Raw genomic sequence first — 288,358 nt, 5'->3', positions numbered from 1 at the left:
ATCTGTAGCAGGGTTAATGCAAAGTTGAATGCAAAGGATTGGCTGGAGGGATGAACTCTTGTGAGGTAATGTTATTTTTAGAAATGTCACTCTGGGCCAAACAATCTAGAACAAACCATGAAGCCGCACGCTCATGAGTGTATGCTAGCCCGCTTAGCCAAGGTAGTCTGGTTATCCTGTAGTGTCACTGCCGTCAGAATGACAAGTGTCTTTTTTTTTCATTGGCATACTCAGCCTCTAATTGGCTAGTACTCGTTGCCTTCATTGGTTAGGTTGGTACGGTTTAGGCACGAGGAGTGATATGGTTAGTGTTAGAGTTGACATGTCAGGGTCAGAACCAATCAGAAATGGAGTGAATTTAAGTGAAGCTGTTCATAACAACGATAAAAACATTTGATTTCCGATGTGGTTGGAGAGCACGTTGTAAGTTCTGACAGAGAAATGTAGTTAAAAGTGGTGGTTTGGTCCCTCTGACAGATATATTATTATGTATGACATCATTAGTACTGAAGTATCAGTGTGTAAGCAGCATGTTACTCTTGTAGCTGCTGGAGGTGGAATTAGTTTCAACTACGTTCTATACAGTTTATATACCATAAATCAGCATAAAATAGCTGTCAGCAGATGTACTGACTTCTTGCAGTTGTTTTCCCTTTTCCACTACAGCACAATTAAAATGTTTCAGTAATAGTTTTGTCCAATGAGCCCTTGATGGATGTTTACTTTTTTAAAGAAAAGACCAAAATGTTATTTTTCACTTCTCTTTTTTTCTTCTTCTGCTGTACCTATAACATACCAAACCAAAAACTGTGGTACAGTTTGAAGTAAACTGGCCACCGGTATTGGCCTAATATTTAGCAGATAGATACTTTATATGTCATCTTCTCATTTACCTCGTGGCAAGAAAGCTAATGAGATTATTTCCAAAAATGTAGATGTCTCTCATCAAGCCTAGCATCTCAGTGAGAATTAGGGTTAATATTAAAAATGTAAGATGTTCAGTGCTGTGTCTGCCTCCAGTTCAGTATTAAGCTCAGTCTGATGCTGGTTCAAGGTGCTACGTTCAGTTCAGTACAAAACTTGTCCTATAAAGTTAATAGCTCAGCAGGCTTTATTTGTAATAGGGTTATCACAGAATGATTGTTTCTGTGGCTTTTGTGATGTTTTGGTAAGTTTTTATCATGGATGAGCTGACAATCTTGTTTTCAGTCACCAGTGAGGGGAGCTCCACCACTAAAAGTTACTGATTTGTTAGGTGACAGTGGTGGTTCAGTTATCAGTTCAGTTTGAAGATTCTGTATTAGAGATCTATTAAAGATTCTGTATTAGAGATCTATTAAAGATTCTGTATTCAAATTCATTTCTATATGCAACAAATACCTCTAGAGAAAATAAGATGCATTTGTCAGAAACAGTGCTTTATTGTAATGCCTCCTCATTATGTCATAATAGAATTGGCAGATAGACAGATACAGTAATTCATCTCAATGGAAAATTGCAGTATTACAGCAGCCACATCACACATAACTCACAAAATAAAAACATCAGAAAGCACAAATAAGAAAACTGAATAATAAAATCTTTAAACTGAAAACTACAACCATCCTCTAATATACAACAAGATTCTGTAAATGGTTCATGCAAGTCAGCTCCAGTATATTGTTATGCATTTATATGGCAAGTGCTGCATTTGTATTGCATCGGTGAGTACTGGACATACATTGCATTTTTGACACACATAACATAGTGAAGTGGTGAAGTGAAGGTGGACAGCAACGTAAAGGAATAACAGAAGTGAGCAGAGATATATTAATTAATGAGCAGCACAGTGAACGTCAGGAGATTGTTTTAGTGAAGTAAGAAAATAAAGTTTCATAGTTCAGATAGGCCCCTCTCCTAGCACTGGGAAGACTGATGGAACAGTATGAGGCAGCTGGCATGAATGACTTCCTGTTGCCTTCCTGTCATAGCTGATCTGTTTTAAGTCTGCTGCTGCTGAAAGTTTGACCAGTGGGTCGTGGCTGGGATTTGAAACATTCCTCATGATAGATAACAGTCTGTGGAGTTTCCTTGAAACATGTAAAGTGAGAACCAATGTAAAATACAGATGCGTGTCAGTGTTATGAGTCAAACTATGGAATGGTGTCAGTGATGAGATTAAATTGTGTAATTCTCTGTTGAGTTTCAAAGTAAAGTAAAATAAGGATTATAATGTAAAATGATTACAAATTTATTTTCTTTATTTTCTATTTTTTTGCACTGCTGATATTCTGGGTTATTTTATGGATTGTATAGGTTAGGCACAAATTAGCTTTGGCTTCAACCTATTCCTTTTTCAGTCATTGTCTGGAATTTAATTAAGTGAAATACATTGGTGTAAACATGTACAGTGATGTTTTGTCAGTTGCATACCCACACAAAAGTTTTGTTTCATATAATGTATGAGTGAAATTAATTACTGATTGATTGATTGTTTCATTCTTCCTCTCCGTAAAGGCTACAGAGAACTCTCCTAGCGCAGAGCCAGACTTCATAATCAGTTATCCTTAAGAGATGAGTCATGATCTTTTGCCACTGATCCAAAATCATCTCAGCCTCATCTTCAGAGGCGAATCATTTTTTCAAGTATCTACTGTACAAGTCCAGCTGCTTTTGACTCAACTTTAAGAATCTTCCCTGAAATTCTTCCTGATCAGCTTGTTCATTTTTATATATCTGCTCTACCTCGTCTTTTCGATGAGCCTCTGTGTTGCGGTTCCAGTCCAGTCTGTCGTCAAACTGGAAGATATGATTTGTATTTCTCAAACACCTTCATCTCCTCTCCCAGGATCGAGATGCGGTTTGTTGTGGTCTTCTTCCCTCTGAAATCCACTAACATGTCCTAGGTCTTGGTGACAGGCAGGAGCAGTATCAGCATACTGATAGAGAAAATGTCTTACCATCTTGATAAGCAGCTTAAGTTGTTATTATTTACTGCCAAATAATTTTCTGATTGCAGAACCTTATATGCAACTTATATCAATCAATTTTTCTTTTCTCAATCATTCGAGCAATGATTTTACCTGGATTCATGTTATGGGATGCAAAATACATGATCCATAATTCAGCGCAACAAGACAATGATTTGACACTGATTCATTGCTGGATCAATAGTTTTGTTGACAGAGAATTCAGATGAGCCAGCATTGTTGTAGTGATAGAGGGCTTGTTCCATTATGCTAAACCAAAGACTATAGGAGGGCAGCCCTAATTGTCCAAACAACACACACCACATTCCTCATTTGATGCTGCATTGACATCTAACATATTGGATTCCATGCTGGAGCAATCAGGCCAGGACTGCAGAGGTGGGGCACTCTGAGACGCGACCAGGAGCCAGGATAATTAACATTTATTGATACATGACTGCTGTAAGCCTGTTTGCCCAGTGAATTAAACCAGCTCATTACAGGCTTAATGGTGGGTAGGGGAGATAAATAATAGATGCCAGTCCACTCACTGGCACTTAAGCATGCATCAGGAGACCACTAACCCCCCCCCCCCTTCCTGACATCAATTTGCCCTATACAAAGTCAAGACATCCTCCCTCGAAACCAAAACTGACATCACCACTTCAATCCAATCAAGTGGTCTCATGTGGGCTGGGTTGGAGGTTTTAATGATGGTAGTTGTGGATAAATGTTAGATTGAGTTGGGTAGTAAATCACAAGCATGCACTCACACAGACACATTTTCAATGAAAGTTAGAATAATAATTAGCAGGTAAAACAATATTTATGTTGTAGCTTGTAGAGATTTGTTTGCACTCCTGGGAGTATCTAATATTAAAAACCGACCCAGTGTCACGGCAGTTCGTGAAATAGTCTAGAAATGTAATCTATAGATGCGTGCACATGCGTTAATTTTTCTTTTTTGTTCTTTTTTTTCGTGACACTCAACCTCACACTAATGTATTTCAGCTGGAAGTATGTGTATGCCCGCACCATCAACCTCACCATCTTAAGGTTTCTTTCAATTACTAGAAATAAAGTTTTTTCATCAGTTTTTGATAGAGGTAAAAGTGCACTACAGTATATTGCTTGCAGATGTGGAGTTTTTTGCATTATTTGACTACTGTTATGTGTGTGCGTGCGTCAAATATTGTACCATGGCCATATAAACAGGATGAAGACGGGGTTATCAAAGTGAGAAAAAAAAATGCTGGAAAATATCATCCTTGCCCTTCCATTTTTCTGTGGTCCTTTATAAAATGTGGACCAAACCGATAGCAGCTGTCAAATTCAGACCAACAGGCAACTGCATCTGGGAGTAGCCTTAGCACTTTTTATTTGTGAGTGATTCTCCCTTTGTGTGCATGTGTATGGGGAGACCTTTTTTTCCCCCCTTTGCATAGGCATGATTTCTGCACCTCCAGCCCGCAGGGGATATTGTGGCATTTTAAGAACCATGCTTTCTAACCCAACTTGAACCCAAGCACTTCAGACCTTCTTCCAACCCTGTATAGTAATGCCCTAGATTGTCAGATTGTAATCTCTGAAGGTGATTTATTGTAGTAAACTATTTCCACTAAAAAAGAAAAGACAAGCAAAAAGCTTTGTTTTATATATTGGGCCTTCAAAATGCTCTCTGAAACAAGGCCTGGGATGGCTCCTGTTCATAAAATGAGAAAAATAAAACTTTGTCATATAGCTAAAGCAAATACATTGTTGAAAAGGTCTGGGCCTGGAGAGTAATATATATATATATATATATATATATATATATATATATATATATATATATATATATATATATATATATATATAGTACTAGCCAATTAGTATGAAGATTCTACATGACTCCTGCTTTGAAATAATGACCTTTGAAGTTTGACCTTGGTGCATGTTTGAAGGCTTATAATTCAGAAACAAATGGGGCTACAGACATGCGACTAACTGTTAGCCTATAGAGCTATAGTCAACAACTGGGGGCAGTGTAAAATATGGCTAAAATATGGTTACAATTAATTTTCACCCGTTTATTAATTAGATATTTAAAATCTGACATAAATCCCCTTAAGCTCCTCAGTGTACTCTCAATTCAGTATTTGTAACTTCCATTATACTATCCAGAAATGCATTGAGACATATAAAGATACTCTGCTTAGAATGATAATGTGTGTTTAATATGTTTTTTTTGCAAGAAAAAAAAGAAGAAAGAAAATTACAACTTTAATATCCTTAAAATGACACCTACTCCTTCTCCCTCATTAAAAGTTCCATAAAGTATGAATATGCAAATATATTCATGGAGGTGCAGCGGCTTTTCTGGCTTCCAGTTATGGTGAAAAGAGTGTTGAGGCCTCTTCTCTAAAAGAGTGTGCAGTTACCACAACCACAGTAACTAAGCCTAGAAGGTACAGCCAAACCAAACCTCTAAACATTAACAACTCACCTGCCTCATTTCCACAGAAGCTTAGAGCAGCACTCAGCAGACTGTTGCTTCAAAGGACACTATGCCCTGCCTGTGGCAGCAAACTGACATAGCAGACTACAATGGCTCAGAGGCGAGAGGAAGCAGTGTGCATGGAAGCAGAGAAGGGGTTACGGAGTCGGTCTGTTAGCCAAGCTAAAAGCTAATGTGACCTTTCTAGTCAACGTTCGCTTACCTGATAACAATATTGGATCATTAGACTGAGTGTTCATTGAGAGATGAAGAACTGTTCTGTTTTTATCCTGATGGAAAGTAGGTTCAACATGTGCCGGACTCAGCTTTTCAACTCGAAAGGTTGCATGCAGATCAAACTCAGCTGCAGTGGAAAACCCGAGGAGTAAGACTCTGCATATAATTATCTTAAATTATAATTAATTGGTTTCCTTGGATTTGTGTCATAGGAAATCCTGCCTGACTAAATCCATGGTTCTGTGACTGTTCTTGATAGACTGCAGTTTCAAACTGGAAATGCTCCGCAATGGCATTGACAGTTTACTTTGTTTGTCTGGTAGCATATGAAAAAACACCACAAGGACATGATAAGGTTAAAACTTGATTTTCATTGGAGGGAGTCTTTGATTACACTGCTTCTAGATGATATGTGTTAAGAAAGAGGAAGAATGCTGGTTTATTTCAGATATTTAGCCAAAACAGGAGTTGAATGCGCCAACATACAACAGACCCACATGATGGCCATTTTTTCTCTGCCATCATGCTCAGGGTGGGAACCATACAGCCCCTCTGCTGAATCTATAAATCAAGTTTCATGACTATTAAAGAACTGGGTTGATTGGGTTGTAAAAACAGAGATTTCAGAGAGAAAAAGCTGTATGTAGGTGTCATCACCACTCCTGCATTACTTCTGCTCCCAGAAACGAAACATGAGAAAAACCTATATTTTAGAGTTACAGCAAAGCATCCTGACAAACAGATGCTTTTTGTTGTGCTTATCTTCTGTACCTCCCGTGTCTTTTCCAATTCTTCTCCTCCCTGACAACATAACTATCACGCTCCTGCTCCTCCACCTCTCTCCTGTAACTCTACATGAAATGCTGCCTTATCGAGTTTTAACCTGAGACACAACGCATTTTCATTTGCAGCTCTGCCTTGCAAAATCCACTCAGTTCAAAAGCTCATGAACATTCACAACTGAATGCACGGCTAAAAGTTGGAAAGGAAATAGTCATGACTCTTTGAATTTTCTATTTATGTTAGATGCAATATTAACTACTTCATACAAGTTGTGTTGTGAGGGGAACAAATCTGAGAGCCGATTTTTTATGTTTTAATCTGATGAATGAGAGAATCATTTCAAAATGGATATTTTAATGAATTATCTAGAAACATTGTGTCTTGGGCACATAAAAATTAAATAAGATGAAAAGACAACAAATTAGCCTGTAATATGCAATCTATAGTGCTGTTGGGAAGATGATGAAAGTCAGAAAGGGGAGTCTGATGTGTTTTACAGAGATGTTACAGAAGTCTTATCTTTGTATTTTAGACTGTAATCACATACCGTATTTTAATTGTTGGTCTTTATTTGTGTAGTCAGGCCACGTTGCCTTAAAGGAATAATAACTATTTCTTGTTGGTGTTGTGTTTGATTTGTATCTGCTTCCATGTCCAAACTGAACTGTATATTCCCTGGTGTTACAAATTAAATCACCAGAGATAGGCAAAATAGGATTTTCCACTGGTATTAAATCACTCATTAAAGGATCAATCCTGTTTTGTCTGTAACTTGGAACTTATTTTGGTTGGTTTACTTCTAACAGGTATGATATTGTACAATTGTACATGCCAGTGTAACTGATGAGATATCAAAATGTGGCGACAATGCTAAAAAAAAAGTCAAAATCTGTTTGAAAAACAAGCAGTCAGACAATAATTCAAATGTAAAACAAAGTTCAGCTTTATTTTCACAAAAAGAATAATGCAAATGATTAACTTATTTTTTAGTTGAGTCGAGTTAACCTCCACATAAAAAGGTACAGATAATCTGGCTCGGCTGTTGGTTTGTTGGCAACCTGTCTGATCGTCTGACTGGTTGTGCCTCTTGCTGTGCTAGACTTTGGTCTAATAACGTTGCCTTGATGCTACTTTGGTGTGTGTAATGTTATCATAACTAATAGAAATGGCCAAAGCAACTAAAGTAAAATCCAATAAACTGACACTATCTTTTAGTAGAGACCCATGGGACATGTTTTGCTTGAATAAAGAGATGTTGAAATGTAGATATTTAATGCTTCCTGGCACCATCGACTATGATCGAGGCTGTCTGACTGAGAAAAGCATGGGTGTGAGTTGGTTAGTAATTTGTGATGATACTGTGGTGCTTGTGTGGGAGAAGTCTCTCTTTCTACTGAACAATTGCCTCTGTTATAAGCAGATCCTACTCATTGTTGCTGAGGGTCATTATTACTCCATAAATCTTAATATAGGCTCAGTTGATTCATGCTCAGTTGCTCTTGCCCACTTCAACATTTCAATCTATTATATTTTTTCACTACCTCTAATAAGAAATGTAATTCACCCACTTGTACTGGTTTGAATATAGCTTGACAAAGGCTGACTTTTATTTCTTCTGTAATGTAATAGTGCATCATTATTAACCCTTGTGTAAAATGACAACCCAGACAATGAATGACTGTTTTTGTAGACTTGTAGACATGTTTTTTGGTTTTTTCTTTCTTTAGCTTTCATAACAAATAGAGACATATTTCATAACAACAGTGCCAAATTCACAGTTTTTGGTACAGAAGCAGGTTCACTACACCTCAAAGAACTAAACTTCAACAATGACTTACTGAATGGGCAGGTTTTACTTTGTGTAAGATCTGAGACAGCATTGTACAGCATACAGATACTTTGTTTAGTTTAATATAAAAAGGGTCAGGGGATAACATTTCAACACTCCAGCCGTCTCATGGCCGCAGACAGCATTCAGTAGTTCAGTTGTAAGAGAAGTACTTTCATTGTCCTCATTATGTCACTTCTGACATTTGCGATGCTTTTGCCGGTTTGTTTGTTCTGGTTTGTAGGAGGACTCCTCCAGTGCCACCCATGAGGGTCTATCAGTATCAAAGCAACACGTCAGAAACCTGACACACATCACAAGTCTCCCTCCGACACTGCCACGGCTGCACTGGGAGTACACTAAAGTCTATGTGAAGCAGGCTTTTATGAATCATATCCAAGGGATCTAAGAGCCCTCCGTAACGTTTACAGTTATGGTGCATTTGAGCATATAGATGTGAGGGTACAAACAACTGTATGGCCTCAATTTGTTGCTTGTTTTTTAGAATTTAAATAAACTGTCATATATATATATATATAGAGAGAGAGAGAGAGAGAGAGAGAGAGAGAGAGAGAGAGAGAGAGAGAGAGAGAGAGAGAGAGAGAGAGAGAGACCAAATACCAATAGTCAATCATTACAACACAGCCTATTTCTAGACTGGAGCATGGGTAAACTGGAGCAAGCATCTAGCTGCCACTGGTGGCATTGCACTTTAACTTAACCATTCTGGCCCTGTAAATGGCTTTTACTACTATCAAAAGTAATAAACAAAAAAAAAACCCAAAAAACAAAAACAGGCAATGAAGGCACCACTACACTTTAAATATGCAAGTATTTTTCATTAATTATTTATGTTCAGTGGCGACTGTCAAAGCGAATGAATGAAATAGTGTGATATTCATAGTGCATGGAAAATAAGATGTGAAGGTCAGAGCGGCGGAATTACTTTAAAAGGGTTTGTCTTAAAAACCGGCAGCCCACATTTGTGTCTCATAATTTTCAATGTGGACATTTTTATTACTTAACCATATTTGTCCCCAACCTTAATGTAGCAGGTTTCGCTGGCATCCCGAGTTCCCTCAACACACATGTATGTTCCCCCATTTCTAAGAAATGTTCCTCCCATCAAAATTAGGCCCTATGTTACCATAGCCCTATGTCCCCTCATGGATTTTCCCCCAAGTTAGGCCTTATGTTACCTCAGGCCATTCCCTAATGCACATAATGTGTTGCGCCCCCCCCCCCCCTGTTTTTCATCTTCAATTTATTATTAAACTAAGGGAACATAGGGCTGTGGGAACATCGAGCCGTGGGAACATAGGGCTGTGGGAACATAGACACGCTCCCATAGGGATGACCCCGTTCATATCAACATGTTTTTTGTGAGACATGAAGCAACGTTGATTAGCCTGTAGAATGTAAATCACTTTCAGAATTGTTGGTCTCCTTGTTTCCTCTCAGAAATGCTGATTTAGACAAGGCTTAGGGTGACAAACCATTTTTTTATATAATCTTTGTCAGCCACACAGAATAGATGTTTTATTTCAGTTTGGTCAGAGACCATTAAGACCCGAGACTGACGACAGAGCTGGAAGTTTGTGACTGGGGATCTGTCACACTGTCTTAATTTTCTATTGAGAGCTTTGCTGTGACCTGAAACTTCGTAGCAGAGGCGTTGCCAATCTATCAAGGAAGGAAAACCGAAGTGAAGCCCTTATGTGTCTATAAAAATGGATGTGTTGGCTAGGCCTCCAGACATACACAAATAGTAAAATAGTAGGTTGTCAAAGCTGATAGCAGTGTTTGTTACTGTGCCCAATCACTTCGTACATCAGATTACTAAATGAGGGTAATGTGAAAGTTGACAACTGTGAACCCTTTTATTTTGTGTTATTCAGATTTCTGTTGTTGACAGTAAATTACAGAAAACTTCCTGATCATAGGACATTAGATAATTATGGTATGCCGATCTGTTAGTTTTACCCACACCCCTCTTAGATTTTCATTTACAAAACAGCAACTAATTTAATGAGTGCATAGCATAAATACAGTGTAATAAAGAGAACAACCTTAAAAATGCTGAAAAGACCAATCCTTCAAAAACTGGCAATTATCACTACATAATGCCACAGTTAATTGTAATTCTATAATTGCCTTTATCCATTTTCAACTAATTGGTTCAACATGGTGAGTGTATTCAATTATAAATTAACTGGTTTGTGATGATCTCTGAAATATAACAAGGAAACATTCAAACACAGCATGAAAGTCAAACTCATTGTTGCTGCCTCCAGTCTTGGTACAGATGAATCAAATACATTTCCTTTTATTATCACTTGATCCCAGTCTGCTGTTAAACAGAAACAATTCCATGTATCTGCAACTGAACAAAATAAAATTAACTTACTTTATGTATCAGTTTTGCCCATGAGGATTGTTAAATAATGCTATATAATGTTTAAGTTTATGTCTGTCTCAGCAAGAGACAAAGGTAAAGTCCTGAAATAACTCATCACAACAAGTGAGCTTCACTTCATTTCACCCTATATTGATGTGTTTGCTATGCAACACTTTGCCTTAAATTTTTTTTAATCCAATTTTCAGCCGCATTTCAATTATGCACTTTTTAGATCTTGGTCGTTTTAAATATATCTTTTAACCAAATAAAGGATTTTAATCATTGGACATCTGGACCATAAGTCATCAAACTTAGCACATAGTTTGTTACTACTATTTAGTGAACAGTTGTTTTTACTGTGGATTTTAAGCAATTATACTGAGGTTTTTAAGCATACCACTCACCTCTCTATTCAGTTGTGGGAACTATGCATATTGCCAGATAGAATATCCACTATATAAGACTTGAGAGGAGGAGACACATTTGGACTCTACACTGTCTTTTGACCCAGCACCAGCTGCCTTGGTGGGGGAGTTGAATGTCACAGTCCCTCCTCTTTGTGTGGCACAAATGCAGAATAATGACCCTTGATTTAGTCTAGGAGCCAGGCCTTAGGTCCCACACAGTTTGACCCACAACAGCCAGAGCCTGCATTTTTGTTTGATTTGTACTATAGTGATATTGGGTTAACCCTGGCAATTTCTGCTAAACACCTGGTCTTAGATTATTTTATAAATTCATTTAATTCCATTGCAGACAAGTATGCACCTCTTAAGAAATTCTGAGTCGAAAACAGAACATTGTTTGGAAATTGCTGAAATGTTACATGAAAAGATTGCTGCCTGGTGCAAAAACAAAAAACAAAATCATTCCCCTGACTGGCAATATTTTCGTCAACAACATAGTGGAAAAGGGCCTTCTTCATCCTTACCCAATGAAGTTGTTCAAGATTCCATCACTGTCTCATCTGGAAAGGAAATATGTGACCCAAAACATTTAAATTCATCAGGTTATTCATTTGAAAATGCTGTATTTCTTCCCACTTTGTCTGATCATAGTGAACCTTGCTGGGCAAACCAATTAGGCACTCTGACATTTTCATTGAAGCCTTTTATGAATCATGACGTATTTAATGCTCTTTGTTCAACTGATTCTACTGGGACTGGTCAGTCAGAGCAAAGACTTTTATTCGAAGCAGATCCATTACTAGTTGAATGCTTAACTTATTATATATTTTTAATCAAACTTTGCTTGCAGAAAGCATCCTTGACCTTTGGAAGACAGCTTTCTCTTTGCCTAAAGGGGCTCGGTTCAATGAGTAATTATCATCCAATCCCTAAACTTTCATGTCTAGCTTCAATGTTAAACAAACTGATAAACAATCGGTCAACAACACATTTTAAGATCATATCAATCAGGATTTAGACCTTGGCATAGTACTCTGATGGCAGCATCAAAAGTCTTGATTGATGTTGCTGGTGCATTAGATAATAAGCAGAATTGTGTTGCCTTTTTCTTGTTTTATCTAAGGCTTTCAATACCATTGACCATCTAATTATTTTGAAATGCCTGGAAACTGTTGGATTTCATGAAAAGTCTTGTAACACAAGCTGTTGTGGCTGATGGCTATTTATTATGAGTATTAATAAAGTTGTACCATAGGTTTCTATTCTAGGAGGGTTTTTGTTCACCGTTTTTCTAAGCAAATTAGGTGAAAATGTTAGAAGCAATACAATTCTTCTGTATTCTCTATATAACAGGGCCTTCTGTTACCCAGACACTTCAAAACTTGCATTTTTCTGTGGTGTATAGCAATTTTTAAATAATCTTAAATTACTTTGAAATGCTAATAAAACAAAATGCATAGCAATTGCATGGTCGATTGCTGCAGGACACTTTTCACCACACTTTGGTGTGTTCATGGCATTAAACCTCACGGTACAATCATTCTCCCCATAGGTTCATAACTGGGGATGACTTTAGAACATGTATACTATATGAAGAAGTTGGGTGGCAGTGCGGAGGGAACAGCACTGCAGTCTTTTTATTAACATAGCACTTCTTGGCAAACTTCCTGGGTATCTCACATCTTTTTAACTATAGATCAATGTTGTAATGACCAATGACCAAGACTATTTGGTCATTACATGGATTGGGAAACTCTATCTATCTATCTATCTATCTATCTATCTATCTATCTATCTATCTATCTATCTATCTATCTATCTAGATAATTAGATCATTAGATAGATAGATGCATATAGTCAGTGTTAACACCTACAATTATTGCTTGCAAGAAAACAAATTAAATTACAATAAAATTCTGTATTAGCCATGCCTCACGGCTTTTAACTGCACAGTGTACAACAGATGGAAACTAGCTAGAAATGCTGGTCACTCTCTTCTGAACAGCAAAACAACACTTGTCCAACAGCTTTCCATTTGGAAACTAATGGAGCTTTTAGGTTGAGTTGTTTGAGATAAGTAAACCTAAATTACACCAAAACAGCTGGTGAGGTGTGATGATTAACTTCTGCACCGCAACTTATATGAAACAGAAACAACATGACACACATATTTCTCAAGGGAACACCTCCACAGCCTTGTCTGATGTTTTTACCATCCTGTGTTTGATCCCACGTTCCTTCCCTGTATGTGTCTACACTAAAGCCTGGCCAATTCAAGTGGCCAGGTGCAGAGAAACTAACACAACAGCCCTCTAGTCACTGTGCTCTCACCAATGCCACAATCATATGCAACAAATGATTGTGCTTTTTCACACTGCATGACTGAAAATATCAAATCAGTCATCTTATTTTTCTTCTTTGAAGTATATAGAGACCCTTCTCTCAAAGCATATTTCCCTAGCTGAGCTTAATATGTCATTAAATAAATTCACAAGTGTTCAAAGTGTACAAACACTGTTTTTTGTCACTGAATTTGTGAATAATTTAGTCATAAAGAAACTTTCTCACCAAGCACTGTTACATACTGAATAACAGACTTAAATTTTAAAAGATGGAATATTTTCAACTTCGTGTGCAATGAAGTATTCCTACTTCTTTATTAAATGTATTTTATAATTGCATGATTGCATATGCTATCAATTGTTCCTACTTACAAGTATTGTGTATCCAAAGCCTGATATATCTTATTCCTCCGTGCCGTAGACCTCTATTGTTGTCCAAAAACATGTCAATCAACCTCATCATTGTACCGGGTGACCATTCACCACAAAGACTTGTCAGTCTCTGGAGAGTGGTTCTGTGTAAGGCTTGAAGTAAGTGCCAAAAGTATTTGAGAAATGTACAATGTAGCACAAAGTTAAGAGATGGTGACATGTAGCACAACAAGCTAACAAAGCACTAAATGCAAAACTGTGTTCACACTGGTGCTCAATGGCGTCTACCTTACATGGAACCACACTCATGAGATGCAAAATATGAGGGCTGTTATCAGTCTTTAACAAACTAACATGACCATTAGGGCTGTCACTTTGTAAAAAAAAAAAAAAGAAAAAAGCACTGTAAAGCAGATTGAAGGTCTGTGTATCATTCGTTCATTTGAGCTTTCATATGTTTGTCTGAATGTAAAGTGAAGCTTCATGTTTTTATAGAATAGAATAGACTTTATTGTCATTGTACAGGGTACAACGAAATTATGGGTGCTCTGCCCACACAGTGCAAATTTACTGTTTACTGGACAGAATAGCAGTGCTGCCCAGAATATCACTAGCAGTGGCGTATCCAGGACATTTTTACTGGGGTGGCCGAGATGGGACACAAAGCTAGTGCGGGGTGGCCATGGCATAGCGAAGTTTAATACGTATACGTAGGCAGCCAACTGCGGTTCGAATCCCTGTCCTTTGCTGCATGTCACATCCCGTCTCTCTCTCCCATGATTTCCTGCCTCGTCACTGTCAAATAAAGGTGTCTATGCTGGTAAAAAAATATATTCTTTAAAAAGTCATTTTTTAAATTCCATTTCCACCTATCACAGTCCTCAAGTATATCTGGTTATTTTAACATGTCTATTTTTAATCAGTAATTATGTTCAGAATAGGGTACACATTTTCTAAGAGCCATTTCTTTGTAGTGGATTAAAGTCCTCATCTCTTCACAAGTTAGATTAGAGTAGTCATCAGCTCCTTTGACCTGTATTGTTACCTGTGTTTGCTTTACTAAATATATATATATTTTTTTTTTACACTCACACAATCATACATATGTACATACATACATACGTGTGTGTGTATTTATGTATTATGCACATTTTATTATTGTTCTTCTGTGTTTTACAACCTTTTTAACTATTGTTCTGGTGTAGTGATATTTCAGACTGTTGTAATTGTATAAGTGGAGTGACAAACAACTTGAATGTGAGCCTACATGGTAAATTCAAACTATCCAAGCATGACTTACCATCCTGTGCAGGGGGAGCTGACTGCTCTTCATCACTACTGCTGTAGTGCTGCTGACTTGACTGGGCCTTTTCACTGCTGCTTGTAGAAGCTGTGGCTGGCTCTGATTCTTTTCTTTTTTTGAAGAAGAAGCTCTTAATATCTCTGCTTCTCTTCATATTCTCTTAATATCCCTGGGGGAAATGTAATTCAATCACTCAATCAGTCAATTCACTTTGAAGTGATAGCTATAACTACAAACGCCAAGCAGGATCATTGTCAGATTGGGTTAGTATCAGTGTGCAAAAATACAGGTGTTCGTGGGGCTCTGGAACCCCTTAAATAACCGCTTTGACTCCATTAAAATGTCAAAAAGAAATTATGTCTATTTATAGGATCTCTTCCCACTCACTTTAAATAACACAATTAACACATATTGCATCTCAAGCATTTGTGGCATTTGAATGGAACAAATAAATAAGTCACAGCTTGTTCTGTTATAGCTACTTAAATCTAGACTGTCACACTATATTTCACACACTGGTTGGCCAAAAATATAACATTAGCTCTATTGAACACACACATCTGCAAAAATCACCCTCAGTCTTCAGTCCAGAAAACATCGTTTCATATTTCATGGCGGTATCCAAATAACAATTAAAAAAACAAAACGCTAACGTTAAATGCTTAACTTGGTTGGCAGGCTGCTAAGTTAGCTAGTGTAGTGTAGTTCGTCTTTTAGCTGCTACTTAGTGCTGGATAAAGTTTTCCTACACATTCAGAGGGAAATACGATATAACTAAACATTAAATTACCATACCTCTCAATCAAGTCTTTATCGTTGTTGCATTGTTGACGTTGTCACTGTGACCGTCCTCCTGTTTCACGGACCAGCAGCAGGTGCAGCGCACTCATCTCATTGGTCAACTGACCTGCATGGCCAAACGTCCGCTGAGCAGAAATCAGCTCTCACAGCCTCAGTACGACCATTACTGTGTTAGTTAAAAATGTAAAACTGGCCCTAAATCAGTTGATCAGCTGTCATCATTGATTGACAGCATTTCTCTTGTTTCTTGTGTTGACGAACTTGACCAACTACCTATCAGATCTGGGGTGGCCACAGGGGTGGCCAATGAGCTTTCAGGGGTGGCCCCGGCCACCCCAGGCCACCCCCCAGAATCGCCATTGATCACTAGGTTAACATACTAAACATAAATGTATTATTTTATTATGCGTCCTGCCACTCTCAGGTGTAATTTACAGGTATCAATATAAACAATAATCACTTAATTTCAATAAAAATGAATGTATTAACAGGATATTAACTGTTGAAGCACCGTGGCTGACTGTAAGGCGGTCATTCATAAATTCATATGCCGAAATAGCCTATCAAATTTATAAAGTAAACCTACTACAGAGATCCGGAAACGGCTAAATTAGTGCCTCAGACGATTTGATGTTGAGGAGGCGTAAGACAACTGCCTTTTGCAATGTCGACAAACTGCCTTATCTTTAACCGTGACTTTACCATCCATGACGTAGAACCCAAAATATTTCCAGACACTGCTTTTCAGATGAATTTGGGTCATAATTATCCACTCAAGATGGCTGCTTTTCGTGTCTTCCATTTTCGAAACAAAACATATCATCCGCTTAATTTACAGATGGGTCAAGAGGGGGCATAACCTACAAAACTTTTAGTGCGCCCACTACTTGATGAAATGGCAAACAAAATAAAAACAATCGGTCTAATGCGCTACGGTTGACATTTTAAAATTCAAATGGGTTAATTATTAGCTCGAATATGATTTTTTCACGTCATGTTTGAACAACCGTTTGAATATTGAATAAAAAGTGGCAGCCCTAGTGACCATAATCTTTGTGATGAAGGGACATGTCATTAGGTGCAATGGTGTGGCTCGTTGATGTGTTTTTAATAGTTTTTGGACAATAAACAGAGGTCTACAGCACAGAGGAATAAGATCAGGCCTTGGTTACACACACAATACTTGTAAGTAGGATAAATTAATTGTTGGTTTGTCTATGTACGTTAGATTTGTTGACAACAAGAAAAAATTGTCAGCCTTATCCTTTAAAGTCTAAAGCATAGTCAGAGGACAAAACAGTAGTTCAGAAACGGTATTCTTCCCTATGGTGCTGTAAGGTCAAGCCACTGATCCCACAACAATGCCTTTGGGGTATCTCATCCCCAAGTCTGGGTTAGCCAACAGTTGATGGGATTGAATGGGGTCAAATAGTGAGGTTATTAGGAACACCAAATCAAAGTCAAGCTATGGTCTTCTGTCTGTGCCGTAGCGTGACCTACGGCTGCTTTGTGATTGCAGCTATACAGGAAACAGAGGGGAAGCATTTCTGACATTCTCCACAATCAGTATGCCACAGCTTCATCTATGTGCTAGTCAATTCACTATAGTGTCACAAACAACATCTGTTTAATTACATACCATTACATCATTAGCTGATGTTGATATAATGAGGTAATCACCAGGGTTGTTGCCGCTCAATACACCTTTTTCCCACCACACACTGACTCCACAGCCAGTGTTGGCTGGCCTATCGAATGAACCTCCGCACCATCCTGAGTCCGCCACCCCCACCACCATCTCTCTCAGCCATTCTTCTGCTCCATTGAGTATAAAGCCACTCGCATCCCTCTTGTTCTCTACTCAAGCAGAATCATTGACAGTGACAAACATCATTATAATGTTCCTCAATGAGTGCTCCACCTTTGGCTGCATGTTGTAGCCTGCGGGGAGCTCTTCTCCTGAGCGGGATCTATGTGCTGACCCGTGTTTGCATGCTCGCAGTTTGACTGTCCACTCCAGTGAATCACACACCCGAGTCACTTCCTGTCCACTCTGCTTCCAGAGTATTACACATGAGCTGGAAGACTTTGGGGAAATAAGACTGACATCATGTAGCTTTTTCATTATATTTTCATTAAAAGTTGGTGAATATCTGCTAACTATATCTATATGACTGATAACCAGTGGTAACAATAATGATTAAAGCATTAGATTGGTTATTTCATTTTAGGGTTTTTGGAAAGGCACAGGACGAAATAATTTTTAATTTACAAATGACAATAAAATTCATGAAGTGATAAATAGGTCCTGCCCTTTTCAGCACATGCACTGGTGCAAAATAGCACAAAAAAAAGTGTTCTACTCATACAAATTAGGCTCAACACATAAAGACAACAAATATATTATAATCTACACAGTATGTTTGTCATTACAGTGTACAAAAAGTATTGGTTATGATACATTTAGTGACATTTTGAGCTAATTTGTGTAGTGGAGAGTTAATGCTGGCAGCAAAAGGGATTTAGTCAGAGAGTGATGCATTATATGGAGTCAAAGCTCTAAGTCTTGATGATTTACAACACCTTGTGCAGCTGCTTCAAATTCATTTTATACCAATCTGATCTCAGCATTTTTGGGATATGATAAACAAGTGGATGAACTTTCCATTTTTTCTAATAAAAAGAAAAATGTGAAAAATATATATATTTAAAATGATAACTGAAAGGAATGTACTAATATTGTTTTACTTCTGAGGCAAGAAAAAACTTTGTGTTTTTTTTTAGGAATATCCTGACCCAGCCAAAGTCTGTTTTGTGTAGTTTTGCTTATTGTAAATTACTTTTTCATTTAAGGACCCTAATATGCATTACATATTAATCCATGGACTATTAAAGTAACTCTGTCATAGTGTCTGTTGGGGGCTTAAGTGTTCACGACAGAGCCGTACGTGGAGAGATTCTCCTGCAGACAGTTTCAAGTATTAACGCTTTGGGTCCTCTGTGAATTTGTCATAATACTGAGCTACTAAAAAGATTCAGGCATGTCCCCGGGTATGTCCTGTTTTATATCATAAAACCTCACTTTCATTTATGATTTATAACATCTAACTTAAAATGTAATTCTCGTGTGGCTGTTTTGACAGGCTCTGTCACTAAATTTCAGAAAATACAATACATATTGGGTGGGTCTCAGCTATACACAACACAAATTGTCCTGCCTGCCTTGTTTATGCACCTGATGGGGATATTTGGATGTACATCAGTGATATGGCTCTGGTTAGGAGGCATGTGGTGACTTTGACCTTTCCTAACCTTGGCAAGATGATGCTATGACCAACTGTGAGGCCGGCTGTCTGTCTCTCATTGGGACCCTTTCTTTAAGTGACAAGCCTGGAAATGTTGCCAAGACATTCATTTTTCCCATAAAGCATATCTAAAATAACGGACAGTGAAGTCATTAAGTAATTATGACAACATATTTGCTGCCAAATTAAACCAACTGTTTTAATTATCACAAGAAATTTAAAACTGCACACTGCATGGAGAAATAATATTGCTAATCCTGACTTTGCACCTGGTAACTATCCTACTGCTTGTTTGTGTCGTTGATCTTGGTTCTTCTGGTCCATTGTGGGGGAAATCATGGTGAGCAAATGTACCTGTTGTCCGAGATGGAAGCCCCTGCTAGCTTTGTATTCTGGGATCATGTATCCACTCTGTTAATGAGTCCAAGAGGTGCATGACACATTTGTGACAGGTGGATTGCCAGGTGTCGCTGTTGGTGGTCAGGCTTTCATGTGCTCAGGCGGAGATTTCACATATTTTCAAGAGAGTGCTCAAACCAAATTTGAATGGGCCAAAATAGGGAAGTGGTGACCAATTCAGATCCATGAGTGTCACACGCTTGATGCATTTTTACTCATCTGTTTTCTGTTAAGTTTGAAGTCCCTGCAGCACAGTGTGTGTTTAATTTTACTCATTCTAACGCCTTGCCTTTTGATTGTCCTCCAGAACAAATAAATACAGAAAATTATATGAAATGGCAAACAATGTGGCATTTTTTCCTATGTCTTGAAAAGTAGCTGAATTAAAAAAAAAAAAAAAAAATCATCATAGTCTGATTAGCAATATAAGCACACTTTCCCCTTAGGGAAGGCAGCGAACTAAATGGCATGCAAAGTAGAAAGGTGATATGACTCCTGAAATCTAATGTCTAATCTAATGTGTGTATAGTATGCAGTACACCTGTAAGCTCTGCACCCACTGGAGCAAAGCCTATCAGAACAAGCATAAGACATATCCCTCAGACTGTGAACACACACATTCAAGCACGCACACAAACACACACACACACACACACACACACACAAAAGCTCATCTCAGGCAGACAAGGCAATGTACAGTGCAGGCATGAATTACCATCTTGATCATACCAACAGCAGCCGTGTTGTCATGCAAACTTATTATTCTGTCTAATCCTGAGGTCACCTTCAACGAGACAATAAGTCCAGGCATGGCTTTCTGCTTTCTGCAATGTGATGCTTTGCCTCAGAATGCATTTCTTATCCTCCTGTAAACGCCTATTCATCAATTGACGTTGAAGATTCCGGTGACTGTCAAAGATAAACTTGTTGTTATGCCTCCTGCAGAGGTTGTTGGGTTCAAGAGATCTACTGTATACACAAGGTGTGGTCTACTTAATGCAACAGTGATGCTTTTCCAGGCATTAAGTTTATTTCTAAACCTTTCCAAAAGCTTAGTCATCCATTGACAGCAACCCGCTGTAACTGTCTAGCATTTAGTATCTCAGGCGTTTTTTGTGCATTGTCCAGTATTTGGTGCAGATTAAATATTGATTTCTATACATTTTGGAACACAGTGAAAAATGTTCCCTTGAGTTGGATTATATGGGGCGTTACTGGAGGCCACTCATCATTTTTCTGAATCCTACAATTTTACTCAAGAGGTGAGATTATACCATATACTATGCTCTTGTGGTCCCTCAATATTTGAGTTATTTTGAGTATTCAGCAAGCTTTTCTCAAACGACTTGTCCCCAAAAGTGATGAAACTCCACTAAACTTACTTTGCAGTGTGCTAAGTCCTTAAAGCAATCAAGGATGAGGAGAAAATAGACAATCTCCAAGAGAGTATCTCATGCTGATTTGCTCGCCACGCTTATCCAAATAGCCTGGCTCCTTATCAAATTGGATTGGTTTATTTGAATGGGAGTGAAGTCCCTTTTGGTCATCACAAGATTAATATTGATTTAATCTGAAATTGTTATATATGGGACAGATGGTGACGGTAGAAGGACCTTGAATTTTGAAATCGTCTGTAATACACTGTCTTCTCTTGGTGTCTTTTTCTGTATGTATACAAGGCTCTTTAATTTCTTAGGTAACATTGAAAGTTTTAATATTTTTTTGAAACCATGCTATTATGCTATCACTGCTAAATTAAACATGTTTTTAAATGGACTAAAATACTGACATTCAGGGAATTACAGTAAAAAAAAAATGGAATTATGGAGTTCATCTTAAATGAATGTCTGAATAAATACACATTGTTTTCATAGCTCTAATATTTCACAAATTAATAAACTATTGCCGCTCTCATCCTCACTAATATGCTGCTATGATTGCAATAGATGTTGCATCTAATCTTTTCTCCTGGGTGAGTGATTTTACTGATTGTGAAAAATGAGGATTGGTTTCAACTGTAGAACAGAGGCTGCTTCAGCATCCTTGTCCGTAACTCATTAAAAACTCTCCCCTTGTGCCAGCAGTAATTACAAAGGATTTACTGCAAGCCCTCACCTTGAAATAGAATAAGCCTCATCAGGGCCAAATGTCAGTTACCTGTTTTGAGGATGATTACAGTAAAGTTGACACACAGTCACCATAAATCAGTTCAACTGAATTTTCTAATTACAGATATCATAAGCACTGTGATGACGTGGCCTCTGCTTTCATCTGAGCACCAGGTAGTGAACTTCCGAGTATCCACGAGTGCACTACAAGCTCCAATGCTTGCCTTGTTGTTGTTCTTTTATCCCCCTACCTCACACACAGGAGCAGCCTTTGAGCCTCTTCAGATGCTGCTGAGATCTCAGAAATCAATGCTCTCAAACAGGGATAAGAGGGACTTGGTTTTGGATAACTCAGGGTGTCTTAGTTTGCATTATTCATTAGACAGGAGAGGCACAGAGGTGTACTGCAGAGGTGTACTGGAGACAAAGAATATGAAAGCTTAACTATATCACTCTGTAAATCTCAGAGAAGGCATACTGCAATTCCTGGTGTTTAGCTCTCCCCAGCTCCCTCTGTCAGGACAGGTACAACACAGCTTCTGATGGTGTTATAAACCTATTTGAAATGGAGACCAGGGCATGTAGTGGGTCTGCAGAGGTTTCTGGCTTGAAAGATAAAGTTAATGTGTAATTATATCACTGTACACATAATGGATTTTAATCAATGACACAATTAATAATCACTGAAGGAAGACCATAATTAACCAAGCATTTCTCCTCACCTTAACTGAGATGTTACCTTGGACTTTTCTGACAAAGAGGGTGAACAAAAAGGTGGACAGGTGATCCCTTGCATGTGAGGTATAATAGAAAGTCTCATCAGATGGTAAATCTCATCAAAATCTGTTTAATGTTCCATTGTTAGTTTGCATTTGATTTCTTTTAAATTACCACTGCTAGTCCTTCCACTTAGAAAACTTTTCAAGTTCAGGAATGGGAATAAGGAATCTAATCAAAAGCAGCACATACTTACTATAAATAACGCATTTAATACTGATCATCACAACATTAAAATAATGTATTGGTATTCACTTTATAATTACCTAAGCTCATTAAGTTCTAGCTAAATATATGAACATATTAATCATGTTGCTCCTAAACAAAATGTTCCTGTAAGTGAGTGGCCTTTGAATACTCCAAGAGATTGGCATAAATCCACAAAAATAGAGGAAAATATAAAATAAAAAACACATACATCTCCCATAAACCTCTCACATACAAATTTGTAAAAACAGCTCAAGGGCATGCATTTACACACAAACATTAGCACAGCCGCCCCCACGCACACACATAAAACTTTTCAAGTTTCAAGTTTATTATTTATATAGCACTTTAAAAAGGAAGCAGGTGCTTCACAAACACAGACACATGTATACACATACAAGCATAAAGACATACAGTGTATGGTAAATGCACTGCACTTACAGTATATAGCGCCTTTCTAGTCTTTCGACTACTCAAAGGACATTCACACTCACACATTCATATGCTTATGGCACAGTTTGACATGTCGACTGGAGGAGCCGGAAATCAAACTACTGATCTTCTGACTCGTGTACAACCCTGTCAACCTCCTGAGCCACAGCTGCCCCACACACTCTTATATGTGCATAACAAATGTTGTTAAAATAAAGCAAGATTAAAAAAGAAACACATTTGAACACAATTAACAACCAGAAAATAAAAGTGGGTTGTAAAATGCATCTTAAAAGCACCAACAGACTCAGCATGACTAACGGCCTCCGGCATGTTATTCCAGAGCTGAGTAGCCGCTACAGAAAAAACTCTGTCCGTGGCCTTTTTTCTTTCCATGAGCAGGGCACAGCCAACATGCCATGGTGGGAGGATCTGAGGGATCTGGTGGTGCTGTAAGGGGTGACAAGTTCAAAGATATACGTAGGGGCAAGACCATGGAGAGATTTTTAGACAATATAAGGATTTTGAAGTTTATCCTGAAATGCCAGTGTAAGGAGGGATGATGTGGTCATGTTTCTTGGAGCTTTTTAATGACGGGGCAGTAGAATCTTGAATTGGTAGTATTAGCCTGAGAAATGCCCAGGAAATGCCCTCATCAGAGGGTGAGAGGAAATGCCTAATTTTGGAGATGGTTATGAGTTGGAAGAAGCTGAATCTGACAACGGAATTTACCTGGCTGTTGAATCACCATCAAATATAATACCTACAGCTTAAAAATCTAAAAGAATGTTTGCTTTTTGAGGGCAAGTTGTCGCTTCAAATCTGTAATATTTCTTAACTATCATAGTGATTAAACCTCAAGGGGTTGGATATCATATGAATCTGTTTTGGTGCATATCAGATTGTGATAAGATTCAGAAAATATTTAATTTGCACAGGTGCACACACACGCATCAGAGGGGATTTCTGCATGCAGGTTGTACTTTGACTGTGGTGGATTCAGTGGGTGATTTGCCACATTCCATCAGCCCCTTTCACACTGCTCCCTAGTTGCATTGAGACAGCTACAGTAGTACACTGGATCATACCCACACGTTTACAAATAAATTTGTAAGGATGAGGATGAGTTTGACTAAATTGATTCTGCGTATCATTGCATCTTCTGTGTTTGGACATGTATACAATCCCTGTAGGTTTTAGTCCTTTTGACAGTTTGCCTTTATTGGTGAGTGGGCAATGAAGAGGCAGACAGGAAACATGGAACAAAGAGATGGGTATGACATGTTACAAAGATACCTGGCTACCATTTGGCTACCAGAGAGCTCCCAGGTATACAGTGCTTTATTCAAATTTGTTTTAATAACAGTCTCCAATGTTTTAAAATTATTCATAATGAAATTGTTAAGAAAATTAAAATGACAAAAAGCAGATTGAGAAAAAAAAGTTCTGATTATAAATCCAGCCAACGATTTCATGACATTTGAAATGGCAATAACTGATTAATCTGGAAGTAGTCTGGGTTGTAACCTCCTGTCAGAGGGACAACTACCTCTATTTCATGGTTCAAGAACTCAGCTTTTCTAAGTGAGAAGACAGATTGGCTCAAGGTTAAATGCTTTGGCAAGACAGTCATTAGTGTGCAGCAAGTGAAGGCTGGTGGTAAGAGAGAAAACCTCTACCTCTTGATTTTCTGTGAGATATCTCCCACTCAGACAATTTGGCCTGTGGAGCAAGGAGTCACAAGTCAATATCAAAGTACTTATGTTACACCATTTCAAACTTACATGACTAATTGGTAAGGAATAGTGATGTTATTATTGAATATTTCTGAGAGCTTGCTTGTCTTTCAAAATGAAATTACAGCATAGAACACAAATGTCCAGATTTAGTTAATTTATTCTTCAGGGTTGCTAACCACATGTTCAGCAACAGGTGTACACGTGTAAAGCTTAATGTAGCAGCTGATGTAGCTGATAATGTGATAAACATATTTGTCTTTCTTAGTACTTCAAAGTCTAATCAAAATAAACTACATTAAAAACATATGTTAAAGGTATTACACACCTATCTAATACTGACAAGAGTTAACAATCTGTCAGTTCTCACTATATAAAGCAAAAGAGACATATTATTCCATCATAAAAATGTCCTCAAATCTAGTACTTCACTTAAACCATTAGGCACTACATTATTCTTTTTCTAACCTTTAACCTCCTTAAACAGGAGTGGCCATTGAGAGCAAGCACTCTTTTACAAGGACACCCTGATTACAGTAAATGTAAAATCATGCGAAAGTTGCAGTATACATCAACAACAACAATTCATGAAAGAAAAATAGAAAAATTAATATTAATGTGTATAAAATTAACACCACACAAACATTACAGTATCAACAGATTATACAACAAACAGGCCAAACATGTCAACATAAGGGAAAACATCAATTCAAAAACATGCATTTACACTGCTCTATGTCAGTCTAAAGAGATTTAAAGTGATTTAAAATTATTAGCTTGTCGAATTTTCCAAGATTCTGCAGATTGTTCCACTTGTGCAGAGCATAGTATTAAAAGCCAGTTTCTCAGTCTCACTAACAGGATGATTTTTGAGGACCAAATGGTCTTGGGACCTAGTGCAGTGTGACATTGATATGTAGTTAAAAAGACATATGAGGTACCCAGGACGTTTGCCAAGAAGTGGTTTCTTAATGAAAAGATTGTAGTGCTTTTTCTCTTCTCACTGCCACAACTGCCACCCAACCTTCTTATATAGTATACAACGATGTATTCTAAAGCCATCCTCAGTTATGAACCTAAATGCAGATGATAGACTGAATCAAAGGTAGAGGTTGGAAAGTGCAAATTGCCTTTTGCAATTCTGGGTAATACATGCCTTAGTTCTATAAAAGACATGCAGCAGAGTGCTGCTCTTAAGGACTTAGTCAGTTCATTAATTATGTTTCTTGTTTCTAAAAGCACAGCTTGTCTTCAAGCCAGAAACAAGGTATTTATAAGAATATACTCTTTTAATTGGTGTCCCGTAAAGGCTACCAATATTAATTTCAGTGGAACTGGTGATCAATTTTCAAGAAAACAGCATGCATTTTGTTTTATCAGAGTTTTAAAGTAATTTAAGATCAATTAAAAATTAGCTGTACAGCACAGACATCAAAATGCAAGTTTTGAAAATAGCATCATCTGCATATAGATGAATTGCACTGTTTGTAACATTTTGTCCAAGTCATTTATAATAAAAAAAATGTCATTTAAAATAGAACCCTATGGCACACCGACAGTAATATACTGTATTTATACAGTGCTATTGTAATCTACATTGACAGTTTCTTACTATAAACAACTGAAAAGTTATCTTCTTATTCATGTCACAAAAAACAGCTATAAATTGCAGACATATACTGTAAATAATAATGCGTCTTCAATCGTAGTGTCCCAGTAATGAGATCAGCTCAGTTTTACATTTCAAAGCACATAACCTTTAACTTCTATCACAAAAGAGGATGGGACAAGTGACAACTTTATGGAACTGGACATTTATTAAAATGCTTTCAAATATGACAAGAATATTTAAATATATGTGTTAAAAATAATTATTGAGGTTCATTCCCTTTCACTGGGATCAATATACATCTGAATATAATATATCCTGAGCTGCCAGCAGCACTGTCTATGCCATGAGTCTAAACAGCAACTCTATTGCAAACTACTGTTTAAAAAAATATAAAAGCACAAATGAACAGATTGCAGGATACACAGTTGGTAATGCCTTCAAATGTCTTCTGTTAAAATTGGCAGATGGTTGGCATCCAGGATTCCAGGCTCACAGCTCAATGAGTGAGAAAGAAACAAGAATGAAAATCGAGTGAGAGAAAGAGAAATGAAACTGTTGAATGGCAGAGACAAAACCTTTTAAACAAGACCTAAATTACCTTAATGAAGTGATGTCAAGTTATTCAGTGGTGGGGTGAAGATAATTCACTGTGAGCTTCTTAGGCTGGCCACTGTTCCCCTCTCAGGGTTATTTACAATGAAGTACCTGAAAACATGTAGTACTTGTATGAGTTAACAATATTGCCTGGAAATCAACTAGTATGTCTCAGGTTTTAGTATAGCTTGGCAACAAAATACACTATATTTGCTACAGCCTAGCTACAGATTAGAAACAAACTTGGGTTAAGATAAGATAACCAATATAACCGCTTTTCTTCTGGGGCTCAGCAATGCATTAACCAAGTTACATATTACAACCTACATATTTGAATGCACTCCCAGTCTATTAATTATGAAATGCACTTGGAATAAACAAGGTGTAGGTATAGGTCATCTATATTCATAAAAAACAGTCATCAAAAATAATCTCTAAACTAGACTAGACAAGCTGCAATGAAAATCATTTTAAAATAATTCAAACTTCAAGCTGTAAATGCTCTCTTGTTCCAGCCAGATGTTTTCTAGGATTATACCAATTGAATGTTATCATAAAATACACGTAGCTGCTAATTTGGTTAAAGGGTACACAAGGTAATTCTGATTTGACCTTTTATTTTCATTCCACAAAGGAAGATGAACCATGATTATATTATGGTGATGGTTGCATGTCACTTCTGTCCCTCAATTACTGCTGTGGCGAAAATGGAAATAGTGTATTTTATCATTGAATCTTACTGCTACTGTCCGTTTTTTGGCTCCAAAAAGCATCAGTATTTTACCATATTTAGATAGAATGGTACCTTATTGTATTTATATTGCAGTGTATTACAGTGATGACTTCTGGATTGGAAAAACTTTCCCAGTGACCATAAGCCATGCTGTAAGTGTGCTTCCTCCAAAATATTTTTGGAAAAAGTTAAACTAAGGGTCACTGTTCATATAGTGTCTGCTGATGGTATAGTCGTACATTTGCAGTTTCTTTGATTTTTGATTTAAAATGGCATTTGGCATATTCCAAAGTCCTGCTCTCACCAGAAAGTCTCCATTACTTTTGACATAAGGACACTCTTACTCTTTGCAGTGACCTCAGACTGCTGGCACTCACCTTAATGAGAATGAAGCCTGATACTGGCTAATCTCAAGAGTGTTTAAGACCTGCTTTTTCAAACCCTACTTTACCTACATTGCTTAGTGGAATATATAACACAGCTCTGTAGGTTTTGCTCCTTGTTTCTATTCCAGGAACCCATTTTGGGGTTCATCTTTGCTTTCAACGCTATTATTCTGTACTTTCTCCACAGCAATCTGTTGCAGCTGTACATTGCTCCCTCAGTGAGTGGGTTGATATTGGACAGCTACAGTACCTGTCAAACTCCAGGCTGCAAGCACAGGTGTGCCACAGGGATGTGTGTTTTTTCCAATTCTCTGCTCACTGTACAATACATAAGTGATTGTATGTCCTATATTGTCCATCAAGCTTTCATGGAACAACATTAGTCTTGTGAGTTTCAGCTACAAAAATAAGTTTGTAACTTTTGCTGAGGATAGAGGTGAAATTCTTAAATCATACTATTCTTTCAATAACCTTGAGGTGAAAATGCTTAAAACTGTCATGTTTGTAAAGTTTGTAATAACTGCATTTGTCATTTGTGTAGTGGCTTGGTATTTTTTCTCGTTTTAGTCCAGGGGCATGTACAACAAAGCAAGTTCAACAAAGCCAGGATAGCTTTTTGTTATCTGGCTTCACTGAGTCCAACATCAGCCTTCCAGATAACCAGTACTACGAAGCTGGTTGTGAACCAGCTCAATCAACTCTACTCTTATGAGCAACATTATCAGAACCATGAATGAAGTAGACTTACATACCATATGAGATGAAACAGTGAGCTACATGCGAGATACTTCGGTTTTAGGAACGGAAAAAAAATCATACTCAACAAAGTGAAATGTAAATGAAAGCCTGTAAGACAAAAGACAGAAAATGTAGAAACACTACAAATCATTTCCACATATTACAAATAGACTAAGGCAAAAAAAAAGGTGTTATTATATATGACTTAAGTATAGAGTGATTATTGTTTGCTTTTTAGTTGGATGATGAAAAAACCATTATGATTATGTCACATAAAATAAGCTTGCTGAGTGTTTTGCTACTGAAACAAAGAGTGGAAAATGACTGATGAGGTCTATTTGACCCCGAGTTTGCATTTATAATAACTGGAGCCAATTAACAGACTGTGCATTATTTTTCTAATAAAAGACAATCTTTTGTTTTTATTTCTAGTTATCATCCCACTGTTGGGTCATGTTAATCTGCGCTGCAGTGATGGAATCAGTGTAAAGTCATTCACACTGTCAGCTGTCACTCCAGGGATAAAATAAACTTTGCACAATTAACATGTAGCTAAAATGAACATGATGTGTTTAGCATTGTAAACAATCTCTTTTCATCCAGTGATCTGATTGGTCAGTGGTCAAACTGTTGACAGGTTGTGATTCGATCCTTTGTAGTTAACCTGCCCTGAAGCAGGTGAGTTATTCAGAATAAGTTACCATGGTGACGTACCCCAGTAAGAAGTGAACCACCCTTGTAGAACTGAAAACCCATGGTTAAACCCCAAATCCTGCAAAGTAAACCATGTATATCTCATGTGTTGTTGTCCTGCTCTGGCTGCTTACCTCTGCACACTTGTTTAGTGTTTAGTCTTGTTAGCCTTGCCCTGGTTGTTGCCTGCCACACCCTTGGTGTCTTCATTGTTGACCAATCCTTGATTTCTCCTCCTTTTCCAGTGCCTGCCCTGCTAAAGCTGTGTCTTGTTCTGTGATTGGTTTCTTGTGTATTTATACCTGTCTGTTCTTTCAGTTCCTGCATGTATCCCAGTGTTTTTTTGTTTCAAGTCAGCCAGTTCTCTTTTTGTCTTTGTCTGGTAGATAAATAATTATTTTCTTCATTTCCTGTTGCCTGCTTGTTGTCTTTGCATTTCAGTTTGCTTGCCTGCATCATCGTGACATTACAATGCTTTATAACAGAGAAAAGCAGGCATTTCGGCATCGATCCAGATCTTGTAAATACATGTAGACACACTTTCTGAATATCTACACAGATTATTATTCATTATTAATGTGACATACAATAGTTTGTACCCCTTCTTGAACAAGTGTGTGCTTTTTTGTGTTATTGTTTATCTAACATTTACCCAATTTTTCTGTAGCTTTTCAGAAAACTAAAAACATAATTCGCAAAAATGTATAAGACCAATAAAACAGTTGTCGATTACTTTCTGGTTGAGCAACTTATCAATAATTGACTAATGCTTTCAGTACTAAACTGCCTGATCTTCCACACTACAGTGACTTCATATATCCATTTTAGCTGCCTCACACATGTTAAAAACACATTACTACAACTCTTACTCCATAAGACGGATACATTTTTATGTAAGCCATTAAACATGGTTAGAAGCAGTGCTTATCATTCACTTTGGGATTATCATGTCTTTTTTTTGTGTTAGTGATAGCCCTCTCATGTCAGATAGGATGACTATTACTTCTCTATATGTTACTGCGATTCCTGTCTGTGAGGGTGACAGTTTAGGTAAAGAAATCTCATTATACATTCAGTTTACTGGTTTATGGCAACAGGGAAACTCAATCTCAGGAAACTCAATCTCAGGATATATTTCCATAGACATATTCAAATAAACAGCTTAAATATAAGACCTTAATCTACAATCACATGGTTCTTAATTTAGCCAGTCCACTGGCAAATCAATTTCTAAGCTCTGCCACCATCACAAGGATTAAATGAGGATGAAAATATTTAAAATCAAAGGCCAATATAAAAGACAGTGGATAACCTGCCCACTCTGCAGTCCAGTAATGGAAAGTATCCTCACATCAGACTGCAGTCTCAGGTTTAGCTCCACATCCTCCTGTCCCAAGAATAAGCTCCAGTGTGTTGTCTGCATTGCTGAGCAGGTGACTGAGCAGTTGACTGTCCTTCATTTGATTAAAACTCAATGACATCACGCAGAGACAAAGGCAGAGAATATTACTTTAACTCAGTGCACACCTAGGCCACCATTTGTGCCAGAAACCTTGGTCGAACACAAACAGCTTGTCCCAAATTACCCTTCAATTTACTCACTTATTCAAATGCACCAGTTACATAAGTAAATGCAGGTGGTTAAAAAAACATTCCAAGGTAAAAAATAATGTTATGAGGCATTGTGCTATGGAGAACAAAGACTCGAAATACAACCTATTGCAGCAGTGAGTGGATGAAGTTTTGGCTGGAAACTCAGAACCAGATATAAAAGGAACTTGACATACAACAGTATAACAAGTGGAAGTCACAGAGAAAATGTTTGTGATTAAAGACAATATTTTATTTATTTCATTTTCATTTTCATTGTTTTGCATATGTCTTGAAGAGCGTGTGGCAGTGTGACACCTCTGCAGAAAATAATCTGTCTTCTCTTGCTGTCAGAGAGGCGGCCCTGAAATACTTGCCTTTCTGACTCCTGGCGCCGTTGACAAATAGCTCATTTTAGCATCTCATTTACTGCCTGAGGACAAACGTAATTCAAGTATTTAAATGACATCTCCCAAACAACAATGAAAAGCTCATTGTCACATAGGGAGTCACATGGAGTATTTGTCAACATGAAGATTAGAGGGAAGTAAGTAAAACTGCATGAAGTCAAATTCAGTTAGTTTTCTTTTGGCAGAAATCATCACAGTAAATTGATAAGAAAAAATCCCTCCAGTCTTGAGCATTAAAGACTTCATGAAATATTCAAGACTATTTGCAGATATTTGTGTTCAGGGTGGCTATACTATTAAATGTTACTTAGAGATTTGATTTGCCATTATTAGCAGTGTGCATGGGTGGCTAAGGAATACTAAATGTTCATTCAGTAGGTTAATCCAAATATTCTTTTTTCCTTTTGCCTTCCTAAGGCTCAGCAGGGCATTCATTAATTTCTTCTGTAATTATCACTCTCCCATTGGCTCAAACAGAAGTAGATTCTCTTAAATCCCACTCAACATTATGAGTGGATTATGTGCCAGAGGCATAGTGCACATAACAAGTTCTCACTGTTTAAACTTTATGAGCTTGCAATCTGTTCAGTTTTGTGCAGCAGTAGTAATGATGTGCATGATCATAGCACCCAATCGACTGACATGGACATGATTCCAGACATAACTGTCTCTTATTTATTGCGTATACTTTTTTTTAATTTGTAATACCATATACAGTGTCAAGTTTAGTCAAAGCATTTTTTTATATAGCACCAAATCACAACAGGAGTTATCTCAGGCCACTGTTCACATAGAACAAGTCTAGATCATACTTACAGAGACCCAACATTCCCCTATGAGCAATCACTTGGCGAAAGCAGCAAGGAAAAACTCCCCTTAACGGAAAGAAACCTTGAGCAGAACTGGGCTCTAGGTGAGCAGCCATCTGCCTTGACCGGTGGAGTTGAGAGAGAAAGAGAAAGGGGGAGAGGAGAAGTGGGAAGACAAAAAATGTTAACGCATTATGAAAAATTAACTGAGTGATCTTATCCCACTTACAAAGGTGGATTATTTGAGGTTCAATGCATAATGAAAATGTTTCTATGTGACTTAAGGCAACCAGCAGAGCTTCAAAGAAGCAAAATCATGTGGTGCTAAACTCCAAGTGCATGCAAATTGTGCACTTAATATCAGTCAAATACACAAACCCTGTCAAATATCATGAGAAGATATTCCAAACATGCACAGGCAGTCTGTACTTGACTACAGGTTGAATCTAATAATAATAACCCGTATAATAAACCAGCAGTGGAACAAATACACAGATTCTTTATTTAAGTTAAAGTAGCAATACCAGTATTTAGAAATGAATCCAATACAAGCAAAACCCCTGTTTTTGAATATGTACCTAATTAAAAATACAGAAATGGAAAAGTATACTTAAAATATCAGTAATAAAAGCACTCATTATGTAGAGTTGCCCCTATCAGAGGTTTACATTATGATATGCAGAATATCATTATATCAATATACATTAACATTTAAGTGGCATTGTAATGTATGTATATAGGCTCATAGTACTGTTAAAACGTTTAAGGCACTAAAATTAAAGTAAGGAGTAAATTGCTTTTAAAAAAAAAAAGTTTTTATTTATCAATGAACTTTTTACAAAGTTCATTAAAGTCTAAATGAAATTGATTTTCGTGTGAGCACGCTTTGCTGTTAAAACAGCAGCAGGTCTGCTAGGTACACCTGAACACAGTTTTTTAAGGTACTTGTCAGGTCAGTTGTTCCTGCATCTTGGAGAACTTGCCGCAGTTCTTCTGTGGATTTCAGTCGCCTCTGTGTGTTCATGTAATCCCAGACTGACTCATGATGCTGAGATCAGGGCTCTGTGATGTCCATACCATCTGTGCAGGAACCATTCTTCTTTATGTTGCTGAAGATAGTACTTTATGATAGGCTTTATGTTTGGGGTCATTGTCAAGCCTCAGAATAAATTTGGGACTGATCGGACACCTCCCTGATGGTAATGCATTATGGATAAGAATCTAAACATCTAAAGTGCCTTAAACCTTTGTACGGTACCATGTATAGACAGTATATATGGTGTTGAGATTTTTCATCAAGGATAGAGCTGCAGTCATTTACATAACTGATTAGCTGATTGACAAAAAAATCCATCTGCAACAATTTGACGAGATAAATCACCCTTTTAAAGAAAAAACTGTCAAACATTCTCTAGTGCCATCTTCTCCAATATGAAGATATGTTGTTTTTCGGTTTATTATCTTATATGTATAGTCTAACATAACTATCTTTCGGTTTTTGCCAATTGGTTAGACAAAACATTTGAAGATGTCACCAAGGACAAAATGTGAAAGCCATTTTTCATTATATTATAGACCAAATAATACATTCATTATTGGAGAAAGAACTGGTTGATTAATTCGTTAAAAAAAAAAGTCAGTAGTTGCAACCTTAATTTAAAACAAGTACTTTTCAAACCAGTCATGTGATTTGTGTAAAAATTCACAAACCAACTAAAACTGCCCAATAAATGTATGGAGTAGAAATATAATGGTTAAGGAAATGAAAATACTTGAGTAAAGCATAAATACCTCAAAAGTGTACTTACAGTAGGGTTGTTGGGTAAACGTGTGCTTGTGACTTGTTTTCCACCAGCTCAAAGTGTAAAGAGTTGACTAATGTGGACAGGCTATGATTCTGTCATTTCAGAGTTTAAGCTCATTCATGCATTATTTAGCAGTTAAAAAAATAGGCAAATACATGATTTTTTCCCCCTAGCAAATGTAGCCTCTGAATTAAAAATGTCTGTTATTGAAACACTGGAAGAAAATGACCCATTAATACTTTAATGAGTGGGAATTAATTTTTTACAGCCTCTTTAGATATGCAAGGTCTTCTATAGGGTAAGTCAGTTTGAGGATAAGACAAAGTGCTGTGAACCTAAAGCATAAAAAAACTGAAGTGGGCTACTCCATATCCACTTCTGATGTCCCGCATGTCACTGCCGACGCGCTCGCAGGCAACTACTGTACAGTCCTCGTCCTCTGCAGGAGCTGGACGTTTCAGGCTTAACGCGACGACAAGCAGACCACGGACACTTTTCGCTCCAAAAAAATTAATTCATACAGTTAAATGTAAAGACCCACAAACCGCAGACCTCCGTCTTTGAAGCAAGTGCAACCGGTTTTGTTGGTAGGAAACTGGCAGTGGTGCGAACAGGAGTGCCGGTGTGTCCTAAATGAACGTGCCGGGGATTGAAGTGGAGACAGCAGAGACCCGACGGGCTGCTGCTACTGCTGGAGAAACACTCGGGCACTGACTACAGCGGTTGACGGAGTGAACGGGTTAGCCTGCTTCCATATTAGAAAGAGAAGAGTTTGGGGCCATTTCTACGAGAGCGACACCCACACTTTGAAGACACGAACTTCACTGTCGCCGTCGCTTCGATGGTGCGTGCTGCTGGGCTGAAAGAGTGAAGGAGATGCGAGGTGTAACATGGATATCCGAGAAGGGATAAACACCAACAAACACCGCAGGGGACGTACTCAGGTAAATAATTACAACTAATTGCTTCTCTCTAGTAGACTATAAAACCGTTATTCTCAATATCCCTTGCTTGTTTTCAGTCTGTGCAATTATCAGGCTGTTGTTACTTCTTACTTCCACTTCTGGTCTCGAAGTAAATTATAGTAAAATAGTGTCAAACTTAGTATTCTGGACATTCACCCAAACGATTTAAGTATGTAGGTTGTGTTGTACTGTGTTTTTAGACTATGCATGCCCATTTGTATTTGTATCACAGGCAATGGTAGGCTGCGCACAGATATTACAACGACCAGCGTGTAATTGTACGTGTCAAGGCATATATTTGTGTCCATGTCTTTATGACCATGCGTCAATTAGAAAAACCGAACATGTTCCAGGTCCTATTTGAGTTGTACAATTTGCATTAAGAGATAATAGAGGTAATAAAAATGATCTGTGTCCTCTAATTGCCATGGCCATCATACCATGCATCTCTTCTGTAAGAGGGCACACATTCACCTATCTAATCCACACTCATTTAAAACCTCTGGCAGAACTCATTTGTTGGCAGTGATCAACAGGGGATTGGACTGAATCCGGGCTCATCATCTCTCTCTTGCTTTGATTGCACCGAGTTTCCAGCTTGATTGCCGTTCAGATTGTCTAAAGTCCTTTAGCATGCCACTCTGTTGGAAACATTGATTCTCATTATATCAAGTGTCCATATGTTTGAAAATGAGCTGCCTTGCACATTATGATTCTGCTATTAAGCAGCTGCCTTGCACATTATTATTCTGGCTTAAGACTTTTTTTGGCATTTAAATCATGACAACCTTTTTACATTTTGTGTAAATTTGCCTCTCAGCAGGAAGTCTCAGTGTTGTAAGCACTGGGTTTAGTTTCATGTTGACATAGTGCCATCTGGATATTCCCAAGGCATAACTGCTGCTACTACCACAAGCTAAGGTTTAATTCCCCATACTAAACACTGGTTTGGAGTGTAGTTACTCCTCTGACTTTTTGTATCCAAGTGGTTGGAATACTACTACACATCTCCTTGGGGAAGTGTGCTTATGGCTGGACACGTTTGTGATGATGTCACTGTCTCAGAGAGAGGAGGTGGGTGGAACATTAAGTTCATAGTATCCCACTGAGTGTATAGATATAATCTATACATTTGATTTAACTGAGTACAACTTGGACATTTCAAAGAAACCTACTAAAGTGCATATGCATTAATACAATTCTTCTTCACGTTAATTCTACACAATATGTAGGTTGAACAGCAGCAATACAAAACCTTGTTTTCTAAGTGTGAGTAAACTGAGAAATGGATGGGAAGTTGCTTCTCTATATCTTGACACTCAAACGAGGCACAAGCAGCAAGCAATTTCCTTTTTGTTGTACAACAACTGATGAAATTACATTTTAAATATTAATCCTAACAGAGGATGCAGTGCATTCACACTGTACAAAAAAAATATATTTTTGAAATTTAGAGTGCGCAAGTTGTTGTTTGATATACTGTACATCACTGCACATCTTGTATTATTTCCTGTTTTTACACAATAGGGAAATTCATTATAATTGCTGAGACAGTGCAGAAAGTGAGAATATATATACTCTCACACACACACACACACACACACACACACACACACACACACACACACACACACACACACACACACACACACAAACACACACACACATATATATATACTATATACTGTCTGGCATTGGGCCATAGTTTACACTTTCTACCACACTGTATACCAGATTATTTGTGATTAGAGTGCTTCCAGTTTGGAAAATGCCTTAAGCCACTGTGCTCACTGACAGCTAAGTTATTTTTGTTTATAAGATGATATTCCATCCCTCACAGTAATAACAGCTTGCCTTTTGCCTCCATCATAGGCTTAAAATTCCCTCCCATGATAACTGAAAAGTATTCCACCAAAGACCTAAATCTGTGTATTTAAGGAACTATTAATTGGCAAGCTCTTAAATCCTAATGGGATCCTTAATTAGTGCCTTGGTAAAGGCAGGTGCAGAGGAATTGTCAACCACTTGTGCCTAAAATGCATTCAGTGAGAGCTAGCATCAGTTATAAGATGAATACACAGTATGCTCACTGCAGGTGCCTAATTAGAAAGATTAAAATCTAGGCCATTCCAGTTACATCTAGGCTATTTGCAATGAAATAAAAAAGTTACAACCATCAAGTCACTCACATCGATTGCTTATTTTAGGTTACTTACAATGAGGCTTAATCAATTAATTAATAATGTTATGATATATATGAATGTATGTACGTGTGTGTACATAAATTAATTTTGATTGGGATGAGCGCTTTCGTGGAGCGCCCCTGGTGCGGTCTGGAGAAATGAAGAAGCTGGCATGTGTTATGTCATGCCTGCGGCTTGTGTGCTTAGATCAAAACACCATTAGTCTCTTTGTCTTGTGCCACTATTTGAGGTAGTATGTTGGCTAGGGAATACGTTGGCACTTCCTTGACTCCTGTAGTGTGCCATTTGTGATCAAGAAAAAAAAATGCATTGGCACATATGAAAGCTGCAGCTCAAGAAAGTTTTGAGCATATTGGTTATATGTGCATAGATTATTGAAGTGTGAGATAGGTAGGAGTAAATACATGTTTTTGTGGCTTTGTCATCTCTGTGTAGATTGAAAACTACCCTGAGTTCAATATTAACAATCAGTATTAGCAGAATTAAGCACCTTCAGAATAACTTTGGAAGTAATGCCATTATTTTCATGTGTAAATTGTACAGGAGGCTTCAAGTTTGTTTTTAGGTTTCACCAGATATGAGACTTAACATAAAGTGAGTGCCATGTCAGTTCAATCATGAAAAAGAAAACTATTTCAGAACTTCAAAGAACAGCCGTATACTGTTGGTCACTGTATAAATCGTCCCCACAGTAAAAAAAATATAAGAAAATCTAATCGCTGTCTTATTCCTGTGTGTACTTGGCATGATGAAATATTTAGAGTAAAAGAGGCTCATAACTGTAAAACACCATCTGATTAGGACTTGATATCATTATCACTGCCACTCGTCCACAGAGCTGCTTGGTAAATCTTTGATTCATGTCTGCGGTGAATCAAAATATGCAGTATTAGGAAGAAATTTCACATTCCTTGTTACTACTAGTCTCAACTCGAGCACCGCCAGAAAATGAATTTTAAATGACTGGAGGCACTCAGAGCCGTGAGATGAGCCTCACATGCAGGAAACACTGATCGAGCTGGTGTCTGCGGATCAAGTGAAGTCACAGCTCAGGTGATTAAAGATGCAGCATTGTATGCCATTTTTCCTGGTCTTGTCTCGTTTCTGCGGAGTGTGGGAGTCTGGTCTCATTCATGATTCAGAGCTCGGGGGAGTGCAGGCGTGTGTGTGCATGTGTGTGGCTTGCTCATGCATTTTAGTGTGAATTTTATCTTCATCTGGACTCTTCAACCAAAGGGACCTGGAGTACCCTTCTATTAATACATTTTTGAGCCTTGAAAAATTGATGGCAGCGGAGAGATCGGTTGTAGTGGAGAGGGTCGAATCAACTGCCATCACTGTCAGCTTCTGTGGCTGACTGAACTATAATCTGTGGTTTATTAACTTCAGCTGGTGCTGTCAGAGAAGAAGAGGAAAAGAGGTGTCACTTTGACAACACTGAAATTTGGATGAGTGCTTTGTCTCCACAAATCCGAAGCCTCCCTCAAAGCTGCTGAATTTCCTCAAAAGTCAAATAAAATAAAGCACAGAGTTTTACATCCCATAAATGCCATTAATTTCATATGATTAGATGGACTGCTATACTGAGAAATGGACCTTGGCTGTGCATGCTTCAAGGAACTGATTTATTCCGTAAAAAGGCAGACACTAAACAAAAATGTACTTTCCTTAAGGGCAGGTAACCTGAGTTAAGGTCTTCTCATTGCTTGTTTTGTGTGAGCGACAGAAAACAGAAAAGTGGCAAAAATCACATGTGACAAACTGGAATGAACCAGTGTGTGGGACTTTGACTGCTTCATTAAAAATCTTATGATTAATTCATTATGAAATTTGTTTTGATTAATGTTCAGTCTTCATATAATCTTCATATAACAGCACCATGATTTCGATACGATTGATTTGATTTTGTGTGATGCTAACATGACATTTGGCATTTTACTCCATCAAACTGTAAATGTTTATTTAAAATTTTACTCAAAGATTATGAACTCAGAGATGACATCTCTGAGCTGCACCTGACATTTTGCAGATCTCCTCTCATCATTATGAGTAACAATGTTTGCATCTCTCACTGGCAGTTTGGCAAGCTTTTGGTAAACTAATGTCAAAGCTTTTGAATTTGGCAGATACCATTTATATTTCCTCTAGAAACTGACAAGTGTATTTAAGTACTTGAGCTGAAATGTCAGTATTACAGCTTGGGAGATGATGATCCCTTCACAGGCATAATGTGATGTGTGTAATGCATACGGCATGCCCATCACAGTGTCAACAGTGGTTAAGTAATTAACCAAAAAGAAAGAAAACATGGAAATGTGTCATTTATTGCAATGGGACTTCGTACATTATTCACATTTGTGGAAGGAGGGGCTGAATTCATTGACGTTGTGTTATATTTAAATGCAGCTGAGTTTGTACAAATTGGGTCAGGAAATGTTTGGGCCATGGACTGTCATTCCAGCCTTGATCATCTTCCATTTTTCAATCAATGGCTTTTTCCACAGACATGAAAGAGAGTGGAACTTGAAAGGCAAAGTTTGAAAGCCTATCCTATCATTAACTTGCATTTCATACAGCAAACAAATGAGAGAATCAATTTAGGATGAAAATCAGTCATTGGCCTTGTCATTACCACTTAAGGTCATAAGGGTAACTCATTTGTGCTGAAGAGGAAGTCAAATACTGCCATGGACACTATCCACATCCCCTTGCCATCATCTTATTGCTGAGCTTCTTTGGAATCAAAAGGCTGTCTTTTATCCCCCCCCTCTTACTAACCAGCCTGTCTGATGTCTTGTGTTTCAGGGCTTGCTGAGTAATAGAGATCAAGAGATTGCTGGTAGAGGCCAAGAGATACCTGCTTTTATGAATGGGGCATCTCAATAGTTCACACACGGTCTAGTCGTGTTTGCTCGTGGTGCTGTCAAGGCAGGATGAATTAATTTTAGATGACCCGAGTGTCAAACATTTACATGGTTGACTAGAATAGCTTTAGAAAACATCAAGCAATTGTTGCAAGTGTTGTATATTAATGCTAAATTGATAGTTCAGTCTGCAGCCTTAGATGATGTATTTACAATCAAACAAAAACTTGATCATTTGTTAAATTGAGTGGTTATATAAAAGTTAGATGTTTGCCAGACGTAGATATCATGGTATACGTGTGAAGTTCGAAGTTTATTGAATTTCTAGGCTCCTCTTTTCTCTTTTAAATACATCCTGTGGAATAATTTATTCAGTGCATCTCTCACAATTATTCCCTCAAAGGAGGAGCACTCCAGAAATATCCAGGAGCACAAAAAGGGATTTGAAGTCTCTCTGTTTTATTATTAAAAGCCAACATTTACTCATGACATTTGCATCCTAATAACTGCAAGATAAGTTGGAACTAAGATGACACTCTAAACCCAATCTCCATAATGAGATTTATGGGGGGAAAGTGTTGCCTTTAATGGTTTAGTACACTCAGAAGGGAGAGTAGTGTAGGCGAATGTGTCAGGAACACAGTTGATATATTCACATTAGCATCAGTATGCTCTGTCATACCGTGCAATGGTGCAAAGATAAGAGGTGTGCAGATAACTGAGTAACTATAAAAGTGTAATCTTTCAGTTGTCTCTGCTTTTTTTTGGCACTTGCTTTTTGATAGACTACACTGTATGCTCTTATTAATTTTTTTTCCCTCTCGTTTATTTCAGCAGGCTGATGGTGTGTGGTTGGAGAAACCTGCCATCAGTCAGTTAAATGTACCAGGGAGAGTCACTTTGAGCAAAGACAATGGCTAATTTCCTCACTTCATCCTTTCTCACTCAATAACCAGCCCATCATAAATAAACATTTATGTACTGATTTATCAGAAATGATCATAGCTATCAACATGTTTAAGTATTTAGACAAATAAATATGTCACTGTTTATCAGTGCAAGGAGGAATGCGTCTCATTATCTGTTCCATTTTTTTTCACAGGACTTTATTTGAGTCAAAGCAGGGATAAATTACGTTTTAGTCCTTGAGAAAATCAATTGTGTGCGTCTCCCGGAGGACCAAAAATGTTTTTGCGCTGGGTACAGTCAGCTCTTTATGTTAGAAATACATAATCCCTCCAGCTCAAAAGAATTCGAGGAGCCAGGACAGTGCTTTATTACATGTGTCTGACAACCAGCTTGCTTTTTGTTTTGTCTCAGCAGGTTTCAGTACAAGCAAGAAATCCCTTTATGCTTTTTTTTACAGACATGATCCCTATTATGCAGTGTTAAGCACACTTAAGCAAACTCTACAGCACAAGTGTTTTGTAAGTGCTTGGCTTGAACAAATCATTTTTGTTTTCGCAAATGACAGAGAAGCTTCTTGATAATACTAACAGATATACACTATACCTAGACTATTAGATTATCATTGTCTGCAAATGTCAGAAGTGTGTGTTTTCAAAGATTAAATGTTATGAACAACAATTTTGTTTTTTAAGGTTGTGATTGATATATATTTTTAACATTCCTCTTGTGTTTTACATCATAAAATAATTGCCTGGCACACACGGACAATTACTGTCTATGTGAAATAACACCATCTGATGAGACCAGTGACCAGAGTGTCTAATGGCTTTTCCCCCTCCATTTCTTTTCATTTGACAGAAGAACGGTGAAAGTGCTGAAAAGGACAAAGCCAGGATTCTACACACCTGTGATTGGATGTGAGCTTGTATTGACCTGAGACCATTAAAATGGAGTTGCTATGGAAACTTCTACTGCTGCTGTCATTGGTGGAGTGTCTGGCAGGTAAGTCTCTCAAACAAGCAATGGCTATGAATTGTTATTTATGGATTTTTTTTCTTGTGATGAATACTTGGCATACAGAACAGAAGGCACTTGAAAGTAAAAAAATAAAACTAAAAGGTTTTATGGTAAAGATTGCCCAAAGCCTTCTACCAATTCTAGAAATTGTAGAAGAAGTTCACGTGTTTCTTTTCATTGGCGGCTTAAGGCAGCAAATCAACATTCCTTCAGTTGTCCATAGCAGCTATCTCCTTTTTTCCCCAGCATTGAATCCAATTGGAAAAGAATAAGTAAGGTTTCTATCTCTGAAAGACAGTCCCTATCTAGCAGTTGAATGTTCATTTTAAAGAGCACCTCAATTGTTATCCTAATTGAGATTGCACTGGTAGTAGTACAGAAATCTTGTCATTGATCTTGTTTTTAATGAGAGACCTAATTTTCCTCCCTGACAAAATGTTCAGGGTCAAACGCTAGTTCTTTTCAGAATGTCAGAGTCTGAAGCTGAGAACAAGATGAATAAGGCCTTTGTCGCATGAGCACAGTATCTTGAGGAATAAGTAATCTTTCATGTTGCCTTGTTCCAAATCAGCAGCCCCTCCTCACAGCTGGGACCTAAAATAATTAGTGTGCATGCGTGTGTGTGCGCGTGACTGCGTATGTCACTGTGTGTTTGTGCATGCACACCTCTTTTCAAAAGAACAACAGTACGTCAGCACCTAATTTGCCTACATGGCAATTAGCACCACTTATCACTAAATCCAATACACATCAGTGGATGTCTAATGAGGCTTTCCTCAGGGAACCGTGACTCACTACGGGATTAAAATCTACACCACAAGTCTGGATCACATATTATGCCCTACTTAACCATTCTGTTAAATACACAGATGAATGAATGTCTTCAACATCAGTGAAATCGTAACACAAACCTGACAGAGTTTTGATCGCAGACAGGCAGAGGATAAGCTTCAAGGGGACAATTCAAGTTTCAGTCTGTGCTGCACACATGATCCCAGGCACTAAATTTACTCTTTCAATCATGAGGTGCAGAAACCGAGTTTCAAAGTTATCTATTCAAAGCAAATTAGTGCTTAACAAAGGAGCACAGGGCAAATCGTTTCTGAAAAGCATTGTGTTGCAAAGCCCTTGCCTCACTCTTGAGGCTCACGCTCACAGTTGGTAACACAGAGTAACCAAGCATTAATATTCAGTATGGGGCTACATTACATATGCTCAGCTTGCAAGACAAGTATGGCGCAATATAACGATACACCTCTAAAGCCTCTGTGTTCTGAGAAAGACATGATGAGCATTTTAGTATGCAGAAGCACACACTGGTAAGAGAAAGCACAGTGTGAGGATGTTGGATAGGTGCTTCTAGGTAGTTTATACAGACTTGGAAGTGTGTGTGTTTTTTGTTTTTGCAGTATAGGTATCGGCTGTGTGGGAGAGCAGAGGGGCCAAAGGGAAATCATTCCCATAGCAAGTTCATCGAGAGTTAACTAGCGCTCCCTCCCATTCCTCCCTGAAGGTATGAACAGCCTGAGGCAGGGGCGTGTACTGTACGTGTGTTTGTGTGAATGAATGAGTGAGTGAGAGAGAGACAGCAAGGGAGCAGAGAGGAGGCGTTTGAGGAATGGCTGGATGTGGTTTGCCCCACACTGATACTGCTAGCCATTGCACAGCCAAACCACTTCCAGTACTGCATTAACAGTCTCCATATGACTGGTGATTTTGTATACAGTCATAGCCAAGTTGGTTGAGCACGCTCACAATGGTGTTATGAAAATAATAATAATGATACTAAAGTAGTAATGTAAAATTACTTTCAGAAATATTTTTTTATTTGGAAGGTGGTATGTTTAATCAATTAAAATTACAATTACATTAAAATATATCAAATAAGGAAAATAAAACCCCCACTGTTAAGCTTGCAGTTTGCTTTTTGCCAAGAATATAAATCATTGACCCTAAAGGATTTTACAAACATCTACGTAAAAATAATTGCCAGGAGTGAAATCGTAGAAACATCTGTAGTTGGTATTGAAGGGCTAAAATTTAGCTGCACTGGAAACCAAGAGTTAAGAGTAAGGTTGTGTTGCAGCTCTAACCAACAATCAAGTGTTTTGTGCACTCAGAATAATTTGGAGTTAACATTAGAAACATCTTTCATGGTCTTGATGTTTACTTTGATAAAAAGTAAACGCAATCTCCACGACTTGTTGAAAGTGGAGTGATATGAATGGATGATTAGTGTTCAGAAATCACTCATTTCAAATTTATTGGCCAATCAGAACTAAGTATTTCACAAAGCTGTAATGAGTTTTAATTGTGCATATCTGAAGTGGCTTTGCACAGCAGTCGTGCAGTGATTAATCTTTGCACTGTAAGAAAATCAAAATATTCATGTGTGAATTCTTGTTGTTATGCTGCTTGAAACCTGTTAGCCTTAATGTGACACAGTAAGTTCAGAACACAGAAGCTCACTGTCAATAAGTAAATACAGGACCTTAATATTTTAGCACCATCACTGTTAATTTAAAGCGGGTTCATGTCGTAGTGATGTGCCAGCTTCTGTCCACCATTATAATCTCCTAGAACTACTTTTACTTCTCTCTCTGCTCTGTACCCCCATGTGTGCATCCCAGAGATGACTGGAGTTTCAAATATAGACTTACCTCATTGATTCATCAGAACATGGCAAAGCCTTTTAGGAATCCTTAAGCAAGGATTTTTATTGCATCTTTGAAGTTCTGTATGTGAAGATGTGGAATATTCCCCACTGAATATTCCTCCCATAGCTGGTTGTATTTTGCTTCACTCAGGAATGAAAAAATCATCCATTTTAAATATGTTTGCATACACAGTGTAGCTTTAATTATAGATCCATAATAATTAATCTGCACTGTGTATTATTGCTTGTAAATACAGTACGTCACTATCAATTAAACAGCAACACATTTTTGGTGCAGGATACATCCAATTGCCTAGAGCATTGCTGTGAGCTGCTTTTACTGGTACATTTTGGTTTTACTCCTGTCTCCTCCTAATGCTAAGTTTCCAGTCAGTCATTTTTAATTACCTTAATATGAACCTTTTGCCTGTACTGTCTTACATAGTAGCAAAGACAAGACAGTAATTATTGTCCTAGCAGTTTCATATGATATACATTATATTTATCAGAAATAATTATGCATTTATTATCAGCATCACAGTATCAGTTTAGTCTGACGGTGTTAAGTGCATGTATGAATGGTTTATTTCACACAGTATTAACAATATTCCTGGGTTTTTTTAAGAAATATTTAGAAATTAAAGAAATCAACTATGTGCAGTATGCTGCATTGTCAAAAAAAGAAAGAAAAAGGAATCCACCGATTGCCAAATCAGGCATTATGTAAGTCACTGTGTTCGGAAACATTACTGTACAGGTTTAAACCATGATGAATGTTCCCATTAGTGTAGCCCATAGTAGCTGGTAAGTGACAAATAACCTTCTCACCAATCTTGGGAAGGAAAAGGTAGGGATATTACCACAATTAGATGACAAATGGCAGTCTCAGAAGCAATATGTTCCTGGGTTTATGTAGACATTCAAGACAAAGAACAACAACAAAATTGCTATAATTTGCCATTCACACATGTGGAGTTGGACTTAATCAATTCTGTGTTTCCCCTGTGAAAATTGGATACCCTCAATGCAAGGGTCGGTATTGAATTTCAGATGCACTAGCTTTGATTAACTAGAGAATGGTGTGATGTGGTAGGATATTGGTTGGAAATGTTTACATTCCTCTCCTCACAGACTAGATGGGTGAAAATGTAATGAACTTAATTCACATGAGTCTGCAGTACAGTACACCTTAGCTGATAGCTAGTTAGTTTGACTCTTTGGCTTTGTCTTTTTTATGTGTTTCTAATATTTTCTTCTCAGTACATCAATACTATTGAAATTACCTAGAATGTGGCCATATCTTTGAACTTTTTTTACTTTATAATTTTCTGGTAAAATGTTATAATCTGAATTGTTCAATTGTTTACAGTTAAGTGTTTCTGTTTTTCATGGAACTTGTAAAGTAGGCTCCACAAATATTTCAAGCATCTGGACAAAATGCGATCAAACCTTGTCTCGAATCCACCCAAGCCTTCCCTCTGCTCTGGAGTAACATTTGCTGCCCCTGAATGAGAGACCTTGAAGGTGCACCTTATCTGGCTGGACAGAGGGGGAAAGATGCTTTAAAAGCCAAGATTGGCTTTTTTTTATTTGATGCATAAAACCCTGAGCTGAAACGAATGGATTTGGGACCTCACAAACGGCCGATACCTCCCCCACAGCCGACTCCCCATGTGCCTGTTTATTCATGCTGAGGTAAGCTGGAGGAATTCATTTGCTGTCAGCTAGTATTGAATTTGAGATTAGTTTTTATTTCAGCCTCCAAAACAGCTCCCTCTGCCTTCCACTTGTGCTATGATGCTGAGTCTTGTTTTGTCTGAGGAGTCTTGGAAAACGGCTGCACATATCACCATCTGGCAGCAGGTGACAGATATGAGTGGAGGCGGTCTATTTTATTTTTTTTTAAAAAGACCCTTTCATAATGACCTCCATCTCTGTCCTGCGGCATTGTGCAGTCAACTTCCTGTTAGGATTCTGGATCAGTGCACTTCTCAGATAGAGCACTTTTTCATCATTTTGCTTTCTGTGCTCAGAGCTGCTCAGTGTTGGACCTGCTATGAGAGTCTGACATTCTGGTTTTAACATGATTTCTTGACTCCGTCTCAGATCTTAAACAGGTTTTTAAAAGTCTGTCACCTACAGTTTCAGCGTTGATTTAGAATTTTAAACTTTCATTTCTTAGCCAGATGTATTTCCAGTATGGTGTGGCCAAGTCAAAAGCTATGCCACCAAAATGAAATCTTCCGGAAAAAAAAAAAAAAAAATCCTTTCATGTTCTTGATGTTCTTGGCTTGTGGATTCCAGGCTGAGCTGACTGGTGTAGCATGTAGCACCTCAATGTTTGATTACTAGGAAGTAAGGCTTAAAATTATTCCACTTTTCCATACCACCTCTTACTTATTCCTTCCTGTTAGGGCAACGAAAGACTTTCAGAGAGTTTGCATCAGTTTGAACTGATGCCCTAGGCACAGCCCCCGGAGCTGGATCCCTTCTCATTATTCTGACACTTATTCAGCATTATAATAACAGTTACCATGGTGCTGCCAAAGATCAGGTCAGTTCAGCGCTGTCATGACTGAGTATACAGGCTGCAACCAAATATCTATGTTGATTAATTTCCCATTAATGAAATATTGAATTGTGTCTGTGTGCTGCAGTCCAGTCAGGGATTGATTAAGAGTGCAATACACAGCAAGGTTATGCAAACACATTCTGACAACCATGGTTCAGTGCGTCGAGGGTGTTTGCTTGTGGTTGCAGGCGGGGTAATGCAAGTTGTTCTTTTGAGCGTACACAGTTGTATGTGCTTTAAGCATAGCAACAGTGGCGCACCAGTGAAAAGTGAGAGGTCCAACGCATTAAATAAGCACCATGAATCACTCACTGTGCTCAAAACTTTTTTCCCCACATTCTTAATCAGGAGGTCATAAAATTAAGTTGAGCATGAGGCAGTGCATTTTCTTTTCCCAGATTCCATGCATTAATTTAGTCATACAAAACTGCTGTACTTAACAACCCTCAATGATGAAGCAACTCTTAAGACAAACAACAGTTAAGATAATAGTTAACTATAATAATCTAATTTACACAAAGCTGTTGCTGCTGTAATTGCTACACATGGAAGTGAAAAAATGGTGCCAAATGTACATACAGTACATTGTTACTGATTCAAATGTGAATTAATACCCTTGAAATCTTCAACTACATCTGATCAAGTTTTGTAGCATTATCATGTTTTGATGTTATTTTTTGGTAAACTATGGCATGCATAATTCATTCATTGTATACTATTTAACAGAAATATAAAATTGCTAAATTGCAGCACATGTAAGATTACCTTTAGGTTGATGTTTTATTTAGGTGGGATACTGATACAAAGATACTGTTCTGTGGGTGGAAAAATTATTTAAAAAATAATTTAATAAACATAGTGCCAGTCAAAAAATTGGACAGGTTTGTCCTGTACTGTATAAACTACTGAATTATTTTTAATCTTTCTCACTTCCTATTGCTTTGAGTCAAAGTGTTAATTAATAACTTAAGTTCTGGATTACATTTGTGGGCTGCTGAAAAGCTTCATTTGAAGCATTTTTCAAAACGATGCTGAATGTAAATGTTGGTAACTTAATAACTGAAACCATTTATCAATTTAATAAAGCATGGTGATTCATGTTTACAGTCTGTGCTATCATCCTTGAAAGTTTGTGTACAAGCATGACAATTTGTGTTTGAATATAGACTGTACAAGAGGTGTCTACTGGTAATCAATCATCTCTCAACGTTGTTTCAAGGGACACGCTTCATCTAACAAAGATTATAATTAGGCAGCCTTTTATTCTGTGTAACTCTCTGAGAGGTTTATCCTTGTGGAGAGAAACAATCAGTGTACAAGGTCCCTTGTCAAACATCTCCACCCTTTCAGAGAGTTATTTTGAGTCTTGAGGATAAACCCGTACTCTCAGGTCTCCAGAGACTTGAAAAAGATACCTGCCTCTCATACAAATGAGTTATCCTACCTACAGATTCTTCCCACTTCTATGCCATTACAGAAATGCAAATGCTTTCTGACAAATCCAAATGAATTCCCCTTCCATCGCAGAGAGAAATGTTTATTCCAATGAAGTTTTGACTACCCCTTGGGTCACTCTTTTGCTACAATATAACTGTGGGTCTTGCCTGCATAAAATGCGTTCACTATTGTACCTTTGTAATTAACTTGAAAGGGAATGTCAAACTCGACATGACGCATCTATTGTACTTATTGTACTGATCTTATGTGCTGTGCTGTATATATTGTATATTTAAGGGTATGTTTTCCTTTCAGAACACCATATGATGAGTAATAATAATAATAATAATAATCAGTGTACACAGTGCATATTTGCAAAAGTAAAAGTGTAATTCAGAGATATTTGCAAGCGGCACTGGATATTTGTTATATCATGGAAAGCTTGCATTAAAAGTTAAAATGGGTAGTTTGGATGATATTGGGGAAAAGCAATTACTCTTCCACTTCCTCAGAACAAACAAAAAAAATCTTTAGGAAGAGCAAAAGACTTAGCTTTGATTTTGTATTTCAGGAAAGAAAACAATTCCCCTCTCAAGTTATTTTGCTCAACTTGGAAATTATAGACTTTATTTCTTTGTCTGAGTTGTTAAAGAGCACCATTTTGATGGCTTGAAAGAGAGGAGCTGATTTAAAATGAAACTATATTACACATAGTATTTGTTGTGGCATGTTCTTTCAGATGTCTTATTGGATGACATTCCCTTGGAAGGTGGTGATTTGAAGGATTTAAATGAAATTGTGCTGAAGCATGGTGGCAGCTCAATGTGCCTTTGAGAAGCCTGTACATTCAAATGCAACACTAAAAAAAGCTCTGCTAATTCAGTATGGAACACATTTCATTCCCTATAAATTCTTCACAATAAAAGTCTGCCATCATTTAGTAACCTTTTACTAACGTTTTTACTATGAAGCTGCAAAAGCAGGAAAGGTTGGGTTTTCTTCGGCGGTAGCTTATAGCTATGATACTTGCTGCCCCTCACTAGGCTTCTTGAAGCTGGCCAATCAGAACAGAGAGGGCTCTAAAAAAAGACACAGGAGCTACAACTGCCTGGACTGAGGGGCTGAATTAAGGGCCATTGCAAGACAAATAAGGAGTTTTTTGAAAAGCTAGTCTATTGGAGTCCCAGAACAAAAATATAGAGCTGGAAATGAGCATAATATATCTCCTTTAAAGTTTTATGAAGGTTAGCAGCTGATTATGCAGTACCTCAGGGATCTAGCAACTTTTATGACTGATATGAAAAATGCTCATACTCTGCTCACAGGGCTGATGGATCTATACTGAATAGAGATTTTACTGTATAACGATTCATCCTTTTCTTGTTTAGCACTGTTTCCTCTTGCTTCTGTCCTCTGTAAGCCTTCGATATCTGCTTGCTTGCAGAATTTTTTTTTAGAAAAGTGTTTTCAGGCTCACCAGGACATCAAAGCTGATCTACTTTTGTTGGTTCTCCACCCAGGAAGTGGAATTCTTCTGAGGCCTGTGTTCACCAAACAACCTGGCAGTGTGGTGTTTCCCCTTCAACCTGGCGAGAATCGCAGAGAGGTGGTGTTCAGCTGTGAGGCCCAGGGACACCCATCGCCCTTCTACAGGTAACATTTTTTCATGTACACAGTTGGGTTTTTCTTACACAGAACCTTTGGGCAATATCCCAGAGCTTCAACATTTGCATAAAAACACCCAAGAGAGAATGGAATTATTGCCTTGGGAAAACTGGAGATTGGTGGACCTTACGGCTCACTGCTGATCACTGCCTGCAGCAGTTAGCTTCACTGTCAGTCATGGTTAATTTGAGAATGATGAATTAATTGGCCTCAGTTGTTGGTCTATTGTACATTTGCATTGGAGGCTGGACATTGATCTGCTGTAGAATTCACTTTGAGAGCTTCCTGTCATCAGTATCACTGACCATTTAACAGATCAAGTGACCCAAGAGAATTAGCACCAAAACCCGTCTGCTATCATGACAGAGATCGAGCGATGAGGAAAAACACCAATGGAGTATGTTTCAGATAAAAGAAATTGAAGTGGCAGAATATTTCCTTCCATATCTGCTTTAGACCTTTAGAGTTTTATGTAAAGCACTACTGTCAAAGGCTACACAGACATTGCCAAGGGGCATCTCACTGGAGGTTATCACTACATGATAAGTATGATTTAAATAACTTGTTGGACTGTACACTGGCCCTGTGTGGTTGAGTGATCCCCCAGCGATTGTGTTAGAAACAAATTGATGCCCAGTTCCTCTGCTGCTAAAATGATGACAAATGAAAACAAATGACAAACGATGATTTGCTTTAAAGTGCATCAAGCGCATAAACTATTAATTCATAATCTATCAAATGGGGCCACATTGCTGTTGTACTCCCGTCAGTATAATTAAATGCAAATTGCAAAGCCAAGCATTTAATGTGTAATAGGTTGAAACGATCCCTCATAACATCAGCATATGCGGCTGTTAATGTAGCTTGAAGATCCTTGGTGTTATGCCTAATGGGCACAAATTGAAATGAATGTACAAGATCTTATCACTTGGATCTGCTGGAATACTTATTAAGCAATCAGTTGCTATTTCACTGTCTGAATAGTCCTACTTTTGAAATGAAAACCAATTTATGAGTTCAGATCTGCAAGTTTTTTTGCCCTTCTGAGTTCAAGTCCTGAGAGCGTGCCCGGACGCATATCAAATCAAATTTAGCTTTAATTAGCTCTTTAATTACAGCAAGTGCCACCAACTGTGGCAGCTGATATACCACATCAAGAAGTGATTTTCAGATTGATCACAAGCTGTTATGATATCATACTTTCATCCCTTTTAATGGTGGGACTGACATATTGCTACAATGTTAGTTCAACCAGCATACATCATAGGGCTGTCATCAGCTTCGCATTTTTGTTTTTGTTTTTTTTGTTTTGTTTGTTTGTTTTACCAAAGGTCATGTGTGCCAGCTTTGGAAATTGGTTTTGAAAGGGGTTTGGGTCCTTGTGAGGTTCAGCAGCAGGACACCATATGCTGAGTGGCTCTTCACCGCTGCAAATTTAGGCAGGTCTATTTCAGGGGAGCCAAGGACAAATTAATTTGTCTAAGGCTATCCAACGACCGCTGCCACATAGAGCCGCTACTTTGAGTTGTCACCATGGCCCCTTGATTTGTCTCATCTGGAGCTCTTGGACCAGTTCCAGCTGCAACACCAAATCACTAAATCAATCTAATCAGCCAATCTGGCGTTGAGCAGCGCTCTGCTGCGTAGTATGTCCTCCCATTCCCCAGCTATTTCAGCCCTTCCTCCTACTTTCTTGGTTTAAATCATTTCCACTGAAAAGGGAGGGGAAAAAAATCAGAAATAGAAACTTCTTGCTTCCTTTTTTTCAGAGAGCTGTGAAAATCGAATCAAGGCTGAGGAGCTAATTGTGCCTTATTTCTATGACGTAAAGCAGTTTCGTGAGAGTCTCCTTTTCCAAGTGTCACTTTTGTTGTTAGTCTGTTTATTCTCTTCTTTTTTTCTCCTTTTGCTTCCCTTTGAATGTGATTTGGTTTGAGAATGAAAGTGCCATTTCCACACTAAATTGCCTGAGTATAATGCAGACAACTTCAAGAACCTATTGAATTGATAAATTGTATCTGAATAAATTTAGAAAGTTTCTGCAAAACAAAGTGGAGTTTAATCCTTTCTTTGTTGTAAACTCTTCTCACATTCACAGAAAATAGAAACAGAGCCTTGTGCTCTGCACAGCCATTTAGGAGGTTATGGTCACATGTTGCATTTAGTTGAACTTGTATTATCGACTCAGCAGGTTTTCTAAGACCATAAGCCTTAATTACACAAAGTGAACAACATTGAGTCTCCCAAATCAAGATTTACCACCTAGCCACTTGTACAGTTAGAAGTTGATTGCTGGAAATTGAATCTGGCTCTCTCTGTAATACAAACACACAAACACAAACACACTCACACTCACACACACACACACACACACACACACACACACACACACACACACACACACACACACACACACACACACACACACACACACAGCCTTCTCGTCTGATAATCACTATGATTGGAGAGGAAGATTTCGATTCACACTGAAAGGGCCTCCATCCCTCCCTCATAGGGCTATGGTTGATGGACAGAGGAATGTCAGAGGAATTCTGAGCATTTGATTTGTGAGTGAGACTTTGGTTTGTTGTGAGTAAAAGTTTGAATAGAAATTAATAATCTTTTGTAATGACTGTTTCTGATTGCCTCTCATGTCATTTAAATTAATTTTGGTTTTGCTGCAGCACACATCAGACTGTGTTATTTCTGATTATATTTGCTTTATCCACAATAAGCACTGTTTGGTCACAGTTAAGAATACTGGGTAGTCTTTTCACAACATTAATTGGACAATTTTTCACAAGTGATTATCAGACAACAGGCACACTGAAATGTCAAAATCCAGGAGACCAAAACTTTCTGTATGTGTAATTTTATTGTGTGTCATGTGCTTGCATTCACAGGTGGAAGTTAAATGACTCTTACATCCTGCCCAGACCCGGGTCACGCTATTCTCTCATGGGAGGAAACTTACACATCAGCCGTCTGAATAAAGAGGAGGATGTTGGCATCTATCAGTGCCTGGCAGCAAACTCTTTTGGCACCATTGTCAGCAGAGAGGCTAGTCTGCACATTGCATGTAAGTTCATATTCTAGGCAATGTATACTGTGCATCTTTTTCAGAATAATTCCATTTTTATTGTTTATAAGCATTTCCAGCAAGAAGAAGCAAGAAGTCTCTTTCTTGTATTGTCTTGAACAACATCTGTGGTCTTTTCAGTTTTTGTTATTTCACTTCAGTTGAGTTTAATTCACCTCAATTCAACTTCAGTTATTTTGAGTTCAGTTCTGTCTTTGTTTGTCTTAGAAAGTAAAAGTTTCATTAATCGTTAGACAATGTGGATTCTCTAGAAATTGTTTCTCATCTTACAAAAAAAACAACCAGTGACAAGAGAATCTTAGGCTTATACTGTTAGGTTATTAATGGAAAAGACAAATGAACTGGTCATGTGTATATCATGGTGTATATTCATCTTTTAGCCCTGTTTGGAGCTCCAGTGTTATGCTGTTTACTCTGATTGGTGGTTCTCAACTTCTCATACCTCTGTGAAGAAGACTGTGATTGTGTGGCGGGCCTTGACAGACCCTGTATAGTTGATGCTTTATGGCATACATCCATCACATTTTATAAGACCAGAGTCTAAGGCATCACTGATGGCAAGGTGAACTTGAGGCCTCCACTGTTGATGGGCAGCCCATATCAAATGACAGCCCTGATATCTGTCAACAGATGGTGCAGCTAGATTGAATTCTGATGTCTGTTTTTCTGCTATAGCAGATGCAGAGATGATCCTTGGCAGGGAGAGCATAAGAGGTATCCATCTCTGCACTATTTGGTGCTTCTTTGTCACAAAGCAGCATTAAATCTTCAGCATATAGTGCAAACTGGTGTCCTAAGTTGCCAGCAGGCTGTTGATCATATTCACATTTCCTATCAATTTTCGAGGCCTGACCTGAACTGTATGTCATCGTGATTGGTCTCATCCTTTGCTGGGGCCTGACCTGGCACCCACTGCTTTTATCAGCGCATGAGGACAAGCATCAGTGTTGATGTGTGATACGTCTTATTTATTGCTCTTGGTTTAACTTAATTAAGTGTGCTGTGTGATTGAGCGGGTCTCAGTTCAAGGGAATAATTCATGGAGGAGAAGCCTGTTATGAGAGTCAGGATCATGTCATTTGTAACAGGCTCTGACTCAGAGTAGCTCAATATGATATTTCAAACACCAAGGGGCTTGCACCTCTCAGTCTAGTAATAACTCTGTGAGACATAAACCAAGGTAAAGCCCATTAATGAAGAGCATACAAGAGTCTACAATAATGTGTAGTTGATAATCTTATTTTTTAGGCAGAAAACAAATACAGAAAAGTGATTGTAAAACTCTTATTATCAACGTTATTATTTTTCTAGAAATGTAATCTATATTTGGCAATGTGTTCATGGTATTCCTTGCTGATGACAGTGGACAGAATCAATTAATTAGAATTTCACAGACTAATGATGTCCCTCAACATCAAATTTGTATTGCATGAATGTGTAGTGCATGCATAAGAGTTAAGATAGCCTACATTTTTAATCCTCTGAAAGATGGATGACATAACAGTTTCCGTTACCATCTGGTAGGGGCTTAAACCTCTAAAAGTATAAAGGTTCTTGATCCTGTTGACAATACAGACTTAAATGTTTAAAAGGCTCTGCTTGCCTGCTGGGAGTGCTGGAAGAAATAATCTACTGTAGTTGGTTATTGAGCCAGATTGAGTTTCCTAATCTTCCTGGGATATTTTTGTTGTAAGTGAAAGGGTTTTCACTGATGCAAGATGCAACATTACACAACAAATTGCAATGTCTGCAATACAGACAAGGTATATTGGATGCCTGTCCTGAAGAAGGAACATGTTACAAGCTTGTTGCTGTGTAGCTTATAGAGCCACAAGGGTAACACAGTGTTTAATGAAGGGTGAAATAGCTGTATTTATGAAAGCAATGCAGGATGCAACTCCCATGTATCTTGCTGTCCGTAATTTCAGTCCTGTAATTTCACATGATTTGCTTTTTTTGTCTTACTTAACGAACTACCTTATTTTTTTCCGAGCATTTATTTAATTGTTTTTTTGTTGTTGTTTTTTTGTGCATCTCTCATTGTTGTGACTTGTTTAAGTGATTAAATAAGGTAATACATTTTAGTGCAAATGTTTAAACTATATGTCAACAAATGTAAAAGATGAGCCATTTACACTTACAGTATTTACACTAAATGTGGCACATCATGAGAAACCTGGTAATGGTATTTATTCAATGTTTCTATGGAGAATATACTGGAAATACCTTGTTTCAAGCTACACAAAGAGATGCTTTTTTAAGTTTTAAGCAAATAAGCTGTCTTATGCTTTCTCACTAGCTTTAGTAATGAAAGGCCAGTGTTCAAGATGTCGGGTGTGGGGTTTGCTGTTTTTCCTATTTCTGTAAAACTGCAGCATATTCAGGGGCACCTTAACATTACTTTAGGCTCAGAGGATTCGGACATTTTTGGAGTCCGACTTGGCCTTTGTGTATGTACAGCAGAAACATGAGAAGATCAGTCTTCTCAATTAAATCGGAGAAATTGATCCTCTGCATTTGACCCGTCATATACATACACACACTTGGAGTGGGCAGCAGCAATGCAGCGCCCAAGGACCAACACCAGCTCTTATTGCTCGTGCCAGTGGTCTGGGGCCCTGACCTTGAACTTTGTTGAAGTTGGAAGCTAATAATAGCTAATGTTAACAGCAGAAATGGCCAAATGCTTTGAGCAGATGAAACTGAGGTGGGTAATAATCTGCACCTTGACAATGAAGATCCTGAGTAGGTGAACAAAAGATCTGCCAGGCTGTGAGAAACACTGTAATATGCCTTCAGTATTGTCAAAGAAAGAACAAACTTTAGTCGACTGAAGGACGAGCTGGATGCAGAGATTGCAAACAGCAGGGATACCAGTAGGGATGCACCGAAAATTCGGCCACCGAAGATATTCGGCCGAAAATGGCCCAAAAGCGCATTTTCGGTTTTATCTATTTGGATCCTCTACACTTCGTCGCGACTGTACTTAATCCGCGTTATAAAGATCATTACCTGGATGTGGGATTAAAGCAGCGCGCACGAGAAATGATCCGGGCCGCGATGGATGCAGAGGACCCGCTTAGAGACGGAGAAGCGCACAGCACAGTAGAAGGTGTGTGTGTTTGTGTGACTATAAATGCAGCGCGTGTGAGAGTAAAGCGTGCTTATAGCTCTGTGTTGCTGCTTATTAGACCGATACCGATCGCAACCCTCCACCAAGTGTAACACTAAGTGATATTTTTAACTTAATTTAATTTTACATTGTGCATTGTTGTAATGTCATTGCTAAATAAATATTTTCATACTTTTGTAATTGATTTATTCTTTGAATTGCAATGCCTTGATTTTAGTGAGGTTAGTACACAGTAATAGCCATAAATGCAATGGTACTAATAATTGGCATAATAATTTCTTTCAGTGTTTCGGTTTTCGGCCTTGGTTTCCTCATTTTCGGTTTTCGGTTTCGGCCAAGAATTTTCATTTCGGTGCATCCCTAGATACCAGGGCTCTGTGAGGGTGCGGATGAGCAATTTAAGTTTAACTCCAGACACATCACCAGAATCAACAGATTGTTGATCTGCCCAAGTTAGTGATTAGAGAAATATTATAGAGAGAAAAGCCAGTGGCAAGAATTCTGGTTTCAATATGCTAATACAGCTATTCATAATAACAATACACTATGCAAGAAGGAAAAATTCACTTACCTGAAATACGGTTTGATTGGAGCAGCAGCAAGAGCTGTCTAGAACAGTGGAGGCACTGAGAGCATCTCTCTATGTTGATGATTTTATTTTCAGGTGATGATGAGGCTCTCTCAGTTACCTCTATAGCAAAGGAGATTCCCATGCAGGCATTAACCTGTGCAAATGGATGACAAATTCAAAAGATGTGAGAGCCAAGTGAACAGAAAATGGAGTGGAACATGCAACCAAAAAGACACCGTTGGAAATGTGGTGAAAGATAGCAGAGAAGGATAACTTTGTGTTCGATCTTAAGGGACTATTAGACATTTTTAAGGACAAATAAAACACAAAGGGCCTGATTTACTAAAGGTTTGCATGTATAAAAACGTGTGCAAACTTGACATCACCCGCAAAAAATGTGCAAGCTGATCTACTAACCCAGCACACTGAGGTTTGCGTCTTTCAACTGTGCAAGATAATACGAGCTGTCCATTTAGTACGTTTGCCATAATGAATATGAAATGTGTTTAACCCCAGTGTGCAAAATACAGAGAGGAGAAAATGAAAATATGTTATTTAGCACACGCATTGTGATTTACCAAACCTGAAGGTAATTTTGTTGATGGTAACTGCATCTATAAATAATACCTTTATTATCTACCTAACTGGCTGCGCACTGCGCACAGATGACTACTGTCACTGTGGAGATGAGGAGACGGAGGCACAATGACAGAATACACCTGTGTTAATATTTTTGGAGTGGAACATTTTTGGTTTTACAAACAGCATTGACTTTGTCACAAATACTCTCCCATATGTCAGTTTTTCTGGTAATATTTGTTTTTTGTTAAAACTCAATATATTTGTTAACCTCTTCCACTAGAACCTGATCACATTTCATTTTGCGCTTGCGGGCTTTCTGCTCGTCCAAACTCTCCATTAATACACGCAAACCCTCATTTAAATACTGCTGTCTCCACCCTGTTGCACCTGTTTTTCATTTACGCAAAACGCACACAAACGAAACTCGCAATCTGTTGCACTGTGCACGCAATTTTGTACCCCTTATTTGGGATCATAGTAAATCAGGCCCAAAGAGTAATGTACTGTAGACATCAGCTTGTATCTTTAATCCCATTGATTTCCTGACTCCATTCATCATACAAGTAAAGTGTGTTTCAAGAACTGTGGGAGAAGGGAATCACTTGGGATAAGGAGCTCTCTCTAGACTTGGGTGAAAATTGGATCAGTGGTGTGCAAAGCTGCATCACCTGGTGGCTATTCTGAAATGGTATCAAATTGAGATTCAGCCAAACAAAGTGAATCAAGCTGCATGTTTCCTGCAATGTCAGTGAGAAGGCATGCAGTGCTGTTGCCTATCTGCAAGGACAGAAAAAGGGTGGAGAAGTCGTGACAAGTTTTGTAGCATCAAGTCAAAAGCCCCATTAAAGTAAATGACTTTACCACGCTTGGAGCTGATGGGTGCACTGATTGGACTAAGGTTAGGGGAACAATCTTCTCAAGCCACTGAACATTGAAAGAAATCAGCTTAACGTGTGGACAGATTTAATTGTTCTTCATTGGATATGCAGCACAGCACAAGGTTGGAAGCCCTTTGTGGCAAACAGAGTGACTGTAATACAAAAGTCTCACAAATCGTCACAGCAGCAGCATAACTAATGCCACTGATTTACTAACCAGAGGCCAGAGCAACGAAATCCTCATCCAGAGCCAGCCATTGTCGAGCGGACCCCTTTCAACTGATGTAGCAGAGAGCGTTGATGAGGACTGTGTTGAAGATGAGATGAACACTGAGCAAAGTTATAAGTCAGGTAGTACTACAGTTTACTAGCACTGACCAATCTGAGACACGGTTGAAAACAGTGCTGAGGATAGCTGAGTAGAAGAAAAGGTTCATAGTTAATGCCTACTTTAGTCAAATACTCAGGCAGAGCTAACTGCAGGGGACTGAGGGAGAAGGTGACCCAAGAGCATAGTTTCAACTAAGACAAGAGAGTGTCTTGTGTCACTCACTGTTAGGAGTTCACTGCCATCACAAGATGGAAAGGAGACAAACACATATGTGTTAGAAAGCCCACATTGTTTTGAGTGATATTTACCTGTTTATAGTCTGTTTGCATTGTAGGTTTCATTTGTCCTACCTTATTGAATGCAGCTGAGTTTTACAGACGTTCTTGAACGCACCACACCTGTGCAATTCTCCTTCTCCATGTGCTAGAGAGCTGACGTTTTTTCCCTTGCCTTTTTGCATATTGCATCCTTATTGCCCTGATTTCCTGCTGTGTGTGAATGTATAAGGACCACAGCTGTAATAAAGCAGATAACTCCGTACATCTGTATCCGTGTTCTTTAATCGGGACACACTCACCATACCTTGCCACTCTAAACCAGTTAACTTCCTGGAGACCCCCATTATCTCCTTTTTAATATGATAAATGGTAGATTTTGAAAGGAGATGATGGGTTGATACCATCTATCATAAATGTCCATTGCAGAAACAACATATGATCGCTTGTTGATTGGACCTTTTTTGACTACTGAGTATTTATGTATATTTGTAGTATTTATATATCTATTTTGGATGGTAGCAGTCAAGCTTTAACAGCATTATTATTTTATGATGCCACTTGGTGTGTTATATAATATTAGAGATGAATAATATTATGTTACTTCCAAAGTGAAAACAGACTGGATTTCAATAAATCATGACTCACTAGATTGACACCCAATGCTGCCTAGAAGCTCGTAAACATTGCCTTTTTTAATAGAAAATGTTAAGTTTGTTTACAGCTATCTGGAAATTTGTGATACAAGTTGGGATGAAGTTAAAATGTTGTTAAATCTGAGATGACTAGATTCCAAAGTTGTTCTTGTACATTGGTGGCTATAGTGGTTACTATTCTTTATATTGGTCACTGTCCTTTATGTGTGGAGTTCTCATGTTCAAAGTTTCCTTCAGGTGCTCCACTGTCCTCCCACACTAGATACATGCATGTTAAGTATTACACATTCACCTATCATTTTCACTGGTCCAATTATCTTCAGGTGGCTGTAATGCAGCATTTATACAAACATAAGGCTTTGCAAATGTCTACAAGGAAGGAAATGCATTCAACACATATGCTAAACCTCAAGAATACACATAATGCATTTTGGTGAGTAACGCTTACTGTAAATGCAACTTTTGTTTGTTTACAATAAACTCCACATGGCACCTTAAGAGTGAGAGCAGATATCCAACTACCATTTGCCTTTGCACCATAACTCTGTCATTTTGTTATTTAGACTCCTGAATTTTGGATGGATTATTTGCACTCGCACAACATTTTGAGATAATCAAAGAAAAGTAAATGGTTTGGTAAAAAGGTCTTACAGAATAATGGCATAGTGGGTGAAGGCTTTTCCGATTTGCTGTTTGGAGACAGCTGGGTGGGAGGTGGATGAATCACTGGCAACTCACCCACAGCCTTGGCTGTTGCAACTTGCAGTTCTAAAAAAGACATAATTTTGGTTTGGTATCTTTTGAAACCAAACATGTTAATGCACTTTTAGCCCCTTTTTTGTATAGTCTCCTTCATTCTCTAGTGATGACAATGCCAGTCAGTCCGCCAGTAAAATACATCTACAGCTCTTGAATGGATTGACATAACATTTGGTACAGACAGTCATGGTCTCAAGAGGATAAATCCAAAGGATTTCATAATTCCTCAACATTTCATCATCCTGTCAACCTCGGCTACACTCAATGCTATTACCAATTTACATCGTGTGAGATAGAAATACTGTAGCAAGAGAAAAACCATCAGGCATTTATCGGATGTTAATTGCAATTTATATTAATGCTCTTTTTTCTGTCAGATCTAACATTCATTTTTTGTTAAAGATGTTACGAAGTATAAAAGCCTAAAGGGTCATACAGTAGTTTTTTAAGAATATATTCGATTCAAATATGCTCCGACTGCTCAGCTCACTTCAGAAATACTTAATAATCAATTTTTCATTAAGGGACAGGACCTTCATTAAGGTAAAAAGTTCTTTAGTCCATTGCTGAAGAACTTCAAATAAAGGTCCTTATTGGAATATTTTTAAACCTCTTATGCCTTTTGTCCAGTAGTTATGTGACAAATATAACCACATCACAAATCGTCCTCGAGCTTACACCCTACACAATGGCTTCAATTTTTCTTCTCTACAATCGCCTCTCATTCATTACAATGGGTCACATTGGAGTAGCTAGCCCAAAAATGCAAATTCACATCCAATTTCATGGATCTGAAAGCACTCAAAATAGCCTGAACCCTGCCATGGAGAAGCACATGGAGGTGCCGAGCCGTGATAGGCTTGATAAGATGATCCAGGGGGTGCAGAACAGCTTGGGTTGTCAGGCATTGTTGGCTTTTAGTGTGTGTAGCTCATTTACGCCCCACCATACTCCAAAGGAATATTGATCAGCAGAGTTTCACTCTCAGTGTGAGCTGAGCAACTCTAATATTTTCACATATGTGAACCTGTTGTTTTTTTTCAGTTCAATCTGAACCTCCACGTTGTTCACAACATACCTATAAGATCGTATGTACCTTTTTTCAAACACAACTTTGTGCTCTCTACAGAAACCAAACATGCACACATACACACAAACACACACACACACACACACAAATACACACACTTACACACACAATATGAGGTGTCAAACAGTTCAGCTAACTAACGCACAATATCTTCACCATGTACACAACTGTAGCAAACGCCACATCAACATACTACACTTCAGATGAAAAAGATATCTAAATGGAGCACATGTTACATACTGTGTCAAGTGTCAAACAATTCAGCCAACTTGAAATGCCTCAATTGCAACTACCTCAGACATCTAAGATCTATACCAAACCTCTGAACGCACACCAACAATTCACTTAGCCTTACAATGGAGACACACACATTAGACACATGTGATGCAGGTGTTGCACTGGTGGTGGTAATCCTAGTCATATTACCCGTCTGCAATTCTGTGTGTGTGTGTGTGTGTGTGTGTGTGTGTGTGTGTGTGTGTACATGCACATGAGTGCTGACAGTGACATTCTGCATGGTGACCAGTGGAAGACTGTAATAAAAGAAATATTAAATAAGCATAATTTATTTAACGTGTACATAGGATACTAACAGAACACATGTAGCTAAGGTGATTTTGTTGCATTCTAGCTGTTTAAAGTCATCCAGAAATTAAACCCCCATGTCAGGGAACCATCTTTTCTACCACTGAGCTATACAGGACCATAACAACACCATGGGAGTATTTGCAATAAAATGGAATCCCTTCAGAAACATTGCATATGTCGATATAGATCACTGGAAAATATAACATTATTGTTATCTTTCATGATCTTTCATTTTAGGGATATCAACACATGCACTGGCCAAAAGAACTGTAGATTTAGTGATTATAATTATGACTCAGCTTGCCTGGATGTTTTGAATGACAAACCAGCAATGGACTAACAATGTCTTTAAACACCTTTTAATTTTGCTGGGTGTCTCAAGCAGAGGATGAGATTGTACCCCACTACATAATATATAATGGAACTCACTATTGCCCACTATTGTCTCTTGGGCGATGGACAACTGTGTTTCCCAGTACAGGCATGCACTGTGGCCTCGCACTACACAAGGCCACTAAAAAGTCAAATGCTCAATTTAGAACATGTACCTGTACACAAGTCTAGTTATGTATCAACATGTAAGGTGTAATGAGTTGATGTGGTGTACGTATGAGAGATTACATGCACAGGCATTAGTAACATCTGTTGCACTAAATCAGGTGTAACATACTTTACCCGCATGCACCCTGTCAGTTCTTGTGAACACCAGATCTACATGAAATGACAGCCACCAGTGCAATACCTACATCACATGTGTGTAATGTTTGTGTCTCCAGTGTCCCGTGTGAAGCTATGTGAATAGTTGGTGTGCATTCAGAAGTTTGGTATAGATCTTAGATGCTGGTGGGGTGTTTCATGTTAGTTGGCTGAAATGTTTGACACCTCACACACACACACACACACACACACACACACACACACACACACACACACACACACACACACACACATGCATGCACACATACATAGTTTGATCAGAGGAGACAGTTTAATCTGTGGGTGTACCTTTGTCTTTCTATTCGATTTTCAAAGCTGACAACCCTCCAGACTTCAACCTTTTATAGTAAACTTACAATAAATTAAATGTTCAATTCAACTCAGGAGAAGTATCAATACACTATGGGCCTGATATACTAAGATCCCAAATAAAGGGTACTAACTTGCGTGCACAGTGCAATAGATTGCACGTTTCGTTTGCATGCGTTTTGCCGCTGATCTACTAAGAATAACTGCGTAAATGAAAACAGGTGCAACAGGGTGGGGACAGCAGTATTTAATTGAGGGTTTCATATGTCTTAATGGAGAGTTTGGACGAGCAGAAAGCTGCAAGCGCAAAATGAAATGTGATCAGGTTTTAGTGGAAGAGGTTAACAAATATATTGAGTTATAACAAAAACAAATATTACGTATTCTGTCATTGTGCCTCCGTCTCTTCCTCTCCACAGTGACAGAAGTCATCTGTGCGCAGTGCGCAGCTGGTTAATACCTGTCCTTCAAAGGTATTATTTATAGACGCAGTTAGCGTCAGAAAAAATACCTTCAGGTTTAATAAATAACATATTTCCATTTTTTCCTTCATGTATTTTGCAGACTGGGGTTGAAACGCCCCACAGTACATATTCATTATGGCAAACGTATACTAAATGGACAGCGCGTATTATCTTGCACATTTGAAAGATGCAAACCTCAGTGCACTGCGTTAGTAGATCAGCTTGCATATTTTCTGCGTCCTGATGTCAAGTTTGCACACATTTTTACAGACGCAAACCTTTAGTAAATCAGGCCCTATGTGTTTAGTAATGAAATTGCCTTTCAATTCAAGACTTATACTTTACATTCAAATTTCCCTTGCATGTTGCCTAAGAAATTAACACATCAAAAATGTATGAATTCAGCAGAATGTTATGATTGATAGAATTCATAGAACAAAAACACAGAAGAATCTAGCAGAGCAGTGTATATCTCCTCAGCTGAAATAACAGGCTTTGATGCCATTAAAAAAAATGAAAAACTATTCTTCACATTTTTAGGATAAACACCATGTTTTCCCCATTTTAAGTTAAATACACATTTCAGGTGTTTCTTTTGTCTCCTAAAATGATATGAGGAAAAATTCAGATTTTTCTAGAAATATTCAAGGCCAATCCATACTCAGTTGTTGGGAAACCATAAATCATATCATCTTCAGACATACAAAACACAGATCTGTTCTTTATCTATAGAAACACACACACAATCACACAAATTGGCTGGCATTAGACCAAACATAGTTTCAGCAAGTCTGAAACCACAGAAAGTCTGCTGTAGATAGTGTATTATTTCTTATCATCATTCGTATGACAACAGTGTGCAGAATATTAACTCAAACCAAACGATTCACAACATCAAACCATTGAGAATATTTGCTACTGCAGCTGCTGGGACAGACTGTGTGACTCAGCAGGCAGTGGAGCTGCCAGAGCAGCTATAGTTTAATATGTTATCTGATAGCTGGTTACCCTGCTCACTAAACCAATACAGTATAGTGTGTATACTGTAGGTAGCAGAAAAAAATGCTACTTGAAATCTGTTGGAGGCTCCCTGTTTAAATTAAGCCAATAAAAATAGATGAAACCTATGTGTGGATCTACTTTTTGGGGTTTCCACTGCTGCTGCTGCTAATGTCTGTGAACTACGGCTGTTATCAAGATTTGGATATTGCAACATTCTCAAAGCTTCAAATTGTTTTGAAATTTGGCTGCAAATGTCACAAAGATTAACGTCTTATACCATGCAGTATTCTGTTTATTCTGTTAATTAACAGCACTAATGTGACATGAGGATGCAATATGACTCGGAGTTAAGCGTGCCATTACATGAACATCATTAGAGGCCTGATAATAATTATTTTCACATATATATCTGGCATACAGTGCTTGTAAAGGACTTAATAAATGTATCACATTCACTTAGGAGGTAAAGGGATCTATACATGGCTTGCTGGTCCTGAGGGACCTTCACTGTGTCTACTCATGCACATAGAGGTTTTATAAGATTATTAAACACGGATCATACATAGATTTAGAATTGGCCAATGCAGAATCTGCGCAATCTATCTGCAGCAAATGAATAAAAAGAAATTAATGATCCATTAATTAATTTGTCAAGTCATATACTTTTTGCTAAATCACTGGTGGGCAAAAAAAAAAAAAAAATCTGCATTCAATGTGACAAAGCTGGATGCAATTTCCCATTACTCATAAGGTCTGCAAAGATCATGTTCTGTATTTATTATGCAGAGGCTCATCCTGCTGTGCTTGTACACAGGAGGTGTCAGTTTTGCATTCTTTCTCTCTGTTTTTGAATTCAGTCTTGATTATGTCATTATATGGCAGCTGCATATTTGGCAGCACTGCCTGCGATATCTCCAAGAGCCACAGCAGGCAAGAAAAGGCAACGTGTTCAAGGATTGCTGTCTCTATTTGCTTTCTCTCAGCAGGTTGTCAACAAGTCTCCATACAAATGATGTTTCAGTCTTAGTCATTTAATTGTTGCGGGTCTGTGTGCAGTAGATGAAACACAGAAAGTGATAACAATACGCAGTTCCAATTAAATTCACTCATGTGTGACTTATACTTGAGGAATTGCTTTCTGCTCCAGTAAGAAGTGTTTAGGACTTTACAGCACCATGTCTACATTTATGCAAACATGGCAAGAATGTTTCATGAAAATGTGCAAGAAGTCTACATCATATCATACTGTTAAATTCTGCTCAGTCTGTAGCTGTGTTCAAACCACATATGAAATGATTGAGCAGCCACAGTTATGACTTGAAGTGCATTTTTATCTCTGTAAACAACCAGGCATATTATGTTTGCTTCCTGTGTGCGTATGGTTTTTGTGAGGAATGAATTTATTATTTAGCTTTTATTGCTTTTGTGTTGTGGTAAACAGACTTAGAGAACTTCAAGACTCAAAGAAGAAGTCCAGTGAGGGTTCGTGAAGGTCAAGGAGTGGTCTTACTGTGTGGCCCACCACCCCACTCTGGAGGTAAGACAAACACCCTATTCTGAACTTATTTATCATATGAAGATTTATATTTGAATTACTTCCTCACACAGTTTGTGCTGCAGTTTCACAAATATTCAGTATCAGTGAAGAGTCACTATCTGTCCTACTCAAAAATGTCAGCATAGTATGGAATGACTTTGATTCCTCATCTACTACTTGTTTATCTGGACTGAGTGGAAGTCATGTTTGTCCTCTCTCCCTCGAATCATTGTTTGTTTGTGTTGTTGAGGTCAGTGGAGTGAGTCATTTTTACTTTGGGACACTCTGGCCCGTCATCCTGATTTTCAATGGGGGTGAGAAAAAAAAATTGGCATGCAGACTGGAAAGGCTGTCTGTGACTGGGTCCCTGCCAGGCTGAGTAATAGAGCTTCTCTCTGAAGGTGCTTTGTTTGCTTCACATCAGCCCTTTGCATCCATGACATTATCAATGGGAGATAGCATCCAGTGCTATTAACCATCACACAGGGGTCTGGAGATGGGCTTTTTGCTCTCCCAGCCAGCAAGGCTAAATGTAATTCTCCACTGTTGGAGAATCTGGATGTACTGTAACATACTGCACTCAGCAGGGGGGAGGGAGCTTTCAGACATTATTTTTAAAGATTAGTTTTAAAGCTGGGGTGTCTGACTTTTGCCTCCCACTTCTGGCAGTGAGAGTAATTATAAAAACACTGGTTTTGAGTGTCACATGACCCATGCAAAATGACTCGTGTCACTATCAGAATTTGATCCATTTGGTGTGTAGAAACTACACCATTAAATTATTTTATCCCAATTCTAGTTAGCAGAGGGCTAAGTCAGCTGGCTAGGCTGGTAGAAGTCTACAGTGCACATGCTAAGACCATAGACCATGTACAGCAATGACCTCAGATTAGAAAAACTCTGGTATACTGTGAAATAGAGAGAGATTTTTTCTGGAGGTGATAGGCTTCATCAGCGTTGAGTGTACTTGTTTGGTAAGGGCTTGAATGTGACCGACGTTCATTTATATGTAAAAGGTCTGCACTGCAGGTTTAAGAAGCATAGTAATAATGCTTTTACTGTAAATATTCACTTAGACCAAATTATCTTCTTAGGTTCATTTTTGTTTTAAAAAGCATTTGACTCATATATTTTGTGACATTTCCAGTTGACTCAGTAGTAGTGGGCTGGTAGGGGGATGTCAAATAGCTGTGATTACAAAATTTGTTGTAAGGGTATTTGTTTTACATGTGTAAATTGAGTTGTGGTTGTTGTGGAAAGCATTAAAGTTGTACATTAATTGAAATGAACATGAATATTGCTATATTATTTATTTATTTATTTGTCAGATCAAATAACATATGTTATGAAAAATGCATGCTGTTATTGCTGTGATACTGATTTTGGCCACATCGCCCAGTCTGACTAATGGTACAACTTTAACAAACCGAAATATGTCATTGTCCTTAAAGTAAAAGTGATCTTATTTTATGATTATGAGAACACAAAATAAGCAATTAAATGACATCAAGAAGCAGCTAACAAACTGAAAAGTATGTTCTTAAAGCTATGGCTGCTGGATGTTATTTGTACATATTGAGCAGATACGATTGCCTTTTACCATTCAGGACAAATATAAGTCAACTAATCCATGTTTAGCTGCCGCAGTGGGAATCGGGTGAGGTGTTTTTTGTCTTTATCACAGTCACTTGTAAACCTAACAGTAGGCCTACATTTGTAGTGCTTTGTTCTGTACAGTATGTGTTACAATAAGACATCTCACCTTGTGTTGACAAGATAAACTGGAACAATGAGCCATATGCTTACATTTGGCAGCTTCCTAGTCTAATGGATTTTTTTAGACACATCTAGGGTCCAAATGCCAACACCAGCCAACTAAAAACAAAACAGCAGCATTGTCAGAGATGTTGTGTTTTGGTGTAGCAATGGAATGACAGTGTCAAAAATGATTTTTAAAAGTCAGGGCACAATTTTAATGCAGTAGTTTATTCATTATTTGGAGGGAAACAGCACTGAGTTTGTCAGGACACAGCCCTATATGAAATATTTCTTTTTAGAAGCTTGTTTGTTATGAAGGCAATCCTGCACGCTCTAGACCAATGTTTACAATTTGAAAGATGAAGATGCTCTTATGTGGGTGCAGTGATGAGGAGTGTATCACTCTCTGGACAACCTTTCGGATTAGGCAGCTTTTTAACGTTGGGCACAGAAATGAATTGACATTGACTGACCTCTTCTTGGATTGATTACATGTGCCATATCTTTTGCCGTAATTTGCACGCAGCACACAAACATGCTACAAGTAGTGTTTGCAAGCCAGTCAGAAAAAGGAGGGGATTAAGTAACCAACAATTCATTTAGTCACTTTGAAATGTATCGATGTAGTTTAATGAGTCACCTTGAGTCGGGAAAATAATTTGGATTGCTTGCTTGTTTAATAAATGTTGATGTCAGTGTAGGTTATATTGTTTAATCCAGTTCTTTCTTTTGTGTATAAGACAGTTATGTATTGTGTATTTATAAATATTTTAAATGTTGTAGACAGTCCTTACAACACTTTTCCTAATTGTTAAAGTTATTCATATTGGGAAGAAAAGCTGTACAGAGCATGGGCTTGCATTTACTGGAGGTATTTGCTTTATGCAGAGCAGACGATTCATTTGGTAATTTCCCGTTGTTTGAAAACAAATTGGTTAATGATTTAAATGTAGAAACGGAAGCCAATATCTGTACAAATGTGATTTAATGTTAATTAAAAATTAATTTTACCAAGGTGTGCAAAGTACGGGCTGCCAAGCAGACAATTTTGAATCATAATTAATTTTTTTGCAAAACATACACGTTTTTTTCCTGGTGCCAATTGTATAAATTAGGATACAATAACAACTGACTGTCAGTAGAAGTAATGTGCATGAGGTTATTTACAGTATGGCACAAGTACAACAGAGTGCAACAAGGAAAGTTCAAGTCCAGAAATAATTTATTTTTAGGTTTGAGAGATTTTGTATATAAGAACAAGGCCAAGGAAGGTTTTGACTTAACTCAACTGAAGAATAAATCAGGAGTGCTGCTCTGCTCTGCTCTTGTCCGGAGGTAATGACATGAACATCACATCTGCCTTTTAGGGTGCAGAAGAAAATTTGGTAGATAATTTGTTGATTTTGTCTCCTGTAAGGAACTTCACAACATTTGAAACTCACACTAAAATGTAACATATGTCTTTAGAAACTAATTGTCAGAACATTCAGGAAATCCCCCTAGCCTCTGTTGTTGCACTTTGTTCAAGAACTCCAGCTGCTTTGTTTTGACTGAGATCTTGCACATTTGACAATATCACACTTCAGGGATGTTTACAAAGAAGTATGCCACAGTGTGTTTGGGTGAAGACTTGACTAAATCATTAGAGATGCTATATCTGGCATTTGATGTTTTTTGTCTCCAGGGAAATGTAAATAGATTTATTCAATAATTCTATTCAATAATTCATTTTCATCTTGTCATTTGATACCAAAACGTACTGCTTTTATATAGATTCAAACTCCCTTTGGACTTTTCTTCAGCATGACACTGATCATTTGGGACTATAATCCTGGAGGGGTTGTTGTCAGTAACCAAAGATGTTACATTGCACCTGGCCCACATCTGTCACATCCAGTCTGATACAAAGCCTTTACCTGCTCTTAAAGGTAAACTTTGCGATTTTTCAACCTGGACCATGTTTTCTCATTATTTTGTGCCTAAGTGACTACTTTTTAAAAAACTGGTCCAGTATTGAGTGAGAGCAACCAGCAGCAACAGGCTGATATAATCTTTTAGGGCAATAGCACCTCATCAATGTACGTCCACTAAAAGTGCTTGTTTTTACTACTGACAGACCCATCCTTTTCATAATGTTGTCAGACACTTGTAATAGCAATCTGAGCCTGCCAGTGGCAAAAACAAGCACTTTTACTGGACATACATTGATGGGGAGTTATTACAATAATACAATGCAGCCTGTTTCACGGCTGTTGCCTGATAGATAGATAGATAGATAGATAGATAGATAGATAGATAGATAGATAGATAGATAGATAGATAGATAGATAGATAGATAGATAGATAGATAGATAGATAGATAGAAAGAAACTTTATTGATCCCTTAGGGGAAATTTAGTCCCAATTGGTCACTTAGACAAAAGCGTGGCAAAGTAGGGGGCAGATTTAAAAAAAAATCCTGAAATTTCCAATTTCAAGAGTACAGCCATGCTAACATAAAGTCTGTAGGCCTGTTAAACATCATTTTATAATCTTTGATGTTAAGAAAAGACAAATGTAATACCATCACAGATGCCACAGAGCCACATAAACTCACATTGTTATTAGAGTAAATGTTTCCTCTATTACATTAAAATAATGTATTAATTCAAATATGAAAAGCAAACTGTGTGAAGATTTATGTTTATGCACGCTGGGTAACAAATGTTTTTGACATTGGCTCTGTCAGTCAATTTGCTACAATTCTTAGGTTAAGCACAGTAATGTTGGCCCCTTCATTTAAGGACGTTAAGTTCTCACAGTAATCCCCCACACAATCCTCAGATAAACTGATAAACTGAGATAAAATGTTCCTGGTTGTGTACGTGACTACATTACTGATATTTTATGTCACCTAGCTTTTTTTATTTTTTTATGAGAAAAAATAAATCAGGTGATATTACTGTATGAGCAAATTAAAATGAATGCCATGGACTTCATAAGGCAAAGACATTGAACAAATATAATTAAATAAAATACAGGGGTTTCCAAAATCCAATATGCAATATCAATGCTCAGACTAACTGTCAGCTATAATTTTACTCTGAATGGTGATAAATTGCTAATCTTGGTCAAATTCATTCAAACTAGGTCAGTTGCCTTCCCTGCTGTTTTCCTCATATCAAATAAACACAGACAAAGCCTGCTTTTGGACAAGGGAACAATAATATACAGACTGCTTTTATTTATACCAACAGACCAACAGCCCCTTCAACCCCTTTTGTTGTGATGGATCATAGCTGATCTCTGGAGACCCAGCACAGTACTTGGAATGATCCATTTTCTGACAATATTTTCAGCAGCTGTCATCGTAGATTAAGCCTATTGATAGAGATGTTGAGGATGCTGAGACACTCTTTAAGATGAATCATCTCCAATTTTCTAGCATCTTTGCTGGAAAGTAAGTTTGACTATATCTGCTATGATAATGATGTATCCCGCCTACTTTTAGGTTCATGCACATACACAGACGCACACTTAATACTCACAGTATCTTGTTCTCATTCAGCCTCTTATTTAGACACATATCAGTGACTATATTTTATTACTTTCATCTACTAAATTCTTTTTTAGGAGAAAACTGAAGAAAAGCAAATTATATATTTTAGATTTAATGCTATGTTGGTTTAGCAGAGACATATTGCTGTATATTGTCACAGGTAAAAAAAAACTAAACTAAAAAGATTAGAATAATAAAGAATGCAAGACATGCTCTAATAAAGAGTAAGGACATAATTCATGATCAGCACAATACATACTTAGACAAGGATCTGCCTCATCTCCCCTTTAAAGGATTTCAATATCCCATGCATGATTCAGGAAGCCATTATTTCATTGTAATGATGCCTCAAAACCCACCAGACAGCTGCAGGAAGTGGTTTGGTGCAGCCAGGATGCCCTACAACTGTTAGCAGTTTGAAGTTGCAAATGACCAAAATATTGTCAAGAATCCAGGCATTCCTCCAATGCGCTGAACTGTATTTGTATGAGATGCCTGTCTGTGTCATCCTTTGCTTTCAGAGGGTCTGAATGGCTGTGGTTATACTGGGACCTAATGCACCTGACCTCTTTTCACTAATGGAAGCAGGCCTTTTAGATTTACTCAAGGCTGAAATCACTTGTTCTCTCTGTGCAGTGCATCTACCCTAAAACAGAGGCTGCTCGCTGGCTAGTAACAACACATATAGCTTGCAGGGATTTTTCCATGTGCGTGACCTAAGCCATTCCATAGAGTGAACTTGTTGTTTGTTTTGAATACAGATAGGTAGTCCTGGTTAATGGCTGTTACTGTCAAGGGAACAGACTCGCGAGTACAAACTTTGACACCAGTTGTGCATATACTTTTCCTTTGATGCAACACACATTTGTGCAAAACCCCATTCTGGATTCGGTGTGTCCTTGGTCTGTCATGTTCTATTTCTCTTCCCTCCTCTCAGATCATTAAGGGGAAATTGATGTTCCCTGTTCATTATACAAGGGCTAAATGGAACCACAATGAAAATCTGCCACTCACTGTCACTCATGATTGCATTATTCCATTACAGCCCATCCGCAGAAGGCTCTCAAGTCAAATCATCAAGTACAACCAATGGTGTTTTCCACTTCCTATTGCCTGCTTCCTGTTTCTCACCATGAATCTTTAACTAACCAATTAGTAACCTCTTATTTGCTGTTGTTGCAGTTTGCTGTGCCCTGCACCTTTGGAAGCTATTGTTTCAAAAACAGACATTAAATATACATGACCTTGTCAGGATGAGAGCTGGGATATATTATTTAGGGGTTAGGAGGATATTACAGCTGTTCCCTGTGTGGGTCTGATGGATCAAGCCAAATAGAGTAGATACAACTCACAGATGCTAGGATGGAGTTCAGTGCAGGAGAACAAAAGAAATACTTTGAAAATGAAATGCAGCTCCACTCATTGCAGTATCTGTTTCAAGTCAGTCTATGAAAGTCATTAGAGATTTAGTTTTCTTTAAGAGAGTTAGATGAGAAGCTTGATACCACTTCCTTTACTGCTTTCTCATGTCTGTTTGTTAGTGGAATATATATATATATATTTGAGAATATAAGTGGTGCCACAAGACGGTTAACTTAGCTTTAACCTAAAGATGGGGAACCGGGGGAAAGAGCTAGCCTTGCTTTGGCAGAAGGTTAAAAAAAAATCAACCAACCAACCAACCAACCAACCAACTCTAAAGCTCACTAATTAACATGTTACATCTCATTTTTTAATTCATCTTAAAAACCAAAGTTAAAAAATGATAAATAACAGTGATATCAAAACTCCAGGAAGTCACTGCTCCCAGCCAAGAAATAGTCCAGCACATAACGATCCCTTTGAATCTGCAATTTGTAATTTTTTCACTTTTTATATAATAATCGATCTGTCTCCTGTCTCCAAAATCATATTCAACAGACAGACATGAGAGTGGTATTGATCTTCTCATACAACTTTTGGCAAGGAAGTGAAGAAACATATTTTCTAAAATATCAAACTATTCCTTTATTTTCAAAGCTCATCTGTCAATAACTGTAGGATGTTAGCAGATGTACTGTGTGAAATCAAAAGGAGGGTGTTTACAGAAGATTATAATAAATTATAATGTTCATACACATTGTTATATTGAACATGTGGCAGATTGTAAAGCAGGAAACATTGACATATTTGGCACAAAACCAAGAGACAGGTGTGATTACACTGACTGATCCAAATTTCAATCTCATGTTGTGTTCTTCGGATGATCACAAGGTTAGGTCGTCCTCTACCAGTCCAACCAATGTAAAAAAAACTCCACCCTGTACTAACAAGGTCTCAAGATTCTACCTCATTTGCAAGTTTTGCAGTATGTCAAAGCCCACATATCCTCTTGCCCCCTAAAGGGTAGAAGTGAAGAATTCTGAGTCAGTAGATGAGCGTCCAACTCGTGTCTCAATTATTCCCTGTACTGTAGTGCCGAGTCATCGCTTAAACAAGTTTTTACCAACGGCCAAGATTGCTTTTGGGACAGGGATGCAATATGGTCCAGAGCAATCTATCCTTGTGTCAATATGTCAAAACACCATCATTCTTTTTTATAATGTTGCTGATTGTTAGTACAAAGCCTCTCTGTCTGCACTCCATTTGGTTGATAGTACTGGGAGTCCTTCCTAGAAGCTTGTTATCACAGATGATGAATAGTTGACTAGGTGGTAGCTACCATACTGAATAGCATGTTCTGAAATACATTGGTTTTATAGGGCATTATACAGGTTTTTTTATGCAGGATTTTGTCACTTAAGAGTTGATTTAAGGTCCTCTGCTGTTACATGACAGCTACAAAGGGTGGGTGGTTTTTTTAACGTACAACCACTGTGTGTGTTTTTTTGAATAAATTCTTATTAAGTAATACATCCCAAGAATAGGAACCAAAAATGAACAACAGCCTTATTTTATCGTTAAGGTTACTTTACATTGAGGGTGTATGATTAGCACAAATATGGTCTCCTCAAGGTTTGCAACTAACAATTATTTTCGTTATCAATTAATCTGCTGTCTATTTTCTCAATGAAGCAATTAATAATGTATATATCAATTTCAATTTCCCCAAAATATTTAACTAGCAAATTCAAATTCAAGAAGATGGAACCAGTGAATTTTGGGTATTTTTGCATCCAAAATGTCTCAAATGAATAATCGGTAATCAAAATTGTTTCCCAATAACTTCCCTGTAGATCACGTACTCAGTTTTACTCTTCTTACACTTGCATGAACATTTTGCGACAACAACCACAAACAGAGGCTTCAGATCAAAAACAGCACTGTGTTAAATAAATGTGAAGGACTGTGTTGTTGGGAGTCTGTTGCCTCAGGTACTGGAGAAATATTGAAATGGGGTATGAGTACAAACAGTACAAATGCAGTGGTCTAATTAAAATTAATGAGGAGGCAGCATTTTTTTGACACAGTTCTATTGTTAGTATCCCGATGTCAATTAGTTTCAGGAGATGTACGAATCTTGTAGATGTAAATATCCAACTTTCCTGAATAGCCAATCATTCATACTCATAGCATCATCACTCTTACGTGGTGAACCTGTGAAACCTTTACCATATTAAGGACATTTATCCAACAGTGATTGAGAGTAATTGCTCTTCAATTATAAATTGTGTTTTTAATCATGGAAGGCTGGCACTCAGTCCAAACCACTAATTGCTTTATCCCTGAAGGCATCCACTCAAATTGAAGTGATGAGACTGCTGATGAGGCATACATTATATGTGCATGGATATAGATGATGAATTAATGCACTGTGTTTTTGACTTGAACCCTTTGTGCCTCACACCCATTATCCCCGACTTTGTTCACAGAGCTTACCTTCACTTGGATCTTCAATGAATACCCATCGTTTGTCATCCAGAACACACGACGATTCGTGTCCCAGAAGACGGGTAACCTCTACATTGCGAAAGTGGAACCCTCTGATGTGGGGAACTACACTTGTGTAGTCACCAACACAGTCACCAAAAGCAGTGTTCAAGGACCACCAACACCTCTTGTGCTGCGGGTTGATGGTATGAGACAGCTCTACTTACATAGAGTACAAAGTTGGAATAGAACAACTTTTAAGAGCTAAAGGTTTGATTTTGTCAGCTGAAATGATAACTGGTGCCAGCAAATGTAATCAAATGTACTTAATTTATGTCTGAGATGTGGCTTAACTACAAGGTAATGCTGCTGTTTGTTTAGTGTGTTGAGTGTACTGAGATGGCTTTAGGAAAGAAAACACCACTCTGCATTAATATATTTTTAAAGAGTAAAAAATAAATGTGCTGCATACGAGTGGTTAAACTATCTAGCTGATCACATTATCCAAGTTTTCTTTGAAGTTGATTTTAATATGGCTGACTGGATTAGAAAAGACAACCGTGGAAGGACTGCTGTCATCCTCATGAGGCAGAACAAGATAGGTTCGCAATTATGCTTTCCAGATGTTTGATGCTGTGTAGACCACCAATACAGGCCTGAAGTGTAATTTATAGAAAATAATTGCATTTTAAATCAAAATCCCAAAAGTGGTAAGGAAAAATGAGAGACAGTATTTTCCCTTAAGTCCTCGGACACAGTGCAGCATTATTATGTCTTTTTGCTAACGTAGTCATGGCTTAAACTTTGTTCTGATTTTGTTTCCTTCTGACATTTTAAGGGCATGAAAGAGTTCCCCTTAGACATATGTGGCATCCTTTCTGTATTTCTCTTTGCATGTGCAGGTGTGATGGGTGAATACGAGCCAAAGATTGAAGTGCAGTTCCCTGAAGTTGTCCCTGTCGCTAAGAGTTCAACTGTCAAGCTTGAATGTTTTGCACTTGGAAAGTACGTCCCACTGTGTATTATTGTACCACAGTCTTGACTACATCATTAGTTGTTTACTGTACCAATCCAAGCTGTATGGTAATGTGTCGGGTTCCTGTGAAGTGATTTTGTAAGCAAAATATTTCTCATTCTAATGACTTCTTCTTGTTCTGTAGGTCAGAGTGACAGACTATAGAGAAAAGAAACACTTACCAGTTAATGTTTCTGATTAATTATAGATTGACATGCTTAACAGGGTTTTTCAGTATTCACTGATATCATATATATGTCTTAGACTAAGCTTAAGCCCCAGATAAAACGTTCCTCAGGAGTATTTTTCATTTTGTGGCCTTGCTGTGTGTTTTATTTCCACGCCTTTAGCCCAGTGCCAACCATCAGCTGGAGAAGAGTGGATGGAGCCACTTTTGGCAGGAAGGTGGACATAAATAAAGCCAGCGGAGTTTTAGAGATTCCTTACTTCCAGCAAGAGGATGCAGGGATGTATGAATGTGTGGCTGAAAACAGCAGAGGAAGAAACTCGGTTAAAGGAAAACTGTCTTTCTATGGTGAGTAAGAAGATGGTTTCACTGACTTTGATCTAAAACTTACCCTGCTTCAAACCTCTTGTCTTGGGGGGAAAAAAACACCTAATGCTGTCAAACTGCCAGTTGTCTTCCTAACATATCATGTACATTTATAGACTTTTACCAAATCTTCTACCCATTGATTCATAGCTTTCAGTTGAAACCCCTCAATAGTTCTTTATAGTACTAAGCATGATTGAATCTTGCAGAATAAAAGTGTAGATTTTGTCTGAGTCTAACAAAAAGTTTTATTTGTTGTCATGCAATCTGTAGCTTTTATTAGACTCGATATATAACTGTATCATATAGTGGAATGTGGCAGTAAATTAATCTATTACCAGCAGTTCATTTCTGACAAGCTCTTTATTGTGCCAGCGGCAAACATGGGGCCATATCGCACACAGATTTATACCACCTTTCAGAGAGAGGTGATTTTTCCCTCACCAACTCTGGACTTATGGCCCATATTCTGAGAAAGCTTTTAATGGCCCTTGATGAAGGATTTTTATAGTTTCTCTCGCCATTATTTTGCAGTTTATGCATTGATGATGTCTGCACACAAGGCCCTGTAGGGATGTGCTTGACTGAAATAATCAAATCCAGATTTTTCTTTCCTGCAAAGGAGGATGCCTTTGATATGATAATGCAAGTTTTTTTTTGCAGCACCTGTAGGTAAGACAAAATGCTCACAGTACTTGTAGGTAGGCTGAGGATTAAATATGCTTTACTTTAAAGACAAGTGCCTATCCATAGAGCAGTATAGCATCACAGGACTAGGTTTGACAGCTTTGAGGTCCTAAAACAAGGATAAGTATACATAAGTATGGTTATGTTAAGGTCAATTTGTAAACAAGGTCTTTTTCATCAACTTGTAGCTACCACTGTGGTACTTTGTTGCATGGCCTCTACACCTGTTCTCTGCTGTAGTCATGTGGAAGACATGTTTCCCCTTGTAAGATTTAAGTCTCTTCTCAAAGCAAGGCAGGCTGGCCTGCAGCCAGGTGATAAAAATCTGTAATCTTATTTTAAGCTCCCATAGACAGAAGCCCGAGGGACATCCATCAATTCTATAGAAGAATAGGAGAATCAATATGAGGATGTGGTGTTTGCAACATCCTACCAGTGCTGGAAAAGGAACAATAAGGGCTGGCTTCAGTTTCAATTTCCCTCTTAATTGTCCTTCTGTAATTTCAAGGGGTTTATGAAATCATGGTTTAGCAGTTGTCTGCATTTGAATGGGCTCACTGGAGATCGTATTGACTTTGTATAGAAGCTGGTTGCATCATGTCTTCCCTTCTATTATGTTATCTCTGACAGTCTCATTTGTAATATCGTTAACAGAGTGTCATGTAGTATTTATTTTCATGTAGTGATATATTTTCAATTCAGCACTGCTTTGCCCTGCTTCCGATAATATTTATTATACAATATTGTTTCATAAAAGGAACATAAAGAGCTCACTTTTTGATAATAAAATATTATCTCAATTCTCATATGGGGCTGCTGAAGACTTTGTCTCTGTAAGCTTTTTAAATATTACTTGATTGAGTCAGAATTTGTTCCAAGTACAATGCACTTCAGACAACCCATGCAGCACTGTGACTGAAGATATTAAATACAAAGAAAAATAATCGAAAAAACCCCCACTTTAAATCATTTTGAAAAAAGACTGGTGTTGGCTTTATGCTTCCAGTCATTTTTCTGTCATCTAATGGTTTCATAATGTAGGCATCTAAGTTGTATATAGTTTTTAAACACCAACTGTTACGTACAGGATACAGCAATCAATTATTCAATCAGCTTCCCCCCTCTTTGATCCCCCTCTAACATCCCCAGCACACGTCATGCCTGAATTAAACAGTTTCACTCGTAATATTCATAGCCGCATAATGACCTGGTGATAGGAGAGACTGTATTTTTTGCAGAAAACCCTTGGTTTAAGTCCCCCTGTGTGGGTGAGCATTTGCCTCGCTAAAAAGTCCTTGACACTGAGCCATGGATACTGCTCTAGCTTAAACTATACTCTCATGTCCCTGAAGAGCGATAAGATAAAAGGCTGTTTCATTATAGAAAAATTAATCACATTATGATTAATAATATAATTATTAAATTATCAAAGTAGCACAGCCAGGAAGGGTGGAAGACTGACTCAACTACTTCTCTCCCCTTTACCCTGACAGGGCGTCCTGTATTTATAGGGGTGCTTCACAAGAGCCATAAATCTTCTTATGCTGTCACCAGAGATAAGGTGCTAGTCATTTATGTGACAGCAGCACCACCATCATAAATATAAGGGCATTTTCTCTATGGATTTCAGATACTTCAATAGACAAAGAGGGTATATGACCTGTGTTATTAACTGCATTTAAAAAAAAAAAAAGTCAAAAAAAGAATTACAACCTATTTGTTGTAAGCATTGTGACATCTACATGTATGTACATTAATAAAATTAAATTTGATTCTTATAAAATATCTGCATCAAATGGTTAATTCCAACTAGCTGTAGAAAATCCAATAGCTTATCTTTTAGCATTCAACATTACAGTGGATAGTTTCAACTATTGATCCTACCTTGTATTAAGATCATACAGTTGTTTTTATTTATATATTTTTCAAGTAGAGGTCATCTTTGGGTTAATTGGAAGTGGATTTATGATTTGTGCCTTTGGATGCTTCTTTAATGAACTAATTGCCTGCTTGGTTGGTTCATTGATTTATTCTAAAAGTGCTGTATACTGTTAATGCTCAAGCATTTGTGTAGCGTTAAAGTGTTCATTAACAGTATGTAATATGTGACCCCACAGCTGCGCCTCACTTGACTGAGAAACCCCAGGATGTTCAGAAGACCATTGATGACACTTTGGTCTGGGAATGCAAAGCCAGCGCCAAGCCCAAGCCCTCTTACCGCTGGCTGAAGAATGGAGAGCCTTTGGACCCTATGGAGGTAGGAGAGTTTTATAAAATATTGCTTTTCATGAGAAAAACAAAAAAATGAATACAGACACAAGAATGAATGTTCAATTCCCTGCACCATGCAGCGCTGATCCCCCTCAAAAGTAAAACAAAGATAGAAAGAAACAAATTAAAAAGTAAAATAAAATTAAAATCTGGGAAAATGAAAGTGTGTCATTAGAATATCATTGATGAGCATCCACTGTTCTTTCATATTGTAGTGCCAAATATTGAAGAATGTTTGGTAGAGTAATAAGATTTTTGCTTTATTGCCAAACTAGACAAGTACTTCAAATTATTCTTGTGCAAATCACCTGCTTGCAAAACTCTGCCCCGAGGCATTTGTTCCAGTCCCACCTCAGTATTTTATTGATCTACAACCCTAACTTTAGATAGCTGTAGAAATGTAATACACTATTTACTGCTTCATTGTCCCCATCACATTTAAGCCGGAAGCTACTATGTTAGTCCCTAGACAAACCTGTGCTTGGTTACTAATAACATAAAATCATTAATTTGTGTTCTCCATCTTTAATCAACACGTATGAAAATGTTTAACACTCTTCTGACAACAAACACATTCGATTTCTGAAGACTCTGTGTAACAGGCTGGTATTAAATCATATCGTTATTGTTAGGAGAGGGTCAATATTTTTTTTTCATTACAACAGCCCCTAAGCTGGTTAAATGCTGGAAATGAGCACAATTTAATGTGTAAGATGAATAATGATAAGATTCAGAACCAGCCTGCCTTAAGTGTGCACTGTGTTACTTCACCCTTTGTTGCATTCATTTTGCTGAGAAGGAAAATTGCTCCAATTCATAGGCTTGTATTTGGCAAGAATATGTTACTTTGAAATGGCTGTATTTGCTAGGGACTAAATCTGGCTTCAAAAGAGTGTGTGTATGTGTTGGAGGAGGGTGTTTGTGTTTTGCAAAGAAGCCAAAGTGATGCCATTTTCAGCCTGTCATCAACTAGGGACTGTTGACAATTTAGTGCTCAATCTCTCCTATCTCCTACTCTCAATTTTATCATTAAGTGTCATCTCTCTGGGGAAGGTGAAAATATGCCTTATCATCCAAAATACATTTAACATTTAGGCAATTTGCCTCGTTTTGTGTTATTGTGCAGTTCGAGTGAGTGTGCTTTCTGCCTAAAAAGAAGTACTCCAGTGAATCACAGTCACTGATAGTGTCAGTGTTTGGATTGGGTAATGAGACCAAAACCAAACTGTTGCTGTTTTGTTGGACATGTCTGTAAAGGGGGGCAGGTGAGTATAATTTTCTGTAACTTGAATTGAGAGCTAAGATAATATTCAAAATCTGGGGCACTTAGGAAGCTGAATCACAATGCACTCGCAGTGAAGATGATTAAACAATAGCACTCTAAATGGCTCGCCATTATGACACAGAAGTAATTATCCACAAATCCAAAAATTGAATCTGTATGAATAGGAATTACTGTCATCGTCATTTTATCCCTCAGTCATTAGTGGCTGTCTATTTTGTGATTTTTGAAGGGCGTACAAAAGGTCAGTTCCTCTATTTGCCATACATCCTTAACCAGAGAGAACCCATATCACTCCACCTGCGCATCCCCAGTATTGATTTGTAAATAACATTGTAAAAAATCCTTTGGCAGTTGGCCAAGGTAACATATTCTCTGTACATGTGGCTATATTAATGATGTGGGGTGTTACCATTTTCAAAATGCCACCGTCAACAGCGGCAACAGTAAATCAATTTCCAAACCCAAAGGTCAGCGATGTAGAGAGAGACGGAAAAGAAGAGGAAGGCCAAGGGGGCCATTTGTTATTCCTCATTAGAATGGATCAGTCCTCCTTTCGCTCTCTCGCTCTCTTTATCTCAGTATCTCTTGTGCTCTCTTTATCTTTCTTATGGTCTTTTTCAACCTTTTTTTTCTCCCACTTTTCCCATCTCATTTTGGGGCCCCTCCAAGGGAATTAAATGGTGCAGAGGAGGGCTGTCACTTCAAAATGTCACCCCAGTGAAACAAGGACCCACTCACACTTGTATTTTTCAACTCTACCACCAGCTCCCCCTTTAGTTACATACATGAGTTTTTTTCCTACATCCGACCTCCAAAGTCAGAGACATACCCTCTGAGGAGTGTTTTAGCACGCATTCAATGCACTTCTGCAATCAGGAATGGGATAATTACATCACCAAACTGAGCGTCCATGATTTGCCTTTTAACAGCTCAACTTGAAACAACGCTTGTATCAGAGTAGAGTCAAGCATAATTAATGATGGCCATGAAGTAGACGAATGCCACCATTTGTCTCCAGTGCTAAAGAGATGTGATAGAGCCACCACTAAGTCTCTGAGGGTTTTTCAACAGGGTAGTGGGTACAGAATAGCGGAGTGTGGCACCAACCCATGCACTTACACAGATCTCTTTCATCTCTTTCATCCCCTGGGGCCCTTGCACTGTGTAACCTAAAAAGGACCATCTATCATCTATTCAACGTCTCTATGGCTCTCTCCATCACTCTCTTTCCTTTCCTTGCTCTTTCTCTCTCTCTATCATCCTTTTTTCCCTTGAACACACATGTAAGCCCCCATTCCCGGCCAAAAACCCAGGGTCCTGTTGTATTCCACTTGGAAAATGCTGCATCCATCCTCACCCAGGACCCCCTCTGGTGGTGGCTTTAGTGCCAGGTCAGCCATCGTGTGACTGGGCCTCAGGAAGAGCCCTGTTTGAAGATCCTCAGCCGTGTCCCTGTCTTTTCAAGTGGCAGTGTTGTAATGATTCCAGACGACAGACAGACTGGCGGCAGGACCCTCTGGACTACTTTGTCAGTGACATTAAAAGGTCCAGCTACACTCAGTGGGAAAGATCAAGAGCAAGAACAATGAGTGCCGCCACACTTAAATTGACACAACTATAAAACGGGAGCAGAAAGCAGTGCCAACCCTTGTAAAGGCCAAAATGAGTAGGGGGAAGAGAAGCATGTTTTGCTATTGCTATGTGTACTCTGTGTTGGCATTTTTAAAATTGTATGTATCTATTTTTAAACAAACAGCTTCATACACGTAGCACTTTTTCTCTGTCACTTAAGTCTCCATGGTACTTGGTGGAGAACAAAATACCCTGTGTGCTATAGCTTATTCCCGAGTAATTCTTCTGAGGTTTGATTTCAACCACCATTTGATAATGTGGCCAGTGCTATGTTAAGCAGAGGGAGGTTACATCAAGTCACCACGGGACTATTAAGACTACAGAAAATTAGCAGTGTTTCAATTATCAACTCCTCTGAGGAGAGAAAATGTGTGGCTAAAGCTTGAATTAGATCAGACCATATATCAGAATGAACACACTTGGCATCGTAGTACTTAATATGTCCATATATAGCCTTAATTACCCACCTCAAAGCAGTTTTAGTCCAGTATTCTCATATTAACACCAAGTATATGATACTTTCATAGCACTAATTGGACTGTTTATAGGATTTCTGTTAAAATAGATCTTCCACATTTCTTAAAATGAAAGGTCAGTAGTGAAACACAAAATATCGAGAGTGTGCGATCAACAAGAAGTGATGTTTTGCTAATTGTTGTGTTGCTAATGTATAATAGTTGTTGACTTCAGATGTCTAACCATTTAGCATTTAGTTTGTGTGTGTGTGTGTGTGTGTGTGTGTGTGTGTGTGTGTGTGTGTGTGTGTGTGTGTGTGTGTGTGTGTGTGTGTGTGTGTGTGTGTGTTTATCTTTTTCCATCTCAGTTTAGCAAAATGCATGTAAATTAACCAAATGCTGCTTCAAACAAGATAGATATAAAAAGCTAGAAAGGCTGATGTAATACCTGAGAAGTAATTGAATTTGCAGTGACATTTTATTACTTTATGTAACTCATTCATTGACCCATATAAAGCAACAGCGCAATAATGCAAATGGCTATTAAAATTTAACTTTTATATTAAAACATGTACAAACAGTATAAAGACATTCTGCAATAGGTGTCAAATATAGACAGATGTCCTAATGTAAAAAAAGGATGATTGTAGTTGTAATATTGTTGTATTGCTTGAGTGTTTTTTTTACAGCAGGGGAAGCGTGACACAAGTCAACCTGTGTGACATCAGTAAAACTTTATTGAGATAACATTTAAGGGAATTATACAGGTAACTGATTTGTGGGACTGAAATGCATAAGTACATGAGAAACCGAAGAGTCTAGTAACCCTTTTTTCTCTGCTCTGTTTACATGATATTATTCTTAAATAAACAGTTGTCAGTACTTTAGAGGAATTAATGTCAGATTTGCTTGAGGATCATCCAGTAATATCTCTTTGGCAGTATTTTAAGGCCATAATGTCTCAAGAAAATCTAAGTCCATTACCATAATTTTTTATCAAGCTATTTGGATCAATGCTCTGTGGATTTAAGGTTTCTTAATCAACAGAGGCTCATCAAAATTAGGTTTGATGCTTAAGCTCCTCTAATCAATATGTTTTTATGTTCACACTGGATAATTGCACACTGAACAAGGCATACATCCCTGCATTTTCCCCCTGTGCTCAAGTTTGATGAAACAAACTAAATACAAGGAATAATAACAGATTTGGATGTGCAAATGTTTTTTTATGCTTCTAAATTTTCACTTTGGTTGCATGCACCTGAATCCCCCGCTTTGTTTTTGCTTGAGTACAATGTTTTCTATTCCCATATTCACAATAGATCAAATGACTGTAGGTGAAAAACTATATCTTATCAACCATAATAAGCTTTGTACACTATCTCCTCACCACCAGCAGACTGACCAAGTTAATGACTTGAACTGATGAAGAAACCAAGGTAATGGTGGAAATGAAAAAGTAAATAAAAGCAGTTAATATTAATCTTGGGTCGCCAGAAACACAATCATTGCTACTGTTTTTTTTAAGTTTGTACAAATAGGTGATTGTTTTCTAACTCACTATCAGGTTTATACATATGCAATTTTTCATAATATAACGGATGTGTAATTTTCAACTTCAAGTTTCTATATCTTAAGTGGCCAATAAATCTATGAATGCAGCTTCAAGCATCGGCACAGACACAAAAGTATGTAAAGGATTGGAAATATGATTTTGATAAAACTATATTCAGCACAAATAGTCATAGCAAAGAGGAGGTCCTGACTGCACGTAAACCTTAGGCTTTATTGGAGTACATCTTTATACCAGAGGCAACCACTTGAACACTTGCTGCTGACTGTTCATCTTGTCTAAACGTGTTTAGTTTGTTTTCAGGTTAGCACAACAGCTTCCATCTTGAATCACATGGTGTTAAATGTGTGTATTCGCATGTGTGTATTTGCGTGTCTGTGTGTGTGTGTGCGTGTGTTCGTGTATGCATCTCTTTAGCAGGACAGAGTTCAGGTGAACAATGGAGTGCTGACGATCAGTAGCTTAAATCTGGCTGACATCGGCATGTACCAGTGTGTCTCAGAGAACAAGCACGGCAGAATCTTTACCAACGCTGAGCTCCGAGTCATAGGTAAGATCACTTTGCTGATTCCTCTAAATACCTTCAGTGGAATTGCTCTCATGCCATCTCCCCAATCACTGTTACATGGTTCATGATAGAAACTCAGATTTGGCATGCTGATTCATGTGCAAACGCTGCCAAAATATGTACAATACCAGTCAGACTGATGATGGTGCTATAATTAAAGGTCCATATTTGAGGTCACATCTCTGACACCCACAGTCCTATTGGCAGAACATTTGCTACACATGTCCGTCTGCAGTTTTGCCAATTGGATGACAAATATCATTTTTTTAAATCCCCTAATGTTCTTTTTTTAATATTGCTCTATTTCTGTTTTGTTTTTGTATGAAAAACATTTAGCAAAAAAGGCTGAGCAGTAGATCTGAGGGATAAACTCAACCTTCCCCATTCATTTAAATGAAAGCTAGGCACATTCAAAACAAAATTTGTTTCTATTCTTGCCTATGTGTTGAGCTGATTGGGGGCCAAGAACATTCCTGTGCACATTTTTTTTTGCCAGTAGTTTGTCCTGCTATCAAAATCAAGTAACCACACTGGATGCAGATCAGCTGGAAAAGGTGAAATGACTGGTTTGTTTGGAGATTAGCAGCTGTGTGCACTGAAATCAACAGGAGATGATAGAAACACTTTGCTTTGATATTTAAATGTTAATCTATTTAATTCTATTTAATTGAATAAAATAATCTCCTGATCTTTCCCCTAGTACTCAGTGTTAAAATGTAAACCTTCATTTTTACATATTTTCCAATGTTAAAGGCTTGGCTGCTATGAGTACCTGCCAACATACAATGCTGTAGAAAACGTGACCAAAAATTATGTGTGAACTTTCTATATTTATCTTCGTACATTTAGTCATTCACTTCTTCATATCTTGCTAAACTTTATCCTTGTATAAGCACTCACAGCTCTTTGCTGTTGCAGTTTGACACAATGGCATTAGTAAAACAAAGGGTTAGAAGGCTGCCAAAGCCACTTCATGCCCTCACACAGCAGCTTTGCTCAGCATTTGTGTTAAGAAACATTTATAATTCTGATTGGCAGGTCAGCACAAAGTAACTGTATGTATGAAGACAGGTTTGAAACTGCATAACTCAAAGAGCCCCTGAGAAGGTTCAGATGACTGTACTGTAGGTGTGGAGACCAAAAAGTGATCAGCTAGTGTAGTGAAAAACTTATATAATACAAACAGTTATAGACATACACTATGAGATCCTATTTGCAACCCTATCTCTATTCCTTAGTATTTACGTAGTGTGCTTAAGGACCTCCTTTCGATAAGGTGTCAGAAAACTATGAAAAATGCCCACTGCCATTTCTGATGATGTGCAGTGCAACATCTCCACTTTATATAGATAGCAATAGATGATAGTTTATTAGTGTTAAGATAAGGTGAGATTTTCTAATTTCCATCATTTATGTGCCACCATCATATCTTAATTTACTGTTCATCATGCAGTTGTGAACACTTCATAAATGGTAGTAATTTCTCACTTATAGTATGTAGTCCCCTTACGGACCAGAGGATCTGTTTAAATCTTGTAGTACCTTAGTACATTCATTTAACCCAATGAGGATAAACACAGTATATTAAAACTGTAACTCCTCCAAGTCAACATAGAAGTTCATATAAATATACCCACTTTATGTGAGAAGACCAGTACGACAAATATCTGTTGCCTTGATGAAAAAAACGCTGGTATTTCAAATTTGTCAAGAAATAATCGTGAGGTGCAATATGTGTATGAGTACACGTGTATCATGGTGTGTATCGTTGTGTGCTCGCGTGCACTGTCATGAATTGGCAGGTGCTCAGCCATGTCACTGGCGCCAGGCTGTGTGTTCACTTTTAAGAGCTTTCTGCTGAGTATGTGCGCATACAAAACAGCTCCTGACGACGGCGCCTTAGTAATTAAGGCCTAAAGGAGCAGCAACAAAGCTTCACTCTCGTTTTACATTCTCTCATTTTTGCTTTGGAGCCCCACGGCTTCATTCTTCATGCATAATGTCCTTTTAAGGAAAACGCATGGAATCGGAAAACCACCCTTCTTTCAAATAAAATGTATTCCTGAAAATGATATGCTGTGTCTGTTCCCCCACATTTGTGTGTGCATGTGAGTCTGTCTGCCTGTGTGCAAACAAGTGTATATGTGTGTAAAAAGGAAAGGATGTGAGAGCTGATCTACCTAATGGATGGAGTGACCTGCATGTTTTAAGAATGCTCCTCTACTCACATTTCCTCAATAGCTCTTTCCCCTTTGCTCCCTTGTCTCCTTCTCTGACAGTAAATTAAACCTACGTTCTCTTTCTTCTTCTCCTGTCTCCCTCACAGTACTTACATCCCTCTCTTTACACTCTCTCTATCAGCCATCGCGCCAGACTTCTCCCAGAACTTGTTGAAGCCCCAAACTCTGGCTCGACAGAGTGGCGACGTCCTGATCGAATGTAAGCCCAGGATGTCTCCTCGGGGTGTTATTTCATGGAGGAAGGGAAAGGAAGCCTTGAGAGAGAGCCACAGGTACCATGTTTCTTCCTTTAGAGCAATAAGTGAGTTGTGTGTGTGGGGGATCACAATTGTTTAGTTTGACTGCTTTACTTGCAGAATGGTATTTCATCGACTTGCTCTTTTTAAAAAAAACAACCTTTGTATTCATGGTGACAAACTGCAAAGAAAAGAACCACAGTACGACACAATACAATTTGAATTGACAGAAATTGAACAGCAGAAAGTGACAGAAATTGAACACGTTCTGCACTCCAACACTTTCCCCCCGCTATCTACATTTCGTCCGCAAACTCTTTTATACTTTGCTCTCCTGGCCATGCTCAGAGCTGGTTTCTGCACTGTTTACTTAAGGTAATTGGCCATTCCTAGACTGCTGCACTTGGATCAATATGCTGATCCATCAGCTCATTAGCAGCATGTAAGGCCTGGAGGGTCATTAGACCACGGCAGACGATGATCCAGGCTACCAGAGAGACAGATGGCAAAATCCCCAAATGGACTGATCAATGGCTAGCCACTGAACAACATACTTATGCGATAGTGGCGGTGACACCAGGGGAACTAGCTGGACACCTTGTTTTATGAGAAATCAGGTTAAGTACAGATCAATGAAATACCTCTGTGTGCTGTAGAGGAAAAGAAAAAGGAAAACCAAATGTTAATCAGACAAGAAAAAACAATTCTCCTGCTGAAGACGTAATGCTGGGCCAAGGTGTCTGTAGCAGACAGCATGACTGAGCAGTCAGTCATTGATTAGGATTCATACTGTTTCTTCTCACATGGCAGCAGTCCGAGAGATGGTGGTAGTCAGCTTTTAAACTGCATGGCCTTCATATCAGTGGTCATTGTTAGAGTGGACATATGCTTTCTGTGTTTCAAATGTGCAGTTATTTGCAAAAAACAGTAAACGTGCCTCATTTTCAAAAATGCCATCACTTGATCATGATTGATGGTATTTGAACTTTTACAGCTCTCACAATCTTGAAACATTAATCCCACAATTAAAGTCAGAGGGACAAGATGCACTGAAGCACTTTTAATTATGGCCCAGGAAAGCAGTGAGGAAAGTTACTCAACAAACAGCGTGTGTTTTGCTCAGGTGTGTTTTCATAATCTGTCATTGTATAAAACACAGTGTAGTCTGCACAAATCAGTCATGATGCATTTCCACATCCTGATAATATCTTTATTTGTGCAGGAATGTATCAGCAGGAGGCAAAGCACACCTGCTAGCACATGTGGTGACATAGTGGGGGTCCAGATTTCTCATTTGATATGGGATTAATTGTTCAACTAGCTCAGCAGCTTTTCCACACACAACCTCTTGGATATCCATCTTCACCACAGTGGGGGTGCAGCAGGTTTAGTCATGTCTCACCTCCCCTAGTCAGACACTATGTTGGGGAAACTAAAGGTTCAATCTGATTGTTACTCATGTCAGGCAGGGACATCATGGTAACAGGAGTGAGATGTTTTATTTGAGGGCGGCGGGGGCAGCAGAATCAGCACCAAGATTATGTGTTGCAAACGGCTGCTAAATGTCCGACCCAGATTGCAGATTTATCATCCTCTTAAGTATAGAAGGGAAAATGCAATGTGCAATATCAGTTGTGCTCATAAAGGCGAGATTTCCCATTTGAGATTTGCCTCTACTGCCTTGCCCTGAAGTGGGTGAGCTGCATACAAGATGTTAGGTTATGACATTATTGCAGCATCTCTCGCAAACCTATTCCCCTGTTCCTGGCTCGTTAGCATTTACTCTCCTCCATAACGAAATGGGGCTGCTACCAATGCTATTACAGCAGTGGCACAACACTAATCCATCCCACTGGCTCAACTAAAATACCCATAATTCCTTCTAATCTTCCAGGGATAATGTTTTCAAGGATCTGGAGCAGAGGAGAACAAATCAACTAAGAACAAGGCAGGATCTGATTAGTTAATGAAATCATGCAGCGGTGATACCTACATCAGCTCATATGCCAGCATGTATAACAAGATAGCGTCATAAAAGGGTTGCTGTGCACTTACGCGGCAACCTATGAGGTTAACGATAAAGTGCTTACTCTAATTTTATTTCACTGCTGACCACTGCCAGAAATCGTCAAATGGAATAGCTCTCAGGAATATTACCTTTAGATTGAACCACTGTGTTAAAGATTGTTATGCTAAACAATATATATATATATATATATTGCTTCATCATGTAATGTGAATCCATTTATAATCCTGCTACTGTAAAACGGCAAGTTTTCCAGATGCTAGTCATATATCACAGTAAGCGAAATAAGCAGTACTTGTGAGTACTACAAGTTCCTAGTAATAAACTGAGCTCATTGTACAATTCTTCTTAAGTGGTTGAAATAATGTTTTTCATTACAGCCTTTTAGTTTTTTTGTTACACCAGGGAGAAACAGACCAAGCTTGTAGATTAAAGCCAGTAGCTCACTTTTACACCAGCCAATAAGGTTGAGGTAAAGTGCCTATTTACTATATCGCACTGCTCAAGCTTTTATGTACACCACACATTTCCCCAATACCTTAATTGCTCCAGGGCAACCTTTGAGGGAAAAAAGGAACAAAGTAAAAGCATTTCAGACAGATAATGCTCCTTACATCTTTATCTTTCACCGTTCCTTTGAAGCTTTGGTTAGGAGGAAGCCTGACACAGGCTGCTGCACAGTTTAATGGCAGGTCTTATCCGTGTGACATCTCATATCCATAACTCTTTGTTATAGTCCATTACAAAGGAAGCCGTCAGATCAGTTAGGAGAATATACCTCCGGCACCACAGGGGAATGGGCTCTGTAGAAGAGGCTAATGTATTTTAATTCTTGCAGCCTCTAAGGCGATACAGGTCATTTTTGATCATTTTGGGAGGTCCAGAATGACTTCAAGGGATCTTTTAGAAACGAGTGTTCAAGTTCGCCTTTCAAACCAGTTATGTTTGAAAGACTGTCTCAACCTCATTACACTGTCATGTGCAGTTAAGGAGATAAGGTGGGAGCTCTTAGTGAGGATTTGCAGTGGGCATTTATCAACAGGGCTAATTAATTTCTAAGGATTCAAATGTGGTCAGGAAATTGTTCTGTAACTAGGGTTGAGAGGCAGTATCAAAAATTGGTGGAATATAATTTGATCCAATTGACATGACCTTTCTGACTGAAGAAAGTAACTGCAGATAGATTTTCTACAGTTGCTCAAGGTGAAGCTGTAGCATTTCCTGCTTAGCGTCCATCAAAAATGTCAATAACAAATTTCTCCCACAAGAATTGAATGTTTATCAAGCATTATAGTTTCTTTCTCTGAAAAGAAATCCCAACACATTAATGATCATGAATATCTTATTCTAGCTGTATCATCAGAATGTAAGTCTTAACAACTGTTTCAAATCATGAAATATTAATCTGTGCTCATTAGGCTTAATGGTTATTGCTTATTTTTAATAACTTTGATAACACCAGGCCAAATTAATTATCAGTTCAGCAAGCAGTGCCTGCCTTTTTAGCTCAGTGGAATTCATGTTTGTCTGGAGTGGTAACAGACCAGCTCTATAACCCCGAATGTCTGGCCATCACTGACTGATGGACTTATTGACGACTGATAAAGTTACACCATTAGTCAGCCGGCCCAGTGTTGGATTTTCAACATTAGGCATTGCTCATTCAAAATGAATCAGCGCAAACAGTTTTTGTTACATCCTCAGGGTGATAATGATAATACATAGTATTAGAATAGCATGCTAATAGTACATAAACATAAGGATGGACCATAGTTTACAGACATCCGCAGATAGAAATACATGAAATCAGGGGGAGTTAACAAGATACTAGAATGTTTAAAATTGAAATAAATTCTCTTTCAGTCAAACATCCCAAGATATGAGTGCACATTTATTTTTCATCCAACTGAATGTATACCCTTTTTTTACTCAAATGTTTGTGATAAGCTACTTCAGTACACTTTAACAATAAATATTACTTGGACCACTACAGAAAATTGCCAATCCACATTTCATTTCCAGGAATCCACATTATTGATACTACCACTGACTATCCCTGTAACAAATTGGCCACAATTCCACACATTGACCATACATGCTCCAGCCATATTCTAGGTTTTGACCTATCTTGTTAACAGCGTAATATTTTATTGATCCCAGTAGTGATTTTTTCTTCATGCCTGGAGATCAGAGCCAGTAACTTGTTTACTGTTTAAGAACATCTCAACAAGGCAGATTCTTGACTTCAGTGTGACAGCTGAAGGACAAACCATTTCTTCCCCTACTATTATTTTTATTGTCCAGAGACATACAACAGAAGTCTCATGATGAACAGTAGGAATGATTGACACATTATTGATTTTGTTTTCTCTAGTGTGTTGTCACCACCACTGCAAGCATGTAAGGAAAATATTTAATCAAGGATGGGTAATTTCAGTGTGATTTGACATCATGACCCTTAGTTATTAATTGTTTTTCCATCCCTTTGATGTTAACACGTTCTTACATACTGGACCCCCAACTGTGAATATTTATAAGATCTATTTTTTCCAAATCTAATACTCCTAGTTGTCAACAAGAGTTTTGGACATTTGTATCATCACAGAACTATTAAATGTGTTAAACTGTGACAAGAGGTTCAGTCGATATTTTTATGCTTTCAGACAGATGGGGGCAATTTTTTAAATGTATTTATTTATTTATTCATGCTTGTTAGATCTCTCCATTGCCTTCCCCAAAATAAAATGTTTTTTTAGCAAATAAATAATAAGACAACGTTGTCTTTGATTACAGTAGAGGCCTTTTTTGATAAATCACAAACCGTTCAGGTTGACAGATAAACTAAGTTAGGACACCTAATTCAGATATAATTAATAAAAAGAATTAACAAAGACAATACAACTATGATTTACAGCTTAGTAATGAAACATCTTTAGTACGGGCCAATAATGTAGGCTGTATTTATTTTAGACTATTTACTTTGAACAACAGTAAATTAAGAAACAGTTACTACTGTATACTCAAAGTCTTGAAGCACTAGAAAACATTTTAAATGACAAAAGACAGAAGGAGAATGCTGTCTCTTAAGGTACGTGATAGAGTGTCTCCAGTAATTACAGAAATCAAAGAAGAGAGAACTAGGAAAATGTGTTTCTAAGCCAGCTGTTTAACAGGAAAGACAAAAGGATCAAACATGAACAGTAGGTATGAAAAGTAAATCATTTAGTGCTGCATTATATAAAGCTAGTATTAGTGATATCCGATTATATTTTAATAAAATAACGGTGTGAAAAGATCACTCCTTCTTTAAACATCTATTTATTGCACATTTTGTTAATTTTACAAACAAGGAACAACACAACAACAAGGCACATGTAGGTAATAAATAATAATAACAAAAATAATAATAATGATAATAGAAATGAGCACTTCTGTTTCATTATTTGCACACATGAAAAATCACTTTTCATCAGGGCCCACTGTGCAGTAGGTAACTAGCTTTTCAGTGAGGAATGTCTTTTTAATCAACCCATTTATTTATTTATTGTGTGCTTCAGTCACCTGTGACCCTGTCATTCATGAGTTTGGTCCTCCCAGGCTTGTGTGGAGCTCACCAAACACTTACATGTTTTTCTTCTTTTATCCTCTATTCTTGACTCTGCTCAAAATCCACTAAAAAAAAGGGCACAATGAATGCCATTATGCATATTCCTTACAAGTTCTCTTTGTGCAAATTTGCTGTACACACTGTATTCAAGGCCGTGTTTTCACCAGTATGCGTTTGAAGACCTCATCCCCCAACATTCAACGCTCTCAGAGGCAGCATCAACATTTCTTAGGTTTAGTTTTTCAGCTTGGAAATGTGTGCCTTTATATTACTCTGTCAGTACTCAAAGTAACTGACAAAATACTTCATGATTTATAGTTAATATAGTTTATAGTTAAAAGCACAAATGATAATGAGCTGTGACTGTCTGAGTCAAAGAATGTGTGAGTGAGTGAAATGATAAACTATAGATTAATTGTTGCTATGAGATTAAAACCATTCTTAAAGTTTCAACATGGAAGATAACTCGTCAGGGACCAGAAGCATACACACTTTGTTCAAGCAATGCCTTGATGCTGACTTCTTTCATATTTAGTTTTGCATCACTCCAGCACTTTTTTTTGACTGGTATCAGTGCACTCTCTCTATCAGATAGAATCTGTCAGGCTTGACTGATGACGCCTACTGCTTGTGCAATCTGTTGAAGAGGTTTAGCTTCCTTTTATTACCACACAACCAGACAGGTCAAATTTGTTCCTCTGCTGCTGAAATTTTAGTGACATAAACAAGATTCAATTGAATAAATTCCACAAACTGGTTGGGATATGTTTTTGTTTTATGTCTCAGTGCATTAAGACATATGAGTATATAATATAAAAAGATAATCATTATTATTTGTAGCAGTAGGAGTAGTAGTTGTTTTTTGTAGTTTTACCATCTACTCTCTATTTATTGAAATATACATTATATTTATCCAGGTTACAAATGCTGTTATTATTACAGTATAATGACAACATATTGAACTCAATGATCTCATAGTTAAATTATTTTATTCTTGGCTTTTATCTGATTCACTGACAAAAGGGCTTTGGCATTACACTGCATATCCGTCCTTACTTAACAGTGCATTTAAGGTGAGCTTTCTAAAACACCATGTAGCACCGAATACAGGAGTGCTGGATTAACTGTGTTAAAATGAATATTTTAGCTGCATTTAGTGTAGAATTTGGGATAACTTGAGTTATTTAGGCAGCAGGCCAGGAATTCAGAAAATCATGTTCTTCTCCAATTCTGTTTGTGTAATCATGTCTGCCGATGCAGTATTTCTCCTATTAACAATTAAGACACACTTACACAGTATGAGTAGATCTACTGTCTAGCATTCAGTTATATAAAGTTCCCTTTGCTATCACAGAGAAATCAAAATAAGACTTCTCTCCCAAGTGATCTTGCTCTGTTCTTATCAACTGTGTGGTGAGAGATCAAACTGAAACTCCTCGCGCTGGGGTTCTCCTTATGTCACACCAAAGCAAAGGGAGCCAATTAAAAGTCACTGAGATAAACTCCAGACTAAAGTTAAAATGCTTAAGGACAGGGGGCTTGCTCATTTAAAACAGATTTTATGCACTTTGAATATATGTAAAAATGACACTACAAGCTTCCACGAGTAGAGTAGATGAACTGTCAACAGCCTAACATAGTGATGTATATACTCACACACTGTATATATGTATATCCTGTTTTTACCCACAGAGTTACTGTGATGGATAGTGGAAGCCTACGCATTTCCAATGTTTCAAAAATGGATGCTGGACTCTACACGTGTGTAGCCAGAAACCAGTTTGGAGTAGCGAGCAGTGCTGGCAGCCTTCTGGTTAAAGGTAAGATACCTACCATTTATTATTTTGTCATGACTTGACTTCAGACACCAGCCCTAGGTGGTTTGCTGTAAATCACCTATTGACTATGTCTACATGCATACTAATATTCCACTATTACTACGCTAATATTTATAATTTGATACAGTTCATGTAAACAGCATATTTCGTTTGGATATTCTGAAGTAAGCCTTATTCCGAATGTAACATTTTGTGATTAAGACATGTGGGGTGTGCTTATATCATTCAGGTCTTAAGAGTATTTTTTAACATTTATACAGCACATTTCAATATGTGTCTCTGTTGGGGCCAATTGAGACACATATTAGCTCTGTGGCTCTGTGCATTGTAAACAAACTAACTAGCCAACAGTTTGCAATCCTGGGATAGAGATGCATGACGGGCTGGTTGTGTAACGGACCCCTGCGCAGGCAAAATGATATGCTGGAGCAGGAAGGCAGACAGAAGAGAGGAATGAGAGGAGAGTAGAGAGCTGTTAATGGCAGGCTGGAAAAACAGAGCGCAACTTCTCCACGATGGGAATGGAGGATTGGCTATTATTTTAACATGCATGCAATGGACTAATGGTGACGGCTTGGTGTGTTACACAAAGAACACTTGGGGCCTGATTTACTAAGATCCCAAATAGTGTGTACTAAATTGCGTGCACGGTGCAATAGATTGCGCGTGCCGTATGCGTGCGTTTTGCGGGTGATCTACTAAGAATAACTGCGTAAATGAAAACAGGTGCAACGGGGTGGAGACAGCAGTATATAAATTAGGGTTTTGCATGTCTTAATGGAGAGTTTGGACGAGCAGAAAGCTGCAAGCGCAAAATGAAATGTGATCAGGTTCTAGTGGAAGAGGTTAACACATATATTGAGTTATAACAAAAACAAATATTACCAGAAAAACCGACATATGGGACAGTATTTGTGACGAAGTCATTGCTGTTAGTAAAAACCAAAAATATTCCACTCCAAAATTATTAACACAGGTGGAAAAACTCAGTCCTGTGCGTATTCTGTCATTGTGCCTCCGTCTCCTCATCTCCACAGTGACAAAAGTCATCTGTGCCCAGTGCGCAGCTGGTTGATACCTGCCCTTCAAAGGTATTATTTATAGACGCAGTTAGTGTAAAAAAAAATACCTTCAGGTTTGGTAAATCACAATGCACGTGCTAAATAACATATGCATTTTCTCCTCCCTGTATTTTGCACACTGGGGTTGAAACGCCCCATATTACATATTCATTATGGCAAACGTACTAAATGGACAGCGCGTACTATCTTGCACATTTGAAAGACGCAAACGGGTGCTGTCAAGTTTGCACACGTTTCTACACACGCAAACCTTTAGTAAATCAGGCCCGTAGCGTAGTAAACATCATGGGACAACCTAGGTACTGGATGTGCCTGTAACTATACATTTATAATATTAATCATATCATCACTAAATATCAGGCAGCAGCTCACTAATGTTTTTCACCCCACTGGTTTACTTCACTGCCTGCAGAGATTCTGTGATTCCCATTCCCACTGAAGCAAAGGGAAACCCTTAAAAGCCTCTGCATGGAAACAGGAATGTTAGTAGAATATTCATTTTAATTATCCATGTAAACAGCTCAATAGGAATATTATCTTTTTTAGAATAATGACAAAAACTTGAATATTTTGTGCATGTAAACATAGTCATTGTTTATTTTATCCTCATTTGTTTTTGGCAACAAGTGCTCTTATATTACACATAAATGATACAGTTACTGCAATAATGTTTATTTTGTAAGACACCAAACATATGCAAAATATTATCTGGGTGTTTGCTTTTCTGTGGTGTATTTTAAGAATGAACTTTGTAACGCAACACAAATTAACATCAGGGCTTGTGCAGGATTTGCTATACAGCTTTTGTAATGTACTAAAAGATCATCTCTGGTTGTCAGTATTTTGGAAGAATACAAAACAAATTATCTGGCAGTCTACAAGAGCTGTGAGACAACCAACCAGTGTTGCATTTTAAAATAACCAGCACTGTACACTTGATGAACAAACGGTGAAGCAGGGTTTCTATAAAGACTAGCCCTTACCTGACAGATATACAATCCAATTAGTTGATTGGCAGTGGCTGGAGACACGAGGCTCATTGCATTCATGTGCCTCAATGTTTAATTCATATTTTTTTGCACCGTGGCTCGTAGCCATGCTCGGTTTGTTTAAGATTTCAATCCATTTAAATCACACACTTCTGCAGTGCAATGAATTTTCTAGGTCCTTCTAAAGAGCAGAGTCAACAACAGTGCTCTATTAAAATGCCTTTTGGTTATTCCTCTTCACAGGTTTTTTGAATTGCAAATTGGTTTGCACAGAAGCCCAATTTTGCCCCCCCCCCCCAACCCCCCCATACACACACACACACACACACACCGCCCCTCAGCCTCTTTACATCTACGAATGGAGCTGTTATACAGTATATATGTGTGTATTTATTATATTGGTCACAGAGGGAAGGTTAATTATATCTTTAGTCAAGGGCAGTACTGCTCTCAAGTTTTAATCAGAGGTACTGCACTAGCACAGTATTTCCAGTAAATAGTAAATGCTTTTACTGTCGATTAGGGCTGCAACTAATCAATATATTTTATTATTGATTAATCTGTATTTTTTTTAAAATGTATTGATCAATTCTTTAATCTTTAAAATGTCCAAAATAGTAAGTAAAACTCATGAAATGATCAAAGTTTGTTAAATCAGTTAGCAGAATTGATGACAGTAAATTTCCTAATATGATAATATGATTTTACATTTTACGATTAGTACTGAAATAAATCTGTGAATGTCAAATGAATTGAGTGAGGTACTGCAGGGTTAGCCAGTGATCTTTGGGCTTAATTGGTACCACAACGCTGACTAACTGGGTTAGATCATCATGGTAACCAATGCTGAACAGCAAGTTAATTTCAGAGGATTGGATCAAAACTTGTCAACACACACAGCTACTGACCATTCAGCTCAGTTGAAAAGTTAAATCATTATTCTTTCAGTATAGGATCCTGACATGATAAAAGTACTTTTATAATAAAGTGACAAGCAATAGTTATGAAATCAGGATTTTAAAACAGAGCCTCTAACAAACTGAGGGGGTCATTGACAAAGAATGGATTGCGGCCACTGATAGTGCCATGAATTGCACATCATTTGCATTTGCATTTCACAAAAGATTTTGCATTAATGACATGCAATGATGCAGACACGCCCATAATGTTTTGTTGCTAAGTGCAATGTTTCCCTTGTTTTGTGTCTGATTGAGTGAGAGCAGTGGTTTCCACTGTTTCAGGCTTTTCTCTACATTTCAGCACACAGATTGGTCAATAATGAAAACTGCAGAGAGCACAAAAGCCTCAAATTGTGTGGCTTTAATTAGCAGAAGTGCACACAAACAGAACTCTCTGCAATCACAAACCAACTTGCATGTATTTTGTTTATTTTACTTGTGTAGTATTTCACATCTATAACATAATTTACTGAAATGTCAAAACACAGCTATTAATGTGACTCAGGCAGGTCTGAAATGTTTTAGATTATGTTCTGAATCTTACAATAATGTTGTTCAGGTGTCACTGAACATATCCAGGATTTTGAAGAAACATCAATACTGATGTTCTGTTTGTTGTCCACAGCTGGCTGTGTGTCACAGCTGGCTGCAGCATCACACAGGAGCTGAAATGATAAGTGCATCTCCAAACTGAGAAAGAAGCTGTGCACATTTATGCACAGCAGAGGTAATTTCATTAACACCTGATAGGTCAGGATCTGACAGTTACTAATATTCTGTGTTCTGCTAAACATCAACAGGTCAGCTGTTACACACAGATTCGGGATTATACGTGGGATTGTAATGAAGCAGCCTGCATCGATAAATCCTGATTTCAATCAGTACTGTCAGGACATTTTTATTTTTAAGTAGCTGAAAGTCCAAGATAAGCGTACCACCCCAAAACCACCTGATCCCCCCGATGTCTGACTGAAGATTTCTCCCTTGATATCATTCAATATCAATTCAATATCATTCAATGCCTAACAAGCTTGAAGATTTGAAGAGAGAGAGAGAGAGTAAGTGAGTGAGTGTGTGCTTCCGTTTCCACCAACTCTCTGAAGATGCAAATAATTTCACTCTAACTGCGTGTGGCTATTAGTGCTGCCCTTTGTGGAATGGACTGTTTTTCAATGAGGCTCATTTGCATAGAAAGGGGCCAATTTTGCGTTATCTAATTTGCATACGTGCAAATAGCAACGGACCACCAAGACACTATTTGCTTGACAGCGCAGTTTGGGGTGCATGTCACCCTTTGCGGGTGCTTTGTCAAGTACATGGTTTCTTTTTTTCTGCAGAGTTTTTTTGCGGCCATAAAAGCCACACAGTCCTTTTCTTGCCCCTAAGTGATAGTTTACAGCACTAAATACATCATGACTATTCTAGCTACATTTTAATTGTGCAAAGTTTCTTTCTTGTACGCAGTACTTATGTAATCATTCTTAAAATTATTTCTGGCCTTACATTTGATATTTGGAAGTTATTTCTAATGTCTCCCTTCATTAAATACTGCTTATTGCTTTTTATATAACTGAATTTTCCCCAGAGTATAATAAGTAGTTCATTCATGTTTCTGATATTGTCACTTGTACTTGACAATGTCACATCTTTCACATGAATGCACTAGAAAACCCAGAGTTAACAGAGCCAGATGACACCAGCTTTGTGATACTAGTAATCCCAGGTTGACAATGTTAGTGTCAATGAGGCGAGGTAACCCAAAGAGAGCCACACTGAGCTGAACTTTCTTTGTGGTACAGACTTTTGGTCCTTAGAACACAGCTTGCTTTCACTGTCAAGTTATTTGCAGTTAATTGCATTTCACCTGACTTACGAAGTGTAAATAATTCCCGAGATTCCACCAGGAGTTCATGTCAGCTTCCACTTCATCCCAGACATGTTGTTTTGACCTATCTGAACCACAAGCGTATTATTTAGGTTTCAGACTGTGGTTGTTCAATATGGATGTTATGCTAATTCAAATAGAAACATTAAAATCCAGACTACAAACTCTCTGATCCATACAATAAAAAACGCTCTTTATGGTTTACAGAATCGGAATTGTCATGCACAAAGCACGCTGTAGAGAATGAAGGAGCCAGTTTGTGATTTTCCTTCCAGTCATGGCAGGAAATGAGCGTGACAGCTTCGTTATCAGAGGCAGAAAGTTTTGCCCTTCATATTTTGCATCCAGTGCCAACGTTTCCTAAGACTCACCTGGAATGCACTGCCATGACCAGCCAGTTCTCCTTAGGGGGTGCAAGATAAACAAGCTGGCTTGTTTTGACAGAGCTGAATATAGACCTTTACTCCCCCTGACATGCTGCATTGGCTTGCCTGTCCATTAGATGCTTATGACATGCATGCATAATTCACAGTGGATTGGTGTATGGGCCTCTCAACCCATACTATATTCTCTGCACCGCACTGCTGTTGAATGAGACACCCAGCTGAGACAGACCAAAGATTATGTTGATGCGCACCACACTGAGGATGAAATAGGATGGCTTTTTGTCTCGGCACAAACAGAGCCAAATTATAGACTCAGATCTGACCTGCAATAATGGCAGAATTTTTCCTTTTGTTTGTTTATTTTACTTCTTCACTGTCAAAGCCTAATGATATATATAAGACCATGCTCTGATTTATTAAACTCAAAGAAAGAGATGTAATACAACCTTACTGCCAGACTCAAAAGTAATTTATCCTGAGAGCCTTTGTTAATGTTTGGTTAATATCTGGGCCTGGATTTGGTGCAACTTGTTTTTTAGTGTGACATGTTTTTCCAATTATTTCTCTGTGTTCAGGGAACATACAGAAATAAAAACAAGCCAGCTGAAAGAAGTGGATTGCTATTTATACTGTAGGCACCCTGAACTGTCTGCAAAACAGTACATCTACTCTGACAAAGAAAAACCACCCACCTCTAACTTGGTGCTCTCTGTTTCCAGACCCAACTGTGATCACCAGTCCAGCAGGTCATCTGGATGTGACTGTGGGTGAGAGCATTGTGCTACCCTGCCAGGTATTTCACGACCCCACACTGGACCTCAAGTTCACCTGGTTCTTCAATGAGCAGGTCATCCACTTTGGAAGCCACGGGGCTTATTTCGAAAAAGTTGGTGGGGTAAGTGCATCCGTGTCTTAAGATCATTTGCGTCCCTGAAGCAAATACAGTACTGTATGTTGCGGCCTGTGTGTTTCACACACACACACACACACACACACACACACACACACACACACACACACACACACACACACACACACACACACACACACATTCTGAGTTGAGTTCTTCAAATGACCTTTGAAGTAACATTTCTTGAGATAAAAAAACAAGTACTTCTGTATCCTCTTGACAGTCCTCGTGTTTCCACTTGAACTTATGACTTGACGCTTAAAAAAAAGCTTGCAGCAAGGGTCTAAGGACAGGCTTAAAGCAAAGCTATATGTGAATAGTTTCACGCTTCATATTGCTCCTGTTATATAGATAAAGTTGTACACATATTGACTGCTAAGGAAGTGAGTCATTAAAGTGATCATTTAACATTTATGTTTTTTTTCTCTACGGCTTAATTTTAGGCAAATCTTTTAAGGAGTAAAGAATTGTTCATGATTAATCATACCGATGAGATTTTTTTTTTTGTCTGAACAAGAGGGCTCTATGTTTGCCTGTTTTGCTTGTTAATAACACCTCCTCCATTGACAAAGGCATCAACCAAGGAATTCATTATGCAATGCTCATTCATGCATTACATTTGATCATCTAACACCAAATATGTTTCTCTTTTAATTAGGAAAAGCAATTATGAGGTCTTGGCTTCTTTATCTCCTCTTGTTATTCTTTGCTTTCCGCATGATCATGAACAACAAGAGCTTTATAATTGTGTGTTTCCCTGCAGTTCATTTAAAAACCTGACTCCTCTGCACCAAACCCCTGCATGGTGCTGACATGTTGTGGAAAGGAAAATGATGACATATTACTGCTGCATCGTCTCGTTACTCAAACTTGCAGATATTTTTCTTTTAGAGCAGAGCCTGACATGTTTTTCATTTTTGATGAGTCTGCAGTGAGCACAAGATAGCAGTAAAGCTTGTGACATACCGTAGTGTCATGAGTCACTGGTTTATAAGGGCTTAAGAAATTTGCTACCATCCAGGTACAGGTGCTATCCTAAATGTGTATATTCCAGTGTACTTTTTACATCTGCAGTAACATTCCCTGAATGTTTACATCTTTGATACAGACTAAGAGTAAACAATTACACACAGTTTTAAGAAGCTGAGTGAGTCATATAAAATGATAAAGGCTATAGTACCTTAAGGTTGAAATATCATACCTTGAGTAAACAGAAGTGGCAATGCATTATTGCTCAGAAATTTAACAAAAATGAATTCATTCAAGCTGTTATTTTCAAATACTATAGATACTAAAATACATACAGGTATATACTATAGAAATCATGACACAAGGTATATACAGTTAAAAACCCTGCAGCGTAATGGAAGTCTGCTGTTAAAGAACATAATGTATTCTTTAAGTGAACAGTTATGAAAACTGTATGCCTCCATCAATATTTACACCAACCACAATGTTGGATACAGCCACCCTCTTTTGTTAGGTTTATAGCATTTAGCATTTTCTGTTTTTCTCATTGTTACTGCCTGTGGGTAACTGTGCTTCTGTGAGAGTTGCACTTGGTGAAATTATAGGACTCAAAATGTCTATCCAGTAAAAATGCCTCATTTTGAAAGACAGTATAGAACAGTACAGAACAATAACAGTATTTTAAAAAACTTGCTTTTAATTGAATGCTGTTGGGCAACAATGCAAGATGCTAAATGATAATGAAAACCTTCACTCAGTCATTTGGTCTGTAACTGGACTTGTGTTGTATATTTCTCTTCCATAATGTAATAAACTGAATGCCAAAAGAAATCTCTATGACATTGCACTTGAATTTGCAGTCATTTTAGATAATTTTGTGACTTTGTCGTTGTTTTCTTCCTTCCTAACTTCTGCATTGACAGCCCTCGGCTGGTGACATCATGATCCGGAACATTCAGCTGAGGCATGCTGGAAAATATACGTGTGCGGTACAGACCAAGGTGGACAGCGTGTCTATTGCCACTGATGTGGTAGTCAGAGGTAAGGATGTCCCTCACACATGTAAAAAAAATCAAACCTTTAAGTTAGGTTTGTAGCTTTAAAGCATTAAGCCGTTGTGGCGCAGCACAGAAGTGTCCACACATACACCACTGCAGCTGTGCAGTTGCTCTCTTAAATACATGTCAAGACTACAGCGGCTGTGGAGATACAATGTTGAGACAGCAAGCACTTTCAGAGAAAGGCTCTCCACTGTAGTATCACACAAAGCAAAGATGTTTTCAATGCAAAGTCTTTTCACATGCCAAGTGCTTACTCCCTTTGATAGTGAATGAAAGAATGTCACCACAAGTACTGTATCTATTAATAACTGTAAGTCAATAATCTTGTATTCAGTTTTATTTGACTTTTTTAAATTAATCAATTCAATAATCTTCGCAAGACAAACATTGCCATTATGAGTTATGACATTACATCACAAATTGAATGAAAGAATATGAACATTGCTATTGTGGCAGATGTAATTAAAGCATGACAGGGCCTGATAATGAACAATACATATACCCCTTTATGGCATTGGTTCCCAACCTCTCTGGCTTTTCACCAAAGCTTGTTTCATCAAAGGTTACATTATGCTTGTGAGTTATGAAAACTTTCACCAAGGAATGAATTTTCATCATATATATATTTAGATTGTTGCATTTCAGTCACTTTTAGGAGAGGTAGACATGTCCAGTACTTCACAAGAGGAAAATGTATGTATATTCATTCATCTCTTCTTTCCTATTTTGTTGCTCTTCTCACAACCCTGGAGTGAGTCTGATCCCCAGGTTTAGAACCACTGCTGTAGGACATGTTATGATCCTTCTTTATTACCTAAACTACAGTATAATAAGCTACTCTTCAGAAAGACATATAATGAGATTAAATAGATTACATTTGCTTGAATCAATCAATCTGTATATTTTGCTCCTTGTTTAGATTGTTTGTTGTTGTTCTTCTTCTTCTCTTCCTCCAACGTAGCAAACATCGTATTTGGATTAGTTGTAGTTCAGTATTGCACTTAAGCTTCAGAACGTGTTAGCAGCTGTTATCCTTTTGAGATTCTCTCTGTACTAAACACGAGCCACCCACTCAGACTTTATTCTAACTCTTGTCTTCATTAATCGCTTCAGTATATGTCATCCTGTGAGTGAGCTATGACTAATTACCCCTCCAGGTCCCCCCGGCCCCCCTTTGGACTGTCAGGTGACTGATATGACAGAGACTACTGCTGCTCTGTCTTGGGGACCCGGGATGGACAACCACAGTCCCATCCTCAGCTACACCATCCAGGCCAGGACGCCCTTCTCTCTCGGGTGGCAGGCTGTAACCACTGGTAGGTTGGTTTCATCTGACAGTCTTTGTGTAGATTATGCAAATGTAGTTGTTTATTGAGCAGATAAAATAGAAAGAAGGGGGGCGTGACTGGTATCCTTTTCAAACACCACATATGAAATGGCAGTAAATAACACATCATCAGCTTGGCTAACTTTCAGTGGCAGATCTTTCGGGGTTTTGATAAAAGGTTATTTCTGTGATGTCTCCTCAGTTCCTGAGCTGCTCGGGGGGAAGCAGCTGTCAGCCACTGTCATTGACTTGAGTCCCTGGGTGGAGTATGAGTTCAGAGTCCTGGCAACCAACACCATAGGAACAGGAGAGCCCAGCAAACCCTCCAAAAAGGCCCGTACCAAAGAAATGCGTATGTATTAGAGGTTTACATTTCCTCCATTGCCAACAGTGACAGAAACCTTTCTCAAATTATGCACATTATATGTAAAGAGATCCTACTTCATGGCAGTAATTAGATCCCTTCAAAGAACTTTATTGTACCAGCGTATTTCACATTTTATATATATATATATATATATATATATATATATATATATATATATATATATATATATATATATATATTTGAATATGTAAACTTGTATTTCTAAAGTTATGTTTGATCTGTCAGTTCCCAGGGTGACACCAGCCAGAGTGAACGGTGGTGGTGGAGGACGTTCAGAGCTTGTTATCACTTGGGAGGTAAACATGCATTTACATACATTACTTGATTTTTTTCTGTGCTTGAGTCAGAGGTTCTGAATGTGTTTTTATTGATGTGCTATATAAAAATAAATACATACAGTCAAAAGTCTGGACATACATTCCCATTCAGCTGAATGAGAAAGTGTGTCCAAACGTTTGACTGCTACTGTATTTAAAATTGATTTTAATTTTTTTTTAAAGCACAATTTTCACACTTATATGAAAAGTACAGTGCCAACCTTTTAATGTATAGAAACTGATATGAAACACAGCAGCTGTGAAGCAATATATACTTAAATGTTCTCTATCTCTATTTGGATACCTCTATTTTATTTCTTAGTATAAATAATATAATACCTCTTAACCAGACACTGATAAGTTCATGCAAGGCTTGCAAGTACAGGATCACCCTCTGCACTATTCCTTTAAGTGCCCATAGTGCATTTCTTTAGGTATTAATAACTTTATGATCAGTCATGTCTGTCTCTCTTGAGTCACCCCTCTGAGTCATCTCAAACCTCCTTAGCCTGTTCCTGAGGAGGTGCAAAGCGGTCCAGGTTTTGGCTATGTGGTGGCTTTCCGCCCACTCGGGGCACAAGGCTGGATGCAAGCTGCTGTCACATCCCCGGACGCCTCAAGATACGTCTTCAAGAATGAGAGCATTCCTCCCTTTTCCCCTTACCAAATCAAAGTCGGGGTTTACAACAACAAGGGAGAAGGTCCTTTCAGTCCAGTGACTACCATCTACTCAGCAGAGGAAGGTGGGAACTATTACAGCTACTGTATATAGAAAATACTAACTGATTTCTCTCTGGGAATGTATAGCAACACTAACACTGTGCCAGCAGTTATACACTTCAACAATGCAGCATCAGATTAATCTTATTTAATGTGTATTTTGATTCCAGTTTTAGTACACCTAATTGTAAACACTAAGGGCCTGATTTACTAAAGGTCTGCGTGTGTAAAAAACGTGTGCAAACTTGACATCACCCACAAAAAATGTGCAAGCTGATCTACTAACGCAGCGCACTGAGGTTTGCGTCTTTCAAATGTGCAAGATAATACGCGCTGTCCATTTAGTACGTTTGCCATAATGAATATGTAATATGGGGCGTTTCAACCCCAGTGCGCAAAATACAAGGAGGAGAAAATGCAAATATGTTATTTAGCACACACATTGTGATTTACCAAACCTGAAGGTATTATTTCTGACGCTAACTGCGTCTTTAAATAATGCCTTTGAAGGGCAGGTATTAACCGGCTGCACACTGGGCACAGAGGACTTTTGTCACTGTGGAGATGAGGAGACGGAGGTACAATGACAGAATACGCACAGGATGAATTTTTTCCACCTGTGTTAGTAATTTTGGAGTGGAATATTTTTGGTTTTACTAACAGCATTGACTCTGTCACAAATACTCTCCCATATGTCGGTTTCTCTGGTAACATTTGTTTTTGTTATAACTGAATATATGTGTTAACCTCTTCCAATAGAACCTGATCACATTTCATTTTGCGCTTGCAGCTTTCTGCTCGTCCAAACTCTCCATTAAGACATGCAAAACCCTCATTTAAATACTGCTGTCTCCACCCTGTTGCACCTGTTTTCATTTACACAGTTATTCTTAGTAGATCACCTGCAAAACGCACGCATACGAGACGCGCAGTCTATTGCACTGTGCAATTTAGTACCCACTATTTGGGATCTTAGTAAATCAGGTCCTAAGTGCCTCAAAGCCATGCAACTCTCTAAGAAACATTTGTCAATTTCAAATAACTGTCACTACAACTGAACACTGGAAATTGTTCTATGTAGCGTGGATTGGGTCTAAAAACCTGGTCCCAAACAACTTAAAATAATTAAATCATGTTTTATCAACCAGTGTTGTACCATGAGCAATGTGGTCCTACACGTTTGAACACTTTTGGTTATTTCACATGAGAATTTTGCATTTCAGTTTTTGTCGGCGCTCTTCTCACTGATTTAAAGTGGGCAGGGCTCAGTGGGAAAATAAATTAGGCTATAAAGTCATGTACAATAGATAGACTCTAGTCTAAATATTTCTCACAGCCACTTGCAAGCAGTGTTGGCCTTAGTAGGTTTCAGTTTTGCACTCACACAAACAGCTGCTGCCCACCAGCAGTATTATTTTTTTCTATGCCCAAGGTTTGCTTGATGTAAAAACAAATCTGAAAGGTAGTCCTCCACACATGCTAATTTTAACTTATTTAGTGTGTCTTCTAAACGTGCATGTGTCATTGGCAAAGCAGGGAAATATTTTATTCCTGCAAAGTATTAAATTAATCTTTTTCTTCAGTGAGCTCTTATGGAAGAGCTGAAAACCCTTTAAATTGTTTAACACACTATTAATATATTATTTGTGCTGTCACAGATATGTCACACTTTTGACTGATACAAATTCCAGTGAAAAACTTTTTTTCCAGGATTATGTGGGAAAAGATAGATTGGATGGACCTATAATATATTTATTAGTTTTACTGTAGACGTGGGTGTAGTGAATCCATGTCTTCTCCATTATGCTGACTCTCCTGTATGCGTTTCAGAGCCCAGCAGAGCTCCTGGGAGGCTGAGGGCGAGGAGTGTATCAGCGTCCGAGGTAGAGGTCACCTGGAAGCCACTAGCCTGGAGCAACAACCGCAGACGCATACTGGGCTATGAGGTCAAACTAACACATGCCCACACAATACGAATTGTAGTTGTGCCAACCGCTAGTGGCATTGTATTTGTGTGTTCATTGGAAAACAATTGGATGACCTTTTTATATTTCTGTGTATGTAATTATTCATTCATGAGGTAAACCACAGTATATGAGCATGTTGAAGCCCTCCAGGATTCATGCCCACAAATGTATAGTTATAGATTGAAGTATTTGCAGTTACGTGCAGACTGATGAAGTGATATCTGTGTATCTGCTGTGTGTTTTTTAGTTGCGGTACTGGGGTGAAAAAGAGAAGCAGGACACAGCCAGCGTGATTAGGACGGTGGGGAATAAAACTTCAGTACTCATCAGGGATCTTGAGGGCAGCAGTACCTATTACATGTCCCTGAGGGCCTATAACAGTGCTGGAGTTGGTCCACAGAGCAGCATAGTCAATGTCACAACCAAGAAACCACGTAAGGACTCGCATTACAACACACAGCTGGCAACTGACTGTGCATTTTTGTTTGTTTTTCTCTGACTGCAGGTGCCTTAAAGGTTCCATGTGGTGTTTTTTTGTATAACAACAGTTATTTTTGACATTCACCAAAAAGCATTATGTACAGCTAGTTGATGCCTGAAAACATGCATTTTCTTTCTCATAAAACATGTGCACAGCTATTTAAAAATATTTTGAAACCTGCGTTGTTTATATCCATACATGTCAGCTTTCAGTCTTCTTCTTTCCTGCTTTTTGTGGCATCTCACAACTGATAATAGCGTGAAACAGAGAGATGACATATGATAGACATGGCAAATCTTTTAGTGAAGCCTAGCTTCATTTACTGTCACACCAAGCGATTTTCAATGTAGGCCTAGCTGGCAAATGATGAGCTATTTCCAGCCTATGTAGGGTGGTCTAAAATAAATGATCACAGTGATAATATACCTATTACACATTCCTGCATGTCTCTTCTTGTCTCTCAATCCATCCTCTTTACAAACAGTCAAAGACTGCTCTCACTCCTACTCAAATATTCCTAGAGTATGTTTTATGTGGGAAACTAAACTCTGCCTAGTTTATCATCCCACTGCTCCGTCCTAACAGTGGGATAATAAACTGATAATGAGAAATATCCTTCATGCTGAGTTGGTTCAGGATTTTACTGTTTATTGACTAGTTGGCTTGCTGTTTTTCACCTTCCTCTTCCTCTGCCTTTCCACCCCCTGTCCTCCTTTAGCACCTAGTCAAGCCCCAGTCAAAATCATGTGGAACACTTCCAACTCCAAGGTCATTCTGAGGTGGGACCAAGTCCACGCTCTGGAGAATGAGTCAGAAGTCACAGGATATAAGGTAAAAAGTGGAGAGTTTTGCACTTCTAAAACAGAGAGCTTAAAGTGGACTGGCTACAGATCTGACAAGTGAATGGTTTTATAGATTGTAACATAACAGAGAATGACAGACTGTCACTTGGTCCATTTACTCCATATGAGTATACATTTCTTTTGTCAGTTTTGACAACACTCACATTTGTGAATGCACCCTTGTTTACCAGCATAAGCAAGGTTAGATGCCTCCTTATTTTAGACACTATGCCAATAAGCATCTAAACCCCTCACAGTTGTGTTAACTCCATTTAATTTAGTATAGAAGTATTGAAAGCTATGTTGTCCCCACTTCATATTGAAGCTCTGGTTATGTGAAATCTACAAATGACCTTTTTTTCTTTTACAATAATAAACCCATGCTACAAACTGTAGAAAAATGTACAGCTTTTTGGATTGTTACTAAAGGAGGAGTCATTGCAGCAACAGAATATTGATACATACATGTACAGTGTTCCCAGGTGATTTATTGTTATTCTGCCATATTTTGACACTTCACTTATCATAGCAGCATATTATGAACATCTTATGCAAAATACAAGTTTTAAGAATCATCTCAAGGATTAAACATCAGATTGTTATGAATCCTTTTATCAGCCTAAAAAAGTAGTTAAAACATTAAGAGAATGTTTCAACTGTGAAGTTTGGGACTGAATCACCTGCAGTCACTGCACAAAGCGAGGCTTACTGTATGTTAAATGGATTGGTGTATCCACTGAATAAATTCAAGCTGCAGCTGAACAACCTGGACTGTTACATCCATACTTGCCCCTTGTTACTCCTGAACCCTCTCTTCTGGTCATCCAACACAGTCATTTACAATTAGATTCATCATTGTTAGTTTCAGAGGCAGCACATTAAACCTCAAGGAGCTGTCTGAAAAAAACACGAGCCGGGACTCGATGCATGTCAATGTATTATCAAGAATCACATTGTTATCATCTTTCTCTCTGCTCCCTATAGGTGATGTACAGCAAGGACAAACATAGCCGTCCCAGTGTGGTGGAGACCAACACCACCTCTTTGGAGTTGTCGCTGCCTGTCAACCAGGACTATGTCATCCAGATTAAACCCTTCAGTGAGGGAGGGGAAGGCATCAGCAGCCGCCAGATTACCATCCCCAAGATAGCAGGTGAGACAGTCCTGAGCCATGTCTTTATTTGTATGATATCACATCAAATATGTATGTTAGCAAGTGTTGAGTGTTCTACATACCCATGCACTAGTGTTTAGAATATAAGGAATTATTTTCTGTTGAAGGAGTGTAAAAAGTTTTTGGTGTACCAACTTTACTTTTCCTCAACTTCCCTTTCTCACGAGGTGACTTTGATGTGTAAGCAAATACATAAAATGTACAGTATTACCTTTGCAAAATAGCTTGTGACAATTGGGTGTTTTAGCCCTGACTCTGATGCTCTGCGGCTGCACTGCATTATGGTCTTTTGAGGCTGCTATCTACAGATAAACTGATACCTCTGACTCCCATTAAATACTGTGTAGAGTGAAGCCTTTTCTCTTTGAAGCTAAGTATGAACTCCATGTGTACAGTTGTCTTAGATATCTGTGAAATACCGCCTGTTATCCAAAGCCTGAGAAATATATATCATCAAACAACTAAATAGGCTTAGGCTTGTGAGGAGTATTGCCAGTAGCTGATTGTTCAAACAGTGTTGAAGTGTTATAGGAGTGAATTTTTTTTTCTTTTTATCAAACTTTGTCTGTTGCCGTGCCCACCTCACAAGTCGTCTCAGGTCACCTCAGACGTGAGCACTATGCACTAGTGCCATCTATTGAGATATGTGTGTACTCACACCATCCAGTAATTCTCTGTAGTGATCCAGTAATTCTTGGATACATTTTTCAATTGGCCTACTGTATTCTTGTGCTGTGATAATTTATGTGAGACCTTTATGTCAGAGTTTATACTCAGTCCACATTTACAGAGCATTTTTTTTTTAGTTTTGCCATACATTTCTAGACCACAGCAGACATTAAAAATACCAGACCAGACACCTGTTATATTTGGATTTGCTTGTGCATTTCAGGTGCCATAGCCATGGGTGCAGCTCCAGAGTGCTCAGCATTTCCCTTGGTCAACCTTGCAGCTCTAATCATCACATCCAGGACTGTACTATGACAAACATCTGCAGGAACCAGGCACTACAGCTGCTTATTAAGAGGAGAAACAGCAGGCCAAAGACAACAAAAGGCTGACAGCCGCATCTCCACCTGCTCCCTTCCCTACCCTACTGTGTCTTTCCTCTTCTTTCTACAAAGATCTCTTTGTGAAAAAGTCTCTTTTTTTCATCCACCTTTCTAAAGGAGTTACTGAAAGGAACTGGCTCTTTCTGAAGTTGCTTTTATGGAACTGAAAGGACACCGTGACTCGACTGCAGTCTCTTTGAGGATTTTTTTTTCTTTGGATATTCTCATAAAATTCTCACCTTGGAGGCCCGGTGGTGTGTGATGCACAATAGGATGTGTGTATGTTTTCTCCCTGGGGACTGTGCAGGTTCTCCTGAACAGATATGTGTGTATCACTGGACTTTTGTTGGATGATGGACATTTTATCTGTGGCTTACTGGAGATGGAGGAGACATAAACTCTTACAAAACTCATACCTAAATGAGTGAAGTTATATTTAAGCTTGGTTTAAGAAAATAAATGGTTAAAGTGATTTCCTCCTGTCTTTGAACTGTCTTTGGGAAAGTTTCTGTACTCTCTAAGAAGGAAAACCAACTGTTACTAATCCCTGCCAAAAAAGACAGGGAGCTAAGCCTCATTGCTTTATGACAAACCAGAGTTTGGGACCTTTGTAACTTTGCCTGGATTTTATTCATGCTTTTATGTTACATCACATTACATCAAAACCTCAGAGTTGCCATGAAATGGACTGGAACCAAAGGTATTGAGCCGATAAGGTTTGATTCCACCTGTTGTATCATTATGAGTAAATTAGTGTATGCCCCCAAAATACCTTCCAGTGTAAACAGCAGACTTGTGTTGATTAATCAATGTCATACCTTCCACCCTCATCCATGATGAAGTGCATAACAAAGTCATGCTGAGCAGTCTGAGCAGCATTGTTGTACTGTACACTGTATGTATGAAATCCTCAGGTCCCAAATGAGCCTTAAGTCTTATGATTATTATCCATATTGTTATTGTTCAAGGCACATTTTATTTATTTTCCTCCTTTGTTTATCCGCATTGTATATTGGCTCACTCATGCTATAATTTATGAATAACTGACAGTTCAGATTTTCCACTTTTGTTACTTTTTAGATCATATATTTGGCCGTTTTTGGGCTTAGAAACAACATGCCTTTCTCCTATGTCTTTCATGATGAGCATTGTAATACAGTACAAGTTGCGGTGATTGCTGACTTTTCTAACATACCTTATTACAAAGAAGTGATGGTATTTTACTGTCAACTGCTGTTTGGCATGAGATTGGTCAGTGTACATACCTACGTGGCTTAGGATGTCTGAATGGATCAACCTGCTTTTAATAAATATAATGCCATTTTCCTTATTTCCTTCTTTGATGTCAGAAGAGGCCAAAAGGTTTATTTCTGATGTAAGTGCTGCTTCTTCATCAGGCTATGAAATTTGAAGAAAAGTTTTTACAAAATATGTTGGTATTATTTTGACATTGTGGAAATTGCAGTTTGATAAGAAACATCTTGAGTGTCACTTACATGCCATATCTTTCTGGAGAGTCCTTAGCAGATGAAGTTTGCTCTGGAAAAAAGCTAGAAAGTGGACTATGTTATTATTTCTAAGTACCGAGTGTACTTGGATTGTCTTATTTTTACTTCACATCAAGGTCACATAAATGGGGTTGAACTGAAAGGAGATGAAACTTATATTAAGTACATAAACCTTCCATTTGTATTCATAAATCTGAACCACTACTATCCTGACTCACAGTTTTAGGACAAACTTGATCAAATCTGTGGAATAACATTTGATAGAAACCTTTATTGTTTTATGGGGGGAAAACAATTGAGAGTAAAGCTCTCATTCACAATGGTGCCCTGCAAATAAAAAAATACAAAAAACAAACCATACAAGAAAAATTGTAAAATATGTAAAATCAACAATCTTATACATGATTACATTACAAACACAAGACAAATGACTTATAAAATGTAAGAAGAACACAAAGAAAAGACACTAATATAAGACAAGGTGCCTGCTCATCATGAAAAGTCTAATCATTCACACACACACACCTACCTATGACACAGAACAGTGGGAGCCCTTTGGGGTTTACTTCCTGCCCAAGGACACTTCAACATGCGGACTGAAGGAGCCGTCTTTGTCAATAGAGGGCGCAGATGAGTACATTATTGTGTCATCAGCTTAATAATAGACTGTTAAAAATCAATGTGCCCAGGTCATTTATGTGCAATGTTAACAGGATAGGACTGAGTATTGAGTACTGTGGCGCCCCTTTTATAACTTCAAGCCAGATTGAACTATTGCTCGAGTCTTGCCAGTAAGATAACTGTGAAATCAGTTGCATGCGTTTGTGTCAAATGATTTAATTACAGTCCAAAAGAAGAGTATGAGCCACTCTGTTAAATGTTTTTGACAAATCAATGAACAGGGCAATACAACACTCTGTCCCAACCAGAGAACAGATTATATTATTTACTACTTTACTACATGCTGCTGTCACAGTGCTACGTCCAGGTCTGAAACCAGACTGATGCAATGCTCATATAGAAAGTCAGGCATTTGTTTACTGAAGAGTTTTTCTAAGATTGTGGTTAAACATGACAGTTTGGGGATTGGGCAGTAGTTATTTGGCTCACTGGTGATACCCCCTTTTATGAAGAGGCAGTACATGTGCTGCTTCCCAAGCTTTGGGAATATTCCCGGATAATACTGTATGTCTTACTCACTGATCTCACTAGTAGAAACTCAGTATCACTACATTTAACCAAACTTATCCTGTAGCTGTGTTTCAGACCTGCATACCCTTCATTCTCCTCACAAGAACACTATAGATTCTTTGTAAAGTCTGAGGTTCCTTACATGAAGTTAAGGGTCATGCTGCAGTACTCCATTCAGATAAAGGTCAGAACCTGAATTGGCAATTTCAGAATATAAACTGTAAATCATTGTCAATGTGTGGCCCAACTCATGTTTCAAATCTCAAGATACAGTACTCAAGTGCGATCAGTATGTGTAGATATACAAGTACCTGTACAGGCAAGTCCGTCACCTCCTTGTGATTTGTTTGGTGCTCTTGTACAGATCTTCACATCCACTGCCCTCACATGGAGGATATCATTAATGCTGAGTTTCTACATTTGTTCAGTTTTGTATGCTCTTTCTGTCTGACTATGAGATTCAACAATTAACAATCATGTGTAAAAACGGATTTCAAAAGTATCTATTGTGAAGAGTAGAAACTTGAAAGGTCAGGCCATCAATGACCCAAATTCAAGTATCACCACAATAATTGAGTGATTGTTCAGGTCATGGAGCATATTCTTCAAATGACAGCATGCACCAAGTCCTCATGTCCGTACCGTGATGGTTCAGGATAAATACACGTACTGTTACACCCCTGCATAGGATATATAACTTCCTTTTCAGTGTAATAATTTCCCTAGCAGTTCTTTTCTAATACAGACTGTGTATTTACAGTGATTACATTCAGAATGTTCTTTAAGCTATATGTTGCATTTGCTGGTGAGTGGAATAACTTGTTCTTTAACAACTAGTAATCAAACTTATCTCATCCTATCCTCTAACATCTACATTTTTGCATCATCATAAATGTATTCTTAACCCCTAAAACACAGAAATAACATGTAAGAAACCTAAAACCTTAATTTATATTGCATTATTTTTTCATGATTGTAAAATACAGTAGCTGTACTTCATTAGCGAACACAGAGAACAAATACACACATACACCAGCAGTAACAAGGCAAACACAGATAAGTGGAGGAGATCAAACAGAGGATTCCCTTCCCTCCCATCTTTTATTTATTTCGAAGGAATGCAAGTACAATGTACAGCAAAGACACAGCACCAAGCAATGAAGAGCAGCAGAGCAGAAGAGATGAAGCTGCAGAGGAGGAAGGAGGGAGAGGAGGACTCTGTACAGAAAGGAAAGGGCTAGATTTAAGGGTCAGTCAGAGGCCATCCAATCAGACTTCGGCACCAGGTGTCTCAGCCCTAGCCAAGTCTAAGTGATTAATCACAGTCTGGTTATTACTTGTAAGACTTCCAAGAGCAGACCTTTCCGGGACAGAGGGGGGTAAGTTTGACCTTACAGGTTGATCCAAGGATAATTTTGCCCCTCAGTGATGGAGGATGAGTGCGATTTCAGTTGGGTATGGTTGGTGTTGTTTCAAAGGTCTCTTCTTTTAGGTAACTGGTGCCCCCTAGTGTACGTCAAGCCCATGGCCATTAACTACTTTACATCTTCACAATCCACCAAACGGCACCAAATATACAGTACAAGGTATGCATGGCTGCATTGGTTCTTTTTTTTGTTTTTGTTTTTTTCCTACCTTCCGGTTTGACACCCACATTCATGAGTTAACCACTTTAAATGACTTGGAACCAAAATATGAAACACAACAGGAGTTACACTACACATGTAAAGTTCAGTGTCTGAAGGCCAAGTTAATACCTCAGTAATACCGTCATAAACCTGACATGTTTTTAGCATTGTTTTCTCAACTGTATGATTTTGTTGCTGAAAGTATTGATTTATATATAAAATGTGACTTTTGCAAGATTTGCAAGTAATGTGAGACATACCAGAGTTAAAGGGAAATCTTGCCATGTCAAGTTTATGCATTTGACTCTGCACTTCAGTAATTAAAAGTAGCTTGTTCATATAAAGTTGTTTGAAGTATTTCATACAAAATCAGTTTGTACAATTTAACTTTTACCGTAAAGGGGACCTATTATGCTTTTCCTTATTTTCAGTCATATATGTATAATGTTAAAATGTCAGATGTTCATATTAAATGTGGCCAAAAGCACCGGCTTCAGATTGCTCAGATTGTTTTTCAACTTTCGGACCGAGCTGATGTCGGCTCATGACAGATTTGTTTATATGGTCATCTGCTCCACACACAGTGTGCAAGTTCACTGCTCCACTTTGCAAACATTATGGCATTTTTCCATTGTTTTGGGGGTAGTTATGACAAACCATAACTGAAGCTTTTTGAACTGTGAATCATGCAAAGCTACTCTTGTGGAGTCCCAGAATAGAAATATAGAGCTGGAAATGAGCATAATAGGTCCCCTTTAATTGGCACACTACATGTCTATGGCATCGCTCTAACATTTATGTACCAAACCACACAGAACTAATGCTCCTACTGTATGTATTATCTAGAACACTGCACTTGAAAGAGTATTGGAAGGGCTCTGATGCTTAACACCTTGTCAGCAGTTCAAGGTGTCTTGAAATATTTTGTAATATAATCAGCAATGAAACAACACAAGTGGGCATTACAGGCCTACTGTGTTCCTTTGTTGGGAGGTAAAATTTGTATTTTTTAAGCAAACTGATATGTAATAATTTAACAGCATTAGTGGCTTGAAATGAGATAAATGTGTTAATGGGTTGTGACTGAGGGAGGAAACTGTAACCACTCTGCTGTCATTGGATCAACAAAACCAAATGCACAGTGTATTTGAAATGTGCCTATTTTTTCTGAATACTCTTCATTTCCTGTGAGGAAACTTAATTTCCTGTTTTACATGCCAAAACTCAGATTTGATGAGATTTCTTATGTTGACTCTTTCATGATTCACCATGTCTTCCTGGATATCATGATCCATCATTCTTAATATCCATATTACTCAATTACAATCCAATAATGCAAGATTCATCATGCAAACATTATCTCAAATACTAGATTTACTTATGCAGCAGCCTGTTGGGCAACTTGAAGAAGGGTGTGCGCCTACTCTATGTACTTACTACACAAAGTTATTATATCCAGCTGTATTCTGAAAGCGCATCTAAAGGCTGGGAAAAGAGAAAAACTGGGCTCATTCTGAAACATCAGCATGCTCAGAGACTAAATCGCCACCATTTGGATAAATACAACAGGTATACTGTGTATTAACAGCTACTAATGTCCAGACACATATGCAGAAATTCTCAAAAAGTCCAATTTAAGTCCATCATGACCCAGCGACTGGAATCACATCTTCGCATAGCCTACTTGCCACCCACACATCAAGGTAAAATACTAATAAAATCCTGAAGGTGAGACAGAAGGAAATAAGTATAGTGATCAGACTGCAGTAGCTCTGACTTTGGTATTTAAACACTTGAATAAATACCAGAAGAGGGTCTTGATGATCCTTTCTATTCAACAGTGCATCGTCATCAGTCAGTGTGACGGGAGGTGGGGCAAAGCTCATTTGTTGATTTGATTGGTTATGTTGGAATGAAAATTTAATGTAGCTTACTAAATCTTGCTTTAGTGGATGCTGTAACTGTACTGGAGCTAAATGTAATGGGTTATTTTACTTGTTAATAGAGTGTAAGAACACACAAGTGTTTTAGTTTTTTTTTAGCACACACAGCATGAGTATGACGATTTCTTGTTGTTCACTACAGCAGGGCAAGACACTCCTCTGTGCATGGCCATCTTTTTTCTAATTTAACTTTTTTTTTCACAAATGACATTTCCTGATTGGGAGGATACCAACATGTGACCTTGGATTATTCCACAGTGTGAATGAAGACGAGCACACAGATTATTTTAACAAACCCCTTCTGCACTAATTCCCTTTGAGGAATACTTAAGCGAGAGGTTTGGATACAGAGGCCCTGAGAGATTTCAGGGAATTTAGTTGGATTATGTCTTTTTTGTTCCAGATGTTTGGAACTGTGGTGGCACACTGTCAACCAATCAAGGACCGTGAAATGTTTTCTTTTTTGCAGCACGACCTCCAAACCATTCTGCTGAACATGAATGGTTTCAACAGGGAAGTTATGCTTGAATACAAATAAAACATAAGAAATTAGACTTGAAAAGAGTCCCGTTTTAGCTTTGTGTACAGTATGTGTGTGGATGTGTGTGTGTACAAGAGGCTCCATTAGGGCGTCACTGGCAGTAGTCTATCAGTAGGGGTGATGGCAATTTCACATCTGGTCCAAAGGGGGGCACTCTCGTCTTGGGAAATCAAGACTGCAGATAAAAAGAAAAGATAGTCAACCTTTAAATCCTTCAACCTCAGAGCAGGCTGTGAGGCTAAATCTTGGCCAGATATTATCCTTTTGGAGCCAAGATGGCACCTGTACCTCTGATGTGCCGTGTCGATCCTCAGTTTCCCTGACAACAACTGCCTTGGTCACCTGCATGTCTGGATGCTGCTGCTTGGCTTCCTGTATTGCAATAGCCAGAGCCTGCAAACAAAATGTGAAGTATGTTTACTATGTTTAAAAATGAATACTAGGAGAAAATGTTATGTGGATTTCTGTTGATTGGCTGAGTTCATTCAAAATCCCGTATAAAAATCCAACAGTTTTGTATACAGTAAGACAATTTGAGTTTAATGCAGGCAAAGAACAGTTGATTTTTTATTCCTAAAAGCAGATGTTTTCTGAAATGACTCAACTGATCTGATATTGTTAGACTGACCCTGAGCGGCTGGACGATGCAGCAAAAGAGCAGTCAAAAGGCGATGGTACGGTGCACCAAATCATGGTTTTTTATTCACCAACACCAAAGTAACACATACATACAATGGTACAGGCATGGCAGTATCACCGATGAGACCTGACCAGCAACAAGGACAGATGGAAACTGGCGCCTTTTATACCCCCATCACTGGTCTGCTTAATTGGATGTTTCCACTCACAGGTTTACTAACAAAAAGATATTATCTCCCAGCTAATCCCCCAAGACAATATCACCCGCCTACACTTACATAATATTTATCCCACTGCTGTACACTCTATCTACTCCTCCCCAGAATAAACAAAGCCACTACAATAAATATACATCTATACACACCAACTACCAAACCCCCCTCTTCCTATCCTAACACTTGGTCTCTCCCGGAACCTTTAATCACGCATATTTATGTTGTCTATCAATTATCAACACTGGAGGTGCACATAGTATTATATAATCGAACTCCCTCTCTCCCTCAGGTGAAGCCGATTATCGCACCTGGCAGAAGACAACACACATCAATCCCAACTCATCATTACCCAATGGTTTAAACTGTTCAATAAAGATCAATGTGCAAATATGCAATGTGCAAACTACTAATAAAGTGCAACAATCACAATTAAAGTGTCATGTGCCATTATTAAAGTGCCTAATTAAATTGTTTGGTTAAAAGTGACAATACAAAGACCCAAATGTGCCATCTTTACAAGGCCTAAGCCATCAGTCATTAGTAACGAAGCGCTCTTCGTTACAGATATGTTAGCAAAAATATATGCCTGCAACACTGTATGAGGGCTTAAAAGTAGTTCCAACACCAACATAATACATAATGACAATAGATCAAAAACTACAAAATCCAAAATCAACAATCACTAAATACAGTGCACACATATATTCTCATGTCACTGTTTCCTCCGCAATTCACTTGTTCAGTGCAGCTCACCTGTTCCTGGTCTACATCATCATCTCCTGTGATTATGATCCTCTTCTCGATCCTGGTCTCTGAATATCCTCCTTTCACCGTCTGCAACACACAACAGCTTCTCTTTAAATAGCCATCAGAATTAGAGCTCACATTTCAGTGTACTCTGTCATAAAAGATGAGTGGACCTCCTCATGTTTAAAGAATTGTAAGTTAAATGCAATTTTTATATGGCTTTACTTAAGTGTCTCTACCTTTGTGACGTGTGTGGTTGCTGAGGTAACGTTTTCAGTGACAAGAATGGGCGACCCTGATGCCTCTCTTCCAATATGCACCTGAGAAAGCATAACAGCTGACTGCATTAAGCAAATACTATTAACAATGACATACATATGCACAAATCAGTACAGCTTATGAAACCAGCATAATTTTTCTTTGATATTTGAGGATATCCATTCAGGCACATTTTCAGGAATTCATGTCGCTGGTCTTTATAAGTAGGTTTAAACCCTAGAGAGCAGGAATGAGCATGCTGCAGGTGGAGTTAAAATTGGTGAGGTCCTCTTGTTTGTACTCACAGGGGATACACTCTGCCTCGTAGAGTAAGAAACCTCACTAAGGCCAGCGATGCCGTGATCCTGAAACAAAAAGTTTTTTTGTGTGACTTATTTTTATTCAGAAGTGACATACAACTCCACAATAGGATTGTCAGTAACAATAATCTGACAGTTTTTGTTCTAATCTCATCAAATATTCCTTCTCATCTATAAAGTGTTTCAATAAAATTAGTAATTTAACCTGATCCGTGAATTCCACAATGGTTGTGGTGACCTCTGACCCGTTGGGCTGGGTCTCCGTCCTGACATCCGTCTTCCTCACTGTTGGCGTGATAATGACATCACTGGCCTCCCTGCTCAGAGGTGGGATGGTAGCGACATGACTGTGTTCCCTGTGCGACTGCTCTCTGTCCACTGATGATGACACTGGCACTGACCTCTTTGGTTTTTTGGGTACTACAGGCTTGAGAGAAGAAAAAAGACACATTTTAGTATTTTCAGGTCAGACAGATAACTGTTGCTTTCTGTTCAAAAATATATGTAATATTTATTAAAGCTTCTGTTGCACAAGAATGAACAAAAGAATACATAAAGCAAAATGCAGTGGTGGAACAGGTAGTCAGATCCTTTACTTCAGTAAAAGCACCAATTTGAAAAATACGCTAAGATCCTGCATGAAAAATTCTACTTCAGTACAAAAGCAGTTAAGGTTTTGCTGTAAAAGAAGTGGTTTTGGTCCCTCTGACTGATATATTATTATAAATGACATCATCAGATTATTAATACAGAAGCATCAGTGTTAGAGCAGCATGTTACTGTTGTAGCTGCTGGAGGTGGCACTAGTTTGAGCTACTTTATATACAGTTAGCTAGTTTAGTCCAGCGGTTCACAAGTTAGGGGTCTGGTGCCCCAAAAGGGTCACCAGATAAATTTGTGGGTCTTCAGATGATTTGTGAAAGTGTGGATCATTTGAACATTTATTGAAATGAAACTATGTGACCCCAACTACACATTGCTTTTTCTAAAACGTTAAAAGCCAAAGAGGTTGAAAACAATTGTTTTCATCTTTAATAATATGTTGTAGTTTCAAAAGCTTGTTATAGTATCCTTTATGTCAAATCTTCATCTGAAAAGTAAATAAAGCTGTCAAATAAATGTAGTGGAAGAGTGAGTACAATAATTCCCTCTGAAATGTAGTGGAGTTGAAGTTTAAAGTAGCATCAAAGGAAAATATTCAAGTAAAGTACAGGACTTGAGTAAATGTACTTAGTTCCACCACTACTGGAAGATGATCTTTTATCCCAGAAATTCAATTCAATTCAATTCAATTCAATTCAATTCAATTCAATTCAATTAAGAAAGAAATTTTAAAAAGAAAGACAAACAGGAAGGAGAAAAGATGGAGGATCCCTCTTCATTTTCCTTCAGTGCTGCTTGATAAAGAGCATCAAACTCAAAACATGTTGCTTGTCTGCATATTTCATTACAGCCACTTACTTTATATTTGCCCTTTGTCTGCGTTTTTGTTGATTTCCGTACATCAGAAGTATATTCAATGTATATTTTAAGGTCTGGACTTGACATTATAGAGACTTTTTACAATTGAAGTTGTACAAAAACACAAAGAACAGACACTAGAAAACACACTGAAATCTGTGACAAAAACTTTGGGTGTGATCACACCACAACATGTTTTTCATCTGGACCATAGTGCAAAATGTCTTTCAGTACATTTAATTCACACAGACTACTACTGCATAGGCAAACTAGAGCTTGTTAACAAAACGTGCATGAACAGGTTGCTGCAGGTAGCCTGTAATCACACTTTGTTGCAGACTTGGATTGCACTAATGGGGTGATATGGGGTGTTAGAGGGTTGGGGGTAGGGGAGAATGTAAATGCAGTCCTTCTTCGGTAGTCTTGGCAAAATATGTCTGCACTGTACATTTCCAGTTAAAAACTTGTGTATGATATTCCTGAAAAATAAAACAATTTTCAGATTTAAAGATTGTTTGTGGTACATTGCAATTATGTTCACACCCAAATTCACCTGCACTGCAGTTTGATTGAATAAATATTTTTAGGCAGTTGTGGTGCCTTAAAATAGCACAGTTCTCAGCTGCCACAACTAATCAAACAAAGGGAAGAGACGCTCCTACAATAAGTGCTACAAATACACTTGATATAACACAGAACTTTGTCTCTACCTGCACATCAGGCCGCTTGACCTCTGGTCGGACCTCTTCAGCCTGGATTTGTTTAGCCGGGGGGCTGCTACTGGCCCCTCTGGACAGGGGAGCTGACACTAATGGAGGTGGAGGTTCAGAGGGGCCCTGTTGCGGGAGAAAATCAATTCCAAAGCACAGACCCCCATCAGGTGACAGGTCCCGCTCTCCTAGCTCTGTCATGCCCCTGGAGAACTCCTCCATGCCCGTTTGCAGGTCCGTGAGGATGGTGAAATCTACTTCTGCCTCCAGACTGGATGTAGAACTGACTGTGATGCTGGAACATTTGCGCTCAATGCCCAGGTGGGTCTCTTTCAGGTACGGGATATCATGGTCCTGGTCATCCTCCGAGACAGAGCCCAGACGTCTCTCCCATGGTTCCCTCTACAGGAAAGAGTGCAGAACACTTAACGCAGACCATGTAAAATACAAGTACCTCAAAACCCACAATACCAGCATGAGAAAACATTATAAATTAGATTTAGTTGTTGTCAGTGTTCACAGATTTAAATCCTTATTTTGAGTTTTTTTGGAGAGGTTTAACTTTTTTGATTAAATGTAAACTTGAAAATGTGTTTAATAGTTAAGTGTAGTTTGTTCGCTCATTTAAAAAGGAGTGGCTTAAGAAAAAAACAGTCTGGTGGAGCTGAGAGATGACTCACTGAGGCTTCGTTGAAAGGCTCCTCGTGAATAGCAGGTGTGGGAGGTGTCTCCTGTAGAAGAAAAACAAACAACAAGCAAACGTTAATATAACAAAGAATAAAGTGTTGATTCATAGAATTCAATCAAATGGCAATCATAATACCTATCTATAGCTAATATATGTGCAATTGTATCAGAAAAGTAGAGCGCAGAAACAGAGTTAGAGAGGTTTTTCTTGTCATTGTGTTAACATGTCATTCTGTTTACAGTGCAACACAGTGATAAGAACATTGATTTTCACATTTAGAGAAACCAAGTTTAAGTGCCCCGCTTTTAAGTTAATATCTTTACTGGGTGGAGTTTACTACATCATTATTTATAAATGAGAACACCTAATTCATCCATCAACTTGCTAAACATACACCATGAACATGTAGAATTCTCAGAGACTCTAAAGCTAAAAGGCTACTGTCAGAGGCATGCACATAGGGTACATTTCATAGATTGACATCCTTAGGAATGACCGCAAGTGCAATGGGAATGCCATGCACTGAAAGGTTTGGTCCCTTTCAGGAAAGAGGTATTCATATTTGTAAATGCAACATATGAATGCCTAAGCCCTGAAGAGCTTTGGCAGCTCTGCAGCCTGTGATTACATCTAATCACCTTTGTCATTTTTGGCTATTGCTACAGAGATGCCAAGACAGAACATTTGGTTCAAATGCCCTTCTCAGTCATTCACGAAAAAGATTTGAAATTATGTCAAAAAGAGGTTTCAAAGAAAAATGGTGGAAAGGTCTTGCGCTCCTTGCAACAGCAGCCACGTTTATCATGTGAGGATGTTGGAAGGAGAGACCGGGTGTTAACGTGACAAGTTAAGTTAAGGTGGTATAAGGAAGGACGCCTGAAGCTTAAGCAATGGGAACTTTGCTTAAAGGCCCGCAGGGTTCTGAAATGGCCAAGCAGATGTCAAGCTTTGCGGAGGGGAAGAAAGGGAAAGCAAAAAGCTCCCTGGGCCATGGACGTGAATTGAGTCGGTCAATGATGCGATGCAGAGGAACGTGAACTTTTGCCTTCTCATACACAGCCACATGAGTTCTGAAGAATGTGTGTGTGTGTGATTTTTTTGGTTTTGTTTTTAGATGATAAAAACAAGATTTGCACGACATCGCCTGAAGCTCATGCAATGTTTTACTTTCCGATGATTGACAAACAGGTTAGGGGTCAGATGGTTTTACCGCTTGCTTCCTCTTGGTCGTTTCTTGGCTGGGCGTCCAGTGGTGGATGTGGCTGCTGTCCATGTTGCTCTGTCTGTCTCGGGACCACTGTGTTTTCAAAGGAAGAGTCCGAGGCGGAGCTGTGGGGAGTTTGGAGCTAGAGTGGAGACTCTCATGAAAATTATCTTCATGTCGCATGTCTCCTCTTTTCCACTGACTTTGCCCTGTTGTATCCCTGAAGTCTCTGAGCTCTTGTTGTCCAAAAATCTCACTCTTAATCTGCTGATGTAGTTGAGTTTGCTGCTGATATGACATCGCAGCATCACTGCGGTATTTGGTGGCCGATGCGTTTTCTTTGACAACATCTGTGGAAGATTGCAGCACAGCATTACCATCCACTCTCCTTCCTGTCTCACAGGATCCATCTTTTGATTTTGTCATCTGCACATCCCCAGTCGCACTGAAGACGCCTCTATCGGACTGGCTTTGAGTTTGAGGGTTTACAACACCTTTGTTCTCTGTACTCAAAGATTTCTTTGATCTCTGAGGCTTGAGAGGAACTATTCTGGTGACTTCCAAGTGTGAGTTCCCAGTTTTGTTGCAATCTTTGTCTCCCTTGGGGCTTGAGTCTTTTATTTTCCACGTCTCGCGATGCTTCACGTCACTTTCAATTCTGCCCCTGTTGCCCTTTGGGAGAGAATCCGCAGATACAGGAGTTTCAATGTTTTTCAGTCTCTCTTGATGAATATTGTGCCCATACTGACAATGATTCACATCTCTGTTGTTCATTACACTCCTCTGTTTGTCATGTGGAGAGCCATATCCATTTTCTTGAATAGAATAGCTTGCTGATACAGAATCATGGTGGCCGTTAAGCGCCAATGTATTGTCCATATCTGTCTGGAAGTCTGTTTCCTGTTTTGGAGATGTTGCAGTTTGAGTTCTCAATGAATCCCACGGTGTTTGACAACTGTTCATACTTGCTCCACTCCCAGATGTTACTGTGAATGTGTCTCTACCCATAGGAGAGGTCTTACTCTTCTCCTCTTTAGTGTAAGTATCCAGCACTCCTTCATAAGCATCCTGCTTGTCAATCAATTTGGCATCACCGGTCGCCTATGTTGACATAGAGTAAACAGTTGCATTAGCCTAGCTAGATACACGTCTCCTCCAACTCTGATATTATTGTTACCCCACATCAATACTGTAAATGATCATTCATGTTAAAGAGCGATGAGAGGGGGACCTAAGATCATGATTTTCTGTGTTTTTTGTTCAGTACAATCAGCCTTTTAAAAGAGAATAGAAGGAGCAGACAGGATAGGAAAGGGATGTCCAATGCAATATTTTAGACAATGACAACATATAGAAAACTAATGGCAGTATTGTAAGTACAAAAAGTCGGGAATAGAATGTCATTCTTACTGGTCTTCGCTCGGGGGTTCCTCCAGGAGGAGTAGCTGAAGAAAGGCGTTTCTCCCTCTGGGCCATCTTGCTGTTAGGCTGTCTCAAAGCCCTCTTCAGCTCATTGATGCTGGCCTGGTGCTTCTGTAGAACATCCTCTGGCTTATCCAAGAACTGCTGCTTACACAGTGAAGGGCACACATCAGGGGCACAAATTACATTAAAATCTGAGCTCTAAATCTATTAGATTCTGGTTACAATTGTTTCCACTGTTGAACTAGATATGGATTCAAGTTGAAAATGAAGGTGAAGTGTTTTTATTTTAAAATACCCTCTCTAAGTCACTTCTGATGAGATTGTAGTGAAAGATTTTCTGTTTTCTGTTTATTTAATGGTGCTGTAGAATTGCTGTAGAATTAAATGCTGCACAAAATGGTTAGACAACAGAGGTCTTAAGGATGACAAGATGCAGATAAAGGCCTCATCCACAGATTCAGGTAAATCTGGAGGCTTGAAAATCTTCTAATCACATTGACAAAATTATATAATATTATATTTTCCTTCAAACACCCACTTCTACTCTGCAGTCTTTGGAAGATGGAGCACAACACCAATTTGGGCATTTGTCATTTGCCTTTGTATTTATTCACGGATCAAAGGATAGACAGATAACAAAAGATCTTCACTGATAATAGCGTTCACAAACTAGGAAACTGACATTCACAACAATGGTATTATTATATGTGATGTTAAAAAGTGGCACACCAATCTGTGGAGTGTGCTGAAGAAAAATTAGCCTGAACATTTGAACATAGCCTCCATTGCTGTTGCTGTTGACATTGTTTTAACAGTAAGTGACAGGCACAATGATAAGCACAGAACTCCTGGGTCACACACGGCACATGCCGAAATAGAGAAGACGAGCAGTACCTCCTGTTTGGGCCGAGGGGTGGCCAGATCCTTGTCCGACAGATGAGGGAGCCCAAGGTGGGGCAAGTGAGATGAAGTGAAGGGTTTTGAGCATAGCAGGAGGTTGGGGGTTGGGGGGTGGGGTTGTTTGGAGAACAGATGCGTGCAGAGACAGAGAGGCAAAATGCTGCAGGTGAGTCAAAAAGGCAGGCGGCCAGACAGACAGACAAACAGAAACAGTTGACTGTCGGGGCTTGGGACTAAGCCATTTAATGTTCTGCCAAGAAGACAGGGACAATCCATTTCAATGTCAGCCAATTGATTATTAATTTATAGACTTAACATAAATAGGAGGATTATTCCCATACTTCTTCATTCAAAGATCTGGTGAGAAGGCATTACAAAAACACATGAACAGTGAACAATGAACAGACTCCTGAATAATTAATGCAATGCCAATATTTCCTACAGTACCCTGTAACACTACCAAATTACCAGTGTAAGACTAAATCACAGGAATAATCTTTACCATCCAAACAAAAACTGAAATTAATTTGGGATAATCACAGACACAGTTTGTCTTAAATGCTGTTAAAATAAATTAAAAATAAACATCAATTAAACAAAAAATAATGAGATTCTTACACATCTCAGCTGCTTCACCAGGAGATTTGTTAACTAGGGAACCACCGATTCACTGAATCATCAACAGCGCTTAAGGGCCATCTGTTTATCCTGCTAATAACAATCAATCCCCTTAATTTCACACAGGGATACTGTTAAAGATTCATGCTCTAGTCTAGAACATGTGTTAAGCTTTTGAATCAGGAGTTTTTTAATGTTTCAGTCACTCTGGATAAGAGCATCAGCCACAGTAAATGCCTGTGAAGTATATCAAATATGAACTCCCACTGAAACTACTTCCCAGTGGGCAGACAAGAAAAGGAAAGACCAGCCTGAATAAATGTGTATTAAACATTTTGTGTCTTTTCATCTGAAGATCGATTCATGTGGTTTCTATGGATTACAGTCAGCTGGAATCCTGGAAATCATGACATGAAAAGAAATAACATTCGTGCTTAACCAACACAGAGTACGGAGCATGACCTACAACAACCAAAACCACACAGACAGACAAAAGTGCCCATGGCCAAAATACCTCCGGTTTAGAGTCTACAGGCGAGCCTGCCTCCTCACCCTGCAGGAGGGGACGAGGCAAAGGACAGAAAGGTCAGAGAGAAGAGAGAAGAAATTAGCGAGGTGAGCAAGGTGTGTTAACATTACAGCAGCGAAAAGAGAAAAACTCTTTGAGACAGGGTGTGAGTTAAAAAAACAAACATCCGGAGCAAAGAGGTTAAATTAGATGTTGGGGAGGAAATTTGAGGAAAAGTGAGTAGAGCTAAATCATATTGAGCATTCTGGAGAGGAGCAGAAAGTGTGAGAAATTAGGCCATGGGGAGAAGAAATACGGACAGTGATTACAGTCTCAAATGAAAAGGAATGTAAGAGAGACGGATGAGGAGTGTTAGCCAAATGTTCATGAGGGATTTTTCCAACTTGGGGCAAAGCTGTGTACTTCTACTATTTAGACTGAGCCAAAGGAACTACTCTGGGTTTTTCTGTACTGTCCTCAAAAGTTTGATATAATTCACACAGGAAAGGCAATATCTCATTAACAATGTCAGTGTTTAGTTCAGTTAATTTGTTGATTCATAATGTGTGAACTAGAATGTACACGTTTTGGGAATTTTTAACAGCTAGTCAAGTAAGTAAGTCAAGACAATAAGAGTTGGAATGAAGTCAGGGTGTGTTGTGTGTATTTGTGCAGTTTTGTATTCTCTCATTTTGTACCTTGAGCTCCAGCATCTTGGTAGGCGTTGAGATGTTGGCACCCCAAGGATGCCTTTGATCATGACCTCGCTCCTGCAGCTCCAGCTCCTGGTCTGTGTAATGGTCCTGGTCTTGGTCCTGGTCCTGATAGTGGTAGTGATCATGCTCCAGATCTAGGCTGCCTTCTTGGTCCAGGTCTTCTCTGGACATGAACTGTGTGCGTTCACTGGAGCTTCGCTGCGACAGCTGGTCCATACTGTCGCCTAGAGCTGAAGCTGGTTTAAGACGAGGAGAGGGAGATGTCAACCACCAAGACTACTGTGTTTAAGTTTTTACGGGACATGATGTGCATAAGCATAAAATCACTTCCTTCATTTATTTTTTCTTTGAGAGATTTCAGGCTCAGATAACACAGGGCTACTGAGCCTTACCCAGGAATCATGAGTCAACCCTGAAAGGAGACTGGAATAACTGAGTTTCTTACCTCCATCAATACTTCGGGGCAGCAAGTACCTCTTGCTAACGGAGCGGTCAAACTGCGGAGCAGGCCTGTCAATAAGAGCACTCGCCTGTCTGGTTTGGGCTTGGGTCCGCCCACTATAGCGGAACTTGGAGCCAATCACCAGGAAACCTTTGGGAGGCGGCTCTGGGGAAACCAACCTGCAGGAGGGTTCAGTTTATGTAAATCTGCCAAAAATATCCAGATTCTGCACCTAGTTTACATATTTTATTTTATTACACACTTGACAATAAGTTTTTAGGACAATTTCCAGAAAGGGGAGTGATGCAATTAATGAATAAAAATGGGAAAAAGTATTAAGTGTTACCCTCTCATTACAACATCTTTACAACTTAGATTATTTTCTGACTGAAAAAACTATGTAATTTTCAGTGTGTAGTTTGGTGTGTCAAATTAGATATTAGCATATTAGGTTCTTACTATAAAAAACTGTATAATGACTCCATTTGCCATATACTACCAAATTACATATCCCTTTCAAAGAAATACACTAAGAATGAGCAGTTATTTGGTAGTAGTTAATTAGTAGGGAAAGTTACCATTAGTGTCAGGAATTAAAATCTTGATGACTGCAAAAACCAACCATTTAAACCCAAGGAAATATTTGTTTATTATTGGAACTTTTATTCTCCATACTGTAGACAATCAGTTGTCTTTGTCTGTGGATGAATTTGACATTTCTGCATTTTCAACTGACCTGCTGTGAACTCAATAGAAATGAATTGGAATTTATTAATTAGACGTGTACTACTCCATTTAGCCTATAATTAGCAGCAAATTACATCATCCTCTTCAGGAACTTTCCTATTAATTTACAATTACATATTAGTTCTGTTCAAGTACTTCCAATACGTTATAGAGAACCTGGGGACCTGTAAAAATTTCTACCATAGAAAGTTATTAATGCATTTGTGTGATGAGTGTCACTTAAAGGATATATCCACTACAGTGCATGCAGGGTGCAACAAGTGTGAAGTCCTACCTGAAGAAGGTGTGGTGCTCAATGCAGACCTTCCACAATCGCTTCGAGGCCCGATGGTTGGGCAGTTTGAAGCCTATGGTGCTCTCAAACTGTTCATACTGAGCGGTGAGGGGAAGGAGTGGGGTGGTGGAGGCGGAGCAGAGGTGAACAAGAAAAGAGGTGTGAGGGAGCGAGTGCCGGGGAAAGATGGAGTGATGGTGGCAAGGGTGAATTGTGTTTACTCCACATCAATGGAAAAATCAATGTTGTTTTTTTCTGTTTAGTTGCAGAAATATCTCTGGCGTCTCCCCACTGCTGTGTCAGGTAGATTTTCCATCTCTAATCAACCTACAAATTAGCCGTTTGTGCACTTGCTCCATCAGATGTTCAGTGGTGTGAACAGAAGAAGCAGGGTTCTAATCAATACGTTATTAGCAATATAACAGGTCTTAAAACATTAGAAGGAGTCCATTAACATGAGGAAACTGACTTTTATTCCACACAAAAATTATGTGGGGGAAAGTTTAGAATAAAAGGGCTTTAAGACACACCCTCCATGAATACCCTCCAGGTAAATTTGAAGTGACAGCTGACTTAAAAGGATGGATCTAAAGAACAAAGTACATGCACAGAATAGCCTTGATACTCAGTATGAAGATGTCAATGTCAGTTTAACAGTGGATGTAAAACACACTTCCGATACCCTTTAGGCCACAGATTGGAGGGGGAAAAAATATGAGAACTTTAATCATTTTAGGGGGTTGAAAACCACAGAGAGTATAATGTGGCTGTAACGGTCCCAAGTAAAATCCTTCATGACTGGCTAATCACATTTAAAGTCACTGTAGAGGAACAGAGAAGGAGGAAAAGAGTGAAAACATGACCTTTTAGCCTCCTGTTTAAGAACGGTATCTGGGTGCTATAAATAATGTCTGAAAAAACACTCCTCGTCACATGGTTTTCTGCAGATAAAACTCTGAAGTAACACTTTTATCAAACCATGAAATGACTATTTATGCTGCTTGCAACGAGTCAAGAGAGACAATGATGTAATTTTAACAACTGTGAAACCATGAAATAGAAATGTGGAGTTGGCTCTTTACCAAATGATCATTCATTCCACTTGCCTCGGCTCTGCCAAAATGACTGTCACAAGCTGTTCTAGTGGGACTATGCATGCAGTCATTGTACAGTGAACTCCTACTAAGTCAAGCAAGATGCAAAAGACAAGATGATAATAGTTTTTTATTTACCTCTCCAGGGCGAATCTTGATGTAGAAGTTACTTCTTTTATAGGAGATCTTGAGGATCTTTGGCCAGGCGAACCGGTTGATCCTTAGACGGTCTCGGTAGATGAGCAGACCGTTGGCGCTCACACCGAGCATTATGTCAATTCCCTCTGAATCCTGACAGATGCAGGCATAGAGCATCATAAAAGCTTGAACACAAGTGTAAGGACATACTGTCCAAGTGTGGGAGTGCCTATGTCTTATCTCTGTACCTTAGCATGATGCAGGTCCACTCCATACATCGAGAGCTTCTTAGCATTTTCTAGAAAGTTCACCTCTGCGTCTGCTGGACTCATTCCCCTACAATACAAATACAGATGATTCATCATATCTTTGATATTGATACCACAAATCAAGTATTTGCCATAATTACCATAGCATTCAATTTCATTAATGAAGTCATATTTTCTCTGACCTGTAGTTATGGTGCAGCTCCATCACCCTCTCCTCCAGCTCACGTGTCTGGTTAGGGGCAAAGCGGAAGTCGTTGACATAGTCAGGACCATGTTCCTCAGGCTCATAGTCTCCCAGTTCAGCCTGGACAGTGTAGGAACCCAAAAGGGCGTGGGTGACAAATGAGCATGGCAGACGGCCGGACAGGATGTCGTCCCTCAACTGCAGGCACAGGTAGTATCTAAAGAAACACAGCAAGATACAGAGGTGCTGTTTCTCTTGATCAGAGAACTTCTGAAAGACCCACTGTTAGACTTGTCTGTCTCAGTTCTAATCTGAAATTGAATCAGAAGCACTACTATGTGACTGTGCCTAAACACAGAGCTGTTAGCATATGACCGCAAATTCTTTCTGTGTGATATATATATATATATTTATTTTTTTTACACGTGGCCCTCATCTGTTTCTCTCAAGGAAAACAGAGGATGAAATGGACTACAAAGTTCTTCACTCACTGAGCCAGTACGCTATGCATTATTTTGTTAAATGGTCACAGATGTAGGACATAACCCCTGCCATTTATATTTTTTCTATCATATAGATACAGGTTTGGTCTACTCAAATTACCAAAAAAGTGTTTTTTTACTTAATCGCCATTGCAACTTGTTGAGGTTTTTAGATCTCTCTTCACAATCCCACCGGAGTTGTGGAGGAATTTTCTTTGTGGTGCCCAGAGAACTGCAAAATAGCAACATCTCTTTCCAGAAACAATTTCCCAGTTATCCAGTTTTTAGGATAGTCCACCGCCCTCAATGTTCATCCTGGTGAAAACTACATAACAAGGCTTTTTGGCGCAGTGTTGCTTCAGTGAGAACAGCTCTTACCAGAGTTTTGTGGATTATTAAGACTAACACAGTAAACGATTTTATGTAAATACTTTGAGCACCACAAACTACAATGTTTTAGACTGGTGCAAGTTTCAGAAATATCTTGCATAATTTGTTTTTTTTGTGTAATTGTGGTGAGCAGACCTTTTTAGCAGTTCATTATTCATTATTGTTTCTAACATTTATTCTTTCTGAAATACAGAGAGATTTATCCAGTGGTGATATGCTTAGTTAAAATGTGTGAACTCGTTTGGCAAAGGCCATGCACCAGACGTTCATTTATATGTAAAAGTTCTGCTCTGCAGGTTTAAAGGGGACTTATTATGCTCATTTCCATCTCTAGATTTTAATTCAGGGACTCCACTAGAGTAGCTTTGCATAATTCACAGTTCAAAAAACTACTTATTTATCTTATACTTGACCTTCATGCAGCCCCTCAGTTCAGTCTCCTTAAGGCCCACTCCCAATGAGCGCACTCTGATCTGATTGGCCAGATTTCCAGGAGCCTGCTGAGTTGCAGCCGTATCAGCATCATGTTTAGTTACACCTGATGAAAACCCAACATTTTCTGCTTTCCTGCTCTATATAAAGCTTTTAAATTACTAAATAACAGTAGAATATGTAACCATATAAAGAAATCCGTCACGAGTTGACATCACCTCATCTCAAAAGTAGAAAAAGACCTTAGTATTCAAGGAAGTCTGGGGCCACTGATTACTTCTACAGTACATACGTTTACCTTGTGATTTGACATTTAGGCCACTTTTAACACGAACATCCGACATTGTAATATTATATATATATATATATATATATATGAAAGAAAATAAGGTATGCAATAGGTAAATAATAGGTCCCCTTTAAGTGTCCTGACCACATGGTGCACAAGCAAGGCACCAAACAATAACTAAGATGGTACAGTTCAACAATTCAATACATATATATTCTACATAACAGAAATAACCAATGAGCAATTATACTGGGTCCTCTCACGTATCTGCCATGCTCTGTCTATAAATCTTTCAAAACAGTCCAACTTAACATTTTACCTTTAGACAACCAAAACAAATCAGTTTTTTTTTACAGCATCCATCTATTAGTTTGCTTCGACCTCTGACTTTAAAGTTCTTGTTGTTGTATTCTGACCTACCTGGTGATGTCTTCAATGAGCACAGATGGGTCCGGGGGGTAGAACTTAACAGAAAATCCCAAATTCCAGAAGCCAACTGTGGACAAACCACCAGCAAGATTGTTTTGTTAAGGACTGCCTGCTCATTAAAATACTGCATGTGTGTGTTTGGATCAATTGAACTGCGGGTGTGAGACTGTGTATATGTGTGTGTCTGCTGCACTTACTCCGAATTTGCTTCTTAATCTCTTTGGAGGGATCCAACCAATTCTGATAAAGAAATAAAGAACATTTTCAACCTCTACATAATCATCCATTCTCACATTTTTGAGAGCCCTTTTAAGTACTGCACCTCGTTCTTCCCTTTTTAAATCAATTCCATCGTTAAAAGCCAAATATATTCACACTACAAGAAAATGGATAAAGGCTTCTATAAACACTGAAAGCATCAATATTGGGGCCATAAATGCCAGTTGAATCTAGCTCCCTCTGCTTAATGTCACTAGAGCTTTCATTGTGCTCTGCAGACCACGTGCACCATTTTTAAAAGGCCATACTGTTTAATCAAATTTTAAAAGGTTAAAGGCCATGTATGCCACTCTTAGGCTGTAAGTGGTTAATCATGATTGAAAGGGCAACTGGGGACTCACTGCTTTAAAAAAACTGGAAATGACAAACTGGTTTAATCTATCGTTCTGAAATATGTGTTATAATTGAATCAAAGCAGTAAATAAACTATTACAGGCAGTTCTTCCTCTCTCTCACACTTATCAACATGTATGTTTGGACTTGGACTCTACATATGCTGTAATTGCCCCCACATGTTATGAATAGTAGTCACTGTGGCAATCAAAGCTAAATTAAATACTAATGTACTTCTGTGTTTATGATGAATTGGGGATTGAACCAGAGAGACATCAGTGCAGTTGGTTGCACATCTGATATTACACAATAAACACACTTGTGCTGCCTGACGCTTTCAGATCATGGGGGATTCAAGAAGCATGTGGAACAGTACTGTACCAATGTTAGTCTTATCATTTTTGTTTTTACTGTCAAAAAATGTATCACTTCCACAACAGCTGCACAACTGCAGTGGAGGTGATGATGCACTACAACAGTATACACCATAACTACATGCCTAAATGCCTCTTTACAACATGAGTCAACTACAACACTGGTAACATTTTACAGTTACATCCCTGTTTTAAGATAAATAATAATACCCTGCTTTGAATAATATTTTTTTCAGAAAAACAATTCATTTACACAGTCCTTAAAATGACATCATACCTTTCTCCCTTGGCTCAAAACTAGTTGTGATCACAAATCATGTTTGTAGGTACAGGGCTTGAACAAAGATTTAAGGTGAACACAGAGGGTACATCTCAAGCCTCTTAATTGCATTTCCTTAACTTGTATTCTTTCCTTGCATCTAAATCCCTCCTGGCGAGGATGCATGGAGATACGTAAGGAAGACATGTGAGGTGAGGGGAAATGAGGAAATGATTTTAGAGAAACAAGACATCCTTTCTTCTGAAGTGGCGTATCACAGCTGGATCAACTGTCAGTCCACTTTAAAAACTGCAACAACTTTTAATGGAGTCTGTGTCTGCACACATGTGCACTTTGCTAATACTAACAGAACACCACTACACTACACATACTAACATGTATCACTGCCATCTCAGCAGCATGTTACCTGTTAGACAAACACCTGCACATTAATCAAAACCTGCATTCTGTATTCATACTGTGTACCGTGTGCTGCTCAGTGGCACAGGAATCATTTCTATTGACAGAATGCCTTTGTATTATTTATTAATTATTTGTGTCTATATATATTGATATTGTGATTGTGAATGCATTATTTAATAACCCAGAATATGATTAGGGTGTCTTCTGAACACTAAAAATGTATTAAGCTAAATGTAAAATGATGTAACTTATCAGACTGCACGCTCAGGAATTTTCAGTCTCATACGAATGTAAACTACGATAAATTATGTAAAATATAAATGTGTTTAAAATTCTTGCTGACAGACTGTCTGAATTTTATCCATAATAAAAAATTATGGGAGAAATCAAAGTTCATAAAAAGACAAATTATTCTAATAAATTAAGAAAGTTGTTTATGGTTCTTTGATTGATTGGACTGAGGATGAACAGATGTTTAACTGGATGGTGAATCAGAAAACAAATAAAATACAAAAGTGATCCGTCTCCACTCCAGTATTGACTGCAGTGATGTTGCGATGTATCAGATCAGTCTGATTAGCTGCAGTGTCAAATCAATAACGGCTTTCCAACAAGGGGGCATATCGGACAATAAAAGACTTCTGTGAAGGCTGCTCTCATACATCCTTCCTCCTCAGAGATTCCTCCTTGCTCCTTGATCCTTGCTCCTCAGAGCAGAAATTAGAGCTTTGAAACAGTCTTCAAAATGGTGGACCAGAACAATTTCCGGTTCAAGTGAGGTTTGAGGAGTGAGGAAAGATCAAATAAGAGACTTGAGATGTACCCAGAGAAACGTTGCCCCCTCAGCAGATGAATGCAGAACCAGACTTCTTCTTACATCATTATGAACATTGAAGCTCAAACATTCAAGTGAAGTAAGAAGATAAAAACACAACTTTATTTTTTTTATTATGAAAAAGTAACTAAATACAGCTTTATAGTGTAGATTTTTCAGAAATGTTGCCAATTGACATATTAAAGCTTATTTTATGGGGAAGAAGAACTAATGGTGAATGTTCCTCAAATATAATTTACAGGAAATAAACACAAATTGATACAGGAGAGTTTCTACTTTGAGACAAAATTAGTGTTCTCAGTTTAGTTTGAATGTTGTTGCATTCAAGACACAGCCATGCAGGTACAGATCTTAGCGGTCAAGAGCTGCAGTAAATGACTATGAGTCACTGTGACATCCCCAACAGTCTTTAATGGTGTGTATGTGTTTGTGTGCGTCTGACCTTGGTGTTGTCCGTGTCGTAGTAAGTCAAGCCAAAGTAGTCCCTCTCCAGCAGGTTCAGATGGCCACACACCATGTCCAGCAGGGTCTGTCCCTTGGCAAATTTCTGTCACACACACACACACACACACACACACACACACACACAAACACACACACACACACACACTTATAAGAACACACAGAAGGTGGGCAGGTAACATGTTGCAGTTGCACTTATATCCCATACTCTAAAAGACAAAAACAAGAGGAAAGGGTGTTCCAATGTAATCTAATAAAGTTGCATAAGATGGTCTGGCATCCAGTGTAAAATAAATTATTTGTAAGACTGTGTGGAATGGCATGCATTGTATTCAGTGGTTGGTTGGTCTAGTAAAATAATATTTAATATTAAGTTTTATATTTTATATTTAACAAGACAAAGTAGTCAAAAATATCTGTAACATAAAAATGCACCCCAATGGCGGTCTGTGAGATGCTTCCAGCTCTCAGTCTGTCGTCTCCCCTGTTGAGTAGGAGGAGCATCCCTCTGTATGTCTATATAAGGGGAGAATTTGCATTTCGCATCAGTGGTGTTTCAACAGACCACACCTATTTTCTCTCCAGCCCTTCGGGGCTGAAAACAAGGCCTCTGTGGGTTGCACAGACGGCCTTGGCAAATGCTATTTCCACACACACATGCACAGACACAGACACACACATGCCATATTCATCTCCAAGGGAAACCTGGCTCCTATGGCGACAAGGCAACCAAGCAGCTGTTACCATGGAAACAGAAGTAATAGGTCCCTTCTGTGTGTGCACGTGTGTGTCCTCTCACTTTCTCAATCTCTGGTTACTACAAGGCCGCCACACAGCTTTGTTCAGCTCCTCTAGTAAACATTCAGTTAACCTCTTTAAAAAATGAAGAAAAGCTAATTCATGAACCATTTTAGTAACATGTCTCTCAATCAAATGAATAATAATCCACATCTTGCTGCACTGAGGCGGCCGTGGGAAGACTAGTGAGAACAATGCTGATTAACAGGCAGAGGCTGCAGTCAAGAGATTTTTTGGGGAGTGGCGCATATATTCGATTTTGCAACAAAATGAAATTGCAACACATCTCAGGTGGTCCCCCAAGCATAGCAACCAATTCAGGAGCTGTTGATGAGATTCCGTTGTCGCTCCAATTGGCTCCAATCACATTTCTGTAACTAGTTCTGTGGGCTGATTGTGTTAGCAGCCATTTGGTGTAATCCTAGAAATCCATTTTGCTGATCGCCTCACCCATGCAAACAAGATGAGGAGAGACAGACAATGTGTGAATGAGTTAATGGCTGGCCGTGAAGAAAGTAAATCTATTAAACTTTGTCACTTTGACTAATGAAAGTAGAGGGATCACACTGTGTAATCAAATAGATAGAGATTTGTTAAAGTTAGCTAGAGACATAGTCATTTCTGTTATGCAATGTAATGTGTTACAGTGCTTAATATTTACAGTTAATACTAACTAGAAACTATGTAATAACCTACTCAAATTAAAAGTACATGGTACCATTGCATTTGCCTGCACAAATTAATGTCCAAATTGTGAACTATTTCAAAGTATAAATCAATTATTGCACTTCCACAAAGTTGGGGAACATGCAAGAGACAAAGACATTACTTGCCAGTTCAGATTGGTGTATATTATTACCATGATGACTAAAAGGGATAGTCCAGTGATTTAGTACTGTGTTAAAAGGATGATGGAAATTGAAGCAGAGTCCATTCTGATTTACAGTTAAAAACTGGAACTTGCTTTGCCTAAGATGCCTGAAGCATCTTTGATTAAACCCACTATGTCTGATAAATGCCCATAAAATCATCCGGGTTATTTTTTCAGATTTTATAAAGCTGCCCCCAGAGCCACAGATGACTTTTACAACCGCTTTCACAGGCTGAGTAGAACTCTTGAGGATGAGTAAAATGAACTTCATGTATAAAATAGATAAAGTACAATGTCCCTTTAATAAATCTTGGAACCAAGTTGACACTGGACTCAAGAATATGGTTTAACAGTCCTGTCACTTTTTATGCACAGTTCATTTAAAGTAAACAAACATTACAGTCTTGTACTTCACACTGGATTCATTAAGCAACATCATATTTGAGGCTACCATATGGAGGAAGTAGATGTGAATTCAATTAACATTTAAATTGTAACACTTAAGGGTGGATGGACGGAATATCCTCTCTGCTTACAGAGTAATTTAATTAATAGCTTCAAAGCTGGTTATAAGGCATAAGACACTTGAATGTCATTGTATGCAATACAATTACTTTTTGTGGCAACCCTTAGAAAACAGCAGCAGTAAAAACACTAAGAGATAAGTAAAAATAATAAAACATAATAAATAATAAATTATTTACATAATTTATAAGAATGTTGTTTAAAAAAGATGTATTGCACTTTCATACAACTGAGGTAATCGTAATAGTGGTTGTTTCACCAAGTTTGAGCATGGCAAGTCGGAAAAAAGCTTCAAAAACATATTTGATATGTTCAAGTTTCTAAAAAAAATGCATTGTACAACTCCAAATGTAATCAAATGTTTAAGAGCCAATTGTTGCTCAAAGGGTACCACAGACAAGCTGTAGAGAGGTAAGTCAGTCTAGAAGTTACAGAGACTGCCCTCCAACCAAACAAGTTGAGCTCCAGTGCTGGCAAATATACACTCTGAAGTTCCCTCGAGCAAGTTTGTGAACTCAGTTGAACCTTCAGGGCTGAAGCTGACTCTGCACTCTGACCTCCCATGAGGAGAAGGAAGTGAAGAGCAAGGCTGCAGGGAAATGTATTAGATTGATGCTGTTAAATTGTGAAGAAATGATGCAGGATATACTGTAGATTTATTTCATCACTCTTTCAGCTTTTTTCAAATGAGGCCGAGCTTTGCGACAGTATCATGAATCTTTCATTTGTTTTTAAACTTGTTAACCGCATAACCTCACATTTATGGAGCTGGTGTTTTTTCTCTGAGGAGGAACTTCAAATGTAAGAACATTGGAGGCTTTTAGTATGTGTGTAGTTGTAGAAATGTATCTGTTGTCACTTCTTTACTGCATGCTTGATTGCTACTGCTGCATCTGTCTCCCAAAGTGAAACAGGAAAAAAAAAAGTTATAGAGATGATTTGGTTTGGGAGATAATAAAGTTGTGCGTTAATACTCTCCACAACTCATGTGAAAAAGAACCACATTTAAACAGTTTCAGTGCAGGACAGACTGAAATATCAGTGGCGCAGAATTCAGGAAAAGCAGATCCAAAACAGCCCTGCCTCTGCAATAAAGTAAAAAGCTCACATGGTTGTGTGGTTAACCAGCAAAAATGAAATGAACCATGAAAATGAACATTAACATTTCTCGGGTTGGACCTACAGAGAAAATTCCGTTCAGCCAAAGTTTAAGTCGTTTAAATGCGGGTACAATGGTCTCCTCAGGATATTATTTAAAAGGCCAGATGTTTCATTCAAGAAGGTTTTAAAAAAGCAATAGTGTTCCCAGCTTGTAGGCACTTGAGTAGGCAGGTGGTGGGGGTCTTGCTTTGATAGTGTGGCTTCAGGTTAAGGACTGAGCAATGTAAATGCACTGTGCTCAATCAATATCCATAATGTCGTGAGCCAAACATCAATAGGAGACTCAGGCTGCTTCTCTGTGTTTTTATGATCAGGGGCCCCGCTTTCTCGGTCGACATCATGACTGTAATTATAGTAATGATTTTACTGCATTCATCACTGTGCCCCTGCATGTCTTTTTTTTCTCCAATGCAGACTCACTGATCCACACACACTCATACATACTACAGTACACAAACAAGCAGTCCTGATATCAACCTCCTCTTCATCATTCTCTACTCCTCCTCCCCCACTCTCTTCATTTTTTCCTCCTCCTCTTTCCTTCTCCCATTCTATTTTCTCCCCGGTCAAACATAAGAGCACTCATCTGTCAGCTGTATGGATTTCCTGTCAAAGTCCAATACCTCTAGTGTCACTGCCCAGGTGACATGAATGAATGTGTGTGTGTGTGTGTGTGTGTGTGTGTGTGTGTGTGTGTGTGTGTGTGTGTGTGTGTGTGTGTGTGTGTGTGTGTGTGTGTGTGTGTGTGTGTGTGTGTGTGTGTGTGTGTGTGTGTGTGTGCATGCAGGAGACACAAGAAGGGGAAAAAGGGGATTGTGTTGAAGGAGAATGTGTGTGTGTGATACCTCAGTCGGGACTCCAGACATATTTCTCTGCGTGCAAGCTCATGTAAGTAAAATATGTGAGGTCACGCGACAGGCAGTAAGCCATAAAAGGAATATAGTTGACAGGAATGAGGTCAGGTCGTCAACAAGATCATTCCCGTCACACATCACTCTCCATCATCAGCAGCAGCCAATGGGATCCTAAGCATGGCTTTAATGTGATCCGTGGCGGCTCTCTAAGTCCTGTCCGGGATCTCCCTCTGGTGCGGAGCCACACTCGGAAGTCATTTCAGTTCAGGAGCTGATTAATTTTCTGCAGTACTCAATCATGATGAGTGTGGGGGCTACTGTGAAATTCAAATAAACCGACAATGGTGGGAACTCACAACCCTGCACCCAAACACAAAGGGATACAGAGTCACGATTCACAGATGCTTGGGATTGCTCATCTGAGTCTTCCATCCCCCACAATGCAGAGCTTGTCTCACCTCCCTCCACCCATCACTCCCCCTGCAGTGAGAATAGCAACAGAACTGTATTTCCTGACTCAGTAGCATGTACTACCAAGGGAAACTTAATCCCACTGAGGTGTACTGTGGTGTAGTTGCTGAGTCAAGGGCTCTGTTCAAATGGGGGAGATGTACACCAATTTCTAAAAACATTGTATTTCTTATCACCCTGTACAGCAAGATATGAATTTAAAGCACATGTGGATTTGTGGCATGAATAAACAGCCAATCTGAGTTTAACTAGAGCAGCAAAACAACCTTTTGAAATGTATTATTTTCTAATTATGTTTCTGCATGTTTTCAGAATTGCTCTCTCTGCTAAAACAATTACCAAAGCTATTTGGAAAGGTAGCTCTGTAGTTGTAAAGATGGAAGCAGCTTTAAAGTATAATTGCGTTTTATGACAACTTGGGTTTTTTTGCCATTTTGGCTATAGTTTTTATCGGTTATGATAACTGTGTATCCACTAAAGTAATAACTGAGGTCCGGGACCATGACCCAAAACAAAGTCTAAAGGAGTCAGATGATTACACAGGTCGTGAACTAGTCCTGATCCAGGAGGACCCACTCACAGATCATAGGAAATCTTTTTTAGCAAATCTATAAACTGAGAAAAAAAGCAACTGTTAAGTAACATAAACATGATTTATTTTGACAAATTCGGACGTAGACGATAGTCATGCGTAACTGAAATTGAGCCCACATGAATGTTGATAATAGTTATAGGTCGATGGATGTAGCATCGCTCAGGAAATCTGTGTGCGTCTATGGCAAGTACTATGAGTCAAAGTTGGACCAAAAAGTCCAAAACTTTAAATAAACTTTGATGGATGTTTAAAACGGACTGTTTGGATAATGATCCTATTGTTTGACAATAACCTACAATAACATTAACCTCTCTGATCATCTGACTGCTCATGTCTTACATTGTCTGACTCTTCTAGTGATGTTCCACATCTCCGCAAATAACTTAAAGTCCAATGTTATTATTACTGATATAAAATAAGTTGCGAGTTGTAATAATTTGTTTAACAAACTTTTGTAGTAAACTTTTTCATATGGACTGATCAGTTATTTTCTTCATCCTTGACGATCAAAAGTAAATAGCATACCTCAACTGCTGTCTCATAGTCTGAGCCGTCGAGTAAATTCACTTTGACAGGGACAGTCTTGGGCCTTTTGTTGGTCTTCTGGGGGGATTTGGAGGCCTTGCTAGGGGTCTTCTCGGAGCTATCATCCATATCCCCATGATCTTCTGGAACCTGGTAGAGAGAAAATCCTTCCCTCTTAGCAAGTGAGCATCAAAACAATGTCTTTTGTCTCTGTTTAAACATCTGAATTCTGAGTCTCAAGAGGCATTGTGTACTTGCAAACTGATTTTAATCCATAATCTTTGATCATGTGAGGCAGTCATCAAATACATGATGTAGTGTGTGAGCTGCTACTCTAAGATGTTGAGATGTTAAGTTGCTGGCACAGGCAGAGGGGGCTAGATGCCTTGCATATCAAACAGGATGCTGGAAGGCCCCTGAGTGATTGAGAGGCCTGAGTAAAATGATCTACAGCTGCTGTGAGCTCCACAGCACTCCCACCTGATTGGTTCTCCTGGCGTCACCCTCCATTGCGCTCTTCATCTCCCCAGCCAAAGCCTTCTCTGTTGTCATAGAAATGGATTGCAGTCCTGCAACCACACACAAACATATTCAGTCAACATCAAATATTTTCCTGTTCTTAAAACTAGTGTGGAATACTTAATTTACTGGTGCTGAAAGTCTAAATTGCCTATGGACTCCTGAAGGATTTGACTCATGAGATCCGTAAGCAAAACACCTTCCCCACCTTGTATAAAACATACACTTAGACTGACTCGGGATGATATTTCTGTGTAATGACTTGGCCACAGAACAGAAACTTGTGATGACATCACATCCGATTTCTTTTGCAGCTGACAGCTACTACAGTATGTGGTGTTTTAATTGGCCTGTACGGCCATGCAGATTGAGTGTCTGGACGGCGAACAAGACAAAAAGGGTAGCTCAGCTAGTGCTGTCTCACAGCATCCCACAGGAGCACTCTGCATGAGGAGTGCTGGCTTCAGGACGCTCTCCTCTCACACTAGCAAAGGAGATAGCAAAAATTACATCAGCCAGAGAGCCCTGCGGGCACCGCACAAGACAGCAGACACACCGAGATAGAGTGTGAGAGAAAAAGAGAGAGAGAGGTGGAGACAACAAGGAGGGAGAGGGCACTGGGAACGTGACGACAATCTGAGAATGAGACAGGAGGAAGGAGAGAATAGTATCAAATAAAAGGCAGAGGTTATGAGGAGAGAGACACCTGGGAAGAGGAAGCGAGGGCGACTAGAGAGTGAGACATACAGTGCAACAATGCTGAGACAATATTCGTGTGAGACAGATGAGGCTTCTCATTTGAAGGTGACCAGTACTATGCTCGATCTGGACTTTTACACATTGCTCTTTTTCTCTGGGCGGCATGCAGTAAAAGCTGATATTCAGATTAGGTGGTACAGCAAAGAGAAACAAATTATCCGAGATAAAGCCTAGAGTCAATCTATAGCTTTATTATGAGAAGTGAGCACGGGGTCACGAGTTTAACATTCCTTCTATGTCAGCTGAAATTTTCCTAGATAACGCAAATTATTTTCATCAAATTACAGGGTGCATACTTTCTCAAATTTAAGCCATTTTTGTTGGTCTGATAGAAATATAGGGTAATAATTGCCAAACTCTTAGGTTATTCCTTTCCTCAAGTGTATTGTTTTTTCTTGGAATATCCCCAGGTTTTAGTCTCAAGAGAAAGGTTGTGAGCAAGAAATGCATATTCTAGCATAATTGAACAATTTCTTCCTAACAAAAATGAAGGAAAGCCTTGGGCTGACACATTTCCTTCATTTTTATATAGTTTAAGAACTGGAGAGCACTCACTACTTCATTAATGACTCCCTATGAAGTGTTGAATGGCCATAAAGCCATAAATAGAATGTGCTTTTCACTTCAAAGCCACAGCCATCAAATAGTATACTACAATTTATAACTGTTGAACATGAGAATATAACCTCCTCTCACAACATGTTTGTGACAACATTTGTAAAATAAACCTTGAATCTTGACTGTGAAAAATCTGAAGAGAAAAAAAAGAAATAAGGTATGAGGTTAATGAGAGGAAAGGATTAGCAAGGAGGGGACATGGGAAGCTCTGATAAAAAGCACAAAGCTTCCGGGGAAAGTCGTCATTAAGGAGGAGCGAAACACAAGCTTAATTTGGTGTAATAAGAGCCATTGAAGTGTTTGTAAACAAGTAAGTAAGATATGGTAGTATTTCCCAGCAAAGAAGAGGCCCTAATTAACCATTTTTCCCCTCAACCAGCTGTGTGAGAACATCTCTGTGTTTACAATTTGGGAGGCTGGAACACAGCTCGTCTCAGCTTTTATGATAGGTCGACCTCCCTCTGAAGCCAGATCAAAGAGGGGTGCAGACTTTCTCTGGCAAGGCTACAGATGTCACACTCACACTGTGCAATGCTTCTCCACAACTAGCCCTGCAGGTAACTTAATTAGTCAAATTAATGGATAATATTAATAATATTAATTTTAAACAATATTCTTACTTTTCATGCTGTAGTAAGAAGAAACTCGAAAAATGTATATGTGTAAATTTGCCTGATATGACTCATGTTTATGCAATGAGTCAATGTCAAATTCAGACCAGGGAAGCAGCCAATTTACATGAATGCATATACGTATATACGCTTCATGAGGAAGCAGCATTGCTGTCAAACTAAAACTCAACACTGCATGAAGTTTACAATGAGTGTACCTTATATCAATACATGTATCTCATCAATAATGCACCCGGTAGTCCAAGAACATCTCAAAGACACAGTGCAGATTCACAACTTCAATACTAATGATAATAAAACTTAATTTATATGGCACATTTTATTAGGGTTGAGAAATATTTGATGATAATATGTCATTCTGTTGTCCAAATGAATTATCCCATGCCAAATTAACACAATTAGTTATTAAGGTTTTACATCTGTGAAGATTCTTGTCTGATATTAAGCATACCACTGAAACACAATTGATTTTACTAAACTGTAGAGCCTGACTGATAAAACGGGACATATTAGCCAATTATTAGCCAATAAGCCAATAAGTAACAAGAAATTGCAGCACAGAAAAGCTGTTTCTGATTTTGAGTACAATGTTTTAACAACTGCACCATTATGAGGTCAAAATGAATTTGTCTGATACTTTGGTTTATGGCAAATAATGTATGATACTTCCATCAGCCACAAATGCACTTGTTGTTTGCTGATCAGCATAAGTTAGTGTGCTATCATGCTAAACTAAGATGATGAACATGGTAAATATTAAACCTGCTAAACAACAACACATATAATTTGGCTTTGTGAGGATGTTAGTGTAATGATGTTAGCATTTAGATCAAAGGGACGTCATTGTTGTATTGTTCATATAAAAGCACATTTCAAATAGTAACTGTTGTATCTTAAGGGGCACATGATTTAAATTCCAAGTAAATTCTTGACATGCATTTCTAACCTGATCTCATTCTGCTAGTAAATATCATTTTTTCTGAACACTCTCTCATGTGATCTGTCAATTGTAATACCCCCACTCATGTCAACCCCATGAAGCACCTTTGTCAGAACAACGTGTCAGTGAATAACACGCAAACTTGAGGAGAATCCTAATAGATCAGTGTCAAAGACTCAGGGCACTCATTTCACACACATCATGATTGCGAGGCCAATCAATTCTTTCATTTGGGTCACTTTGTGATTCAATCACTCTGGCTCTGCATCAGTTCTGGTCTCCGCACACCTAATCATCTGTGTGAGGGAGATGATGGAGACAAAGATGTGTGAGGAGCTGCGGTTTCTCAGACTCATAATTGTCTTCAAATACATTCCTATTACAGGTCTTTCTTTACAAAATCATCAGGGGTCCTTTGGTTCATGAACTTCAAAGAATGACAGTCAGGGAAAGTGAAGGATGACAGCATCAGTGTAGATGAAGTTCTGAAAATAACGTGTGGTATTAAAGGCCTCAAAATATCTAGTAAGTTTTCTTTTCCTTCCTAAATAAGACAGAAAAAACTTTTTTTGATTTACACTGCAGAATGTTTATTGATTTATTGACCAAATCACTGTCTGACTAGATTTGGAAAAGTGCTTGAATTCTATCTATTGCATATTATTATACAGAGACACTACTGTGAGGCTGTAGTACAGTCATAGGAGCCAAATATGTTGTTATAATAACCTAAATTTAATTGTAATATACTGTGTGTACATTGGGTGCCTCTGCGCTAGTATCTGGAGCTTAGGTACTGTAAGTAGGAAAGTCACTGTCACTGTGTTTTTGACCAGCCTGACTGACCTGATGAAAACCAATAACATCCACAACTAATTGAAGGTCAGTTAGCCCAAACCACATCAAGAGATAGAAGTCGATGTGATAATAATGAAAAAACGTTGGAAGCTTTTCAGTCCATTTTCAGTGGTTCACTGAAGAAGAACAATTTCTGTTAAAGCCCCTGAAAACAAAGAGAGTTAAGACAATCTTTGTTATTCCACATGAAATGTTTCTGTGTTTTCATCTGAGCTTTTCTCGCTAGTTTGAAGTGGGTGATGTGCTGTTGAAAAGAGGTGAGGGAATGTGTATGTATATATATGACAGTTGTGGGTTTTTTGCTTCAATTGCCTCTCAAGCTAAAGTGAGGCTTCAGCAGTCTGAGTTAGTCAAATCATGCAGATAGCTTCCAAAATAATAGTCTTTTTAGTAAAAGTGTCTTTGTGTTTCTATGGACAGAGTCCCTCTTGAGCTTCAGTGTAGGGATAGCAAAAGAAAGAGGGAATTGTATACTAAAAGACTGTAACTTTGGAAAACATCTATTTGATTAACTGGGACTGCCGAAGCCGAACCTGAGATAAACTTAGGAAAAACAACAGTTTGCACAGAAGGGTGCCTCCCGCCCCTTCCATTAAAAGCACATTAGGAAGGGATCTCTTAATGGCACATTTGATCAGTAGGAATGATTACAGCAAGAAAAACCTGGCTAAACCTGCCAATTGTTTAAGACAGACTTGAACAATTATGAATGTATCCTTTAAGACCCTGATGTGCATTGATGAGCACCTTGACCTGACCAGAAACTGCTACAACATTGTGATAATCGTATCACCTTAGATTAATTTGTATGAGGTGTAGAAACAACAACATGGGCATGTGCAAAATATAATGCAGTCAAATGTAACAACCGTGCAATGAATACTGTCTGAATACATACAACACGACCTCAGCTGTAGGTGCAGCCGTAGTTGCTGTATGTGGCAAATAATGCTCAAAATAAACATCTACATAATCATCTCTCTCAGCTGCTTGTGGCATTCAACATGAATCAACAGTAAGCAAATTTACCAGTGCAAATCCTGCAATTCATTCAGAGAGGAAGCCATGATTCATTTACACCTCCTTGGCTGACTGTCAAAACATGGAGATGGTCCAATACTGCGTTAAGATATGAGACATCTGTAAACTTGTATATTTCAGCAATCAAATATCTTTCTTCCACATTTTCAAACAGTTTTTTCACACTGCAGTTTTTTTCAAATATTTGCTGTATTTTTGAGTGAAAATTTAAGTCTAAGATCTATGATGTACGGTATCTCCAACTGGAACCAACCGTGTCTTCAAATCAAACGCTTTGTTTTCACGAGAAGTGTTGCCTGTTCAACTATGTGACAAAACACTGCAGGCATCAGTATGATAAGCTGTGTTCAGCTGATCAGTCACAGTTATTGAAAATCTTTTAAGACAAGACAGATAAGCAAAATTCAGTCTAGTTGCTTATCGTATCTCACACACTCTGGCGTAGTACACATACATTCACATACACACAGACTTTCCTTTTGCTCCTCTCATTTAGGACTATATCAGCCTAGCCATGTCAGTCTATCTCTGGGGATGACCTCCTCTCAGATCCACTTCAGAGTCAGTCCAGATACATAGTGATCATTATTGAGCATCACAGGCTCAGTATATATGGCTGTCCTCATGTAAGCTTGAATCAACTGCAAGACTTTGAGAACACAATCAGTGAAGTGGAAAGAAGTCTCAAAGGAAGCAAAACACAGACAATATGACACCCCCAAACAATCTGCAGCAGTGCGGTTCAGATAAATTGCCAGATAGTAACGGACATGATGGCTGATCATCTAGGGCAGAATGATGCCCATGATAGAGCGCTCACCGTGGCCTGCCTGTGCCCATTTGTCTTCATGCCGTCTTTCAAACAAAGAGTCTGTCAATTTAGAGGCCCAAAAATTGATGCGTCTTTAGACAGACATCAGTTGCCTACAGGCCCATCTTTCATCAGGAGGTGGGCAGAGAAATCTGTCAAAAATAGCATCTCAAAAATATGTCACTGTGGTGCAAGGGAAACACAGGGAAGACAGCTTGTGGATTCCTCTCGCTCCTCAGACACAGTATGCTGCCAGCAATGTATGCATGTGCTAACAGTGTGAAGTGTTTTGGAGTATGTTTTAAAAAAAAAAAAAAAAAACAGAAGTCTAGTTAACAGTATGAGAGTATGAGTCATCACCACTTCACCTGCAAGACTTTGAGAACGCATTCAAAGTGGAAAATAGTATCAAAGCTTTGCAAGAGACGTGTGTGTTTTAGAATTATCTCACTATAAGATGTTATATAACAAGCTTTTGATTTCTAATAACAATCAATCAACCATTCTGTCATCTGAGGAAATGATGCTGTGCTGAGCTGTTTTGTGGTTGTAAACATAACAATGTAGCATAGGGAATCCTCGTTTTAACCCCGCCTTCGTTTAGATAGAATATCTGTCTTAATATCTGCCTGTCTCTCAAGTTTTGACCTCTTTAGACTTTCTTTCCCTTCTCCGTGCACCTTGTAAATAGGTGAAGTTGTGTCAGAAACACCTACTTTATATCTTAAAAAAAACAAAACATTGAGATTTTAAAAACACATCTCAGCATTTTGTTTCAGGTTTTAGAGCTTTTATCAGCACAACAGAGCTATTTCCCCCTCGCTATGTCGCTGATTGCTGTATTTTACTACTTTTAGAGCAGCAAGTGCAGCATTTAACTCTGCCGTTTCCTTTGTCCTGTGCTGCTGTTGTTGTAAGAAAAGAATAATCCTCTCAAGCATTTCTTACATCAAAGGTTTTAGCCCCCATGCTGACTTTTATTATGGTTTCCAATTGCAACTACAATATATTTCCATACAAACCAGTGATTCCAGCAGCTTACTCCATTGTCAAAGTGCTTTAATACAAGAATCAAAAACTTTAACCAAACATGCTTAAAGGATTATTAGCTTAATTACAAAAGTACACTCAGAGGCTAGTCGTAGAGTATGTATGGCTGCACAGATTTTAGATTTCTGGCACATCCCCAACAAAAAAAAAGAAAAAAAGAAAACCTCAACAGCCATGTGTCTTTCCAGAAACAGTGTACTCAGGATCATGTACAGACCTCACTGGAAACAGTGGCAGAATACAATTCAAACCATCTGGATGGCTAGATACCAAAAGGGGTGATGATAGAAAATGGAAAACAGTTTTTTGAATCGGTTGGTTTGGTTTTTTAAATTTGGGTTAAGTGACCCTCTAATAAAGATATTATGTTTAAGATATCATCATCCACCAATTTGACCATCACTATGTTCTTACTAAAGAATGTGACTATTGGCACTTTTGACATAATGTTACATAAGTTAAGCAATAGCCTCACTTACACTGACAGGCTTTAGGTACAGTATAATAAGAATACTTTTAACGCTCATTGTTACAGAATGGTAGTGGTGGTAGTGGCAGAAGATGAACTAGTGGTCATTATGCTGCAGGGAACAGATTATGTGCTTACTGTGATCTCCAGGCAGTTTTCTTCCTTTGCCAGAAAGTCTTTTGTGACAATTACAAAAATAAACACAGCATGCTTCAAACTGCGCTCCTGCTAATTGGGCTCTTCATTAATTTGTAGATTATTAGAGATATTACTTTTACTCAGATACAAAGACAACCCTTCTGAGAGAAAATATTGCACACTTATAAATATGGACACCATGCAAAACTGAAAACAAAATTGAGGTGTTCCATTATTGTGCCAAGTGTAAACGTATACTTATTTTCCAGTCAGTGAATTGGACAGCCATAATGGATTTTTGGAGGTTTATCCTACTCTATGGTGCCTTTGACAGCCATGAACAACAATCTGCGCTTATCCTCAAATGTCATCAGTGCAGAGAGAGTGATGATCTACTGTGGCTACAAGCCAGTATCTGATAACACAAAAAATCCTGGAAAATAATAATACTATTGTCATAGCCCAAAGTATTATTATATTATTTTCATTAAATTTCATTATTATTATGGAGTTATTTCAAGTATTGAAGAAAAAAATGGAGATGGTATTACGATATACTGTATGTTTTTGGGACTTCATATTTAAATGATCCCCTGTTAGCAGTCAAGCCATGAGAAAACCGAAGTCCAGACATCAGGAAGTTTGTCATGTATATTTGAAAACTCACACATGGTTTTCCAAAATGTATGTGAATACCCTCATTTCATTTTCATCTACTTAGTGTGTCAGGGTTGTCTGATTTGACCTTTCAGTAGAATAGAGGTTTGAAATTACATTTACAGTAGGATGATATGATTGCGTGCTCTTGCTAGGAACAAAGCAACTGAGTTATCTAACCACAGCCCTGAAAAGAGGTCAAAATATTTCATGACTCTTCAGAAAGGCCAAATGCCATTTTCACCATAACTGCATCACTGTTGTCATTGGAACTGAAGAACAGTTAGTTGTTGCATCATTTCAGATGCAAATTAACTCCACCAAAAATTGTATTTTAATGGTTATTTCCTTCAATGGAAGAAACTGCAGACCCTTACTCACTTTTTGCAGTCCAATTCTTACTGTTACAAATATTACCTATTATATTATACATTCCACATGTGCAATAATATCATGATTACCATTTGAGCTGCAGCAGCCAATTAATCGATTGACAGATAATATAATATAATAATAGTAAATATAATAATAATGTATAAAAAAATAATAATATAATATAAAAAATGTTTGGGACTATTGGTTGGACAAAAACATATCAACAATTCACCTTCGACTCTAGAAAATTATAACAGGCTTTATTAACTATTTTCAGACCTTTTACAGACATAACTAATTAAGAGTAAATATTCTGCTCCTAGTAATCAATAATGAAAATAATCGTTAGTTGCAGCCCTAGCTAGCACTTCTACAAGTACGAATGTCGATGTAATCGATGTGTATCCAGATGTGTCCAATGGAGATAGTTGCCAAAAGGCAGAATGTACACCACTGTCATATAAAAACACGCACTGTTTAATGCCATATGCTAACATTGACATCCACAGACACCACCCACTGTATTAGCCAACCACTGAACAGTCCTCAGTGAGCCTTGCCACTTTATCACGCAGTTCCATCCATATCTCAGCTTCACAATCAGTGCTTCGCTTCTAATAGCACAAACAGTCGGTCCATCAATCCTTGCTGGGCAGAGGCTAGCTCTGGGAAACCAGGTTCAGATGGTGGGGGTTGGGGAAAAGGGAGTGGCAAAATGTCCTTGTTCAGGGGAAACCACATACACACATACTCCAAACCTTTGGCACTCAGCAGTCTTGGAAGCAGATTGCATAGCGCAACTGTTAAGTCTACTGCAAATCATGTCACACTACAACAGAGATAAATGATACGACTTCCGAAGCAATGAGGCTGCAAGTTCATCCTCCCTATGAGAAAGCAAGCCCAGAGGGAGTCGAGCTACCTGGATCAAATACTATAAGTACTCTTTTGTGGGAAGGGCCTATGCTAAGTTCCCCTTTTTTGAGCTGATATGAAAAGACAGATTATGTGATTGCAAACTTATCTGTGTCTGCTTCATTATCACTTTGAGTAAAAGAAGGTGCCAAATGTGCATAGCAGAATTATTAGAGCAGAGGGGGTTCATTGTAAAGTTAATCCTAACTGATTAAAACAAATCAGGCAGTGAAATCTCTCAAAATGAGCTGTCATAATGCATTGTTTGATTTATGAGATGAATATCTTACATATTAATCAGTTTACGCGAATGGAAGAGCAAACCTATTCCATTCCACACTGCAAAGTAATATTACATCCATTTAGCGAGGGAGGTCATGTCAGGATATGTAACAGGAATATTACATTAAAGATCGAAAGCAATTTAAATTCCAAGGACATGATTGCAATACTAAAGACTCCTGATCTATTTGGATGTTTCTATCAAAAAACATCATTATTTTAGTAACCATTACAGAGGTAGAGTGTAGTCTGTACATACCATTTTTTATACAGCATTTCATAATGTGTGAACAGCATTTACTAGTGCAATTCAATACATTTATATCTGATATTTCAAAATGATAACCTTTGTAAAATAAATTGTTATATTATAATAATATTTATATAGATGGTGTTGTTATTGTGTCCACCTCCTGTATATTTAAGCAGCTCAGTGACCATCATGACTGCAGCTGGACAGAGTGATCTACCTCCAGTAGATGTACATTGTTCAGCATTTTGGTATTGTTTTTTTTTTAAATGTTTGTAATAATGAATTACCTAGAAAAATAAATATGTTCAGCATAATGTATCCATGAACATATAATCAATTCAACTCTATCACAATAGTGATACAGGAAATATGTACACAAAATGTAACATGAATTATTAAATATTATTATTAATTGAGGCTCCATTCCATTTAGGTTTAAGAGAGCCAGGTTCCTGCTATTGCTCAAGTGTAAGGGGAGGTCTGAACACATTCATACTTTAGCCTATAGAAGATTATTTTCTGTGTTTTAATACCGCTTGCACATTTCCTGTATTGTTTGGATGTATCTTAATTAAGAGACTGAGAAATACTATATATGGTCATTATCACATAAAATAGAAAAGAAAACAGCTTCTATTGGCTAAAGTGGAACCTTGCTCCCTTAAACCTAAATGGAAAGGAACCTTAATTAATAATAATATTTTATAATTAATGTTAAATTCTGTGTACATAATTCCTGTATTTTCTGTTTGTATGATGGTGGTGGCCTAAGACTTTTGCACACTACTATATATATATATATATATATATATATATATATATATATATATATATATATATATATATATATATATATATATATATATATATATATATATATATATATACATATATAATATATATATAGCTTCAATCTTCACCACAGTGACAGGAGAATGGCAGGCACCATGCTGTGTCTGAAGCACAGTTCAATTGTTTTCTATTTGACCAAAGATGAAACCATCGCCACTAACGACAGTTAACACAGAGACATCGGGCGTGCCTTTTTTAAAATGCAGTTACCATGGAAACCCTAGCCTAGCATCATCTGTCAAGCATATCAAAGAAGATAAAGAAAAAGAAAAGAAAAAAAGACAGAGAACAGCCTGTAGGCATTGTTTTGCTAGTTGGCACATACACACTGGTGAGACGCAAGAAGAGGTGAATCTTCACATGGCATTGTGCTGTAGAATGTGACAGCTCATGTAAAGGTGGGCACACTATGGTGGAGACAGTGGTGGTGGGTGGAAGAGGATGACCAACAGTTTGAAGAGTGACGTCAGCTTCTACTATGCATCAAAATGGTTTGTTATAAGTACAAAAGGTCAGTGAAGCGATATGTGTGTCACTGAGCAGGGACAAGATTATGTAAGATTTAACACTTACAAGAAAGCATCATGCGTATTAAGATTGTTGTTAGTTGTGTAAGCTTTAGGGAAGATGATATGTAGTTCACAACTCAGGTCAGACTATACAAGGCCAATATGCAAAAAGGGATGTAAAATATAGTTGTCAAAGTGAAAACAGTGGTGTACTGTAGTTGATTGTCTTTTATGAGATTATTCATAAAGGACAATCAGCACATTACGTTTAGCACATTATACATACAAATAGAACTATTCAGAATATGTACAGGTAAATCATGTCAAAAGTCTTCAAATGTAGAGCTTGTTGATGTCACAACTTTCTCATATGCTTATAACTAAAATGATATTGTCTAAATTCAGTTTGAAATCAATTACGTTTTACAGCTTCAATATAAAAACAATACACATGAGGTCCAGGTAATTAGGAAGTAATCAACTTTTGAACATCTTTATACATATTGAAATTTTTCACTATGTTTTACAACAGGAGTCTATGGGAGGAGGGTTTTTTATTTACTCTGAGTAATTTCACTGAGAGAAATGCCCTCTTTTTTTTAAGGACTGCCCTGATCACATTGACACAGTTAGATATTCACACCTGGGAACTGCCCAATACAACCACAGTTTGATCTGCTGGCCACTGAGAAGCTCGACTGGAGCAAGTAGGGTTAAGGACTTTGCTCAAAGGGATTGAAAATGTGTTCCGTCCAAACTGGGTTCAAAACTTTTCGTTTACCTTAACATACTTTCAGCTAGAGATTACATTCAAACAATGCAGGTCACCACATTTTCAGATTTTTTTTTTCATCTCATGAAAACTTTTAATCAACATCTTTTAGATAATACACTCAGTTTCCTCAGAATATGCACTAATTCAGGTGTAACTGAATCACAATTGTTACACTGTCAACCTAAGATTAGTTATTAATGACACCAGTGAATGAAACTTATGTCAAACTGTGTTACAATTCATAACTTTAATGTGGTGTTAGAGGAGGGATTGCCATAAAATGACATTTTTTGTTGAGTTCGCCATTGTATCCTGCAACACATCATTTGTGATGATAATGCAAAAAGTGACAGTTTATTACATATTGTTATCTTCAATATGCCTTTGAAAGCTCCTCTCTCTTCTAAGCGACGTGGGTTTATCTTGTGGAGAATTCCAATTTGGCTGTGAACAGACCGCTGGCCCTGGTTCAATGAGCTATTACAAATCGATCATAGAATGACTTGAAATAGGACTCGAGGGAGAAGTGTATCGAAGTGCGCTACTTTAAACAAGCATTCATGCTGAATTTACGTGCACAGAAACACACACACAAAAGTGCATCCTGTACAACATTAGACCTAACCTTTACCCTCATCACGTGTGCATTGGTGACAGATTGCACAGAGGTTACGCATTGACCGCAAGGTAATGGAGTCAGCGCCTGTGAACACCATGTGTACATCCGCCATATAACCTTGCTAGTCCCTCCCTATTTAAACTGAGGAATTTACTTGAATGTCTGTTACATGTTACCTGTCATAGGTAAGAGGAAATTGCTCTGAGGGAAATGTAATATGTAATCCGATTACTGTAATACCTGCAGTGAGACTCCTTGACTCACCTTGACAACACCCTAGATATTCATATTTTTTCCTGTAGGATTTTAAACACAACATGCATCCATAGAAAAAGGCTTTGCCCTTTAATGTTAACAAGCAAATGGGTGTAACAGAGGAGCACCACACTGCTCATAGTTGTACTATTGCAATGCACACTAGATAGGCTGCAAGTGGAGCAGGTGAAAAAAAGGAAAATTAGACCAAAGGATGCAAGGAACAGAGACATAGATGGACAGATGGATGGATTTTAGATCTAATTTGCCCCCTCCCTGACTCTGCCTCCACCAATTCCAGGTCTGGGAGTTACTGTAGCCTGTGGCGTGGCTACAGCCCACGACAGTCTGTGTGAGTAGGCAGAGGATGAGCAGAAGGATGCATTACCGACAATGGTAACATTTAGAGTCTGACTTGTCTGGAGGTGTCAATATAAACCTTGCTGAATGGTACCATTATGTAAATTTCAAGTCAGAAATAAACAGGATGTTTATTCTCATCCTACCAATGCATTTGACATACAAGGACTACCGACTAGATCTCTTGTGACCGCAAGAATAAACTACTGTAAGAAACAACCATCATAGCAAATTGCTAATTTATTTCTTCCCAAAACATTATCAATTATATAATTAATCTCATCTGAAAAAAACACAGATTATTATCATTTTAGGAAATGTACAGCCAATTTGCATATTGTGTAAAACAAAAGTACAATCTTTCTACAAAGCCTTCAAAATGACAGACAATGTGCCCCTACCCCACCCGATAGTGTGTGACACTTTAATTTAGGACCCATGGCGAACATGAACTCCATGAATAGTTCCATCTATTAAAGCTGCATAGGGGAATTGGGTGCTTTTGACTGGGGTCCTCCGGGACCCCAATACATTGGTATTAAAAAAACAAAACAAAAACAACAAAAAACACTTAAAACAGAAACAATTATGTGAAATCATTGGGGATAAATTGATTGACAAAGTCATGAAAATTTGGAATGACAGAATAAAACACCTGTGAGATATGATAAAAAAAAAAAGTATAGCCTACCTCTGGGGTCTGCGGGTACCCCAGTCAGTAGGATTAAGATAGTTAAATGATTAAGTTAAACTGGGACACTCTCTTGTATAACCCTCTCTTCTTCACCTCGGTTTCTGCCAAACTTTTACTGTGTTACCCACAATATGTATGAAAAAGTATACTGCAAACTAAAGTAAGTCAAACTCTCTGTGTCCTTTTCTACTGCTTTATAGTACAACCTAAACTTTTACATTTCTTGCAGATTGCTGTGTCTGTTTCATAATACAAAAACTAACATGGAAATGATTTTAGTTTACAGTTTATACAAACAACTGAATCCAAATTGTCTGATATTTTTGGGGTTGGACTACAGTTTGGATTTACAGCACTCAATATTAAAGATAATACCTGATTGCGGACATGACCAAAATAACGTTCCCCAACTAAATGTTTTCTTCAAAAATTAGGAATTGTATGCTCATAAAACCAACCTGACTGGTTGGAATTTTTTTCTTTTGCCTGTTTGCCCCTTTTATTTATTATATCTCCTACAGGCTACACGTGTTGGGATTTTCTTTAAAATTAACTGTTTACTTAACTTTCAGTGTATTTCTCCCTTTTAATGGTCCACTTTCACACTGTGCAGTTCACACATTTAGGAGACCTTCATGCCTGCCCCCATCTGCCACACCCGCGACAATACACACCGTGTTCAATTAGCTCTTTATCTTGAGCATCAGCTGTTAGCCTATAGCTCCAAAGAGAGAAATCACAATCCTTACACAAACTGGCATGGCTAAGAATAGATCTGAACAATTGCAGAGGGTTGGACGTATAGTGTCGGTGCTGATCAGGCGCTATGTGATTCAGGAGGCGATAAGAAAGGTGCACCTGCTGACTGCCTCTGCCTACTGGGCCTTGATATGCATGAAATAAAGGATGCCCTGATTCTATGCAGCTTATTAAACCAGCCTGCCGACCATATTGGTCCGATTAAAGCAATGTGGCAACACCCTCTCCATCCGTCCATTAACACTTGAGGCACAAAGCACTGTCTTTGCAGAGCATGCAGAGCACGGTTTTGTGCAAAGCTTGTCACCGGTATGAAGACGCTTCATGCCTACAATGTCATTTCATAACAACCGGCACACGCAGCATGCACCTGTTCCGCTGTCATCAGCGCGCTATCACACAAACGAATAAATGCATAAACTGTACCTGTCCTGTCAGGTCCGGGTGTCAAGCTTCAGTCCAGATTCCGATCATTGAGATTGAAGGAAACTGGAAGAAGGACGCCGCCACCGCCCCGGAGCGCCTTTCCTCTGTCACTGGAGATAAAGCCCTGCAGGCTGGGACAGCAGGCAGGCACAAGCCGGCAATGATGGTTTTTACGGTCGGAAAAGACAAGGAGGAGAGTGGAGGGGCGTTTTCACGGTGTATGCAAGGGAACTCCAAACGTCGTGCGTGATATGTGAGGACAGGAGCGCTCCGTTTGTGACACGCAGCGTCTCTTACCACTTGCTCAACTGATTTCAGGTCATCTTTTCCCGCTGTAAAGCTGCATGATTCTGACATGAAGAATGAAAAAAGATGATCAGTTGCCCAGAGATGCATTTCAATGTCAGAAATAAACTTAAACCCACTTGTAATTACTCCTATTACAATTCGAGTGCATTTGATTACCCTATTAGATATATTGTCCCTGAGGGGACATGTATGTGGGCAATAGTGCTACACACAGTTGGATTCAACCTAGACACAATATGGAACAGTACAGTGGTAGCCAACATCAAAGATACAATAATAAAGGAGGCCTACATACAACAAAATAAAAACGATATGAAAAATAGTGCACATGCCTTGTGAGATAAAATATAGCCTATGAAAAGCTTACATAAACATACCCTGTATGACTTATTATTATTATTATTATTATTATTATTATTATTATTATTATTATTATGGAGGATTTTTAATTGTCTAATCATACCAAATTCTAATAGGCTACCACACCTCCTTAAAAAGAAGAAAGCACCTGCTAAGCTGCTGCTCCAGAACAAAACTGCAGAGCGCCCTCAAATGTCACTTAAGCATATGTTCAAATAGGCTGTGATGTGCATTGTGCATCATTAATTGCAAATCAGTGCTCTTGGTTTCAAGACTAATGTTAACTGTTATTGACAGTTGTTGACATATGAATAGATTTTGGTCTAAAGGTCAAGTGCAGGGAGCTTGACAAGTTATTGTTTTCCATGCTTTGGTGATAGTTGTGATCAGCTGCATAGTTAAGTTAGTGATACACACTTGGTGAAGTCACTTATGGTATTTGTTCATTTATGTGCTTGAAAAGAGCAGACTTACATTTAATCACACGTCCAACAACCTACTCTTGACATACTTTTCATCCCCATGAAGAATCATCTTTAACTAATATTAACCAACATTTAGGGGGAAAAGTCATACTGTTCTGTGCATAGCAATCAGTGTGTTGAATGGATGAGGGCTAAGTGGGTGATGTATGCATTGATGACTCATAGGAACCCTGTGTGCTGAACGCCCTCTTTGGCTTTCATGCACAAGTGTTCTGTTCAAATGCAAATATGCATACAGAAAAATCAATTCCAGTCATGCTTCAGTTGGTCTCCTTCAGTTGCTTACAGAAAATGCAAAAATGAGCTGCGGAATGACTTCACTGCACTATGAGGAGGATTTCTGGAGAATAAACTGATGCTATAGAACATGCCTTAATTCATTATCCCTGTGTTGACTGAAGAAGAATCATGTATATATGACCACACATACCACTGCCACATATCTATGTTAAAATCATAAGGATATTAATTTTTTACTCACATTTTTTGCCTTCACAAATGATCAAAAAATAAAGCCAAAGCTGAAGTCACCTTTAAGCGTTATGAAGATATTTCTCCACATGGTGGCGGTCACATACCATCATAACACTCTTCAGCAGGCCAGTGAACTAAGTCATGTATGGCCTATACATACTTCACCCTTGATTAAGAACATATCAGTTTTCAGTCAGCCCCCTGAAAGCATCTAATTTGCTTTGCACATTCACATCGATATGTAATTACATGCATATCTAGTAGTAGTTTTACTGCATAACAAGAATCCATCACCAGGCTTCCATACATGAATAATGTTGCTCCAAGCCCTGTCTCACATATAAAGCATTATCATTTTTTGCTGTTATTACCTCTGCTGAGCTGCACCATAAATCTCCTAAGTACTGAAAAGGCTTACTTTATATTATTCACACTGTCATATGGTCATATTTCCAGACACAGAAAATTAAATATTTCTCTGAGGAATTGTCCTGTTACATGATTTATGTTTAGATTTCGACATCTCTGCTTTTTGCCAACAGGCAAAGAGTTATTTCTTTTTTCTTTTTTATATGTATATAGATAAGTATTATTATGTTTTCCTCTTAAGACATGAGGAGGACACCAATCCTAGGTGCAGAAAACTCATAACATGTTTGTAGTGGTTTCAACTGAGCAGATCCTAACTGCTTTTTTCTTCCATTATAAATCGCATATTATGAAATTAGAAAAAACTGACAATTACATTTTTAACCTGTTTTTGACACAGTTGTTTTGGATCAAGTCAAGTCTCAAGGCTTTAGAGACTTTGGTAAGTCCAAGTCAAGGGTCAACTTTGTAGTAGAAAGTTCCATGTCAAAAAGCCTCTTTATCTGTCAGTGTTAAACATGCCAATTACAATGGTTTACTTTTTAATAAACCCATTGCAAGTGATGAATTAGAGCATCACTTTGTGCCTCAGAACAGCGAGAGTGGAGGTTTTAATGGTTTAATGGTGCAAAAAGCCCCATGTGTATTCCTGTCTGTTTAGAAGTGTTTGAAGTATCTCTCACCTCATCCATCACAAGATAACATGCACATATCACAAGTCCAAAGAAAATTATTTAACCCTTCAACTTATGAGAATTTTCTGAAGAACAAACTAGGCTACTTTACACAGGACCTCGACCACACATGTCCATATGTGAGTACTTAGAAACTCAACCAGACTTATTACCTGAAGGGTCAGGGATCCTGTACAAATGTGACAGTTACTGATAAAGTTGGAGTCAAAAGCCAGCAGGATCAGAAGAAGGTAGTGGGGGCTGACCCGTTAAACAAACACATCAGTGCATTGTTATTAACTTTATTAATTATTTATTAACCTTTATTTTATCTGGAAAGACCATTGAGGAGGAGTCCTCATTTACAATGATGTCAAGAATAATAATGGGATGTCATGAATGAAGGGTAGTGTTGTGTGTGTGTGTGTGTGTGTGTGTGTGTGTGTGTGTGTGTGTGTGTGTGTGTGTGTGTGTGTGTGTGTGTGTGTGTGTGTGTGTGTGTGTGTGTGTGTGTGTGTGTGTGTGTGTGTGTGTGTGGTACCCTATTTTCACTGGGTGTGTTAAGACCCATTTGTCTTGACCTTACATCTGTGTAAATAAACATGCACACACAATATATAAACACTTGTTTTCCCTCTTTCAGACATGCTGCTTGCTTGACAAACGGTGTGTTACGTGACACTGCAGTATGTAGTCATTTCAAGACCACCAACCTGCGAACTGTCTCTGGCTGCTGCCATTCCCTCCCCACTCAAGCCTTGCTGAATTTAGTTCAGGCCAAAAACACAGCAAGCATCACAGTTACTTTCAATGGCCATATGTTTGAATGCATTTAACACCTGGATCTCAGTAATACAGTGAGCTCCTTATAGAGATGTGAGCACTAAAGTGCTTCTAGAAATCACCTTTTAGTGTGCATGAACTTGGCATGTAAATCTGAAAGATCTCAGTTCTCCAAAGTTTCTGACATTTCACCATAAACAAAGCTTAAAGGAAGAAAACAGGAAACATTTTTATACTGTTCCAGAATGCCTCATTTTAATTTTATGCAAGTCTGGTGGCTTTAGTTAATAAAGATCTTCTGTGGGCATATGCCAGACATGGAGGTGTGATTTAATATAACTTGTAGAATTACTAAATTAAAAAGGATTTTCTTTTCTACATGACTCAGTGAAGACACTTGAATCATAAGAATCTGGTAATAGAGTATGGGTTTCGCCTCAGTTGGATCAAACAGTGCTTACAACATCTGCTGGTCCTCCATTATTTTACTGAATACAACCTTGATGTAGAGAGAGCTGCACTGTCACTTCAAGTCCAACCCAAATGAGGATTTGATCAATAACTATACAGAAAAATGGAAAACAATGAATTCCAACTGCTTCATGTAATCCTGGGGCAGTCCTAAAATTCAGAAGCAATGATTGGGATTAACATATTTTGGCAGGGTTCACTGAAGCACTAAAAGAGAGTGTGTAATAGAGGTAGAGTCTTGGCATTTGTTGAAAACAATGAAATATGAATTACTTGTGATCACTGAGTTGGTTGGTGAATCAGAGCATATGGTTGAACCAGCAGTGTTGAGCTTAGCATAAAGTTTCACAGCTTCTTCTACTACTGCGATTGATCTCCTGGCCACCCCTGTTCCAACTGCTCCTCCAAACAAGGGTTCTGCTCAAGTTTGAGTACTTTTTCCTTCTGTCTGTGACCCAGAAACCGAGGGGCTTTCTTCATTTGCTTTTACGAAGAGACATGGAACAAAGGGTGAGGAGCCTTCCAGAGAAAATATAAACAAAATTAAGATGAGACCATGTAATCAAAATGAAAGTAAAAGGGGGATCTTCCAGATTTTAAGTTCAAAAATAGCACATCAGAAGCCCATGAGATTATTATTATCATCATCATTATTATTATTATTATAGTCTTTCCAGTAGATAGTTTCCAAAGAGCTTTGCTTTACTTTGGAACCTGGTAAACCACAGAGTTTTATTCATTCACATGCATGCAGATTGTATATTGTTTGTGGTATATAATTAACGTCATAACCAAGAAATATGAGTGAGTGACACCAAGCTAACTACCAAGCTAAAAATACTAAAAAAGTTTTCATTATGCCTAATATACTGCAGACATTGCCATTAAACATTTCATATTTAAGGACCATATGCATACAATTTTACAATTTTCAGACCGAATCAAGAGAAAGGTGAATAAAAAAGGTTTTAAAAATTATTTCCCTGTCAGTGTCATTAACAAGCACTTTTAGTGGATGTACACTGATGGAGCAATATTATCCCTCTCAATACTGGATCATTTTCAAAAACTGCAGACCCCATTAGTCACTTAGACACATAATGATGGGAAAATGGGTCCAGAAAATATAAGACAAACAGTCCAGCTTCTTGACTGGATTTAATCATCTGCTGTTCTGTGAGCATCTGAGTCACTGCACCTTTCACCGTTCTTTGAGAGGCACACCTCGCACACCAGCTTGGCCTCCAGATGTGTTTCTTGAGTGATGTCAAGCCAGACAACTCTCCAGGTAGCAGGTTGAATAAAAACAAATATGCTTGGTAACATGTTTGTTCTCCAAACAGGTTTCCAGACATTTCTTGAGTGTCTTCTTCTCTTGCTATTCTTTCCATCTCTTTCTGTTCCCTGTGAACCTGAAGTCTTGTTGCTAATGTCAACACTGCAGAGCACAGACATAAAAAAAAAAGAATTCCACCCACGTAAAGCTACAATCTTAATGCAGAATTAAAGACATATACAATGACCAAAAAATACCTTTGCTTTTTTCAGTTTTTCAGTTACAGAAACCTATTGTGTTAGAGTGTGACAACTGAAGTGATTTATAGTTTTATACTTTAGACAACTAGTTCGGAAGATACATGTTCCAATCTGTCATTAAACCTGACGTCAATAACTGTGAATTAATTTACTATGCACTGTGCTAATCACTTCATCAATCAAATATGTCATTGAGGCTCATCCAGAGGTGCCAATATAAATTCTGACATAAAATGCAGACAACAACTTCATCATCCTTGAATACTTCTCCACACCAATAAATGGACTGATCTGTTTTCACCTCCATTGTTTTTCTGTGTTTCGTAGAAAAGACTCCTGAATTCATGTAAGAATCAGGCTCCAGCACTGAGATAAATAGATGGACACACATAGATGGAAGTAACACATCCTAAAACCCCAAACGTGCTGAAAGTAGAAATAACAGCAGTAGGTATAAGAAAAATCCAAATAGTCTATACTGTTCCAAAGGTATTGCATATAACCACATAATGAGTTGTGTCCCATCACTGTCACTCATTAAAAAAACCCTGGCCTGCAACTATCTCACCACTTTTGGCTTCTATTCCAGGAAAAAACAGGAAAAAAGTATTTCTTGCCCATTATAACTGTCAACATCCTTCCACAAAAAAAAAAAACTTGACCACAGTGGAATGAAAATGGGGATCATGTATGTCATTTCTTCAAAATTGTAATTGGCCCCACTGAAGTAAAATGGAATTAAAGACACTTTTTTCTTTGAATGAATCTCTTGCATAGGTGTTAGGCCTAGAGCATGAAATATTGTGTTGCAGAAATAGAGATGTTGGAGGCAACCATTAATCAAGACCATGAGCCAAGAAGTTGTTAATTCATCCTATTAAATTCTTTTTGGAATCTTCACAGATAATTACACGTACCTGCAGCAGGTGTGATGCTACAACATGCAGAGATACACCACACTCCTTAGTTCCCTCTGGGCATGTTATAGAACTGGTCTCTGACAGACAAGCCTATTCAGATAAATGAGAATGTAATCATCATCCAAAACAGCCTGATTTATACAAGTACAAACATTAAACCTTTATACTGCAGCTAATAAACTTGGTTCTTGACACAAGGCTGTGTTTTGAGCTCTTATTTAGTGCTTTATCATGTATGTTCAGGGTTTTGCTTGCTTCTGTAAAGCAGTTTGGTATATAATACTATTGACGTGACGCAAATACATTTTACATACAACTTGCTACCACGTGTTTCATCCTGAACTAATGGGAGGATGACATTCTTTTCTTTACTTTTCTTTTCTTGTTTAAATTTGTTTGGTATTTATTTTTCCTCTTTCTAATGTGTGTTTTTTTCCTGTATACTTTGAACATATATTGGTACTAAACTAAACTTGCATCATTAACAAGCAAGGAAACATAGACAGAGGTTACAGAGAAGTGATTACTGTGGACCCCTGAAGAGTGTTTCTCTCTTGTGCAATTGTCTGCTACTGTTGAGCTACTGTATTCTGTTTTTAGACTTCATGCAAAACATGTTTTATAGATTTGCACAGTTTGTCCAAAGGCCTATGTAAAATAAATGTTTTATCAGTCTGTGTCATTTTGGAAATGAATTAATTGCCTTGATGGATAGAGTTAAACAAACACATAAACAGTCCCCCAAATGACAGGTGTTTCTATTTTGCTCACGTACTCTTATTAACATAATACATGAAAACAACATTAATCCAAAAGATGTTTGCTATCCAGAAAATTAGAAAACATTTGGTTGCTACTAAAGCTTATTCTGCATTTTAGCAGGTGGCGCTCCAGTTGGCAGTCACAAAGTTTGTGATTAGCTGATAGGGTATTTTAACTTATGCATGGAAAGTGGTGAGTGGCGGGGCAGCATCTGGGGGACCAGCTCCAGCTCTTTTTGCAGGTGGTTAGGGGAATTGACACAAGTTTTTACCCTAGCACACATCGTACATGTCTTTGATGGTGTAAGGAAGCCGGAGCACCTGGCGGAAAGCCACACAAACACGGGAGAACACGTAAGCTCCATACAGAGGGGATCTGGGATGTGGTTCGAGACCAGGACTTCCTTACTGTGCAACAGTGCTAACCACTGAGCCACCACCCCTCCACTAAGTGTGAACAACAGATCAAGTGGGAACACTCCTCACATTCCACACTTGAATAAACCAGTGATTGCATGTTGCTCTGTTCCTTGAGGTAAGATTCAACATTCGGCTGCTTAAGAAGTCTAATGAATATCAAAGACTTTTCACTGTATGATTTACCTTTGTGGTGAAGAATTCTACAGATTCATGCCTCAGAGGAACAGCAGTACGCTTTTCTGAAACTTTCTGAAACAAACTTCCTTCTAGGAAGTTGTTTATGCATGAGCATGTACCCTGTGGGTACAATAGGTTTTATATAAGTAGATACTGTATTGCAAATTCCCAGTGCAGTAAGTCATCAATTTTCACCTACCTTTTATAGAGGTCCTCATCACATCTCTAACCTACAGTATGAGATGAAAACAAATTGATTATGAATAAGTGATGATGCCACTTCAATGTTGGGGAGCCATGAGGAGATAAGAACAGCTGTGCTGCTTTTCTTTAGTTTAAGAGGTCAGGGCTGAATTGTTGTCAAGTGATGCCTGAGTTTCATACTCCAGAACAGCTCTGAGGGTAAATGATGACGTCATGATCTTTCAACGCTACCTTTTTAGCCTTTTTAGAGCAAAGATGAAGAACCTTTTTTTTTGTTCATTGGTCACCATTAGTTGAGTGGGGAGTACACAACATGGTGCTTGTTCAGTCACAGACAGCATGATACAGAAGGTGTATTTGTCATTTCACAATGGTCATGCAAGTAGTTTAATCTACTCTTAAATGTATGAATGCAGAAAACACACGGGCACAGACTCCAATTGTCTATAGTTCACATTACATTTCTTTACACACAAGACTTAAATCTGCAATATCTGATTTTTGCTGGCCTCTTGGGCAGAAACAAGCTGTGAATAATTTGGGATACAGATTTCAGTGTATTCATCTCTACAAGCAACCCCTTTCACATACAAGAGGTGATATGATCCATGGATGGTATAAAAATGTTGATTATGGCCACTTTAAAGCAACTGTGTGTAGAATTATTTATTTTTTATGTGATTATAGCATCTTTCAAATTAGTCTGATTGAATAAGTTTTAATTTGTAGAGAAATTAGACAATCCTGGTGGAAACTTATAAGTCAAGTGTATTGCGTTCAGCCAGAATTGTATGTTGTATATTGCTCTGTTGGATGTGTAAATAAGCAATTGTTTGCTAACATGTTAGCCATTAAGTTTCATTGGGTGATAATTTGTGAAGGATATATGCCTGTTGGCTTTAAATGGCCATGACAAAATTTGATGAATGCAGTTTTAAATTAGTATTTGGGGATTTTCTTTTAGTGAGGGTGAGCTGAAGTGTTGTAGGGGTTTTTAAATCTTTACTTTTTTTAACCAGTTATACAGCCAAGTAATTGCAAGAGATGTTTCAAGTCCAGCATAAATCTTTGTTGAAATTTATCTAAACATAGGGCAGAATGTTTATTAGGTATTATATGTTTCACTATGTTCAACACAAATGTCCACCTTTATACCAATGATACTGTGTTATACTGCGCTGCATCTACACCAAACAGCTACAACTTGCTTTTACAACTGTACAATGAGTTCTGTGTGATTTCGTGTGTTTAATGCTGACATAACAAATGTATGTTTTCAAATGCAAAATCAAAGCCACATAACCTTCAGATTGAGTCCGTATCTCAAAACAAATATCCAGGAAAAAACTGAAGTTAAAATTGGGGGGGGGGGGGGGTTTAGAAATGAGTCTTCCTTTTTCTTCAAGGCCAAAGGTAGATGTGTTGTTGCCAACTTAATTTTGTACTGGACTATGGAGATGTTATATACATGCATGCATCTTTGCAATGCCTACACACGCTGGATACTGTCTGCTATGTAGCACTGAGATTTATTACAAATCTCAAAGTCTTCATTGGGTGGTCTGCCTTGTCAACTTGTACACTTAACCATTGCCATATTCTTATTTTTAAGATTATTCTTGGACTATATCCTCCTTACTTAGACTTATTCCTACTAACTGTCCCTAAAGTCCGTAATGAACTGGGAAGAAGGGTGTTTTTGTATGCTGCTCCCTCTGCTTGTAATCAATTGTAAAATGACGAGTAACTGAAGTTTGATATTTCTTGTTACTAACTTAAAAGTACGCCAGTATGTAAAAGTACTGTTTTAATCTTTGCATGCCAGTAATTAGTCAAATCAACCTATTAAGGTATTCTGCAATTAATTCACTCTTTAATTATATATAATACTAAAATGATATAATTAAGTCAACTTTATCAATTGTTTATTGATGTTTATTTTATTTTTTCCTGTTTATATTTTTGTATTACCTCATTGTACATTGTTTTCATTTTAATCTTTAATTTGATTGTTTTATATGTATTTTATACTATGTTGAAAGCATCTCTGAAGATTTGTGTCATTATATGCATCCTATGACCTGCATGCATTTATTTACAAAAACTGTTTAAATCAACATGATTCTTTCCAACAGTATAGAGTGAAAAGATGAAAGCTGACTGACAAAAGGAAATGAAAAGCCCCATCTGTGTTTGTTCTTCCCTGCACATGTTATCAAAAAGGTTGGAGACGTGGAACAGTAATTCCTTAAAAGATAAAATCATTTTCACTGGCATCAGGACATATGAGAGATCATATATCACTTTTGATCTTCTCTAAATTGAAAGATTGGGGCTGAGAAAAATTAGAGACACATTTTGACCATATAGAGCAACTAGACAATGATGAAGTCTGATGTTGACACTGATCAAGAAGAATCTAAACTCTGAAGTTCATAAATCACCTCTGATTTCAACCTTTTTCATTTAACCCACCTGTGTTTTACAAGTAGATGATTTTCTCATTTGTCTTATTTGGACCTCACATATCAAATTACTAATTTCCAGACCCTTTTTGTAGCAAAGCGCTGCTAGATGGTGTTCGATGCAATACACTTCAACTTTGACATAGTTCTCAATAATGATTTATGAACTTGACTCAGTTATTTGGTCTGCTCTCTGTAGACAAATGTGCATAATTCAAAACACGTTCTAAAATGTCTGACTCAAAAACATCCCGGCAGGCCTTTTTAATCATCTATATCATCCACACATTCAGTAGAACGGTTTGTCATAAATCACAGGGTTGACAGGTTTCATTGCTGTAGGGCTTCAGTTTTGCTGCAGACGTGCAGACTTGAGGTTAGCTTGTGGTCGAGACTCTTACTGTTTACTAACATCAGCCCAGAGATTCAAGCGGACAACTGATAATTTATCATAAAACCAGAAAATGGAAAATATGTATATATTTTTTTTTTTTTTTTTTTTTAAATATGATCACCACATCAATGTGAAATTGTATTACATGATGCAGTTCTATGCTATTTCTGGAAAAGCAAAGACACAGAAGTCCAATAAAAAAAATGTAAAACTACTCAGATTGTGGTAATGTTGTAACTAAAAGATAAAAGACTGTAATGCATCTTGAAGAAGAAAATACACATTTAGATAGAACCTTGATCACTCTTGCCCCTGATGATCTCACCTTTAATCAAGTGATGTCTGAGAACCGCCATTTGATCATTCATGCCCACTGATGACTTTATCTTTTTCTATACCTCCTCCTGTTTGGTTCCTTGCAGTTAACATCGTCAACTGACCACCTGAGAACGACCCTTGATCTTGCCTTGTCACACTGTAAGGTCTGAATGCAAATGCCCTTCCTTCCAGCCTTTTGTTCATTACCACTTTGGCCCTACTGTATAAAATTATCCCATTTCATCTGCTCTGAGTTAGTCCACTGTCTCAGGCCCACTCTGTGTCAGTGTGCTCACAAATATTCCAGAATATGAATAAACAACAACATCACAGCAAACTTTGAACTATGACTTGAGTGATTTTATTCAACAATCTTCACATCCATGTATCTCTGCTAACAAAAACACTACTGCAAAATAGGGGTGCAACGATTAGTCAACATAGTAGACAAAATTGATCACAGAATTAGTTGTAGCTGTGCAGTTGAACAAACATTCTTTTTCTGAACTGAGTATCTAAGCTGAGAGAGCACATGCGCAATAGCAACCAGAAAGCCACAGGTAAACAGCAAAACCTGAGCTCAGTAAGATAGTTAACTTGTTAGCTAGGTCTATGCAGAGAGAGAGTTGTCTTGGCTTTTAACATTAATATACAGTGTTTTACCTGGCCATCTAACTCAAAGGTTGGCTGCCTTTGTGTTATTGGCTGCTGCCTTTGTTGAAAATTCCGACAGGTGATGCTGAGGGAACTAAAAGGCAGCACTCGGAGAGTCTGCAGGTGCACACATGCTAGTTAAAATGTAGTTTGTCTTCAAGAACGGTAGCAGTGGCAAGCAGTTTATAATTTAATGACTTAATTATTAATGAATAGTTATTAATCAATAATTACCTTTGCGAGATGAACATTGTAAACTTCCACACCGTCACTCAGACACTAATGTTAGCGGCGCTGTGAACTCCAGCAGTAATAAACAAGACAACATAAAACTCACACTGCAACATCAAACAATTTAAACCTACTCTGATCTGCACCTGCTCAGCGTGTTGGACACGTCTTTCCTACAGCTAACAGTGCAGCAGAGAGGCTGCTCCCCACTACTGGAGACAATAACCAGTGTTGGGAATAACACATTACAGAGAGACATGTAACAAATTAAATAACAGGTTTTGTGTTCTGCCTCCCCCTCAGTTTGTCGTTCTCACATCGTGATAGTAGTGAATGTGGTGATAAGTATATTGTACCAGGCCTATAAAATAAACAGTCATTTGTCACAACCTTTATTTTTCATGTTTTAGTTGCATTTTGGTATAGAAATTAAATCCCTATGGACACTTTTATCTGTCAAATCATGATTTATTTATTTTTTACTTAAGCACATGACACTCTAAAGGAGCATGACTGTGCACACAAACTGTATGCTGCACATTCTACAGCCTTTGCCACCTTTGTCTCAAAAATATTCAGGGAAAACCCTGATATAACACTGTAGTAGTGCTAGTGCTGCGGTAAGTGTGTGATTCATTATCCGATTAGTCGATTAATAGCTTTGATAATCAATGACTAGTCGACTATCAAAATAGTCATTAGTCACAGCCCTACTGCAAAATGTCTACATTATAGAAGCTGAACCAACCAATAACCTAAAAAATGTAAAGAACAAACAAAATACAGTTGTATGCATGTTCATATTACACACCACCATACACCAAATCCAGAATATAATGCACTTAAAGCCAAGCATAATAAAATGCCTTTAGGCTGCTTTACTGTAAATGCTGTATGCTTTATGCTCCAAATCAAAAACAGAAGACACAATATGCAAAATATCAACATGATATTCTGGAAATGTGTGGCAGAAGCTGTCATTATCTTTCAATTGTGAAAAGTTCACTGAATGGCACAAAAGGTCTATTCATTTGATGAACCAGAATACAAACAACAAACTGTAAGACATGGTAGGGGCCCTGAACCTGCCGTCGCATGGTCAGGATGTCTGCAGAGAAATATTTCCCAGGGTTTACTGTGGGAATAAGGCCTTACTCACTGAACGATATTATTGGTGCTCACTGCAGAAGGTTTATACTGAGGCTCCAGGGTAGGCTTATTTAGGGTAGACTTAGCGTAACATTCCAGGATGATAGGTGGTATTAGGGCCTCAAAGGGTCCAGTTGGTCTCATGTTCTGTCTCATGAAAGAAAAGGTGTCTGTAAGGCAGTATATGTAGCTCAGTGACATGAAATATATTCTCTGATTTACAACAAAATAACTTGTGTGTAATTTATGGAGAACAACAAACAATCAAATAATAATAATAAAAAGTTACAGAAGGCGACACTGGCCATGGTTGCAACTCTTTTAAAAAATATATCTCTACATCTCAGGAATACAAAGTTGTTTTCCTATAACAGGATAATGTTCTCCTTATCTTGGGAAAACAAAAGGTCTTTTCTCCAATTAATGAGTAAATTAACCCATTATCACTAAGAATTATATTTTGTTTTCTCCAGATAACAAGAAAATTATGTTGTTATCATGGAAAAAACAACAATTGTTACACCATTATTAACATGTGATTTTGTGATAACTGGAAAATCATCACAGCTGTTCTTGGTTACTGTGAATGGCTGTTGTCAGATATAGAAATGTCATACATCAGTTTCTGACAAATGCTGTGTGAATTTTCTCATCTGTAACAAGGTGAAAATAATTATTATTTAGTAACAGTTGAATATACAGATGCTTTATTGTGTCAATCAATTTGCCATTTGAGTTTTATTAAATATCATACAATGGGCTGGCCAACTTCAACAGATAAAATATGGTATAGGTGTAGGTAGCTGTGAGAATCAAGAGCAACCTTATGACTGGATATGGTGGCAGTTCATAGCTTAGTAAGGGAACGTGGGTTAGGTCTCAAGTGTCCACAATCATAAATTCATATGGCATTGAGTAAGCAATGCAGGCAAAACTAGGGTTGAAGCACTGCAGCTGACCTGTACACACCCTACAGACAATAAAACCGCAGACTACCCAGCTGTGCAGCACACTGTAATGACCCCCCACACACACACATACACACACACACACACACACACACACACACACACACACACACACACACACACAGACACACACACACACACACACACACACACACACACACACACACACACACACACACATTTTAGAAAAGCTGAAATAGTCCCATGAAAGAATTTTTCTTTACTCGGTCTGGGTACTTATTTTCACTGTATTTATTCTGGCTGAAATTACTTTACACCAGAGGGCTGTAAATTGCAGTCAAATATAATCTACACAACATGAAAGAATAAATATGATCATGCTATCTATGTAACGAACATAATATAAATACAGAGAGTGACAAATAACATTAAGAAGTAGGATTTACTTTATAGTTGGTGGTGAAAAAAAGAAAATTAAAACACATGACTGATTGATGCTCCCCAATACATCGCCTGCAACGGTAAATTAAGTCACAACCTTTTTAGTGATGAGTACATGAAATGACATAAAAATAGTCAGTGGTAACAAAAAAAAGGCTCTAACAAAACACATTAAATTGCAAGATGAAAGGAGAAAAAATAATTTCTCTTCAAAATAGAATCTATCATAGTGCATAGCAACTGTGAAAATTAATCATTATTAGCTGGTAACTGGCAGGAAAGTGACTGTTAACACAATATAAATACAAATGGTTAATTTTGAGAAGAGTTTTACCTTTAACAAAACATACACTTAAAGAATTCTGCCCTATATGTATTTTCCCTTTGTTATTTTTGTTAATGTATTCATTTGGCTCTGGACGTCACAGAACCTGGAAAGTTAAGATAGCATTTTTTTTTTAATTAGATTTTTTAAATGTACATTAATTCATACAAACCCTAACCCATATTATATACACAAACATACAAAGTGAGGAGGCAACCAATGCTGAAAGGTAATATGTTACTATGTTTTTTTTCATGTGTCCCATGTGTCAGATCATGATCATGATCATCATCGCCATATTTGAGTTCTTGAAGAGCCTTATCACTGGATGCTTTAACAAAACTATGAATACACCAGAAGTTCTCTAATGTTTCTTATATTATACTTATATAAAAAATAGCCTTTATATACAGGATTTGTTTTAATGTTATACACTTGTGTTAAGCATGTGCAATAAAGTTACAGGTTCTTGGCTCTGTCCCCTGTTTCACTCTCTCTCTCTCTCTCCCTCTCCCTCTCTCTCTCTCTCTCTCTCTCTCTCTCTCTCTCTCTCTCTCTCTCTCTCTCTCTCTCTCTCTCTATCTCTCTCTCTCACACACACACACAAACACGCAAATACACACATGCCAGTTATGGTACTAAATGTACTGCATTAATATTCTTTTTTATGTAATTTACATCCTCTCCATGTTATTTAAAGTAATAATTCCATTACACAAAAACTATTAAACTAATCCATATCTTGTGTATAATGTGGTCCAGAATTCAGTCTTTGGAAAATCATGTGTAATTTTCATCAATTCATCAGCTACTGAGCAGCAAAGGAACCTATTAGGGATAAGATTAGATTTGCTTGGACCAGAATGACTGAGTCACATTAGTATGAAGGCACATAATGGCATTGCAATTGACAGAAAGGAAGTACATTTTTTATGTCCAATTTGTGATCCAAGCTGCCGCGTGCACAAAAAAGTGACAATAACCAGCTATAATTCTCTTTGCGGTACTTTTATTAAACTGTTTAGCAACAATGAATGTGTTTCAACAAGTGATGACACATTGTTGGCAAAAAAAATGGGCAATTTTTTTATAAATACAGAAAGAAATGTAATCCTAGTACCAAAGTTAGAGTGTGTTGTCTTGAAATGCCTCCTCACATTAAACTCCCTTTTCATGAAAATGCTTTCACTGTAGATAAATCACATGGACCACAATGCAACAAGCACAAACAAATACCAGTTACAGCTGTGCTTTTTCACTTTCTAGAGTAGACCACATGATTTGGTGAGGTGAGACCAACAGAAAAAGGGATAGAATACAAAAGTTTGTCTGTAATACATGCCATCTGTAAATTTCTTGTGACAGGAGAACAATTTCTGCCATCAGTGGAAAATGATACAAGGTGCACTCATATTTTTTATAGCATAAATAAGTAAATATTGTTTGCCCAGTATCAGTCAAAGCAACTATTTGAAAAGCTGGACAGGGACACAGAGTAGCAAATGCACATGAGAAAGAAACTGGAAGGATTCAATTATTGGGCAATGGGAAGGAACATGTAGCCCCAGAAGCAAGGAACATACTTTAACCACTCAACTATGGTGAATCACTGCATGTTACTTTATCATTTTAAGTCTATTAGTGTCAACGCTTCATGGAATTTGACACACTTGAACCAAAGCTTGTTAAGGCCTTTAGGCAATTTAGTACTTTGCATTTTTTCTTCAGTACAAAGATTGACAGAATGAAAGATTCCATCTTGACTGAGGATCAAGTATTCTGTATTTTTTATTACTAATAAATCCCATGCCAAGATCTAAATGAGATCAATAGTACCCATTCAATTCTAATGAAAATGTAAATCTGTAAAAATTAGTTTTTAAAAATTCAAATCACTCAACTCATACATACATATGCATACATTTAGTGCACTGTTAAGTACTTGTGGCAGTAGGATTATGTATGTAGCGCCGACAGTTCTCATGTTTTTAATAGTTTTTGGTCAACAATGAATGAAATAGCATAATTGGCTAAGCATTGGTAGTATTTATCAATTCATTGTTGGTTTTGTTCGATGATCAGAAACAGATAGAAGATCACCAGGCATACATATTCTTTAACATATGAGTAATCCCCAGTTCAAAGTAATTAGTGACAGTAACAAGGTATATAACTTTCTCAGTTTCATTTCTCTGAGCCTGGTTCTGCCTGAGGTTTCTTCCTGTTAAAAGGGAGTTTTTTCTTGCCATTGTCGCTAAGTGCTTGCTCATGTGGGAATGTTGGGTCTCTTTAAAATTAAAACCTGAAGAGTTCGGTTTAGAACCTGCTCTATGTGTAAAGGGCCTTGAGATAACTTTGTTGTGATTTGGCGCTATACAAATAAAGATTGATTGATTGATTGATTCTCTTCAGTTCTCTTTGAGATGGACTAATTTGGGGCTGAACCTAACAATGGGTGGTGGTTCAGTTTTAAGTTTGTTCTATTTAAAGCCGTCATACAGTATGTACAGAGTCAATGCTAGTGGTAGTGAGGTAAAAACAAAAAACAAATATAACTGACAGTTCAATTGCAAAGAGCAAAAATGATATATTATGACTGAAAGAACTGATATGAACAAAATGTAAAACTTTCATGGTGTGAATGTGTTCCAGATTGACTGTAAATAGTTTCATTAATCAAAGCTCAATAATACACCTGATAACACAGGTGGTCATGAGAATGCTTTGTTTTTGTTTTTGTTTTTTTTGCTTTTTGGTTTGCATATTTCAATATTATAAGACAAAATATGACAATATCATGCCTTTCTCCTACTGTCCATGGCTCCTCATGGTGCTGTCTGCTCTGCAACATTTTCACAGGAAAGGTCTTTCTTGTCCTTTATATAGTGATATAGCTTATGTATTGTTTTAAAAGATAGAGTCAATTGTAGTCCACAACAGTCTGTTACCAGGTATGAATACAAAAGCTTTGTCTGATCAAGCTTGATAGAAGCAATGTCATTGGCTATAATATTATGGTGAAAGTAGTCCTCACGTGGCTCTCAGGAGGGAACGAAAAGGGGGATCGCCTCCAGGGATCTGTATTAAATTTGCTGGAGAGGTCTTGAAACCACCCGGCCTGATGGAACTTGCTCCAAGAGTTATGATGCAAAGGAATGTCGGCAGTGTCAAACTCCAAAGTTCTTTGCTTGAGTGTGAGTGTACCTGTGGAAGCAAGTGTGCCAAACAGTGAGTGAATGGTCCATCCCCCGAGGAGTAGAGGAGATGGAGAGGCGTCAAACTGTCATCCAGGGCCTGGGACTCTGTGAAGACTCCTGATGGGCAGTCTGTACGGGGCTTTGAAGAGAACATTACATATTAAATCAGTAAAATTGAAAAGGCAATCCAGTAAGTTACCATTGCATCAAATCATATAAGTTAAAAAAAAAATCGAAGCAGGAGAGGCTGAGACATCCTGGGCTATTTAGTCCCCAAGTATGGGTCAAGCTCCAAAAACAATGGACCCTGCATGTCCGTATTTGATAGACCCTCCCTCCCTGATGAATACCTATGTCAAACTCAATACCCCAGTTCGTAATGCAGGCTTTCTGTTAAAAAATTGTAGCCTCCAAGCCCATGTTTAGATAACCCTAATGACATCATCAAGCTTGTTTTCTTCAGACTTTGGACAGCTCCTCCCAGAGGCACAAACAAAAAACCAAACAACTGTTTTCCCATACTGAGTACAACTCCCCATGACAAATAAAGCTTAGAGCTGTGTAGAGCGCCTCTCTGAACATTGCAATATGACCACTGCATATTTCTTCTCAATAACTTGTTTTCTATCTAAAAGTTTCTATGAATATTATGATGTATAAAAATAGGAATGCTGAACGAATAGAAATCTTGCAATGTATTTAGAATTTAATTATATTTAGGTAGAATTTTTTTAAAGCAATGTTTTAAGATGGCGCTTTGTCCTCATGGCCTTGTCTAATAGATTTATCTTTTTTTAAGATAAGATATTCCTTTATTAGTCCCACAATGGGGATATTTGAAAGATACATTCTGATACTGTATAATAAATATAAATCATACAAAATAAGACTGATTTGTTCATTATCATTCCTCTTTTTTAAGAATCTGTGCACACATTATTTATCTGAAAAATAATGACAGGGCATAAACAGTTTTTACATTTTCTGTTTAGTTACTGTACTTGTTCTGACATGGAGAAAGCAGTCTGTCTTCTTGTGTAACAGCATGCAGACAATCTAACAATCTAACAACTAAACATGTTTTTTGTTTTATGTCAGACTATGTCCTTGAATGGAAGAGACAACTGACTCACGTCTCAACACACCTCAGTTTTATTACCTTAATTAAATAATGTTTGAGAACATCCTATTTTATAAACTGTTCTTTTTTTCCCACATTTTGTACACCAATTAACTAATGGTTTTCCATGTCAACTGCAAGTGTACAATTTAGTAAATAATAAAATATGAATCAGAAGAATAGAAGACCTCAATACCCTAAATTAACAGAGCAATCCAAACCTGGCATTGCTTAATGTGTGTTCACCATTTGCATCTCCATTTAACAGCAGCAGTCAAGACATTTCACTCAGTAATCTGCTTGATGTGTTGATGGAAATATACTAAATGAGAGCAGTTTCAGAGGGATCCAATATCATCTTTACAGAAAGAATGAGACAGACCTTGACAGACAAAAGTCATGGCACTCAGGGTCTGCGCCAAGCACAGCACACACACAGCGCTGAATCTTTGCCCCCTCATGCTCAGCTGATCGCCCACCGATAGCGCGTCTGATTCGCTGAGGTCCTCTGTAGCTCGACATTCCATAGGGTACCGTGCGTCTGAGAAATTTGAACAAACAGAAGACATTTTTTTCAGTATGATTGTCAAGAAACAGAAGAGTTTTCACTGTATCTGCCTTGTGTTTTTTATGTTCTGTTGGGGATGAAATGTTTTGCACATGAACATTTGTTTTTAGTTAAGTGACCACTGGGTTTGGGCAAGGATAAAACAAAGACAGCCAGAAAGGTCCATGAAATTGTACAATAAAATTGAAATACAACTTCCATAGATCATATTTACAAAGAGAGTCAGATCAGAGAGTCCATCACCGTATACTTGACTGTTCTAAACCAAATTCTCCCATCTGGATACCACTGTTGTACTGTATGCAGAGTGTCAGATTGGCACCCTGCTCTCTATTTTCTCTTTCCAGGCATCTGTTAATCTGTCATGCATGTTTTTGACCATCTGTGATGGATTTTTATCAAAAATACAAAGGTGTTTGTGGCTTTAGGAGCAATAAGTTCTGAAGGGACAAACAGGAAGGGGAATCTCTTCCAAAACCAATGTTCATATACCATTTTTAAACAGCTGAAAGTCTCAACTACCCTGAACCATCAAATCTGTTTTCATAAGACATTTTAAGTTGGCTTTGAACTAAATGTTCATCATCAGCAGGGCATAAAATGGTCCTGGACATTTGTCATATTTAGTCAGACTGCACTGCTGGTGTCCTGCCTGCCTGCTGGTTCCATTGTGTCTTGTTAACCTGATCATACTGCCTGACTGTTAAACAAATGTAAACCAGATTGACCTCAAAGTCAAAGGCATTTTAACCATTTATCTGTTCATCCCGAAATGGCAGCTTTGGGTCAGACTTCGGTCTTAATTTAACACAGAAGTGTCTGGAAATACTGACATCAGCTGTCAGGACTTTCTGCTGAAATGTGCCTTGTAAACAATACGACAAGCTGACTCAAAGCATTTTCAGTATAATTGTACTCTAGGGGAAAAGACACAACAGAAGAAGGGGCCATACATGCACACACTGGACACTTGGAAGATACCTATAACCACAGTCATTCAGAACATTTGGGGTCTTTCATTGTAGGAGGGATGTAGCTCCTTCTTGTTTACTTTCTCTACTAAGATTTCGTGAAATCATTTTTTGAGTTCATCTTCAGTCTTAGTTTAAATTAATGCTGCAGTATATGTCAATATCACCAACACAATACTCAGTCTTTAACTATGTCAATTTGTCCCAACTTGTTAAGCAGCAATAAAGTGCACTGTTTACCTGAAACAGCCAACAGCAGTCCTGGCACAAGAAGGAAGAGGAAGAAAGAATGCTTTCCTACTGTCTTGCCAAGGATTTTAATATGCAGTTAAGAGGTGGATGAACAAAGCACCATTCCTCAAAACAAGAAGGTGTTGGAACAACAAATATGTTGAAGGTTATATTTTAATCTAATCTCCGGTATGCTAGGCCACATGTTGAACATAATTTGTGTAGGTGCAAATTGTGGAAAAAATACTGTGTACTATGCTCACTTGTAAACTTCACTTTCCATGGTTCATCATTTGCAGAACTAACTTCCTGAGTCACTGTACGTCTGGCCAGGACCATCTATTGGCTTTTAGTGATCTGAACCTGACTGCATTGTCCGTCCCAGAACTTAACACATCCACTAAATTATGACCAATGAAAAATGCCTTCATTATGGTGGCTTTCTTAGTATTTGTCCATATACGACAGCATAAGATGTCCATGCTGCAGGCCAGTTCTACTTTTACCTAAAGGATAAATTAATTAATCTAAATTGTGAGCAATTCAAGCCATTTCCATCAATTGATTTACTTTTGTTTAAAAGGATACTCAAAGACCACAACAATAAATAAATAAATAAATTAATAAATACAATAATAAAAAAATTAAGACAAATTTGCACCACAATAACATGTTATGGTGCAATTTGAGTGAACTAAATCTAGCTCTAGTGAGTGATGAATACAGCATTATAATTTGGTCAGGCCCACCACTACAAAAATTAAGAACTGGCTTCACCAACCCTATGTCGACTACTGGCATTGCTTGACAGATTTCACGCTGATCTCTGTCCGATTAGCCTCACTACCTTCACACTGTAGATTAATAGTATTTTAACTGCTTGGGGGTCTTGGGAGAATTTGTCAGCTCAAGACAGGGGAGTCACAGTATAGCTCTATCTACTATCACATGTTCACTATTATTATTATTAGATTGATATGAGTAGTTTTTGATAGACCAAGCATTCTTATCATGGATTTTGGGTTTCATGACACAAATTCAAAGGAATATATGCAATCTCATTAATAAGATCATCCTCAGGCAATTAAATAACAGACTACAGATTATAGCTCACATAGGCCATTAAGGTGGTGACAAGGGAGTAAGGACAGAGGAAGAGAAGGGTGTGTGAAAGTTAGAAGGAACATATAACCTCCCCCTCTCTGATGCCGAACGTTGACCTTTCAGGACGGGTTTGTTTCTCTTGGGCTTGCCATCACTTGAACCATGACAGCGTCTGGCGCCTCAAGGAAGCAGTTACAGGGCGTGACTTGCAACAATGTATTGGCTTAAGTGCATAAGTCCCATATATACCCCGGACCTGGGGTGATCGGGCCTTCTCTGTTGCTGCCCCCACCCTATGGAATTCACTCCCCCCTCACATCAAAATCTCCCCAACCCTCTCCTCTTTCAAATCTGCACTAAAAACACACCTTTTCATACTAGCCTTCAACTCCTAGCTCCCACTGGACTCGTCATATTTTAACCTTTGTTTTTGTCTTCTTTTTTGTTTTTTTTAACCTTTTATAACTTATAAACATTTGTTTCATAGTTTTAAATAGGGAAATAGGGAAATTGTAAAGCGTCTTTGAGCACCGCATAAAGCGCTATATAAGTCTGATTTATTATTATTATTATTATTATTATTATTATTATTATTATTATTATTATTATAATGCGTTTAAAATGGACTTAATTGCCCGTCTTTATACCAGCAAACAAAAGACAAAATATTGTGCAAGTCGAGCCTTGTGCAACCTTAGCACTTTCTGCTGGATGCTTGGAAAATAAAGATATTTTACAGTATTTATCAAAGCATGTCTTACTCAGGAGTGTTGATCCAGATGATGTCCAAATGGCAGTAGTAGACGCACTCTTTATCCTTGTAGGAATAACAGGTGCAGCGCTTAGATCTGGACTTTGCCTCCGTTGCCTCAGACAGTAAATCCGCGGGTCCCCCGGGGCCAAACACCCTGCTGGTGTCTGGGATACCTCCAGCGTTGACCTCGGACATGACTGAGGCATTGGACGCCAAGACACCTTATATTGCACAAGAGACGTGATAGAAATATAGGCTAAGTAAGAAAATGATTAACCAAATATGTAAACAAATCATGGGGGAAAACTGATGCAAAAATGGGTTGCAACTTGCAGAACTGAAACGTACCTTGTAAGAGAATTAATGCCAGTATTTTACAAAGCATGATACTCGCGTGGATGGATAAAATCCTTGCCATGTCAGATATTCCCAAAATGAATCATAGCCTGATGTGAATGCAGCGCACTTGTCGTATTAATCCCGCACACGCATGGAGTGAAAATCCATTAATTTCTGTGTAGATGTCCATGTGCAGCTCATCTCATATGGTCCAGACGTCAAATAACGGTTCAGAGGATGTTTGTCGCACAGTTCCTGTCATATTCATGGCTTCATGTCATAAATCCTACCTGTAACTTGCACATGAGGAAGTGAGAGGAAACTGCGGTTTTCTTCGAATTAATTGCTCTCCGACCCGCAGCAAAGTGATCTTTGGAGGAAAGAGAGCAACGATGCTCGGCAAAGTCACTTCTCCTTCTAAAAGCCCAAATCAAAGATAAGGGGCTTTGGAGAGGCTTGGGTACACGCCCACACCTCCCCTAACACCCCTCTGGTCAAATGCAGAAACACCACAGTGTGTGTGCACTGGTACGAGTCACTCTGTGTTCCTGTTGATGCATGACATGAAAAATATAATACTTGTCTTGTTTTATTATAAAAATAAAGATATCATTGAGCAGCATTGCTTAGCATCGGCCATTGCACTAATACTATTATTACTATGGTGGTGTTTACTTTAATTACAATATGCTTGCAAAACAGAACCTCTGAATTAAAACCACAGACATACACAAAAACAAGTCACAATATCATCAGTCCAGACACTCCAAAAGTGTGGAAAAGAGGGGCTTAGTTAATTACCTATAACAAAGACGCACATTCCTGTATTATATAAGAGTCAGTATGGAACTGATCACAGCTTGTCTTAAGGTTAAGATGAGGTGCTGCCTCTCAAGTTCAATAACAAACCTTTTAACAAAATTGCCTTGACGGTGGAGCCAAAGGGGAGATGCCCCAGTCAGTGCTACTATGACCAAGAGGAAATGTTAACAAAACCTTTGAATACACACATCATCTCTGAGAATCATTTCATGTATCATATTCCAGAGGACCAATCCGTTATTACTTTCAGGCTTCTGTTTTGAAATGTAAAATCCAACTGATCTAGACAAACCCTCCTCAGACCATCTACACACCGTGCTACTGCCACCCAGGAGTATGTTTACCCTCCATACTGTATAACTTTGTTTTTAGATAGAACTATAGACTAAGTTCACTGTAGTTCAAATGACTGTATCTGTCTGTCAGTGTTTTCATTTATTTTGGTCAGACAATTTGCAAGCAATTAGAGTTAATGATTAAAGTTGGTATGTTTAGTTATTTTAGTAATTGTGTTCATTGTTAAAAAAGGTGTCATAAAACAAGCAAACAAAAAAAATTGAGTTGATATGGCAGAAATATCTACAGTTTATTATAGTTCTCTCGGTAGATGGTGGTCCTGTTTTGATAGTAAATGGCTCTTGTCTAAATGTTTTCTGAGTGACTAATGACTACAGTTAACGTACAGAAAGCTGTGTGGATGTGTGCAGCTGTGGTCTCTGCAAATATACATCTGTGTTTTGAGTTTACCTTGATGGGGGAACAGACTCAGGGGAAATATACTTCTCTCTCTCTCTCGTTTTGTACATAGTAGAGCCAAATGTGAATGATTGCTAAAATGCCTCCTCGGCAAGTGTGTTTTCCTGCTTCATGACATCTTGCACAAAGGAGTTAGCGAAAGGTCTGGAGGTGATTCGGGGGTTTGGCTTTTGGATTCTGTTAATGTATCTCAACATGAGGCCCAAAGCCCGGCCTTTAAAGCTGGCCATTGTGAGGCTGAAAAATCAACCAGACAGAATATTAAATGTGTCAAAATCAAGTGAGTATGATATAAAGTAAAGTATGGGGAGAAAAAAGAAAACCTGATAATTGAAGGCATACCACCTCATCTGTCAGACACAGAGGAGGCGGAGGTCATGCAGCAGGATGATGACCCTGAACATGCAGCCAAAGCATCCAGGGTGTTTTATGGTTCCAAACAGAGGAATGTTGTTGAACGGCTGAGTCAATCACCTGACTTCAGTCAACTTGAGCATGTGTTTCTTTTACTGAAGACCAGACTGAATGTATAAAGCTCACAAAACAAGCAAAAACTAATGATGGCTGCAGTTAAGGCCAGACAGAGCATCACCAGAAGAGGTATGGGTCGTAAATGTCAGGCATTTGTTGACTTAATAGCAACCAGATATAAAATACCAATCAAATTTCAGTAAGGACCACACCCTGCCCGCTCCTGGCAATGGGAGGGTTGTTGAACACTGACAGTTCTGTTAAAGTTAACTGTTCAAATGGGCAATCACAGTAGGGGCGATCAAATTATTGGTCAAATTAATTTTGAGTCTTGCTAAAATATTTTGTTTAATTGAATTCAGCTCAATTGAATTGATTATTTCTGTCTGTCAATCTTACTGTGGAATGTATGTGCATGTTTCTGAATTTCTGTGTTCATGCATAACACAATGTGCACTAAATGGGAACAGCTTTGAAAATTAAGTGCAGATAGGGGTGAAAAAAGGGCCAGCAGGAGAATTAATGAGGGGTTAACCTGCAGTTCACTCAGATCACTATTATAAAAACAAACCTGCTTCACTGAGCTTCCAACCTCAATTTCCTCTCACTTAGTGTTGCCTCCTGTGGAGTACTATCAAACGCTACACCACCATAGAAGACTGAAACAGAGGAAGACAAGATGATACCTGTTCATATGACTGTACTGTTTCTCCATCATTTGTGGAAATATTTGTCCAAAGATGGACTATCTTAAAGGCAAAAAAAAAAAATTTCTGCTGAAATTGAGGTATATATACTCACACCTGCACAGTTAAAACACTTAAAACTTAAAACACATTTACTTGAAACACATACATATGAATTGGAAATTTGAGCTTAGATCTTTTAGGACTATGATCAAAAGTCTCCCATACAATTTAATGTCTCACTCTCTGACTTATTTACAGTAAATGTCCTGGATTTGTACTTTCCTACAGAGGCACCCACTAAACCTAAATATGTCTGACTCATGACTGCCCTCTGGTTCCTTCCCAAATTCCCCAAGGCTAGGGGTTTGTGCCATACCCCAATTCTCTGGCACGTTCCACAAGCTGGGAAACAGAAAGAATTCCAGATAAATGAAGACCATATTCTGTTTTCTTTCTCCTTACCAGAGTTGTGGAGACAGAGCGCTATCACAAAGTTGACTGCGTGTGGTTTAGCAGTCAGATGATGCATACATGTTTTCAAGATATCATTTTGGGTTTTTCTGTGACAGACCTTTTACAACCTGACATGTGGTGTAACTTTAAATGAACATGGGTGCTTATTTACACAAAATAGGCACTTAAAATGGTCTCCTTGGTTTGGCATAGTTGATCAAGACAATAAAAATGGATTAATGGTGTGAAACATAATCATAAGCCTCATGAAATCGTTTTCACTTTATTCTCATCGCAATATGCCACACATTGTTAAAATTAATACTTATGGTTTGCCTCATACATTTGTTTTTGCCATGGCATTGTTTATAAGCACTGCAAAAATTATAAACCATCCCGGACCTACCAAGGTTTCCCAGATTGAAAATTCTTGTTGGTGTGATTTCTTCTTTAATGCCCATTTGCTGAATATCAGATTTTGATATTTTTCTACTTGCATTTACTTAAGTCAGACATATGGTTTCACATCACACCTAACATACTGTATGCTAATGTTTTTGCCTGCCAACATCTGTTTGTGAGGTGCTGATTGTAGCTGTGCTTGATCTAGTCAGCAGAGGGAAACTCAATGCAATGTACTCCAGGCTTAACTGTAAGGCATACAGGAATGTAATACATTTCAGAAGGTTTCCAGCTGCCACTTTGTCCTGTTTTTCTTGGCCTCCACTTCTGTTTTATTAGAAAACATTTTGGGTGTGCAAAGCCAGGGGATTTGCAGACTCATTACCCCTGGAGTACTGTGGGTCTACTGAGGTAGGGAGCCGCAAAACAATAAACAGGTGGCATTAACATCTCAGAAGCCTCAGATATGTAAGCTCGTTGAAATGAATCTGATGAACTGCCGTGTACAATGGTTCTATGCATCAGTAAAATCAAGTTCAAAAAGTAAGTGGCTGTGATGTAGAGCCACTGAAAACCTTTTTCAGTACAGACAAAAAGCCACACTACATGCTCCTCATTCCTGTCCTGCCATCTTGAAATTGTGATTGAAATGTTACTCTCTGTATCAGTTGGATAGAGTTATTTAGATATGATCTTTAACTGACAGTTCATAATCATATCTACACTTCAAACCCTGACAGCATTAGTGGAATACTCTTTGTAGTTTTGTAGTCTGTCATTTCACAATAGCAGGTCTGACCTCAAACTACTCTCTGGACACCTTATAGTGTACAGATGGCACAGCACACACGTTGCCCCTTTCACCACTTCATGCCTCAAAGCTTTACCCTAACTTGCCTTTTCTTCCTTATCCTAAATAATTAGCATACTGGAGGTGTTTCCTCTGCATGTGGAGAAGAGCTTGAACAGGCTACGACTCTGTAGAAAGATCTATGGCCGAGCTGAACTTTCCATCAAACAGAACATCATTCCAAGGAGAGGATTATCGCCCTTAAGTCAGCAAGATGCCTCCCTTATGAGTAACAGCTGATGCCCCTGGATCTCACAGATTTCCTGCTTTGTGGTCACTGTTGAGGAGCATATGGTTTACCAGGACTGATGACTATCACCCAGTGGAAAATGTGTAACCCGCAGGATGCTTCACAGTGAGTCGAGGTATTGAGATTTATGCAGAACCCACACCGTGGTTAAAATCAACGTTGTCAAACTAAGCCAGTAAAAGAGGGCCTTTCAAAGATAAACCTAGATTTAAAATGACAATCTAAATTGGACAATAAAGTTGGAATTCCACTTGAGATCCATAGAAAACACTGGCTACATGTTTAAAAGAGAGTATCCCATGGGTTGATCCTGACAAACAATTTCCACTCCAAAATACTGGTAATCATGGCATTGTTTTTTTCAAGTTGCATAAGGACAAAAACATGAGTGGTTAGCCAAACATTACGAACATAATAGGTAGAGCTACTACGAGACTGATAAAAATTCGCCGGAGGGGAGACTGCCCAAACCAAAAACTGTTGCACAGCCACAAATTCAGGAAATCTGCCTCAAAATAAAAACTTACTGAGAGTTTGACCCCTGGTTGGAACCTTTGGTTTAAAGGATTAAGAAATACCGTTTTGCAGAGGCAGGGTTTTGTAAGACATGGACTGAAAAATGCTTCAATAACCAAACTGTCACGAAACACAAAGCACCAAAGTTGAAAATGAGATTTGTAATGAACATGGAAACTCCTTGCAAAAGACTAATTCACAGCACTTTATATGAAGATAATGCAGTAAACTGACTATATTGTGTTAAAAACAAGGAAATTTATGGTTGGCTCAAATGTTTTTCCTGCAAATTTATAAATCTGAGTAACTGTGATCATTCGAGAAATTCAAACTTTTGGCTTGGATTTTCAGATCATCTTTAAACCTAGGACTTAAGGTCCTTTGCACCTTCAAACTCAGATATAATCCAAATTCTAAATGTTTTTTTCAATGAGTTAATGTGTTTCCATTATGTTTTTTCACAAATCTATTTGAAAAAATCTAATCAATTCTTTTTTCTTTTTTTCTTGGTTTTTGCCTGTTATCAATTATTTTTGATGGATTGGAGAGATTAAATATGACATGGACAGCTGATCTGGAGATGGGAAGTTTTATTGACAATTCTTTGGACATGAAATTAACACACATGCACATCTCCAATGAATCAAACATGATGAAAGAAAAGTGTATGGTTGTCTTATCTGAGGCCTGCCCAAACAGATGTTGTTGATAAAGTTTGAAAGAAAACTGATGCCATCTTATAGCCAGCTGTTTTGGACATGAACTATGACACTACCACAATTCTTTTTTTTAATTTTTATGTGTGTCTTTTTTGTCTTTTCTTCTTTTTCTCACTATTAGAAAAAATCCTATATGACAACACCTAGTAGAAAATCAGTTATTCCAACTATCTATCAACTATTATGTTTTGTAATAGCTGTAATTTCAATGAAATAGAATACAACCCCCCCTCCCCCAAAAGAACACACTTGATGCTAAAGCTTATCAGCATAGTCAAGGAGGTTTTGAGACTTGGTTTTGGCTCAGCTGGCCTATCCTATTACACACTGCTGAGAGGCCAGGCTTATTTATTTACTACTGTGGGCACTTGAGTGACTGGCAAAATCATACGTCAAAATTAATTTTAAGGCCCTCTTAATTCTTGCCTGTTCTGATTATTTGTGTCAGTCTAAAGTGTGGTTGATTGTTTGATTGGTGGTGGGTGGCTGAAAAAGAAAAAGTCACATGACGGGAGATGTTACCCATTTATTTAGATTTCACAGGAATCTGACTCAGGTATTGTACAGTATTGACAAAAAGATGTCTAAAACAATAAATGTAAATGTTTTTTTAGAACTGGGTATAAGATTGAGCCAGCAGTCAGAAATAGAGAATAACCTGGTACCCCAAACTACCAGGGTTTTATAACATAAACAACAACCAAAGGATAAACAATACGTTTACCAGTAATATTTGGAGGGAAAGTAAAGCATCTTGAAACAACATTATTCTCTGTCAGTAAGAAACCTAAAGAGATTGTATACAATCCACGAAGTATTAGCTGATGTGTGAGAGACTGAATTTGCAGGGAGTGTGCTTTCTCACTGAACCACACACAATGTTTCTTAAACTTCACAGCAAGAGGTCAAAGATCAAGTATGACCCAGCTCTCTCCACTCCAGGCTGTTTTCTTCATAATCCTCCTGTTATGGCAAATCACTGGGTGCACTTACCTTGCCCTGGGCATGTTTTGTAATCTTAAAATCACACAGAAAAGTGCTAAGTTTGCAATATGGCCACTGATTTTATCTTTGCTAAAAATATGCAAATGGTGTATGTTCTCTTATTGGTGGTTCACATTTGGTTGTGGATACTTAAAAATAGCTTGAGGAACAATATCAATCAATATTTTTATTTTGTTTATCTGACAATTTCCATAATAGGTTTGATATGATTAATTCAGAATATCACATAGACAAGTGGAAATAACGCATACAGTATAATAACAGAGAAATAGCAGTAGGCAGTGGAGAACAGATCTCATCTGCAGCTTACACTGTTTTATCTTCTTTGCATTTGCAAAGTTAAAACAAATGTTGCCTTGTTTTTTGCCTTTAAGCCTATTTAGCTTCCATTCACATATCCAAAAACACAGATTGTTAACATAGATAATACATATTAGTAAATAAGTATATGTAAAAAGTATATAGATACTACTATACTACTATACGATATGTTAATTACTTTTATTAAGAAATACATATTTAATACTGAGATATAATATAATAGCCTACCTATGTTTAAGGAAAAATATGCAATAAGTCAAGTTAACCTGCAATATAGGTTACAATGAGGCATCAATCTACTGTTAGATGAGGGTTTGGCGCCACTAAGTGGTGATTCTATAGTAAAGTCGAGGGTTCATACATTCATAGGGGCCATCAGTTTATTAAGGCAAGGCAAGGCAAGGCAAGGCAGTTTTATTTATATAGCACATTTCATACACAGTGGCAACTCAATGTGCTTTACATAAAAGAAACATTTAACAGAAAAAATTGGAAAAAAAACCATGGAATTTGAGAAATAAAAATACAACCCAATCATAGTAAACACATACATACCCCCCCCCCCACCCCCACCCCACACACACACACTAATAATAAAAACAAAGTACAGAAACATAGAAAGAGAGAGAAATAAAATACTATAATAGAGCATTAAAAATAAGATTGCAGCATAAAATAATGATTTGCTTTAAAATCATTAAAAGGACATAGAGTGCAAATGAAAGATTAAAATTTAAAGTGCTTTGAAAGAGCTCAATCATAAGCACAGGAGAAAAGAAGTGTTTTTAAAAATTAAAAATATTCACAGTTGGGGCTGATTTCAGTTCTGCCGGTAGTTTGTTCCAGTTGTGTGCAGCATAACAGCTAAAAGCTGCTTCACCATGTTTAGTCTGAACTCTGGGCTCCACTATCTGACCTGAGTCAGTAGATCTCAGAGCTCTACTGGGTTTATATTCTACTAACATGTCATTAATGTTTTCTGGACCTAAACCATTCAGTGATTTGTAGACCAGTAGCATAACTTTAAAATCTATTCTATAGCTGACTGGGAGCCAGTGTAAAGACTTTAGAACTGGAGTAATGTGATCTGATCTCTTTGTTCTGGTCAAAACTCGGGCTGCAGCGTTCTGAATGAGCTGCAGTTGTTTTAATTAATAATGCCGTTTGCTCATACTGCACTAATATTAACTTAAAACCTGATGGATTAAAACAAGCTGAATAAAAATAACTGTTTTAAAGTAGCTGTTTTAAAATGACGATACAATTTATACATGTTAAATAAATGGTAAATGACTGTACCATAGGGTTTTTATCCAAGGGCTTTATAATTTGCATATCATTCACCCATTCACACTCAGCAAACCTACAAAGCAAAAGAAAACTTGACCCCGTAATAATTTCCACTGGGGCCGTTTGAGCTCTCCTCATTTTCTTAATTTGCCACGGGACAGCAAATGTTTTAATGTACGTTCAGGTCAAAATACATTTGAATTTATTTCACGGTAATCAGACGTCCTATCCCATTTATAATGTCTCTGTTGTTTTACAGAACGTACGCTAGTACAATCTTCATTTGTCGATTGGTGGCGTGGTTACCATGACAACAGCTGTTGCCAAACACGGCTAAGAAGCGTTGTAGGTTTCGTGTTAACTCTGCAGGCTGTTGCTAACTAGAGTTACACAAAAATATAGATATATATATATAGTTACAGTTACAACTATAATTCCAGTGTGTGGTCACCCATGTCAAAATATAAGGTAAGTAGAAAGCACGATGTTTCAGTGTTGTCTAAAGGTTTTCGATTTAAATAAGCACTGATAAGAGTATACCAGTAGATATAAGTCTACACTTTTTATTTATTGATCTCTTCCAACTAACACACATTTGAAATAATTAGCAAAATAGGTTTTGCCTGTCATGTAACAATAAAGAAATACACGAGAAGCATAAAATGGGCCTATATTGAATAGCAGTCTAAGCTAGTAATTAGCTATGAGTAGTTGTTATTTTATGTGTAGCTTGTAGCACTTGTATTTGAGTTTAAATCTAGGTTTGCTTTCTTAATCTTTGAAGACATCTGGATACAAAGGTGCATATGACTATGGAAAAAGTGAGGAGCGGTGAGTGGTGTTTTTAAATTGTTTTTTAAGTGCTTTTAAGATGGTTACAAGTATTGTCTTACATTGACTATGTTCCAATGTATCCTCAGGGAAGGAAAGACTTGTGTGCATTACAAATGTGGCCTACTCAACACCATACAGGATGTCCTGCGGCAAAGACCAGGCTGGGTTGAAGTCAAAGAGTGAGTAGGATTGTGTGGTCATAGTCACATCAGCTTATCAGTTTTATTTGTGGTTTGCATGTGGTATCTGTTTGGTTTTTTTCTCACAGTGATGGAGAATGGGACTTCAACTGGTGTGATGTGGGCTGGCTAAGGGAGAATTTTGATCATTCCTACATGGAGGAACATGTAAAGATAAACCACTTCCGCAACCATTATGAGGTAAGGCAGCATTCGTCTAGCGTGCTATGAACTGTAGATTTCGTATTAAGCACATCGTTCAGTTCAAAAGTATTTTTCCTGTTTTTCTATGTTCTATGTTTCAGCTGACTCGCAAAAACCTCATGGTGAAAAACCTTAAAAGATACCGGAAGAATCTTGAGAGAGATGTAGGCCGCCTGGAGGCATCCAAATGTGATTTTTTCCCCTGCACCTTTGCACTGCCCAGCGAGTATCATCTCTTTGTAGAGGAATTTAAAAGAAGCCCTGGCAGCACCTGGATCATGAAGCCAGTAAGCCAAAGTTGACCACAGATGTTAAACAGTGCAATAATGTGACTTTATAAAGTGAGGCTGACTATTATGTTTTAAAACGTTGGTTAGTATTTCAATGTCCCCAACAAACTGCATTTGAATTATGGAAATTTACTAGTATGTTTATATAGGTAGCAAAATCTCAAGGGAAAGGCATCTTCCTGTTCAGGAAACTGAAAGACATCATGGATTGGAAGAAGGTAATGTGTACTGATATATCAATAGTTTGGTGTAAATGAAGTTACTAATAACAATGAATAAGCAGAAACACAGACAAACTACTTACACACCCACATATTCAGATTGATAATATTGTGCTTACACAGGATGGCACCCGCTCAGAGGAGCAAAAGGATGCAGCTCAAGTGGAAAGCTATGTGGCCCAGCGCTATATAGAGAACCCCTACCTAATTAATGGTAATGTAACAATACAGTTATTGTAAATCCCATTTAAAAAAAAAATTGGGAACAGGAGCATAAATTAGCATACAGAAATGTTACAATCCTTGTTTCAGTACTTTATATGCATTTTCTCCCCACAGGCAGGAAATTTGATCTGAGGGTCTATGTCCTAGTCACATCTGTATGTTATAAACTTTAAAAATGGCAATTCTTATACAAAGTGTAAATTTTGCACCATCTGTTAATCAGTGTGTGTGCATGTGTGTTCTTGTGTTTCAGTATGTTCCCTTGACAGCATGGCTGTATCGAGATGGCTTTGCCCGCTTCTCAAGCACCCGCTTCTCCCTTAGCAGTATTGATGACAAGTGTATCCTTTTTTGGTATTGTGGAATTTGAATGTTGATATGTTTATGTTTATTATGTCTGGTGCTTAGTTTTTAGTATGTGTGTCAGTCATTCCCTGAACAAGTTGAACCTTTGCCTAACGAAATATTCAAGCAAAGTCAGTTTTAAATAGGCTGGTGTGACCTAGTTTCTCAGGCTGTTGTTCCTAACTGTGTCGCCATGGAAGGCGTGATTACATCATTAAAGCCCCCAAATTCTTCCTTAGTGACTTTTTTCAGATATGCACCTCACCAATGTGGCTGTTCAAAAAACAGCACCCGACTATGATCCCGAAAAGGTGTGCAATTCAAAAACTACAAAGGATAGGTAATATATCATGTTATATTTATGTCAACGTTACTGAAATGCATCCACTTAAACCAATTCTTTGTACTTTTTATTCATATCTACATAGGGATGTAAATGGCAGATACAGCAGCTTCGAAGGTACCTAACTGCAAAGCATGGTAGAGAGACGGTAGAAACCCTATTTAAAGAGATGGATAACATCTTTGTCCGCAGCCTACAGAGTGTACAAAAAGTCATTATAAATGACAAACACTGCTTTGAACTCTATGGGTATGACATTCTATTGGATCAGAACCTCAAACCGTAAGTGCTCCAACTGTACACACACATTGTACGCATATCAACACAGTGCATCTTCACCCACACATATTTACTGTCAAACATCAAGCACTAAGTAAGACATGCATGCCCAGAAAAGCAGGCCAACAGACAAGTGAACATGGCTGACCACTTGCCTACCTAGATGCTTTAAAACAAAGCACTAAATCTCTGTGTTCAGCTCCACAAATAGCCATAGTCTGAATAACTCCATAAATCTGCAGAGCATACCTGAAAAATGGTCAGGTATGCAATATTTTTTTTGTCTTTTTTTTTTTGTATTTCAAATATAGGAAAATAAAAAAATAACATAACATAAAAACAAAAAAATAATGACAGTTAAATGAAATGAATAACAAACATATACAATAGCTCAATAAACATTCTGATAAACACAAATTAAATATGTTAAAAAAAAGTGTAGGAAGACGTATACACTTATTATTCCCACCCCTTTCTACTCATCCATAAATTCATATATACAATGTATAAACAAATATCCCAATTCTATGTATCCACCAGGTATCAATAAAATACAACTTTTAACAGTTACCACAACTTTTCCTTCCTTTCCATATACACACAAAGTCTTCATAGTGGTACAAACACAGAGTTTTTAAATTAAAATTTTCGTTTCAAATGATAAGCCCCTCTTTTACAAAGAACAGTTTTTGTATATTACCTGGCAGTATATTATTTTTGGCTTTATATATTATTTGTGCTGTGTTAAATTCTAGCAGATTCATGAACTTCAAGTTATTCCTGTTGTAGATAATAACACACACACACACACACTAATGACAGTGCCTCTCTTCAGGGCAAATATCATCACATTTATTAACTTGCATGTACTTTACTTAACAGTCTTCATTGAACTGTTTGCTGTTCATCGAGGATTGGTCAGATATTGCCTCAAAAGGCTAAATAAATGTCCTCCATCTCTTGCAGGTGGTTAATTGAGGTGAATGCCTCCCCGTCACACACACCCAGTAGTCAAGAGGATTATGAGATGAAGTGCAGACTGCTGGAAGACACTTTGAATGTTGTCGACATGGAGGGAAGGTAAAAGCCTTTTTGTTCAGAGACAGATTGTAATTTCTTTTTTCGTTATGAGGTGACAAGGTGCAGGGGCTTCCTGTTTCTACTTTTATTAACGACATCACATACTTTATTTTACTTTCTTTCTTTTTTTTTCTTAAACATTTTAAAGTAGAATCTTTTGAGCCCTGGGTTATGGCATATTTGAAAGTGAAGAACATAGGTGGTAAGAAACATCTTCAAAAAAACTGTGAAACAGACTGTGCCACAGTAACAATATACAACTTGCAGGGCGAATGCAGTATAACATAGGATGGATGCTGGAGCTGTGTTCTAGTTGACTGTGGTTTGTCTCATTAGGTTGACTGGCAAGGAGAAAAGGGTGGGTGGCTATGATCTTATGTGGAAGGATGGGCCTGTTTATCGAGAGGACGTCAACCTAGAAACATTTGGCAGTTCATGTTTCACTGCAAACACACACTTAGGTAACCAAAATTTGCTACTACTGCAAACTTTTTGAGTAGAATTTTTTTTTTAAAGTTTTGCGAGTAACGCACTCTTATGCGTGCAGATAAAACCTTGGTATTTGATTATTTGGACGTGAAAAGGCCTTGATCATTCCATGATTTTTAAATACTGCATATATGCATGTTCTTTGTTGCAGGGTGTGTGAATGACAGAGAAAAGCAGCTTCGCCAGCTACTAAAACCATTTCCAGGTCAGAGGAGGATTTAATCATAATCATTTTGATGTCTTGCCACTGTAGTACTTGGTATGGAAGACTGTCATCATGGTGGCATCTGTCTGTCTGGGACTAGACCAGCTCAGGTGAACACAAATAAGAGAAAAATGTTAGAAATACTTCATATGAAATGACTTCTCTGTGATCTGATCGGATTCTAAGCACCAAAGTTAAAATCTTAATATGCAAAATTTAAGTATAAACCACATTTTCTAACTACAATACACCTTGTAATACTTACATTTACAGTTCATATACATATGCTACTATGATTTGATTTTCTTATGATTGCAATAATTAGCATTTAATGACCAAATATGCATAATTGTTTGTTTGTGCTTTAGCAGTGTATTCAGTAATAAAGACAGTTGTGAACTGTGCATTATTTTTCATGTGTTCCAAAGAATGGCAAACAAACCAATGCCCTTTGAGTGCAAAACATTTATTTGCTATGCCTTACAAATACTTGCATTCAACATTGAGAAAATACATACAACAATCTTTCTGCGTGCTTGTCAACATAATGTACATTTATAATAACATTACCTCTCCTGGATGCTTATCTATGGCTTTGATACTACATGAATATTAAGTAAAGAGGTGCAATCTGAATGCATATCACGTCATTTACATTAATGTAGTGTTCCCATGAATCGAATGCACATGGTAAATCACAGGAGACAGATAAGACACTAATGTAAACACAGTGTTCTAGACTTCAAGTATGTAGTGGAATATGGAGGTGATATGTATAATTTTACTCATGTTACAGCCTAACAGCTATTGATGTGTTGAATTTCTACTGGATCACAGGACTGACCAATGGTACAGCACAGTAGACATAAGCTTACATTCAGCTCTTTTACTACATTTTTCTTTTTGTGCATGAAAATGTAAACATAATAATGACAATGATAGATACGAGTCAACTACAACACTTTTCATAAATATAACTATGGTATATAAAATCTGGAAAAATATGCATTTACATTCGTAGCAAACATTACACTGTCTTCAATGATAGAAAGAGCTCAGCTCTATGCAAAATACAGTATATTATCATAGACTACAATTCAAGCTGTTCAAACATGAAAAGCCCTTGTAACTAAAAATCTAAAACCATTGCACAAGAAACAAAGTACATAACTGCAGTATACCGCCATTTATTGCGCCTCCTTTCAGCCAAAGATGCTATAACTGAACATATTGTCTTAAAAAATTAGGCACAAAAGAAAAGATAAAAAGCAACATCAAGTAAAGTAAGAGCATTGAGAACAAATACATTCCAACATTAAAAACTACTAGGAATGGTTATGGTCATATTGGATGACTAAAATGTTATGATCCATGTCAAACTTCACTATGTATTACTGATACTGAAAGGTATTGTAGATGTCTATTTTAACATTAGTAGCATACTGAGAGATGACTGTGCAGTGCAACAGGCTTCAGTTAACATAAAAGCTATGTTTATTGAATCCAAGTGTTCACAGTCAAACATTATTGTATATATTTACTGTACATTTTGAATGAGATATAGTGTATAATTCTGCTCTATTGTCATACTACACTTTGAAGTCATTGTTGTTATATCTCTATTCTAGCTGCTCAACCTATTGGTGTTTTGACCTTTTGAAGGATGCAGACTGCTGACTGATTTAGACTGCTGCACAACAGTTATAACATGTTAGTATTACACAGAAAGCAAGCATAGGTTTAAGCTCCTATACCAAGCAACCAGTAAGTAAAGCACTAAAGGCCTATAGGGGTTACTTTGCAACAAAGTGCACATTTTTTGTTTTGCCATTCTGCTTACTACCAAGCGGTGCTTTGGAGAGAGACTGCGGCTCTTTAGCTGCTCTTTTCATGGCAGTTTTAGAGGCCTGACCTCCTGCCTCTGTCCTCTGCCACTCCTTCTCTACTCTCTTTGAGGTGATGACCTCTTTCTTACTAGCAGCAAAAACACGTTTCTCTGCACCTGCTGCTTTAACGCCACTGGGCTCCTTTTTCACATCTGTCTCAGAGTTGGCTCTGATGCGGCTTTTCCTCACCTGACCTCTGATGTTTGGGTTTGTTCCAAATTCCTGGGGTTGCTTACGGGCATTGCCCGCAGCCTGCATCTGCCTGAGATGACTCCTTCCTGCTGAGGGGCTAACTGGGGTCTGGGCTCCTCCGCCACCTCCACCTCCTCCTTGTCCTCCTGGGCTCCTACCTTCGGTGGAGGTTGCTCGGGTCTCACTGCTGCTCCTTTTTGCTGGCACCCCAGGTCGGGCTCTGCGCTCAAGCAGTGGGCTGAGCCGTGAGTGACGCTGGTAGGCATATGCAGAGCAGCTTCCATTGCAGAGTGGGTAACGAATGTGACAGTGGGGGCAAACTGGAAAGCGGGAGGGCTGGTGCTGGGCAGAGGCAGGTGATGGGGGATTGTTGACAGGTGCAAACGGAAAGGCCCGCTGTGTGTGCCGCAGCCCTTTAGGGGAGTTGAGTCGGGATGGTGGAGCTGTGTGAGGCCTGGGTGGGTGAGCAGTAGTGGCAGAGGGGAAGCCCTGTGGCCTTGGACGGCTCCCAGGCGGGCGGCTGCTCTCTGCTTGCACTGTTTGGATTTGGAGCCACTCCAGCTGCAGAAGCCTCTCCAGGTACTTCTCTAAGTGCCCTACAGGCTTGGGCCGAGGGGCACCGCGGCCCTCTGTGTGAAGAAACACTGCCAGCTGCCTCAGGCTCCAGCTGTTGAACGGAGGAGGCAGAAAGTCTGGGTAACTGTAGCTAGGCTTCTCACTCTCTTCTTCATCACCCAGATTCCCACGGGGTCCTGGGAAGTCTGGGAGAAAGTCATCAGTGTTGATGACCTCAGCCCGGAGGTTGAGGTGAGGAGGGGTGCAGGGGGTACAGGGGGAAGGCAGCACAGGCAGCCTCTCAGAGTCTGACAGATCACTGGCACTGTCAGTGTCATCATCCTTGTGGTTGTAGTGCTGGGGTAGTGTCTCTGGAGTGGGGGCTGGGGAGTGTGTTAGAGGGTATGTTGGCATGTGTCGCAGCCCTGATATTGGGGAGAGGGGTAGGGAAAGGTCTCGCCGATTTTTCCCCATCCCCCCGCGATTCGGCTGTAGCTCATTGCTGCATTGTGAAATTCGTTGATTTTCCTCTTTCCTTTGAGCAGATGAGTGTTTTCGGAGTTGAGGTCTTAAATCTCCCTCTTCTTCAGGGCTGTGGAGAGACAGAAGAGTTTAAGTAAAAGCTGCAGGGGATTTAGGGATTTACAGTACCAAAAGCAAAGCATTCAGTAAGAATGCAAACCCTGCTCCACACAGACCTGGATGGTTTGCTTTTATTCCATTTAGTGCCAGACTTGACCCTTGCACCTTTTGGCTGTGCACCCTGAAAAACAATCACAATTAAAGTTGTGTTATGGAGTAACACTGAAACACTATCTTCCCCTCCTCTCAAAAGGACAATACTGTTGAAACATTATCTTTCTTTTATTTAATAGGAGGCACTTTACTCACCCTCTGCGCTGTTGCCACTGTGTCCTTATCCTGACCTGGTCCTGGGAGGCCGTTTTTCAATTGGCCCGCAGCTTTCTTCATCTTGTTACCTTTCTTTGAACTGTGGAAACATGATAATGGCTTGTAAGGCTCGCCTCTAACTTGTGTCTGAGGCAAAACATGACGACATTACTTTTAGCTGAAATATGTCAATGTATAATGAGGCCTACCTGGTTGCTGGTCCACTATTTTCTGTATTTTTTACCCGAATCTTCTCTTTGGAGACGACGCGTTTCAGTGTCGTGGATGCCGTGCGTTCCTGCATGATGGGCCCCATGTTGCAGGTCGACAGAGAGGATATTCTTTTGAATCCAGCAAAATGAAATGACCCTATAGCTAAAGAACCCAGCCGACATCTCGGATCTGATCATCTATTCTGAAAATGAGGCTAAAAACACCCATTTTCTCAAAAGTGCTGCAATGCATCATGCGCTGATGTCGACAGTCAGTTCTCCTCTGCAATGTTAAACACGTCCTTCTGTGTTGTGGTCGGTTCGCCTCGCTGCGGAATAACAATACACTAATTAATTTAATGAAGTGGTGACAGCAGACGTGCGTATCTATTGACTGTCATCCTCCTCGCCATTAAAAATGCAAGACGGTCAAGCAGAGCATACGCTTTGTTTGGTTCGCCGTCCCTGCAGGTTTGTTTACTTGCTGCTAACTGGCTCGCCGCTTGCGTCGGAGCTGAGCATCACGGGACTTGAAGTTCTGGCGCCTTTAGTTCACTCTTTTACACTAAATATTGAAACCGTCTTCGATGAATGCGTACTGTGGATACACAATGGCGAATTCATGTGTGGAAACGCCGAGCACTGATTTTGAGGCAATTCACCAGAAACACTGCACACATATACAGTTCATATAAAGTTACTCAATCTCCCATGCAGCGTCGGTGACTTTGTGGTCCGCTTGTAGGCTCCTAGTAACTGCGCGCATGTTAGCAGATCGCCATCGAGAGCACGCTTCAGACATGTATGAGTGTTGGAGAGCTACGAAGTCAGTCAGCACGTATAAATCAGGTGTTGTGACTGCGACCAATAGCGGAGACTCTGTGACGCACGGAAACGCGCAGCTTTATCATACTTTAAATGGACGATCAAGCTGTCAGGCTGCACCCAGCAGCTTCGATTTAAATAACTCAAACAACATCTTTATTGGGTGAGGTGATGTCAATGTCTCATTTTATCGAACCATATTAAAGATATTTTAGTAATGCTGTAACTGTCAGAGAGGGGCAGAGAGTATGCAGTCTGGCACGTACTCCTAGAGTATACGCCCACTATCTCTTTCCTGTTGTGACTGTTAATGTATTATCACGTGCAGCAACAAAATAGTTGATCTTAACAATTTAGCCTCAAAAGATTACGCATTTTCGTGTAAAAGATGGGCAATGATATTACAGCTGGGTCAGTATGTTTTTGATGGGAGTGCATTTTGAAGATGGCATGTTACATAATGCTAATAAACTGTGTTTCAATTTTTCTTTACAGGTGAACAGGACACCATTTTCACAGAGGATGGATCAAGGGTGGTTTATTGGACGTGAGAGGATCTCCTCTTCAAACTCTGAACAGCAGATGTCTAGCTCTTGCAGCAGTTTCTCAAGACCCTGCAGGACTATCAACCTGACTGAGATGCTGCAAGCTAACAAACCTAATGTAGAAAAGAAGCCAGTTCCAATCCGCCCCCCAAACTCCAGAGTTTCTGTGTCAAGAGATCAAGGGCTCCGCCGCAGTCTCTCCTGTGAACCTACACCTAAACCCATAATCCGAGAAAGGTCTCACTCTCTGCCTCCCACCACAGTAAAGAAGAAGCAATGCAGACATGTTGGTGTAAGGTTTGTTGACTCTTTGGGGCTTGACCTGGAAGATATAAAGCATTTCAAATCTGGAGATGATCCATTTGTACCACATCATGTTACCTTTAGATTGTTAATGGCTGCAGAGTTGGCAGATGGAAGGCATTTGGAGATATCCTTGCCATACTTAAAGCCAGTTTTTGCCCTACAACCTGGCGACCATCCAGGGTTCCTGCAGCATCTCCATCAGCAAAAAGTGTGTTTGGAGAGAGTCTTGTGTTTTGAATTGGGTATCATTGGAATCACCCAGGTCCTCAATTTGGACTTTGAGAAAGATATCACAGTTCGCTATTCATTTACAGAGTGGAAGAACTGCACGGAAACAAAGGCCTCATGGGTTTCCACCATCACCAAGAACTGGGAAGGAGAAGGGGGCCAAATCAGTTATGATACATTTCGTTTCCACCTGCCTGTTCCTCCGTTCTTGCAGCCAGGAGCAGTGTTAGAGTTTGCTATCCAATACAAAGTTTGTGGGGCTGAATACTGGGACAACAATGATGGAAAAAATTATAAGTTGGTTTGCCATAACTATAAGCTCAATGTGCCCAAAGAGTGTGAGGAAAGCATGGTGCACTTCATTTAGGATGCTTACTAAGGGCAGAAAAACTGTTTAGAGCACTTTATGACTGTTGCCAGCAAGATCTAGTTAAAATATATATACTACACTCTAACTACACTGTAACTGTAGGATTTATTTGAATCAAGTTAGACTCAGGCTTAACAGTTAACTCTGGACAAACAAACAAACACTAGTGCACTTATATTTGATGCCAGCGTTATTGCCATTCTTTTATTTCTTTTGTAAAAATGCACAGTTTTGTTTGATTTAGGCTATTTCATAAAATGCACTTTAATATGGGATAATCCAGTGAAAATGACAACCACTGAGCATTACATAATTATACAGTGAACTGAAATTAATGCAGTTTAGTTTACTGTTTCCTCCAGCTGGGAATTTGACATAAAAAAATAATAGTGTGCAATGCAGGACTTTGGTCTGCTGGACTATTTTGCTCTGTGTTCAGTTCATTCTGGTAAAATGTTGTCAAACCAAATGTCTAAACCATGCAATAGATACAAATGTATTTTAATAAATCAGAAATTGATACACTGATTATTTACAATAAAACACAATTACACATATCAGTTTGTATTCTTGTGCAATAATAATGTTTTTTATTGATAGCAGAAGCTCCACCTGTCCTTCAAGATATCTACCACTTAGCCTACACTAGACCTCTTTTCTGGCCTCTCTGTAAACTAAATTGTATTTATAGCGACAATATACTCTGAAACACAGTAGGCCTATCTGTCGATATTTAAATTAAAAGATTAAAAAATAAAAATAAAATCTATTTATTGTAATCACAACATGTAGCTCTCATGGACAAGAGCTCCAAGTGCCCATGAACCTTATAGGAAATGTAGATTTCATCTTAGTAAAAGATGACTACTACAATCCAAAACAGCTGTATAAACCCATTCAGCTTTAAATATTGTACGAAACGAGACGTGTTCAACTTTTCAGAAAGACTGTTGAATGAATCACTCTGTGAGAAACCTCAATGGGTTTGACATAGACATATATAAACGTGTAGCCTATATGTCTGGTTTCACAAACAGGATCGGACGTTAGGGACCTGTGTTGCGCATGCGCGCTGAATTTAAATAATTCGCGCCCTCTGCATTGAAAGGCTGCCAAACTGTTAGAAAAACGGGTGCTGAGTTTTAGGGAGACTTCACAGTAAGTAACATTATGTTATAAGATCATGTAAATCTGATATTGTATCCCCGTACTATTTTACTCATTCAGTGGTTTGTCAAATTGGGTTTTCTATTTTCTCTTCGGTCAAATTAACTTAATAAATTATGGTCTGAAATTAGCTGAAGCGAGAGTCAATTTAATGGTAAAGTTAGCTAGCATGAACAGCAGGTAACATACTCCCCAAAATTAAGTCACACATTGGGCTAAATTACATGTCAAACATAACTTTTCTATAAATAATTTGATCTTATGTACAATACTACATGAAGCACTTAAGGTAGGTTTCGTTCATTTTTGACGGATAATGCTAACCACCTAACTTTAATGTTAACAAAATCGTTCCCACTAAAATTACATTAGTAAGTTAAGTGTAATGTCAAATGAACATTGACAGCCTAGTAACTAACAAAACACAAATGTGTTTACTTTCACCTATTAAATAAGTTAGTTTGTATTTGTGGGATGTGGTTAGCATTTTAATTTTTTAATAGGCTGGTTGATGTTTGCAATTCCCTTACGAAACAGTCACTCTGAGGACAGCAGACCCTGAGTGGCAGTGAGGCATGACGGGATCGGTAGGAGGAATGGCACCGAATCAGCACACACAGGTGGGAAGGAAAACTTTTAGCAACTGAGCATAATATCCATGTAGGTCATGCACGGACCCATGTAATATTTGTTGTTTAAGCACGGGTGAAAAGCACATTTTGATAAATCGTTTTCATGTGCAGTTGGAGAAAGTCATTGAGAGTGGGGATGTCCAAGCACTGGAAGTATTCTTGCAAAGGGACATATATGAAGGGACCCCTATAAAATGTTCTTCACAGTTTCTCACCAAACTGGATAAACTTATCAGCAAGGTAAGATGTAGCATAGCATGATCACTAATATGCATGCATTGTTTAGGTTTACTGAAACATTTTCTATATTGTTTATGCAGAGTTTGGACCAAAACGATCCCAAATCAGCTAGTTTGGGTCTCGCTATCATCTACAAGTATGGGACATATCTGAAAGTACCCAGTGGTGGTCAAGGGCTGCCAGAAATAATAGCTCAAGGCTTGATCAAAAAGATAAGTATATATTTAATGCACAGTAGATAAATACACGTTATCAGTTGTTGACTGAATCTGGCTTTGTACACATGGTACAGTGGTTTGGGAAATGCAGGCAACTGTGGATCCAGTGCGGCCCACGGTGGGATGAGACCTTGTTCAACCTTTCTGAGGACTTCTTTGAAGCCTTAATGGTGAGCTATTGTCCAACATTAAACCACACTGTAAAACATTGTACCACTCATGTCATAATGTAAAAACTTTTTTTTTCTTTCCTCTGTGTTACAGGTGGTTCACGAAGCATGCAAAGAGGGTATGCTTGAACATTTCTTGTATTATGTGTGGTTCACTCTTAATACGTGTTTCACATTCAATAAGCCCTTGTTAGTAACCAACTGGAAATTAAAACTATTAGTCATATATTCCGTCTTCAATGGCAACATTTTTTGAAACCTGTAATCTTGTAATCAAGTGTAAGCTCAAAACTACAGCATCTCTTGAATCTCCTTGTTATTCCACAGACAGGGATAGTGTTAATTCTCACTACACTAGTGTCAACATTTATAATTTTGATCTCACTATACCACTTTTTGAAGGTACTATCCAATTAGTGATTGTTAACATTGTTTTGAAGAAACTATCCCTTACAAAGTGAGAGATCATAGTAGCAGATTTAAATGGAAGATAGTTAAAACATGTTTCTTAGTTTCAACACTTTCATGTGAAACTTGGTATAGTATATAAGAAAAAGCTTTGTCTTAGTTCATAGTATTGCCTCAATATGCTTTTTACAGGAACATATGAAATTACCGAGTGTTTCCTGTATCCCGTTGGTCAGTTGGTAGTAGACCCCAGAATCTACATCCTCATACAAAAAGAGGTTTGAGATAGCTTTAGTAACTCATTTTTTGGAGGAGCATTAAAAAAATTGTCAGGCAGGTGTTTACTCACAAATTAACCTCTGTTGATTTTATAATGTCTCATAGGCGATTCGTAAATTTAACATAATTCTGGACAAAATCCCAGTGGAGCTTAAGAAAGAGAGGAAGATCCGAACATCACAGGAGACCTCAGAGATCATGTATGTTATCGTAGTTTCCTCATAGTGAAGATCAACATTACTAATTTTTTACAGTATCAACACATTCTTCAATTCTCTTAACTCTTGTTTGTTTTATTTCTACAGGATCAAGCTGGCTGGTCAGATATTAGAGAGTGGAGGTAAACTTTTTATAAATAATGCAGTCTCTTTTTACCCAGAACCATATAAAGACACATAAAATGTACAGCACAGTCTGTTTGTGCCAGATTACGACTTTCAGACAGCCCTGATGGAGGCACTGTGCCGAATGGCCAGTCCTGACCAAAGGAAGGAGCTGGCAGATCGTTGGTTCAGCATGCAGCACGTGGCCAATGCCTTTGTCAAGATCCATGATTCTGAGTTTGAGACGGTAAAAACATAGTATTTATCCCATATGCATGCACATTTTGTTGCACTACAATGGTTATGTAGTGTAATAATATTGCAACTTTAGCATAGTTATTTAGAATTTAATGTAAATGTATTTTACTTCAGGATTGCCGCAAGTTTCTGAACTTGGTGAATGGGATGCAGGGAGACAAGAGGAGGTACACACATGCCATAGCCCAGTGCTTCTTTGTGCATGGTCTGAGGAACTTGGGGGGGTCACAACACAAGAGCAATCTTTCAATTTAACTGTTAACTGTTACTATCACATTTTTGACTCTGGCACAATGAAAGAAAGAATAAGAAATATAATAATAGTCATACTTGCCTAATGATAACATGCTCACAAAATTAACAGTGACGTAATTCTTTGCCAAATAATTTGCAATATTGCCTTTACATTAAATCCTAATATATAATTGGGTCTTTGATATGATAAGGGTTGGGAACATAAACCATAACTGACTCAACAACACTTTATGTTGTTTATTGTAATGCTGATGACAGATGCAAATAACTGAACAGAAATGTCCTTTCTGTACTGCAGAGTGTGTTCCTACCCTTGTTTGGAGGCTTATCTGGACAAGCATGAGGTCAGTATAAACATGATTACTAAGTCTGACAGTACATTCAAGGAAATGATACAGAAGTTACCAGGAAGCTCCTGTCTTGATGCAGTTAGTTTAATTGTTAACTTAGTTTATATGTAAGATGGAATGTCACAATCCAGAATGTACTCCTAAGTGCATTAGTAGGTGTGTTGAAAGGATTGTGGTTATATTGTCAGCTGCTGATGCCAACTGATGAGAAACTGGATGAATTCTGGATTGATTTCAACCTTGGCAGCCACAGCATCTCCTTTTACTTTTCTGTGGCTGACGAACAGGCACAGGTACCGCTAGATTAACAGTCAATCCATAAAGTTTGGTTTTAATTTACATTTACATAGCCAAAAGTATGTACATCAGAGCCTAACGGAGTGATTTCCCCTTCATGTAGGAGGGCCAGTGGGAAACGATATGTATAAATGAGAATGAAGTCCAAAGCTACACTGTTACAGGTAATCAGCGTACAAAGAACACTGTATTTACGTTCTCTTAGCCATTTAGCTGCAAATGTGACCGACACAGCCAACACAATTATGTATAGTGTACTATGACATTATAGCATCCATCTGTGAATGCATGCATGATAAATGAATGGACTTGATAATTGATCATGTGTGTCTTTTGCTTTTAATCAAGAAAAGAGCATAAGAGATGAAACAAGAGCGATAAGCTTGAAAATACTAAATAAAAATAAAATACTATAATATCCACTGTTGATATGTGTGTGATAGATTTTTTTTTGTGTGTTGCGTAATTATATAGTGTTCTTTTATCTCCAGAGAAGGGCAAGAGACAAGTCTTGCAGTTAAACCTGTCAGAGGTGGTGGTCGTGGGTGCGGTTGAAGGATCAAGTCTCACCATCTACTTCAGCTCCTCCTTGGACATCCTGCAGGCTGCTTGCAGCGTCTATGGACAGAGCAAAAACAAAGTAGAGAGGGCTTGCCTTTTTCACTATCCTTCTTGGGCATGATGCTTATAGTGATATTTGTTCTTTTTTCTTGTTAAACCAACATATATATGTATAACTATGACTATTAAATTTCAGATATACAATAGTGATATTGAGAACTATATTACATTTGCACTTGGTTTTATTGTTATTTATTTTTTCAATCTTAGAGGTCATTGTCAATAAACACTTACTAGCTTGCATAAGTTGTAACTGCCACATACTTGCTTTGGTTCGAAGCAGTCTTACTCTAAGTGTGATTATAAGGAATTTGTTAATTTGCATTAACAAGCATCTCTTCCTGTCAGGGCTTTGTAGGAAAAACCAGCAAATCTATAGTGAAGACTACAGTCAAAATTATAATGGACGAGAACAGCTCCCAGGTAAACAATGGTCTGTCAACAGTATGGAGCTATGAAGCGGTCAGTGTCGGTTGTAACGAATGCTAAAATGTATTAATCTGGCGAAAGTTGGGGCAGGTGCCCATTTACAGATAGGAATGGCTGAAGTAAGGTTTGAGATCTTCTCTGATGAAATTGTCAGAATACAAGTTGTAAGTTGCCTACCTGCAGAAAGAAAAAGTATGGTGTGTGTTTGGCTACAGAAATGAAGTTTATATTAATGGGAAAATCTTTTGAACAATTTGATAATACTGTATAATAAATACAAACCAGAATTATAGCTGTGAGGTGTTTGTGCATGTTTTTTACTGCATGACACTCCATGCAGGTTGTTCCAGAAAGCCAGGTGTCCCTTGGTGAAAGTGAGAAAAATACTGCCCCCTACCTTTTACCTACCCCATCTGCACTTGTCCAGGTGAAGGTTTTGTATTGTCTGTTAAATCAAAGTTAAGGGTAATATACACTCACATTTTTATCCCTATTGACTGCTGAATTTCTGTCTTTCTATTCTGTATGTGTATTGTATGTGTATGTGTATGTATGTATGATCATGTGCTGTTAATTTAATGTATGAATAACATGAAATATTTTTTTAGATTCTTTGAGTACACTATTTAAATTGATCATTGTAGGAGGACATTATAGATTCACAGACAGTCATTCTGATTGTCCATCCAGATCCAGACTCCAGCCAGGATGAGGTTTTCAGAGTCCACCACCTTCATCAGCAGCTGCAGTGCTGGAGGAAGTGTGCATGGTGCCAGTTCACTCTCTGCTGTCATGCAGTCAAGTAGGCTATAAATTATTAAGAAGAGTTGTCACACCATGTCCAGTATTATTTTATTGTCTCTTTGGTATCATCAGTCCTTCAAAAGTCTTTAAAAACCCAAACATTTGAAATAAATTGATTTAAAAATGCACTACTACAGTTATTAATCTTAGCTGTTTTTGCAGTGGATTCACATATATGTGTGTACTGCATATCCAGGCTTTAATTAATAATATAAATAATTTTTATATTCCCAAACAGATACAGTAAACAATGGATTCCTGTTGATAAAAGTTTGTTTGTTTTTTTGTATAACTGGGCCCTGTAGTCTGGGAGGAAACAGTCACATCTAGTGAGATAACTAAACTGGTTACATTACAGTAAACACATTTTTTACTTGGTTGCTTTGTTGACACATAAAATAGAGAGAAGTGCATTTTTGAAAGTCTTTTGGGATTTAGTTAAGAGTTTGTACGTGAGTTAATGCGTCTAACTGACAAATCCATCCTTAACAGCTTGTCTACTTAACATTTATCAAGATAGTTTTTATATTCATATTCACAACTATATTGTTTTTAATTTCATATTCACAACTATATTGTTACCCAGATCATTCTATACAATTTAGTTTAGTTTTTCATACTTTCTTTATGTGAGTGACCATATAATGGCAACTCTCCCGAAACCACGGCCGTGCCACCGAGCACTTGCTCTTACCACGTTCACCGCAGCACTACAGGGAAAAAAACAAACTCGCCGAACCCAAAGGGTTCACGCCGCTATACCTAGCAGGGGATTATACACTCAAAAACTTCAGCACCAGCTGACACTCACCCGAACCCCTCAGCACCACGCCTAACGGAGAGAGAGAAGAAAGGGAAAAAAAACACTATCAAAACTAATCAACTTACTAATTACTGTATCTCCAAACAACCACTCAAGGCTTCCAACTTACGCACTGCTAACAACACAACTCCGTAGTAACTTTGATGACGTCAGCCCATTCACAAAACGACTGAATGACGGACAGAGCCGGCCTACCTGGTTGCGCACACCAGGACAAACTCAACCACTTAGCGTGTACTCAAACACACCAGCAACCAAGACACGTGTGACCACTTCACACACTGTCAAATTAACCTATCCAAAGTTACTTTTAAAAATCCAGGCACGCACAAGCCCCCACTTTGTCATGACCCGGCTCGTGAGCCATGACAAAAAAGTGGAGATACACAGAAACGTAAAAACTTAAGGAATGTATTTATAACAAAACAAGATAAATAATAACAATCAAGTAAAATAACTAAGAATTAGGCCGAAGCCAACCAAGTCAAAAAGGGGTGCCGTCAGGATGGAGCCGTGTGAGAGCTGACAGCCAGATCTTAAATAGGCCACCCACTGGAAGACTGGCCAGGTGCTCCCAGTTGGCATAACTAGGCTCCGCCTACCAGCCAGGTACCTGAAAGAAAAACAAAGAAAACACACCAAACAGGCCCTGCTAGGCAGGGGGCCGTCACAATAAATAAAAGAAAATCATGTAGATTTCACTCTCAACTATACTACTGTTCTATTTTCCCTGTTAGACACTCCAGCTATTGGTAAAGGGAAACCATCTCTGGAGATGGTTCGTTCAAGTGACAGGCAGAGCAAAGTTAACCTGGGAGAGCTAAGGACAACTGCTAAGACCTGCAATCATAGCGCAACACCTGGCAGCACAAAAGCAGGTGGCATGACAGAGCAGGTATGACACATTCTGAATATATACTGCACTTAACATTACAACATAGTATGTGTAATTTTTCAAAGTACTAATCACTGTTTAAAACCGAGCCAAAATGTGACCCCACTTTTAATTAATGGTTTCTGTCCCAGTCTGATGTGTCTTCACAGAGCAAAGCGTCCAAACAGGCCATCAAGAATAAGGTTGATATGAAGAAAAAGGTATAATCATCAAATTATTATGTTTATAAAACTGATACAACTGAACTATGAACACAGTAGGATTGCTTTTGTTCTAGTAACGACATGTATTAACTATTAAGATGGAGGCCCATGTAATGTTTGAAACCATTGTACCTAACCATTTTGTCAATCAGGATGTCTCTTGCAGCTCTTGCATTTGTTTTATTTTTTAATAACAATGGAAGGAAAGTTGTACAAAATATGTTATGCATTTGCATTTGTTGTGTGTGTGCTTGTTTCACAGAACATACCACTGACAAAAGCTGTAGATATGGTTCTAGCTGGACGAGGGGAGGACCAGTCTCTAGGTATTGTATTGCTACACTGTTTGACTTAAATGTATTCCTTCAGTGACTTTTAAACCCATCACTGATCTTTTTACTTACAGAGAATGGTTTTGTGCCTGACAGCCAACCCAGAACTGGGAGAAGCATGTAAGCACTAAAAGGAAACTCCATACTGTTTTCAAATATTCTGTCATCAGAGTAGCCTTCTTCTGATAGGTAATGTTGTTTGTGTATTTTGTACATAAACTGTATATCTAAACAAGCTTATGTGTTCAACTTGTAGATTTTCTAGCTGGAACAAACTGTCAGTTTCTGAAATGCTAATGATGCCGACACAGAAAATAAACTATCTGCCAGTAACTGGTAAGCAAAAAAGTCCTAAAATACCTCACTGTCTCTAGGACTTCACTAAATGTCATGCATATGAAAAGCTAGTAACAACAACTAGGTAGTTAATAAGAAATGTCACCAAATCTTTTCTCTCTGTAGATTCTTGTTCAAGTTTGACACAACAGCCAGAACATCTGGCTTCTGGCCAGAAATCGTCTGCTCAAGGCTCAGGCCCAATCAAACAAAAGGAGCTCCATGTCCAACTCACCCAGCGCCTGCAAGAGGTCCTCAATGACAGGAGCCAAAAACCTGCCTTTCAGAGGCCAGCTGCAGCCCAGAGGAAAGTGTGTGATATCAGAGAGGACTCGAAAGGCAGAAGCTCTGCAGACCAGCGTGGCTCCACATCGTGTACTTCCAAAGAGCAGCAGGCCAAGAGAAATGGCCCGGCCAGAGGGAAGAGCAAAGGCCAGATGTCATTAGAGGCAGATGCTACTGCAGTCAAGGCTCCAGTCAAGGCCTCCACAACCAAAGCTCTGCAGGAAAAAACACCAAATGTTAAAGTTAAAACTAACAGGGCCCTCTCGAGGAAAGAGACGGTAGGAGCTATATAAGCTTTTAAGCAGCTGTAATCAATATCTATATAATAATGTATAAAATGACAAATTGTAAAGTGAGAAGCCTTATCGTAGTGATGAACCTACAGAGAAATATCAGCTAACTCTTCAGTTCCCCCAAGTCTATGGAGCTTTAGAGTGGGTTTCAGCTCATCTATAAGCTGTCTGGCTGGAAGCTTGACTGTTTTAATTCACTCTCATACTATCATTTTTGGCTGCAGCAGGCAGCTGTTTTCAGAGAACCTGCTGTATACTACCTGTTCAGCACCAAATGGCAAGCAGACACAGTTAGCGAATTGCTGGTGGAGCATTTAGCAGCTAAAGAGTCAGATATTTCCCTCTCTTGATAGAGACCAAAAACAGCTCCAAAAGACAGAATATATTGCACTTACATTCACCAGGCGGCTAGAAACACAACTCTAAATGAATGATGAAGTTGCTCCAGAACTGCTGAATGTCTACATAAGCCATCTGTTTTCTTTGCTCTCAAGTGGCCAAAAAAATGAGTGATTGCAAGATTTGGAAAGATGAGATCTGGAGCACATGGTAACAGTAAGAGCTTTTATTAAGCTGCTGTACCTTAAAGATCTTACTTTGGCTGTGTACTCCAGAGCTCAGCTTTCGAAATCCTGACCCAGTTGTCCTGTTTGTTGAGACACAAGTTTGAGCTACAAATTGACTGATGCACTGATGCCTTCACCATTAGTTACAGCTTAATCTCCATTCTGAGGCTCTTAATGTTGTATTAGCATCTATTAGGATTGTCACATCTTCTTCTGTATCCCATCAGAGAGATGCAGAAGTTGCAGGCAGCATGGTGAAGCTCATATCTAGCCGTTATGAGATTAACATGAAATCCATAGCAAAACCTACAGTAGAAAATATCTCTCAGTGCTGGATCCCTCCACTTGTCAGCAGGTATACACACTGATGATTATGGGCTACATTGTGTTTTACTGTAGTAAATGAACAAATGCAAATGCTGGCAGAACAGTGCCACTCATTGACTGTTTGTGTTCTTGTAACAGGCCCATCTTCAATATGAGTTGGCAAACAAACGCTAAAGTAAGTGATCACTACTCAGTTTATACTGAGGAATAACTTTAACTTGATTTACTTAATATTATTTTTATCTGCTGTAGAGAGAAGATTTTGGAGCTGTAAGCTTAATGAAATCTCACAGCAAAACCACAACAAAGTCCACAAGGCAGAGGTAATATTGTATTATGAAGCTAAAAGATTTGAGGAACATTTTGACATTTCAGCACATGAATGTAATGCCTTTTCTCTTTTGTACAGACAAGATATATTTGCATTCAACATTGATGCACCATTGAGTATTGGGGTACATATTACTGTTTGTTATTTTATATCTTTGAATACATTACACCTGAGTACTTGGTATGCCACTATAGTGTATGTTTTTATTGCTCTTTAGGGAAAGGACAAAACCTTCACTAGCACCTCTGCATTATCAAGCAGGTAGGTCTGACATTTGAGAATGGACCATTTAGAAATATAAATGTTGAAACATAAACATTTTTCAAAATTTTGTAATCAAATCTAATTATTATTACCCATGTTGTTTGGCAGTGACATCCATGAATCTTCAGTAGCCCTCACCACAACCAAGACAAGACAACAACCTATGGCAAAAGTATACTTTCATTGTAGTATAGGTTTTAGAGACTCTGTCACACTGTCTCTGTCTCTTTATATTTATTTAATAATCTGTACAACTATTTATTATTATCTATTTATTCATTGCTTTTTCTTTCTCTTTCTCCCGTGTGCCACTTTGTTGTAGGAGAAGAGGTATGTGAAGAAACACCTGTTTAGTGACACAGACACAGACTATGCCATGACAGAGGTCAGCTGGTTGAGGGAGTCAAGTAGGAAACCCAAACCCAAAGTTACCAAATACTCCAAGTCGGTGCCCGTCAAGCCTAAAGCTCTGTCAACTCATACTTCATGTAGGTTATTTAAACCACTAAAATATGCTGCTCACAATTTTAAAGTTATCATATTGAGACTGAATGTTGATGTAATGGTTTGAGTTAATTGATATTTCCATAAACAGTATGTGCTTTCCTTCATGGCAGTTGAATCCCCAGATTTACCCCTGGCCTCTCCAAAACCTGTAAAGGGCAATGTCAAATCCAAAAAGGTAAGGCAGTGTTTTTTGTAAATAATGTGCTATAAGCCTGTGATGTACTATCCCAGTCAGCCACAGTGTGTCATTGTTGTTTAATCAGAAGAAGCCCGATGTAAAGAAAGCCGTGGAACAGCCAAAGAAGACAGTGAAGCCAGCAGCAGCACCCGACAGACAACATGCAGGAGGCAGGAGGCCCCAGAGAGCTGCAGCCACCACATCCAAGAGCTATAAAGAGCCAGACACTGATGACAGCCAGTCAGAATCAGAGAAGCATCTGGCTTCCAAGGCAAGAGACTTCCTTTGCTTGTCTTTTAAAAAGAACATTAAGTACTGTGAATCTGCCCATATCAATTTGTGATTTGGTGTTTTGTTCATTTAAGTAATGCAACAGTGTGGTCAGTATTACAGTGATGTTGAAATAGTCAAATGTGATGTTGAAATAGTCAAACAAATAATAATATTTAGTCACAAATAATGATGCCCAAGGTGTTGCATACCTTGTTACACAGTTGTACAGACTACAGTACAAACATGATGTCAAAAAGGCGCATTCAAGCATTCATTTGAATCAAGTCATAGACACTTGTGGGACTCACTCCATGCTGTTTGGAGTACTCACAGTTGATTACTGTAATTTCAAATTATGGTAGTTGTAGTGCTGTTTCAGTTGACCAAAATCATACTGTCTTTGTCCCCCTATAATAGTACTCCTCTACTGATCAGCTGGCGAAAACTGAGAAAAACAATGAGACTGCTAAGATGAGGAAGAAAAAGACTGGCTGTAAACAACCAACAAAAAGCTGCTTGAAGCTAGAGAACAACTATCATAGCAGCCAGTCAGAGTCAGAATCTGTGTCAGAGCAGCCACCAATTTCCAAGGTAGGGGCCATTGAGTTTATATTTAATGTTATCCTGATCAAGTTATTAATTACATCATAAAACATGTATCCTGTCCAACATATATCACTACATTCTCATAAAGTGATCAACTGGGTTAGCAATTTGCTAACTTGCTATTATGATTTATAGTCAGCAGCAGAAAGCTGTGATTGCATGTGAATTGTGGGACTGTAAAACTAAAATGTTCCAAACATTTATTTTATGTGGCTTTGGTAATTACATGAATAATGTTACATTATTTTAATGAAGTAACAAACATTGAAAAAGTAGCTTGGTATTTTTCATTAGGTAGCATCCATCAAAAATCAACCAAATGTGTCTATACCACTACATTGGAGCTTTGCAGTGAACTCCACATAGGGATGTGGTTAAACACCCAGCATAATAGGTGTTGTTAGAGCTGTTTAAAAAAAATCACATTGCCTGGAAAACAACAAAGGGTGAATTCAAAACGACTTTTGGCAGACAGTGAAAAGTTCCTGAGCTGTGTAGAATATACAAGAATGCTGGCAGTATACTGGTAACTATGTTTGCAGTGTGAATACAGAATAGCATAATGTTTTTAATTTGTTTACTCTGTCATTTTAACATCATAGTTCTGTTAATATTTGATTGTTTCATTCCTTTTTGCTTTGCCTCCAACAGAAATATTTTGCAGGTCAGCAGGGCAAGAGTGAGAAGACTTGTCCAGAGGTTCTAGAGGTAAAGAAGAGAAAAAACACCTCTGAGCAATCTGTAAATAGGAGACAAGACTGCAACAACCAGTCACATTTGAAAAAGCCATCTGGTGTCAAGGTGGGAGCCAGTTTTCTATTTAGGTCATTCCAGCTTAACTTTTGGAAAGTATTACGTTATGTGAAGTAAACACTCCCGATGATATTTGTTTATTGTGATCATTTACTGTTAACAGTCCGTTTGGAAAATACTTGATAAATTCTGCAGAAAAAGTTATATAGAAAATAATATAAGAATTCTCACCTTATCAGACAACTGACAGATGTTCATTTTAGCAGATTTTAGAGGTTTATATGTATATTATATTTACAAAACATGGACAGGGAATGAAAATTAGCACGATTGGCTTTTTGCATAAAACTGACAAAGCAGATATGTTAGGAGGCATGTTAAAACAGGTGCAAGAATATACGTAATCTTAATAAAATGAATGGAAATGTGATTTTGTTGGTTTGTGCAAAATGATAGCATTTATAGATACAATATAATATATATAATTTCTCATCAAAAGATGTCAAAATATCAAGATGTTACCGTGTCTAGAGTGGGTTTTACACTTGTTAGCCATCATATATAACAGAAATGCTCATTCTTTCAGCAGCAGAGGCCTGAGAATGTTCTTCAAGAAACAACAAAGTTAAATAAGACAAATGTCATTCCTGCCCAAGAACAGACGAATGCATTGGAAGAGTCCTGGGCTGACCGGCAGGCCCTGTTCTCTCCCTGCCCTCCTTTTATCGAGAGGATGAGATGTAAGACTCTGTGGAAAGCCACACATCCGGACCAGTTAGATAACTTTCATTTGACTTCTTTGACATGTTTCATGGTGGATCAAATGGTTTATTCATTTCATAACAGTGGCCACATATTTTACTCAATAGGCCTTTTGACACTTGTTGGTTTGGTGGCTGACACTGTTTCCTATCCAAATAGTTAGATAGATAGTGTTTTCACTGACTTTCTATAGTGAAGTGTATTATTTATAACTTTACAAAAAAATTGTCTATGAATAACGTGGGGTTTTATTTTTGATTATTTATGTGTTGCAGTTTGGTGACTCTACAGGCAGACTATTTTCTTTATTTTATTTTGGCTTGTAAAGTAAAGCCCTGTTCAAAAAAATAACTTTCACTTTTGAATGTATCATACCTGAAATGGACATATGTATAAAAGACAGTTCTTCCTCTAAAACCCACATTTTTGCATCTATTGTATGCAAAGCATTTACTTTACCTGCTTAGTCGTCAGATATTTTGTATTCACTTGTAAACATGTAAAACATTCTGTGTATGAATCTACGTTTGCACAGGCTGCATTTTCATTCTGAACACCTTTATGGAGAAATGTTTTAACTGTTATATAAATGACCCTATTGCTCTCCAACCTCTTAACTGTAAATTGATATGTAGAAAAGCATGTATATATTGACCTTCTACTCTGTGTTCAACTTCTGAGGCCAGCTGTTTGAACATCTGTGCTTATTTTGGACCTTCACAGCTGGTGAGAGGTCAGCCCCAACCTTGGGTTTGACCTTCTCCCCTATCCTCACCCCGCGGGGATCCCCACTCCCTGCCTCCCCCAATCCTCCCTGCCAGGACACCCCCTCGCCAGTCCTGCTGCTACCCAAGCCTCGCTCAACAGTCAGCAGTAAAGGACACTTTAAGCCCTCCTCGTTCTACAGTGCAAGAAAGAAGCGTAGCACATCCAAGACTCAGTCAATCCAGTCTGTGTCCCTTCTCCCTTCACTGACCTCCAGAGATCAAACCCCTGCAGCCGGACCTCCCACTGGACCAAGAGCAACAGAGGTAAAACAGCACCTTGTTTTTGTCCATGATGTAGCTCTCATGGATCTGTGTTAGAGGTTAGAATTGCATTCAGAGATGTTTAATGTAGCATATTCTACATGCTCTCTTTTACCCTGATATTATACAGTCAGTCAGTGGCATCTGGTATCATCTTAGAGGTGTTTAACAGCACATCTCAGAGTACAATTCTAATGGCTGACAGGGAATTTGCTGGTATTTATCATCTTTGAATGATTCACACAACTTTACACTACATGGAAATCTTTTACGTCACTTTACAGTCACATGAGAATCACTGGAGTGACATGAAAGGAGGTGCAAGTTATTAGACAACTGCAGGCCTTTGAAGACAGTAACTTAGTTGTTGTTTTTTTAAGTAGGTATGTGACCTGATCATTAATATATGAAATTCCCAAACCTGCTGAGAAAATGTAAGTAGTTAACATGAAGAAGTAATTCTTGCCTCCCTCAACAACCATTTTTTAGGGTTCTCTCTTTAAGCAATTAGGCTACATTGAATCATTTGGTTACATTGAATCAAAATTGAATTGTCAAACTGCTCAACTCTCAACTGCTAAATGGCCATTTGAGAAATTTGGCTTTCCGTGATTAATACATCATGTAATTATGTGGATGATGTTGGAATTCCACATGACGATCTGATCGATTAAGTAGCATGATTGAAATGACCTATTTAACTCCAGGCAGGCCAAATAATAGTTCAGCAACTCTCCATCTACGCCTCTTAATGTATGGTGAAAAAATGTCTTTTTCATTAACTGTCACTAATCTATGACATGCACAGTGATTAGATAACCACTAAATGAGTTGCCATATTTCTTCTTGTCCATCATTTTCTCATCACTATCTGTCCCTCTCCTCTCCTCCATTCCTTTATTTTGTTTCCAGACAAGTCCAGTCCAGCAGTGCCTATTCTCAGCACCTCGACCTACTTTGTCTCTGTCCACTTCTCCCCTGTTAACGTCCACATTCCTTGAGCTGGACAAGCCATCCATGCCCTCTCCTCCTCAGTCATCGTTCCATGAAGACACCGTCACCCATGGCCACATTTATGGCTTCAATAAAGTGTCTCCAGTATCTCGGCTGTCACTGAGCCAGTCATCAGTACTCAGTATTAGAGTTACAGACAGCCCTGCTGTGAGCCTGGCAGTGTCTCATAAAACAGAGGTAGGAAAGGCTTAAGACACTTTCATAACTTTATGATTATGATTGGATGGATGGACGGATGGGAGCACTGAAAGTACACTAAAGAGTAAATTAGTTTTTGTAATATCTGAATAGCAGTAGCCATTTAATAAATGATTGATTGTTCTCCATCCTGCCAGAAAACGCCATCTTCAGAACGAGACCTAACGTCTGCACAGCTTCATATCTCTGGTAAAAAGCCCTTTTGTGTCCTAATTTCCCAATTGTTACAATCTGACCCCAGAGCCCCTCTACAACTGAACGAGGTTGCAATTGAGAATAAATTATATCCAATCAAATAGTGATTGTAGTTACAAATTCCCTAAAATGTGGCTTCAATGCGGTGAGAGCACATATCTGTTTGAGAGGAAAACCTCTTTGTCAAGGAACAGTTGTACTGTAGGAAATGTATTATAATGTGTGGTTTTGGTACAGGACCCATTCGAAAGCGCCGCATCTCTTTGTCCAGTAACTCTGATGAAGATGAGAGTGAAGAGATGAAGAAAAGCAAGATGAGAGGGCAGCGTTCTCCTCGGATGAGGCCAAGGAAGTTGTTCAAGTCATGTAAGACATATCACTTTTACATAGTAAAATAGTGGCAAATTCAGTAGCAATAGCATCTCCTAATGTCCTGGTGAAATAACATCCGGGACATCAGTGCCAAAATGCACATGCAAACCTGAAAAACGTGCATTACTCATATAAATTAAAATTAATATCATCTTGTTTGTTTTTTTAGAATATGACTGCCATTGTTCTAATAAACCAATAAACTATTGTTTTAAATTTTCTGTTTTAATATTTAGGGTTATCTGGACCCCATAATGCATCTTGGTGATAACAACTACCAATCATTCAGAAATGCTTTTAGATTATTTACACACTATTTGCTACTCAAAACAGTATACTAATATACCTAAATGCAGCATTAGGTGTTAAAACATGATTCTAAGTACCCTTTTCCCTAGTTTTCACCAGACTTCACAGTCAGTGAGGGGGCAAGGAAGAGATTAAAAAAGGAATCTTATCTTCAAATCCAGTTTTCCAGAACTGTTCTGTTCACTGTTACAAAAGCCACAAACAACAAAGGTTACATTGGCTTAGATTTAAAAGCGGTAATTATGTGTGAAATGCAATTTAGGTAAATACATTATGTTGGTTTATTTTTTATAACAGGCCCTCTGAGGATATCCCTGCCACAGAGATGTTGTTTTGTTTTTTGTTTTTAATGCCTGCTTTTTCAGTTTTATAAGAAAACAATATTTGCAACCTGTAGAATTTAGAGAATATTTTACTTTTACACTTGAGATAGTCCTCCCAGTTTATCAGCAGATCTGTTATTCTTAGTTGCTGAGGTGCCTGCTGAAGTTGGGGTGAGCCGAGTGATGTCTTCTTCTCACACGGTGAGCTCCAGTCACTGGGAGGCTGAAGTGGCATCGGCAGACATGGACATGGATGAGGATTTTGACTTGCCAGACGTGGCTGTAAACCCAAGTAACCTGTGCCAGCAATTCAGCTCTGAGCTGAAGAAGAAGTTCCAGGTTGGACACACACAGTAACGCACATTTGTCTAGTCAGTGGGGCGAGAGAATATGCAGCAGCAAAAGGATGTAGATCCTCAGTTTCTGAAGCTCCAAGGACAGTTAACAACTCGGAAAATGTGTTATGTGTGACAAAGCAGTAACTTGCTTAATGTACTTAAATACTTAAAGACTTGACATCATAAATGTTTGTGTGCTCTATTTTCTTAATTCTGAGCCACTGAAATTTTAAATGATGGCCTTACTGAACCACTAACTATTTAATGTCTTTGTATTCAGAGCCGTTCTAAGATGATGGAGGTTTACAACAAGCAGTCTTTGAAGACTGTCCAGCAACATGTCTCCACCCTCAACATGCAAGTTACTGAATGCAGGTCAGTTAGTATGTATTTGGTGTTGCAAACAAAACACAAAGCTAATTTTTTTCCACAAGAGATTAGAAAAAGTATCATGCAAATTGTACTATCAAAGTTTGCCAACAAAAATAGTTTGTAGCTTAGTTTTTACCTTGGATTGGTGGCTGGTTGCTCGAGTATTTTGCAATCTAGGGAAAAAATATTTTAAGTTTCTTTTCATTTTTCATTTCCACTTCACTGGTTTATTTTCCGTCCTCTGTACAGGACTCAGAGGCTTGAAAAGGTTCAGAAGGTCCTCTTGGAAGAGATCCACAAACTGGAGCAGGATGACACTGTACTGAAAAACATGGAGAAAGACTTGACTGTAGGTCACCCTGTCCTTTTCTCTCTATTTCTTTCACTTTCTCTCTCTCTCTCACACACACACACACACACACACTCTCAATTTGTTACAATTTGAAGGAGAATGCTGAAAGTAATATTTAAAAAACAAAACAAATATGTCACCATACAATATTCTGTCATATGCGACTGTTATTAAATATGACATATTGATGTGATCAGTGTTTGCTCTGTGTTCTCTCAGATGAACTGGAAAAAGCAGGTTGTGGCGTTCCATTCTTTCCAGGAGCAGGATACCAGGAGGTGAATAAAAGGCCTAGTGTTTGTGTTTGTTGAAAGAGCCATGTTGTTAGATTCCCTCCACACTTTGATCATTGCAGTCACCACAGGCTTAAACTCAAATACCCTGTAAACGATTGAATAACACTCTTGTTTGCTATGTGGAACACAGATTAAAAAGCTTGACTGAAAAATGCATTTTTTACCTCGGGCATATCATCATAAACTAGATATGCACCCAACAGCACAAGCTATTTTTTGGAGGCATGTGGCCAGTGCGTCTTCTTTTGAATAAGCTGAGTTCACTGATGTTTAGAAAGATTTCCCCTCCCATTATCCAGCCAGGCACTCTGATTGCAAAAGGCCATCTGGTATAACCGAGGTCATGATGGCTTTTTAAAATAAATGGATGACCATGAAGTATTTAGATTTTTGTGAGCACCCATTCTCTACTGCAGAGGATGTTGGCTATCATTCAGATAGATAGATAGATAGATAGATAGATAGATAGATAGACAGATATGTAGTCATTTATTTTATGTTTGATGTGATTCCTTTTAGTGACTCGTGTCTTCCTGGCAAGGTCTTTCACCATATTTTGTCAATAGTTGTTTGTCATCTGGCCGTGTAGTTCCATCTTTCCGTCTTGACTGACTGCTGTAACATGAATGGTCCAATCTGTGCGTCCTTGATAGGCTTTCCACTTTAACAGGCACTGTTAGACATGTGTTTGATGTTAAATCACTGAATGAATTATATGTACCATGAATATAATTAAATTAAGCCACATTTTATATAAACTATTTGACTTCACAATAATTGTAATTGTGTCAAGTAAACCAGGAATCCTTTTCCACACCAAGTACACTTTTTAAGAGATAGAGCTTTCAATGTTTATCAGTGTAGCCTTGTTCCCCCCTTATTTATTATTTTTATTTTAAATGTATTTATCTGACAGGAACAATGCTCATTAACGGAAAACAGAACTGTAAGCTAGCCAGGGTTCACTTAAAATAAAAAAATGATCTGTTGCCTTTGGCCAGATGTTAAAAAGGCAACCTAAAATTAGTATAAAATGATATTTTTCCTTTACCTTTAACTTATGTGTTCTCTCAGCTTCTTCACCTATTCTTCATTCCGTTGCATGACTGTCTTTCTCCTTCCCTCCAGAAACGAGACCCTGAAGAATGCTCTCCAGAGTAACGTGTGTCACAGCTTGGAGTACGAGGAAAGAATATTCACATCCCAGGTCTGAGTCTCAAGCCTAAACTTCACAGCTAACATCTACTATGTGCTTTATTGTTTTGCTCAAGTGTTAGACACAGCCGTGTAAATGCAGAGCTCAGGTAGTTTTGAGTGTAGAGTTCATCAGTTTTTAGAAATAGAGCATGTCACCTCTGACTGTCAAGCTGTCTGTCTAGTCATTTTTTGCTGAGTGGCCTTTATAACATTTTGCTTATCTGAAGTTGTCCCCTGCTTGTCCTGATAATGTTGTATTCTGTTTCCACGACTAAAACACTGCTGCTCTGCCTGATGTTTTCAGATGTGCCTGATAAGAAAAGACATGAAGTCGGTTCAGGACAGACTCCTCGGAGAGATGGTGAGTAGACACGACTCAGTTGATCTTTCAGCATGGATTAAATCAAAACAATTAGGCTGGCACCCTCTCTCTCTCTTTCATTTGGTGTCCTTCACTCTGTCAGCAGAACAATGCTCATTTGAATACAGTCTTGAGAGGATTTATGACTCATGTAATGTTGTGTAAGGTTTTCAATGAAGTGTCATTCTTGAATTTTTCTTATGCTTTTGTACCTCTTGTAGCAAGATGGAGAGATCAAGAGTGTGAAGAGAGGTCTGCATTCTCTGTTTTTCCCTGATGGAGGCAGGTTTTGAGTTGACACAGTCCTGCCAAAGGTCCCTACACAATAAATAAGGTGTAATACACCACAACATACACACTGTCCTGTGTACTTCAGCAGTGCTAATTTAATTTACCAGCGTTTCCCTGAGGTGTTGATATTTCCAGGTTCTGCTTTTATAGTATCTGTATGTGTTTGTTTTTTTCTGCCTGGATGTGTTACTGTTACATGTTTATTTTAATGAGTAATGTTATGATTTTAGTGTTCTAAAAAGTACAGTACATTTTTAATACAAATTGCTGAATTATTTATATAGGTTAGTAGGATAGTAGTTAGGAAAATGTTAACTTCATGACCTCTTCAACCTGATTCTTAATTGAAAATAAAATTGTTTTAAAAAAACCGGATAAGTCATTCTTAAAAAAAGGCCTTGTATTTTGAAGACAAGAGTGCTTACAAAGGTATTTCTCTTTTCAGTGAAGACATTGACGGTCCCATTCAGATTGACATACTGTATGTACAGTTGATATCAAATTCATCCCCCATTCCACCATACAACCCCAGACTGCACAGTCTTTACACAGTCCAAGTGACACATTATTCATGAGTTAAGAAAAGGTGAAGCTGGTCACATGCACAACTTCTTCCTACTACATGGATTCATACTGCCTTGTCAAAGGAGTCCATGAAATAGTACAAAAAAAACCCAACACGGACTGAATGACAAGATTGTTTTTTTCCTCCACTCTCATCCTGAGAGTCAGAGGCTCCACCAAAGTCCTCTTCCACCAGCCAGCTTCCACGTGGCGAAGTCCAGTAGTCTCCAGGACACACTGTTGCAAACATTACCGTCATCTTCTCTCCCACACCCGTACCCTCATATTGATGATATGATCGTCAAGGGTGCTGGAAGAATGTTAAAGACACGCTGAAGGCAAAAAAGCTCCAGGCTCTTTGAACTGTCACCATTGAGCAGCTTCTAGCAGCCTCAGAAAATGTCTAAGCTCAGCATTTCTTCACAGAAGAAACTCCCTGCTTTCATGGCCGGTGGAACCTGGGGAGACAAATGTAAGAGAAATGTATGTAAGCAGAGAATAAGAAATTAGAGCTGAGGGTACCTTTGTCATCATACTCGGCTTTGATTACAACTATTAATCAGTCCTGTCGGTTTATTAGCACGATCATTAAATGTGCTGAGGGGCTGGACATGTACTGTCTTCCCATCCTCCTTATAGGTCACTGTTACAACTCGCAATAAAGAGCCCTGTTTCCCAAAGAAGCCAAGGACACTGGCATTTTGTCATTTTGCCTGGCAGGTGGAGGTCTCCAGAGGACAACCCCTCCCTTACCAGCTATATAGAGGCAGCCGCATCTATCTTTGGCTCCTCGATTTTCTCTGGATGAGCAAGGAGAGCTAAATTTAGACCGCTGCAGCCCAGAATAGACGACGCATGCATTCCCAAATACATACTATACACTTGTTGTACACTTCAACAGACTGACCTTGTTAGGTGTTTGCTTGAGGCATGTACTTCCATCTCGGTGCTTTTGAACTCATTCAGCTCTTTTCGGATTGCAGCCTGTGGGGGGAAAAAAGGAAAAGCAGCATTAGTGCGTCCTTAAGTGCATCCTGAGCCACTGGGGTGCTGCAACCTTTGAACAGCAAAGTGACAACAGGAGGAAGAGAAAATGCAATCATCCTTTTAAAAAAATAAAAACTAAAGGGAACAGGGGATTTTGTGAGAAAGGCTGGTAACATCAACATGTGATAATGAGCAGTAGGTCACGCTGTAGAATTTGGGTAAATCTGTTATCAGACTGGCCTAAATAGTGAACTTGTTTTGTTGATAAGTACAAGGGATAAAGTAGCACGTCATAAAGGCTGACATTTGTGGCTACTATTTTGAAAAAGTCAAGTTTCTTCTCTCCCATTTTATTCATCTTTTCTGTGTCCCTCACTAACATACACACCTTGTCTGCTGCTGAGAGCCGAGTCCAGGGCTTGTCTGCTCTCCTGTCATAGTCCTGAGCTTTGGCCACCTCCACATAGTCACTGAAGCGGATCAGAATCTTTCTGTCTCGCAGCTCATCTACTGTGGGCCGCTGGTTGAGCTGGAACACACAAGAAATGGGACAAACATTTATAGCCAGTCCTCATGCCTACAAGGGTCATTTGGTATTATTTATATTCGTTTCAATTACCAGAGAGAGATCCCTCTAAATAAATGGAAAATCACTCAATTCAAACACAGCATCAAACACAGTTCTGTACCTTTCTGTTTAGCCGCTGTTTGATCTCCCTCCTCTCCTCCTGCTCTGTCTGGTCGTTTCTCTCTAGAAAAAGAAAACAGTCAAGTCAGACATGCATTTTCGAAATGCACGTTTTAAATGTTTCCTGCAATTCTATACATTGATCTATTAAATTGATCTAAATGTCTGTAAACATATATATGGAGGCAAATATGCTATAACACGTTTGTCATGTCGGGAATCCCTTTCAAATTCAATCCCAACCTCCAACAGGTTTTACAGGGAAGAGAAGAAATGTGCACTCATGCGTTATCTGCGCCTGAATAATGTAAAATTACTACACTGTGCCATCATTAATGCATCATTTTGCCCTCCTTTAATGTTTGTTTGTTTTTTTGATCAGGGCTTTTACAAATGCATTTTTTAATTGTAAATATTAATAATCAATTGAAGAGGCGATAGTTTGGCTGCAGAAATCTAACTTACGTTTTAGGATGTTCCGACTCTCCAGCTCTTCCACATTCGGTCTCTGGCTCAGCCTCCTGCGGAGAAACACCAAAACCACGTTTTGAACCATTTTGACTTCAACTGTCCCGATCCTATCTTCTTTAAACCGGCTGTAGTTTCTTCACTGTGCGCGTTCTCGAGAGGAATCCCCTATGTTTCCATCTCGCATCCAAACCGCGACTGTGATACTTGGGCAGAGGCGCTCCCCACATCTGGAATAGTGAAAGAAACGCAATTCTCCTGTTTGAGAATCCTCCACCAAATTATATCTCGATTTCAAAATGATGCATCTCAGGTACAGCTGCCGTTTTGGGTTAACTCTACACCGCTGCAGCCTCCTCTACTATCCGCCACTGACTACAGCCGCTTTTGAAGTGAGTCGTGATGGGCTGCTGGGGCGCGACTCCCCCAGTCTCCCTGGTTACTGCATGCATAATTTGAAGGAGGCGGAGCCTCACAGGCTCCCACTCACGGCATCCCCAACCTCCTGATCCACTGGCACAGTCATTTTACCCTCGTTGTTGCACCAGATTATTTATAGTCACGTAAAGGATCAAAGTGAGGGGGAAATCAGTTTTAAAAAGGGAATTAAGTATATAATTCATTCAAAATTCTTCATGTTAAGACCTAAGGAATTTATATCCTCTCTGCTCTTTTGACTAAATGTACATTCATACACTCTTAGTATATTTATTTCCCGCTTTCATGTTTCCTCACCATCAAAGCATCAAAAGGTCTCCTAAATCCAATGTTTTCCCGGAGTATCCTTTGCATGTGAACTATTCATACTTTGTATAAATAATAGATTTGAGATGCACAACAGAGCTCAGCTCCAGACAGCATGTGGCACACCCCACAGAAACACCACCAGAGTTGGAAGGGACAGAGAGGACAAAATGCCACCTCACAGCAGGAGTCTCTTTATCCCCTCACCCAATCTAACCTTGGATACTTTATAGATCTGTCCTGAAAAAAAATCAAAGTTAGGTCACTCATACTTTGACCTGGACAACACACAAAGTCCTGGTGGCTTAAAGTGTGTGTGTGTTTTACTGGGTAGACAGGAGCTGAATAGCTAATAAAATCATTTTAGTCTTCTAAACTCTGCACAGTAGGACTTGAACAAACTGAACAAACAGACATCAGTACTGAGTATTACGTAATAAAAATTTCCCTTCGGTTTGTTTTCTCCATGTCACCTACATCAATGAAACAACACTGACAGAGTAAAGAAAGCAGTTTCTTCTAGATATCTACAGCATGTTGTTTCATCCCCTCCCAAACACAGTTTCTACTCAATACTGTACGTTGTAATGAGTACAGGCAAGCAATTAGGTTTCTGTAATTAACACATGCGTGACTAGACATCCAGGAATAACATGAGTATTTATTCAACAGTTTGACTCCCCTTGCAAACTCTCTTCTGGGAAATAAAATAAAGCACAAACACCAAGAAGGTTGTCTTGAGAAATTTAAACATTTTGTACATTATCAGTACACATTAATTTAATCAATTAATCAATTCCTTCCTATTTGCAGATTTACTTTAATGAAATTCATAAAATCTGCTTCCTTTGTTTTTGTTATTTTTAGTTTATGTCCTCTGTGAGGTTCCCCTCCTGGTTAAAGTGTTTTTTGATCAAATCAGACATGTTTCAATGATACTATCTTTGGGTGGGGACTAATCTCTTTTGCTTCACGACTGTTCAACAAACAAACTGTTCCCACAGCTCTGCCAGTATTACATTTTAAATAGATGAAACAGAAAATCACTTCCAAAGCCCCAGCGAATACGACCATCCACTGTATTATTGACCGGGCCGCTGAGTTGCTTAGCAACAACACTTGGTATCTTTGAGACAATAGTCCTCCTGCGGAAATTCTCTCTTCTCCCTAGCAACACAGTAATCGAGATTTCACTATTACACACAGAGCTGTATGTGCTTTACAGAGCATCTGATGCTATTTTTAGAAGCGGACCACTTTCTTTTTTCGTCCTTCTCGATAGGCTGAATAAATCAGAGATTGCTGTTCATATTAAATACTATTTTGGTTACAAAGTTGGAGTTTCTTCTTTATGAGCCAAATTACTCACAAAACCTTATTAATCTGTGCCTCTCTCAGGTGACATAAAATGGTTTATTTGGGAATATCCCTACACTGACTCACTGCACTTCTCACTCACCCACTGCTTTCTACGTCCGGATTGAGGATATCATTTTAGGAACTAAGATTTTGAAAGGTGTCCCCAGAATACTATGATGACGCATAAACGCCTATTGGCATAAGGGTTTCCATTTGTCACTCAGGAGGTACTGCAATAAAATGAGTTAGAATAGAAAATCTAACTATGCCAGCCAAGGGAGGGATGAAAAATATAAACAAATGAATAAAAAAACAATGCGTGGGTGGTAGAGGCTTTCAGTCTTATGTCTACTGCCAATTGGACGAAGAGACAAGCTTTCTTCCTTTTTCAAGTACAGTAGCCAGCCCACACCTACTCATCCCCTCATCCCCTATTATTTCTGCTGATATAACTCCCCAACAACACATTTGTGGAGAGAGGGGAGTACATGGGGAGATGCATTATTGAACAGTGTCAGAAGCTAAGATTAGAAACAGTGGAGTGTGGCTGCAGCACAAGTGCCAGGCTGGGAGTCTCTAAAGATAGAAAGGTCATCCATCACTGACACAATGGATAGACAAGGTGTCATTATCCACCATAAGTCCTAGAAGACATTTTCTGCTTGATCTGTAGCAAATGTAACAGTAGGTTTTCATGGTGAGCTGTAGATAGGATGGAGATGAGAGCTGACTGAGTGCAAACTGGGAGTCATCCGGAGAAATCCAGAGGTGTGTGTGATGGATTGTTTTGTCATTCAGTGTGAATTCCCAGGGGAAATGAGTTTTTTTCCACTGATAGGTTAGTCCTTCTCTTCACCATTCAGAGCTATATTTAGCCTGGATTTCCCTCCAAAATGGTGCAGTATGCCACCAATTTATGAATATACTGTAGGATGAAAACTCATTTGCTTGCATATGCTTGATACTATAGATGAGGTTCTAATTTAACTTATTTGGAATAATAATTTCAGACAAACCCAAGCAGCAAACTGGAACAGATGGCTTGTTTTTTTCCAGCCAAGTCAGCACCAAGCGCATAAATGAAGCTGCTTTAAGAATCCTTGTTGAGCCTCCTGAGATCATTAATGAATTCAGTACTTGTAGAGAAATTTAAATGGCTCAAAAAAGAACCAATCAATTGAACCCAATGCTGTCTAGAAGTGGGTTTTTCATATAACTAGAAGCTTCTCTCACTCAAACAGTGGAGCCCCTCTGTTTTACACCACTGACCCTGCAAGCTTTTATGTAAGCCACAGTTGTGCACCATCCTCAACACTATGTAAGCTGTGTGCTTGTAAACGTCAATACACCTTTTCTCAAATAACAATAAAATATTTCTCCGAGTGTATCCAAGAATAGATGAGGGAGGCAATATTCTTAGTTGTCTCAGAGATAGACGATAGATCTTGTTCCCTAGAAAGTGTGGGAGGTACTCTGTGCTTGGCTGTGAGTTATTGCACAGCAGGTTATGTAACGCTGTGGTGTGCCCCTGTTTGATATGCTGGTGCTAAAGAACCTGGGCCTTGTGGTACATTCGCACACGAGATGGCTGTTGTTAGGCTATGGATGTTAAGTTTCTCAGTTGTATTAGAAAAAACAGTTGTTCTATTAATGTCCTGGTAGGGGAACACAGATAAAAACATCAGCGGTGCGTCTTGTACAAAGAGATTTCCTGGAAGCCGCATCTGTTCGTACTTGTTGCACACCAAAAACCATGAGGATGGTTGCTCTTTGTTTTTAAAAGTGCCCAGCAATTAACTGAACACACACATGCTTCTTATGCCAAATGATTTCTGTTTATTGCATTCAGCCTTCTCACCAGTTTGATACCGTTTTCTACCCTTGGGGAGTCTTCTCAGTTTTACTTAAAATGATTAAGTGCTAGGCTGGAATATAATAGAGAAGCTTCACAGGATGAGGATTGGCCTTGAGCACTACACCCAAACAGTCTGCTCTGAGCAGTGGCAGATTACACAACATAAATCAAGTCCATGCAAAACAATCAGATAATCCGCTTAGATCATTCAGATTTTTTTTTTATCTCATCCCCACCTACTGCTGGGTGTTATGCAACTGAAACAATTAAGCATATAAGTTTACCATGCTAAAGCATTAGCCAGCCAGGTGTGCACCATCAACACTGAATCATTATTCAACTGCTGAGTGACGTTAGGGGATTGTGCAGTAGCTTGAAAGATATTTCAGCTAAGACAAAGAAAAGCTCTTAACATATTTGATATTTCTAAAATAAAATACATGGTCCTAATACTGTTATTTACCATGATTGTTATAAATAAATCACTAATACCCACACAGATAGATCAATATGAAATATTTCAATGCTTACTTGGCAAGTTTCATTTCAATCTGCTGGCGAATTTCCTGGCGCTCCTGGTCACTCCTTACTGGGAAGATATTCCGGTCCTCTAACTCCTGCTTGCTGGGCCTGTTTCGTAGTTTAACTGCCAGCAGCTCCTTCCTTAGCCTGCGAGGAAGTGTGCCTACAACCATGCATACATGAATTAACAAACTGGAAACCCAAACTTATCAACCTTTGTGGACTTGTACAGTGACCACTAAATCTCAACACACATTTGCATCAAGTGATCATTATTTACAACACAGTTGGAAGTATTTGGATACTTTTTAGGTTTTTTCGGTGTATGTTGTACTTGATGGGTACTTGACTGGAGGGAAAAAGGGTTCAATAGTGGCCCTCGGTTTATTTTTGATGGGGCCCTTTCAGGTTTAATCAAGCTATCCTTCGCATTTTTTGGAAAGAACAGTGAAACAATGACAAGGCAACAATTTTTACACTGTTCACTAAGCATAAATGTTAACACATTAAAAATGAAAGCAAACACCAGCCCTTTAACCTCATAGTCAATGTTTCATTTTGAATCCAACATACAGAAAGTACAGAGCCAAGACAAGAAAAAATGGGTGATAGTTCAAATACATTTCACTGCACTTTGAATCATACTTTTAAACTGTTGACCCACCAGAGATGACGGAATCATTCCAGCCTTCCAAGTCGTTGGGGAGGCCTGAGGTATTGGAGAAGCACTGGTCCAGCCGCACATTCTCCTTGTTCTCCTCTGCCTCCTTTTTGGGCCAGTCAGACCCTCCTCCTCCCACACAGCCACCCACCAGAGATGATGTGTGTTGGTTCTCAGAGCTGCAGGAGCGAGAGAGCCGCCCGTCAGAGCACCACAGCCGTGGGGGTGAGCCCTGCTCACACCCTTCATGGACACTGAGGGGACAGACGGAAGAGGGAAATGTTGTCATTGAGCAAATGTAAAGGTTATGACAGGAGGAGTTAAAGAAAACATCTGGATTTTAGGTACAACATCTTTGAATTATGTTTCAGGAACACTTGAAAATAATTACAAATAATTGATTTGACTCACCTCTCCTGTCTGTTCTTGGACGCGAAGGCTCTCTGCAGTTCCTCCATGATGCAGCTAGGGGGCATGGGAGGGTGCATCATATTGCCTATATGTGGGGACCCTGAGGGGTTGGCCAGGGGCCCTCTTAGTGCCAGGGTCATTGAAGCCAAGCTTTCTGTGGCCCTGGGTGGAGGATCCTTGGGGAGGTAGGAGTTGGGCAGGTGAGCAGGGAGTGACATGGGGCCTGAATCTGAAAGGGAGTGATGAACAGATAAATAATGGAGGATAAATAACAGCATCTACTTTTTCTACATTTTACAGACATATCTGTGTTTTCATATGCAGGATCACATTAGATATCTAATACTGAACTGAAGGCTTGGAAACACATTTACAATTTTATTAATGGGGATTTAGACTCTACAAGCCTCATGACTGGCACATCTGTGTACACATCTGTACAAAATTGTTGCCAATTAATTTTCCATCAATTGGCTAAGTGACTAATTGTTGCAGCTGTAGTTACCTTTCTCCAGTAATTCAGTTGTTTTTTATGTCTCACCTGTCTGTGATACATACTGAATGACATATTGGTTTTACAGCCACTCTGAAAGCACATTTACTATATGAGGGATACAAAAGCACTTACCATCCTCAGGACTCAGCTGGGGCAAATGTTTCGGAGGTACTTGTGGTGGGGAAGTTCCTGGAGGAATCTCCTCCTCTGGTCTTTCTTCCATCTGCTCTCCCACATCCTGCAGCCCCTCAGGTAAATCACCGTCAGGGTGCACCTCTTCGTCTCCCTCCTCATCTGTAAGGGGTATGTTCTCCTCCACTCGTTCACAATCTTGGAGAGGGGCAGCTACTGGAGGACATTAAAAAGAAGAAACATTTTGAACTGTAAATGAGGTAAGCTTTGTCGTACACAATGGAAATATTATGTCACCATTAGGATGTCAAAGGATGGCAGCTGGGAACTTATATAAAGGGATGTTCAGTGTGGTTACGCATCATTTACATAGAGTTGTTTTTTTAACCTGATAAAGTTTGTGCATCAGAATGTAACTAGTAACTGGTAAAAAAAACAAAAAAACCCACCAGACTAAACTGAAATAGAGACATTTGGGCAGTACTAAATGAAATTAAAAAGGTCAGAGTGATTGTTGAAAATGTATTTACAGTTATCTTTTTCTAAATGACAAAAATGAATTTATTCTAAAATTTGAAAAAAGAGTAATACAATATAATTTTGTCAAGCTGCACCAGTTCTCCAAATGACAATGTTCTATACAATAATGGACTATTCTGTACTTATTTGGCAGTTATAGAACCACATCCACTGTGAGCATATTAAAGGATTATGTATAAAATGATTGTGTATTTGACAGCGATCTAGATTTCAAGCAAATATACTTATTGTATGTATTTGTAGACATCTAACGTAAATGAGAGCAGAGGCAAAGAACGTCATTTGACTGTCTTTGCTGCCCTCTAATGGTGAATGTGAAGTAACTGATTGAAATGCAAACTCCTCTGCATCTGCCAAAGAAATAGCTTTATTAATAGCATAAAATAATTAAATGCAAAATGAACACATATATTACTTGACTTATGATTCATATTGTACATGTAGCAATAATGACATTATTTCATGACAACAACAGGTCTTTTTCTTTGACGCAAAATGTAAGATTATTTTGAAGCATTTTATCATATTGATCATCTTACACACTCTCACATTGATCTGATATAAAGTTTGGAGCAAAAATACTGCCACATAATGCCACATAACAAATCAATTGTTCCCTTCGTCTGTTGCTTTTGCAGGTGCATAATGTCCAATGATTGGTTGACTCTGAGTACAGTGAGGGATTGTCCTACCTGGAGGGGGGTACTCCTCCTCAGGACCAAGATATTCCACGCTGCTGACAGTGAGGTTTGGGCTCAACGGTCCCCCGAATCCTCCAAGCAGGAGTGTACCATCTGAGCAGCAGCCCTGTGTGGGGGAACTTGGGTCGTGGCATAGAAGACTGCTGGATAATGCTACATCTGTGAAAGGAGAGAAATATGTGTAGCTGACTGATTGTGGATCAACTAAATTACATTTGAATTATCTCCAGTTATAGAGAGTCATTTCTAGATTATGCTTCCTGTTGCTTAATCTCTTCTATTTCTCTCTTTTCAAACAGGTGATTCAATACAGTCGATTCAATTTCAATTCATTTTACAGTCACAAAAAAACAACATTTTGAGGGAATCTTGCTTCCTTGAATGTAAGTTTTTCCTGTTAATTTAGATAGGAATGATTAAACAGTTTAAACCAATTGGATGTCATTAATAAGTAGAGAGAGTTTTCACTACAATATAGAACTGAAAATATAAAATCTAGGTATCGGTTTGTGATTTTAACATGGAAAAGGCATGGTTGGCATTGGCAAATATTTTTAAGTGAATGTATATAATTTGATGGCAAAATAAGCTAATGAAAAACTTAGTATGGTTAAATTAGATCCATGTGTACTGCTCAATCAATCAGCATGCAACCTTTCAACAGATCAGGTGTGTAGAGTGAGTAGAGTGAATTAGAGTTAGAGTGGCTACTGCAAGGACAGAATCAGACACACATCAACAGACCTCTGATATGACCAACGGTGTTTTAGCTAAATGACATTCACTCCTTAAATCACCTTGATTCAATAACATTCTCCCTCACAGCAAGAGGATCACGTTTAGCTCTGTGTTCAGCAAATAACATGACAAGACATTCTGTAGATAAACTTGCTAAGATTGCGTTTAAAAGCAGGCACAAGGTGACTGAGTGATGATTCCAACATTACTGTTCATCAGCTTTCAGTGAAATTGTATCGTGACAATATGATCATATTGTGTTGACATATCTGTTTGTATAATATAACATTAACCTATCTTCAAACATTTTACTTTCACTTATATTTGTCTTAATGTTGCTTTCAGTTATTTTATATTTTAATATACAATTAAAACAGCAAGGACATTATGCCATGCCATTATGCCTTTCCCTGCTACCATCTTTGTTTAGATTAGGAAACAGAGATGCAACAGACAGAATATATTTTTTAACCAGATGTTTAGAAGAAGTTTTGATGGTTATGGAAATACCTTCAGAACAGTTTTTCAAATATCAATGTGTATTCATTTGTCTGAAAATTAAATTCTTGGCGTTTTTAACGTTTTTGATATGTGATTTTTGTTTTTTATGCATTTGCCATATTGTGGCACATTTTCATATTGACATCATATATATATTTTTAATTTATCAAATAAATCAAATACACACCCAAATTTAAAGAAGGTATGTGTAAGCATTAAACCAACAAGCAGTGACTTTTTCTTTGCAGTTTTTAAAAAAATATACACAATATTGTGCTGTACATCTCAGTGACTTTAAAATAGCAAGAATGCATTAAAGTCTTATCTGGTGTCATTAGAAATTGATAAGGACTGACTTCATCAAACGTTAAAGGCAAATCTTTTCACCCACACCCTCTCATTATTTCTTCCTAGCCTAATTCATTAGTGGAGATGAGGAGCATGAGTGCATCATTTTGTCTCCCTAAGACATTGTTTCCCCTCCATCACTGTACCTGTGGAACTCTGCTTGAGCTTCTCATTTTTCTTTTTCCTCCACTTCCAGGGCTTAAATAGGCGCCCCAGGGTTGCCAGTTTGCTGTTGCGGCGAATGGGTGGAGTGTGGACCCCCGTCACCAGGCAACCTGTCCTCAGCACCCTCTGCTGTTCCAGCACTTCTACTACAGTGACAGTGGAGATGGAGAAGAAGCCCAGAGAAGGGTTGAGAGTTGAAATGAAGCAAGGAAAGAGTGGGCGGGGGTGGAAACAGAAGAGAGGAGAAGGAGTGTGTTGCAGTATACAGGTGGGGATACAGAGGATGAAAGAAAATCCCCACATATGTGCAGAAGTAAGTGAAAGGAGAAAGAAAGTGGGGGAGAGAGAAACCAGAGCACAATTAGTATCCTCACCTTACTGAATAAACCATGATGGACTCCAAGTGCTGTGAGCAGATTGAATTAGAAAGACTAATTTGATCGAGGTACACTCCCTCACGGTTGTTATTTCCCTGCAAATCCCCTCCCCTCCGGCCATACGTCACATATCAAAATAAATATCTTTCACAGGCCAAATTTGGAGGGAAAACAAGAGCACACAGACACAAAGAGCCTCATAGGCTTACAAAAGATGCATTTCCCTGGAGACCAACAGGTGTGCCAGCCTCACTGCTTTCCCAGAAACAGCATTAGACTGGGCTGCCTGCTAAAGAAGGGCTGGTATTTATTGTGTATTGTGTCGTTTCTCCAATGTACTGCTCCTGCATATGTTGTCTGTCCTAGCACAGGAAATATATCTCCCAAGTTATCATTGTTTTCAGGTGGCACAAATATCTCAGCAATATTTTCTATAATGCCACAAAACAGGAACAAAACATGCAGTGTGGTTTTGTTATTTTATCCCAAGAAGCCACGATGTTCATGTCTGTCTGTTGATGTTGCTTATGTCTGATGATGATTGAATCATATATGCACATGTTCATGCTGTGTTCTGCATGAAGGCTTTAGCACCCTAAAAGTAATACAAACCATACACGAACATCAGAAATTCAGAGTGATTTCCTAATCATTTATATTTTAGATAAAAGAAAAGTATGCAACAATCTACACTGCACACTCTATGACTTTAATTTATCCAAAAATTACTGTGCTGCTATTCCTGCACCATGCAAAGACAGCCCTTTTCTCTCTTCAACGTAAACTTGGATTTCAATGGCTGATGAGTGTGACTCATATCAAGAAAAGTGTGGGTCTACAGATCCATGTGCGCACATTGCTGCTGGTTGTGCCCGCATCTAGTCACACAACGATCCAGGAAAGAGGAAATGCGCAATAAATGTGATGTATTTAAGAGCTACATATGTCAATGTGACAAAAACGGAGCATATCTGCCTTCAGGAGACTGATATCTTTGTTCAAATATTCAGCTGAGGAGGCAAGGATTTGTGATGGGGGGTTGGTGTGTGAGGGGGGTGGGGGTGGGGGGTTGCAGAGTGGATCAGGGTGTGATGTGGAGTACAGTGATGGAGGGCGGGTACAGCTGATTCCTTTTCACGCTTTTTTCCCCCCGCAGCCCCTTGCCTCTTCCCTGAAGCACATGGGTAGGGAGTAGAAAGAGGGTGGTGGTAGTGATTGGGGGAGGAGAGGTGAGAGAAAAGGAAGATGACTGCAAGACAGAAAACAGAGACACAAATAAAGGAGAATAGATAAGATGAAAGGAGTTAATATCCAATTTAGTATTTGATCCTAAAAGTTCCTCAAAACAGGTCAGTGCGCACCCGTCTCACCATGTCATCATCACTACTGTCACACATGCAGCATGGCAGACTAGGCACCGGATGCAGAATCCAGGTCAAGCTTGAAGGAAACGCACCCAGTCGAGAGAAAAAAAAGCTTAAGAGACGGAGAGGGGGAGAGGGGGAGCAGGAGGGGTAGAGGCGCTATGTCTGTGTGAGATGGAGAGTGAGAGAGAGCGAGAGAGAGAGAGAGAGAGAGAGAGAGAGAGAGTGAGTGAGTGAGTGAGTGAGTGAGTGAGTGAGTGAGTGAGTTAGTGAGTGAGTGAGTGAGTGAGTGAGTGAGTGAGTGAGTGAGTGTGTGTGTGTATGTGTGTGTGTGTGTGTGTGTGTGTGTGTGTGTGTGTGTGTGGAGAGGAGGGAAAGGGAGAGGAGGTGGGGTCTGGCCCGCTGCTGTTGCCATGGCGACCACATCCAGATGCTGCCGCAGCAGTGGGAGCCAGCGGGAGGAGCGAGTCAGTCTGTCGTTTAGAGGAGGGGAGGAGAGAAGATAGGAGAAGAGAGAAGCCCCCTACACAGATACTGCCACATCTAAAGCCAGTGTCAGCACCCAATGCATTGTGGGTAGAGGTTGAAGCCACATGGAGAACAAGATCTGTCTGCATTTTGAAAGAGGGAAGGAGGTGGGGGTGGGGGGCAGAAGGGGGATTCCAGTGAGAAGAGGCGAAAAAGGAGAGATGGGAGGGGGCTGTTGCTATACGGAAGAGCTTGCAGGAGAATGTGGGCTCACCCAATCACAGAGCAGCTATTTATAATGCATATCAAGTAACTCTTCATTTTTCATACAAGTGGTGGTTGTTGACAGAAAATGACAGTAGTCGGGGTAGAGCACAGGAATTAGGTGAAAACACATGCACGCACATGGAGATTTCTTTTATCCGCCAGATGAAGAGGCATTGAAATGTGTGTCAGATAAACATGAATGGACTACATGCACCATGTGGCGATAATATGCAATTCTAATTAATATGCTGGTGCAAATAGGATTTATTAAATCCATGTGTCATGCTAATACAGTGGACCAATAGTCTGCATCAAACACACAAGCTTGTGCACACTGTAATTCCAATCCGGCCGTGGCATCACAGCTTTACACAGGATACAAAATCCTCAACAGAAAACATAACATAATTCGTAAACAACCTCAGAAATACAAGCAAATATAAGCTCCAAATGCTACACTCTATACTGCATTAGTGCAGTGTGTGAACTTAAACATGATTTACTGTAAGAGTGGAGTAAAGTAGGCAATATGATAATGTGTCTTGGCAAGAAAAGTAAAACAGAGTATGTTTGTGTGCCACCAGGGACCACACCCCACTTAACCAGCTTGTCAGCACATTCAAGAGCATTAGGTCTCTCCCCATATGTAGAAACTGAGCTCAGCCTCCCTCCCAAATATCCAAGGTGAGCTAAGCTACAGGTATATGTTCTTTATTCAAATATATCTAAAAAAAATGCATTATTATATGGAGTCTAAAAATCAAAGGTAACTTTTGAAAAAGACCTTTGTCAACAACGAAGTGCCAAACACCCACATTTTTGGGAGTCTGCTGCTCTGTGGTGACACTGATCACAAAGCCAAAGAATATGAGTCAGCAGTGAATAGAACTCTAAATCTGTTTGTGACCTTTTTTCAGATTTTACAATTCATACCGAGCGGACGGATAATATCAAATGCCATGAGGTTGTATAAGGCAAAGCCTTGCTTTGCTGAATCACCTACTAGAACGATCTAATGAGTGGGTTTGTGTTTTTAGAGCTCACTGTGTTATTAAAATACAAATAAAACAGCACCCAGATGTCAATAATCATTTGAACCATATTGACTGCATTACAAACACATGAAACATTCAAGTATTTATCAGCAGATCACTGGAATAGCAATGCTAAAAAAGACTTGGAGGGCTGTCAAGTGATTAAGAAAATACTCTCTGTCCTTCAAGTTGGAGTGCAACATTTACAGCTTAAAATGACTACAGCCAAGCGCACTTGCACGGTTATGTGGATTTTGTCAACCGGGTAGCTGACTCGACCGAATTTAAGGAAATTATCCAGATCTGTTAACCATAGTTTAATTTCTTTTGCAATATAGCAGATTGGCTCCAAGGATTTAAGTTAGTCCACTACTTTGGTTCAGATTAAAATATCAACAACTAGTGCCCTGATGTTTTTTTTAAATTTTTTTTTACAGACATTCATGTTTCTCAGGTGATGAATCGTAATGACCAAATAACATTCCACATTCTCATCAGCCTTAACTGCACAGTGTATTTAGTGATCATTGGTGTTAGCATGCTAATTTGCTGAACTAAGATGGTGAACATGGTAAAAATTATACCTGCTAAACATTTGAACATTGTACCTGCTCAACATTTAAACTTTGTACCTGCTAAACATTAGCATGTTGCCATGCTACATTTTATCGTTGGGAAATTACAGTTATTGGACACTACACCTGTCAATGATAACACAAAATGACAATGATTAATAGGTGTCAAAATCTCAATTTACTGCTCACTACAGAGTGAACTACTAAGTCTATATTATATAGTGCAGGGGAATGAGGGAATGAGGGAGTGATTTCAGGCACAGAGTTAGTCTTGTACTATATTGTACCTGCTACAAGAACCTCCAAACCAAACCTGGGGCTAATAACAAATATGCAACACAACCGTTCCTGCTAAATACTGTATTTGTGCTTCAAGTGGTCTCATCACAGCTATAAATAGCATTAGACTGACAACCCCTCTCTGCAGGCCCAACAGGGCCTCGGCTCCTAGCTCCAGCCACTCCGCTCCTTCCTCCTAAGCAACAGACAATGTGCCTTTGAATGGACCACCTCCTTATTCGCTGCCACGCCAACTAACCTCCTCACTTTACCCCCCTGGCTTTACAACTGTGCTGCCATCTGTCTGTAGCCCCGTTGCCTCGGGGGCCTGGCCACAGTCAGGGCACACAGCTAACGACTACACGAAGAGAGTGAAGAGCAGAGGGGCCGAAGCAAAGTAACATGAAGAGTATGAATGAGAAAGAAAGACTGAGATCAAGAATGTTGCCAACTATAGAGGGATTTATTAAAGGAAAAGCTGAGAGAATAATGAATGTATTCACTCAATTACTCTATTCAGGCTCTAAAAAAGAAGAAGCAAGTACACTCAGCATGGACATGTATCATATTTGAAAGCCATGTTTTATAATGCTTTCTTTCTTCTTGAAAGATGTATTTAATCATTTGAAATCTAACCCATTTAAAGATTTGCATATCCAATTACCAATATTCATTCCATCAACAATATAAATAATAAAATACTAATGAGCAAAAGATTTTTCTTCTCTTCAGGACATTTTCATTATGAAATGAATTTTTGACAATTGCATATAAATGGTATTAACACACTGAGGTCATGTCTTTGTTTTTCTATTCTTTCATGTTTGTCCATTTCCATTTTTTATATAATGATATAGTTATGGCCTTCTCTTCAAATGAAAGCAAATTCTATAGAACACAGTACACACACACAATATATCCTGAATTAAATTATTAAATTAAAGGGAAAAAAACACATTGTGTACCCTACTGAGCGTATTAAATTTGATAAATCAATTCTGTCCCAAACAAACCCAAGCCATCTGTGTTCCATAGATGTGTGTTAAGATGAGTCATCCTAACATGAATGATGTACACTGTAACTTGTTTGGGAACAAAACTAATTTCTGGGAAAACAGGTGTAAGGCCACATGAGTCAGCAAAGGTCAGGCCTCTAGATCATCAAAGTGATTACAGCCCAAGTGTGCCCAACTCCAGCGTGTGGGCTACTGGCATCAAGTGAGTGAAATGATGTCAGTGAGGTCAGCATCCAATAGGAAATGCCTGAGGCCCTTGTTTGTTACCATATGTTGGTGTTAAGAATGAGGACTAGTGGGTGGTTTCATGTGTAAGCCTTGCTGCAGCATCAACAGGGAGGACTAAGAATCTAGTTCATTCTCAGCTTCTTATGGTGGGCTGGTTTTCACTTGTCAGTTTAGATTTTCATAAACCTTTGTGGACAGATCAGGTTGTGGCAAGCAAAAATGACTACATATTGATAGCGGTTGCTATCAAAACTGAATTTGTTAGTCATTAGCAAGCACATATTAAGTCTTTAATATTAAGGGACATTCATCTGATTTTACACATCACCATAAGTTTACTCAAAGTTGCCTGTGAAAAAAAGTTGTATAAAATGTCCTGTGACTCTAGAAGGATCTTTGCCAAGTCTGACAAAAAAGTACCCCATGTGAAGTCATCAGGGTAATATGGTTTGGTTTGATCATTCTTTAACGGAAAGCCTTTGTTACAAACTGTGTGTGTGAAGTTTGAAAGAGTTTTGCCTCATACTGGGGATCTCATCTTCAGTTTGATTTGGTTTTTGACCAGTTATTTTTCAATCTGCCTCTGGCATTGACAGGATGGGATTTTTTTTTTTACATTAGTCCTGACGTGCATTTTCCTCTTAAGTCGTATTCGCTTTTTTTATTTTTGATACAACTTTTTGATGAATTCAAATAGTTATAACATCATCCATTTTATTCAAATGATTCTGAAACTTTAGAGCTCAAGATATTAAAACTATTAAGAGATTTGCCCAAAACTGGTGAAAGTTTACACTTTTGATTGTTGTCGGCCTGGACAATAATCGAGCAATACTGTTGAAAAAGGTCTACTTACAGTGCTGCATAAAACATGGATGGTAATTTCTTCACACAGACAAGCATATTCATACATGACATATTTACACACACATACAGATTGCATTGCATTTCACCCATAAGAAGGCAGGCTATCTTTGACCAACTGTGAAAGCCTCACTGCAGCCATCACATCCACCCAGTGGGCTGAAAATGTTCCTGCTAAAAGTGAATGAATGAATGAATGTGTCCAGGAAGGTTTCCAGTCCAGTTTCAAGTTTTGGGCTACGTTCCCATTATAAGAAATCTCTTCTTATTCCATCAAAAAGCTCCCTTCAATCAGGTAATGGAAGTCTTGGTTCACCCTTCAGTGCATCACATTAATCTAACAAACTGCAAGATTCATATTGACTCATTCAGCTCCTTTTATATCTTTCAAAAGTGCTGCTTGTTAAAGATTCACCTCTTCACAGACATGGTTTAATTATAAAATTACACTTTTAGACTCTGCTGACTAATAAGTGGCAGGCGGCCTTGTGTTAACAGCGTAACAAAAAGGTCACTGCTTAAATCCAATGTGTCTATCAACAATTGTAAATGTTTCCTTGAACAATATCCTGATCTCCTACTTACTCAATATTTTTTAATTCCTTGAAATGACAGTACAAGTAAATATGAGCTGTCATGGCTTCAGCCGGAACCTGCCAGCACCAGTTTATGTACAGGTGAGTTATCTGTGGGTTTGCAATGAGGCATGGGCGTTTTCAGTTAGTGAAGCTAGTCACAGACTCCAGTAGCATAGTCAGGTAAGTGAGCGATGGTGTGTAATTTATTCCTGTTATTTCCACTGATTTAGGTCAATGCCTGAAAAATGTATATAAAGCATGCTAAGTGTGTGCATGAGAGGAGACATAGAGGGAGTGATAGAGCATGTGTAAATACTCCCTGCAACCCACGAAATGTGCAGGCACATGAGTGTTTGAGTACATGTTTTTATCTCTACATTTAATACAGAAGCTGATGGCTCAGTTCCACTGGGTCCCCATCTCTCTACAGGGAGGAGAGCGCATCATGGTCTCCAGGCAGGAGAGACAATGGGAGGTGCACAGAGGAACAGCACAAATCCCAACTGTTAGCACTGTAATCTCCAGACAAGTTCCCACAACCAAGATGCCATTCACATTTTGATTCCCTCAAGTGTGCAGCAAGCGTAGGATGGTTTGGGCCAATTAAAAACAGAGCCCAAGGAGCTTGAACTAGAACAGGAAGAGCCATAGTGTACAGTAGTATGTACAAAGTCACTACGCACAACTTAAGCAAGTTAAATATAGCATGACATTTTTCACCATGTTATTGTCCAAAAAGCTGCATTCATACCATGTGCTGGACATCAAATAGATCAAGTCCAGCAGGATGAACAGTGGCCTACTGCTCATTTTGTGACGCCAGATGCATACAGACACAAGTCTGTGGGCTAACTGTAACAGTAACAGTAACCTCGTTTGTCATGGATATATGGATATACTTTTAACAGGCAAGGACATTACATGCATGGTCGTATTTGTCATTATGCCGTGTAATAACCATGTCAATAGCCATGTCATGCATGCCATGCAAGACATACTGAGTACATGGGGTCAAACAAACACACTGCCTGTTGGTTCTGTTGAGAGATGGAGGTTGCAAATGTTATGTGTTATAACTATATTACAGTCATCACAGCAGCTCCAGTAAAGTTATGGCCTCAGCAAGAATAAAGATAGGGTAAAGATAAAGATAAGTTTCTGTTCCCACTTTGATTTTAGACTAGATTGGATAAACGTGCATCCAGCTAAATTAAAAAACAGCTACAAGTAGATGCAGAAAATGAAAAGTTCCTTGCTTGTGAATGAAACAAGATAGTATTGCTGTCTTGAGTTTTTCTTTTTTGTCTTTTTATGATTTTGATTTGTAGCAAAATGAGTCAGTCCTACAGTAAACTCTGGTGAGAGCTGTCTGGGGCTGATGGCAGACAAGAAAACTGTCCACAAAAGAGTTTGCCCACTTACAGACATACATTCCCTTGTATGACCACACAATCTTCCCCTGCAGTCGCCATGTGCCAGAGGGATGTGGCTGTGGTGAAAAAGACATTATCTGGTAGTCAAACAGGTTTAGGCCATATGATGAATCAGTGTTGATGAAGAAATTTCTAGAGACCACTCACTCAACAATAATGACCACAAACTCTGTACTACAGACTTGGCCACAGTTCTAACAGCAGTTTTAATAGGATTGGATTGGAGCTTTTGGCTTACATGGATGTATGGGTTGATTAAATTAAATGGAATTTGTGCCTGGATCGGCACATTGTGCTTCCTTCATTAATGTGCCATTGGTATACAAAAAAGAGCATTGCCCAGCCTCTTCCCCAACAGATTAAGAGCCTGGCTGAGTCAATGCATCTGTGATCTGGGACAGACTTATCAGCACACAGAACACGGCTCTGCTCGGTTCAGCAGCCTGCTGCAATGCAAAGGCTGGTGCTGTCCATGGTGCTGAAACTCACTCTGCTATAATTCTGACTGAATACAATATCACTGCACATTTGCAACCTAGAGCACTACATTTCTTTACCAAAAAGAAAATTTGTCTCCACTGTTCCACAGACTCATTGCCCAGAGGAGTTTCCTCTCTTAGCTCTTTACCCCTCGCAGCATAGTGCATGCAACTTCCTGAACTCAATTTAACCTCAGCCTTTAAAGGCTAAATAGCCCCATTACATACTGCCTTTATGCCGGGGTCTCTGACAGGTGTTCAGTGCTACTGGGGCCCTATTCTCTGTTCTCCAAGGGCTGTCTGTTCAACTGCCTGATTGCCTTGTTCTGGCATATTTCGGCTGCAATTTTGGATATTTGTTTTTTTATTGCACACGTTTGCACAGACCTGCCTGTTCTCCTGCAGATCAGTGCACACATGGATACACATGCCAAAAACATGCAGGTGCACACACACAAACAACAGCCGCAGCAACACATGGCTCAAACATTGTCGAATGCCTAATCTGCTCCGGCATCCACAGGGACCCGGCATGATGTAGAGCTTTTGTTGTTTGTATCATTTTTGTACTCCATTTTCATGGGCAGCTGAAAGACAGTGAAGGCGTCCACAGAGAGCTGAGCTCAACAAGGCATCCAGATGCAGCTTATCCCCTTTCACTACTCAGTGGCTATAGATCCACAATGTGACAGTACTGTTAGTACAACATCCAGTTATGTTACAGACACAGAGGATGAATAAGAGATTTTTTTAGGGAGGCACAGAAAAACAATTAGCTGATGACTCAGTGGTGTTCGTGTTTTTATGAATGATGTATCATCTTAGTGTCTTTCTTTATATGGACACAGGAATCTATGACAAGCCTCAAGATCCATGGAGGGAATATGACAACATTTACCAGGTGTATATCTGACATGGTTCAACCTATCAGTTATTAATTTGGGACAATTTATAATATCGATTAATGAAGTGAGTAATTTATTCAGCAAACATGGCTCCAGCTTCATAAATGTGAGTATTTGCTGCTTTTTTCCCCTTATTCTTGTCATTGTAAATTGAAAAAACAAGATATCTGAAGACTTTTTGTGTTTTTTGTGGGGTTTTTTTCAGTTTTATACACTAAACAATAAATAAGAGATTACTGACAAATTCAAAAACAATCATATAATAGTAAACTGCAGCTCTAACCACACTTTAACTTAGGTTTGATTTATACCATATATAGTCATGGCCTGATAGGTATCACTTTCTCGGCTTTAACAATGTATAGTCATCCCTTTTGCAAGATTTACTTCCCACAGTCCCAACTACATCAATTAATAATAAACAGTAAAAAATGAATGATGGTAAGAGTAGATATTTTGTCAAGAAACCAGGAAGTCACTACCAGAGTTACCACTCTAGATGGCTAAGTGTTTCTTCTCGGCCTCTTTGGGGACCTCTGTGCATCATGGAGGGGAGAAATGAATAGCTCTCCAGTGGCTACTACTAACAGGTGGCCTTGACTGAATCACAGTCCCTTAAGGCTGACCATGACGAATGAGTCATGACTCTGGAGTGAATAGCAGCTCCGCAACTGAACATAGGAAGTAAGAACTTAATAAGGCTGGGCTTGATTTATATGCAGGGGTTTCTTTTGAAGACTAAATCTGACTATCGTGTATTATATCGTGACTCTTTATCCAGATACTCTATGTAGCTTAACGTATAGCGATAGATAGATAGATAGATAGATAGATAGATAGATAGATAGATAGATAGATAGATAGATAGATAGATAGATAGATAGATAGATAGACAGACAGACAGACAGACAGATAGACAGACAGACAGACAGACAGACAGACAGACAGACAGACAGACAGACAGACAGACAGACAGACAGACAGACAGACAGACAGACAAGAATATTCTTTTTATGGTTGAGTAGGGATGGTTGCTAGAATAGGCCTGAATGTATACGCTTAAGTCGTTAGTATTGTTTCATGCCACAGCTCCTACTCATTCAAATCTCAAAACTGACTTACATTTTTATACTCTTAGGCAAAGAATTCCTGCGGCACTAATACCATTTTCTGTACATTATTGCTTCTTCATTTTAAACAAAGCCTTCTTAAATGGGGAGCACATTATATGAAGCCTGCTGACTCACAATTTCCCACATTTACTCATCGCCTGAGCATAAGGGAGGTATTATGTACAAGACATTGCTCTGGTTTGGGGTGAGTCATCGTCACTGCTCAACATTAGCTCTCACGGGGTTTGATATGTCTTCTTGTTCATTATGGGGGCTGCACCTATACCTGAAATCCTCAAAGATTCTACTGATGTCAGATCTGAAAGGATTATTCAGGTATCAGTAAAACCAATGAAGGTGGAGGATGTGACCTAAAAAACACTGGTCAGTGGGTGCTGGTAGTTATAGGTCCAAACATTTAAAGCTGACAGGTGAGCAAGGATCCACCATGCTTGTTTCCTTAAACAAGATGGCATTTTTTTTAATTGTTAAGATCATTCCTTTGAGAACCTGTTTTCACAAAATGAAAAGTTGGTTATCTGCACCTAGCGCTGAAATGATTAGTCTATATATAAAATTGACATTTTGGGAAGTGATCACTTTCTACCAAAGAGCTACAGAAGATAAAAAGATTGATACCACTCTCACATCTGTAAAGTAAATATGAAGCTACTGCAAGCAGCTGGTCAACTTAGCTTAGCACAAAGACAAGAAATGAGGGATAGAGCTAGTTTGGCAATATCGAATGGTAGCAATATGGATGCATTAAAAAAAGACAGACAGATAAATTGATGATAAAAATTATTGTTAGTTGCAGCCCCATGTGCACCAGCCTTCAGAAGAAGAGTTTGTGTGTTCACATTGAATTATTACTGATATTCCTGTTCTGTTTGTCTCTGTAAATGTCCTACCTCATCATGCAGCTGTGTGCATCTTTCTATAGCGCAGAGAGATTACTATATGGATTGGAGCCACAGGGACTGCCCTGCCTTAAAGCAATCCACAAAGCTTCAAGGTGTCCTCTCCACATCATTACCTGGGTTGAAACTCTGCAATGACTAAGTGGGACTTTGAGGGAAAGTGACATTTTATTAGCAGGACAATCTGAAGGATCAATGCCTGAACAAACTGACTAAACAAGTTTGTATACTGCTGCTCTGGATTAACGCTCCTAAATAGCTTCAAATATACTTGCAAATCAGGAGCTCAAAGCAACCATCTCCATTCAGTTTCCAGCTGACAGACTCAAAATAAAAAGTTTTTATCAACAGTAAGATAAACCATCATCTGAGTCAGACAGGAACAATATGAACAGCAGTGTGCTACAGCTGGATTGAGACCTACACTGACTGGTGACTTGAGAGTATGACTGCTGCAACCTTCACTCAAGACAAAACATTGCTCTGATTCTCTGTGATGGTCAGCTATAACTTCCATCTCTATTGATTCTTCTCTTCAGTGTTGAGTAAGTTGATGAATACAGTGTCAGCCTCTGCAGCTGCAAGGGCCACTGTGTTGGGGGAAAGAGGCAGCCAAAGCAAATCTTTTGGCAAAGACTGTTGTCCCAGATGCTAGCGCAGTGATGATCCACACAGAGAGAGACGGGCAATGTGTACTTTGGGTCACCAGACACTGACATTGTCCTTGCAATGACAACTGTATTTACTATGTCTTTCATTTGCACAGTAGGCTATATTCACATCTCAGTAATGCAGTTGTGCATTTTCCAACGTTAGAGGCTGATATTGAGTGTTCCCTGATGCCTTTAGCTCTCATCACTAGCTTGGCGATTTTGCCAAGCGTCTGTGTTGTTTATTCAGGTGTGTAAAAGACCCAGTGTGACATTATCACATCCACGTATGTGTGAATTAAATCATCCATAGGAGGTTTGAATTCAGCAAGGGTCCATTAAAAATGTGCCATGATAGCAGACAGGTGTGATTTCAGGGATGTGAAAAACACGGACCTCATTAGTGAACAGTTGAAAGGTGAATGGCAGTCTTTTTTTCTGAATCATTCAGTCAAGCATTGTTCATGAGCGTAAAACTCACCATGTGTGGGAGTAAGCAATGACTCTTTTCCAAGCCCACACAATATGACCATAAATAGCCTGGCTTATGTAAAAAAAAAAAAAAAAATCAAACCATGTATTTTGCACTGAAGGTAGGCTATATTGGTGATTCAAGAGTGAGGAGCATTCACTGTACACCACACATAACAAGAACCACATGAAGTTTATTTGCAGGAGTTCATCAGAGAAATGCAGAACATGACTGCTCCCTGGTGTTCTCCTCTTATTAATGAAAGATCAATTCTTTATTCCATATGCAGCTGGATGACTAACACTGACTGGGAGATAAACAGGGACTCCATGTTGAGAAGCACACCTGCAGGATCCATGAATTGGTGAATCGATCTCTTGCTGAATACGTGTCTGTGCTGAATTGGTAGTATTTCCACCTATAGCCCATATCACGTGGACGGCCGGTCTTCGATCATAACAGTGATCGGCTCAGTATGGGGGAAGAGGGGAGGGGGGGGGGGGGGGGGGTGTCAGGGCTGTCAATAGCAAGGACAGAGCTATAGGCATATATAATAAGATGCTACATGTGCCTTTTTCTTTCTTTTTAAATTTTTTTTTTTTATTTAGAAATGCAATCTAAAGCATGAATCAATGTGCCTCTTGAATAGGGAGGTTAATGGTGACTCAGATAAGACAACAAATACGTTTAGCCTGGCATCATGGAGCATCCATGGATGCGGATTTGGAGATGATAGATAAATGCGCTAAATAGTGAGATTTGCATCATGCAGAGGGCAATAGGTAGTGTAAATATTGCTTGCGTTAAAAATAATTTTAAACGGCCTACACGCTGATTCCTAAATACTACTTGCAGCCATAACAACCCAATGGGCTACAGGCGTCCTTTTAACGCACAAATCTGGAGGGGCATGCACCCATTCATAGACGCTGATATGGCACATTAATTTTCAATTTGCAGCACCACAATTCAATGTTACAGCCTGTGTTCAACATCCAAGGTTGGAAGCTTACGTGCTAATTATCCCTTGGTGTCCGATGTCCAACTGTGCAAATAAGGATGCCTTTTGGAAAAGTCTGCACCGTCAAAGGAAAAAAAAAACATGTAGGAAATAAATATCCAGACGCGTCTTTCTTACCTGTGCCGTGAGATAAATCGATGCCCGGTTCGGTGAGTATGTTCGGGTCACTTTGAGATCTGCCTCGTTGCAGACAGCCGTCTAGTCCATCCGATGTAGCCATGGGGAGACAGCGCAGGAATCCTGAATAAAATATTGAAAAGCCCAACCAGAGGCAGGCAAGGTCAGGAGGAAAAGCAGCGAGCGAGTGCAGATTTAATTCGCTCTGACAACAGCCGCTCTGAGCAACTACCAGGGAGCCATAGCTGAGCAGAAATTCCGTGTGTGTGTGTGTGTGTGTGTGTGTGAGTGTGTGTGTGTGTGTGTGTGTGTGTCCGAGATGATGTGTGGATGTGGGAGGGGTGATATGCCCCCGATGATGCCCGTTCCTGTCCAGCAACAGAGACAATATTCCACACAAGCATGCTGTATTATGGATCTTGTACTGAAATTTTATTTTATGGCTCTTATTTGGAGCAATTACTATGATTATATTTGGATATCTATATCTCTTGCATTGTGTATTTTGGGTATATTATACGCTTTATTATGGTTTTAAGCAGCCCAGGTAAGCTTAGAAATACCAGATTAACTCATCCAAGCATTGCAATTAATTAATGGAGAATTTTAAAGATATTGCCCAATTGGTTAATCAGATAGAATGAACAAAGGACTATGACACAGACCGACTGACGAAGTGCATTTACCATCCATACAATTAATACAGAAATAAATTAAAGATGGAGGGTATGGACCATCATGTTATAATTACAGGCTACTGCATATTTAATTTATTACTTCCATTCATGCCTCTGTAACGCACAGTAGTCCTAAAACAAACAACATTATGTGCATAAACGCGGCGAACGTACTGCAAAAAACACTGTGAAAAAAACCCCAAACACAAAATCCAGGCAGTGAATGGAAAGCATCACTAAGAACTGTATAGTATTGCGTGTACATTAAAAAATAATTTTAAAATGTGCATTTAGAATATTTGTTTTAAATAAAGCAGATAGTGCTTCTATATTAGCCTTTATCCGTAAAATATCATTAAAATGTGAGTATTTTGCTCAAAACAAAGCAGAATCACCTCAGTGCCACAGGATTTCACACATACGCAGCCCATTGGTCAGTTTGATGTATGATGCATAAACGCGGAAGTGAATCGCCACCGACGTCCGCCCTATTTTTCCTCCACCCGCATTATGTGAAGACCCGCCCTCCTTAGCCTCTGATTGGCTCTAATCTTCTAAACCGTCTGTGACCTTATCAAACTAAGGAGAGGCTCGGAACCTAACCAACGAAAGCAGCCAATCACAAGCACAGTAGGGCGGGTCTTTACGGAATGCAGGTGGGAGAAATAAAGCCCATCACTCAGTTAGAGAAGAAAAATGGCAGCTTACAGGTGCAACTACCCGGCTGTGCTGCTTATTCTATGTAGTTTTTCAGTGTTTGTTGTCGCAGACACTGAAGACGCGACATTAATTAATGGCCAAGATGTCACAGCTCTCAATAGTCCTCAAACAGCCTCCAAAACAGCGGCGCAAACGGCCGAGCAGCCCGCAGTGGAGGAGAGGCAATGGGAAGCGACTGCGAGTGCTGCAGCAGCCGACGACCAGGACAGAACACCGGACACTCCTGCACCTGGAGCCGAGGTACAGCCGGTGGTTCCTCCGGTGCTGCCAGAGCCGAAAGATAGTTTTCAGGAGGAACTGGTCTTCAGGCCGCTGCATTCCGGAGATATTTACGCCAGCTTCCAGTTCCGCACCCTGTGGGAGACAGATTTCATGAGAGGAAACAAAGGTAGCCTACGCTAATTCATAGTAGTGAGGAAATATCCTTCAGAAATACTCTGCTGCACCCTCTAACTTTTCTTACGGTTGTACAGTGTACCTTGACATTAATATCTGTCATATAAAGTCAAATATATCTGTAATTATTTGTATGCTAACTCCCAAGAACATGAATGTAGTATTTCAAGTAAAACTCTGATTCTTTTTTAAATTAATTGTATTATTTCTTCATAATACCAACATACATTAAGGCTAAACAACATAACTGCAACAACAACAAAAAGAACACCACCAACACACACTTCAGTGCCCCTTCTCAGAGGCTTTCATTCTTGAGAGCATTATGCTTTCATCATTATATTGTACGATCCAACAGAGAGCTAATCCAAGAAAGGCCTCCACACGTTTATGGGCTCCTGAACATTTACTTTGAGTTCACAGTTGGTGTTTTCATGCAGAAAGACATTAAAACATGTTATACCCAATGCTGGCAGTGGGAGGAGTATCCTTAATCCATTTCAACAGAGCACATTTTCCTGCCAAAAGTAGCAGTTAATCAAGTAGTTTATGATATAAACAAAAATCCACTTCTGTAAGTGGTTGAAGCGCAGCTGATCCAGTAAGAAATTGCATTTTATATTTCTTACATATCACTCTTATTTCAATGTTACAGAAACAGATCTCAGTATAGCAACAGAGCAATTCAACAGCAAATTACAACAAATTACATCAAGTACAAGTGAAAGTTGATTCAACACTTGAACACCCCTAATCCTAAATATATGTTAAAGGTTCATTACACAGCATTAAATATAGGTGTACCTGTTAATGTATCTAGTTATTAAATAAAATATAGCTTTAGTGACATTGAACAGTTCTAAAAAAAAATCTTAGATATTTACTTGAAGGCATCTGTGATAGAAATAGCCATAATTTCCACAAATATATATATTTTCTGTTGTAATCAAGTACCCATCATTTATCACTTTTTTCAACCCTAACATGTGTGATATTTTATTTCTCAGTGTCCCACTACCGGCTGTTCCCCAAGTCTCTGGGCCAAGTTATCTCCAAATTCTCAGTGCGAGAGCTGCACATCTCCTTCACGCAGGGATACTGGAGGACCATGCAGTGGGGGCAGCCCTTTCTGCCATCTCCCCCTGGGGCCGAGCTCTGGGTCTGGTTCCAGGACTCTGTGACAGAGTGAGTACAGTCCTCTGCTGGCTGTAGAACATCAGAGGCGAAATGAAAGTTGGGGCAAAGTTTATTTTGAAACAAACACAATGTCCCTTATTACTGACCCACATTATTGTTGCAACATCACCATATTACAGTTATGATAGAACAGAACATTTTAATCGTTTTAAACGTTTAGATTTTTAAAATAATTATTTTTATTTAATTTCATGCTTTCTACCTTGAAGTTTTGCTTACAGTCTCTTACTAACTAAGATATATAATAATACCTGGATATATAAGATATACTATCCTACAATGGGAACAGGCTAACATGAAACATACATAAGACATAAGAGACATGTACAAGTATAAGTATTATCACAATCATTCATCTTACACTTAACACATACACCTCACATCTCGACCCCTTACACTCTGCAAACACTCTACTGTATTATATTGTTGTCATCAATTTGTGTTAATCATAGATTTTCATTAGTGGTTATGCTGTTAATGATATTGAAAACTTTTATCTATAATGTGTATCAGTTGTGAACATGAGGGTTTGATGTCAGTCCCACAGGAAGATCAAAGCTTTTCTAGATTATGCCTGATGATGATGTCTTGACAGTAGGCTCAATAGAATACAAAGGAGCTATAAAACTATTTGTGTTTGGAGAATGAAACCTTGCAGCTGTTATCAGGAAGTAATCGGCTGGCTTATGAATTATTTTATATCTACTCCATATCTACCTCTGGCTAAAAGCAAGTCCTCTGGAAGTTGGTAAAAGTCAAAAGAACTGGGAAACAGGTAAATGTACTTTTAAAAAACAGAACCAGAAATACTGTAATGCTGCATGCTGTGTGAAACTGGCACACCAAGAATTAAGTAACACCCAAATCCAACAAGAAAATCAAAGGATACAGACCTTGAAAGCCAAGGTCTGTATCCTTTGCCAAGTCAGAAAGCCACTCTCTGCATACAAGTAATAGTTGGCTGGAGAAAGTCTCACAGCATGTGTTGAATTTTGAATATCATCATTGTGTTTGGCACAAGAAAATGTTAGTTTTATCAGTTGTTGGAATGAGGACAGACGCTCAATATATTAAGATATCATTAAAATCCAAATGATTATGCTAAACATAAACTGAAGAAATCCAAAGAATATAGGGAAGGTGAAGATTCATATTTATGATTTAATATTTAACAGGAATAAAGTTGTGTAACTGTCTTGTATGTGCTATGTCAGCCCTTTCACTGTTTTCATTCCATTTTTCTTGCCTTTTTAGTGTGGATGGCACATGGAAGGAGCTGACGAATGTTTTGTCGGGGATCTTCTGCGCCTCGCTGAACTTCATTGACTCCACCAACACTGTTGAGCCCAGTGCCTCCTTCAAACCGCTGGGAATAGGCAATGGTACAGTGAGGCCTTTTCAGCTCCATTCAGCACTGCCATATCACAATCTCTCATCTGTATTTTGTAAGACTCTTAACAGTGTGATCAGCTGCTCTAGCTCATCCAGGTGCTACAGATGTTGCTATTCACAATGCTTTGCATTACTTATGAACTGATTTTTCTTTTTTGTGTTGAATTTGAAGAGACAGACCCCCGCTTCCTTCGCTATGCCACCCTCCCACGAGAGATTGTTTGCACTGAAAATTTGACACCCTGGAAGAAACTCTTGCCATGTGGCTCAAAGGTGTGTGTCCCTTTGCCATTTGTGTTCTTCTGAATGATACACATGCTATCATTCATAAAGTGTGTTTAAATGGCAGTCATTGCAGCTAACAGTTTCGTCTTGTGTTCCTCTATGTGGCCATGTTGCACTTACAGGCTGGTCTCGCTGTCCTGTTGAAGTCAGAGAAACTATTCCACAGTAGTTTTCATTCCCAGACAGTACACATCCGACCAGTGTGTCAGGACTGGCAATGCAAAACCACGTCATGGGAGCTGAGGCAGACACTGAATGTCGTCTTTGACCTGCACACCTCTGGACAGAGCAAACGAGGTGAGCAATAGCACCAGAGAACATCCCCCTGCATTAATCCACAATCAAGTTCAGAGTTTCGGTGGTTTGTTGTTTGGTAGTAGGAGAAAAAAAACTATTACAAAAACTATTACATCTTCATTAACTCAGTTAACTTAAGCTGTTTGTTCCTTCAGAGTGGTCTCTGTTCAAGATGTTCTCTCGGACCCTGACAGAAGCTTGTCCACTGGCCTCCTCCAGTAAAATCTATATTGACATCACAGACAACCCTCAGGTTTGATTTAGTCAGAGTATTCTTTCATCCCATAAAGTATAATCCGATTTCCCCACAGTTTTGTCTAAGACAAATTTGGTGTCTTTTTGCAGGGGGAGCAGTTTGAACTAACCCCGGCCACTACCCTGCTCAGCCAGGCAGTGGTGCTGGGGGACAGACGAACCTTCTCTGTCTACGATCTGACACAACAAGCTACTTTTGGCAACACACGCTCCCTCAATCTGCTGATTCGCTGGAAATCCAGTGAAGGTGAGTGAGAACAGCAGAGCATCGCACAGCTTTGGTTGCCAAGCTGAACATACTTTTAATTATGTATGATGCAATAGAAAGACTGTAAACAAGTTCACAAAAGGTGTCAATTTGCATTTGTTTCTTTTATAAAGTATATAACAAATCTGAGTGCACTCCTATGGAATATCACTGTTATGTTAAATTATTCAAAAGTAATGAAGTGTAGGGTATTGAGTCTTATTATAATTAAAAATACAGGCCTCAAAGTACAACCTCAATGCAACAAAAGTAAGTTGACATGTGACTTTTGGCATGTGACAATTGAGACTAATTGCCTGAACAATGTTATAAAAGAACCTGTGAATACCACAACGTTCTCAAGTTTGGGTTGTGTGTCATGCAACATGGCTCCACATGGTGAAGAATTACCTGAACAAATAAGAAACCTGAGTGTGAGACTTCATAAGGATGAGAGAGGGTACCAGATCATCAGTAGACTACTGAACAGAAGCCAAAGCATAGTTGCAGCAGTGGTTAGGAGATACTACCAATAACACAAGGTGCATTGGCTGTCCTCGAAAAGTGCAGCATGCACAATTTGCTATTTACACTACCTCGCATTCAAAAACAGACGGATGCAAAGGACATTGCATGAACTCAACATCTATGGACGACATCAAAGAAGAAAACCATTCATCAAAAAACTGCCATATTAAACTTTGCCAAAGAACATGAAAAGAAAACATGAAAAATTTGGGATGTGAATTTTTGAAAATTTGGATCAGATAGGGTCCAACATGTCTGGTATAGACCTGACCTGACCAGGCCTACCACAGCATAGTGCTGACCATGAAACATGGAGGTAAGAGTTCGCTAATACAGGGCTGCATGAGTGCAATAGGTAAAGAGGAGATGACATTTATAGTTGGCACAATGAATGCAAGTTTTTATACTGAATGAAAAGATGTCTACGCTCAAGAGGTTTGGCAGGAGAGGAATTTTCCAACATCACAGAAGTTTCAGAAGAAGAAAGAAGTGAAAACTATAACCTGGCATAGTATCTCCCCTGACCTGAATCTAACAGAACACCTTTACAGTATTTTAAAGAGGAAGAAAGATCAGCTGAAAACAATCATCTATGAAGAATGACAAGGATCTCTCCACAGATTTGCTCTAGATTGGTATCATCCCTGCCCAGGAGGATCCAATCTGTCATCAAAAACCAATGCAGGCGTACAAAATATAACAAATAAAAATAACAGATTCTCACTAGTGAAGTGTTTGGGGACTTTCTTAAATATGAATCTTTCATTATAGTTTAATTAGTCAAACATTCTTTTTTCCAAGTGAATTGGCTTAAATCTTCTTGGGCTTTCATTTTAGTAGTATTGACCAACGATGTACTCAGTTTTGTTATATCTCTCGCCACCACTCGCCACTGTTTTATTGTAATTTATGTCTTAGTGTCTTTACTGTTTGCTTACATGGACAGTCATTAAAGCACCTTGTCTTCTGCTTCCCACCTGCAGGTGACATGCTGCGTCCTCTGCTCCACGCTGAGCGTTATGTTGCTGGCTACGGGCTGCAGACAGGAGAGATTCACACACTGATGTACAACAACCACCCTTACAGGTCATTCCCTGTTCTGCTGCTGGACTCAGTGCCCTGGTACCTTCGTCTCTACATCCACACTCTCACTGTCACCAGCAAGGGAAAGGACAACAATCCGAGTGAGTCACTTATGAAAGCAGAAATGGATGTGCGCGCACTGAAACATGTAATCACAGTCTGAAATTAACAATTGTAAAAGTGCCAAATCCTGGATCGTGCAACTGGTTTTCTATTTGACATTACAGAGTCAAATACGCCTTTTTTAGTAAGTAATTTAACTTCACTTAACCAGTGCTTTGTTATCTGATGCAAAATATAGTTTCAGAGTTATATGCATAAAGAACTGATACTTTTATTGAAGGTGAGCTATTATCAGGAGAAATGTTTTTTATTTGGAATATCTTTCACACTTAAGTTAGGTTTCATTGTCATGCCTGTAGATAACAGAAACACGATTGTTTCTGCACAAAATTTTAATTTTAAGTGCAATGAAAGGGTCAACAGTTTCACAATGAGTAATTGTCCTGCAAACTATTTTATCAGTGACTACAACACGTACATCTTTCTTGTCCAGATGCAAGCCTGAAAAAAATACTTCTGTACTTAATGAAGTGTCGATTTGGACTCAACACATTATACTTTTTCTAAATATGATAAAGAGAAATATTTCCATGGAAAGCAGAAATGACTTGCAAACTATTTTAACCAGTCAAATGCTTCCTTAAGGATGATTTGGGACTGACCTAACGTATCGAATTACAAAATGTGTATATTTCATGAGTCCAGGTAGAGCTGCTGCGATATTGATTTTTTTTTTCTTTACCGCACAAATTAGCAAACCCATTCAAACTATCACAATAACGGCCACAAAAAAAATAAAAATAATAAAATAATTAAATTAAATTTGATGAAATAATTGGTTCCTAAATTCCATATTGGCCCGAATAAATGGTCACTCTGATTTGAAGACAAACCCCCTTTCCCAATAGCTGTTTGTTTTGTTACATATTCACACAGTACACAAGCCTGAGAAAATAACTAATATCCCATCACTTTATCTGCTCACTAAGTGTTGAAGCAGTGATTAGCTTGCCTCTGTGATGGGCCTGATGTGATTGTGTTACCACAGTAATGCGGTAACGCAGCAGCTTTAAGTCCAGTGTAAGATACAAGACATTCCCAGTGTCCTAACAGGAATCATTTTTCATTTAATCCTGTGCAGATGCTTCTTTTCACCACAAGGAGGCGAACACCAGTTACATTTTCTGTTCTAAAAGCAGCAGGGGAAAATAGATTATTGTGGTCTTGGTTCTTGGTTCTGGCTCAACTATTTGCATAAGTGTAATTCGTTTTGGAATATTGTCACATTATATCATATTTTCATATTGCTTTTGCAAGTCATAAATGGCTGATAAATGTTTAAACAGTGAATCACAGATATGTGAGTTCAGTTATGTTCCTCCTTCTCCGTTAGGCTTCATCCACTACCAGCCATCTAAGGACCGTGTGAGGCCCCACCTGCTGGAGATGCTGGTCCAGCTTCCCCCCAACTCTGTCACTGAGGTCACTGTGCAGTTTGAGAGGGCTCTGCTCAAGTGGACTGAATACACCCCCGATCCCAACCATGGCTTCTATGTCGGGTATGTATGTAGATCTGTTTTCAAAACTGTTTATCTCCAGAAGTTGCTGATAGAAGAGTCACACATGAATATGAGCAGATGGTTTGAAAATACGTTAAAAAAGAAAAATCTGTTTGACTGAAATCAGTTTCTTCAACATTTAGATCTTCAGTCATCAGTTCTCTTGTACCAAGCATTGTCGCTATGGATACAAACAGCACGCGGGAACGCCCGCTTTTTAGCAGCTTGTAAGTATTCCGTTTACTTACTCTAGAAGAAAATACCTGTTGTTTCTATTTATTTAAGAGTTCCTGTTGGGAAACGCATTTCTCTGGAAATAAAAACAAATTTCCCATTTCCCTGCAGTTTTCCGTGTAAAGAAGAGTCCAGCTACTTTGTGCGTGTCTACACAGAGCCTTTGCTGGTCAACCTGCCAACCCCAGACTTCAGTATGCCTTATAATGTCATCTGCCTGACCTGCACTGTTGTGGCCGTGGGTTATGGATCCCTCTACAACCTGCTGACCCGGAGTTTCCAGATAGAGGAGCCTAGCCCAGGACTGGCCAAACGGATAGCCAACGTCATCCGCAAAATGAGAGGTGTGCCGCCACTCTGAGGCTGGACACAACTGTCAACTGGCTCCGATTTGAGAAAGGAAGTTTTCTTTTGGTGAAACCACTGGTTAATATGTGATATTCAGGGAAGTTCTGAATCAAGCACTGGTACGAATGTTTTGGAAATGGTCAACTTTTTGGTTTCCAAATAGATGAAGACAAAAAATGATTATCTTTGTTAATGTATTCAGGATAATTTCCTATCGGCTAAGGACAAGCAAATGTAGACTTTGGATCTGGAGGGAACAAAAAAGCTTTGTTATTGTTTCATGAGCAGAAAGAAGCAAGTCTGTGCAGTATGCTGCTGTGGTCACTGCACCAGAGTGCTTTAGTTTGGTTGTTTTTGTTTTGTGAATGTTTGAAGCCATAACTGTGCTGCGTCATTATATAGCCAGAATGTTTTTGAGGTCATTTTTTATCAAAGTGAGGAAACTTTGTTAAAATTGACTTTCTACAAATATGAGATTAATTTGGATTTACAGTGATATGAAGGCGCAAAGCTCAGATAGAAAAAGACAACCACACTTAGTCTCACTCAGAATGTAACATTTTCCCAAACCTCAGTTCATGACAGGACATCTAATAACACAGAAATAGTTTCCTGTGTCCAACTACCAAAATACACAGTAGACTGAAGTGTGAAACTATAAGACATGTCCTCGGTAAAAGGTTCCTGATCTAGATGTGTTATTTAACAAGTTCTTCAATAGTCATAATAAGAAAATACTCATAAAAATATTGATGCCGAATTCTTACCAAAATGCACAGCTATTTTTTTTTTTTAAACGTTTTTTAAAAAAAAAATGTATATGTATAATGGTTGTCTCTGCACAGTCACATTATTTTCTAGAATTACATGTTTTGTAAAAACCTTTTTTTTTTTTTTTTTGCAAGGCCATAAATTCCACTGGAGATTAAAGTCCTATACAGTGTTTGTCACCATTTTACAACTTTAGTTCATCAGTCACTTAAATTTAATGAAATCTGTATTATCTTATGGTCCAGCTATTGAAATCCAGATGAGACAAAAGAGAAAGTGATAAAAATGTAGATTTGCCCATCGGAGTTGCCTTCAGTTATTATCATGCACTCTCACAACAATAAGCAAGTGGTGAGGAATTTTGACTTTTTTGCCCTGTGTTTCGCCTGTCAGGCTACATGCAGGTTACTGTCCGACACCTTGATATGTGGAGGTTGACTGCAGGCACTGTTCAGGGCTAAAAGGATATAGTACTTCAAATGCCTCTGCATGTTTAAAAAAAAAAAAAAAATGTATTAGTCAATATTATATCTAAAAGTGATAAAAAAATTTAACATAAATCAAATTAAATATTAGATATGTCAGTAAAGACATTGCTCTTACACATGCGCATGTATCAACAAAAGGTAAGTTTGCTGAAAATACAGCAGTTTACACAGCTGTTCTACTTACTACTTACTACCATTCATTTGGAAAGCATATGATGACTTTCATGATGTTGTTTTTTAGATTTATATGAATATTTAAATTGCCAGAAATAACATTTACTTTGAGGAACCTTTTGTGTCCTTCTTCCTCACTTCTGAAACCTAACCTTGTGGAATGTTAAATGCAATTGTCTGCCAGCCTTTATTTATTTGGGTTAAATTGTTCACTCAATGCAGTTTAAATTTGCTATAGAGTAAATTTAAGTAAGTTGGAAATGGACAGATTTTTTAAAAATACGACCAGATGTTTTCTTGGCTTTTATGTTTTACATTTTATTAAGAACAACACTACGTTCTGTTGTGTCTGTCTGCCTAAAAGTTGATTCTGTTTCACATGCTGTAAAAAAGTAAGCAAAATGTGAATGTTTGGAGCGGTTCTTTGTGTGTGTGTGTGTGTGTGTGTGTGTGTGTGTGTGTGTGTGTGTGCAAAACTTCATGCCCTTTATTGCTTTTACAAATAAACTGACCAAATATCTTTCATTGAAATGACTAGCTTTGAAAGAAGGTACACTGTTTTTAACTGCACCAGAGCCGGCGCTATATTACTTCCCACTGAGTGCCCACATTTTTGTGTCAACATACTTGGCCCCACTTCTGGCACACTCAGTGAGAACAAACACAGACGTCTCTGTATTTAGCCGGTCACAGATTCTCACCCCTGCACGTTTGGCAACAGCATGGAACATAAACAAAGGAAAAAGCAGCATTCCACACAAGTGATGCTCATATCTGGTCAGCTGCAAAATCTGTTTTCTCTCCAAGCAAGTAGGTATAGAGCCAGAGAACATACTGAACGTCTGCTGGCTCAGCCCTCAGAGTTTGTTTTTCAAGGATGCATACCTTCAGTGATGAGTGGCTTGTCACAGCTCTCAATGGCATAGCCTTCAGTTCAAGCACACTTTCTAGTCATACATGTGGGGGGGGGGGGGGGGGGGGGGGGGGGGGGGACTTGGCTATTCATAAATTCAAAAAAGATGCATTGTGATGTGGTGCAGCAATGTTGAAACCTTGGGCAGCAGATGTTCTTGGCCACATCTTTAAATAGTCGTGTTTTCTGCCAGCAAGCACTTTCCATTCTTGGCATATTTCATCATTTGTTTGTGCAGCCAAGCTCTTGCCTTAAAAAGTCCATAAAGAGAGGCCGATGAAACTCAAGACCTACAACCAGGGAAATGATAAATGCACAACACATTTGTAGTTTCTGGAAACATGTTTTATTAGCTGAAATACAAAGAATTTCTAGTACAGTACATTTCTCAGCCATTTAAACAGCAGTGGAAAGAGATTGTAGTAGAATATACAGTGCTACTACTAAAACAGAAGAACTTACTGTGACCTAAATGCTATCAACATTAAAATAAGTTGTAAACTAATCAAGGCAAAAGTATATATAGGTCTTTTGAAGACAATGATTGACAATTGATTACTGTATGTGGCCAGTGTAACACACACCACCAACAAGATCAGGGGTATTCCCCAAGTTGGTCATCAGAAGGGTTCATAGTAAATATTAATGGTTCATCCTCCTGATTGTTTTATTACAGCAAAACATTTGGTTATTCTATCATTCTTGCTTCCCTATAAAGTGGAGAGCATAGACTTAAAAGACCAAAACAAATTTGTTGTTTGTTTGTTTGTGTCTTGTTTGTGCAATTAATGCTCAAAAGTTGTGACAAAATGTGATATAGTGAACATGATTTCTCATTGCTGAACACATTTTCTTGTTGCATTAAAGAAACCAAATAAGTGCACACATGCAGCTGGCTGTCCAATCAGCAGGGCTCACTGCAGGCGTGGCCACAGGTTGTCCTGCAGCACTTCTGCTCTCCTGGACACTGACCATCATGATAGCAGTACTCAGCACACATGGGAGTCCCTTGGGGCAGAGCGCAGCGACCCTTCTTCACTGAACCACCAAAGACAAAAACAGTCAGTTACAAAGTGTTCAGGAAATGTCAAGCAAATGTCACAAACACTGCAAGAAGAGTAAAATGTTCTAACTAACCTATGTATGGTGCAATGCACTCATGTCCACATCCATTGTGGCAGCATTTCTCATCATTTGGGCAGTCACTGTCATTAGAGCAAAACTCTGCACACATCCCTGAGCCCCAACGCCTGCGAGGACACACTCCTGGCTTGGCTGAAGGGGGAAAAAAAGTCAATTTATCACAGTAAGAGAAAGTCTGGAAAATATGGTGTTTGAGTGGAAGGGAAGGTCCATGATTGATTTCCATGTCAGTTCATCCACTGAGCATTAACAAAAGATTTTAACAGCTGTCAGCTTGAGAAAAAGTTAAACATTGTGGCTCGTACTGAAAGCAGGAGGGACACAGACAGCTCCACAGTCAAAAACACAGCATTTGTGTTCTGCAGGACAGTCTTCATCACACACACACCCCTTATGTGATGGAACAACATTAAGGAGACGTGGGCAGTGGCCTGGTTTTGGAAGAATAGCTGAGAGAAAGAAGCAGTGAAGCAGAAAAGGAAAACATCAGCTTAGGTACAGTAAATTAAACAAGGTGTCTGGTTGTCAAACAACTTTGTGTTGTGGAATGAAGCAGAAAAACATGTATTTTTACTAAGGAATCTGTAAACTCGTAGATTATAAAACACTCACACAAACATACACACACAAATTACCATCTCAGCCAAAACAAACATAGCATACCTGTTAAATTTCCATCAGCTGCTGCAGCAAAAACCAATTGAAAGTGCAAAAATGCACAAAGAGTTAAAATCAATGCACTAACTGCAGACCAGTGTTTCTCCATGTTAACTTCGTGCACACAAGAATGTACTCCTGGTTGGACAAATATCCCAGTATACAACCTGTAGGCTGGGCAGCCCAGTCACAGGATGCTGGGTCCTTGTGCCTGTAGAGTTAATTCCCATCGCTGCACTTCATGGGTGCTGAGATTTTTAATGAGGTTTGACAACAGACACATTTTTTTCCCAAATGAGTTGCTTCTAATGGCTTTATTTAGAACTTTAAGGTGGAGAGTGTTTTACCTTTTTAACAAAAATGTGTGTATCATTATAGTGTTCCCCCCCCCCCCCCCCCACACACACACACACACACACACACACACACACACTTAATCCAATTAGGTTGTAAGTACACAGTTTGTAACAATGTGATAAATGATGTTCCTCTAAGAATAGTATACACTGTGTTTTGTCTTTTCAAACAATCCTCCAATGCTCAGTGTTGCCATCTTCTGGCATAATCAGGAACTACATGTAAACTACAGTGTTTTTTTTAGTCCTTACCAAGACAACACAGCTGTTTTCATAACACATTCAGTATTATATTCAGTATAGATGGGGAACAATAGGTTCTGTTATTATCCAGATATTTTCACTGCAGTTGTAATAATAACGTCATAGGCTTGCAGGGAACTGTTAATCTGTATCTTTATCTTATATTACTATCAAGGACAACTAACTCAAAGGGTGCCATTAAAGTGTTCCTCATGCTTGTTATGGCCATTTCTTAAGGAAAAGAAGTTTGTGGACTCTCGCCATTTGGGTTAATGTACAATTAAACTACAGCTCATTACAAGAGAACTGTTCCAGCTTTAACTTATAACTTATATACTTTCTTTTATCATGAGCTATATTTACAAATCAAATGTCTGTACTTATGTATGTTTTATTTCTTATATTGAGAGATTTATGAGCATAAAGAACAGCAATGTGTCCATAAGCCATGATAATTGGGATAGGGACAAATAAAAGGAAAAGTGTGTACAGTTACTACATTTTCTCCCCTCTGCATTAGACAGTGTGCAGTTTTGTTAGATTCCAGATGAGTCTGGCCGAGCTCCCTCTGATTAAGCATAATAGTCATCCAGACAATAGTATATCCAGTTAATTTCAACTTGGACCTTTCCGGATAAAAAAGAAGCCCATTCTGTGATTATATGGTTTGCTTTAAATTGAGCTATTAAAGAATTTTGGGGATTTTTTTTCTTGTTTTGTTTTTATGTAATGGTCAGAGTGCTCTTTACTTCAAGTCAGCTGTCTTCATATGTTGGTATTAACAGCTAAATATTCTGTTTCAGCTGCAGTAACATTCAACTGCCTCTGGGTGGGTGTCTCCACTTGAAGATCAAAGCAGCCTGGACCTTTTTTGTTTGTTTGTTTGTTTTTTAATTATTTTCGCCAATCTTTATATTATTACTCGTGTCAAAGAAGTTTTATAATGAAGCATGATTTCACCTGAACCATTACCACTCCCTAACAATACACAATTCACCCTTCAGTGTAATTGCATGTGTGTTTGGGTCAAAATGAGAAAATCTGATTAATCTAAGTAACACTTTGGTGGTCCAAATGTGATCTTTTTGTGAAATACATCTTTGCAGCATCTCTCAGATGTTGCAATGTAGTGTAACTATGGAAATGTATTCTGTCTGGCTTTGATTTGATTGACAGGTATGCCCCAAACCCTCAAATAGGGGGAATCCAGAGGGTTATTATACAGGGTGCAGTGAGCAGTGAGGAGTAATTTTACCCCCAGGAGTAGAAAGGCCATGCAATTTACATGTCCAACTGCATTGCTTATTGCAAGCTCAGTAGCCTATGGGATCTTAGCTCTGTGCTTTTTAATCCAAGATCTGTTGTTATTCTCATTTACTCTCTCTGACATATCTGACACTTGTGAGCGTATCTGCTGCATGTGTTTGCGTGTACATGTAAACAAGGTTATAGTATTTTTATGATTTTCAGCTTTTTATTTATATTTTATGTTGTATTCTCACCACACCAAAACTCAGAAGCACCTCATTTGTGCTCTCTCCCCTCCTTTTCCATTTCCCCAATGTTTTTTTTCTCCTTCCTCTTGTCCTTGGGAATTCAATCATGGAAAAGAGTAGCTGGAAACCTTTCCTCTATGTATTCATGTAACAAGGCTCGGCTAGTGGGTGTTATTGTATGTCCTTGAAATGATATAGATGCCATCAGTTTCACTGCCGGCTGTGAATGTTGAACATGTGAATAAGGTAGAAAAACGATGGTTCAGTATGACTCTAAGTGGAATTTAGAGCAGGTGATGACTGGATTTGTGTGAAATGTTGATTGAGTTTAAAATTAAGTGATCAGGCTATTCTTTGGCATGTAGGCTCACAAATGGAAGATGGAGATGAACAATAGCAGTGATATGCTTGCATAATATAACCATGGAAATGTAGAATATGGTTGACTTAAAGCAAAAGGACGATGTGTCAGCAGATATTTGCATTTACGCTTTTAAATGTCCAAGTTGACTGCAGTTTTCAACATGACTGCCTCTTAAACATGTAGCATCTATCTATCTGACAAAAATAGTTTTTGAGAATATGAATAATATGAGAAAATCAATAAATAGATTTCAGATTAGATCTTACAAATACTTCAAGATATGTCATGTAAAACAACAGTTTTTCAAAAGTGGATGTAATGTTTTGGAAACAAACACACATTCTAGTTTGTATACTATTCTTGTGCAATGTGAACAGACATCTTTTGGGCCAAAGTCATATGACAGACATGATAAATGGACATAATTCCCCACCTCGTGCTCATATTGTTTCCAGACTGACCCAAAACAAGTCTGAATGCCACCCTTTGACCTCAGTGCCCATCCCCCTGGGCTCCCATAGTCAATCATGTATTACATTGCGCATTAACCTGCCATTGACCTCTGTATGCTAAACCCAATTGCCATATTATCTCTGCCGTAATGTTCCACTCTCAGTTATCTTCCTGGGACTGAATCAGATTCTGTGTTCCACTTTTACCCTCAGGCATAAAAAAATGTCTCAAATGAGGGGGGGGGGGGGGGGGGGGGGGGGGGGGGGGGGGGGAGTTGTCTCATCTAAATCACAAAAAATCTGAGGTAGAAGCTGCATTAATAAAGAGGAAAGAGCACATTTTATTCTGGAGTTGAAAAGAAAAGTTTTAAGCTTGAGCTGAAAGACTGAGAGCTTATATTTTTCAATTAGAAACTGTACCTTTTTATTTTGCTCTTTAAAAAAGTCCCTTCTGACACCTGACACTTTTAATGTCCCCAATTATCATTTAGTGGATTGAGCAATTATTACTTTTGTTATTATGGTCAATACGCTTGACCGATGCTCTCTCAAATGTGTCTACTTATCCAGCTAATACAGAGAATAATGATAATCCTGGCTGTGATAATGTTTTGAAGTCAAAATAATGCTAATGCCTCTAATGATGAAGCATGCTCAGAAATCCCTCCCCGTCATCCCATTGTCTCCCGTGGCGGAGAACGCTGGCCCTGCAGCCCCATGGGAAATCTGTAATGTATTCAGCCAGGCCTTGGGAGTAAAATGAAAACAAATGTGGTGTAATAAAGGAGAGAAGATGAAGCGATTCTGTGATGATGCTCTCCACCAGCCTTATAAATCAAAATAAAAGTGGAGCAGGTCATATGTGCCCCCACCCTCACTGGATATACGCACGGTGAGGTGGGGGCATACATATACATATATATATATATATATATATATATATATATATATATATATATATATATATATATATATATATATATATATATATATATATATATATATATATATATATGTGTGTATATATATAAAACCTGTATACTATCTGTTTGAAGCTAAATGTGTTTTATCCTCTCAAATAAAAGATTGTTTCATGTTGCTTTGAGTTTTATACATTTGATTGCACATGAGTCACTGCTGGTAAAATGTTTTTTATTCTCTATACATGTACAGTTAGATTTAACCCAAATATGATCACATTTGTTAATGACATCTTGGGTTTAAACTTCATAGTATTCGGACTCTCAAAAATGTCTAAATGTTCGTAAATGTTTGTATGCAGCTACAACATCAGAAAATGTTTGGAGCAGCAAGTCATTTTTGCCTTGTAGCCCCCTTAAAATTAAGCACTTTCTACCGATTTATCGTCAAGTTTGCATATGTCCATGGATTATAATCAGGTCAACCACAGGGGTGTGTGATTGTGTCCTTATTGTATTTGAATCATTTTTAGAGGTCTGAAGAGGTTAAACTATCTAGTAATTCAAAAGAAATAGCAAAGATTAGAACGTTTAAAAAAAATGTTAAACAATTTTAATTTTTTTCTGCTCTCCCATCCTGTTAATTGCCTCATGATGCCTCAGATTTATCTTGTGACCCCTCTGGCAGTCTAGCCCCCCATTTTGGGAACCACTGCTGTAATTACAGTAAAACAACGCTGAAGCAGATGGCAGTGGTAGTACTGGAATCCCCCTGTAGGGGCTGCTGTGGTGTCAATATACATCCTGCATAAAGCTGAAGGTCCCAAACAAGAGAGAGACTGGAGGCTTGATTATAGAACAGTCAGTGGTAGCAGCACTCATTATACAGGAAACAAAAAAAAAAAATGGAAAAAAAATCTTACAAACAGCTGGTTATCTTGGCCCAGATTTTAAGCAGGCAGTTGAAGCCTCAACAACAGGAGAATTAGGGTTGATTTGAAAATTGTCACCCTCATACAGGACCCGTGGCTCTGTGCGTCAGGTTTTAGGGTCAATAACGAGATTTCTTCAGGGTTCTTCTGTATTGTGAAATACATTAGAAGCCTTTTCGGTCCCTTTCAAACCTGCAAACTTTGAAGACGGATTTGAGACTTTCTCTGACAAGATGGCTGCTTATTACACAGATAAAGAATTGTAAACAGAGTACAATAAATAATTGATGCCTAATAAGTTGAGGGAGAGCACACCAGGGCTCCTTTTTTATTTTCGGGCCAAGAATAGAGAAAGCATCCTGAGTTGTTTATTTCCTCCCTCCTTTCTTTCTTTTCATGTCCTTCTCATTTTACGAGCCATGAGTCAACACAGCACACGTAAATGATATTTTGACACAGAGAGCCATGAATAATGCATTTGAATTTACTTTTATGCCAGCGTTAGACCCCTCTCAGCACCCTTTTTCTCCCTCCTACTTCTCCTTTTTCTCCTTTTGTCCCCCTCCCCTTTCCCCTCCTCTCAGCACCCCCTCCTATTTTTCCTCTTCCTCTCTCCACTATTCATCCTCATCCTCATCAGAGCTCAACCTCATTTCTCCTCTCCATGCCCCTCCCTCCTTCTCTCTCCTCTTCTTCCTGCTCTCTCCTTCTCCTACACCTCCATCAGACAGTAGAGAGGAAACCGGACAGGGATCAGACTCCAGCTTTCCAACCTGAAGCTCTACTGTATCAGTATTTCTTATCCTGGTCCTGTTCAGGTGGCTGCTCACTGACACATTTTTATAATCATGAGATCAGGAATTGGTACAGACACAGGCGAGATATTTTTTTGCAAAAGTTATTGAGTACAAAGATTGACCCAGTGCCTTACTTATTGATTTACTACAGACCAGTGATCTGAAATAAGGTAAATAAAGTAAAAGTTAAAAAAATGTGAAGCAAGACTGGTTCAACCTCAGCATAAAGGACTTTTTTTTTTATTCTAAGAAGTGATGATATTGAGTGAGACATTTAATTTATAGTCTAGTCAAGCATTTCAGAGAGGGGAAGCCTTCCACATATGTTGCTTTACTCTACCTAATGCAGGCGTCTGAGGTCAGGGAGGCCCTGATGAAGCCAACGGCGCACATTGACTCAGTGTCTAAATTAATCATCCATAACTCGATCTGTTCCGATAAACTCATCAGCAGCCAGCATACTGCATGATCAGTAGCAATCATTCTTCCCTGCCACATTGCTGATATTTAGCCTGGGGCCCATAAACTGCCAGAAACAGACGTGTTTTAAAATAAATTCAAACATTTATTCTGCTGCTAAATAGCTTGCTTGTGGTGATGAAAAAACAAAGGAAGTGAGGATGAAGGAAGTCATGCTGAAGTTCAGGCTGCTCTATACACGTAATCATTATCATCTCCATCGTCATCCACCAACACAACATCAGTATCGTCATCTTTAAGCCAGAGTCCATTTTACCTTCTTCTGTGCTAATTTTTCCAGAAAGTCTTTAGAGATATAGGAGACAGCTTTATTTCATAATTTATTTTTCTCTCTTAGAATTTCCGCAGCTAAACATGTTTTTATCAATATGTTATCTGTACTGAACTCTAATCATCTGTCATGGTATTTCGTCCTTTAGTCCTTTTGATTTTGCATTTTTCTGGTTTGTACTGTGTGCTCTGTTAAATTGTGTTATTTTCTGTAAACTGTGCTGCTTTTTTTTGGCAGGACTCTTTCAGAAAAACAAAAAAACAACAGATCTCAGAGACTATCCAGATAAGATAATGGTTAGATTTAAACGTCAACACTTACCACACAAAAAAAAGAACAAAAAAAAAAATAAAACCTTATCATACAGCAGCCTGTGGCCGAATGCTTATCATTGTGGAAGTCTTTAACATTAAAAAGTTTGGGAACCCCTTGAACCAGACCATAATCCAGATTGTGATACCAGTCTCTTGCTGCGGCCTGTAACCTACTTACTTTACACTTTTTGAGTAATACAGTCTTCATCCCTCTGGTGTGAAATCCCTCTTCTGAGACGTGGCACTGAAGGAAGCAGGGATGAATAATCTGCATCATCCTCATCGTCCACAGAGTGGTTCTTCATTCATAATTTACCACCTCGCCCCTCCACCCCACCATTACGTCTGATGAAAGCCACTGACCTGAAAGTACAGAGGGAATGAGCTCCTTCAAGTATAGAGTTAACATTGTGTATGTCCATCCTGTACATGTTGCCAGCAAACATGAATAAATGAGTCCAGTGTCAACACTAGTATCATATGCCTTTTCTATCTGTTCACATGAGAATACAACACTGACTAGGTCTCCATACTGATAAATTACATTTGAATTTTATTACATCAAATTTTGTATAATGCTCATTTATAGCTCATATTAAAGGGATACATAGAGTGTAATTGGGTGTTTAATAGAAAGATATGCAATTATTAAACCCAAAGGTTGTGATCAAATGTTTTAATAATCCAATAAATTGAGACTAAAGACCACATGTGGTGCTGTTCTATAAATGAGAGGACATCAAAGAGTGCATTTTCCATTAAAAAGGAGTTTTGTGCATCATCGTACATCATATGCAGCACAGTATGCGTGTGTTCATGCACTATTGGAAAGTAAAATGAATTTAATGCATTTCTCAGAGGCTCTTTTTCCCCCTGCTATGACCCAGAAACTGCATTTTCCCAGTGGTATTTGAAAAGTGCAAAGATACACAACAACTGCAGCACACATTAATGGTATGTTTTCTTATGGCCTAACATTTTTCTGAGATGAAATCTTTAGTTATCCTTTGATCTGATTGGATTGCGACAAATAATTGAAAAGGTGTATCTGGCAATAACAGTAAACAGTAAATAAGTGCATCATCCTTTTCTCCTGTACTGAAAACACAAGAAAAAGATCAACTTGAATGGTATTAATTATTTTAAAAACTTTAAAGAAGACTTTTTTGGGGGGTGGGGTGGGGGGGTCTGTTAAAATATTGTTATATAACCAGCGTCTCGGCCAAAACAAGTTCAGTGCTCCCCCTTTTCTTTCTTGTAAAACATGACCAGTTTTCACATTAAATATATAGGCTGTTTAATCGCCGCTTAATGCATTAGTCACTGTGTTGGCCTGAGGCAAGGACTGTGTTCACAGCACATCATTTACTGTGATATCTAAAGCTACCATATCCCTTTAAGCTAGTTTCACTGAGTGTATTTTTTGTTGCAGTTAAGTGCATATTTAACAGACTTTCTAGTTTCTCCTAGTTATTCATATCAAGCTTTTCAGAGATAAGCCAGTCTCAGAGCACAGTTTAAGAACTTCCAACCCCCACCACCACCAAAAAAGTGTTAAAAAGTGGAACAAAACAGAGGAAGCTCACAGTACTTATTCTGTATCAGCATGAAAATCAGGGTATATTGAAAACTTCAGTGCAACTTCAACGTGCCACATGAGTCATCTGGGATTATGAGTCATATTCTACCTCAATACAACAAGAGCACTAGCTTTACCACACACCTACAGACTGGGAAACTTTTCACAGAGTGAAGTTACCACCTCAGCACGTCTGCTGTCAATGACACTAAAACTGGGACAATTGCTGTTTTGCAGAGCAGACCAAATGTTCAACAGCTGTGATTAGATCAAGTTTAAACTGACTATAGAGCGTAAACAATCTCTGCCATAGTGAGAAAACTGTCAATTTAAACTTTCAAACTTTGCATTGCAAAGTCTAGTGAGGAGCACAGTTGTATTAATGTCATACAGTGTCATACTGTAAACTGCAATGCAATCTGGGAGAAAAAAACATGATTACAGCACTTTAAGAGAATGCCATTATTTACAATAATTTACTGTAAACAGCTGAGCATCTTGGGAAGGTACATTTTAAAATTAACTTATTACCAGCATTTCTATGTTGCCACAAGGGTACAGCCACACCACAGCCTGCTCAGCCTTTTCTCACAGATGTCCAGAGCTGCATTGAAAAGGAAACCTCCATTGAGTAATGTTAAGTCAACATTTTTATTCTATGCTTTCCAGTCAGCAGCCCTGAAGCTTTGGAATAGTCTCCCAATCAGCTTGAGGTCCTTGGATACTGTGGACTCTTTTAAAAAGCAGCCAAAAATCTGTTCAGACAAGCATTTAGGTAGTATGGTGTTTTTATGTTTTAACTTGTCACTCACTCGTCTGTTCCCCTTGTATATTTTATCTGGTGTTTTTATTTATTTTGATTTGATCTGATTATATCTGCGCTTTGTGACTGTTGTCTTTGAGATGTCCTATATTAATAAGCTTTGCTTTCTTGCTTAACTAATGTGGTGAGGTAGTAAGTCTAACCTATTGCTTTGTGTTTTCCACATTGGCAAAAAGAACCTAATCTAACCTGTCTTGTTTTTTTCAGGTCTAATGACACAGGTTCAATATTTTGCACCACTACTTTGTACTGAACAGGCGCTCGGTTGTCTTGTTTGTATGTCACATTCATAGATTTATGTCACACGAAAAAATCATATTTTTGTCATTCTACATTAGTTTTCAGAACCTGCATTCACATAAATCCTGAGAGAGGCACAAAAGCCATGAGAGGATGAAAAGTAGGAAGAGTGGAAAGTTGGTCAAAAAGACACATCATCATCATTGTCTGTACAATCATCAAGAAGCACATTGACTTCAAGTGGGACACACACAGGCACACAATCACACGCGCACAACCACCAACACTATCTCACCCAGCCACTCATTCAGACATGCGTTCACTTAGGGGCTAAAACCTCAGTCTTTTCTTGTTCAAACTGTTGAAACTCAAGTATTACATTCTTCAGAAAAACAGTTTCATAACTGTTTTGTGTTCACTTGACTGTAGCACACTTGTGCACACTAGACTGCTGCTGTTCTGCAGCAGGTTAATTAATAACAGTTAGTTTAATGCTCTCACAAAAATGAAATCGTCACACCAAATATTTTATGCACTGTGACTTACTCTAAATTAAAAATTGTCAGTCTTTTGAAAGAATGAAACACAGAAAAGTAATTAGGCAGGGAGTTAAGCTTTATTCAGATAAGTTTTGCTAGTTTTGCACTGGTGACATGTTTTTATTTTAATAGTTAAAAAAGAACTACATAATGAATATTGTCCCTTTGTCAAGTTTTTATCATCATCATCATCATCATCATCATCATCATCATCATCATCATCATCATCGTTGTCGTTATCTTTATTATTATTATTATTACTGTAGTAGTATAAGTAGTAGTATTTGAGTAACTACGTTTAATTATCATTAAATACAGGATACATACAGTTTACATTCTGTAAATACACAGTACTTGACAGTGACCAGCACTGTTGTAAATTTCCAAGATTACAGGAATTAAATGCACATTTATTTCTGGTAATACACTGTAATTATAAAATACAGTAAGAAACTGTATTAAAAAAATACAGTAATCTGCAGGCGAAGCTGCTGCCAGTTAATTACTAAAAATGAATAGTGAAAAGTTTTAAGAAAGTTTGATAGAAAGGTTTTTGATCGATAGATACCTTGAATAGAGTAAATCTTATAAACAGAACATGAATTCATAAAATTGAAATTGTTGCATGCACAATCACAAATACATAGATATTCAAATGTAAACATGCAAGAACAAAGACTCTCAACTCAGGCTTAATCAAGTAAACTTCATCTGAAGTTGCAACCTCTCTTTGAAATGGATGCATCTGTGCCATTATAGGGAAATAATTGTGGCCACTTTCATCCCCCGCGCAATTAGTCTCTCTTCTGTGAAGTCGTCAGTCAGATAAAGGACAAGAGCAGACAGAACCTTTGTCACTTTAATCATTCCTGTGTTTTTTTCCACACTGCAATGAAATGAGTTCCCTACAGTTGAATGTCAACAACTCAACATGTCCTTCAGGCCTATTTCACATCATTAGTGCTCTTCTTTGAGGTGATACTGTGACACTACCAACCTGTGCTGTGCGTTTAGGCGCATCAGCAGGAGTGTGCACTACCGTCATGTTACTTCCAACAGGGATCCTACTTAAGACAACAATTACATTTCAGCAACAACAACACACAAAAAAAATCACTATGTAGTGTTGAATTATATAGTTATATCATTATACATATATATATATATATATATATATATATATATATATATATATATATATATATATATATATATATATATATATATATATATATATTTATACATATACATATACTGTATACATACAGCAGATTCCGAATCATTGATACTACCATAATTACATGCTCAATGTAATAATAATTAAACTCTTTTTACTCTAATACATTTATTTGACAGATGCACAAGTTACACAAAAAGATTTTACATACAAAACATGATTACCTTAAGAAAGTATCACTACTCAAATACGACTTACATTTTAAGATAGGAATAAAAGTAATACAATAGTAGTTGTTTTGCATATTATGTACTTTTTATTTTTAAATGTGTTTTTTTTCATGTTGTCATAATGGCGCCTTTACATAAAGTAAAACATCTGAATGTTTCCTCCACCATTCCCTGACGTTCCACTCTTTATTCTACAGCTAATCATAGATAAAGGTGACTTATGGCCTTGTTTGGAGCACACAGTCACCCTCATTGGGGCTGCGGTGAAGCCCCACCAACTCCCCACCCTGAAACCTCCTGATAAAACTGATTTGCTCTGGCATGTATTGTTTTGGAAAATAAATCAGTCGACTCTTTCCACTTCATGCACTCGTGACATCATTTGTTTCCCCTCTTAACTCAATTATTGTCACTTAGTTCATCTGTGGGGCAACAATGACCTGTAGCTACAGTATACAGGGCCCTTCCCTTTCTCTGCAGCATGACAAAGAGAGAACTAGGAAACGGTTACGCCTTGAGCCTGTAAGTTTGTCAAAGTTAAATACAAGACAGCATATTATCCGCCTTATTTTTCTGTCACCCAATCCTCTTTTCCCGCCTTGAAAATAAGCTTTAAGGTAATTGTGTCATTGTGTCATAAGGCACAGGAAAATGGTAATCCATTAAATTGTATTCTGTGTTCTCTGTTGCTTTTGTAGTACTGAGCGACACCACAGGATTTTGGAAAGGTGAATTATGAATAATTGCCTTTGATCCAGAATGCCTGACGAGTAATAACATTTAATGCTATAGCTGATCAATGAAAGTGAGGCCGATGAGACAGTTTGTCAGAAAGATCCAGCTTGTTTCTTTTATCATATTTCCAAGAGAAATTGTGATTTACGCAGACACAAAGTTGCTTAGTTTACTTTAATTTAACCTTTAACCTTTGCAGCTGTTCATCATCTGCTGAGATGTTACGTTACAGCTAGTTTGGATGCAAAAAGTCATCCCGGTGAATAATTTAGTATTAAACATGATAGGGCCAGATGTTATTGAACACACACACACATTTGAAAAGGTCTTTGTTGTGTCAATTAGTTGATTAAGTATCATCTATTTCCCCGTTGCCATCGGAAACCTGATCTGTTTTTAAACGGATTCATATTACAGGGGCAGTGGAGAGCAAGAGAAAGGGGACATTTTCAATTACATGTCAGCATATTTGACTGACAGTCAGCAACCATTTGATCAGGCTTTTACTTTAATTGCTTGCATTTCATTAAGTATAATCATTTATGGTGGAATTTAATCAGTGGGGATTCAGCGACACACTGTGTGTACCCAGAAAAGCAAACAGACGGAATACATTCAATTAAAGTGTGAAAGGTTTTAGACAAGTAGGGTATACTTGCAGCTTCACCATCAGGGTTAATATAACTCAAAAATTAACAATATGTTGGTGTTTAATTAATCCACAACACTTCATTTAACATTTAAAAATGTATTTATGCAGGCCAAAGCTATGTCAGCCCAGTGTGGACAAAAGCTGTGCAATGAAGACTTGTTAAATGAAATTTGATACAAACCTAAATGATGCAAATGAACAACATGGCTCCCACCTCTAACATTTCAAATGGTTTAAAGGACATGTTAAATCATTTCTGAGAGCTAAAAGCCTTTGTTTTTAGAAACTATTTATTCCACCATAAAATACTTCCTCTACTATTAATTCTACTACAAACACTACAGTTGGCCTCTCTTGGATGCTTGCTGTAGATGTGATCATTCGCTGAAAACAGAACGACAGAGAAACACAAAGACAGAATAGAGACAGAGAGTAAGCATGAGTGAGTATGAAAGAAAAAATGAGTAAGATGCAGACTTTAAAAAATGGAGACAGACACAGAAAAGAAGCCATGAGCTGAGCCTATGATGAGTGCCTCAGCCCAGCAGGACTGCTTCATCCTCCTAAATATTTAGCAAGCACCTGATTCTCAGCTGATGGTCCAGACCCAGCCATATTAGGTCAGGAACATCACAAGACCTGATCCTCTGCCACCTGCCAGAAAAGACACACTTTACCAGCTTGACTCTTCCTCTGGTTCACCTACAGGTAGAGGAATCATTTAGCAGAGAACCAGATTATCCCTACAGCTGATGGAAGATATCTCAGCTGTGGATTTGTAAAAAATCTTTGGTTTTGCTTATCAACTAAATTTGTAATCCAAAATATGAATGCAGATAATAACTGTTATGTCTGTCAGCAAAAGAGTGAAGCACTCAGACTTAATTGCGTGCACACAGCAGCTAATAAACCTTGTTTTTCTTTGAAAATGAAGGGATATATTTTTTTTAAAAGAAGAAAAAAAGGTAGCTGTATGAAAAAAGATAATTGGATTTTAAAGGGCCGTGTTACACCCCAAAAATCCCAAACAAACACACTTTTCCTTTTACCCCTCGTAGGATCTGAACATGCAAATAGTTTTGGCTTTGTTTGCTCAGGTTTTCAGATTTCTGTGTCTGAGTTTTGAGCTGAACTTTTTTCTACCAGACAAATCGTCGAGCGTGCTCTGTGGGTTACTGTTACTGGAAAGGCAACTTGCTGTTTTTGCTGTATTTGTACACTGATGTAACATTTCTTTAATGTACATTTTTCAATGCTTTAAACACCACAACAATATACATTCACCTCCATTTTACTGGGGTGGATGAAGAAATCTCAGAGACGGATTTTTGTGCAAAACTGAGCAAATTAAACCAAAATGATATGCATAGCTCGATAGCACTCTGTGTATTTCAGAAAATGTTTTTTCTTTTTTTTTTTGTGTGTGTGTGGTGAACTGACCCTTTAATCATGTCATTATTGTGACCATGTTAATTACAGTCCTGAGTGACCCTCTGCTTTGGCTTGCTAAGGTTTGCACACTCAAAAACATTGTGCAGCCTCGTGTCATTCTCACCCTGTTTCATTGCAGTGCAAATCCATTCAGCTTAATAGAAATAGAAGGCAAACTCAAAACTCACTGACATCGTTTCTTTGTGAGAAATGGGGAAAACCACGACACTGTTTCATTTATCCTATATGCATGGTGGATGAGTGGGTGTTCACCTAGCAGATGGACATCCTGATCTAAATTATATTCAGGTTATCCAATGAGAAGAGGGACAGCTCATCACTGATGGGCATGTCATTTGCATAAAAGTACTGTGAAAACCCCCTATTGCCTGTGACATATGCCTTCTCTTTATTCAGAAATCACAGAGTGACAAGACAACAGGTATTTAAAAAAACAGAAATGATTCACTTCACCCCTCTTGTGCCATTTCTGTTTTTGTTTTTTTTATTATTTTTTTATAAATACCACAGCTCTGGGTGCTGTTAATACTTTGTGTACCAGTTTGTTCGTGTTTGCCAGACAGTGTTCAGAAGCAGCCTCTGGGGCTTGTCTACAGTCAAACAGGCTTTCTCTTTATCTTTCTCTGTTTTCTGTCAGTTTTAAGTGATAGAAGACAAGAGTGAGGAATGTCTGCAACAAGCAGCTGTACAGGAGTGTGTCATCAGTTGATACTGGTCTCTCCTGGCATATGCAAGAGCTGTCACTTTTCCTCTCAATCACAAAATCACAAGTGTCAAAACACAGAGGCAGAAATTATATTTCAAAGTTGGACCACAGTCCTCACAAATCTTATTCTGTAGATATTCTTTTAAACATGAAAAATGAAAGGATTCATAACAGTACTTTTTTACTGATTAGTTTCATTAAAATCATGTTTTAGAATAAAACAGTGAAATTAGTGAAAAAACCCCATTTTGCTGTGTTTATTTTCTCCGTTTCCTGTGCTTACTCTTTTGTATCGTAATGGCAATATTTTCACAATGTTCTCCACCATCTGTGGGAATGTGATACCTTTCTATAGCTGAGTGAAAGAGGGGTGGGGGGAGGAAGTGGTGTTCTCTAATCCCAGAATCCCTCACATCGAATCATGCAAATTTGGTGCACTTTGAAGCGAATCCAGCTCCTACCATATGCAGAGTGAAAACAACAATCTATTATGCATGCATTGCACCAAGCTTATGGTAATGTTATTTCACTGCTATTCCTATAAAGTCAAATTTGCAGATGCACAACATATCTAAAGTTTCTTTTAAAATAATATTTGTCTCATTGTGGTGTGTATTTGTGAATAACAAGCAAAGCATTTGGAGGTAGCTGCTGAGATGTGTTCGTGTCTCACTATGGAAGTGATGCTTGAAAATTGGATGGGTGATATTTTCTTCTTCCAATCTGTTTCTGAGAGGTTGCGTTTTTCTCGTATTCACACTGAGTATGTTCTCATGATTCAAGTTCTGCTCTTCAAAGACAACAACACAATTGAAAACTTCCTGCAATGCCACACTGTTTGTTTTTTCACTGTGTTTGTCACTCCCATTTCCCCGACAAGCTTAGCATCCCATGTCTTTGTCGTGTTATTCGTCAGTAACAGACTGTATTATCCTGTCAGTACAACATGATAGAGTTAGGGATATACGTGAGCCACAAATAAACTTTTAATGACCAGGTATGTGTTTAAAAGCTCCCAGGCTGCTCATCACAACAAACTGTTGGGCACTCTCACTTTATATTCTACAAGCCAAAAAGCTGTCAGTGCGCTTTGTTGCTCTCTGTCTACGGGTGGATTAAGAACATAACATCAATGATATTTCCATTTGTTCAATGGATAATTAGGGCCCACGACATGCCAAGAATCATTTTCCATCTTGGCTCATCCTAATTTGGGGGAGGAATCATGCAAAGTGTAATTGGCAAGACGAGATGTGACTGGTGTCTCCCAAGCGGATCCGTGCTTTGTTACAACATGCAGTTCTTAATGAAGAGACCGGCAGCTTGCTTGATTATGTTGTGTTGTAATATAAATACATGCATAAGCCTTCCAACACTGCACAAGTAAACTAAATTAAAACTTAAGTCATTACCTGACATCTTTGTCAAGGGTGGTATCTATCTATCTATCTATCTATCTATCTATCTATCTATCTATCTATCTATCTATCTATCTATCTATCTATCTATCTATCTATCTATCTATCTATCTATCTATCTATCTATCTATCTATCTATCTATCTATCTATCTATCTATCTATCTATCTATCTATCTATCTATCTATATATCTATCTATCTATCTATCTATCTATCTATCTATCTATCTATCTATCTATCTATCTATCTATCTATCTATCTATCTATCTATCTATCTATCTATCTATCTATCTATCTATCTATCTATCTACTTTACTTATTTGCTTACTTTGCACATGCTTGTATCTTCAGGATTGAAGTTGTGTTTCATCTTTCTTTTTCCCCTTTGAGCAGATCTGAAAGAAGTTACTTGACTGAAAGCAACATCAGCAGGTTTGAGGCTGTCTGGGTCAGTGTGGGTGGTGTTGAAGAAGGGATGGCATACCAACGGAAGGGACACACACACACACACAGACATGCACAGAGACACACACACATGCAGATAAGCACACTTTGCGGTGTACCTGTGACAGTACTGTTATGAAAGATGACAGTGTGTCAACCAGTTTCTTGTTGATTATGAAACTTATTTCACATACTGATGCACTGTTTTCTTACAATGCTGCATGTGACCAAACCATGCACATACCCAGTGCTTACTTGTGGAGTGACAAATAAGTACAACAGGTGCAGACGGTGGCTTCTGGGTTGGTTTGAGTAAGAATCCTTTTAAGCACTTTAACCCTCAACATCTTGTTTGTCTTCTTTATTTCCCTTTATGTAGCTTTAGAGTTGAAAAAAACTATTACCCTATTCTGTATCGGCTACTACTCAATAAGGCTACATAATATGTTGTTCATACTGATTGAAATATTTTAACCTAAAAAAGGTTGTTGTTTTTTCAAAGCTGCACCATTCCTTCAAAATTGAAATATTTGAAATATGTTGTGCATCATTAAACAATTCATCAAAATTCTGCCTGACACATTTGGTATCTTCGGAAACTTGAGGTCTCCTTTATAATTTGGGTTTGAACATGTATGGCTATACGAGATTATTTGTAGGTTCAGAGGGGTTTACATGCTGGATATTTTTTCCCCTTTACATGCAGTCCTATATTGGACACAAAGTGCATACAGTATATACACAACACTAACACATACATTAACACAGCCACACTCACACACCCATTAAACACATAAAGCGTCAAAGCACAAGCATACACCTTAAAAAATCCACAGGATTTGGGGAATAAAACTGTTAACCTACTGTTGAGAGTGAGTGTGGCTCGGCAGGGGCGGCTGCATATCATGCAGGATAAGAGATGGAACGTGGGGTGGCTTTATCACTGAAACTGGCCTCGTAGAGCCCAGTGCTCTCTGCCAGCCAGACTCCAAGTTATTCTATGCCAGTGGAGCATTGATTTTCCACACTGTTAGCTCACATTATTCCCCCTTTCCTCAGAGGAAAATTGCCAGGATGAAAAAAAGGACTCCCTGTGATCGATTGGTCCACTGCGCTACTGAATTCAGGTTACAAGCTGAGGGAGATGAGGAGCGAGGGAGAACAGGGAGGGGAGAGAGAGTAAGGATGAAGACAGTGCACAGTGGGGGGTTTGCATGTTAGTCTCATTGAGGGGAATATGGACTTGTAAAACTAGGGCTGAGAAGGAATAGGCGCACTTTAGGCACTTTTGTTCGTGATAAGTGACTTGTTGCTGACTGTTTTGTCACATTATTTGCAGAATCCTCACACAGAAGTAGAATTATGCATTCTATCAATTAATACACATCAAGAGCCCCTTGCTAGCTCTTTTTTAAATGTTAAATCCTCAAAAAAAGTTTTTATTTGAATTTGGCTTATTGAGGCCAGTGTTGGCTGGGTATTCACATAAAGATTCAAAAATATTTGTGCAGTATATATCTGTGAATCTGTAAGGAATGTAGTGCATTGTTTTGACCATATGCTTTTCTTTATGTAACAGCATTCTATAGTCAATTTTTCACACATTTAAGCCTTTCTAAAAAAGCCAGTAATTATCCAAAAGTACTGGATACAAAGCCAACAACTCCAGTAGCAACAGAGCACAATATTATATTCATTTTCCTAGAGGGAAAACTTGACAACAAGGAGATAAGATTGAGTGTATAGAGGCAGTATTGACAGAGCATGCCATCAACAGCCAGTCACTTAGCCATTTACTATTAATAAATAATACATTTTCATTAATGTCAATGGGTTTTTCTTTATTGTGCCATCCTGCATGTTTGGTGAGCCTTTCTCACAGCCTCTTAAGACCATTATGTTATCAGTGACGCATATGAGCTCATTTTCACATGATGGATGTGAAGGATGCAGAGAGGCACAATGGATAGAGGATTTTATCTATGCTAACAGTATGGCTCTGGGGATGTCTATTTGTTGGTCAATCAGTCGGTGCACCACTTTGGTCCAGACTGACAACCACTGGATGGGTCGCCAAGAAATTTTGTACAGACATCTGTGATGCCCAGACAATGAATCCTACTGACTTTGGAAAAACACTACACTGACATTTCTGTGCTTACTGAAGACAAGTATTGGGTAAATTGCCATGATTTGATACATGCATTTGAAAGTCCCCAGAGGACAAATAGTGATACATTTGATGACGCCTGACTTTTCATTTAGCGCCATCATCAGGACCAAATTTTAAATGTGTCCAATAGTTTGGTTTATGACCAAATACCTGCTCAACTATTAACCTCACCTGTACTTCATGCTTTGTGCTAAACTAAGTGAAATGTAAGCTTGTTAGCATTTTGCTCGTGATCATATTAGCATGCTAGTGTTAGCATTTGGCTTTAAATACCAATATGCCAAAATACAGCCGTACAGAGCTGTTAGCATGGCTGTAGACTGATTGACTCATAGGGCATTTTCAAACCAGTGAAGTTTTTTTTAGTCCAGTGGGCCTATTATATGGGTCTTTGAGGGGGGTTCAGGGAGTCCCAAGCAAAAAGTAAAATCATTTATTTTCACTATACTTCCATCCATAAGTAACACAATGGCAGAATGTATGACTATTCTGTTCATGGGTTTCATACACTTTTTGTAATAAATCATCTAAAAGCAATTTAGATGGAGGTCTATTTTGTGTCAGTTTTGGGGTTCTTGATGTGAAAAAAGTGTGAGCAATGAAGTACTGCCATCATGATATTTGGGCAGATATGATTTTTTCTGGACCCTCTTCCTAAGATTACATTCTCACTAGACACATATTACCAATTAAACTATTGAACTTGGCTTTTAGTGATGCTTTTTTTGTCTGTTTGAATTTTTCCCCCTGTGACAGCAAACCAAGTTTATGAACTCATCCACTGATTCAGCCTCTGATTTGGTTTTGTTTGTCCAGGTTTTAAGATAAGATATCTGTCTATGAGATTTCTGACCCACCACAGATATCTGAAAAACAAATAAAACCAAAACTCTCTACATAGTTTGATAGCACTATGGGTAAACTGTGTGGATTTTTTGTAATTTGGGTGATTCAAATCTGAGTTTAGCTCTGTAAAATGTTTTTGTTTTTTTTAATGAATATTGGACCTAGAGGAATGTTTTCACACACTGGAGTCCTGAGTAGCCCAGCAGGTAGCCCTTCTCCCATGAGGAAAACCCATATCTAAAGTGTACACTCATGCAACAGAAGAGGCCTTTAAATGAAAATGTGTCCACTGTGTTTCTTATTTTACTGTAATATTATGCAGATCATAAGATGAAGCGGCCATGCTCTGCTTGGGGTCTTGTTTGGGTTAAAAGACTTCCATAAAGCTTTGATGTTGAGTTTCTCTGTTGCGATGAATAAATCAAATCACACTATTTCTGTCAATGACAAGGCAGCTACTCCATATTTGACGTAGCAGGAGTCTGTGATGATAAAAGCTGTAATATAAAATACTGCTTATATTTTCCTGATGTCGAAAATACATGATGTACTGTGACACTTTGCATTAATTTGACTTCATAGATGCAGGTATGTTCACGTACATTATGAAAGACTTTGAGTGTAAAACGAGCATTTTCTTTGTTTTTCCACAGATCATTGAAACTCTAGGTTTAATTCATATTTAACTTTTACAAGCATTACTGGTTTAAACAAACCTTTAAGAACAATATATTTTTTATTGAATTGGTGTGTGTACTGACAGACTTATAAATCAGCTGGAAGTGATAGCACATTTCAAAGCTGTGTTTTTTCACTTTTAGTGTTGAGGTGACCCTCTTGTTTATGTTTGGTTTACAGATTGTACCTTCAACAGAGACAGCTGTGACAGAAAACTATGAAAACAGCTTCTTAATCATGTTTCTCATAATTAAGAAGAAAAAAAGGTGAGAATTATTCAATTTACTGATTACGGTATGTGGTTTACATCTGTCAGTGCAAAATGAGGTTAAGTAGGTAGGTTTCTAAACAGGTTGTTTACTTTACCTGCTGTAAATAACCTTGTTAGAAACTAATTCTCAGTTCAAAATCTGTATCTACTGTATCATAACACTGTTCCAATTATTACTTCTGCCAAATTTACATGTCATCTAGATCTAAATAGCTAACAATCCTTGTTTTCATATGTATATAAACAGGGCAATTACTTCTTTTTGGGGACAGAATGGGTGATAAGCATTGTCACTTTAATTACATCAAAGTAAATATTTCATATTGGCCAAATCAGATCTTGTGGCTGCAACATTCTTGTAAATGGAATTTTATCTGTAGCTCGGGACCATTAGTGGCACTGAGTTCTGAGGCAGCCTAGAGGACGGTAATTAAGTCCACTCAGCCGTGACTAAACATTTTTGACATTTTTCCTAGTCCGGAATGAACTGTCAGTGTGCAGAGAGAGTAACCATCTTGTCACTTTGTGTTTGTATAAGAATAGCAGAGAGCTGGGTGCTGCGCTGCGAGTCCAGAGTTTCATATCAGACATTTTTCATTATCCAAAAAAAAAGAATGAAATGCAGAAAAAGAGAAAATGGTGGTGCCTTAAACACGAGTTTGTCTATCTGTGCAGCGTGTGTGTGTGTGTGTGTGTGTGTGTGTGTGTGTATGTGTGTGTGTGTGTGTGTGTGTGTGTGTGTGTGTGTGTGTGTGTGTGTGTGTGTGTGAGAGAGAGGAAGAAAGACACAGACTGTAACCCATTTCTAATTCTAAGTTATTTCATTTCACAACCGTACTGAGAGGAGAACTGCCTAAAATACAGTAAGAGAAAGATATTCAGAAAATGTTTCGAGCTCAGTTGATGCAAAGAAAACTAGGCCACATTTGACTTTGCTTTGTATCATCGTTTGCTGATGGATCAAATCTGTCAGAATAGCCCAGTTTCTCATATTTATTTGGACCTTCAGCCAAGGTGTGTGTGTGTTTGTCTATGTGTGTGTCTAAGCACATTCATTAGCAGAAACTGAGGGTGATCTCAAAAAGTTATTGCATAGTGTGACACATTTTGCATCTCATTTCGGGTAAGGTACCAGGGTACTAATATGTTTCTCCTCTTGTGTATGCAGATATAATGAGTTACAGTGGTATCGAAGACAAAATCCAGAGATAACAAGGTGACTTTGAACTTGCCTCTCAGGGTATTCCACTAGCATCCTTAAGAAGAAGAAAACAACCAATGCCTTAATAGCCAATACAAGCGTTCCATCAACTTTGGTATGCTTGAGTAAATTGAATACCCCTGCTTTGCCTTTTGTTCTAGAAAATGCATCAAATTGATTGAAAGAAGCAATTATGGTACCAGGGAGCGGTATTGATTTTATGAAAGTGTGCAATTACTTTAATTGGAATAACCGTGTCTCGATTAGATGTTCGTAGTAAACTATGTTCAAAAAATGTCTGCATTTTACATAGTTGTTTTGATTTTGAGCAAATTCCATTTCCAGTGCAGCCCAACCTTTGTACCTGATTAGCCTGTTCATTTTCCTCTGTAGCCATTTTCTCTGGGGATTCAAAAGACATTCAATCAACATGGGTTCAATGATAATGAAAAAAGTCAATGGGAACATTAGTGAAAATTCTTTCCAATGTCACATGTTTGAACGATTCTTCTGCACAATACTGATTTGATTTGTTAGTTGCCGTAGAGTCACACAGCGATGTGTGCCTGTGTTTTATCTCTGAATGTGTTGGTTGCCAGGTACGATTGAAATGCATCTTCTCTTCCAGAATTACTGAGTTACACCCAGTAAAAAGGGGGAAAAATGAACAGTGAAGTCAAGCCTTAAATCTGGCTGCATACCATGTGACTTGACATGGAGCAACCAAATGAGAGAGAGAGATAGAAAGAGAGAAAAAGAGTGAGAGAGAGAGAGAGGAAAGAGAGAGAGAGAGAGAGAGGAAAGAGAGAGAGAGAGAGAGAGAGAGAGAGAGAGAGAGAGAGAGAGAGAGAGGAAAGAGAGAGAGAGAGAGGAAAGAGAGAGAGAGAGAGAGAGAGAGAGAGAGAGAGAGAGAGAGAGAGAGAGAGAGAGAGAGAGAGAGCAATACCCTCATAAAACCATCTCTGCTTTCAGTTCAAATAGGTCCTATCATCTCCATGACAACAGTCGTAATGGTAACATGGAAATATATTAATGTAAAACCATGGCAACGTTCTCCAATTGAATTAAGCAGCACCTGTGCACATTACAGAAGAAGATAAAAGACAAAAGGAGCCAGCTTCTGCTTGCCAAGCAGCTGTGGCTTTCAGACCTTAAAAACCCATCTACATTTCCTGAACGCATTTGTTTTCCAATGTTTTCTGTGCTGCAAATTACCGTAGCGTTGAGCGTTTTTTGAGGGGTTTTCTGTCGTATTTGTGCAAACAGATGAGAAACTGGATAATTATGTTCTTTTTCCGCTGACTGCAAGCCGGCACCTCTGCCAGAACTGTGTAGCTGGATTAAGAGTATGTATGTTTTATCATTAAATCACATAATGGCGGGACAATCATTCTGATAGGTAAAAGGACACAGTGTTTGTGTACAAAGAGACATGTTAGACACACAAACTCAGTACATTGTGCTCCCTTTCATTCAAAACAGGGTGTGAGAGAGTGAAAGTGGTTGTGGTCTGCCTTCTTTTCTCTGAGCTGAGCTGAAAAGAGAAAACATTATCTACATCACCATGCCATCAAACCTGATGGATTTTATCCCATCCCACCCCCTTCAACCCCCCCCTTCTTTCTTCTCTCTCGCACTAGCCTCTGTGTTCACTGGTAATGGCAATGTAGCATTCTCTCTCCCTTGAAAATGTGAGTCTGTGTGTGTGTGTGTGTGTGTGTGTGTGTGTGTGTGTGTGTGTGTGTGTGTGTGTTTGTTTGTTTGTTTGTGTCTGTAAAAGAGGAAGAAAGAAGGGGTAAGGCTGGCGAGGACACATCGCATAAATGAAATTACTCTTAAAAGGATATTGTTGTCCCCAAAGTGTGTTGAACAGCATGTTCAAAGGCCATATTTTATTCATGGGGCAGTCATGTCCAACACAGAGACCCATACAGTACATCTACTTGGGCTCAACTCTGTTGCAAGGTAGCATCGATAAAACTCTAATCTCCGATCTCTCAAGGGATCTGATGATAAACTATTTTCTCCATCCTGCTTTCCATTGTGCAACAATGCCACTCTTTCCAGACAGATAAAGGTCCAAACCTTCAGCGCTAAGTGTGCTTATACATTATAAGGCACTTAGGTCTCCCTATAGGCACCTACTCTGCAATAGGTCAAAATTGCATAACCATCCCTTTCAAATCCTCCAGCTGTTTAATACTGAGAAGAAACACAGAAGGAGGGATGGTGGAAATTTACCAGAAATCAACACTGAGTGAAATATACAGTAAATGAGGGTGCTGTACAGAAAGAGTGTGCACCTTAAATCAAACCTTGGATGGTTTGATTTCAGCCAAATTGATGCATAATTAGTGGAAAATTGCAATCATTTGCCTGATATTACAAGCATAAAAAACATTTTTTCATAGGAATTTGACTATGTAAAATCCTTACCACATATCTTGTAATCACAGATATTTCTCACGATGAATCCACTTGTAGAGACTGATTGTAATATGACTGGTCCCTTTATAAAGCCACACTGAGAAGCAAATAGGAACGTGACTTTGAATTATTAGTTAAAAACTAAATTCATTCTGTATTAAGCTGCTATATATATATATATATATATACTGTACATATACATACATATATCAGTATATATATAGCAGTGTATATATCTGTGTGTGTGTGTGTGTGTGTGTGTGTGTGTGTATATGTATATATGTATATATATATATATGTGTGTTTATATATATACATACATAATTATAATCAATTGTAATTGATTTTGTAGTCACATACCTTTATGGAGGTACAAACATTTCAGTCTAGTTAATCACAAAAAAAACATTTTAAGAAACATTTTAAATTTATCAAAATATATTTTTAAAAATTCAGTTAATCTACTCAATCAACATGTTCACTATGATCGTTTTCTCAGCTTTCTCAGTCTAAGAAGCTTTTATGGACATACTGTAAGAGTTTTGCTCATAGTGAAGTGACTCTAAAGTTGCTAACACATTAGAAGAAAAGGGAAGTAAGAGAAAAAAACATATTCATCCTGTATTCCAGTAGGAAAAAAAACTTGTTTATTAGATTGAATTAGATTTATTTAATAATGGTGAAATGTTTCTTTAACTTCCATTATGTTTGATGGTTGATCATATTTGGGAGAATATCTCCTGGTAAAAAATGTAACTTTTTCATGACATATTCCTTTAAGATCTGGTATACCTGTACTAAATAAAACATAATAAATGTGTGGAGTGCATCCACATTTGAGGCCATACAAAAATGTCAGTGTCTCTAATAAATGTATCTGGTTTGTCTTCTAATTTCACAGCTTACAGGACCTGGATAGAGGCCATTGAAGGCACCATCCTTCAGCCCAGATAAAGATCAAGTATGCTTCATTTAATCAGTGGATGGAACATGAGAAGCAAAAGCATTGTTTCACCACCATGCATGATAGAGATTATGTAGGATCTGCATGTGTTGACTTCTCAACAGGGAGTGAAAATGGATGGGCTGTTTACAGAAAATGATGTTGGTATCATATCTACAGATCTGCATAAATAGAGGATTTTAGCATCAGTTTACTGCAAGGCTGCAAAGGTTAATGGCTGCTGGAAAAGGATAATACAAATGTAAAATGTTGACTTCTGACCAAATAAATTCCAAAAATGTACAGTCACTGGAAAATAAAAATGTTTTTAATGGTTGTTATTGCTGTTAGGTCACATAAAAAGATGCCTGGATTCAAATTAGCCTACCACCCCACCCCCACTCACCCCCACCCCCCCACTCGGTAAAAAACATCTATAATTTGAGCTACTCAAAAAGAATCTAATTGCTCATCTGAAAGGGATTATGATTGGATCCTTGAATTTCTTTATGTAGGAATGACTCAATTCATCCGCTTGAATGACAAACAATTTTCACTGGCAAATGATGCCATGTGCCTCATGGGGTAGACATAAGAATAGGCCCTGTTTTCCTACATGTGCACAAACATGCACTCAGTTATATGCATCTTACAAATTGTGTCCAAAATGCAACAATTCCTGAGCAAATGTCACCGTTTTGTTTTGATCGTGCACATCAAACACTGACAATCTAAACAACACATCTTTCTCCTCCCTCTGGTTTTTATACAATATTTATTTCTTAAAGAAACTTTAACTCACTTGACATTATGGCCATGTGCAAATGTTGGTCTTTTTAATGATATGAATACACTGAGCTAAGCTCCTGCAGACTGCAAACCCCCCCCCCCCCCCCCCCCCCCCCCCCCCCCCCCCCTCCCCAATTGAGAGCCGAAATGCTATAGGCAATTAGAAGAGTCTCTTGAATTTCCTTGAAATGAAGTGCTAAATGAAACGTGGTCAGACTGACAAGTCTGCTCTCTTTTTCACTGAGCTTCTCTGTCTTCCTGCAGCCCGTCATGCGGAGGGGAAAGGTATACACGTCTCTTTCACCAAATCAAGAGTCAATGCATGTAAGCCCTGTGGTGATTTTCCTTAATTATGCTTCAGGGTGATTTGCAAGGTGGATGACACAATGAGGACATGATGTCACTCAAATAATATCCAAATACTTTTCTTTGCTGCAAGCTCATATTTATAGGCATACTGTACTTCTGGGAGTCAGCATTTTCCATTTATGAAATAAACGAAGAAAAAACACATATGGACATAATCTTTAAGTGGTTCAGATGTCAGGGGCTTAAAGTCCTGCAACAGGCTATAGGAGCTGACCTCTAGGGAAACTAGGTCATGACCTATATATATATATATATATATGACCTATATATATATATATATATATATATATATATATATATATATATATATATATATATATATATATATATATATATATATATATACCTATCTGATTCTTGGAAAAGGAAAAGGCTTGTTTATGTTTCAGATTGAATTTTCACAGTTATAATGATGTTTGAGATAGATATACAATTCTTTTGTCCCTCAGTAAATGAATGATTCCAGAAACTTTATCTTGAGTGTTGTTTGTC

The 288,358-nt window shown here is 38.4% G+C and overlaps 10 protein-coding genes across 12 annotated transcripts; 5 read left to right on the top strand and 5 right to left on the bottom strand.

Moving 5' to 3' along the window:
• Positions 1 to 42,118: 42,118 nt before the first annotated feature.
• On the top strand, positions 42,119 to 112,098 carry cntn3a.1 (contactin 3a, tandem duplicate 1). Its single transcript, XM_062426802.1, has 22 exons — positions 42,119 to 42,173; positions 50,374 to 50,506; positions 53,422 to 53,597; positions 66,415 to 66,510; positions 75,658 to 75,861; positions 76,558 to 76,660; positions 77,021 to 77,205; positions 80,028 to 80,167; positions 85,544 to 85,676; positions 88,056 to 88,206; positions 95,496 to 95,623; positions 101,662 to 101,837; positions 103,745 to 103,862; positions 105,040 to 105,198; positions 105,412 to 105,561; positions 105,823 to 105,893; positions 106,423 to 106,657; positions 108,465 to 108,580; positions 108,849 to 109,035; positions 109,801 to 109,913; positions 110,909 to 111,077; positions 111,991 to 112,098. The coding sequence occupies exons 1-22, from the start codon at positions 42,119 to 42,121 to the stop codon at positions 112,080 to 112,082; spliced, it is 3,090 nt and encodes a 1,029-aa protein (XP_062282786.1). The 3' UTR covers positions 112,083 to 112,098.
• Positions 112,099 to 119,130: 7,032 nt separating this feature from the next.
• si:dkey-178k16.1 (band 4.1-like protein 1) lies at positions 119,131 to 143,857 on the bottom strand. The gene is made up of 23 exons (XM_062426653.1): positions 143,786 to 143,857; positions 143,306 to 143,455; positions 137,486 to 137,590; positions 134,738 to 134,780; positions 134,532 to 134,607; positions 132,517 to 132,735; positions 132,314 to 132,401; positions 132,066 to 132,218; positions 130,834 to 130,931; positions 129,816 to 129,991; positions 129,353 to 129,606; positions 128,661 to 128,699; positions 127,523 to 127,552; positions 126,614 to 126,769; positions 125,210 to 126,304; positions 123,992 to 124,042; positions 123,312 to 123,713; positions 121,346 to 121,567; positions 121,084 to 121,185; positions 120,802 to 120,882; positions 120,569 to 120,649; positions 119,250 to 119,354; positions 119,131 to 119,136 (listed from the first exon to the last, which is right to left on the bottom strand). Exons 1-23 carry the CDS (start codon positions 143,855 to 143,857, stop codon positions 119,131 to 119,133), a joined length of 3,804 nt encoding a protein of 1,267 aa, XP_062282637.1.
• Positions 143,858 to 166,286: 22,429 nt separating this feature from the next.
• On the bottom strand, positions 166,287 to 182,083 carry edn3b (endothelin 3b). The gene is made up of 5 exons (XM_062426652.1): positions 182,014 to 182,083; positions 181,673 to 181,886; positions 178,416 to 178,578; positions 176,925 to 177,056; positions 166,287 to 166,334 (listed from the first exon to the last, which is right to left on the bottom strand). Exons 1-5 carry the CDS (start codon positions 182,081 to 182,083, stop codon positions 166,287 to 166,289), a joined length of 627 nt encoding a protein of 208 aa, XP_062282636.1.
• An 8,918-nt stretch (positions 182,084 to 191,001) lies between these two features.
• Positions 191,002 to 195,259, top strand: ttll9 (tubulin tyrosine ligase-like family, member 9). The gene is made up of 14 exons (XM_062427680.1): positions 191,002 to 191,016; positions 191,333 to 191,379; positions 191,469 to 191,561; positions 191,651 to 191,762; positions 191,867 to 192,052; positions 192,205 to 192,273; positions 192,400 to 192,490; positions 192,616 to 192,656; positions 192,755 to 192,842; positions 193,099 to 193,157; positions 193,275 to 193,471; positions 194,435 to 194,548; positions 194,885 to 195,009; positions 195,189 to 195,259. Exons 1-14 carry the CDS (start codon positions 191,002 to 191,004, stop codon positions 195,257 to 195,259), a joined length of 1,308 nt encoding a protein of 435 aa, XP_062283664.1.
• Positions 195,260 to 195,724: 465 nt separating this feature from the next.
• Positions 195,725 to 199,433, bottom strand: fam217ba (family with sequence similarity 217 member Ba). Its single transcript, XM_062427448.1, has 4 exons — positions 198,976 to 199,433; positions 198,767 to 198,866; positions 198,574 to 198,638; positions 195,725 to 198,467 (listed from the first exon to the last, which is right to left on the bottom strand). The coding sequence occupies exons 1-4, from the start codon at positions 199,080 to 199,082 to the stop codon at positions 197,036 to 197,038; spliced, it is 1,704 nt and encodes a 567-aa protein (XP_062283432.1). The 5' UTR covers positions 199,083 to 199,433; the 3' UTR covers positions 195,725 to 197,035.
• Positions 199,434 to 199,906: 473 nt separating this feature from the next.
• ppp1r3da (protein phosphatase 1, regulatory subunit 3Da) lies at positions 199,907 to 201,800 on the top strand. Of its 2 annotated transcripts, none has more exons than XM_062427553.1 (2): positions 199,907 to 199,966; positions 200,299 to 201,800. In XM_062427553.1, exon 2 carries the CDS (start codon positions 200,326 to 200,328, stop codon positions 201,247 to 201,249), a length of 924 nt encoding a protein of 307 aa, XP_062283537.1. In that variant the 5' UTR covers positions 199,907 to 199,966; positions 200,299 to 200,325; the 3' UTR covers positions 201,250 to 201,800. The 2 variants fall into 2 exon arrangements, with proteins under 2 accessions (XP_062283537.1, XP_062283538.1); XM_062427554.1 differs by having other exon boundaries at positions 199,918 to 199,971.
• Positions 201,801 to 202,994: 1,194 nt separating this feature from the next.
• sycp2 (synaptonemal complex protein 2) lies at positions 202,995 to 222,133 on the top strand. Its single transcript, XM_062426650.1, is given in 46 exon segments — positions 202,995 to 203,006; positions 203,163 to 203,291; positions 203,372 to 203,503; positions 203,575 to 203,679; positions 203,774 to 203,798; positions 204,280 to 204,365; positions 204,472 to 204,566; positions 204,672 to 204,706; positions 204,794 to 204,936; positions 205,062 to 205,114; positions 205,501 to 205,546; positions 205,741 to 205,845; positions 205,953 to 206,013; positions 206,341 to 206,489; positions 206,819 to 206,893; positions 207,240 to 207,320; positions 207,590 to 207,725; positions 209,285 to 209,421; positions 209,571 to 209,621; positions 209,887 to 209,950; positions 210,031 to 210,076; positions 210,213 to 210,292; positions 210,419 to 210,855; positions 211,664 to 211,791; positions 211,902 to 211,938; positions 212,016 to 212,086; positions 212,173 to 212,218; positions 212,312 to 212,355; positions 212,467 to 212,530; positions 212,681 to 212,846; positions 212,976 to 213,040; positions 213,135 to 213,314; positions 213,734 to 213,907; positions 214,574 to 214,723; positions 215,265 to 215,415; positions 216,161 to 216,468; positions 217,378 to 217,656; positions 217,815 to 217,866; positions 218,110 to 218,238; positions 219,022 to 219,215; positions 219,495 to 219,589; positions 219,836 to 219,935; positions 220,158 to 220,216; positions 221,363 to 221,441; positions 221,736 to 221,792; positions 222,014 to 222,133. Coding segments are annotated over 46 exon segments (4,983 nt in total). The 3' UTR covers positions 222,086 to 222,133.
• A 956-nt stretch (positions 222,134 to 223,089) lies between these two features.
• phactr3a (phosphatase and actin regulator 3a) lies at positions 223,090 to 248,225 on the bottom strand. The gene is made up of 12 exons (XM_062426649.1): positions 248,123 to 248,225; positions 233,945 to 234,109; positions 232,203 to 232,370; positions 230,971 to 231,186; positions 230,343 to 230,571; positions 229,935 to 230,185; positions 229,280 to 229,433; positions 224,788 to 224,843; positions 224,324 to 224,385; positions 224,023 to 224,163; positions 223,555 to 223,631; positions 223,090 to 223,105 (listed from the first exon to the last, which is right to left on the bottom strand). Exons 1-12 carry the CDS (start codon positions 248,223 to 248,225, stop codon positions 223,090 to 223,092), a joined length of 1,638 nt encoding a protein of 545 aa, XP_062282633.1.
• Positions 248,226 to 249,495: 1,270 nt separating this feature from the next.
• pigt (phosphatidylinositol glycan anchor biosynthesis, class T) lies at positions 249,496 to 258,177 on the top strand. Its single transcript, XM_062427009.1, has 11 exons — positions 249,496 to 249,907; positions 250,923 to 251,100; positions 252,367 to 252,494; positions 252,677 to 252,777; positions 252,912 to 253,086; positions 253,242 to 253,339; positions 253,432 to 253,588; positions 255,100 to 255,300; positions 256,656 to 256,821; positions 256,965 to 257,048; positions 257,167 to 258,177. The coding sequence occupies exons 1-11, from the start codon at positions 249,496 to 249,498 to the stop codon at positions 257,414 to 257,416; spliced, it is 1,950 nt and encodes a 649-aa protein (XP_062282993.1). The 3' UTR covers positions 257,417 to 258,177.
• A 1,908-nt stretch (positions 258,178 to 260,085) lies between these two features.
• On the bottom strand, positions 260,086 to 261,661 carry wfdc2 (WAP four-disulfide core domain 2). Of its 2 annotated transcripts, XM_062427598.1 has the most exons (4): positions 261,556 to 261,661; positions 261,198 to 261,341; positions 260,887 to 261,024; positions 260,086 to 260,787 (listed from the first exon to the last, which is right to left on the bottom strand). In XM_062427598.1, the coding sequence occupies exons 1-4, from the start codon at positions 261,656 to 261,658 to the stop codon at positions 260,654 to 260,656; spliced, it is 519 nt and encodes a 172-aa protein (XP_062283582.1). In that variant the 5' UTR covers positions 261,659 to 261,661; the 3' UTR covers positions 260,086 to 260,653. The 2 variants fall into 2 exon arrangements, with proteins under 2 accessions (XP_062283582.1, XP_062283581.1); XM_062427597.1 differs by lacking the exon at positions 261,198 to 261,341.
• Between the last annotated feature and the right edge of the window lie 26,697 nt (positions 261,662 to 288,358).

Source organism: Scomber scombrus, chromosome 10, assembly GCF_963691925.1.
Source record: "Scomber scombrus chromosome 10, fScoSco1.1, whole genome shotgun sequence".
Taxonomy (NCBI): Eukaryota; Metazoa; Chordata; class Actinopteri; order Scombriformes; family Scombridae; genus Scomber; species Scomber scombrus.
Note: the sequence above shows the minus strand (reverse complement) of the source record. Positions and strands in the feature narration are given on the sequence as shown.

What these genes read in the sequence shown, in the direction of transcription:
- cntn3a.1 (XM_062426802.1), top strand. Translation starts at nt 42,119, where the DNA reads ATGGAGTTGCTATGGAAACTTCTACTGCTGCTGTCATTGGTGGAGTGT. An exon ending in CACTGATGTGGTAGTCAGAG is followed by an intron (nt 103,863 to 105,039) that starts GTAAGGATGTCC and finishes TTACCCCTCCAG; the next exon opens with GTCCCCCCGGCCCCCCTTTG. An exon ending in TGTCACAACCAAGAAACCAC is followed by an intron (nt 109,036 to 109,800) that starts GTAAGGACTCGC and finishes GTCCTCCTTTAG; the next exon opens with CACCTAGTCAAGCCCCAGTC.
- si:dkey-178k16.1 (XM_062426653.1), bottom strand. Translation starts at nt 143,857, where the DNA reads ATGACAACAGAGAAGGCTTTGGCTGGGGAGATGAAGAGCGCAATGGAG. An exon ending in ACTATGAGACAGCAGTTGAG is followed by an intron (nt 137,591 to 143,305) that starts GTATGCTATTTA and finishes TGTGTGTGACAG; the next exon opens with AAATTTGCCAAGGGACAGAC. An exon ending in TCAAGATTCGCCCTGGAGAG is followed by an intron (nt 130,932 to 132,065) that starts GTAAATAAAAAA and finishes CTCACCGCTCAG; the next exon opens with TATGAACAGTTTGAGAGCAC.
- edn3b (XM_062426652.1), bottom strand. Translation starts at nt 182,083, where the DNA reads ATGGCAAGGATTTTATCCATCCACGCGAGTATCATGCTTTGTAAAATA. An exon ending in GGCATTAATTCTCTTACAAG is followed by an intron (nt 181,887 to 182,013) that starts GTACGTTTCAGT and finishes GTGCAATATAAG; the next exon opens with GTGTCTTGGCGTCCAATGCC. An exon ending in TGGCACACTTGCTTCCACAG is followed by an intron (nt 166,335 to 176,924) that starts GTACACTCACAC and finishes GCTTTCCGCCAG; the next exon opens with GTGCTCCGGCTTCCTTACAC.
- ttll9 (XM_062427680.1), top strand. An exon ending in TCTATGTCCTAGTCACATCT is followed by an intron (nt 192,657 to 192,754) that starts GTATGTTATAAA and finishes CTTGTGTTTCAG; the next exon opens with TATGTTCCCTTGACAGCATG. An exon ending in TAGCAGTATTGATGACAAGT is followed by an intron (nt 192,843 to 193,098) that starts GTATCCTTTTTT and finishes GACTTTTTTCAG; the next exon opens with ATATGCACCTCACCAATGTG.
- fam217ba (XM_062427448.1), bottom strand. Translation starts at nt 199,082, where the DNA reads ATGGGGCCCATCATGCAGGAACGCACGGCATCCACGACACTGAAACGC. An exon ending in AATAGTGGACCAGCAACCAG is followed by an intron (nt 198,867 to 198,975) that starts GTAGGCCTCATT and finishes ATGTTTCCACAG; the next exon opens with TTCAAAGAAAGGTAACAAGA. An exon ending in AATAAAAGCAAACCATCCAG is followed by an intron (nt 198,468 to 198,573) that starts GTCTGTGTGGAG and finishes GTCTCTCCACAG; the next exon opens with CCCTGAAGAAGAGGGAGATT.
- ppp1r3da (XM_062427553.1), top strand. Translation starts at nt 200,326, where the DNA reads ATGGATCAAGGGTGGTTTATTGGACGTGAGAGGATCTCCTCTTCAAAC.
- phactr3a (XM_062426649.1), bottom strand. Translation starts at nt 248,225, where the DNA reads ATGGCTACATCGGATGGACTAGACGGCTGTCTGCAACGAGGCAGATCT. An exon ending in GCTCAAGCAGAGTTCCACAG is followed by an intron (nt 232,371 to 233,944) that starts GTACAGTGATGG and finishes CTCCTTTCACAG; the next exon opens with ATGTAGCATTATCCAGCAGT. An exon ending in CCAGCTGAGTCCTGAGGATG is followed by an intron (nt 230,572 to 230,970) that starts GTAAGTGCTTTT and finishes ACTCCCTTTCAG; the next exon opens with ATTCAGGCCCCATGTCACTC.
- pigt (XM_062427009.1), top strand. Translation starts at nt 249,496, where the DNA reads ATGGCAGCTTACAGGTGCAACTACCCGGCTGTGCTGCTTATTCTATGT. An exon ending in TTCCAGGACTCTGTGACAGA is followed by an intron (nt 251,101 to 252,366) that starts GTGAGTACAGTC and finishes TTGCCTTTTTAG; the next exon opens with TGTGGATGGCACATGGAAGG. An exon ending in GGGAAAGGACAACAATCCGA is followed by an intron (nt 255,301 to 256,655) that starts GTGAGTCACTTA and finishes CTTCTCCGTTAG; the next exon opens with GCTTCATCCACTACCAGCCA.
- wfdc2 (XM_062427598.1), bottom strand. Translation starts at nt 261,658, where the DNA reads ATGGAGAAACACTGGTCTGCAGTTAGTGCATTGATTTTAACTCTTTGT. An exon ending in CTGTGTCCCTCCTGCTTTCA is followed by an intron (nt 261,025 to 261,197) that starts GTACGAGCCACA and finishes TTCCCCCTTCAG; the next exon opens with CCAAGCCAGGAGTGTGTCCT. An exon ending in GTGCATTGCACCATACATAG is followed by an intron (nt 260,788 to 260,886) that starts GTTAGTTAGAAC and finishes TTGGTGGTTCAG; the next exon opens with TGAAGAAGGGTCGCTGCGCT.